This window comes from Myxocyprinus asiaticus, chromosome 12 (genome assembly GCF_019703515.2).
Source record: "Myxocyprinus asiaticus isolate MX2 ecotype Aquarium Trade chromosome 12, UBuf_Myxa_2, whole genome shotgun sequence".
Lineage (NCBI taxonomy): Eukaryota > Metazoa > Chordata > Actinopteri > Cypriniformes > Catostomidae > Myxocyprinus > Myxocyprinus asiaticus.
Window position 1 is genome coordinate 19,880,624 of NC_059355.1, and position 264,221 is coordinate 20,144,844.

At 39.0% G+C, this 264,221-nt stretch overlaps 8 protein-coding genes and 1 long non-coding RNA gene across 23 annotated transcripts; 5 read left to right on the forward strand and 4 right to left on the reverse strand.

Annotated features, from left to right (window-relative positions):
- Positions 1-47,144: 47,144 nt before the first annotated feature.
- Positions 47,145-51,125, forward strand: LOC127449045 (uncharacterized). Its single transcript, XR_007898641.1, has 2 exons — positions 47,145-47,293; positions 49,679-51,125. It is a non-coding gene; the product is annotated as an uncharacterized LOC127449045 (long non-coding RNA).
- On the reverse strand, positions 50,199-74,591 carry LOC127449011 (U3 small nucleolar RNA-associated protein 6 homolog). The gene is made up of 19 exons (XM_051712076.1): positions 74,381-74,591; positions 74,198-74,282; positions 73,677-73,718; positions 73,399-73,491; positions 73,252-73,299; positions 73,054-73,117; positions 72,788-72,906; positions 71,972-72,049; positions 71,762-71,843; positions 71,579-71,660; positions 71,212-71,387; positions 71,049-71,128; positions 65,529-65,606; positions 65,225-65,404; positions 52,175-52,255; positions 51,843-51,952; positions 51,659-51,725; positions 51,493-51,565; positions 50,199-51,381 (listed from the first exon to the last, which is right to left on the reverse strand). The coding sequence occupies exons 1-19, from the start codon at positions 74,470-74,472 to the stop codon at positions 51,227-51,229; spliced, it is 1,785 nt and encodes a 594-aa protein (XP_051568036.1). The 5' UTR covers positions 74,473-74,591; the 3' UTR covers positions 50,199-51,226.
- Positions 74,592-75,111: 520 nt separating this feature from the next.
- suz12b (SUZ12 polycomb repressive complex 2 subunit b) lies at positions 75,112-116,296 on the forward strand. Its single transcript, XM_051712056.1, has 16 exons — positions 75,112-75,719; positions 76,093-76,139; positions 77,447-77,511; positions 86,338-86,406; positions 86,619-86,668; positions 86,764-86,849; positions 86,974-87,205; positions 98,560-98,668; positions 106,625-106,730; positions 107,937-108,111; positions 108,338-108,423; positions 109,774-109,917; positions 111,016-111,173; positions 112,373-112,571; positions 112,735-112,814; positions 112,948-116,296. The coding sequence occupies exons 1-16, from the start codon at positions 75,572-75,574 to the stop codon at positions 113,246-113,248; spliced, it is 2,055 nt and encodes a 684-aa protein (XP_051568016.1). The 5' UTR covers positions 75,112-75,571; the 3' UTR covers positions 113,249-116,296.
- A 5,872-nt stretch (positions 116,297-122,168) lies between these two features.
- On the forward strand, positions 122,169-164,722 carry atad5b (ATPase family AAA domain containing 5b). Its single transcript, XM_051712033.1, has 15 exons — positions 122,169-122,869; positions 122,993-123,063; positions 123,271-123,421; positions 135,538-135,931; positions 136,318-136,406; positions 136,789-136,934; positions 139,443-139,596; positions 139,767-139,937; positions 140,336-140,481; positions 140,651-140,744; positions 140,828-140,892; positions 141,074-141,259; positions 162,027-162,787; positions 163,563-163,715; positions 163,859-164,722. The coding sequence occupies exons 1-15, from the start codon at positions 122,434-122,436 to the stop codon at positions 163,929-163,931; spliced, it is 3,090 nt and encodes a 1,029-aa protein (XP_051567993.1). The 5' UTR covers positions 122,169-122,433; the 3' UTR covers positions 163,932-164,722.
- Positions 164,723-164,808: 86 nt separating this feature from the next.
- On the reverse strand, positions 164,809-169,994 carry LOC127449026 (transcription elongation factor, mitochondrial-like). Of its 2 annotated transcripts, none has more exons than XM_051712111.1 (4): positions 169,522-169,994; positions 168,755-169,224; positions 168,505-168,654; positions 164,809-167,568 (listed from the first exon to the last, which is right to left on the reverse strand). In XM_051712111.1, exons 1-4 carry the CDS (start codon positions 169,562-169,564, stop codon positions 167,143-167,145), a joined length of 1,089 nt encoding a protein of 362 aa, XP_051568071.1. In that variant the 5' UTR covers positions 169,565-169,994; the 3' UTR covers positions 164,809-167,142. The 2 variants fall into 2 exon arrangements, with proteins under 2 accessions (XP_051568071.1, XP_051568072.1); XM_051712112.1 differs by having other exon boundaries at positions 164,811-167,568; positions 169,468-169,994.
- Positions 169,995-176,393: 6,399 nt separating this feature from the next.
- LOC127449023 (E3 ubiquitin-protein ligase RNF135) lies at positions 176,394-179,535 on the forward strand. Of its 2 annotated transcripts, none has more exons than XM_051712106.1 (5): positions 176,394-176,719; positions 177,439-177,534; positions 177,623-177,766; positions 178,311-178,425; positions 178,533-179,535. In XM_051712106.1, exons 1-5 carry the CDS (start codon positions 176,543-176,545, stop codon positions 179,066-179,068), a joined length of 1,068 nt encoding a protein of 355 aa, XP_051568066.1. In that variant the 5' UTR covers positions 176,394-176,542; the 3' UTR covers positions 179,069-179,535. The 2 variants fall into 2 exon arrangements, with proteins under 2 accessions (XP_051568066.1, XP_051568065.1); XM_051712105.1 differs by having other exon boundaries at positions 176,397-176,869.
- A 1,030-nt stretch (positions 179,536-180,565) lies between these two features.
- On the forward strand, positions 180,566-222,253 carry rhot1b (ras homolog family member T1). Of its 10 annotated transcripts, none has more exons than XR_007898628.1 (21): positions 180,566-180,848; positions 181,753-181,811; positions 181,907-181,988; positions 182,550-182,593; positions 182,680-182,733; positions 182,898-182,950; positions 183,616-183,724; positions 191,167-191,268; positions 191,381-191,479; positions 193,009-193,117; positions 193,373-193,493; positions 194,689-194,773; positions 196,699-196,844; positions 197,097-197,197; positions 197,900-198,030; positions 198,381-198,464; positions 198,717-198,839; positions 204,476-204,678; positions 213,480-213,602; positions 214,162-214,321; positions 214,417-214,476. XR_007898628.1 is itself a non-coding variant. In XM_051712064.1 (20 exons), exons 1-20 carry the CDS (start codon positions 180,812-180,814, stop codon positions 214,223-214,225), a joined length of 1,929 nt encoding a protein of 642 aa, XP_051568024.1. In that variant the 5' UTR covers positions 180,566-180,811; the 3' UTR covers positions 214,226-214,472. The 10 variants fall into 10 exon arrangements, 5 of the variants coding, with proteins under 5 accessions (XP_051568024.1, XP_051568023.1, XP_051568026.1 ...); XR_007898627.1 differs by lacking the exons at positions 214,162-214,321; positions 214,417-214,476 and adding exons at positions 215,658-215,855; positions 215,949-216,430 and having other exon boundaries at positions 180,567-180,848; XM_051712064.1 differs by having other exon boundaries at positions 214,162-214,472.
- On the reverse strand, positions 216,046-224,902 carry cd7al (cd7 antigen-like). Its single transcript, XM_051712128.1, has 4 exons — positions 224,727-224,902; positions 223,507-223,860; positions 219,258-219,364; positions 216,046-217,912 (listed from the first exon to the last, which is right to left on the reverse strand). The coding sequence occupies exons 1-4, from the start codon at positions 224,788-224,790 to the stop codon at positions 217,718-217,720; spliced, it is 720 nt and encodes a 239-aa protein (XP_051568088.1). The 5' UTR covers positions 224,791-224,902; the 3' UTR covers positions 216,046-217,717.
- An 18,979-nt stretch (positions 224,903-243,881) lies between these two features.
- LOC127449020 (BUB3-interacting and GLEBS motif-containing protein ZNF207-like) lies at positions 243,882-259,784 on the reverse strand. Of its 4 annotated transcripts, XM_051712096.1 has the most exons (12): positions 259,615-259,784; positions 256,437-256,563; positions 256,211-256,349; positions 255,925-256,104; positions 255,226-255,301; positions 255,064-255,134; positions 254,376-254,518; positions 253,858-253,950; positions 250,933-251,145; positions 250,587-250,752; positions 244,432-244,614; positions 243,882-244,210 (listed from the first exon to the last, which is right to left on the reverse strand). In XM_051712096.1, exons 1-11 carry the CDS (start codon positions 259,653-259,655, stop codon positions 244,454-244,456), a joined length of 1,410 nt encoding a protein of 469 aa, XP_051568056.1. In that variant the 5' UTR covers positions 259,656-259,784; the 3' UTR covers positions 243,882-244,210; positions 244,432-244,453. The 4 variants fall into 4 exon arrangements, with proteins under 4 accessions (XP_051568056.1, XP_051568057.1, XP_051568055.1 ...); XM_051712097.1 differs by having other exon boundaries at positions 243,882-244,614; positions 250,608-250,752; XM_051712095.1 differs by having other exon boundaries at positions 243,882-244,614.
- Between the last annotated feature and the right edge of the window lie 4,437 nt (positions 259,785-264,221).

A 264,221-nucleotide genomic window follows, 5' to 3' on the forward strand; every position in this document is an offset into this window, starting at 1 on the left:
GCAACTTGGGCTATGAGCTTCTCCACCCTTCCTCCAGACTCTAGGACCTTGGTTTCCAAATGAAATACAAAACTTGCTCTCATCTGAAAAGAGGACTTTGGACCACTGGGCAACAGTCCAGTTCTTCTTCTCCTTAGCCCAGGTAAGACGCCTCTGACGTTGTCTGTGGTTCAGGAGTGGCTTAACAAGAGGAATACAACAACTGTAGCCAAATTCCTTGACACGTCTGTGTGTGGTGGCTCTTGATGCCTTGACCCCAGCCTCAGTCCATTCCTTGTGAAGTTCACCCAAATTCTTGAATCGATTTTTCTTGACAATCCTCATAAGGCTGCGGTTCTCTCGGTTGGTTGTGCATCTTTTTCTTCCACACTTTTTCCTTCCACTCAACTTTCTGTTAACAGCACTCTGTGAACAGCCAGCTTCTTTGGCGATGAAAGTTTGTGGCTTACCCTCCTTGTGAAGGGTGTCAATGATTGTCTTCTGGACAACTGTCAGATCAGCAGTCTTCCCCATGATTGTGTAGCCTAGTGAACCAAACTGAGAGACCATTTTGAAGGCTCAGGAAACCTTTGCAGGTGTTTTGAGTTGATTAGCTGATTGGCATGTCACCATATTCTAATTTGTTGAGATAGTGAATTGGTGGGTTTTTGTTAAATGTGAGCCAAAATCATCACAATTAAAAGAACCAAAGACTTAAACTACTTCAGTCTGTGTGCATTGAATTTATTTAATACACGAGTTTCACAATTTGAGTTGAATTACTGAAATAAATGAACTTTTCCACAACATTCTAATTTATTGAGATGCACCTGTATATAGGGGGTCCGGGGGCATGCCCCTGTGAGATTTTTGTGTGTGCAAAAAAACATCACCAAAGCGTTAAATTCTGGTGACTTTGAGATAAGCATTTTTTTTTTCTTGAGTATGAGTAGCATTCATGTAACTATTGGCTAAAGCATTTCGTCCAGTAACCGTTCAGACAGACAAAACGCACCATAACAAATAGAACGCAAGTGTCTCGAGACCGTTTTTATCAGTTGAAGTTCTTTTTAACTTGACACAGCCTCTAAAAATGCAGCGCTCCCATGAGAGATGCTAAAAACACAGTGAAATGTGACAGTTGTCAAAAAGAAATCTATCTAGCAAATGTTTATATGGAAAACGATTGAAAAACAGCGCGAGCGGACGCAAAAATATGTTCAGTTTGAACAGCCCCTTGTTCACATGACACAGCACTAGCTGAAGTTTCTCAAAGTTACCTCTCAGAAAGACAGCCTTTTGTTTCAGTTGACTGTTGTTACATTTCCACTGTATGCAGCGCTGTTTGTTCTCTGTATTCGTAAACATCCAGATACTGTTTTACTGTGTGAGAAGCCGCTCCAAATGATTCAGTGAGAGAGCGGTCTGAACAAATTGTACTGAATCACGAATTGATTCAGACCATTTTGCAAGCCTGTTTGGCCAATTCACTGAACCGACTCGAAATAATTATTCATTCACAAATTGGGCATTGCTAGTTGTTTTAAACAGCCAACAGAAATACAGGACACATTTCATGATTGGTGAAATATTCTGAGTAAATATTTCTCAGGTCAGTCGGAGCGCTCATGGTATGCACAGTGCGTATGGCTGTACAGCTGCAGGCGCCACTGCCACTAAATATGCAACTTCACTGGCTTCATGAAACTTTAATTTGGTGTTAGTCAGTGACACTTGATCTTTGCCATTTTGGAAAATCTTGCAGGTAAGATAATCTATCCACCACTGACAGAATTGCAGTGAGGCCTGAATGTTCATGGGATCTGAATATTCATGTGTTGTTTTTGGCCTTTCACATAGTTCAACATTGTAGCCTCCAAAAGAAGTGGCCTCAAGCCCCTATGAAGAATCATGGCCTTATGGTGTCACCCACCATAAAGGGGTCAAAAAGAACAAACACTCCAAATAATATCCTCAGAATGGTCTCTTCAAATTCAAACCATTACCTCCTACTGAGGAAGAGGACTGGGAAAAGGAGATCAAGGAGTTTTTGCGTACCATAGAAAAACAACCAGCTTCCTTATGGTAACATGATTTACAAATCAAGATTTATAGAACTTCTGCATCACAAGAGTAGACCAATTAAAAATAAACCGTTTTTAATGAAGGGGTTCAGCTGTAGCGTGGACTGACTCTTTCTGTAGTACTGTAGTAGGCAGAGATTGCTCTCGTATCTGCTGCTTTCTTTTCTGAAATTTCATTGGTGTTTTCCATCAGATCCTGGAGATGAACTGAATACAACTGTAAAGGAGATGTTCCATTGTAAGATCCAGAATGGACCAAGCTCAAACCAGGGCCATTATAGCCCAGCGGTTCACCACACACACCCTGTGAAATGGGTCCGCTGTCCACCATCACACGTTTTTGTTATGCTTTTTTTTTTCACTAAATATATTTTATTTCTGTCTTTGTTAACTCCTTGTAGATGTGCTTCCTTACAATAAAAGTAAAAATTAGTAAAAAAAAAAAAAAAAAAAGTTACGTTTAAAATGTTATTTTACAATGTACTGAACTCAGAGCAATGCTGTTTAAGTTCTTTTGTTGTTTTTAGTTTTAGATCTCTCAGTATTTTATATTAAGTTGATATTAATATTTACAATATGTTGCACATATTGCTGAGCCATTCATACTTGATGCTGATTTATGTTTTAATATCAGTCTACACACAATTTTGAATTTAAGCTTGTTACTATTAAATTCTATACTTAGCCACAACATTAATTAGAATATAATCAACATTACAGAGAGAAATTGTGTTCTTGTGGAGAATTAAGGCACATTAAAACGTTATTGGAAATGGAAATGAGTTTTACCATGTATGTAATTTCACAGGAGTTCCCACTAGGTGCCAGTATAGGCTCAGACTTTGGAGGTGCAGGAAAGCCTTGCCCTTGAAATTGTGCACTGGTCCTCATGTATTGATGAAGCCAAGTATCCCCCCCCCCCAATATATAACATCAGGATTACTATCTCTGTGGTGATTGAGATTTACTCTCCCACCTGCCCTTAGGGTATTAAAGGTATAGTTCACCTAAAAAAGAAAATGCTCTTATCATTTATTCACCCTCATGCCATCCCAGATATGTTATGACTTTCTTCTACAGAACACAAATGAAGATTTTTTTAGAAGAATCTCAGCTCTGTAGGTCCTCACAATCCACGTGAATGGTCATCAGACCTTTGTAGCTCCAAAAATCACATAAAGGAAACAAAAGTAATCCATGGATAAATCCATATCTTCAGAAACAATGTAATAGGTGTAGGTGAAACAGAACAATATTTAAGTCCTTTTTTTTTACTCTAAATCTCCAGTTTCACTTTCAGATGTGAAAGTGAAACTAAACAGGCACCACATGTGACATTCAGATGTGAAAGTGGAGATTTAGAATAAAAAAAAAAAATGACTTACATTTTGATCTGTTTCTCATCCACACCTATTATATCGCTTCTGAAGGTATGGACTAAAACACTGGAGTCATATGGATTACTTTTATGTTTCCTTTATGTGATTTTTGGAGCTACAAAGGTCTGATCACCATTCACTTGTGAGGACCTACAGAGCTGAGATTCTTCTAAAAATCTTTATTTGTATTCTGCTGAAGAAAAAAGTCATACACATCTGGGATGGCATGAGGGCGAGTAAATGAGAATTTTCATTGTTAGGTGAACTATCCCTTTAAGCCCAGCCAGTCACCATGGGATACTTAATTGTCCTTTGCCTTTACAGACAGACATCTCAAATGTGTATTTCACAAAAAAAAAAAAAAAGAAAGAATTAAATTTTTTTTTCCTTCTACAACAATATCTAAACATAGATTGGTGGAAGGTTAAAAAAAAAAACCACTTGACCGGACTAGAGAGAGCTACAATGAGCATAAATACGGTAGAATGTAGAAATTCAGTTTAGCTCTTATCTAGGAATGTTTTATATATATAGATACACACACAGTGCATCCGGAAAGTATTCACAGCACTTCACTTTTTCCACATTTTATGTTACAGCCTTATTCCAAAATTGATTAAATTCATTATTTTCCTAAATTCTACAAACAATACCCCATAATGACAACGTGAAAGAAGTTTGTTTGAAATCTCTGCAAATTTATTACAAATAAAAAAAGAGAGAAAAAAAACCCCACATGTACATAAGTATTCACAGCCTTTGCTCAATACTTTGTTGAAGCACCTTTGGCACCAATTACAGCCTCAAGTCTTTTTGAGTATGATGCTACAAGCTTGGCACACATATTTTGGGCAGTTTCTCCCATTCTTTTTTTGCAGGACCTCTCAAGCTCCATCAGGTTGGATGGGAGTGTCGGTGCACAGCCATTTTCAGATCTCTCCAGAGATGTTCAATCGGGTTCAAGTCTGGGCTCGGCTGGGCCACTCAAGGACATTCACAGAGTTGTCCCGGAGCCACTCCTTTGTTATCTTGGCTGTGTGCATAGGGTCGTTATCCTGTTGGAAGATGAACCTTCGCCCCAGTCTGAGGTCCAGAGCGCTCTGGAGCAGGTTTTCATCAAGGATGTCTCTGTACATTGCTGCATTCATCTTTCTCTCGATCCTGACTAGTCTCCCAGTTCCTGCTGCTGAAAAACATCCCCACAGCATGATGCTGCCACCACCATGCTTCACTGTAGGGATGGTATTGGCCAGGTGATGAACGGTGCCTGGTTTCCTCCAGACATGACGCTTGCCATTCAGGCCAAAGAGTTCAATCTTTGTTTCATCAGACCAGAGAATTTTCTTTCTCATGGTCCGAGAGTCCTTCAGGTGCCTTTTGGCAAACTCCAGGCGGGCTGTCATGTGCCTTTTACTGAGGAGTGGCTTCCGTCTGGCCACTCTGCCATACAGGCCTGATTGGTGGAGTGCTGCAGAGATGGTTGTTCTTCTGGAAGGTTCTCCTCTCTCCATAGAGAAACGCTGAAGCTCTGTCAGAGTGACCATCGGGTTCTTGGTCTCCTCCCTGTCTAAGGCCCTTCTCACCCGATTGCTCAGTTTGGCCAGGCGGCCAGCTCTAAGAAGAGTCCTGGTGGTTCCAAACTTCTTCCATTTACGGATGACGGAGGCCACTGTGCTCATTGGGACCTTCAATTTTTCTGTACCCTTCCCCAGATCTGTGCCTCGATACAATCCTGTCTCAGAGGTCTACAGACAATTCCTTGGACTTCATGGCTTGGTTTGTGCTCTGACATGCACTGTTAACTGTGGGACCTTATATAGACAGGTGTGTGCCTTTCCAAATCATGTCCAATCAACTGAATTTATGACAGGTGAACTCCAATCAAGTTGTAGAAAGATCTCAAGGATGAACAGTGGAAACAGGATGCACCTGGGCTCAATTTTGAGTGTCATGGCAAAGGCTGTGAATACTTATGTACATGTGATTTTTTTTTTTTTTTTTTTAATAAATTTGCAAAGATTTCAAACAAACTTCTTTCACATTGTCATTATGGGGTATTGTTTGTAGAATTTTGAGGAAAATAATGAATTTAATCAATTTTGGAATAAGGCTGTAACATAACAAAATGTGGAAAAAGTGAAGCGCTGTGAATACTTTCCAGATGCACTGTATATATCTCTATCCTCATGCATTACAACTCATCAGACAGTGAAAATCAAACATTGGGTATCAAATGAGACTGTAACAACAGAGCATGTTGAGTGTGAATAATTGGCCACTATATATTATACAAGCTTAGCCATATACTGGCGTGAGTACATTGAAGGTATTCTGATTTTAAAATGCACTGTACACAGTCAGTTGCACAAATTCTTTGATTTTATTTGTTATTTTAGCTTAGCCCCAAATCTTACTGGGGTGCAGTGCTGCTGGTTTTTGGGTAAAAGTGTACTGAATTTCTGAAATATTTGGTGCAAGATATTTGGAAATACCTGGCAAGTGTAAAGGCTCAGTTATTGGTACAAACGTTTATATTTCCTAACGTTATATGGACCATAAAATGGTGCAATGCTGTTCTTTTGTAAAAAAGCACAGGCCTTCCAAGTAGGCCAGACTTTTAGCACTGTCATGACTGGAGCAGTAGACCTCATCAGTGCATGTTTCAGATTAAATGCAATGTGAATCTTTTATAAATGGGTTGTTCAGAGTACTCCTACATATGGGTATGTGACTGAAATGCTGAATTTAAAGGAATAGTTCACCATCAAAGGGATGAATTATCCCTTTCACACATTTGTAAAACGAATGAGAATCTTAGTTATTCACAGGAATACTGTAGTTCAAGTGCAGACCCAACAGGTGGTGGTGTTTCCCGGGTCACTGGCACTCTGACGTTGAATTGCAGAGTTTTTCTGCAGGCCGGTGAGCAGAGCCGTGACGATTGTCTCCATCCCGGTCTAGACCAGCACTAGCCAGATGTCTGGATTAAGGTATAGGCTACTGAGAACTCCACTGAGTGTCAAATAAATGCTGAAGGGGGGATGAAAGTGAAGAGATGCAGAATGATCTGATGCTTTTAGATTCATTTATTTCAGTTTCATTAGAGTCAGAAGAATGCATGGTCTTGTCCAGTATCTCTGTGTCTGCTGTCCAGGACACTTGCTTCAGAGCTTCATAGTGTGTACTGATCTGGGGGGCCTATATGTCTCCCACTGCAGAAATGCAAGCTGTGATGGCCAGGCACAAATCAATATCCTCATTCTCAGGATTACTTAGACACAAATACTTACGGACACATAAGAGAAGAATGTGTCTGTTTGAATGGGTGTGTGTGTGTATATGTGCAAGCTCATGTTCCTTCAGTCAAAAGTCTAACTTGATGTCTTAAAACATTCTTACACATTTTGTCAGTGACTAAATAATTAAATTCTTCTGGGAATAAATATTCAGTGGCATACGCTTTTGCTTGCATGTCAGGTTCTAATCCCTTGTCCTGACATCATCAGTATCTACATGATTTTTATGATTCTATGCAGGGTTCCATACCACTTTATGACTTTATCTCCTCCCCATTGTTCTGTCTTCCTGGTTTGACAGTGAATGTTCATAGTCTCTGGCAAACTTTCTGGCCTGCACTGCACAACAGGCATAGCAACAGGATTCAGACCAGAATCCAGGACAATCCAGCGCAAGTTCACTCTTCCTGATTTAGCCCTGAAAGGTGTGGGCAACCTCCTACAGTATATTCATAAAAGACAAAAGAAAGTTTTGGGTGTGTATTTATTAGAATGATATAGAAAGAGGAAAAAGCGAACACATGGGTGGGTGTGCACACCTGTGAGAATGAAAGATAGAGACCGACAGACTTGAATTGCTGCTTTATGGTTTAATTCTTACGACTCATTTAAGGCGGGACGGGAAGGACAGTTTACATGCTCTACATTGAAAAAAGTGGTAACCACTACTGCATTTGTTTCCCCAATTATCTATTTCTACTTGATTTAACCTATAAAAATGAGTTTTGTTGGTGTAACCTAATTTGTAAGGCTGATTTAGTCAGATTAAACAACATTTTGACATTTTGGTAATTTATATGTTACCACATGAAACAAATGTTTTGGGTTACCTAACAACATATTTTTACATTGTACACTTTAAAAATCATGTTCTAAATGAAATGGTTTTATTCAAGTCAAAAAATCATTTAACATCACTGAATCAACTTGAATTAGGTTACACCAACAAAACTAATTTAAAGGGCTATAGCGTACTTAAATTAGCACATACTTCCATGGTTGCAGATTCAGTGTTCTTTGAAAATACTTTTTCTCTGTAAAGTATTCCTTCATTTGTCCAATGAGGGATTTAAGTTTTAAAGGGTTAGTTTAAATGTAAATTCTCTCATCATTTACTCACCCTCATGATATCCCATGTGTGTATGACTTTCTTTCTACTGCATAAATTTGACATTAATTTAACCCCTGGAGTCGTATTAATGACATTTATGCTGTCTATCTGTTCTTTTTGGAGCTTGAAATGTCTGATCACCATCCACTTGCTTTTTAAGGACCTACTGAGCTAATATATTTTTCTGTTTTACTTCAAATGTGTTCTGCTGAAGAAAGAAAGTCATACACATCTGGGATATCATGAGGGTGAGTAAATGATAAGAGAATTTCCTTTTTTAGGTGAACTATCCCTTTAAGTAAAATTCAGACCTACAGAGCATTTTGCCAGGATCTGTTTCTGTAAAAAGCCATTTCTGATTGTAGTGCGATGTCTGTCATAATGACAGATCAGATGAGTTAAGGCAAGTTCAGGATGAACTAAAGTGTGTAAATGTGTTTGCTTTGGATTTAGTGACGTCCGTCTGTGGTTTTTCAATGACATCATTCATAGGTCAATGAAAAAGTGTTCGTGAGATTGAACTATGTGACATTTGAAGGCAGTTATCATTCAATAATTGATTAAAAATGCTAATACGGGTTGATGTTTTCCTTGCAGACATATTAGAAAGTTATTGGTGCTTCAAACCATTCCTCCTCTTTCCAAAGGTTTTGTCTGTGTGTAACATCAATCAAGGACAAACATCAGACACATCCTGAAGGATGATGCTCTCAGTTCATATATCTACCCCTCCATAACCAAATAAGCCCTAATGACCTAACAGTGATTGCAACATGACCGTGTTACCCAATTTGTAGGGATGTCCTAACCCACTTTTGATGAAAGGTGGTTTTTGCCCAAGAGAACTCACTGAAGGATTTAATAAATGTTTTTTTTTTTTTTTGCGCTGCCTACATCTGAATACCAATAAACGTCCTTTCCCGAGAACAAAAAGATCCCGATGCACACGGATGCAGTTTGGTTAATGTACTGTTCGGTTTTTGGGTTCCTGCCCGTAAGTGAGCCTTGTGGCCAGGTCACGGGCCTAGCTTTCCATGGAAATGCCTCTGGAGCAGCAGAGTGGTCCAGGCTTGAGTTTCTGTATTAGTTGTCCAGGTGGAGAAAATAGAACCCGTGCCCTCTCTAAATCTGTCACCTCTGGATCACAGCCATAAGAGAGGGGGCACAAAGGACAGAGTGAGAGTGAGATTGAACAACAAAATAGGGAGAAAAGAGAAGGACTTCACATGTAAAAATTATTTTTCTGTAATAATTTTCCTTTTGTGTTCCACAAAAGAAAGAAAGTCTTATGGGGTTGGATCACTGATATACACTGCCGTTCAAAAGTTTGGGGTCACTTACTCATTCTTTATTATAATTTTTTCTTCACATTTTAGAATAATAGTGAAGTCATCAAAACTATGGAATAACAGAAATGGAAATATGGGAATTATGTTGTGACTAAAATAATCCAAAATAAATCAAAACTATGTTATATTTTAGCATCTTCAAAGTGGCCACACTTTGCCTAGATTTTGCAGAAATGTACTCTTGGCATTTTCTCACCCAGCTTCTTGAGGTATCACCCTGGGATGCTTTTTAAACAGTATTGAAGGAGTTCCCATCTATATGCGGGGCACTTAGTGGCTGCTTTTCTTAATTATTCGGTCCAAGTCATCCATTTCAAAAACTTTTTTTTAATAAAATTTTAGTTTTGTAATTAAATAAATTAATATGTTGGCACAATTATATTTTTGTCTACAAAACTAATATCAAACATTTAAGCATAAGATTTTTAAGATCATGAGAAACATTTCAGGCAAGTGACCCCAAACTTTTGAACGGTAGTGTATATATATAAAACTGGATCGCTGGCGCAACGTTAAACTGCCAGCAGGATGTGAAGCCACCGGAAGTGTTTGAGTGGCCATCTTGGTATGCCCAAACTGTCACAGAGCAGCAATGTCTGACGAAACACCCCCGTTTCACTGTCTCCGACCTGCGGATATGACAGTTGCATTTCACCCTCTAGTGACAATCATGTTTAATGTTTAATATGCTCCTTATGGATAATATTTGTTACGAGGGAGAAGATATACGCCGATCGCGATGTCAGAGCATTCACCTGCCCCCGTGTTGCCCGGGATTTACTTGTTTTCATGATGAAGTGCTCTCTGTAGTCATACATGGATACATGTCATAAATACGTGTTCGTTTGCCTTTTAAGCCTAGCATCAGTTTAATTTTAACCAGCTTTGCATGTCTCCCTCACCTTTAACGCCCGCTGCTCGTGTGATAGTGGGAGATAGAACGCGCGCTCTTATTCAAGTGACATGCAAAATCAAAGCACTTTTTGATGTAAACATAAAACAAGCTACTCTGAATAAACACTTAAAATGTCTGTTTGTATCTTACCTCAGTTTCAGTTAACTTGTTTACATTCAGCTGATCTGTTTGCTGATGAAGTTTGTTAGAGGTGGATACTGTTTGATACAGATATACATAACTCGCTTGGGCTTTCAAGAAACAGGAAAAATTCCTGTCTATAAATAAATAATTACATGTGTAGGGCGTTTGCGTTGTAGGGATGTATATGCAGATTTCAGATATAAAATCGGTGATTGAATGACTAATGTTTACTCGCTGAAATTAGATGATTTCATATTAACTTAATAGGGACATTGGAATGTTTGGGAATAGCAATATGGTAGCGCAGTGGCTTCACTTTTATGACGTCATGAGCAATCCAGTTCTGTATTAAAATTTCAGTGGGTTGGATCAACATAAGGGTGAGTGAATTATGACAGAATTAAAATTTTTGGATGAACTGTTCGTCTACCTGAATGGTTAATAATTTGTAGTGTTAACAGATACATACAACTTGTCATTCTATCCTGGTCATCTTGATGGCTGAGTGGCAAATAGATTACTAAAGAAAGTTCTAAACTGTTGGTGGCAGAAATGGGAAACATTGTTAAAAGTCCAATCATTCATACCATGTCTCCAGGTTTCACTAAAAGGGTCTTGGGCAAGAAAGTTTTGACAGTGTGCTTTAAAGTGTTGACCACTTGAGAGTTGAGCGGGGAATGACAGACATGTGCTTCCTCTTTCACCTACTTTTCTTAGACATCATTCCCAAGACAGTCCACTCCATTGTGTTAGAAATGACAGTTAGAATGAACTTTTGCCTGTATGGAACTTTTAAATCAGCTGACCCTGCTAACAGCAGCATTAATGTTAATGTTAAGATGACAAGGTTCAATACCTTTATTTGTCACTATTCTTCAGAGTTGTGAACTCGAGTCACATGACTTGGACTTGACTTGGCCTCGAGTCACAAATTTGATGACTTGTGGCTCGACTTGACATAATCAAAGAAGACTTGCGACTTGACTTAGACTTTGACAACGGTGACTTGCGACTTGACTAGGACTCGAGCCCTCTAACTTGGAAAGACTTGATACCTTCTAAAACCAAATATTAGAGTTGTACATTTAAAAATGTGCAGCAAATCAACGATTCATTTTACCCAAGAAACAATTCATTTGATTTTCAAATCTGCATTTCCACGCTCCACATTCAACAAATCATACAACCAACCAATCAACTTCCATGAGAGTAAGACCAAGTTTGAAGATCGCACATTCAAGGACGACACAGCCAAAATGATACCAATATCATTTGGATTTAAAGAATACAATATCGATGGCAACAAAAGGATTGCACATGTAGAACCTGCGGTTCAAAAATTAAAGACGCTTTATCAACAACGTCCAATTTTGTGAGGCATTTGAAAACCCACAGACAGAGGTAAGTTGAGATTGTTAATGTTTACATGTCAGCTACGGTTCAGTAGCATTTAACTTACCGTGTTAGCTGGGTTAGCTAGCTGGCTACTAGGGATTCGACAATATATCGATTTTGATATATCGTAAACCATATCAAGACAAAACTCGACATTTCGAAATTTGCAACAAACATCATAATTTTCTATTGCTTGATTTGACCCCTAATGTGCTTTATTCTACTCTGTTCACAGGGTTCACACAAGGTCCTTGAAGTGCTTAAAGATAGCTTTTAGAAATGTAAGTACTTCACCTTTAAAAATCGCCTTTTTTGTTGAAAATTGCTTGAGATTAAAACAGAACATTTCTTCCATGTAATGTGTCCATCAAAGATGAGATCCCACACTCCACTTTCATTTAATAATGTGTCTTTTAATATCCTTCCTGTTCTTTATAGTCATATAAAAAAGTAAAAAAAAAATAATAAAATAAAATTTAATTACAAATTGCATGGATGTGCTAAAAAAGAGAGAGAGACTTCTCTCTGTTAATAAACTGGGGCACCTGCATGAGTCTGTGAGATGCTTGTTGCTTGTTAAAGTGACAGTGCTATTTTTGCGCTTGTTAAAGGAATATTCCAAGTTCAATACAAGTTAAGCTCAATCATCAGCATTTTGTGGCATAATATTGATTACCACCAAAATTAATTTTAACTTGCCCCTACTTTTCTTAAAAAAAAAAGCAAAAATCTATGTGACAGTGAGGCATTTACACTGGAAGTGAATGGGGGCCCATTTTTTAATGTTACAATAATAACTTTTTCAAAAGTACAGCCACTATACATAAACAATATACGTCTAAACATGATTTTAGTGTGATGAAATCGTGTACTAAACTTTTCTGTGTAAAGTTATATTTTCCAATTTTACAACTTCGTTTATGTTGATATAATGTCAACAAACTCTAAAATGACTGTAAAATTACAATTTAAACAACTTTACAGCTCAAACAATACACAAGTTTTAACAGTATAATTAATGTAAGTGCTTTTATAAAGTTATAAGGTTCAAATTTCTGCCTTTTAAACCCTTCAGAAATTGGCCACACTCACTTCCATTGTAAGTGCCTCGATTTTAGCATTTTTTAAAGAAATGGAGGGAGTCAAAATACATTTTTGTGGTAATAAACATTATGCCACAAATGCTGTCGACTGAGCTTAACTTGTATTGAACCCGGAATATTCCTTTAAGACACACTTTCAAGCACATCCCTAGGCAGACAAATTGAACTGAGATAGATCGGTGCCCTTAGTGAAAATATACAATATATCTCACATGAAATTGAACTGGGAAGTGATGAACATACTTTAAAAGCCTTCCTGATATAAATTAATATATATTTAATATAGTAATTAATACTCTGACACTAATTTGGGCAAATAGCACCAATGACTTGTTTAAGACTTGAAGCTTAAAGTTAAGGACTTGTGACTTGACTTGGACTTTCCTGTCTTGACTTGGGACTTGACTAGAGACTAGAATGCAAAGACTTGAGACTTACTTGTGATGTATAAAACAATGACTTGGTCCCACCTCTGCTATTCTTAGGCAGGAGTTCTTACTAGTTATAAAGGACCCAAGGCCAAAAGTCTGTGAACAAGTCCAACATTTATTTTACAGACATAAAAACTAAATCTGTCAGCCTATACTTTTAAAGCCTATACTTCTAAATAAAATTTAAGAAATATAATAGCTTTAAATGTTAAATAAAAAAGTTCTTCATGTTCGTTTCTTACATCTTCAAATACTCCACAGACCAACTAAACATAAGAAAACTGTTACTCCTTCTCCTGCCATTATAATTTAAAAATCCAAATTTAGTATATACTGGTTCACTGGCAGGAGTGGCTAATGGAGAAAAACGTGTATTTAAATCAACCTCGGAATACAAGGATTAAATAACTTTGAACCATAATGAGCCATTAATAAGTATTAAAATTGTAAAATGTCATAAAATACACAATAAAAATGATTTAAATACACAAAATATCAATGATACTAAAGTAAGTAATACACATAGAAAGGTGTGTTGAACTGGCTCTTACAATTGTATAATGCACTTATGATAATGTATCTCCCATTTGACACACAAATTATGCCTAATTTGTTTAAGCAAGTGTTTCCCATAAACCGTTTGATAAAACAACATTTTAGTAGTATTTGTGTTGCTGATACTGATACTAAGCTGAAGTTTGTTGAACTATAAAAGATGTTATTAAGTTGTAGTATGTATCCACTGAATATAGGTTTAAACAAACAGAACTGATGTTAAAATCCCTCTGTCGAATTTAGTGCATTTCATATTCTCAGTGTTGCACTGCTGATGGCAGTGTTACAGTGTATCAAGCCACAAAATCATATGTTATGGCTACATACACCATCTAACCTCTGCTGTACTCCCCTTGTGAGTGATGGGTCTCTCTCTCATGGGTCGTGGTAAACTAATGGTTGAGGATCTGGGCATTTGACACTAAGGTTGTAGTCTCTATGCCAGGTAGTGAACTTTAAGAGAACCCTCTTCTGGCCCATTATGATCATGCCTTTGTGAAAGGCACTAACTCCTGGAGACTGTATCAGCAATACAAAGTGTATTATAAGATGCTTTGGATTACAAGTTTGTGCTAAATAATTAAGTGAAGCAATTATGGGTTTAACTGTTTTGGATGTCGTAGGTACCAGAAAGAAACTGCAACAGAAACTACCAAGGAAACCACAGTATACACAGACTGTAATATTAACATAGAAAGACAAAATTATTTATTTAATTGGTACATCTGTGTAGTGTGGTTTACAAATTCTTAACAACTGTACACGTTAACTTGAATAAATGTGTGCTGGATTTCCCCGCATTCTGAACGTTGTTTGTTTGTTATTGACGTTTTAATCAGGCTACATGTCTGGTCAGGCAAGTTAAATACTAATTCACTTGGCCCTTCAAAAATCCCCTTGTCCCTGACAAGCATTAATGTCGGGGTAATGTGGTTTATGTGAAAACGATTACTTCCTGACCAACATAATAACACGGGAAGTCGGCATGTTGATTTTCGAGAATTCAGGTATCCTAAGATCGGCCACATTATGCTGACACACTGACAAGCACCATCTCCCGTCAGAAATTTTTCAGCTCAAGCATGTTTAGCTTCCCTTGTAGCGCGACAGAAGCATGTTGCATCAGCAGCTTAGGAGACCTGGGTTCGGATCCAGGGGTTATATTGGGATTTTGAGGTTGGGGAACCATTCACTGTATTACATTCTGAACAGCTGAAAACAGCTTGCTTTTAGCACCCCTCCATAACCATTTGATTTCCATTTCCGGGAAATGGAGCTCACATGTGCCCATACGCCAACAACACTTACCACTTTGGCTTCTATGGGATCAGAACAGTAGAACTGTAGTGCCACAGGGAAAGGGGAACATGACAGACATTATACAAAAATGTGTAATGATTGTTTTCAGGGTACATGAACATTCGGCAGCAGCATGTCGATTTCCCGTGTAATCAGTGTTGTATTTGTCAGTTTTATGTAGTTCTTCAACCTTGGTTTGATGCAAATTTGTTCAGCTCTTGCAATTAAAACTGGCAAATGAAGTCAGTCTTTTAAGAAAGCTACCAGCATATCGGCTGCCTCTTCACATTTATGTAGGTGTGTTGATGTAGAGATAGATTCCCAACCCCCACCATTGCCCGTAGGATCCCGCCACTGTGACATGTTTGAACTGCCATCCGTGTTTGATGTTGGAATCATGTTGGAAGTTGATGAGTCATCAAAGCTTGTCTTTGCTATTATGTATTTGCATGCAGACTCCCCGCCTCAGGTTTACAGTACAGCCTGAAACTGAGTGTGCATTAGTGAATTTTTTATCATTTGTGGAACTAGGCTTCTACTTAACCTCCTACAGTGGGTCTGTTAACTTATTTTCAAACCAATAAAACATTATTTTTAAGCAATGTTTTTTCAGATTGATATTTGTCAGACATAGATCAAATACACCATGGCTGCAGAAGGGCTGCCGCTGACCAAATTAATGCCCTACGCAGAGCTCCGGGATTGTCGTACGGGGGGTGGGGTGGTATGGGGGGGAATGTGAGCTGGGAGGTGCAGTGTGAAAGTTGCGAGGCGCGGGGTGAGCGTGAGGTGATAGTCTGTGTTCTGCGACTGCTACCGGGTCCTTTAATAATGTATAATGTGCATGTAAGGGCAGCCAGTGGAGTTTCTGGTGCCCCTTAGGGAGTTGGTGCCCTATGCAGACTGATTAATATGCGTATAGGGAGCAGCGGAACTGCATAAAGCACAAAACTATTCAGAGGCTGGATCTCTCCTATGTGGTACATAAACGTGGTAGGGGCTCCGATCTCATTGGAGCATGCAGTTACCAGCTCACAAGTAAGGTTTTCCTTCCTGTGGCTCTATGTAAATTAAAAAAGTAGAGTTGGTAGTAGCGTCAAGAAGTTGGATTTGTACTTAACTTAAAGGTTATGGGGATTTCTTGTAGTGTAATAATATGGTGTGGTTCTCCCGATTTCTGCTTTTCTCATCTGCCTCAGATCAAACCATACAAAAGTTGTGTCTCCCACGCATAGCGTAGATTGATTTTCCTAAAAATTCAGTGCAGAGACATGTGTGAGACCTTTCTGATTTGCTTTGCAGATGAAGATCTTGATAAACCACTTGATAAACTGGCAAAAGCAAATTATTTCAGCAAAAAAAAAAAATAATAAAAATTATAGCACACATTCTTATATGGTTCTAATAGTCCTGTATATTTGTAAATCATTTTTGGATCCTGTAATGCAGGGACATGTTTGTTGTCATAGATGGACAGCTGGGTTAGCATTACTCCATACGGAGTTAAACATGTAGGAAGGAACGCAATGCCTGCGTGAGGAAATGACCCAAATGGGAGAAACTCAACTGACCAACTCTTGATCTGTAATAGTTTTGGTATGTGCTCCTGACAAGCCTGCAGTCTGTTGGCCCACTGATGGCTCTGTGATGTGGTGGAGGTCTGGTCTTAATAGGCCCAGTCTTCTGAATTATGTCTTGTGATTTACATATCATTGCCAGGATGGCAAAGAGACCCCCCAGCATTGACCCGTTTTGGGCTATGTGCTGGAAAGCGTGACTATTTTCCCAGGACAGACTGGTTTGGGAACTAATGCTAGATCAGTTATTTATTTGAATGGCTGCTTTTTTTCTTTGATGACTTATTGGTCGAGTTCTGGTTGCAGTAGATGAGGGCTGTGGGGGATGATGTGGTTATATCCTTAAGAACACTGTTAAACCTGCCCCATTTATAGTAGTAGGTTACCCAAGAATTTATTTAACATGGAGGAAATATTCTTTAACTTAGTCATTTGTAGAGTCAGCAGTCTCCTCTCCTGTTAAGGGCAGTTCACACTGAACATGTTTTTATGTCAGTCTGTGCTGTTTTTCTATGTAAACGTGCTAGATGGACGTCTTTAAAAAAGTTTTTAAGATGACGTGTCAAGTTAACAGAAGAACTTTTGAAAGCCCATCTTGAAATATCTGCATTCTATTCCATTAACTGCATGGCGTACAGCTTTTTTTTAAGACACAGCACAATAAATGAAACAAAATGTAGGTGTCTCGAGAGCCATTTTAAAAAGTTGATTTCAACTTGATGCATGCAGTGGTTTAAAATGTGGCACTTATGCGCTTATGCTGAAAAAACAGCTAGACACAGCGCAATAGACAAAGACATCCATCTACACCATGTTTACAAATAATATCAAGTAAAGGCTAGAGTACACTTCGCTTGTCCATGTGCCATCCAGTCTCACCCACGATCGAGCACTCAGCTTTTCAAAGTATACTCTTTAGACCACGAGCCCACAGATGCATTTCACACAACTGAAACTCTTTAGGACAGACATGTGCAGACGACGCACACAGAAGCTGACTGTCCGTGTATCTAAAAAACTCGGCTGCATGCAGACATTCCACATTTACTGTGCTAATGACAAAATTTGCATCACACACACTGTGCGCAAGACGTAGCGTCACGTAGAAAACTGAAGCATACTTTGGCCTTAAAACGGACAGTTTGCACATGCTGTGCTGACAACGAAATTTGCATAGCGGTACGTGAAAAAACGAAGTATACTTTGGCCTTTAGTCTACAATGTCTCTCATTTAAACAAAACTTCTTGTCAGAGATGTTGTGGGTTTAGTTGGTTTTGCTGCCTGTCTTCTAAGAGAAAGTCACAGGTGTTTTCCGATGTTTGAATAGTCAAGCACCTCTCTCTAGTTCTCTCTCAATCACTTTTTCCCTTTTACTACTAATACATGACCACACACACAACCCCTGCTCTTTTTTACTGTTTGTCTCACTTTTTTTGTATGTGTTTTTGGCTGTCTCTTGTTAGTTCTCTCTCTGTCTCTCTGCAATTAGATTTCCTCTGCCTTCTTTCCTGAATGTTGATTGTCTGATGTGTGTTAATGTGCTGGCCCCAGAATGGCCCCCAGGCATTTGTCATGTATTTCAAAACCATCTGACTGTTGTGCACTAACTAGCTATTATTAGAGACTGGCAAAAACGGCTGCTCCATGCTCACAGTCAGTGGAAAAAGTGTGTATCTAACTGGTAGAGAGGAGTTGAATGATCCTCAAGACCCCATTAGAGTCTTCAGGGAGGAACATTGCTGAAGAGCACAGCAATAGCAGCAATTTCATGCTCTTATGAAGCAGACTTTTGTAACAGGCCTTTGTACCGTAGTTCATGGTGTGGTCTTTGTGTGCAGCGTACAAGTGTCTGGTCATTTGGTGAACATTTTTTGTAGCACTAATGCTTAGTTGCCCAGTGGAAATGCTGCTTCATACCCTCGCAGCCTTGGTTTGTTCTTTTACACACTTGTTTCGTTTAAAAAATAATAATTTAACCCCAAAATGCATACGTGGGTCAAAAATGACCCAGCTGTCTAATTTTAAGAAGACTTTTTTTTTTTTTTTTTTTTTTAATGAAGTGGTCTTTTCATCTGACACTCCAGGTATTCCTCAATAAAGGTCTCTTTGACCATGAGAACTGACTTTCATTTATATATATATATTAGTATTTTTTTTTTTTTTTTTACATAAGACAATTTGCATCACTACCCCTAGAATGCATACAGTATGTGGGTCCTATATGACCTATATGTGTTTACTATGGTATTCAATAGATTTAAGACTGGTATTACAGTTGTAAAAAAAAAATATTTTCAGTTTGTTTTTTTTATCTGTTATGTTATTTAATATATGTAAAGTATAATGTTCATGTTCGTATATATGTGTAGAATACAAGTATAACAATTTGTCATTCAGCCGATGCTTTTATCCAAAGTACATGACATTATATCTACAGGGACAGGCCCCATTAAGCAACCTGAGGTTAGATGCCTAGTTCATGGCAAGGGTGCAATGGTAATAGCTCCTAGACCACTTTGAACACTTTAGTGTGTTTGACCCTACAACTTTTCTTTTTCAGTTCAGCAAACTGGTCTGGTTGTGACGTCATTGCAACAACATTCCGCAGTCAATAGACCTATTCACGCTAGTGCCATCTTTGATTTTTAATGAGAATGACAATGAGGCTGTAAGGGATAGACTTACAGTCTCTTCAATGGGCCGTGCTGCAGTTTAAAGTGTTTTTGGATCGTTCCGTGGACAAAACATTGATAAAAATATCTGTCCAAAACACTGAGTATACAAAGAACTCCAGACAATATGTTGTGGAAAATCAGATGTGATCAAGGAGCTTTTTACAGCTTTATACCGTTTGTGCCACTGAAGAGATGGTAAGTATATTCCTCACAGCCTCGTTTTCATTCCCATTAGAATTAAAATATGGTGCTAGCGTGAATAAGATCTATATGGTCAATTTATACCAGACCAGCTTCCAAGATTGTCAAAATCATGGTGACTGACTAGTTATTTTTCTTCATACACAGTTCAAATATTGACGTAATCAAACAAAAGAGATTCAAATCTGCTTCCGCGGCCCAGAGAGAGACTGGCTATACACCATTATATTCACAGTACACAAATACCTTTGATGAGGCAGCTGTCTTCGGTTTCGAATTCTACTGGAACACTGTATTGGTTCAACTGCTTGTTCTTGTATATGGGTCCCCTTTTTTGTAGGTGTCTATTAAATCGTTTGACAGTCTTTTATTGTTTGTGTCTGCGTTCAACAACATTACACAAGCACAATATGCCTTGTGTTTTATACTGATTTTAAAGCAGAATATTGCATTCGACATTGTGTGACTAGAAGAGGTACAGGTTAAAGTTATTTTCTCTCCCCCATAATAGGCAAATTACAGGACTCCTACCCCCAACCCTGTGGTGGACCAACAACTGGCTGACAACCTGAATGTGTTCTACTGCAGATTTGAAATTCCCAATCTCACACCCCACACCCACTCTGACCTTCACTTCACACAAACACCAACACCTCCTGCATCACTGGACCCTTTCTAGATCCCCTTCAATTAGCTTATCGAGCAAACAGGTCTGTGGATGATGCAGTCAACATGGGATTGCATCATATCCTGCAACATCTGGACAGACCAGGGATATATGCAAGGATCCTTTTTGTGGACTTCAGTTTGGCTTTCAACACCAGCAACCCAGCTATACTCCAGAATAAATTACACCAACTCTCTGTTCCAATGTCTATCTGTCAGTGGATTACCAGCTTTCTGACAGACATGCAGCAGCTTGTAAGACAGGGGAAACTCACTTCTAGCACCTGTACGATCAGCACTGGTGTCCCCCAGGGATGTGTGCTCTCCTCACTACTCTTCTTCCTTTACACCAATGACTGCGTCGCCAAGGACCCCTCTGTCAAGCTCCTGAAGTTTGCAGACAACACCACTGTCATCGGCCTCATCCGAGATGACGATGAGTCTGCATATAGAAGGGAGGTTGAACAGCTGGCTGTCTGGTACAGTCAAAACAACCTTGAGCTGAACATGCTAAAAACCACCCTCACCATTCTAAACAGCACTGTGGCAGCAGTGGAGTTATTCAGGTTCCTGGGCACTACCATCTCACAGGACCTGAAGTGGGAGACACACATTGACTCCATTGTGAAAAAGGCCCAGCAGTGGTTGTACTTCCTTCACCAGCAGAGGAAGTTCAACCTGCCACAGGCGCTGCTGATACAGTTCTACTCAGCGGTCATTGAGTCCTTCAAGAACTATACACTTCCAGAGTGAAGAAAGAGGCTGGAAAAATCACTCTGGACCCCACTCACCCTGCCCACTACCTTTTTGAACTGTTGCCTTCTGGCCGACACTTCAGAGCTCTGAGCACCAGAACCGTCAGGCACAGGAACAGTTTTTTCCCTCAGGCTATCCATCTCATGAACAGTTAAATTGCCCCATTGAGCAATAACTATGTGCAATACACAGTTTAGTCTTTTTTTTTATATTTATCCAACACATCCAACCTCTTCTGCCATTTCATTCCTCTGAAAAAAAAAAAAAAACATTTGCACTGTACATAACAGATTTGTATTTGCACTGTACATAACAGATAACAGATTTGTATTAGATTGCACTACGTATGTGTATGTGTGTGTCTGTGTGTGTATGTATGTATGTGTATAACTATTTTTTTATTATTATTATCTATGGCTTGCTGCTGTTTTTGTATTGTTTTTGTATTGTTGTACACTGGAAGCTCCTGTCACCAAGACATATTCCTTGTATGTGTAAGCATACGTGGCAATAAAGCTGATTCTGATTCTGATATGGTAATTCTACGACTATCATATAAGTCTAATCTTGCAAGTTATACTGTAACTACTTACATAAACATCTGCACTTGAGTATAATGGAACATCTCCTAATAGTTCAACACACGTCTACAAACAACATAGAATGACAGTGACAACTGGTCTGCGCACCCTCATCATGTGTGTGCAGAATTGTTAAGACATTTGATATGTTACCACCAAACATGGAATTTCCCATATTTCAATTATATAAGCTTTATTACTATCACCCAAAACTCCTACTTTTTTTATATGTGTGAAACTCTTAAGATTTGTATGTATTTATTTATTTTTTAATAAAGAATAAGCATTTAAATTTCACCTGGGTGCTTTTTGACAAACATTTGCATTTTTATCTACTTTTGTTTTTTTGTTTTTTTATTTAATGGAAAAAAGTAAAAATGCTGCAGTAAAAAAGGTTTTTAATGGGTTAACTGGTAGTTGCCTTACTCTATTGTGAAAATATTATATTTACCAAGACAATACATGTCATTTTACAGTAAAAATATTGTAAAAAACTAAATAAATAAAAACAATGATTTAACACATCAATACATGTATAACTGTTAAAAAAAATTTAAACAATAATTGGGCATTTCCTTGGCCTTCGTAACCCATCATATCTGATCACATTTTATAAAACTAAAGTTTCTTCTTATTTATATATCAGTTATATACATTTGGGGTATTTTATTACATTTTATGTTTATGGTGTTTTTTTTGTTTGTTTTTTTTTGTTTTTTTTGTTTGTTTGTTTTTTGTTTTTTATGGCTTCTGCAACCGCAGCTGTCACTATAAATTTAACAGAAAATGTTTTAGTAAAATAAAATACAAATAATAGCAATTATATACAATAATAAACTAGCACCACATTTTACAAATTTAGCACCACATTTTCCAATGCAATATTTTTACTGTATTTGATGTGTAGTATGGATGCATGTTAAGAAAATTAGACTGCATTTTGTCTATGTTTAAAATTGGAGGATGGGTGTCCTGCACAATGTATTTGGCTGCATTTTTAAGCTCTAAGGAATTTCAATGAGCTTCATACATTTTATTGATGAAAAAAACAGCAGGGAATCCCTCCTCAGTGCAGAATTGTTGTGCTGAGAATGCACCTCTGATAAGTGTGAACTGTTACATGGTCTGTTTCTAAGTGAACCTGAGGAATCCACATAAATTAACCTGAAAAGGGTCATGAGTAACTGACTGCAGAATGCAGCCTGCTACATTTGTTTGACAAGCTCCCTCCCTTCTGAACATATATTAGGGTAACATTTTTTCATTCATTTTATAACTTTTTTTTAAAGGATTTATCATTTTAGCATCTTACAAAAATGCATACACTTACATTAATACAGCTTCGTTTTACACAGAGAAAACATCAGTTCAAGCATGATGTGCTGCATTCTTACTTTAAGCCAGAGATCAGTCTTCACATTGATCAAAATGCTTTAGATTAGTGCGTATGTGTGGTTGCGGGCAGTCTTTAAGAGGTCCTGAAAGATGTGTGCATTGCACAAATAAAAAGACACTGACAAATCTGTATTAATTAGTATCAGAAAATGTTTCTAGTTTAGAATTACTTTAGCTGTGTGATGAATGTTCAATGTATGTTCAGGTCTGTTGACAGTGTTGGACAGAGTGTATCCTACCTAATGTTAAATTGTTAATGTTTGCTTTATGAACAGTAGTCTATGTCTATAATAGAAAATTCTTATGTACTGTATATCAGTAGTCTTTGCTTTTGAAATGTTTCTCTCTCTTTGAAAGTGAGCACAGTCAGTGTCATCTGAATTGTCTCACTGTACCGAAACACAAACACACACAAACAAAGAAAGGATCCGACAGTGTTTTACATTTCTCTTGCTGTAGTGATGCAGAGCTGAGCTTGGGTGGCCCTCTACCACTTTAATAAATCTATTAACTTCCATGCTTTCAAATTAACCTGAGAGGTCTTAACACAAACACACACACATAGACAGAACTGTGTTATTTTCACAGTGATCAGCATTCAGCATCATCTCTGTCTGCTTCGGGGAAAAACTGAACTTTTAAGCTTGGAGAAGTCAAGATTGTCTCCACTGTTCAAGGGCAGTCTGCGGTAAGTGATTAAACATAGGGGCTATAAAGATGAATGCGTATGGTCAATGCCATAGCATCCATAGAAGTTCCTGCTGAGATTTGTTGTTGAGGGCAGTTCAATGGATCAAATGTGAGTATACTTACCAATGGTGGACACTATGATTTCTTTTTTTTTACTTTATTACTGCACTTTTTCAAGTGTCAAGTATATTTGTCAAGTATCTGTAGATACAGATTATTAATTCAAAGTATTTTTATTTTGGGAAACTTTTTCATTTGTCCACTACATTCCAATAATAATATTCTAGTTTTGACTCAGCTACATTCCAGAAAAGCATGCTGTTCCCTATTATTTGAAAGTAAAAAAAAAAAAAAAACACTGATTCTGTCAGTGCATTTGAAAGTTAGACTGTTAAGGTGAAGACAACTTTCTACCAAAAATCAGCTAAAACATTATAGAAATAATAAAAACATTTTTTTAACATATTCAGGCATGGTAACTCTACATGAAGCAAGCTGATAGGTTTTTTTAACTTGTTATCAGTTTGCCAATCAGCTTGCTCACATGTGATATTATAAGCCAATCAGCTTACTTGGTGTAAGCTGATAGGTCCTTTGACATGTAACTTGCTTACTGTCTCTTTGACCACATTACATGCATTTACAGTTTATTCCAAGGTTTTTGCAGAAATCGCCGTTCTGAAACGTCATGTAAACTATAATGCTGATTTCCTTATGCCACTTAAGGGATTAAAAAAGTGGTCCCAAAAACCACATACGAATGTAGTCAAAAACGCATGTGACTGCATTGCATTTGAGGTGTAAACGCTAATCCATCCTGAATGTGTCCTGGCAACAGCAAAGTGCCGTCCCTCACCTGTCAATCAACTGCTGTGCTAAAACAAGAATTAAAACGTTGCCAGTTACAAGCGGCTTTGCAAGAAAAAAAAAAGTCAGATCGGAAAATTTCAAAAATCGGATACTTACACAAGCATGAGAACTTCACGGATCTTCTTTAGTGTGTCTGATCTCAACATGTAGGGACACTTAAGATTAATACAGGTTAATACAGGTAATCCACTAAATAACGGATAATTCGGCTCAAAATATTGCGTTTGTGCTTAGATTAAACTTGAGCTGCATATGGGAGAAACAGCGCACCATTTTCTTTGTGTTTTTTTTTTTTTTTGTCTTTTCTGACGTTTTTGCGCGTTAATGTCAATCACTGACTTAGTGATTGATGTATGTCGTTATGAAACAGAGTCCCTCCCCTCCAAATTCAATCACAAGTGGTCACAGGAGACGAATTTAAGCGACCAGGTGTAAACAGCGATGTGTCATACCTGACCACATGTGATTGGATCACCCGAGACACATCTTAATACTATTGGTGTAAACAGGGTCTAAGTTTCTTTTGGAAAACATGGATTAATGTGGCTATGTAAATGCATAAGTGCCATTCTGATGGGTGTTTGAAGAGTGCACGTGCGTGGAATAGACCGGAATACCAAACATCATAGGATAGAGCCCAACAACAAGTGAACACAGCGGACATAATTCAACATTTCTGGGAGTACAGTGGGAAAATCAAATACACTATAAACTATACCCGTTTATACACACCTATGTAAAATATCGACTGTCCCTCAAGTTCACATATGCGCTTGGGAAATCCTGTAGTTTTACATAAGAGGGAAACCCCACTATTGCAGTGCAATTCAACTGCATGTCACTATAGAAAGAGAAGAAAACATACACAGCAACAGCTGTGGAATATCTGGAAATAAAGCGAAGCAATGGAGAATAAAATAGCAAAGTCTTCCTCGGTTTCCCTGTTTGTTATTTACACAAGCGTTGTGGGGAAATTACGTTGCTGTGGAGAAAGCTGCTTATTGACTGTGCTGCATGTATATAGGAGTAAAGAGAATGCCGCTTATACAGTGCATGTAAACCGGAACGCTTTTTTCTCTAAATAAACCACTTTCTTGCAATAAGCCACTTTCTGGTGTCCATGTAAAGGTAGTCTTTGTCTAACATTTAAATTGCTCATTCATTTGATGGAAACGATGTCCAGCGACGTCATTGGCTGTAGTGAAAGTCGTAGGGATTCAAACGAGTGCAAGTGCATGAGAATTGTTTTCTCTGATACCCTCCTCCTCCCCACCTTCACCTGTCTAGATCTGCTACATGGGGATTGTATTTTAATTTTGTTTACTGAATTGTAGTTAATAGTAGGGGTGGAAAAAAATAGATTCTGTACAAATTGCGATTCTTGAGACAAATGACTGTAAAATCGCCTCCCTGATCATTTATTTATTTATTTATTTTATTGAAAAAAAACTACATGTTTAGCTTAATATGCTAATACAATGATAGATAGATAAAGGAAGCTATATTTGAGTTCCACACAAACAAGTTTGCTCTCAGAGAAGTTTCATATCTTTAATTCTTTAAGTTTAGTCCTTTGATGCACCACTGCTACAGCCATCAAAGTGCCACTTGTTCTCTGTTGGTCATCAACTCCTCTGCTGTAATCAATGATCTTGTTACAATGCATAATCCACAGGTTTATTTGTGAGGTGTTGTGAAGAGTATTTGTCAGGAGTCATTCTGCAGATTCTGTCTGACACTGCTTTAATAAATAGTTTAGCAGTAAAAAAAAAAAAAGCTCATGCAACACACTCTCATGGTGAAACTGTCAGGATTTGTACAACTTTTCTAAATTTGGATAATTCGTATGATATCGTGCAACTGCACTCGTTTGAATCCCTACGACTTTCACTACAGCCAATGACGTCGCTGGACATCGTTTCCATCTAATATGTGACAATTACTTGCTTATGTCACACACAACAGCTTCCTAGCATGTTTACACACTCTACTGATTGGTTAAGTTTAGATAAGGGGTTTGGGTAAGGGCATAATATTAATAAGTATGTCCTTAATGCCTCGTTTGCAGAACTTGTGCTTACTTCCGCATTACACATCCAGGACTTTGTACGTGATGAAGTCGTATGAGTTTATGCGAACAACATTGTGCAAGACCATATGAAATAGCCAACTGGTAAATTATGTAAGAATTTTCATGAGATCAAACTGTTGGATTCCACGAACTAGATGTTGCGCCCCCGCAATATTTATAATCTAACAGTACTGTGCTTTTGAATGTGGAGGAAGGATTGCCCAGTGCTCCGGTTACATTCTGCGTCTGGGATTCGCATAAGTGGTTTTGTGCTGCTCTGTAGAATCTTTTCGTGTTTCTTACATTTCTTACTTTGATAGTTTTGTGGGATAAGAGGTTATAGTAATTTGGCATATTTAATTGTTGAATATCTGTTAGTTACTCTGTTTGAGGTCTGTGTTTAACATCCATATATCCCTAAACGTGTCAGATTGGGTAAAATGGACATAATGAAGCCTCATTAAAATGGGTTCTTTAACACTGACTTGTTGACCAATAGCTCAGACAACGCACCGACTAGTCAGTTATGAATATTGGAGTTGCACATCCATACCTGCAAATTCTATATCACAGAGTGAAACAATTGTCATGTCAGAAACAACTGTTCTTCAGCAGACATTTCTTTCTGAGAAAAACTCATGTTAGAGGTGACACTGCTAAATATTTTAAAACATCAAATTGCAGTTCTTGCAGAATCACAGTAATTTTTATAAATTTTTTTATCCCCCAATTTGGAATGCCCAATTCCCACTACTTAGTAGGTCCTCGTGGTGGCGCGGTTACTCACCTCAATCTGGGTGGCGGAGGACAAGTCTCAGTTGCCTCCGCTTCTGAGACCATCAGTCCGTGGATCTTGTCACGTGGCTCATTGTGCATGACATTGTGGAGACTCCGCATGTGGAGGCTCATGCTACTCTCCGCGATCCATGCACAACTTACCACGCGCCCCATTGAGAGCGAGAACCACTAATCGCAACCACGAGGAGGTTACCCCATGTGACTCTACCCTCCCTAGCAACCAGGCAAATTTGGTTGCTTAGGAGACCTGGCTGGAGTCACTCAGCACACCCTGGATTCGAACTCACGACTCCAGGAGTGGTAGCCAGCATCAGTACTCGCTGAGCTACCCAGCAGAATCACAGTACTTTAAAAATCGCAATACATACAGAATCAGCAACTACAGTAAATATCATTGTAATATCGGGAAGTCTGTGGCAGTTCATAGCTCTAGTTAATAGTTATAAGTGTCAGCTATATTTTGAAAAAAAAAACTGTGAGCATGTGAGCTGGCTAACATTTACAAAAAGATTGTTAAGAGGTTAATAGGCACATGGGCTGGCTATAACATATGAATAGATAACAATTTCATAATCTTCATTATTTTCAAATGTAATACCTCTACATACACTGAGGAATATCTTAGAATCATATAAGATAATAATGTTGGTTTAGAATGATATAGGAAATGTACAGTATACATTTTCATGCAAATGTTATACAACCATTTGAAATTAACATTAGGACACATGATGCAGTGTGCATGCAAATTATTTTTATTACAAGATTCATCAAATTCTACAGACAATGCGAATAAATGTCACTGGGACATTTGAATAACTGAAGCAAGCAAATTCAGGTGCAGTACATAGTATCATACACATAGAAGATCATTAAAGCTGCACTTTCTGTTGGCATAATTCAACTCTGTAAAAGCGAGTATTAGTTGCTAAATTATTTCTAACTGTAATAGCAACGAACACCATTTCTTTTTATCTGCACTCTCAACAGAAAGGCTTGATTTTTAATGGTTGGTTTGGCAGTATGTCAATTACCAGGGGCAATTTCTGAGAACTGGAGGATCTTGTGATATCAGGTGACGTCACTGATATCTTTAATTCAATTTTACATGCTTTTAAAGAACTTAGTCCCACACAACCATGCAGACTCCATGTGTCGACTTGAACACTGGAATGCTAACAGATCAGAGAAACACTTTGTCTGTGATTATTAATGTATGGACTGGTTATTCCTTAATATATGAAATAACAAAACCACTTTTATGTGGTTAATATACTGTGACACAGACAGTCCACTCATCTTAGTTTCCCTGCTGTCTGATAAGAATTTCACCTCAGGCTTTATGTCATGTGCATGCCCTCTTTGGGACTGAAGATGTTTGTACCTTGGTTAATGTGGCGCACACACACACACACACACACACACACACACACACACACACATATACATGTTGGTGCAGCTATCATTATGAGGACTCTCCATAGACATAATGATTTTTATACTGTACAAACTATAGATTCTATCCCCTAACCCTAACCCTACCCCTAAACCTAACCCTCACAAAAAACTTTCTGCATTTTTACATTTTCAATAATGTAATAGTTTAGCAAGGAAGCCCTGAACCGCAAGGTGAAAAAAAAAAATAAAAAATAACGGTGAAAAAAAAAAAAAATAAATAGTGTCTCAGTTCCTTCCTGAGCCCAAGTCTTAAATTTTTTTTATCTCTTCCTAAATGTTTCTCTCTCTTCCTAAAAGTTTTTTCTCTCTTCAAAAAAAATTGTTTTTCTCTCTTCAAAATTTTTTTTCTTTCAAACATTTTTTATTCTCTCTTCAAATGAATTTTTTTTTCTCTCTTCCAAAATTTTTTTTTTCTCTCTTCAAAAAAATGCTTTTATACTTTTATAGCTTCACACCCATACTACTAATACAAAACAGGTGTGTGTAGCCTACTATTCTTCCCCCCGCGGAACCCGGGGAGCGATACTATAGATGATTCCTCACCCCTCACCAATTTGTTTGGGATCAGCATTTTACATCGGCATAACTGTCTAGCTCATGTTTAGACAGACCAACAATATTTGGATATTTATTTGACATTCTTTCAAAAGCATAGACAACTTGTTATATTAAAATATATTATTATAATAAAATTCCACCATGAAAGTCTGCACATGACATCCCCGTTCAGTCGCGAGGATTTAATTTATAAATGATCTTTTCGTTTAGAAATTAGATTACTTACAACAATATTAACATTACCATATGTACCCCTAACACTTCAAAAGGACAGACATAATAATAATTTCCCCATGTTTCCCGTTTTCCACAATATATTCCTTCGCTTCCACCATGTAACACTGAGCAAACAGCATAGATGGTTTAGAAAGACCAACAATTTCAACATTTTAGGAAGAGAGAAAAAATTTAAGACTTTTTTTTTTTTTCACCGATATTTTTTTTTTCACCTTGCTGTTCAGGGCTTCCTTGTTTAGTATGTTTTTTTAAGCGATTTAAATTATGGGGACACTAGAAATGTCCTCATAAACCACATTTATAGCATAATACCCTTGTAATTACCAGTTTGTAACCTAAAAAAAGTCCTCGTAAACCACTTAAACCTGCCCACACATACACACACACACACACACACAGAGAGAGAGAGAGAGAGAGAGAGAGAGAGAGACTGAGAACATGTTACAGTAGCTAGTTGAAAGTCACTATAGCAACAGAGTAATCTTAAATCAACTGCCATCAGTCAAAAAAGAAATCTTTTGATCAGTATATAAAGTATGCCAAAGTTTACAAAGAATAAAATGTAACTTCTGGTACAATGGTTACATGAATAAAGAAGCTTATAGTCTGCTGTTCAAACCAGGCCCCTAGTGGCAAGTTCCTCTTTTGGGGAGTCGTAATCTTTGGTGAGCATAGGGTGTGTTGGAGGAGAGAGTGGGAGAGGCATTGTGTGTATTTTGTGATTTTTATTTTTCAATTTGATGTGTCTTTCTGTTTAAATATATGCGTGTTAAGGACGAAGACCAGTCTTAGTGAGTGGGTGAATGGGTTATAGGTCAAGGATTCTTAACTTTCAGGAAACCTTCCACTCACCTCCCAGGAACAATCAATCATCACCCACGCAAATCTCAACAAACCTTCAAAGTCTTGATTGTGAATTTGAAACAAAACATAAGACTAAAGGCCTGCAAATTCAAATGGCAAAATTCTTTTTGCATGAAAATTAATGTCTGTTTATTTAAAGTCTTTAATTGCAGCTGGTCTGGATAACTTGTCTTGTTTGCCTGGTTTATTTACATCAGTAAGATATTTCCAAACAAAATGACCTTAGAGTATAGTGAAGGTTCTCCTCACGCAGCTTTGCGGTGGGGCCCATAACTCAGTACTGTTGAGTCTTTGTAGGTTCACTGCATTGGCCTGTCATGGTAAACTCACTCTTTACTTCTAAAGTTGCTGATTCTGTACTCCTTGGCACAGAATACTCACACCTTGGATGGAGGCCCAATCTGTTCTGCTCACAGACAACATTTCAAAACACAACACTTACAGAACACAGATAATACAATGTCAGACAAGCCCCTCTTAAAATTCTGTTAATTCTTTCTGTATTGGTCATTTTCATACAATTTATAATTAGAATTTTTAAGATTTATATAGCTTCTGAAGATATGGATTTAACCACTGGAGTCATATGGATTACTTTTATGTTTACTTTGTATGATTTTTGGAGCTGCAAAGGTCTGATCACCATTCACTTGCATTGTATGGGCCTACAGAGCTGAGATATATTTCTAAAAATCTTCGTTTGTGTTCTGCTGAACAAAGAAAGTCATACACATCTGGTGTAAGATGGCAGGATGGGTGAGTAAACGATGAGAAAATTTCATTTTTGTGTGAACTATCACTTTAAGTATCAAATGTCCTTTAATTTATGTTTCTTTAATGAATTTATACATTTGTAGACTTTATATTAAACAATTACAATTGCAATACGAGCTCAAATTAATTCTCACTATTCCTCATTCTAACTGTTTCTTGCCCTTTTCATAGAAATAGTTATGTGCAACTGCAAGCAAATGCATGACTATTACTATTCCATTGTGGTACAGAATTTCCATATTGCAGCATTCATATTTTTTTTTTTCTATGTTAGATAAAGTTGATATGTGAATAACATTGCAAAAAACAAAACAAAACAAACAAACAAACCTAGATGTAAAGAAAATGTGCAGAAATCTGTTAAATAGGACAATCTGAGGAGTATTGGAGAGAAAATCAAATGTAATTTAAACAACAGTATATTATTGGTTCAAAGAATAAATAAAGACTAATAATACAAATATTATTGCTTTAAATATTGGCCTTTTAAATCCAACAATTAAATTTGTTACCATGAGAAACTGGAGGAAAATTATGTTGCCATTTCTTAACACTGTACCATAGGGTTAATAGTTCATTTAAAAATTGAAAATCTCTTTGGTAAATCTCAAAACTATAGAACTACATGTACAGAAAAGAAGCTTGTCCTTGAAACTAGATCCAGCTCTCCATTAGAAACATGAATTATAGCAACCTCTCCTGGGTACCACTGCAAGCTTCCTGATGACACCCCTGTCTCTATCAAGTAATTCCAGCCACATTTCAGTGAATCAGCTATTTTAAACATAAGTGAATTGCTCTCCTGTGGAATAAGCTATCCTGGATGCATGTTAAGTCTTATTTCATCATGCAGAAAGCTGTGGCAATTAACAGCACAAATCACTGAGCTCAAACATCCAAAACCACAAATCTCTCAGCACTAGAAAGCTCAAGGGGGAGGAATATGGAAGACATTACTTGTGCTAAGATATCTTTGTTAGGTTTACAACCTTTAACAACATGTACTGTATAATGGCAATCTACAGTGAGAATATTCAATATTATAACAGAACAGAATCAAATCACCACAGAGGGTACATTTTAGAGTACTGTTACTTTTTTAAAGCATTAGAGGCACAAATCCAATGTTTTTATTGTAAGAACTATTAGATGTTAAATAAACTATTATCTAAAAATAAAAATAACCTAGCATGAAGAGTAGCCAGTTTTAAGATCAAATGGCTGTATCCTCCCTTAAAATAGTCATTTTTGCCTGTCCCACCTTTCCCAAGAGGTCTTCACTATTTCAGTTTTATACAACAAACAACAATATCATTATTTTGACAATCTGTTGAATTCATATTCAATTTATTGTAGTAAAAACTATTTAATTATTAACTAATTTCAATTTCCAAAAACATCATATTTATCAGTCTCATTTTTGTGCACAACCCTGTTACCACATGCTTTTCCCCCATTACAAAAACATTCCTTAAAAACCGACACCCAAGAAGTAGCATCAACTTTAACACTCTTTACTAAGGAGGGATGAAATCATGTGAAAATATATATTTTTCTTTTCTTTTTTAGTTTTGACTGCAATTGCAAGCTCAACTACTCAACCCTGCTATGCAAGTTATTAAGAAAAGTGATCAAACAAATATATTTTCTTTAACTTATGGGAAATATAAATTCATCAAGAACTGCAAACCAATATTTGACCCCCAGCTAGATAGCTTCAAGTGAGTAATAGATTTTTTTTTTTTTTTTTTTTTTTTTGTATTTAATATAGAATGAATAGAAAATAAAACAGCTCATGTAATATTTAGTTTGACCTCCTGAGGTTGACGATCAGTATTTTCTGAAGGTTAAGCACCCCCTTTCACAAATGATTTGTTGAAGAAAAAAAGAAAAAAGGCTTTTCGAAATCTTAAAAGTTTTTTAAAGTGTTTAAGTACCCTATTCATGGGAAGTGCCACATATACTCCATACAATGACCTTCACTCTGACTATTTAGCATAACACAGTTTTGCCAAAAGGACAGACTGGGATTTCAGTGAGCTGTTTATTTAACCTTCCCTCATCCCTTCTATTCAGTCTCAATGAGAAACGCTTACTATGCACAAGATTTGTTAGTTCTTAAAGTCTAAAATTGTATAATGCTGTTTAAATAGAGTTTACTGTTGATTTTAAAGGGATGAAAAACAATGACACTGTAAATGAGAGAAAGAGATTGCACTGGAAGACATATTTAAATAATCCTTTCCTTTCCCTTCCCTAATTTCTTTCTTCCCTTTCCCTTTACAAAATGTCTATTTTTTCTCTGGATGTTGTTTAACTATGCATTTTCAAACTTTTATATTGGAAGGTGGCTGGAGAGATCAAGTCGGGTAAGTTTAGCCTGGAGGGGATTGAAGAGTGGTGGGGGGTGGGTCTGTGTGCTGCATTGCTCTTGCCTTTCTACATTTTGTTTGCACATTGCCTCTTGGTTGTTACATGTGGACCAGCTTTTTTTTTGATCCCACACCCACATTACTGCAGCACTCAAGGAGCTGTTTGGAGTTGGCACTTGTTGATAGGGTGTGTCCGATTCAACTGGTGACTCATCAACCCCCCTCAGAACATGAAAGCACAAACACCATTTTAATCAGGTTTGTCGCCTGAATTTGCGTTGGGCAGACGCCCACATACTGAAGTTTCTGTGTTAAATAATTTTTTTAAGTCGGGGCATTGTTATTGGTAGAAAATGGTCATATGTTTTTTAAATTGTATTAATATGCAATTTATTAATTACTATAGTTGTTATTTGTTAATACTTAGCTTTTACTTTTTTGCTGTTTCATGAATTGTTTTGTGTTTCATAATTGTTTTACTACAACTCCAATTCCGAAAAAGTTGGGAAAGTCTTGAAAATGCTTACAAAAACAAAAAGGAGTGATTTGTAAATTTTGTTCACCCTTTGATATATTGAAAGCAATACAACAACACATTATTTGATGTTTTACCTTGTGAATTTAGTTGCTGTTGTGTTGTTGTTGTTGTTGCTTTAATATACACTCATTTCAAATCAGATGATTGAAACACGCTCTAAAAATTGTGACAGTCAAGTGTTTACCATTGTGTAACATCATCATTTCTTCTAATAACACTTATTAAGCATTTGGCCATTTTAAGTTTAAGAAGCTGAATTTTTCCCCATTCATCCATTTGCAGGTCTTCAGCTGCACAATTGTACAGGGCCTCCATTGCCGTATTGTGCGCTTCATAATGCGCCACACATTCTTAACTAGAAACAGGACTGCAGACAGGCCTATCTAGCATCCGCACTCTCTGCTTATGCAGCCATGCACTTGTAATCCGGGCAGTATTTGGTTTGGCATTGTCCTGCTGGAAAACCACTTCTGAATGTGCGTGAGCTCCGATCCCTCAGACGTCACTGTCCTAAAAACTGTCATTTGTCTGTAATGGATATCATGACATGGGCTCAGGAATACTTCGGTAAACCTTCGTCAGTCAACACCATTCGCCACTGCACCCACAGATGCAAGTTAAGGCTTTACTATGCAAGAAGAAGTCAAACATCAACACTATCCAGAAGCACTGCTGACTTCTCTGGGCTCGGTCTCATCTGAGATGGAAAGTGGAATAGTGGAATCGTGATTTGCGGTCCGACGATCCCATATTTCAAATAGTTTTTGGAAAAAACAGCCATCGTTTTCTCCGGGCCAAAGGGGAAAAGGACCATCCAAGCTGTTATCAGCATCAGGTCCAAAAGCTAGTGTCTGTATGGGTCAGGGGTGTGTCAGTGCCCATGGCATGGGTAACTCTCACATCTGTTAGGGCACCATTAATACACAAATGATATGTACAAATTTTGGAGCAACATATAGTGCCACACAGATGCCATCTTTCCAGGGACATCCCTGTGTTTTCCAGTAGGACAACACCAAACTACAAACAGCCCGGGTTACAAGTGCATGGCTGTGTAAGCAGAGAGTGCATATGCTAGATTGACTTGCCTGCAGTACTGACCTGTCTCCAGTTGAGAATGTTTGGTGCATTATGAAGCACAACATATGGCAACGAAGGCCCTGTACAATTGCGCAGATGAAGACCTGCATAATGGATGAATAGGGAAAAATTCAGCTTGCTAAACTTTAACACACTTGTGTATTCAGTGCCAAAATGCTTAATAAGTGTTATTATAAGAAATAGTAAACACTCAACTATCCCAACTGTTTATGGAGCGTGTTGCAATCATCTGATTTGAAATGAGTGTATATTAAAACACACACACACAATTAAATTCACAATGTAAATCATCAAATAATGTGTTGCTGTAGTGCTTTCAATATAGCACAGAGTGAATAGAATTTACAAATCACTCATTTTTGTTTTATTTGCATTTTCCAGAGGTGGGACCAAGTCATTGTTTTGCAAGTCACAAGTAAGTCTTAAGTCTTTGCATTCAAGACTCAAGTCAAGTCCAAATTCAAGACAGGCAAGTCCAAGTCAAGTCACAAGTCCTTAACTTTAAGTCTTAAACAAGTCAATGGTGCTCTTTGCCCAAATTAGATTCAGAGTATTAATTACTATATTAAATATATATTAATTTATATTAGGAAGGCTTTTAAAGTATGTTCATCACTTCCCAGTTCAATTTCATGTGAGATATATTGTACATTTTCACTAAGGGCACCGATCTATCTCAGTTCAGTTTGTCTGCCTAGGGATGTGCTTGAAAGTTACAAGTGTGTCTTAAAGGAATATTCCGGGTTCAATACAAGTTAAGCTCAGTCAACAGCATTTGTGGCATAATGTTATTAATTAATTTTGACTCCCTCCATTTCTTTAAAAAAAGCTAAAATCGAGGCACTTACAATGGAAGTGAATGGGCCAATTTCTGAAGGGTTTAAAAGGCAGAAATTTGAACCTTATAACTTTATAAAAGCACTTACATTAATTATACTGTTAAAACTTGTGTATTGTTTGAGCTGTAAAGTTGTTTAAATTGTAATTTGACAGTCATTTTAGGGTTTTAGGGTTTGTTGACATTACATCGTAATAAACTAAGTTGTAAAATTGGCTATTACTTTACACAGAAAAGGTTAGTAAGCAGTTTTATCACACTAAAATAATGTTTAGATGCATATTGTTTATGTATTGTGGCTGTACTTTTGAAAAAGTTATTATTGTAATGTTAAAAAATGGGCCCCCATTCACTTCCAGTGTAAATGCCTCACTGTCACATAGATTTTTTCTTTTTTTTTTTTTTAAGGAGGGGCAAGTCAAAATTAATTTAGGTGATTATCAATATTATGCCACAAAATGCTGTTGATTGAGCTTAACTTGTATTGAACTTGGAATATTCCTTTAACAAGAACAAAAATAGCACTGTCACTTTAACAAGCAACAAGCATCTCACAGACTCGCGTAGGTTTATTAACGAGAAAGAAGTCTCTCTCTCTTTTTTTTTTTTTTAGCTCATCCATTCAATTTGAGATTAAAAATTAATATTTCTTTTTACTTTTTTATCTGACTATAAAGAACAGTAATGATATTAAAAGACATGAAAGTGGTGTGTGGGATCTCATCTTTGATGGACACATTACACAGAAGAAATGTTCTAAAATGTTTTAATCTAAAGCACTTTTCAACAAAAAAGGCGGTTTTTAAAGGTGACGTACTTACATTTCTAAAAGCTATCTTTAAAAACTTCAAGAACCTTGTGTGAACCCTGTGAACAGAGTAGAAAAAAGAGCATTAGGGGTCAAATCAAGCAATAGAAAGATTATGATATTTGATGTTTGTTGCAAATTTCGAAATGTCGGTTTTTAATTTTTTTGGGTTCGCGATATATCAAAATTAGATATATTGTCGCATCCCTAGTAGCTAGCTAGCTAACCCAGCTAACACGGGTTAAATGCTATTGAACTGTAGCTGACATGTAAACATTAACAATCTCAACTTACCTCTGTCTGTGGGTTTTCAAATGCCTCACAAAATTGGACGTTGTTGATAAAGCGTCTTTAATTTTTGAACCGCAGGTTCTACATGTTGCACTCCATTTGTTGCCATCGATATTGTATTCTTTAAATCCAAATGATATTGATATCATTTTGGCTGTGTCATCCTTGAATGTGCGATCTTCAAACTTGGTCTTACTCTCATGGAAGTTGATTGGTTGGTTGTCTGATTGGTTGAATGTGGTTTTGAAAGATCAAATGAATTGTTTCTTGGGTAAAATGAATCGTTGATTTGCTGCACATTTTTAAATGGTCAACTCTAATATTTGGTTTTAGACGGTATCATGTCTTTCCAAGTCAGAGGACTCGAGTCCTAGTCAAGTCGCAAGTCATTGTTGTCAAAGTCTAAGTCGAGTCGCAAGTCTTCTTTGATTATGTCGAGTCGCAAGTCATCAAATTTGTGACTCGAGTCCAAGTCAAGTCCAAGTAATGCGACTCGAGTCCACAACTCTGGCATTTTCCATACTGTCCCAACTTTTTCGGAATTGGGGTTGTTACATTTGGCAAAAAAGCCTAATAGGCTGTTTAATGACAGGTGCCATTGTGTATCTTACTCTGTATAGTGGGACAACATGTCCAATATATACAGTATACTGTATATTTAAGGGTATCTTGCTTTACATTCTTCAGATGGTATAAAGCTATATAATATACACAGATGTACAATGTTTAGACATTTAGAACATCTATTTTAGATGCTAACCAATCCAATATGGTATAACTTGACATGTGAGATGTTCTTCTCAACTTAAAATGGAAAGTTCAGTGTATTTATTTGCCAGACTCTCCAAAGGGCCAGTAGATCTAGAGAGGATTGTGCATTGCAACCTGCAGTCACTGTGGACAGAGGTTGTTGGTGCTGACAGAGAGTGGGCAGTCTTCACTTACCTCAGACAGAGTCATAAACAGGCAGGCAGCAGCGAGGAGAAAGAGAGAACCTCGATCCTGTGATAGACATATGAGATTCCACATGCTCTGAGTCATTTCTCCCTCCCTCACTTCCTCATCCCCCACTCCCTCCCTCCATATGAAGCGTATGAGCCTGAGTCATCAGCTAGCTTTCTTTCTAGCTTGAACTCTTTTTCTCTCTTTCCCACCCTCTACTTTTCTTACTGTTTATGTTCTGTTGCTACTGTCACTCTCATTCTCTCTCTGTCTATGAAACTAACAGCATGAGAACCATCTAAAATTACTCAGTGGAAAGACAGTTCGAAATGCATATACATTGTGAGAAATGCAGTTGGTATTCCCCCATTCACATCAAAAACGTCCTTCACTGTTAGCCTGGGAGACAACTTATGGCCCTATGCCAAGGTGTCAAAAAATGTGACATGAATGAGAGAAGCAGACATATTTGAAATGAGAGTTACTGATATGAAGGTCACAGTTCTCAACTTTTTCATCCTTTAAAGGGATAGTTCACCCAAAAATGAAAATTCTCTCATTATTTACTCACCCTCATGATATCCCATGTATGTATGACTTTCTTTCATCTGCAGAATTAATTTGAAGAAAAACAGAAAAATATCTTAGCTCAGTAGGTCCTTAAAATGCAAGTGAATGGCAATTTCTCTTTTGAAGCTCCAAAAATCAGAGACAGTCAGCATAAACGTCATCCATACAACACCAACTGTTAAATTAATGTCTTCTAAAGTGATACGATCGCTTTTGGTGTGAAAAAGATCAATATTTAAGTACTTCTTAACTATAAACCATCGCTTCCGTTAGGTTTCACGAGAGGGTGGAGTTCACGGTCTCTCGTGTGACGTATTCGCATTGCCATGTTACGGGCGTAATCTCACGTTCTCCACTCAGTTGAGACATCCTGGATGAGCACACAAATGCACCATTGTAAGTAAAGAAATAGATAAATACATATCTAAACCAAAATCAACAAAGCTTCTGTACAGCTTTCCTCCTTCTCACTTGTAAACAGCGCTGCTCTTCCAGCTGTGACTCACGTGCGTCAGTTCTCACGTGTTTCAAATGCCAATGCGATTACGTCTCACGCGCGAGATGCGTGAGAAAAATGCGCACGTATTTTTCTATTTTTCTTCAAATGTGTTCTGGTGAAGAAAGAAATCCATACACACCTGGGATATCATGAGGTTGAGTAAATAATGAGAGAATTTTCATTTTTGGGTGAACTATCCCTTTAACATCCAGAACGGATTTTACTGCATTTTGGAAACATTTTAATACCTGTAACATCACCAATTATAGAAACAACCCTCAGGTTCGATAAACACTATTCTCTAAGGTATAATGTCCATAAGGAAAACACATTTTGAGGCTAATCACTATATTACAGATCTTGGGGGAACGGTTGTGTTACAACTGCTTTAAGAGCTGTTCATCGCTGAGCATTGCAAGAGCAATAAGGATTTTTAGGGGCATTATGACTGGGTCAGTATAACACAGCTGCCCCTAAAAGTCCTTCACTTTTCTTGCTGAGTTATTTACAGTCTCTGTGTCCAGGAGGAAATAAAACTAAAGGTCAATCTGGATTAGAATATCCCTCCTCTCCTTGAACTAGGGTCGACCCTTTTTATTAGAGTGCATTAAATGACTTAAATGTCAATTTTTTCAAAACCGTTTTAATGCACAAAGCAACACTGCAAACAGCCTTTTGATCCTTCAGGCAGAGTTTTTCTCACCGTAGAGAAGTTTGCATGCCCTGCTTGTTCTATTCAAATTAAGCAAATAAAATAGATGTAATTATATGTAACTTTAAAATGGGATTTTAATAGAATTCAAAGCAGATGTTCAATGCAAACTCCTGTGAAGTTTTCCACTTTAATATCTGTCTTATGAACCACCTCAGGAAAAGTGATGGCACAATCAAATGCATTAACTTAATTTTACTTTACCAGTAAACAGCACATATCGGGGAAGTGATCATTAATAACCATAATTATGACTTGATTTCTAAAGACCAAGGTCCAGTTGTTGGTAAATGGGAATATTGAAATAATGAAATCAACAATTTTCAATTGTTAAAAATTTAATTTATGAATGTCATATTAAGGATATTTTAAATGGCAAATTTTCCTTCAAAGGTATTGAAGTGAAATAGCAAATTGGATATTTTATGGTATTTGAACAGGGACTAATCTTGCAAAATCTAATGAAAACACCTTTTTACTCACTACTTGTATAGGCTAATTAATTATGATTCAATGCTTTCATGTGTTGCATTGGAAGAGTTTAGTTTACAACGATTACAGACTTGTGCAACTGACAAGATGTGTAACTAAGCTAGAACAATATGCAAATCCTTTGGGAAACTGTTGGCAGGCAACTTTAAAAACTGCTTATATGATAAACTATATCAGACGTGCTTGGTCGCTGTCCCAGAATCCTTATTGAAAACTGCCTATAACTTGCCTCTGCCTCTCCATATACAGAAAATTCTTTAATCAGATCTGACATCATATTTATTCAGACAGAATTCTTTACATTAATTGAGTTTATTTCACGTTTATTTTGCCTTTAGATGTCTTTTTTTGTCTTTGATCTCAGAACCATTCCTGTGAAAGTTCTTAAGTTAGTTCATGTAATTACTTTTAAAATTTGCAAAACATTCAAAATACCTTATGAAATGAGACTTTATTTTCTAAAGTGTGCCATAACTGACCCTAATTTATTTTAGTAAACAAAAAGGCTCATATTGCAACCACATATCACAAGAGTTTTTTTTTTTTTTTTTTTTTTTTAATTTTCATATAACCCTATTTTGATTTGTGAGCATATATTTGACATAACACTTCAATATTCACAAAGTAGGTCTACATTTTTAAGTAGTAGCCTAATAATAAAAAAAAGTTTAAATACTAACAAAAGTGACAACTACCTCCTGAGCTAAATTGAACAAGGCTAAGAAATAATTTACAACTTTTAATTAACTGCTGGCAATATAAATATACACGTTTCCTTATTTTGGAGACGTGTATATGTATATTGCCAACAGTTGGGTATCATTTTGTCAAACAGATAAGTAATAATCAAAAGTATAGAAAAATATTTTATTTGACCATTCACTGGATGTTATTATAATTGAGAATTTTATAAATGAGATGGCTGACACAAGTCTACACTGACAAAGTGGATCATCTTTTTCAATTTTCTGCTGTAATATAATACTCTATAAGAGTTTTTTTTTTTCTTTTTTTTTTCAGTCCAAATCTCTTTACTGCCCTTTTTGTCCAACATCAGCAATGAGAGAAGCCTAAACAGTAAAAGTTATTGTACACTCATGACTAAAGATGACTCTAAGCTTTTTGTTAAATGTATTAATTATAATTATAAATCTAAATCATAAATGGAAATTAAAGCTCTGAGAACGTTTTAAAAGATTTGAAAATTAACCGGGTGACAAAGAATGACATTTTTAACATATTTGTCATCATCATCATCATCATCATCATCATCATCGATGATACCATAATTAAATTCTATTCTATTCAATTCTATTCAAATACTTTATTAGCCTATTATCATGACACTGGATACATTCCACAGGGTGACTTGAAAGAGATGGTTACATGGGCCGAAAACTGGGACTTTGTAGGCCAGTTGAATTAAAGCAAAACTCACCTTGCCCGCAAAGACCCAGCTTCTGACACACGGTTGTTGGCTGAGTTCTGCTTCGGGTTGCGTGATCGTGCGTTAAAAGTGCATTAGTTCGTGTTAATCTATGGCATTTGCATTAGACCCTAGATATATCTCGGCAACATGATCATCCCAACAGTAGACATAATGACATGAGACACAACGACACACCGCGTCCAGTGAGGACTGAGTGAGCCTATCCAACCACGAGCGTCTCACTTTTTACCTGTCATTTTCACCATGTTCATCACCAGCCTTCCTCCATGGAGCTTCTTTAGAAAGAAACGCGCATACCGCCTGGAGAAGAATGGAAAATGTTGCCGTGTAGTGAGAAGTTGCTGCCACTCTTCACAGATTATCATCACCCGCCCCCTTATTTGCGCTCAACTCCTCATGAAGACACAATATATCCACAGGGACAGCTTGCAACATTCTCCCTTGGCGCAAACGTAGACGAAGGGAAAAGGACAATATTATGCGGTGGAACAGTGAGCTTCGTCCATGCGCAAGCCTTTTGAAATTCTTCATGTATGCTGTTTCAGCCAGAGCGACCCTATGCGCGCGTTAGTAATGAATTATCCATGTGGCTGCTGTAGACATATCATATATCTGTACATGTTGCGCCGAAGCGCCACCGGCTGGTTCATTCGATCACATGCTGAATGAATCCGGGATGGGAATAAAGGAACCCTAGTATGGCAAAGGCTTTGCTCATGAATATTAATGCGCTCATGCTGACGTTGCTTGGTAACCTGCCTGCAGCGTCTAGTCACATACCCTAATTAATATAGTTAACCTTAATTAACCCGCCAGCTGGTTAGACCAAGTGAGATAACGTCATTCAACCTTATAAATATGCATTAGCCATGACTTCACCGTAGTAGGATTTGTGAATTTGTGTCAGGGACCTCCCAGAAGAGTTGCTGATGGATGTGACTGTATAACCTGGGTATTTCAAGATCCTTCAACTGCATTGATGATGAACAATGGCAAAAGCATAAGAAGTGGTTTTGGAAATATTGTAAACATTTTCATGTTAAGCGTTTTCTCTCTCAGAAAAATCCATTATAATGCATGGTTGCTTAAAACAGTACTAAGACTTGTTCTGAGACAGTGGCCCTGGAAAGGCCAAATTATATATTGTGATATATACTAGTTGAATACAGCTGAGCTTTAAAAATTAATAAGGCTGCTTAATTATGGGGAAGAATTATGCTTAAAAGAATTGCAGCTTCATTCTTTCGGCAAAAAGTAGTGTTTATTTAAAGTGACAATTGATTCTTAAATGGTCTTGTATTAAAGCGGTTTTCATTTTAAGTGTATCACATCGGGGCTGTTCACTCCGAATGTGTTTTTGCATCCATCCGCATAGTTTTTCAGTTGTTTTGCTATGTAAACAAGCTCTAGGTAAACCATTGTGCAGTGTCTAGCGCAGGAGCACAGCTGAAAAAAGTGTCCCGTATTTAGAGCTGAAATGTCCAGTATTTGGCTGGTAGAAAGTTGTCAACCATATGTGACGCTCCTGTTGTCTGCTGCGTACGTGACTCGAACCAGCGTCTCTGGCACGGGAGGCAGGTGCACTAACAAAAAGGCTAAAGCCTCTACACACATTGCATAGCCGTCTATCAGCTGGCTCCCATATAGTTAAACAATACTGCACGAGCAAGCGTGCTGTTGTTCTGTATAGAGTGCCACAGGTATTAAAAACCATGCTGATAAACAGAACAACAGCACGATTGAGAATTAGATGTTGCTTTTACACAACAGTTCAACAAACAATTAAATAATATAAAATAACTTACGTTTCAGGGGTCTGGGTAGCTCAGTGAGTATTGATGCTGACTACCACCCCTGGAGTCGCGAGTTTGAATCCAGGCTGTGCTGAGTGACTCCAGCCAGGTCTCCTAAGCAACCAAATTGGCCTGGTTGCTAGGGAGGGTAGAGTCACATGGGGTAACATCCTCTTGGTCAGGACAAGTGGTTCTCACTCTCAATGGGGCGTGGGAAGTTGTGTGTGGATCGCAGAGAGTAGCATGAGTCTTTGCGGTGTCATGCACAACATGCCACGTGATAAAATGCACAGATTGACGGTCTCAGAAGCGGAGGCAACTGAGACTTGTCCTCCGCCACATGGATTGAGGTGAGTAACCATGCCACCATGAGGACCTACTAAGTAGTGGGAATTGGGCATTCCAAATTGGGAGAAAAGGGGATAAAAAAAATAATAACAAAAAAACAACTTGTGTTTCAGGCAAAAAATGGACAGTTAGTTCAGCATTTCTTCTCCTCCAGCAGAAATAATTCCAGAAGAAGCCAGCATCAAGCACAACTCCACTCATACTCTTTTTTTATCTAGTGGTGTTTCGTTCTTAAATGAATCAGTATTTTTGAACAAATCTTTTAAGTGAGCCAATTCATACTAACATGCATACCTAAAAATCGTACTGTTTTACTGGCCAAGAAGTGCATCCTTCATTAAATACAGTACATACTCTGAAAGTATGCAATTTCGGATGCAGGGACTGTATTTTAACAAATCGTTAAGTCAGTGATTGAATGACACAGGCTCCGTCCTCATAACATAACAAAAAACCCTCTTTTGTCGCCGTTTATTTAACACTGAGGTATGATAATTTAATAGGAAATAGTGAAGCGTCCCAGTACTGTTGGACTGTATCCACAGTTTTCCTGAGCATCCACTGGATGGTGCCATGAGGATTCTGATCGCCTGTTTTCTGTTTCTGGTCTTAATAAGAAACAATGTAAAAACTACCAAAAAGAGCAATCCAGATGGAGAACACCAAGTGTCCAATTCAAGTACCTGAACTAACTGTTGTAATTTAAATTGTCTTGGATAATTGTAAGTGGTCTTTGATATGTTATTGGTGAACACTGCATTATTGTTATCCTACCACCTTATGTTCTTAAAGACAGATATAGTATAGTGATGAACAGAGGGTTAATTCTGAGATGTGGTTCTGAATTAAATGAGTAAACCTTTTATAACTAACAGACTTTATTCACAGCAGCGCCATCTTTGATTTTTGACGGGAATGACAACGAGTCTGTGAGCGATAGACAACAGTCTCTTCAATGGGCAATTGGTGATTTCTTTTTAATATTTATTATGTTTTATGTTTTAATAGTGTACTCTGGACATTGTAGTGTAATCAAAGTATGTCACTGTATTTTATAAACTCAGCAAAAAAGGAAACGTCCTCTCACTTTCAACTGCTTTTATTATCAGCAAACTTAACGTGTAAATATTTGTATGAACATAAAAAGATTCAACAACTAAGACATAAACTGAACAGGTTTCACAGACATGTGACTAACAGAAATGGAATAATGTGTCCCTGAACAAAGGGGGGGTCAAAATCAAAAGTAACAGTCAGTATCTGGTGTGGCCAGATGGACTGCACCAGATTTGCCAGTTCTTGCTGTGAGATGTTACCCCATTCTTCCACAAAGGCACTTGCAAGTTCCCAGACATTTCTGGGGGAATGGCCGTAGCCCTCACCCTCCGATCCAACAGGTCCCAGACGTGCTCAATGGGATTGAGATCCGGGCTCTTCGCTGGCCATGGCAGAACACTGACATTCCTTTCTTGCAGGAAATCACACACAGAATGAGCAGTATGGCTGGTGGCATTGTCATGCTGGAGGGTCATGTCAGGATGAGCCTGCAGGAAGGGTACCACATGAGGGAGGAGGATGTCTTCCCTGTAACGCACAGCGTTGAGATTGCCTGCAGTGACAACAAACTCAGTCTGATGATGCTGTGACACACCGCCCCAGACCATGACGGACCCTCCACCTCCAAATCGACCCCACTCCAGAGTACAGGCCTCGGTGTAACACTCATTCCTTCAACGATAAACGCAATTCCGACCATCACCCCAATTGAGACAAAACCGGGACTCGTCAGTGAAGAGCACTTTTTGCCAGTCCTGTCTGGTCCAGCGAAGGTGAGTTTGTGCCCATAGGCAACGTTGTTGCCGGTGATGTCTGGTAAGGACCTGCCTTACAACAGGCCTACAAGCCCTCAGTCCAGCGTCTCTCAGCCTATACCGGACAGTCTGAGCACTGATAGAGGGATTGTGCGTTCCTGGTGTAACTCTGTCAGTTGTTGTTGACATCCTGTACCTGTCCCGCAGGTGTGATATTCCGATGTACCGATCCTGTACAGGTGTTGTTACACGTGGTCTGCCACTGCGAGGACAATCAGCTGTCCTTCCTGACTCCCTGTAGCACTGTCTTAGGCATCTCACAGTACGGACATTGCAATTTATTGCCCTGGCCACATCAGCAATCCTCATGCCTCCATGCAGCATGCCTAATGACGTTCACGCAGATGAGCAGGGACCCTGGGCATCTTTCTTTTGGTGTTTTTCAGAGTCAGTAGAAAGGTCTCTTTAGTGTCCTAAGTTTTTATAACTGTGACCTTAATTGTCTACTGTCTGTAAGCTGTTAGAGTATTAATGACCATTCCACAGGTGCATGTTCATTAATTGTTTATGGTTCATTGAACAAGCATGGAAAACATTGTTTAAACCCTTTACAATAAAGATCTATAAAGTTATTCGGATTTTTACTAAATTATCTTTAAAATACAGTGTCCTGAAAAAGGGACGTTTCTTTTTTGATGAGTTTATATATATCATTGCTGCAGAATTGGCCCTTGAGGACAAATAAAGGTCTCTCTATTTGTAACTGTAGTTTAAGGTGTTTTTGAATCATTCCTTTGACGAAACATCGGAAAATATCTTTCCAACAACATTCATTAGACAAAAAACTCCAGACAATATGAGTTGTGGAAAATCAGATGTGATCTAGGAAGAGATGGTAAGTCTATCCCCCACAACCTCGTTTTCATTTCCGTTAAAAATCAAAATATGGCCTGTGAATTAGGTATATGGCTAGAAATCTAGAATGGGATAATCTCTACTTGGGTTAAAGAAAGACTGGACTGCTCTCATTGCAGTGTGGAGCGCCCCCTTGTGGTGACAAACTAAAATGCACCTTAAACATTCCTATTAAGTTATACCTTTCTCATCCCTTTCATATACAATCTCTCTATTTTACAAAATTGTGAATTACTATAGTTGTATTGTAGGTAAATTATTACTGGCATCGTTGTTTTTTATTATTATGTATAGATAGGAAGAACATATCAAATGTAAATGACAAATTTCTATAGCCATTCTGTTTGTAAAGAATATTTTTTCGGTCTCTCTGCAGCTGTTGTGCTTTATTTATATATTTATTTAAAGAACCTTTTAGTTTGCTCCGCTGAAACAAACATAATTCTCAACTGAAGACACGCCCCTTGCATGTGACGTAATCACAGCAGCTGATGCGGGCTCGCGGAGGCGGATCAAGGGTTTCTTTCATACGGCCCGTTATATTTTCACAAAACATTTGATTGTACGAATGATAAGCCACATTGCTTTAGTGATTCAACTGACTTCTGCGATCCTTCGGTGGTGAGTCTTCATCATTATTCATCACGCTGTTTGTAAGAACAGTGATGTCAGCAGATGATACTGTTTTCTTTTTTTTTTTCTTTCAGACGCCTCTCCTCATTGCTTGAATCATTCAATTTATCTCATGCTTCAACAACCGTCTGATACTAAATCACAAATAGTGCAGTTTAACCAGTAGGGACGATGCTTTAACAACAGATAGTTATATCGGCCTAGTAAGCTGAACAGTAATGGCCTATAAATCACTGGAAAGTATACAGTTCGTCTTGACTGATATAAACTGATGAAATGTCTTAGCCTTAGTAATAGCTTTTGAATTGAGCTCAGAACTACTATAGCTGTTGTTGGAAAGGATGCCATGCCTATATGAAATGAAAACATTAGGGGCGGTGAGTTGTATCTGGGCATATTCAGTCTGGTGGGCAGACTGACGGTGCAAGAAAAGACGTCACTATCACAGGTTAACACATTACATTTGAACATTTCTTTTAACTGACAACAGCTATTTAAGAAGAAAGAGTTAAGACTCCTGTACACGGCTTGCTGCGGAGTATTGCTGTAAACTGTGCTAAAAATCTCATAGTAGCAGTTACTAGGATACATTAAAATGCACAGAGCAGAGGCTGTGACAAGTGTTTTTCCACTTTCAAAACTGGTCAGCACATTTGAAACGTAACCCTCCCCAGTGTTCAAGCCAAATCTACGCCCTTAGATACACACCTGCATAACCAAGCCTTTGTTCAAGCAGAGGTTTAGCAATAATAGCATTAAAATGCTTTTCCTGTAAACTAATATTGTATATCAAAGCATAAATGGTATCAAATTATTATTTTTTTTATGTAGAATAAAAAAACTATATATTTTTTATGTTGAATTAGCTAATGTGCATGCACGTCTAGATCAAGAACTGTCATGAAGACGAGGTGATTCCATTCCCACCACAGCCATGATGAGCATTACAATTTCTCCTATTCATTTCTCAACAAGTGACTTCTGTCTCTGCCCTGACATACTGAGTGCTCCTCCCTTTAAGTCTCCTATTGTCTTAAAGGGATAGTTCACCCCAAATTGAAAATTCTCTCATCATTTACTCACCCTCATGCCATCCCAGCTGTGTATGATTTTCTTTCTTCTGGTGAACAAAGATTTTTGGAAAAATATCTCAGCTCTGTAGGTACATGCAATGCAAGTGAATGGTGATCAGATCTTTGTAGTCCAAAAATCACATAAAGAAAACATAGAAGCAATCCATATGACTCCAGTGGTTCAATCCATATCTTCAGAAGCGATGTAATAGGTGTGGGTGAGAAACAAATCAAAATGTAATTCCTTTTTTTACTCTAAATCTCCACTTTCACTTTTGCATCTGAAAGTCACATGTAGAGCTTGTTTAGTTTCATTTTCACATCTGAAAGTTAAAGTTAAAGTGGAGATTTAGAGTCTGGGATGGCATGAGGGTGAGTAAATGAGACAATTTTCATTTTTGGGTGAACCCTTTAAGAAACGGCATCCTCCTTTTGTCCTTTGGGTCATTTTTGACTAGTATTGACAACCATTAAAACTCTAAAATTGCTCCGTAGGTGTGAGTGAGTGTCCCCCAGCCACTGGGGGTTGCGTCAGGAAGGGCAAAACCTGTGCCAAGTCAAATATGCGGATCACAGATGGTCTGCTGTGGTGACCCCTAATGGGAGCAGCCGAAAGAAGAAGATTGGAAACCATTAAAAATGCATAAATTCTTGCTTAGTGTACAATGGCACTAAATACCCCTCTTAACAAAATTATGTTTCAAAGTATATAATGATTGGAAAAAAAATTATATGTGCTAAATATTAATGGAGTAATTACGTTTATATCAATCACTTTTGGCGTTTTAGAATTCGTTACTATATTACAACGATTTCTGATTCATTCTGCTTGTAGAAAATCAACAATGTACATTTTACACTGCTACAGAACAAAGCTAGAGACCAGTATAGGGCTAGAGGCTAAACTTGGGGGAAAAAACCCCAAACATTTTTAAGTCAAATTTAATTCATAGATGGACAAAAAACTATTTAACACTGTATAACATTCAGCAAGTCTGAAGGGTCACAACTGGTTCTTCCCATACAGGTCAAAATTGACCCATTAAGACGATGGAAGGAACAATTAATTTTAAATTGTTATTTCTCTTATTATATACAAAAATATGTTTTTTTTTTTTTTTTATTATTTGGTTTGTTTTGATAGTCTTGACAAAGTTACAACATTTGGTTTCAGTACCAAAAATATTTGATATTAATAACATATTCTTTACCTGTCTTGGGTCAGAAATGACCCAAAGACAAAATGAGGGTTAACACTGCTGTACGAATTGCTTTGTTTCTCTCTCTCTCCATTCCTCAGGGGGGACGGGGTGAGTGAGGGCTGCTGTCAGGACCCCACACTGTGGGGTAGCCACACACTCAATGGTGTCTCCCACAATGAGGGCATTGGTGGATGCAGTTTGGGCAGTGTGGAGCATCGGGGCCTCAATCTATGACTACATTCACACCAGTGCCATGGAAGAGCGAATTCACACACTTGAAAGCGCTCTTACCGTCCACCAGTGTGTCATCGGCCTACTGTCTGCTGGACTAGTGGCCCTCTTCACCTACATTCTCCTGAGAAAGCACTGACTCAGGATGTCTGCCATTGTTCTGAATGGGATGACTGCATGAGACTACAGTGGTGACATCAGAGGGAATTCTTAGACCATGTTGGTGTCAAGCAATGTCCATTTCACCTGAAAGGGATTTCAACATGTCAGACTTTCACCTAAGCAGTTACTTACTAAACTTCATTACCTGTTTGTAGTTCTAAGTTTACTGACTTATCATCAGAGTTGATGGTTTTCCGATTAATCTGGTAATCTATTTAATTGTTCTTTTGATAAAAAAAAAAAAAATATTAAAAAAAAAACTTCCACAGTTTGTTCATTTACAGCTGCCATGGAGAGAAGGATTAAACGAAATAAGAGCTACCTGCCCAATGCTCTTTACACAAGCTTGGTAACAGCTAAACATTCAATATTCCAATGAAGACTAAATATGTAATTCTATTTATTTTGTTACCCTATGACATCTCATAAGGCTAATTTCTCAGATCCATGGTACAGTCCGGAGTTATATTTATTTATTAAAGGGGTTCAATGAAATAAATTATACACTTGATTTCAAAGCTTGATAAGAGAACTTGAAGTGTCCTTAATCCCAAAAGGCATCTGATGTAGTTTTCAATGTATTTCCTACTTTAACTACTTAAGTGACATTGAATCTAGTTGCAACATTTAAGGTAAGTCTTTACTTAAATTTTCTTTGTAAAAGTTCATGTGAAATCTGTTTATTTGCCATCTGTGTCTTTTAACAGGTTTTAATTCTTACCTTTCTCATGTTTCCTCAAAATACTTTGAGGTAAACAGTAAAAAAAAAAAAAAAAAAAAATTGCACAGCTAGTAGTTATACCTGCTCTGTAATAGCAAAAATAATGTCTAGCTTTATATGGTGTAATACTAGCATTTCATGTTTCAGCAAACCATCAAGATGTGATGCAGAATAATGTAAGTCACTGTATTCTGACTGTAAATCACTGTTACCTACTACTGACTGCAGACAACAGCTTTTCACATTGTGTTTTTATTTTTGTTTTAAAGTGGTGCGCTGGTGTAAGACACCATCTGCCCATGTACAATGTAAACATTTATTTAACATTAGACAATATCATAATAAAATGTATTTTCTGGAAAAACAGGAAGGAACAAATGTGTACACAGACATTTCAAAAGGCAAAAAATAAAGTGCCTACATGGTCACAACATTGGAATTTGGCTTTTCAAAGAGAAATCCCTAAAGCCATCAGCCACTTTGTGCTATACATATGAACAAACCAGAGAAATGTTAAAGGTTCACGCTTGTTCTAGATGTGCCCGGTCTGCAGCAATGTGTACTGGGTTGTGAAACGCTCAACACTTTCGCCTTCCAGAGTCTTAACAGCCCTCCAGTGGAGCTTCCCACAGTTCTCTGGGCTTCCGTGCCTGCCCAACTCTTCCTTGATGTAGTCCATCCAGAGATCTATAAAATCAATTGTTTTTGTTGATCAATGAAATTTACTTAACAGGTCTGACAGACAGAGCTGCCTCTTCAAAGGCTGAAAGCTGTAAACTCCCACTGAATAATACTCGCCTTCATCTGAGGAGCCGAACTCACGTAGTGCTCGCTCGTAATAATCTCTCAGGTTACTCATCTTTGGGGTCTCCTGAGAGAATAATACAGATCAGCAATGAGCTTTCTACGCGTTTATATACATGTTTTTAGGCAGCCATCACAAGAGTTGCGACCTCAATCTCACCTGCTCTTTCTCAAACTGAATCATCTTCATGAAGAATAACTTGGTGAAGGGTCTGTGTTCATGTAAACTGAAACCCAGCACACAAGCAGTTTATTACAAGAAAAGATAGCAGATTAACCTTATAGAAAGAGAGAACCATCATGTCTATAGTTGTTATTTTTAATAATCTCTATTTGATATGTACCTTGTAAATGTCTTTCTGGCCCTTTTGTAGCCACCAGTTTTATATGACCATTCAAGGTATTTTTCCTTCATGGCAGATGATACTGCAGGTACTGGGGAAAAAATACCTTTCTGGAGGTACAAAAACATGTGAAGTGAGAGTCACTTTCAATTAATTAGACTGTATACATTAATATGACTAATGCGGCATACAATGTTACACAAGTTATGAAATCAGGGCTATAAAACCTCATGTTAGGATTGAGTAGAATGCCTTTATGCCCACCATCATGGTGAAAGTTTTCAGGACTGGTCTTGGATCAGTTTAAGAGCAGATAAATGTTTATGTCCTACCTGAAAAAAGGCCTCCGTTTCCTCTGGTGTCTGTGAAGTCATGCTCCAATCTGCCTGCAGCTGCCATATTGGCAGAGTTTCCTGTAGCGTATATTATACACAGATTATTACACAGCTCTATGGCATATTTCATTCTGACTGGTACATTGCAGCATTCCACCAGCAAGTATTTTTGTATAACGACTGCTAAACTGAATATATGGTGTACAGTATATACACTGGCAGCCAAAAGTTTGGAATAATGTACAGATTTTGCTGTTTTGGAAGGAAATTGGTACTATAATTGACCAAAGTGGCACTCAACTGATCACAAAGTATAGTCAGGACATAACTGATGTAAAAAAGCAGCACCATCATTATTTAACAAAAGTAATTTTTGATCAAATCTAGACAGGCCCCATTTCCAGCAGCCATCACTCCAACACCTTATCCTTGAGTAATCATGCTAAATTGCTAATCTGGTACTAGAAAATCACTTGCCATTATATCAAAACACAGTTGAAAGCTATTTGGTTCATTAAATGAAGCTTAACATTGTCTTTGTGTTTGTTTTTGAATTGCCACAGTATGCAATAGACTGGCATGTCTTAAGGTCAATATTAGGTCAAAAATGGCAAAAAAGCTCATCAATCAATCATTATTTTGAGGAATGAAGACTATAAAATGCTTGAAATTGCCAAAAAAAAAAAAAAAAAATGAAGATTTCATACAAAGGTGTACACTACAGTCTTCAAAGACAAAGGACAACTGGCTCTAACAAGGACAGAAAGAGATGTGGAAGGCCCAGATACAGCTAAACAAGAGGATAAGTACATCGGAGTCTCTCATTTTAGAAAAAGATGCCTCACATGTCCTCAGCTGACAGCTTCATTGAATTCTACCTGCTCAACACCAGTTTTGCGTACAACAGTAAAGAGAAGACTCAGGGGTGCAGGCCTTATGGGAAGACTTGCAAAGAAAACTTTTTCTGCTTTGAAACAGAAAAACAAAAAGAAAATGTTAGAGTGGGCAAAGAAACAGACATTGGACAACAGGTAACTGGAAAAGAGTGTTATGGATCTTAACCCCATTGAGCTTTTGTGGGATCAGCTTGACTGTAAGGTGTGCGAGAAGTGCCCGACAAGACAGCCACATCTATGGCAAGTGCCACAAGAAGAGTGGGATGAAATGTCACCTGAATATCTGGAAAAAATGACAGCTAGAATTCCAAGGATCTGCAAAGCTGTCTTTGCTGCATGTGGAGGATTTTTTAATGAGAACTCTTTGAAGAAGTTTAAGAAGTTCTGAATTTTTTTTCAAATTGTAATAGTAATTTTTCATGTTATTAATATCCTGACTATACATTGTGATCAGCTGAATGCCACTTTGGTGAATAAAAGTACCAATTTCTTTCCATAAGAGCAAAATCTGTGCATTATTCCAAACTTTTGGCCACCAGTGTATGTGTGTATATATATATAATATATACACACACACACACACACACACACACAGATCAGCCACAACATTAAAACCACTGACTGGTGAAGTGAATGAAATTGTGGGCAAAAAAAATAAATGGGCAAGCGTAAGGATCTGAGCGACTTTGACAAGGGACAAATTGTGATGGCTAGATGACTGCGTCAGAGCATCTCCAAAATGGCAGGTCTTGTGGAGTGTTCCCTGTATGCAGTGGTTAGTACCTACCAAAAGTGGTCCAAGGAAGGACAACTGGTGAACCGGCAAAAGAGTCATGGGCGCCCAAAGCTCACTGATGTGTGTGGGGAGCAAAGGCTAGCCCATCTGGTTTGATCCCACAGAAGAGCTACTATAGCACAAATTGCTGTAAAACTTAATGCTGGCCATGACAGAAAGGTGTCAGAACATACAGTGCATCACAGCTTGCTGCGTATGGGGCTGCATAATCGCAGACCGGTCAGAGTGCCCATGCTGACCCCTGTCCACCGATGGAAGGGCCTACAATGGGCACATGACCGTCAGAACTGGACCATGGAGCAATGGAAAAAGGTGGCTCTTTTAGATCATTTGGACGACCGGGTGCATGTGCGTCGTTTACCTAGGGAAGAGATGGCAGCAGGACGCACCATGGGAAAGCGGCAGGCCGGCGGAAAACCTTGGGTCCAGGCATTCGTGTGGATGTTACTTTAACATGTACCACCTACCAAAAGATTGTTGCAGACCACATACACCCTTTCATGGCAACAGTATTCCCTGATGGCAGTAGCCTCTTTCAGCAGGATAATGCACCCTGCCACACTGCAAAAACTGTTCAGGAATGTTTTGAGGAACATGACAAAGAGTTTAAGGTGTTGACTTGGCCTCCAAATTCCCCAGATCTCAATCTGATTGAGCATCTATGGGATGTGCTGGACCAACAGGTCAGATCCATGGAGGCCCTCATCACAACTTACAGGACTTAAAGGTTCTGCTGCTGGAGTTGTGTGGCACCATCCGAGGTTCGGACGTGTGAATGGCGAGCTCTGCACACTTTGCTAGTTTTAATACTTTTTGTGTCATAAACCGGTGATATTCGATACACTCTGTTCCATAACTGTTCTATGAAGACAATATGTAAAAGAATTAAAAATCCTCGGGCTCTGAAGACATTAAAAGACACTTACGTGCTTAAGCTGAAGCCCCAGAGCAACAGGCCTCGGACCAGGGACTCAGTTTGGATGGTGCAGTGAAAGAGATTCAGCATCAACTGTCGAACATGTCGGTAATGCTGACGAAGGTCGTTGCTGGCTTGGAGGATCTTGCTGTAATATGTCAATCGATCACTGCCATTGAGACGAAATTCACTGAGTTGGTTACAAGAGTGGCGGATGTTGAGAAACGTCTCGATTATCTGTAGTCATCGGAGAGGGAATTAGATGCTAATCCGCAAGCGACCAAGGCCGTCTTGGAATGCGTTTGGGAAAAGTTTGAAGACCTTGAGAATCATAACCGTCAAAACAGTGTTCTAATTGTTGGAATTCCTGAGCGAGCAGAGGGTCAGAATATGGTGACATTTTTGGATGGGCTCTTTCCAAGTCTGCTCGACATAACAGAACATAAGCTGGAAATTGAGCGAGCTCACAGGGTTCCGGCTCGGCAATCCACCGAGGGAGACAGGCCCCGATCAATTCTGGCCAAATTTCAGATCTTTTCTTATAAAGATCTTGTGTTACGCAAGCCGAGGAGTAAAGGAAGGCTTTCTTGGAAGAACCACAACATTTTCTTGTTCCCAGACTTTGCGAATTCGACAAGAGAGAAACGTGATCGATTCAAGGAATGCAAGAAACTCTTACATCAACAGAAGGTCGCTTTTGCACTGATGTTCCCGGCCAAATTGAGAATAGATGCTAAAGATGGCTGCAAAGTATTTACTTGTCCCCAACAAGCATTGTCCTTCCATAAAGTCAATGGAATGATTAAGTCATTGTGTGATTCTCACATTGTAGCCGAATGGTCCTGACACACTGATCATTCACTTGTCCGTCCAAGTAAACTGGGTGCCTATTTTGTTTCTTTTTTTGCTGGTTCCGCTCCTTCGGGACAGTGTTGTGGATGAATCTGCATGTTCTTTGTGCTTATGCCTCCTATTGGCTAGAGTTTGTTTTGTGGAGTATTTTTTGCAGGACATTGGAGGTCATCTGCAGCATTCATGTTACAGCCGCCTCACTGAAAATTCGTTTGACTGTTTGAGGAATCTGTACAGCCTTTGTGTGTGAGTGCTGGTTCCGCTAGCGGCTGAAGCTTGTTTTGTGGATGAACACACCTTTGGGAGAGTTATGTGGATGAATCTACACATTCTTTGTGTTTATTCTGCCTATTGGCTGGAGTTTGTTTTATAGGTTTTCTTCTGTTATGTAATTCTGTCTCACAAAATGTTTATAGACACACCGGACTTGAGCAATCCGATCTATTTTTTCTAATATGTCAAAATGTCAGATGTTAATATGAGTGGTTTGTCTCTCTCCACATGGAATGTGAATGGGTTGGGGCACCCCATAAAAAGAAGGAAGGTTATTTCTTTTCTTAAACGAAAGAAATATGATAAAGTGTTTCTTCAAGAAACGCATTTTTCCCCATAGGAAGCTGAACAATTTGGGAAGATATGGGGTGGGCATGTTTTCTTTAGTGCTAGCTCAAGTAAGAGCAGGGGAGTCATTACTTTGATAAGTAAACATCTACAATTCGAATGTCTCAAACAGAGTAAAGATAAATTAGGAAAAGTCATTATTGTTTTAGCAGAAATTCAGGGGCAAATGTTGATTTTGGCTAATATTTACACACCTAACACCGATGATCAGGGCTTTTTTATAGATCTTGATGGGATGTTGCAAGCCGCTGGCACCCCTCATGATATAATATTGGGAGGAGACTTTAATCTATTGATGGACTCAGTCCTTGATCATAGTGAAGCAAAAGTGTGTAAGCCCCCTAGAGCAACACTGATGCTTCACAGGATGTGTAAAAATCTTGGTCTTACAGATATTTGGAGACTTTTGAACCCATCTGGTAGGGGCTATACATTCTTTTCATCAGTCCATAAGATTTATTCTAGAATAATTTTTTTTTTCATATATCTAATTCCCTCATTTTAACTGTTGTTGACTGCTCAATTGGAAACATTTTAGTCTCAGATCATGCCCTGGTGAGTTTAGAGGTGTTGCCACATACGGAGAAAAAGAAATCATATAGTTGGCGCTTTAATGTATCCCTTTTGCAAAATCCTGAATTCCAACAAATGTTAAAGGCTGAAATCAATGTTATGGAGACCAACTGGTCCTCAGTATCCTCTGTGGGCATGGCTTGGGAGGCACTTAAGGCAGTTCTTAGGGGTCGAATAATACAGTATGCCTCTTTCATCAAAAAATCCAAAGCACGAGATCTTGTGGAGTTGGAAGGGAATATTAAAAGTGCCGAGGCAGAGCTGAAGCGCCGAATGTCGTCTGATGGCCTCAGAGAATTGAACAGGTTGAAATACAGATATAATACTATTTTGTCACGGAAGGTGGAGTTTTGGCTATTCAGGGCAAGACAGTCATACTTTGAGTCGGGGGACAAAGCAGGGAAGCTTTTGGCTATATAAATATAAAGCAGAGAGAGTATTTTTCTACCATTCCCTCAGTGAAATCTGCTGGTTGTAAAATTTTTACCCCGGCCATTGATATTAATAATGCAAGAATTTGATCTTGATCTCTATAGTTCCATGTCTTTGTCTACTGATGAAGATATTAGAAACTTTGTGGAACCATTAGAACTCCCTAAACTGACGACTTGAGCAAAAAAATTCTCTTGATTCTGAGATAATCTTGGAGGAGCTTGGCAAGGTAATTAAGGCCTTCTGATAACATTAGGCGTTTCATCAATATCATGTGGTCAGTGGCGAATGATCAGACTCTGGTCGCTGCCATCTCACTTGACACCGAAAAGGCGTTTGATATGGTAGAATGGGATTATCTTTTTAAGGTTTTGGAAATGTACAGGTTTGGGAGTACGTTTACTGGATGGATTAAGTTACTTTATAGACACCCGGTAGTGGCGGTACAAACAAATGGATTAATTTCAGATTATTTTACTCTGGATAGGGGCACCCAGCAAGGTTGCCCTCTTTTGCCATTATTGTTCTGTCTTGCCCTGGAAACATTAGCAGCCACGATAAGAAAGGAGGATGATTTTCCAGGGGTGATGGCGGGAGGTGTGGCGCACAAGCTTCTGCTTTATGCAGATGATATTTTAATATTCGTCTCCTACCCTTCAAGATCTATGCCTTGCCTCCACAGAATTATTAATTCCTTTTCTAAGTTGTCAGGATACAGAGTCAATTGGTCTAACTGCAAAGCTTTGGCTCTGACAGCGTATTGCCCAGTAAAGGCTTTTCAGCCAGACGCCTTCCAGTGGCCCAAACAGGGCATTAAGTATTTGGGCATTTTATTCCCAGCAAATTTGTCTGATTTAGTTAGAGTTAATTTTGAACCCTTAATAAAAAGGTTTGAGCGATGTGGGCAGGTGGTCTTTTATCTATGATTGGGAAGGTTAATGTTATTAAAATGAATTGTATTCCAAAATGTAACTACCTGCTACAATCTCTCCCTGTAGATGTCCCCCTCTCTTATTTAAAGCAATTTGATAGCATAGAGCAGTCATTCATTTGGAATGGTAAGCGTCCCAGATTACATTTCAATAAATTGCATAGGCCGATTGATAATGGTGGGCTAGGCCTACCCAAGATTTTGTTTTATTATTATGCATTTGGTCTCAGACATCAGAAAATGTTTTGAGTTCCAGGGCTGAGAAAGGATAAGTAACATTGATTACACTGTTCTACATTACAGAGAAATACTAAACCATGATAACGAGCCTTTGAAATATAAATTTTACAAGCCCACGCATGAAGCGAGCCGCAGCGACACCGGCAAAAGCGGTAATGATTCTCAATGTGTCAGAAAAACCAGCAAGGAGACTGTCTGAACATTTTGTTAATTTATAGAGAGAAATGCACATTAGGGTTGTGCCGACAGACGATGATGTCGGGGATTGACGATGGTCAGAGTGATCACCAAGAGCTGATGCCTTTTATGATGTCAAGATGATTTTTGGCTCGTTTCCCATTAATGTATTAAATTATTATTATTATTATTAGGCTATTATTATTATTATCAAATTAATATTACAAATAATTTGCCCGTAGACACACAGACACGTGCTTGAAGAAACACACTTTATTATATTATTAAGAACAGATGACAGAAAAGCCGTCTATGCGCATATATGACGTGCTGATACGGAGGCGTGCAGTCTCGTGGAACACGCGCATGTAAAAGGTTCTCACTCTCTTTCTTTGTCGTCTGAATGTTTTTTTTTTTTTTTTTTGCAAGAACAGTATCATATATGAGTGCTGTAAATAACCTCAGACATCTCAGCTCAGAAGGTGCTTTGAGTTCATTCGCTTTATTTCCACAGAGCAGTTCACTGTGAACGCAACTCTGCAGCCTGCATAATACAACATATATAAAATAATACAAAAACACATTCACCTCGAACCATGATTTATATTTCAGTGATTATTATCATCATTATATTATTATTACCATTATTTTTACATTTATAATTGTTTTTATGTCTTAATTTGTGTAAGTAATATTCCGCCATGCTGTTAAGACGGATTCTTGCCTAATGGTAAATGGAAAGGTGTATATTATTATTTTATCACTTCATTATTTTATTTGCTTTTTTGTTTCGTTTGGAGTGCAATTTGAATTTAGAAATGTATTTGATTTAAGTTTTTCTTTTTTTTAAATAAATTAATTTAATTTTCAATGCAAACTCCCTAAAGCAAGAATATTCACCGATCCCTCAGCCCAGGGGTTGCCGATGTAATTGGATATTGCGATATATATATATCGTGAAGGAGGGAACAAAACTAATTTATTCACACACGATGTATTTTCCCAGACAACGGAATAGCCGACCGGTAGAGAATGCGCAGATGAAGTAGCCTAGGTTCTTTGCCAGAGAGATGTTGCCCTTTACAACTGTTGTAAAGCCATCTTTCAAAAAGTTGAACAACACACATTTTAATTGCACTTATTCTTTTTCCAGTTTCATTTGAATTTTTAGTTAAAATAAATAAATTAATTTCAAAGTTTGAAATCAATGTGTCTTGCTTTATTGTGTAGGCTTAACCCTAACCCTGCTTAATGAAAATTACCCCATAGTACCACCTAGCATCCAACCAGTGGTAATACCGGTGTTCGTCAGTTTCCTGTCGAGTTTTTTCTGAGACCAACCGACCAATCAAAACTTGGTCGACCAAGACTCTTCTCATCGACTAACGTTTAGTTGACTATCTACTCCTTTGCCTACAAAAAGGAGGCTTTACTCCGCCTCTCTAGGGCTGGGGAGGGGGATGAGGGGAGGGAAAAAAAAAAAAAAAGAGGAGAGGGAAAGGGCAAAGCAGAGCGACAGCGAGAGAGAGAGAGGAGAGAGAGGAATAACCTGGCTCGCTGGCGCACAGATACGCTGTCGCCCGGCCCTCAGCCACTTCCCAAGCTCTGGCAGAGGACAGCCACTCCTCCCTGGGTGGTCCAGAGCATGTCCTCTGACCCTTGGTGGATGGAATGCCCTTCCGCTTTTTGGCGGCCGGTAGGGAACTCCTCGGTCCCTGACAGCGGCTCCACCGCTCCAGGCGGCCGGCAGCGAGCTGCTCCTCCCCTCACGGACGGCGCCGTTCCTCCACGTCCAGGCGGTAGGCAGCAACTCCTCTGTCCCCCAGCTGCTCCTTTGGGTTGGCTGGTAGTGGCGAGGACTCCACGACAGCGCATACCTCCTCCTTCCCAGGCTTCGGCACCAATGTAACAAGGATAAGGATGGGAAAGGAGGAGGTGGGAACCAGCTGAACTGTCAAAATAATAGTTTAATGAAAACTTTAACAAAAAGACAGAGAACAAAAATGCACACACTGCAGCTGCATGTCGGGAGTGGTGAGGGTGGCGGCTTTTGAGGAGGTGTCATTTGGAAGACAATCCACTCATATTAACATTTGACATTTTGATATAGTAGAAAAAATTAATTGTGTGTCAAAAACAAAATTATACAGACCACATTCCCCATTAGTGAAACAAACAAACCCCGAACTTCCCCCCCGAACAAAACAAAGAGAAAAAAAAAAAACATGTGCATTAACCCCGCACACGAAAGCGCCAACCGGCGACAATCCCTCTAAACTCAAAAGGTCCACGAACGCCCACGAGCCCCCACGACAACTTTGCCATCAGATTGCTCAATTTTGTAATTTTTCTCCCATACAGAAAATACTTTGTAAAATAAACCCCAGCCAATAGGAAGAATGAACACAAAGAACGTGTAGATTCATTCACAGAACTGTCTCAAAGGTGTGATCTTCCACAAGACAAATTCCAGCTGATATAAAACCGTTCAGATTCCTCGGACAGACAAACGAATGTTCAGTGAGCCAGGACTTCCTCAATCCATCAACTTTATAAAAGACATCCTTTGTGTGAGCATGTAGATATTTTGTGGTCTTCCGTAGTGTCCACTCTCAAACTGGCTGGGAACTTCAATGCAAAATTAATATTCTGTCAAGGCAAAAGTTTCTTTAAGGAAAGTGTTATTCACAAAACAAACTCCAGCTGCTCGGCGGAGCCAACGCAAAAAGAAAAAGAAACCAAAATGATGTCCAGCTTCCTCAAAAGCCAGAGTAAATACAGCGAGTCGACCCACTCACATGAGAAACACCCAATGGTTTACTCACCCATTGATTCTATAAAAGACATTGCCTGATTGGGACATGTAAATACTTTGCGACCGTCCTTTGTTTCTATTCTCAGTTTGGCCGGAAACATCAGAGCAAAAGTGATCTTTCGCTGATGTAACAGTTGCTTACATTCCTTGAACCAATCGCGTTTCTCTCGTCGAACTCGCAAAGTCCGGGAACAAGAAAATATTATGGTTCTTCCAAAAAAGCTTCCCTTTGCTCCTCGCCTGGTGCAACAAGATCTTTATCTGATGATCTCAGAAATTCACCTGGGTTGTAATTATCTCTAACACCTGTCTCTTGTTATAGTGATGATGGAGGGAGACTCAAAAGCCACACCAGCTCACCAGTGGGGAGAGGGGGAGAGAGAGAGAGAGAGAGAGAGAGAGAGAGAGCACAAACTTGACACTTACCGAGTGTTTCCATGAACCGACTAAGTGTTTAAAAACATTTCTTTTGTTATCTGATTGGGTGGTTGAATCTACATGAACAGACTGTGTTCAGAACGTAAGTCTTGCCTGCACTGCTCCGTTGCCTCCTGACTCCTCCATTGCCCAAGAGAAAAGAACTTGTTACACTGGTGCCGAAACCTGGGACTTTTGAGGACGACACCGTCATGAAATCTTCACCGCTGCATGAAGTCATCAAATCCCACGCCAGCAAACCCCTCCCCCAAACTAAGGGGTCCTTCCCTGTATCTCCCACTTTTTCTATCTCTCTCCGCTCTCCTTCCCAGGTTGGCGGGACTGCCCCCATGAGTGAGGTAGGGAGGCCTGGGCCAGTCTGCTGGGAAGCCGGGCACTTCCAGGATCAGTGCTCTGCGATGGAGGTGGCGAAACTGGTCCGGATCCCTGACGCTCTGCAGGATGCCCCCGATCGGGCACGGGCATATTGTGTACCGATAAGTCTAAAAGGGGATACATTCCATGCATTGGTGGATTCAGGCTGTTCTCAAACCTCCATTCACCAATGCTTGGTGCATGACGGGTCATTAGGCATGGATAAAAGGGTAAGGGTGCGGTGTGTGCATGGGGATATTCACAGGTATCCAGTGGTTACCATTGAGATACTATTCAGGGGAAAAAAGTATAGAGTAGAGGCTGTGGTTAATTCCCGTCTCACCCATCCACTGATTTTGGGAACGAACTGGCCTGGTTTTAAGAAACTATTAAGGGAAATATGTGTGGATGGGTCCTGTAGAATGTTGTCTCGGTGTGTGACGTGCGATGCTATGGCTGGAGAGGCGCTCCCAAAGCCATCTACATCTGCTCCGCAAAATGATGACGCAGGGGAGAGAGTTCCCGTCCTCAGGGGATTCCCTGAGGAGGATTTTCCTCTAGAGCAGTCACGTGATGAGTCTCTCAAGCACGCGTTTGACCAAGTGAGAGTGATCGATGGTCAGCAACTCCAGACTGATGTCATTCTCACATACCTGTATTTTTCTATTATCAAAGATAGGTTGTATCGAGTGACACAGGACACTCAAACGAAAGAAAATACAACCCAACTGTTAGTACCGAAGAGCCATTGGGAAACCCTTTTCCAGGCAGCTTGCCATAATCCAATGGCTGGCCATCTAGGGCAAGGGATACGGTAATGTGCTGAGGCCGTCGATGCAAATGGTAAACGCCCCCAACAATGCCTTAAAAAAACAAGTTTATCATCAGATTCATTCACTTTCCTGCGCGTTTGGAAGATGGCACGCTACACAGGTGAGGAAGCTCTACAGATGGTACTGGATAGTGACGAAGAGTTCACATTTTCCTCAGAAGAAGAGCGGGACTCCGACGAGGAACGTTTGAAAAGTGACTTGATCCAGCCGAGGATACAATTTCGGATGAGTAAGTCTTTACTTACATTAGTTGACATGCTATTTTATATAAACATGTACATATTTTACTAGTTGGACTATTTCCAGACTTGCCAGCCGTTATTCAAAGTATTGAAATTTGAAATATGTCCCAATAGGCAAGTTTTAGTTACATTTAAATGTTGTTTCGGCTAAAGCAGGTATTTAAATTGTATGCTGTATGATATAAATATGATATGTAATATGATATAAAAATAATATGAATGTTTAGATGATATTTTAACTAGTGTTTATGCTGCCTCATTATCATCAACGAAGCTTGTGCTTGCAAATATCTGTTCAGGTGTAAATGTGTAAAATGTGCTGTAAATATGCCCATATTAGAAAATCAGTATATTAGAATGATTTCTGAAGGATCATGTGACACTGAAGACTTGCAGTAATGATGCTGAAAATTCAGCTTTGATCACAGGAATAAACTGCATTTGACAATATATTCAAATAGAAAACAGTTATTTTAAATTGTAAAAATATATCACAATATCACTGTTTTTGCTGTATTTGGGATCAAATAAATGCAGCTTTGGTGAGCAGAAGAGACTTCTTTTAAAAACATTAAAAAATCTTATTGATCTAAAAATTTTAAATGGTAGTGTAGGTCTAAAGTAAAGTCTTTTTGTAAAGAAAATGTATAGTCAGATTACTTAACTTAAACTTGATTTTGTGAATAAGCTACAAACTTTCATTCTCTCCCAGGGGAGGGGTCTTTGTGTCTTCAGATGTGAATCACATCAATATTCATGATCATCCACGCCTCCTCGCATATGGCCTTTCTAACACTAAAAGTGTCTTACAAAAGTTAAATGACTATATTGTTTTGAATGAATGAGTGATCAGGATGGTTTTCACATCATTTTATGGCAAAAACCCTAGGCTACAAGACCCAGTCCTCAAAAGTCTTGTGAACAAATGTTTAATATGTGATATAGGGCCTTATTTCAGTGACTTAATTTTAGTTTTTTCAAAAACCACGCATAAACGTTATTTTCTCAAAAATACAAACATGTACATACATGTTGCTCACATATTATTTTAGCCCAGTTTGTGCTGAATACAGTGTTATCAGACTTTAGCCATTAATATGTTTTTAAGCAACTGAAAAAAGCACAAATGTCAAGGCATGTCAAAACTTCTCCAGGGCCCAAAACACCCTCAGACCCCAGAGGGCGAAGGTGGTCACACCGAATTCTGATTTAGCTTTTTTATGTTTACTGGACTTTGTATGACATAAAGTGATAAATGAAAATTATTTATGTCATTATTTTTGAAGACATCCTCACTATGCAACATTTTTCACAATTGCCTAAAACTTTTGCACAGTACTGATATATATATATATATATAATTTATAGACTGTATATAATAATAGTGCTATATGATTGTTGTCCCAGGCAACTGATTTCCTAAACAGCTGTGCTAGTTCCATGTCTCTCCTTTTTCTCCTTAAGTCCATTTCTTCTTGCATATTAAAATTAATCAAACTCTAATTAATATTTCATATCTGCTTGTTTATTTAATTCATACTGTAATAAGCAGGACAATGTTCAGTCAGCTGGACAATGTGTGAAAGCCATTGAGAAATGAAATGGGTTAATTGTGTATGCCGATATAACTCTTCAGCCTCATGTAGCTGTGCTGTGGGATCAATAGCCTCTTTGTGGGGTATGTAACAGTAGGCTTCATAATCTGGAACACATGGCTACTTCTCGCTGTTTTATGAAAGAGCATCGAGGACAATGAATATGAAGAACTGCGCTATGTTAGCACAGAGGATGACTCTAATCGCTCAATTATAGTGTTGTTAGAAATGTCTTCTGATTAAATGTTGAAATTCACTTATTAAAGAGGACTAATTAGGGCAAATCTGCTGCTGGAGGAAGGTGTCCCACTTAGAGGCAGCTGTGACAACTCTTACCTTGGGATTCACATGTTTCAGAGCTTCCTGGAACAGATGTCCTGCCTCTGCGCTTTCAAGATGGGACAATGTCTGCAGGCTGAGGCTCCACATCTCCACTGACTGGCTGAAGTGCTGGGTGGCTGTGATGGCGATCTGCGTAGCAGATGCTGTATCCCCTGACAACAGCAGGACCTGTAACTGTATTTTTATTTTTGTGAGGGGATGAAAGTAACCTATATTACTACAGCAGCACCATTTTAACCCCCTGCTTTATAAGGTATGTAAGAAGGCTTATGCTTCAATAAGAAACCATATACATTACCCAGCTCTTGTAGAATGTCTCTTGCAGAAGCTCAGCGTCATGAGCACTCTGTAAGACTCTGAGTAAACGCTCATTTCTCTAAAAAAAAAAAAAAAAATTTAAACAGTCCCAGAATATACATGTCAAATGAGCTCTCTTTTATATTACGGTGATGCAAATCAAAATGTCAACACAACACAACAACATTCTCAATCAGGCCTAAAGTTTATGCTGCCTTCAAGTGGACCTAGGAAACTCCTCTCTGGTTTGTGGATTCATTATGACATGTCACGATTTCAAGTGGGAAAAAAAATACAGTAGAAACCAAACTTAATACACAATGAACGACACCAAAAGCTCGTTATAGCAGTGAATAAGCATAACTGAATACACCTAATCACTTTGACATGACCTATATTTAGGTTTATTAATGCAGAATTTTCCCCCATTCATCCATTATGCAGGTCTTCAGCTGCGCATGTGTACGGGACCTTCGTTGCCATATTGTGCACTTCATACTACCCAGATTACAAGTGTATGGTTGGGTAAGCAGAAAGTGTGGGTGCTAGACTGGCCTGCCTGCAGTCCTGACATGTCTCCAATTGAGAATGTGTGGTGCATTATGAAGTGCGGCACAATACGGCAATAAAGGCCCCGTACGATTGTGCAGGTGCATAATTGACCTGCATAATAGACGAATGGGGTAAAATTTCACTTGCTAAACTTAAACTAGTGTCATCAGCACCCAAACGCTTAAGAGTTATTAGAAGGAATGTCGATGTTTCACAGTGGTAAACACTCGAATGTTCCAACTTTTTTGAAGCGTGTTGCAATCATCTGATTTGAAAGGCATGTATATTTTCCAAAAAAACTAAAACAATTAAATTCACTGGGTAAAGCATCAAATAATGTGTTGTTGTATTGCTTTCAATACAGCACAGGTTGAACAGAATTTACAAATCACTCCTTTTTGTTTTTATTTGCATTTTCCATACAATCTCAACTTTTTCTAATTTAGGGATATATAACAAATTCAAATTATTGAAATAAAGCACTGAAATTTAAATAACTTTGAAAAACCATTGACTTTATATTTAATGTCAACACGCCCCTTACAAAATCACAACTCGAGAGTTTTCCTGCTGGTAAAAATGTCTTCACTTGGTCATTCATGTGCTCAGAACTCTTAAATACGATATTTCCAACTCAATTTGAAGGGCAAATTACACAACAAACATGACCAAAGAGCCCAGGAAAAAAGTAAGTGTTTCATGGTGTATTATCTGATGGTAAATGCTTACAGTGGAAGTGAGCTGATTAAACCAATTTCTGAATTAAGCAATCGCTAATTTGAAATGTCACCATATCTGTTAATATTTGAATCAAAATGAACCAATACCAAGAACACTTGGGGTCATTTGTCTAATAGAGCAAAAGAAGGTTAGTATTACTAATTGTTTTGAGTTCCTTGCCGCAGTCAACCTTTGGCTTGCTCACTGGGGGCCCAATAATATTTAAGGCACGCTTTTTCAATCTCATTATTCATTTGAACTGCACAATAAGGCCTTGAAGACATCACAGCATCATTTTTTGTTACAGCATAATTTCTGAAAAGCTGCTTTGAAACGATGTGAATTGTGAAAAGCACTACACAAATAAATATGACTTGACTAATAGCCAGCCATCTATGTTCTGAGTTCCCATCTATGTTGGGCACTTACTGGCTGCTTTTCTTGTCCAAGTCATGAATTTCAAAAACTTTTTTTTTAAATTACATTTTAGTTTTATAATGAAATTAATATGGTGGCACAATTATATTTTTGTCTACAAAACTAATTTCAAACATTTCAGCATACGATTTTTAAGATCATGAGAAACATTTCAGTCAAGTGTTTCAAAAGTTTTGACCAGTAGTGTATATGCATTATATATATATATATATATATGACACACATACACACACACACACACACACATACACACACATACAGTTGTGCTCAAAAGTTTGCATACCCTGGCAGAAATTGTGAAATTTTGGCATTGATTTTGAAAATATGACTGATCATGCAAAACAATTTAAGGATAAATTATCCTTTTATTTAAGGATAGTGATCATATGAAGCCATTTATCGTCACATAGTTGTTTGGCTCCTTTTTAAATCACAATGATAACAGAAATCACCCAAATGCCCCTGATCAAAAGTTTACATACCCTTGAATGTTTGACCTTGTTATAGACACACAAGGTGACACACACAGGTTTAAATGGCAATTAGAGGTTAATTTCCCATACTTGTGGCTTTTTAAATTGCAATTAGTGCCTGTGCATAAATAGTCAATGAGTTTGTTAGCTCTCATTTGGATGCACTGAGCAGGCTAGATACTGAGCCATGGGGAGCAGAAAAGAACTGTCAAAAGACCTGTGTAACAAGGTAATGGAACTTTATAAAGATAGAAAAGGATATAAAAAGATATCCAAAGCCTTGAAAATGCCAGTCAGTACTGTTCAATCACTTATTAAGAAGTGGAAAATTTGGGGATCTCTTGATACCAAGCCAAGGTCAGGTAGACCAAGAAAGATTTCAGCCACAACTGCCAGAGGAATTGTTCGGGATACAAAGAAAAACCCACAGGTAACCTCAGGAGAAATACAGGCTGCTCTAGAAAAAGACGGTGTGGTTGTTTCAAGGAGCACAATACGACGATACTTGAACAAAAATGAGCTGCATGGTCGAGTTGCCAGAAAGAAGCCTTTACTGCACCAGTGCCACAAAAAAGCCCGGTTACAATATGCCCAACAACACCCTGACACGCCTCACAGCTTCTGGCACACTGTAATTTGGAGTGACGAGACCAAAATAGAGCTTTATGTTCACAAACATAAGCGCTATGTTTGGAGAGGGGTCAACAAGGCCTATAGTGAAAAGAATACCATCCCCACTGTGAAGAATGGTGGTGGCTCACTGATGTTTTGGGGGTGTGTGAGCTCTAAAGGCACGGGGAATCTTGTGAAAATTGATGGCAAGATGTATGCAGCATGTTATCAGAAAATACTGGCAGACAATTTACATTCTTCTGCACGAAAGCTGCGCATGGGACGCTCTTGGACTTTCCAGCACGATAATAACCCTAAGCACAAGGTCAAGTTGACCCTCCAGTGGTTACAGCAGAAAAAGGTGAAGGTTCTGGAGTGGCCATCACAGTCTCCTGACCTTAATATCATCAAGCCACTCTGGGGAGATCTCAAACATGCGGTTAATGCAAGACGACCAAAGACTTTGCATGACCTGGAGGCATTTTGCCAAGACGAATGGGCAGCTATACCACCTGCAAGAATTTGGGGCCTCATAGACAACTATTACAAAAGACTGCAAGCTGTCATTGATGCTAAAAGGGGCAATACGCAGTGTTAAGAACTAAGGGTATGCAGACTTTTGAACAGGGGTCATTTCATTTTTTTCCATTGTTGCCATGTTTTGTTTTATGATTGTGCCATTCTGTTATAACCTACAGTTGAATAAGAATCCCATAGGTAATTAAATAAATGTGTTTTGCCTGCTCACTCATGTTTTCTTAAAAAATGGTACATATATTACCAATTCTCCAAGGGTATGCAAACTTTTGAGCACAACTGTATATACACAGGCAGCCAAAAGTTTGGAATAATGTACAGACTTTGCTCTTATGGAAAGAAATTGGTACTTTTATTCACCAAAGTGGCATTCACCTGATCTCAATGTATAGTCAGGACATTAATAATGTGAAAAATTACTATTACAATTCTTAAGAACTTCTTAAACTACTTCAAAGAGTTCTCATCAAAAAATCCTCCACATGCAGCAATGACAGCTTCGCAGATCCTTGGCATTCTAGCTGTCAGTTTGTCCAGATACTCAGGTGACATTTCACCACATGCTTCCTATAGCACTTGCCATAGATGTGGCTGTCTTGTCGGGCACATTTCATGCACCTTACAGTCTAGCTGATCCCACAAAAGCTCAATGGGGTTAAGATCCATAACACTCTTTTCCAATTATCTGTTGTCCAATGTCTGTTTCTTTGCCCACTCTAACCTTTTACCTTTTACTGTTGTACATGAAACTGGTGTTGAGCAGGTAGAATTCAATGAAGCTGTCAGCTGAGGACATGTGAGGCGTCTATTTCTCAAACTAGAGTCTCTGAGGTACTTATCCTCTTGTTTAGTTGTATCTGGGCCTTCCACATCTCGTTCTTTCCTTGTTAGAGCCAGTTGTCCTTTGTCTTTGAAGACTGTAGTGTACACCTGTATGAAATCTTCAGTTTTTTGGCAATTTCAAGCATTGTATAGCCTTCATTCCTCAAAACAATGATTGACTGACGAGTTTTTAGAGAAAGCTTTTTCTTTTTTCCCATTTTTGACCTAATATTGACCTTAAGACATGCCAGTCTATTGCATACTGTGGCAACTCAAAAACAAACACAAAGACAATGTTAAGCTTCATTAAACGAAACAAATAGCTTTCAACTGTGTTTTGATATAATGGCAAGTGATTTTCTAGTACCAAATTAGCAATTTAGCATGATTACTCAAGGATAAGGTGTTGGAGTAATGGCTGCTGGAAATGGGGCCTGTCTCGATTTGATCAAAAATGACTTTTTTCAAATAGTGATGGTGCTGATTTTACATCAGTAATGTCCTGACTATACATTGTGATCAGTTGAATGCCACTTTGGTGAATTAAAGTACCAATTTCCTAGAGGGCCTGGGTAGCTCAGAGAGTATTGGCACTGACTACCACACTTGGAGTCGCGAGTTCGAATTCAGGGCGTGCTGAATGACTCCAGCCAGGTCTCCTAAGCAACCAAAATTGGCCCGGTTGCTAAAGAGGGTAGAGTCACATGGGGTAACCTCCTCATGGTCACTATAATGTGGTTCTCGCTCTCGGTGGGGCACGTGGTGAGTTGATACCGCGGAGAATAGCTTGAAGCCTCCACACGTGCTAGGTCTCCATGGTGACTCACTCAACAAGCCTCATGATAAGATGTGTGGATTGATCATCTCAGACGCGGAGGCAACTGTGATTTGTCCTCCGCCACCCGGATTGAGGCGAGACGGTACACCACGAGGACTTAGAGCGCTCTGGGAATTGGGCATTCCAAATTGGGGAGAAAAAAAATAAAAAATTCCTTCCAAAAATCTGTACATTATTCCAAACTTCTGGTCACCAGTGTATATGCAAACAAATAAACTATTCTAGAAATGGTTCGACATGAGGCTCACGATTCTTTCAACTCAAATTGGCAGAGATTTCGAGGAGGATGGGTGAGAACTATCGGTATTGTGTTGATTATTGTTTAGCCTTATGTTATTCACAATTTTTAAATACAACAGTGTTCCAAATGCCTTTAAGGTGTAAAGTGAATGTCAAATTAGGTATATACATGTGTATTATTGATGTATTTAATAATATGATTCATTTATAAAGTAAACCCATGTTATTCTGGTCAAGCGTGAAAATCTCACCTTGTGACACCCTCATAAAACACCAAAAAGTTAATTACCTTTTCCTTAAGTTCAGTAACATTTGTCTTCCTCTTACATCTCTCCAGGCAGAATGTGACATAGCACGTCCACATGGCCTCTGCAGAAATAATTACACATCAGAAAGCAATTCACCTAGTGCTAGCACTGAACTTCTCAGAAATGAATGTCACATCATGATACCTGTATTAAGGCTCTTGAGAGCCTCTTCATAAACAACACAGCAGCGCTCTTCTCTGCGGTCTGTATCCGAGGCTCTTCCTCTTGCTGACTGGAGCTCTGGGGCCACTGCAGAATCCAGCTCACGCTTCGCCATGAAATCCCACATCAGACAGTCATCATGATACTGACTCTGCAGCCTGAACACAAACACCATTCAAACATCACCTTCTCTGAATGGAAGAGGTTCCTTTGTAACAGAATTTAAAAGGGGTCCATAAATGAAATTAAGATCACAGCTGGAAAAAGTTGCAAGATATGAAAAAATAAAAATAATTGTTTAAATAACAGAAAAAGGGAGACAAGTGAGAACAGGGAAAAGGCTATTTACTCATGCAGGATGGTGTCCTGTAGCTCCTTTGTGAAGTCAAAGATAGCAGCGATCTGTAGCAGGGACAAGACAAATTCAGCCCCTGAGGAGAATAGACAGATTGTTAGCCCTCAACTGATACAGAACAACCTGAAACTGTTGAGTTGAATGGTTCAGTTGAAATTTAGCCAAGTGAACACAGACCTTTAATTTTTTGTGTAGCATCTCTATACACCACCTCGGCCAGTTTCCCACTCAAGATCTCTGGAGAAAACTCATATTCCCTCTGAATTTTGAGAAAAATATTATTATATAGTATGCTTTTCTAATGGCAAAGATTTATCACAAATTAATACATTCTCACACTGACAGCAGAAAAAAGCTTACAGGTGAATCTTTAATGTATCAACCTACCACGTCTATTTTAGCTTGTTCCAACTCCTGCTGCTGTTTCCTCAGTTTTTCTGCATGCATAAGCTCCATCCGGAAATACTGTGCACACATTCACAACATAGCACAAACTTACTGTATGAACAACAGTGTGCAACTCTTTATTACAACCTACTGCCACATTTCTACAGATAGTTCACCCAAAAAAGAGAGTTCTGTCATCATCTGCTCACAAAGTTGTTCCAAACCCATACGGCATTCTTTCTTTCATGGAGAACAAAAGGAGATATTAGTCAGAATTAGTCTGTCACTATTCACTTTCAAAAAATGCAATGACAGAGAATGGTGACTGAGACTGTCAGTCCCTAATATTCTGTCTAACGTCTAAATTTATGCTCCACAGAAGAAACTAGGTTATATGGGTTTGGAAAAATGTGGGTGAGTAAACGATAACACATTTTATTTTGGGATGAATTATGCCTTTAGAGTAATTGACTGAATTATTTGATTTGAGAGTGACTAAAAACTTAATCTCACTCAGTTTCAGGAGACTTGGAAAATAGTGCATCAATATATTATTTTTATAACTTTAAACAACTTCAACTTTGTTTTTTAGTTGTTGTTTTTTTGTCCTTCTTAGAGCGTAACAGCATGGAGTCACTATTCACTTTGCTTTTATGGCAGACGGCATATAAAGAAACAAGATCTTCACATTTCTTCTTTTATGTTCCATGAAAGAAAGTTATATGAGTTTGAATAAACAAGGACAGTAATTTTATTTGTGGGTGAACTATTCCTTTAAGTGTTCCAGACTAATACAAAGAGATGTTGTCTCCTCACCTCCTGATAGACTTTCTTATTTTCAGGATGAAAGCGCAAGGCACGGAGAAAGAGATGACGGGCGCTCTCTGAAGAGTTTCTGTCTTCCATCTCACACTTAGCAGCCATTATCCAAACAGCTAAAAGAATAGGTGCAATCATTTTATTTCAAGTGTCCTGGCCATCTGTTTGACACTACATAAAATTGCCCATTTATTTACCATAATAGCATAAACAATACATCAATTAGATAAACACAATATATTCCATGTGAAATAAAAGTTTACCTGGCTTGTCAGGATGGATAGCTAACATAGATGACAAAACTTTACTAAGCTGAGTCTTTGTGCCCTGGTTGAAAGACAAGAGGTACAAGATTGAAGTTTTTTTTTTAAACCTACTGACAATCATAATATAACATCATGGACAATTTAAGATTAATTCATTAGTTTTATTAACACATGCTTATTAATAAATTCACATACCCATTTTTTATTAAAGGCAACCTGAGAAAGCCAGAGCTGTACATCCTCCTGCAACAATTTTTTTTAATGAACTATTAAGTTTAACATGAAATAATAGCGTCTACAGAATGAGTTTTTTTGTTGTTGTTGTTGTTGTTATTGTCCAACCTGCCATTTTGTTGAAGCCCTTCTGAAAACATTGTTTATGCGATGAATGATGGGAAACTCAATTTCCTCCCTTTTATAATGGTAGCCAATTCTCTGTAAACATGACAATAAAGTACAATTCAGGCTAACATATGATTTAGGGCTTTTGCCATTGTATAGAGCCAGATTTACTGGACTTAATCATTAGTACTTTTACACCTGACGAGTGGGATAGACTTCTTTTCCCCAAAATACTTTGATATGCATTGCATAATTAGGAAAACAAGTGCTATACTCACTGATCTCCTCTTCTTGATGAGCTCCAGGACATTTATTTCATACTGATGAAAAAAAAAAATAATTCAATAACACTTCACATATAAGTGTTTTTGAGAAATTGACACGACATCATGACATGGCATTTCAAGCAGTGGCAGCAACGTCCTGCAGTGCGACATGCATTAATGAATCTAAAACTATATTCAACAGCATCTAACACCTGTATAGTTATTAAACACCAGTTTTTATAATCTCATTTAAATAGAGGGACTATACAGAATATTTTTTCTTTTAAAAAATAAATTGTCATACTACACGACTTTTTCAGTGAAATGCAAAATAGCTAAAAGGTGACCAGTTGCAGAAAGCACTCAAAATACACAATTTCCCTTATAAATGTTTACAAATTTATACATTTTAACCTAAAATCTTGTATTGTCAGGAACCCATATTTGGAACATGCTGTTGTCAATTAACTACCATGTTATGTTGCAGATTACCAATATGTGCAGATTAATGACAACAGTTTCATTTTGCAGACCTGTATGTATGCAATAAAGTCGACTTTACTCTGAACAGCCCGGTGCAGCTTGTATTCCAGAGCAGTAGATCTTTTCAGCATAGACCTACAACAAAAAGTTGAGGCAACTGTTTGTTTCAGAGAATCACTCGCTTATGTCTGCTGTTGTAATTCATGTGTTTATGTGTGTACCGTGATACTCACTTGACTTCTTTATTGGTGAACAGACCGACTCTCTCCAGCTGTTCAAGTGCAGGAATTCTGTCCTCTATTCGCTGTTGCACAATATCAGCCATTGCTAATGTTTGTGGGAAACCCCTTCTTAAAATGTGTAAGATATTTAGAGTTTTAGTAGAATAAGCAATACTTGACCTGCTTCACATCCCCACACACACATGGAAGGGAAGTTGTCATTTGCTCCACATCCGGTTGCGTATGAGAAAACCCCCCGACGGGATCACCACTCCGATGATGGATCCTATTCGATATTGTTTTTTATTATAATTTTTTTTAACGTTGTGCATTTCAGACAAACATTGTGATTGTATAAACGTATAAAGAATTGTGGTGTATTTTGCCTCATTGATCAGTTTTTTGGAGTCACGATAGACATTTTGAGCAAGATGTGTAGTTAGTTTTTAATATATTATTTAATTAAAATGCGATAATAATGACCCAGCACACACAATATATTTAAGTTTGTATTTTAATAGAAATTATTATATTTTTAATTATTGATTAGTAACTAAACAGCTTTTGGAGTGTGTAATTCTGCCCAGCCACTCTCTCCCCAGAACCAAAACATTATTGGCGGCAATTTGTGTCCTCAACCAATCTATAACTCGCGTCTATCAAGGCGGTTCAGACCAATAGAAAACCTCTATTTTTCTAAAACTCGACTCTGATTGGATGATCTATCGCAGTGGGTGGGTTTCCACGGCGCATTTCTCAAGGGCTCGGGCGATGCATTAGCACCGATAACTATCACTTGGTAGTATTTCCCCACCCAAAATGAACGTTGGTTCGATTAAAGATAACATAAGTTTATGAAGCCCTAACGTTTGTGTGGAGCTGAATGTAAATTGCTGACTGTTTGGATGGATAACCCGGTGCTATTTGACTGTGATTTCGTCGCTGTGGACCGCAAGCTAACGGGCTAATTTACATCTGTTGAGGATCAGTGAACACACTGAGGACACAAAGCAAAAACATATTTACAACTCACATGTGTCATTTTATAAAATGCACTAGTCAGAGAGACTGGTAACTATCGGTATTTTATATTTAGGTGATGTATAGAGCTGTTTAAAGGAGCGCGGGCGACTGTCTGTCATTAATGTGCAGATAGCTCGCCTGGTGTTATTTCAGTGTAACGTTTCGGTCAGTTGTTAGTGTATGATGGCTCCACAGAAATACTCTGCTCAGGTGATGAACTGCAAAGCCAATTGCGCTGTGTACCCGTCCTCTGGCGTGAATTCACTCAAGAAGCCCAAGATGGAGCAGCTGCAAGCTGACCATGAGCTTTTCCTGCAGGCCTTTGAGAGTGAGTCCACATCTGTCTCTTGCAGCACACATAGTAAAACCACGAGATTTTGATATGAGCCTTTGACAGTGAGACCCTCATTACTGGGTTAGTGTATATTAGGGAGATGAGTCATTGAGTGTGTATGTGTCTTGATGTCTTCGAGGGATACATTAGGCAAAAATTCATTATTGTCTCTTAAAAATAACTGTTAGTAACTGTTTTTTTTTTGACAGTTATGTAATAAAGCCATTTAGTAAATGAAGGGTCTGATATGGACATAGATACATTTAAACTGGACAACTATTGTCATATTGTTCAATTAACTTTTATTGTGGTGTATTACTGTTTATACATCTGAAAAACATTGTTCCTCTTTCACATTTCATTTCAGAACCTACTCAGATATACAGATTCCTGCGAACAAGGAACCTAATAGCTGTAAGTACACCTTCATAAGCTTACATAGAACTAAGAGAGAGCTTTGCTGCAAAAGCTTAGATTGTGTTCTTATACATGCAGACCTGGGGCCGGTTGCACCAGCTATACGTAAATTACTACTTAGCCTAGTTGTGGCGTCACTGGGCAATTTACACATTACTAAATCTTCGAGTGTTGCACCATTAAAATTAGGTAGAATGTAACCCTATGTATAAACTAAATATTTATGGAAGCCTTCGACCAGAAGTAATGGATGGAATAATAAAGCAGACTCGCTTAATGACATCAATGTGCTCATGTTTTGGTTGACAGGCTTCAGTCCTTTCGACATATATGATGGTGTTGGAATTTACACTCATTTACATTTACGGGAGAAAACGTTATGTAAAAAAACTTTCCTCTTCAGCGTGAAACTGATCTAATGGTGCACTTTCCTGTGTATGCCGCCTGGTGTCAAGTTTCAACATACAAAATAAATATTAAAATGAATAAATTTCTATTTTTCCAGCCTGTTGCATTAGTATTTATTTATTGTCCCTTATTCGTTTTAGACGAAATTGTTATTTACATGGGCTAAATGTACCATTAATGAAATCTTGTTTTATTACATATCGTATTTCAATGGGGATATAATTTATTACAGCTGACAGTTACGTGAGCAAACAAGGTTTGAACAAGATCAAACTGAAATTCACGGCTTTTTAACACTTCTGTGTACAAATTTGAAGGCTGTTTATTGGATCAATATAGGTAAAAGTCATACTATGCGCCTACGCATTATAGAGAGCTTACAACCTACTAGTTAAGTCCAGACAGGCTGGTTTTAGTATTTCTGTAACTTCTGATCTCCTGGGATTTTCACACACAACAGTCTCTAGAATTTACTCCGAATAGTGCTAAAAACAAAAAACATCCAGTGAGCGGCAGTTCTGCGGCAGTTCCAACAATCATGCCACTGTCGAAATTACTGAGATCACATTTTTCCCCATTCTGATGGTTGATGTGAACATTAACTGAAGCTTTTGACCCTGCATGATTTTATGCATTGCACTGCTGCCACACGATTGGCTGATTAGATAATCGCATGAATAAGTAGGTGTATAGGTGTACCTAATAAAGTGGTCACTGAGTGTACAGTGTGTGTGTGTGTGTGTGTGTGTGTGTGTGTGTATATATATATGAAATTCCTGAAAGGATACCTGAAAGTGTCTCATGTCCAGTTCTCTTTGGTTACACTGACATCATGCTTGTTATTGGAGTCTGGTTACCTTGGGTTCATTCAATGTTTGTTTCTTGCTCTTTTGCAGCCGATATTACTGCACAGGACTCTCACCTTCATGTCTCATAGAAACTCACGAACAAATGCTAAAAGGTGGGTGACATACAATTAGGGATGCATCAATACCACTTTTTCTCTCCTGATTCTGATACCTGAACTCTCAGCATTGGCCGATACCGAACCGATACCGGTGTTGTCCGAACAGTGTTAACCGAACTATTGGGCATCTTCATCTGAGATGTTGTCTGTGTGGAGTGCTCGCATTGCTTGCAGTGTTTCCCCTATATCCATTTAGAATTATTAGCGCTGCTGCTAAAAGTTCACATGGTTCATTCATATTCTTGACGCAAAGTATCGCTTGCAAATTGGGTCGCATAGCTAGACATGTTGGCTCATGATACATTAATAAATGTGCAATAACTTCCTGAAAATGAAAGAGTAAATGAAATTAAGAGCAAATTCACTCTCTTCAGTCCAATCTTCCATGCTGTTGTGCTGGCCGGGACTGTCTTTTACTTTCATTTGATACATGCTCTCTCTGCTATATCAAGTGAGGCGGATGTGCCTACCTCACGGAACCGTGGTTCCCTTACAACTCAGTACACTTGACATTTGCGTAGTTACGCATATGGGAATGCCTTCATACGCAACCTAGTTGAAACCTCTCTACAATAATGCCAATATTCTAATATTGGCTATGGTGTTTGAGCCCCGCCTGTTTTGGCGCGGAAATGTCCGCTATAAAAACAGGTGCACAGACACCATTTCCTCAGAATTTCTTCCTTCAAGACAGCGATCATCTCTTGTCTAGAAGCCCTCTACCTTCGCCGTCGATATACACAAGTCAGCGGGTGGAATCTTCGTGGGAAAACTTTCCGCTCCCCTGCAGTGTTCCGGCGAACATCACAACGCCTCGCCGACTGACACTTCGCTGGTGAACGGGCCTCAGCATCCTGATTCCCCGCAGTGCTTCGGCAGGGGAATTGTGTATCCTTACAAAGCAATTGTATATTGTATACTGTGTGATATAAATATATATTAATTTATATATCTAAAAGAGTCACTTACGTGTTCGCGTCTTTTTAAAGATGTCGTTCCGTAAGTTTTCCTTGTGCGAGAGGCACATCCCGCCGTCAGATCAGCATGAGAACTGCGTTTACTGTCTGGGACGCACCCACGCAGAGTCAGCTCTCATGGAGACAGACTGCCCTCACTGTGAGGGCATGAGTCTCAAGATGTTTCGCTCGTGAATCACCCTCGTTCTGAGGGATAATTCAACCTCAGTTGCCCTCCCACCCACCTCTTCATGTGATACCCGATGATTCACACGAGGAGGCATGGTGGGGCCGCGAGGTCGGGCAGGATGACTTTGAGGTTGTCCTTGTGATGGCACGCCCCGCGAACCCCTCAATCTCTCAGAAGCGCATGTTTTCCGATACGCTATATGCGAGACGAGCTCTGGCCTTCTGAAAGAGCGGGCAGCCTCGTCTCGTGCAGCAGTTCTGATACTGGGGATAATAATGACGATGTCATTATGTCTCTCACTGCATCAGGCGAGTGGTCAGTGGATGAGGCTGCTGCCCCTCCCCCCAGCGAGGGTGAGGAACGTGCACACGCCACTGACAGGGAGATGCTCCGCGTCCTTACAAGGGTGGTCGAAGAGCTTCACCTTGAGTGGTCTCCCCCAGAGGAACCTGAACAGTCTCGCCTTGATGAATGGTTCCAACAGTCCGGACGCCGTCAAACGGCAGCGTCCCACAAATCTGCCCCATTCTTCCCCGAAGTTCATAACGAACTATCCAAATCCTGGCACGCGACCTTATACGGCACGCTCGCGCAGTGACGCCATCCTCTTTAATGTGGATCATTGGGAAGAAAACTGTTATTAAAGTGGCACACCTCTGCCCAGCGAGTATCAGCGTGGAAATCACGCCGCATACATCCTTCCAAACCGTGTCGACAAACGTCCGCACTGGCGGGAAAAGCTTACTCGGCAGCAGAACAAGCTGGTTCAGCACTCCACACAATGGCGGTGCACCAGGTATTTCAAGCCAAGCTCCTCAGGCAAATGGACGAGCACGGCTTCGATCCAGAGATATTCAGAGAGCTCCGCACTGCTACAGATTTAGCGCGGCATACCACGAATGTCACTGCGCAGGCCATCGGCAAGTCCATGGTCAACCTGGCAGTTCTGGATCGACGTATATGGCTGACCCTCACAGAAATGAGTGATAAGGAAAAAGCCACTCTTTTGGATGATCCAGTGTCTCCAGCCGGCCTCTTTGGCAGCTCTGTGAATAAGTTTGCTGAGCGTTACGTCACAATTCAGCAGTAGTCACAGGCTGAGACACTTTATGCCCAAACGGAGTATATCACAGCCAGTTTGCCCTTGCTCTGTTTCGAGCCAGTGCCCGAATAAAAGCCCCATACCTGCTGCCTCACCGGCACCTACGTATCAGCACGCGCAGCAAAATTGCTCCTGACGGGCACAACCCTTTGAAACGGAAAGTAGAGCCCGCGGTTCCCTCCGGGTCTGCTCCAAAAAAGGCTTGATTGGAGACACAAAACACTGTTCCCCATCTCCCCACTATTGTTTGTCGGGAAAGGAATATTGTTGTTCACGATATTTTTCAAAATGTTGTTTCTGTGTCTTGCACTCAAATAAATGCAATAAAAAAATGCAATAAGTGCAAAAAAGAATACAGCATTCGTTGCAAATGCACGAGATGCTCACACATTCTCAATAAAGAGCCCCTCTTTCCTCTTCAATGCACACACATGAGCTTCGCATCATATCATACAGTGAGCAAACCAAATTGCCCTCTGTCCCATTACGCGGATGCGTGGCGAGCCCTAACAGGTATTTCAGAATGGGTGCAATAACAATCGAACATGGTTATACGATCCAATTTTGCACACTGCCCACCCTGTTTTAACGGCGTTCTGTCTTCCACGGTTTCGTCCAAAGACGCGCCAGTGTTAAGAGCCGAAATACAGTCTCATCGTGAAAAACGCAATAAAGATTATGCCAAAATGTCAAGCACAAAAAGGGTTTTACAGACATTATTTTCTTGTTCCAAAGAAAGACTGCGGGCTTCGGCCAATCCTGCATATGAGACATTTAAATCGCACACTCATTAAGCGCTCATTCAGAATGATTACTCAGAAACGGATCTTATCGCATGTACGCCCACATGATTGGTTTGCGTCGATAGATCTGAAGGATGCGTACTTTCATGTCTAAATTGTACGACATCACAGGATGTTTTTGAGATTCGCGTTCGAGGGAACAGCGTATCAATTCAAAGTCCTGCCCTTTGGATTGTCTCTGGCTCCTCGCACATTCACAAAGCGCATTGATGTGGTTCTCGCCCCTCCGAGACTGAGCGGCATACGCATCTTGAACTACCTTGATGATTGGCTGTTACTGGCGCAATCAGAGGCTTTGTTATGCCAGCACAGAGACTTACTGCTTCAGCCATTCTACACTGTCCATCTCAGTTCAAACTGGGGAGAACACTTCCACTGAAACTGTTTCAGAAAGCATTGGGATTTATGGCAGCGGCATTCCATTAGGTCTCTTACACATGAGACCTCTTCAGTGCTGGCTGAAGTGCCATGTGCCACGACGTGCTTTGCGCCAATGGCGCATGCGCAACACTATATCCCGCCACTGTATAGTTGCTTTAGCACCACGGACAGCTCTTGTGTTTTACCAGCGAGGTGTCGCGCTAGGGCAAGTTGTCACGCAGCGCCTAAAGCAATTGGTTGTATTTATAGCCTTAAAGGCTTTTCAATCAGAAATATAAAACTGTCATGTCCTGGTTCGCTCTGACATGACAGTTGTGGCATATATAAACCGCCAAGGCGGAATTCAGGAGACTTCACCCTCAAACTGTACTGAGGATTTGGGAAATATTCGGCAAAGCAGAAATCGATCTATTTGCCTCAGTGGAGAATGCCCACTGTCCCCTCTGTTATTCGAAGTCACAAGCCACGCTGGGAACAGATGCAATGGCACACAAATGGCCAGCGAAATGCAAATATACATTTCCCCCGGTATGCCTTATTCACTCTGTCATATGCAAAGTCCGAGAGGACAAGGAAATGGTTCTATTAGTTGCGCCGAAATGGCCCAACCAGCCATGGTTTCTGGAAATGGAGATGCTGTACAGCTTGCTCACCATGGGAAATACTGCTGAGGAGGGATCTCCCCTCAGGCGCAAGGCACAATCTGGCATCCCCAGCCCCAGCTGTGTAACCTGCATGTGTGGCCCCTGCGCACTACACATGCCAGAACTGACACGTTCAGTCATGAACACCATTTTACAGGCCAGAACACCGTCCATGAGACGCCTCTACGCACTAAAATGGAAGGTGTTCACTGATTGGTGTCTCTTACGTGGCAAGGACCCAGTAAACTGCCCCATACATGAAATTCTAATATTCTAATAATAGTGACACAGGACTCACGTCAACGCTCAAAGTGCATGTGGCAACTATATCTGCGTATCATGCACATGAAGCCGGCGCCTCTATAGGCAAGCATGATTTAATCATAAAGTTCCTTAAAGTAGCAAGATGATTAAACCCAACTCGGCCGGCTACAGTCCCAACTTGGGACTTAACTTTAGTCCTGAAAGCTCTCGCAGGGCCCCCCTTCGAGCCTCTGGACTCTGTAGAACTGCACAAGCTCTCCGTTAAGACCGCACTACTGCTGGTTCTGGCCTCAGTAAAACTGGTCTGTGACCTGCATTTACTATCAGTTGACAATTCATGTCTGGAGTTTGGCCCCGGTCTTTCAAGAGCCACTGTCAAACCCAGGAAAGGCTGTGTACCCAAGGTCCTAACCACGCCTGTTAAAGCGCAGGTGGTTTACCTTCAGGCCTTCTTCCCTCCATTTAATTCGGATGAGGAACAATCATTGCATTATGCCCTGTACGGGCACTACATGCATATGTTGAGCATATTTGCCTGTTCAGACTGTCTGATCAGCTCTTTATGTTCTGTGGAGGACGCACAAAAGGAATGCCCGTCTCCAAACAAAGGCTCTCTCACTGGATTGTCGATGCAATTACCCTGGCTTATGAGTCGCAGGGTAAGACTTGCCCAATTGATGGTAAAGCATACTCAACTAGAGGCATGGCCTCCTCATGGGCATGGACGAATGGTGTGTCTTTACAAGACATATGTTTTGCCCTTCCCTTTAAGTATGGGCTCCACATCATTTGCACAACTGCCTGCATCAGGCTGTTATAATTTACCATAAAGATGCAAGCACTTTCATTATAAATATACTCCCTTCCCCACTGGGTTCAGAAGGCGTTCATTCATACTATATGACTAGTTCATATATTCGTTATGAGTGCTTTCCTCCTGGCCATTACGAGGATCACTCACTGCGGCATGCTCATGTCAGTCGCCGTCCCACAAGACTGCGCCGCCATGTTTCTTCTCTGGGAAGTTATGTCGTGTAACGCGGCGTGATGGGATTCTGTTCCCCATATGCGTAACTACGCAATATCAAGTGTACTGAGTCGTAAGGGAACGTCTCTGTTACGTACATAACCTCGGTTCCCTGAGACGAAGGGAACGAGACATTGCGAATGCTAGCCACACTACAAGACTCAGAGTTCTTGAGGTACGAGCGATTTGCTCCTTGTTCTCAGTCAGAAATTCTGAGGAAATGGTGTCTGTGCACCTGCTTTTATAGCGGACAGTTTCGCACCAAAACAGGCGGGGCTCAAACACCATAGCCAATATTAGAATATTGGCGTTATTGTAGAGAGGTTTCAACTAGTTTGTGTATGAAGGCACTCCCATATGCGTAACTACGCAATGTCTCGTTCCCTTGGTCTCAGGGAACCGAGGTTACGTACGTAACCGAGATGTTTCCATGTACACTGACCAAACAGAAAGATGACAAAATCCTTGATTAATTTGTTTGTCAGTTTTGAATAAACCTCTTTCTGTTACTTAAAAAAAAAAGAGCGAGGAGCCCCCACAATGCCTTATGTGGTCAAGTTCAAAGTATTAAGTCTCTTAATAGCAAGACGACGTCTTCTCAAGCAGCAGCAACTGCAGCTCAAGAAAAAATCCTCAAATTCAGAACAAGGTGAAAAGCAAGTGTAAATAAATTAAAATCAGCCTTTCACGATTCACAAAGCTTTCGTTTGTCTCCAAGAGACTTTGAATAAAATGCATGAGTTAGATTAACTACATTAATGGTGCTTTTTATGGTTCTTTTGTCATTTTTATAGCTTGACAGGAGGGGTGGGCTATATGATCAAAATCTTGTATCATGATATGAGTAATTTCATATCACGATAATGATAGATATCACGGTATAGTAAATTATAGTAAAAAAAAATAGTATAAAATGTAGTAAAAAAAACACTGACTTAAAATGAAGTTGATTCTCACCATAATGCTAAATTTCACATTATGGCACATTTCAGTCTGATATGTTGTTGACCAATATTATTATTATATAAACTTTTTCCTCAAGAAAGTCAAGATCTTCCCAAAGCAAGGCAACAAAGAAAATAATGCATAAGTAAAAAATAAAATCCAACGAAAATAATCACTTGCAGGAAATATCCAAAATTATGTAAACACTTGCAGAAAACAAATATTAAATATAAACCAAAAAAAAAAATTAGGGCCGAATTAATGCAGAGCGCATCATTTGGCTTTCATAATGTCTTTTGCGTGCTTCATTTTGAGGTAAAACAAATTGCTTGTATTACTAGTGATTTATCGTCGTGCGACACAGTTTACAGATTACATCTTTCTGCTCTGTTGGAACCTACACCATGGATCTTGCACCATTTTTAATAACAAGCTCCTCTTCATTTTCTTAACTGGTTTGGGAGTCGTCTCATTGTGTGGAGATGTTTTTTCAGGGTTTTTCCTGGGTCAGAAATAATTGTGTAGCGTGAGTGATCCCGCAGTGCGCTCTCCTTTAAATATTGAGAATCCTGCTGAACTCGCACAAACTTTCATGCTCCAGAGAATGCGCATGCGACACACATGAAACACAGATGTGCGTGTCAGATGAGATGCTTATTAAATGAAATGAATGTCATTGAATTTTATTGGGTGGCTGGCAATTTTTTTTTAATGCCATAAAAACCTTGTTCATGTTTCTTCAATTCTTACAGTCTTACGTGAATCCCTTCCCACTGATAGATAAGCCCACGCTGCGATCAGGAAATTTGAGGCCGATACCGATCTCCGAATTTTATTTTTTTTCACTAATGTTGGCCGATACCGATTTTTGTTAAAGTGCCCTTTGCAACACTTTTGCAAGTTATATGCTGCAGTTATGTTTATGCCCCACGCAATACAATTACTGTAACACTTTACAAAAAGTTTCCATTTGTTAACATTATTTAACAAAATTCATGTAGTTAACATGAACTAATGAACTTAATGTGTTACAACATATACATTTTTAAAATCAAAAGTTGTATTGGTTAACATTAATGGACTATGAACTAACAATGAACAATTGTATTTTTATTAACTAACATTATGATTAATAAATACTATAAAAATATATTGTTCATTGTTTGTTCATGATACCGAATGCATTAACTAATGTTAAAGAAATACTTTTTATTAAGTGTTACCAAAATTACATTAATTGTGAATTGCTAACATTTATTTGTATTGAAAACAGTTATTGATAGTTCTGTTGCCAATATCAAAAAGTCATTGTGACATACTGGCAACCAAAAACCATGAGAGCATCACACACTGCAGAGTGTTTTATTATTACTTTCAAAAAATAAGAAAAATATATCCATTACAAGCTCTAAAACTGCTCCAGTGAGAAATCATTAATATCTATGATTTGTTTACTGTCTTTGGTGTCTTGTAACACACATCACTAATTATTAAGCAAATGCGTGAAGACGTGGTGCCATTATTGAAGGTTAAACAGTTATATCTGTTATTGGTGGTATTGTGACCAATATTAATCTGATATAAATTGGGATCCTCACAGAATAGCGCTGGGATGAGTGACTGATGATGAGATATTGAGAGCACCTAGAGAGTGCGCATGTTTGATTGACACCGAGAGCACTCATGAAGAGAGTAAAGCTAAAAGCGTTCATGATCGCTCAAGCAGTCTCTATCGCTCCACACAACGTCTGAATGTCACGACTCGCCTTACATCACGTGTACTCAGATTTGTATTTGTATGTTTATTTGTTGTTTAATTTGTTTTTATACTCGTTTGCAGCCTCTTTATCCTCTTGCTGCTCACAGTGCAGCGAGTCAGAATAACTACCGTAATGACTCCAGAAAATGGGCAACTTAATATTCAATTGCGTGTAATTCTTACACATTTTTAAAAACAAAACAGCATATTCATGTGAATTACATCATGTCTGAAAGTTTAAATTTGTGATTGCATAGAATTGCCAACCACTCACCCTCCAAAGGCCACTCTGTCACGCTTCAAGGGCTGAGCATGCGCTCATTCATTAGAGTAGCACCGTATATGTGATTCCAAGTGTGCTGCAAAAAAGGATCAGCTGATCACGGATTTAAGATAAATATAAAGGCTATAAATATAGGCTGATTACGATTGGTGGCCGATCGATCGGTGCCCCCTAGCTGCGAACATTGATATTTACATATTGCGATATACTTGATATAGCAAAATCTCTCGATTGACACAATATATTATTGTCATATCGCCCAGCCCTACTTGACAGTAACAACCATGACTAACACATGGTATCAGATTTGGATTGCGTTTGTCTGATATATACCCGATCCAGTTAAAAACGGCAGTATCGAGGTGTATCGGTGCATCCCTACATACAACTCTTTTTTTTTTTTTTTCTTTTTTTTTTTTTAATGTCTGTTATCAGTACAGAAGCTAAAACTGTCCTTTATCTGAAGGAAAGCATTTAAAGTGGATGACATGCTGTCCAGAGTGGAGAGGATGAAAGGGAAGCACGAGTCTCAGAGGTACCTGGCTTCTACTGATGTTTGGCAAGCTGTATTCTGATAAACTTGAGACTAAATTTGCAGAAACAACAGTTGTATCCCCTATGTTTTCTAAAATGGCTGTGTTTTAGTGCCACTTAATGGTTTTGACGGGCAGTGTTATTATAGGAAAATGTGGTTGAATAATTTCAGCTCCTAAATGTGATTCTTGTGTATTTCAATTGTGATTTCAGTTTGGCTTCACACCTGCAACTGACATTCACTGGTTTTTTTCACAAGAATGGTGAGTCCAGTTCTGCCTGATTACAAAATGCTATGCCGGATTGCAGTGAAACAACATTTGAAGGTTTTGATCCTATTGTTTTATTCCTTGACCAGATAAGCCATGTCAAAATTCAGAAAATGAACAAAACTCAGTCTCTCTTGAGGTGCTACTTGTCAAAGTCTGTCATAAAAAGCGCAAGGTGAGTTCTTGTCTCATTACATCATCCTGGCCAATGAAAAAACCTTGAGAAAATAGGAATGCTGACTTTAAAATATACTCCTTTTCTGTTAGCTTTGGACATAATGGTAATTTTGCTCCCTCAGGATGTCAGCTGCCCTATAAAGCAAGTGCCTACTGGGAAAAAGCAGGTGCCTTTGAACCCGGATCTCAGCCAAACCAAGACTGGTGCCTTCCCTTCCCTTCTGGTGTCCAGCAATGAGTTTGAGCCCAGTAACAGTCACATGGTCAAATCCTATTCTCTGCTCTTCAGGGTGTCTCGCACAGGCAAAAGAGACCCCAACAGCTTCATCAACTGTGAGGTGGATGAGAATATTGGTGAGTGGAAGCAGAAGGACACGACGTGACAACTGTTCAAAAGTGTAGAACGTGTGGAAAAGCTTTGCGGGCCTCAAGTTTTCCGCTCATTTCGTGGCATAAGTGTCAGGTTAATACAGTTGAAGTCAGAAGTTTACATACACCTTAGCCAAATACATTTAAACTCAGTTTTTCACAATTCCTGACATTTAATCGTAGAAAACATTCCTGTCTTGGGTCAGTTAGGATCACTACTTTATTTTAAGAATGTGAAATGACAGAATAATAGTAGAGAGAATTATTTATTTCAGCTTTTATTTCTTTCATCACATTTCCAGTGGGTCAAAAGTTTACATACACTTTGTTAGTATTTGGTAGCATTGCCTTTAAATTGTTTAACTTGGGACAAATGTTTTGGGTAGCCTTCCACAAGCTCCTCAAAATAAGTTGCTGGAATTTTGGCCCATTTCTCCAGACAGAACTGGAGTCAGGTTTGTAGGCCTCCTTGCTCGCACATGCTTTTTCAGTTCTGCCCACAAATTTTCTATCGGATTGAGGTCAGGGCTTTGTGATGGCCACTCCAGTACCTTGACTTTGTTGTCCTTAAGCCATTTTGCCACAACTTTGGAGGTATGCTTGTGGTTATTGTCCATTTGGAAGACCCATTTAACTTCCTGGCTGATGTCTTGAGATGTTGCTTCAATATATCCACATAATTTTCCTTCCTCATGATGCCATCTATTTTGTGAAGTGCACCAGTCCCTCCTGCATCAAAGCACCCCCACAACATGATGCTAGCACCCCCACAAAATGATGCTGCCACCCCCATGCTTCACAGTTGGGATGGTGTTCGTCAACTTGCAAGCCTCACCCTTTTTCCTCCAAAAATAACTATGGTCATTATGGCCAACAGTTCAATTTTTGTTTCATCAGACCAGAGGTCATTTCTCCAAAAAGTAAGATCTTTGTCCCCATGTGCACTTGCAAACTGTAGTCTGGCTTTTTTATGGTGATTTTGCAGCAGTGGCTTCTTCCTTGCTGAGCAGCCATTCAGGTTATGTTGTGTAGGAAACAGTATGTGTGTGCTAGGAATTAAATTAAACTGTCCTTATTCTACATCATTATTATGTAAGGAAATTTATAATGGAATTAGTCGCGTTCGACAACCATTATAAGAAAGCTAAATGACAAATTATTAGATTATTTGTCTGAATAAAATTCTCCACCATTAAAATCTTAATACAACGTCTCGTTGTATCCATTCACAATTTCTGTTGTAAGGAATTAGCTTTAATAAGGGAATTATGATTAATTCAATTATTGGAGTAATATTATTCTCATGGCTTATTGAAAATATCACACACATTTAGGTATAGCTTTGAAACGAAATCTTTTAAAAACAGGGATGAGATTATAAAATTGTCTTTGAATACAGACAAACTTTACTGCTATTCTAAACATAAAACTAATCTAACACATACAACATGAAACAGGTTGGTGAGTAGTGACAGAATGTAAAGTAAATATCAATACAGAGAAAATGAACTTTATGGAGTCTGTTGACAATGCCTTAAAGTGCACCTATTATGGTTTTTAAACATGCCTAATTTTGTTTTAAAGGTCTCATACAATAGATTTACATGCATCCAAGGTCAAAAAACACTAATTTGCTCATAATTTAAATTGCGGCATTACCTTTTTTTCCAGTGTCAAAAACGACTCCTTTAATGATCCGTTCTAAAGGATTCATTCTAAACTCCTCCTTTCAGAGAGCCTACTCTGCTCTGATTGGTCAGATGTCCCAGTCTGTTGTGATTGGTCTACCTCTTACAGCACGTGTCAAAGGAAACGGCCACTACCATATCCGAGTTTCAGCTCCGTCTTAAAAAATGTCTGTTTTACCTTACCAATTTGAGCCCGAGTCTGATAGTGATGCATCGGAAGATCAACCCGAACCACCATCGCAAGCACGACGAGAACAGGATGTTTCTCAGTGGTAAGTTTATGTGTAGTTTGACAATAATGTGAGTTATTAACAGCCTGCACTGGCTGTACATTTAAACAGACCAGAGGCGGGTTTTTTGTTACCAAATTACGTAGGTTAGTACAGGAAGTAAGTCTGGAATTACTAACGACTCGTTTCAGGTGTTCAGAATAGTTTCTTTCTTTTGGGTGTCAATAACTCCATATTTCAAGCACTTCGATTTTTGAAACTTTGCAGACTTTTTACATTCACAAACAGCTATATAACACACTACATGAAAGGTAATATTTGAAAAACCATAATAGGTGCTCTTTAAGAACCATTTATCCTTCTTTGATTCTGAATCGATTTGCAATCGGATTACCCAAAATATTTAACTAATACACCAGCACTTTGAGCAAAAGTCTGGAGACGTACTTGCGTGTTGTTGCGTTTCCTTGTGTTGCATTCTTTGTGTTGCTTGGTTCTTTGGCTCTTTGTCAAAAGTTCATTTCTTCGATGTTTTGGACCTCTGTTAAATCGGGATATCTGTTGTGTCGATGGATGACTCCCATTGGGTGTGTGAACCGCAGAGAGTGAGAGGCTTCCTAGGGACTTTGTGTCCCGAGTTTTCCTTGGACTCTACAAGGCACAAAGGATCTGGAAGAAGCAAGAGAGATGAAGAAGAGAGGAGACCAAAAGACGAGTTTCAAGAGGGAGTTCTAAGAGTGAGTTCTTCCTTGGTAGGAAAGTTTTGAACTGAAATTGGCTGCACCCCAAAGGTGTCCTGAGCCAATCAGAAGTGGCTTTTCAGAGTCACATGGTCGACTGGTCTGTCCTTTTCAAAGTTGATTTACAATCCTTTGTGTGGAGGATTCTTTCACTTCCCGCTCATACCAGTGAATGTTTAATCATGAACTTTTATATCTTGAAAATGGTGCAAGAGACATGACATTCGTTGTCATCAACATTCTCTACGTAAACAAGCAAGCATTTACATACTAAATATGACATACTTTCTTAAATATTATACGTGCAAGTAACAAAACATGAAAATCCCTGATTACCAATCATACTGGTTAATTCATTGGTTTTACTACATGGATAAAACATTACACATTATGAGAAACCTGATTGTTGGGGTATATTATCAGGTTAAGCTTTGAATAGTTAACATTCTTAGTAGAATGAGATGAATAATACAAGGTACATCAGGCTGTAATCATCGATTTGTCAGTTATAAGTGATTATAAATCACTACACATTTTAAAAGGTACATCAGGTTATAATCATTAATTTGTCAGTTATAAAAGTAATCACAGGTTATACAAAACATACATGATACATAAGATATATCTAAGACAACTACTGGTGATTTAATACAGCTTATTGGCCACAATTTTGAGACCATCGCCTATTAAAACCATGAGAGTGGGATCCATGCTGAGCTAAGAGAGAATGTCTTTGGAATATGCAGATGGGGAGAGGAGGTGTTACTTGGCCATTTGGTTTTAAAGAGGGTTTAAGTTTGTGGAACAAAGAAGGGTCTTCTTTATTGGTCAGCTCTGTCATTACAAACCCTAGTTTGAGTAAGCAGACATGGGAGAGACGGTCTCCTTTAGCAATTTAGGCGCCATGGATTTGTTTTTATGACTCTCTAATGGCTCGGCGGGGGATCTCTGATCTGTGGAATGTGTTGTGTTCATTTGATGGCTTCGTTCATGGATACTCCTACATATTACACCCTTCGATTGCGGAAGTTTGAAGTGGAAGCAAACATCTGCAATCACTGGAAAACAAGCAGAAGACGACAAACACAAACAAACAAGACAACACCACCATCAAAGCTAAAGCACTGGTACAGAATAATGAATTATTCAGTAAGTGTTCAAGCGTTCAAAGTATTCTTGGGATGTTTTGGCATTATTTGGACTCTTCTACGATTGTTCGTTTTAGAGTCACAGTTAATTATCCTGAGTGGTTCAGAAACCAGTAAAGGGTCATTCGGATTTGATTGAGGTGAATCGTCATGAATACGAGTTCAGTTAGGTGAATTCCTTCCACCTTGTTTCTGTCGCGATTCAGAACCAAGGGTGAAGGAGTACCCATTTAAAACCAGAAGGATTGAATTTCATTTGACACTCTTCACTCGGGAAGTACCGAAAACTAAGTCATAAACATGAAGGATTGCGTTCTTTTGGAAATTGATCCGCATGGTTTAATTGTGTAGCATAATGCGGTAAGTTCCTTCAGTTTAGTTGGGACGATATTCTTTGTCCACAATATCATGGCATATCATGGATAAATGTCTTATTTGCACGAGGCTTTCTGAATGCTCTATGAATTCATGGTGGCTTGTGAAAGAAAAGCATAAGGAGTCAATCTTGATTATAATGCCCTTGACTTTCTTGCTGGCTAATTGGATTAGCTTTAGCATTTTGCCTATTGAGTGTGTCTGTAAGGGGGTTCAGTGGAAAGGAGGCGGCGAGAAGCAAGATTGTTCAGGTAGGAGTTTAATTATTCTCGTTAATGCTCACAGCTTCACAGTCCACAGTTTTACAATCAAACATTCATTTAACATTTCAGGTCAACAATATCATGTGGCGTCGTGGCCTTTCTTGCGCCAGTCTCTCTCTCACCGCGTCTACTGGTGGTGTGGCTCTTTTATGCCGCTCTCCCCGTGCTCACTGAAATTAGAGACAGGTGTTAGACATAATCTAGCTTAGGTGTAAGCACCCTTACCGCTTTCTCTCTCTCCGGAGAGATGCTTGACCACGCCCCTGCTGCCACATATCCCCACCGCCCGACTCAGGCCGGGGCGGCATCCGGCCTGTCTACCACTCCCCCCCCATTCCTGGAGAGGAAGTCGGTGACAGCCATCTGCGCCCCCGGTCTGTGGACTACCTTTAACTTAAACGGCTGAAGAGCCAGATACCAACAGGTGATCCGCGCGTTGGTATCTTTCATGCGGTGGAGCCACTGGAGCGGGGCGTGATCGGAACAGAGGGTGAAGGCCCGCTCCAACAGGTAGTATCGGAGAGTGAGGACGCCCACTTGATGGCGAGACACTCCTTTTCCACGGTGCTGTACTTAGTTTCCCTCAACGAGAGTTTACGGCTAATGTACAGCACCGGGCGCTCCACCACCTGCAAGAGCATGGCCCCCAGCCCTCTGTCTGAAGCATCTGTCTGTAAAACAAAAGGGAGAGAAAAGTCAGGTGAATGTAAAAGCGGCCCCCTGCAAAGGGCGGCTTTAAATTGCGTGTACGCCCGCTGACACTGCTCCATCCTCTGGACCGGGTCTGGAGCTCCCTTTTTAGTGAGATCAGTCAGCGGGCTGGTGACATCCGAATAATTAGGCACGAACCTTCTATAATAGCCAGTCAGCCCCAGGAACTGTCTCACCCCCTTTTTGGTCTTGGGCCTTGGGCAGGTCGCAATCGCCGCTGTCTTGTCAATTTGGGGACGCACCTGCCCATGGCCCAAGTGGAACCCCAGATACCGTACCTCCACCCGCCCAATCTCGCACTTTGGGTTTGCTGTGAGTTCTGCTCGGCGCAGCAATCTCAGAAACGCCCTCAGATGTTGCATGTGCCGCTGCCAGTCATTGTTGTAAATTATGTAATCTAAATAGGCAGCGGCGTAAGCTGAATGCGGTCTGAGGATTCGGTACATGAGCCGCTGAAACGTAGCCGGGGCTCCAAACAAACCGAACGGAAGTGTCACAAACTGGTGTAAACCAAATGGTGTGGAGAAGGCGGTTTTTTCATGGGAAATTTGTGTCAAGGGAATCTGCCAATAACCCTTCGTCAAATCCAATGTCGAATAAAATCGAGCAGTGCCCAACCGATCGAGCAACTCATCAACGCGAGGCATTGGATACGCATCAAATTTAGACAGCGCGTTGACTTTCCTATAATCCACACAGAACCGTACAGACCCATCGCTCTTAGGCACTAGAACAACTGGGCTGGACCAATCACTGTGGGATACTTCTATTACCCCCATATCGAGCATTGCATCCAATTCTTCCCGAACGATTTTCTTCTTGTGTTCGGGTAACCAGTAGGGGTGGCTACGTACCATGACCCCCAGCTTGGTCTCTGTGGTGGTAAATGAGGTGTGTATGCCCTGGTAGAGGGGAAAACACATCCGCAAACTCCTGTTGCAACCTCCGCGAGTTGACTCAGTGAGAGGTGGTCTCCGCAAGTGATCGGGGTGAACTGTTTATGTTTTGAACTCGCCTCCGGTCCGAGCTCCGCCTTCTCGGGAACTAACGTAGCCAACGTCACAGGGACCGCCTCCCTCCACAATTTCAGGAGATTGAGGTGGTATATTTGACGTGTGCCCCCTCTATCGGTTCGTTTAACCTCATAATCGAGATCTCCCACTCGTCGTGTGACCTAAAAGGGTCCTTTCCACTTGGCGAGTAATTTAGAGCTCGATGTGGGAAGTAATACAAGCACTTTATCTCCCGGTGCAAATTCCCTTAGCTGAGTTCCCCTGCCATACAGTCGGCGCTGTCGTTCTTGAGCTTGGAGCAAATTCTCCTGTGTTAGCTGCCCCAAAGTGTGGAGTTTTGCTCTAAGATCAAGAACGTATTGAATTTCATTCTAACTGTTTGAAGGTCCCTCTTCCCAGGCCTCTCGCAATACATCAAGCACACTGCGTGGGCGTCGCCCATACAGCAGCTTGAATGGGGAGAAGCCAGTGGAGGCTTGCGGGACCTCTTGTACTGCGAATAACAGGGGTCGAGCCATTTATCCCAGTTTCTAGCATCATCTTGCACGAACTTACGAATCATGTTTTTGAGGGTTTTATTAAATCGTTCCACCAGGACATCCGTTTGAGGATGGTACACGCTGGTGCGAATTGATTTAATACTCAACAATTCATACCGCTCGCGTAGTGTCCGTGACACAAACATTGTGCCCTGATCGGTGAGGATTTCTTTCGGAATCCCCACCCGGGAGATTATTTTGAAGAGTGCCTCCGCAACACTGCGTGCTGAGATGTTGCGAAGAGGCACTGCTTCCGGATATCGCGTTGCATAGTCCACTAGGACCAATACAAAGCGATGTCCGCGTGCTGACCGTTCTAATGGCCCAACGAGGTCCATTCCAATTCTCTCAAAGGGGACCTTGATCAACGGAAGAGGGCGCAATGGCGCTTTTGGGGTGGCTGGTGGGTTAACCAGCTGGCATTCGCGGCATGCCGCACACCACCTGCGGACATCGCCACCAATGCCCAGCCAATAGAAGCGGGTTATTAGACGGTTCAGTGTTTTCCTTTCTCCTAAGTGACCCGCCATGGGATTATAATGAGCCGCCTGGAATACCATTTCCCAACGACTCCGTGGAATCAAAAGTTGGTTTGTATCCTCTTTAGTCTGAGCGGCCTGTGTCACTCTGTACAACCGCTCATTTATAATTGCAAAATAGGGGTATGAAAGGGCGATATCAGGCTGGAGTCGTTGACCATTGATTCGACCACTTGGTCGAAGGCGTGTTTGAGGGTTTTGTCTCACGACTGCTCCAAAGGGAAATCCCCCTCAGGGAATTCCCTGAGAAGGGGAGGGGCTGCAGCCTCTCCCCTCTCTCGTCATTATGACATGGAGCTGTCGAGGACGGCCCCGGCTCTGCCTCCCCTGCCAGAGCATCGCACATTGAACATCTCCCTAATTTCATACAGGACCCATCCACACAAATTCCCTTTAATAAAACTCTAAAGTCAGGCCAATCAGTCCCCAAAATCAGCAGATGGGTGAGGCGGGAACTAACCGCGGCCTCCACTCTACGCTTTTTCCCCTGGAATTGAATCGTCAGTGTCACCACCGGATACTTGTGAATATCCCCGTGCACACATTTCACCCTCACCATTTTAGTTGTGCCCAATGCCTTGGGTTGAACCAAGCGTTGGTGGATAGTGGTTTGATTACACCCAGTGTCCACCAACACTTGGTGAGTACCCCCCTTGACACTTACTGGTATCCGGTACGCTCCGGCCCGGTCGGGGGCAGCCTGTGGGAGGTCAGAGACCCGCACCACCATCCCCAGCTCCATCAGAGGGCACTGATCCCGGAAGTGGTCCGGGTCCCCGCACCTCCACCCCGCCCGCACTACGCCCGCACTTGCATCGCCGTTGGGCGAAGGCAAACGGGCAGTCGGAGCTCTCCAGCTTCAGGCTCCGGAAGAGTTCACGACTTTCTTCCGGACTCCGACCAACCCGTTGCAGCATGGCTTTCTTTAAGTCTCCGTAAGCCAGGAGGCTCGTCGCTGGCAGCTGGGCTTCCCCGGACAATAGCGGAATGAGTTGGGTTGCCCACTGGCCGAGTGGCCATCCCCAGATCTCGGTGGTGCGTTTGAACAGGTCCAGGAATGCCTCGGGGTCGTCCGCCATCCCCATCTTCTGTAACGCAGACGGGGTAATGGCGCCTGGGTGTCCAGGGTCGCGGCTGGGGATGCCTCCTGGCTGAGGAGGCTCCGGATTGCCTGTCGGTCCTCTGCTTGAGCGCGTAAGAGCTCCACTAACCGGCGGTCTTGATCTTGCCAGAGCTCATGCAGGGTTTGCTGGTGGTTCTGATGTAAGCCAGCGAGGGCTTGGAGGATCTCAGCCAACTGGGAGGACTCTTCAAACCTTTTCCCGGGTTTTGGCACCAGTGTAAGGGGGTTCAGTGGAAAGGAGGAGGCGAGAAGCAAGATTTCCTGGTTCAGGTAGGAGTTTAATTATTCACGTTAACGCTCGCAGCTTCACAGTCCACAGCTTTACAATCAAACATTCATTTAACATTTCACGTCAACAATATCATGTGGCGTCGTGGCCTCTCTTGCGCCAGTCTCTCTCTCACCGCATCTACTGGCGGTGTGGCTCTTTTATGCCACACTCCCCGTGCTCACTGAAATGAGAGACAGGTGTTAGACATAATCTAGCTCAGGTGTAAGCGCCCTTACTGCTTTCTCTCTCTCCGGAGAGATGCTTGACCACACCCCCGCTGCCACAGTGTCCTATCATAATGTGTTGGTAAGTACATACCTAGTGTTGAGTGGTTAGTGTGACCTTGTCTGAACTTAGTGTAGGGTAGCTAGGGTTTGAGTAAATTAAAGTAATTTTGGGTGCTTTATCTATGAGGAAAAACAGTTTGATATTTCTCTGAAGTGTTAGGGTGCGTTAAAGCTGTGTTGTAAGAATTCGAACTATATCGGACTGTTTTAGCTGTATGTTAGGCTGTTATAAACTGTGTCAGACTGTTTCAAGCTCCCCCCTTTTCTGGTCTTGGAGCTCGTTTCTGTCGATTTGGTTTCGGTGGACCCATTTGAAGATTGGCGCTTTGTGTCTTGGCTAATCTGGATCCTGTAGGTGACTGTGGGTGCTGATGAAGCCACAGTTCATAGAAGTCTTTCACACAGTTCTTGATGTCTGTATATAATTCGTCATGAGCTGCTATATGACTGAGTTTGTCATGTTGGATCGGGTGGTTGAGGCTAATGGCTGAGTTTTCGGTCCATAAGCCGGTGCCGTGTCGGTCACTGCTGTGTCTGGCACCTGTATTCCTGTCATTGGTCGTGACAGGAGGGGTATGAAATGTCTTTATGGTCGGCCTTGGGTGGATTCTGCTTGAAGTATGCTGTGAGTAGCTTCAGCAGTTCTGGTGAGTTTTCTGCAGGTGTCTCATCTGGTTCGTGAGCAGACTTAGTTCTGTGTCCGTGTGCAGGCTCAGTTCTGTGTCTGTCTGCACAGTGTTGAGATGGCTTTCGTCGTCGGTTGCCTTTAAGTGTCCATCTGAGTTCCCATGTCGTCCTTTCTTTCGGACTGCTTAAGGGTTTGTTCCACAGTTTCTCCCAGTGGTTGGACATGCATATGGGTCTGACACTAATGTAGGGGTCACGCTCTTGAACGCCATGTAATTTACTTCACTCTATGCTGAAGAACCTGGCTTTGCTGTGATGCCACATATCTTCTGATGCCAGCCCTTGGTTTTGAGAAGTCTTGAGACTGATGATGCCTTGTGGGCCTTTCTCGAGGCAATTGTTTGTTTAACATAAGCCTTGTGTGCTAAGTCATGCAGTTGTTGAGCTGTCATCGTGTGAAGACAGGCTGTGACTCCTAGATGATATCTCGCCGTGGGATGCAGTTTTTGGAGGAAAAGGATTTTGAAGTTGAATTCTTCCATCTCAGGTTCGTTCCGAGACTGGAAGTAGTCTTGCCATAGTCTATGGTAGTAGGCTTGTATGGTTTCTTTCCGTCCCATTTGGTGTTCAGGGCGGTAAACAGTTCTTGCTCAGACAAATTCTTTAATCAGGGCTTCTCTCAGATGTTGGTAGTCAGACTTTGTGTGGTTTGACTGTCTGTCAAGAAAACTTTGTACCTCATGGCTGGATGTTATCCATAGTAGGTATAAAGTGTGTCTGTTAGTCATCTGAGGCCTCATATTCAGGTGGAAGTCTATGTCACGCAGGTAAGCATGGATCTTGTGACCCTCAGCAGGATTTGGTTTGAACTTGTCAATGTTCCTTGCCAGCTTGTCGAGGTTTTACTGTGGATATAGATACTTGTCTACCTGTTTCCACCAGCATCTTCACAAGGTCCTTTGCTGTGGTTCTGGGATTGATTTGCACTTTTTGCACCAAATTACGTTCATCTCTAGGAGAGATCTGTTTGTACAGATGAACATGGTACCTTCAGGCATTTGGAAATTGCCGGAGGTCCACCTTTTTTTCTGAGGTCTTGGCTGATTTCTTTAGGTTTTCCCTTGATGTCAAGCAAAGAGGCACTGAGTTTGAAGGTAGGCCTTAAAATACATCCACAGGTACACCTTCAATTGACTCAAATTAGCCAATTAGCCTATCAGAAGCTAATTGCCTAAAGGCTTGACATCATTTTCTGGAATTTTACAAGTTGATTAAAGGCACAGAAAACTTGGTGTATGTAAACTTCTGACCCACTGGAATTGTGATATAGTCAATTAAAAGTGAAACAATCTGTCTGTAAGCAATTGTTGGTAAAATTACTCGTGTCATGCACAAAGTAGATGTCCTAAACGACTTGCCAAAACTATGGTTTGCTAATATGAAAACTGTGGAGTGGTTAAAAAATGAGTTTTAATGACTTCAACAAGTGTATGTAAACTTCTGACTTCAACTGTATCTAACGGAAAGGGACAACAATTTATAGAGTATCATTTTTTTCAGAAATCTGATGGTGAGTGACTGACTGAAATCGAAACCTTTTCTCTCGTCTGTCCATGATGATGCTTGAATTGGTGTGAAGAGCAATTTAAGTCAGCACCCTACATTTTCAAACATAGTTAATACATTTAAGTTAGCACTGCCTACTGCATTTGTTGTAGCCTTTGCCTTACAAATGTTGTGCTGGACTTAAACAGAACCAAATAGCCTTGATGCTTTTGTTTGTAGATGTAAAAGAGGAGCTCCCATCCAGAAAGAAGAGAAACTCTTCCCACAGAGGCGATGGAGACACCACAGAAACATTTGTTGCACAGATGACTGTCTTCGATAAAAACAGGTTAGCTATGTCAGTGCTTTCAAAAGGCTGAATTTCATTTGGGCCCCGTTTTCACCTGGTATTAAGATGAGTTTTTGGTTATCAGATCACTATTGGTCAGCGCTAAATACAGGTGGAACCTGGGTATGAAACGTTTTGTGATCAGATCACTGAAACCACATAGGGAGGTAGTCAAAAACGTATGTGATCACATCACATTTGAGGTGTGAAACGCAATCCATCCTTAAAAGGAATATTCCGGGTTCAATACAAGTTAACTCAACTAACAGCATTTGTGACATAATGTTGATGACCACAAAAATTTATTTCAACTAGTCATTCCTTTAAAATAAGCAAAAATCGATGTTGCAGTGAGGCACTTACAATGGAAGTGAATGGGGCCAATTTTTGGAGGGTTTTAAGGGTTTAGTGGTCGACCGATACAAGTTTTTTAATGGACTATGCGGATATCCAGAGAGCAGGGTGGCTGATAGGCAGATACAATGCCGATATATCACACAATTTAATATAGTAAATAACATAAACATAAAATGGCAAAAAAATTGCTTATTTAGCATTATATTTACTCAATTTCACACAAACATTTTAACTTTGTAAAAAAGAATCTAAAAAAATTATATTGTATTTTAAATGATAGGTAGTCATCAAATGTTAGTAATTTATTTGCACATGAAGAAATGGTTAATTGTTAAAAAGCTATATTAGGAAGAAGGAAATAACAGTACACACAGTAGTCCAGCAACTATGGATGGCATGTCCACATTAGCAATTGCATTTTCTCAAAAAATACCGAATCAGACCAATTGTACATACAGTGCATAATGAATAAGAAATTTACTTGTAGCACACGTGAAGCGCTTTTACTTTGAAGTTGCATTCACACGCTCGTGTGGATCCAGCACGAGCAGAAATCTCCTGATAGTTTAAACAGCCTGGATTGCCTGTCTGGATTGTCACAGACTGACCATCATGATTTGTGAACCAGAAGAACTTTTTATCCTGATCCTGTAGTTTTGATTCTGGCTGATAGATTACGAGCTTCAGAGAAAGATATTAGATGAGCACTCGACGAGAAGAAAACACTGGATTTTTGTGAGGTTCGTGAATTACATCTGTTTTAACGAGATATCTGCATATTTGCAAACAATACAATGTATAATAGAAGTTTTATTGATATTTGCCCTATATCATTAGAAAAGAAAGTTTAACGTGACAGGGAACTGCTGAGGACAGGCTGATAGAATACGTAGAGGTAAATAAATGATGGATGATGGATCTGCTCAAGTTTTGTGAGGTTTGTTTATTACATCTATTTAAACTAGATATGCACATATTTGCAGACGGTATATGATATTAGATTTATTGATATTTGCCTTTTTATCATTAGACAAGACAGTAAAAATTTACAGGGAACTGTTGATGAGAGAGAGGGAGAATAAAACGGGCGAGAACTTTGAACTCAAACGCGTCTGCCGCGTCTCTGATATGCAGACTGTTTGAATGACACTAGCTGCGTTTTCATGGACCCTTTTGTTAATCGGAATGAAATCAATCGATGATTCCGAACGTACTGTTTACATGAACGCTACATAAAGTGATTGGGTTGATGTGCTCGTTTATACACTGGCGGCCAAAAGTTTGGAATAATGAACAGAATTTGCTCTTATGGAAAGAAATTGGTACTTTTATTCACCAAAGTGGCATTCAGCTGATCACAATGTATAGTCAGGACATTAATAACATGAAAAATTACTATTACAATTTGAAAAAAAATGTTCAGAACTTCTTAAACTACTTCAAAGAGTTCTCATTAAAAAAATCCTCCACATGCAGCAATGACAGCTTTGCAGATCCGTGGCATTCTAGCTGCCCATTCATCGTCTTGCATGAACCGCACATTTGAGATCTCCCCAGAGTGGCTCAATGATATTAAGGTCAGGAGACTGTGATGGCCACTCCAGAACTTTCACCTTTTCCTGCTGTAACCACTGGAGGGTCAACTTGGCCTTGTGCTTAGGGTCATTGTGGTGCTGGAATGTCCAAGAGCGTCCCATGCGCAGCTTTCGTGCAGAATAATGCAAATTGTCTGCCAGTTTTTTCTGATAACATGCTGCATTCATCTTGCCATCAATTTTCACAAGATTCCCTGTGCCTTTAGAGTTCACACACCCCCAAAACATCAGTGAGCCTTCTCTTTACTGTTGTACTTGAAACTGGTGTTGAGCGGGTAGAATTCAATTAAGCTGTCAGTTGAAGACATGTGAGGCGTCTTATTTCTCAAACTAGAGTCTCTGAGGTACTTATCCTCTTGTTTAGTTGTATCTGGGCCTTCCACATCTCTTTCTGTCCTTGTTAGAGCCAGTTGTCCTTTGTCTTTGAAGACTGTAGTGTACACCTTTGTATGAAATCTTCAGTTTTTTTGGCAGTTTCAAGCATTGGATAGCCTTCATTCCTCAAATCAAAGATTGACTGATGAGCTTTTTTTTGTTGTTGCCATTTTTGACCTAATATTGACAGTCTATTGCATACTGTGGCAACTCAAAAACAAACACAAAGACAATGTTAAGCTTCATTTAATGAACCAAATAGCTTTCAACTGTGTTTGATATAATGGTAAGTGATTTTCTTGTACCAAATTAGCAATTTAGCATGATTACTCAAGGATAAGGTGTTGGAGTGGTGGCTGCTGGAAATGGGGCCTGTCTAGATAAAAACAGCGGTAATATTCTCAGTACAATTGTACACAGTGTGATTGTAGCTCAGCTTCTTCCATCATGCAGGTATACACCAGCTTAAAGGTGCAATATGTAAAATTTTTCATGTAATATTCGCCTTTTTTTTTTTTTACCAATGTGTGAACGGCTTGTAATGCAACTTAAAAAATTAGCCCTTCCCGGACTTCCTAGGTTGCCTATTAAAGCCTGTAGACTGATTTTCATGTGAAGGGAGTGGGTCGCTTTTGCCGGGAAAATCCAAAGAATGTGACGTTTATGTGCGCTCCCGAGAGCCTTGCCTCAGACAGTAGGTTCTCTTCCGCTATTCAACAGCGTCAACAGACAGTCTGCAACACTAGGTAACGTTACCTTAGAGATGGAATCCAGCAAACGTCCGGCTCCCAGCACAACACCGACGCCTACACAAACTCAGAGTAAGCCCAAAAAAAAAAAAAAAAAACATTTATCTACTGAATCCCTTCTGGTTAAGCGGGAACGTGATCATGGTCAAGCGAAAACTAGAGTGAACATCGGCAGGGCATTTGGTTCCTGAAGGGACCTTCGTCCGGTTTTGGGGATCAAAACGGACCCTGAATTGGAATTCTTCTTATTGGACAGGTAAGCGTACATAACTGCAAAGCATATGAAATATAGTGCCATAAGGGTTGATCCGTGTAATTTTAGCTAACTTGATCTTGCCTGCTAATGCTGAGGAATTGCAAGCTACCTTGCTTCATAACTTTCAAATAATTTCAATGATCTTCTCTTTATACTAAAAGTCAGGTTAATGTCAATGTTAATCTGTAATTCAGCAAGGTAAACTGCAATAATACATTAAATGAATGCTAGGCAGTGTTCAAGATAATGCAAAAAGCTCCATCCAGTGTAACGTAACTTGGTTATACAGAAAATATATACATTCTATTACTATAAAATAGCGCATCGATATATACAAAAATGACAGTTGTGATGGAATCATATCAATACTGAATTGTCAACGTAATTATAATGAACAGTCTATTTTATAAACAACTACTGTCATCATCCTCCAAATTTAGCTAACAGCTATTGATAAAGCTAGCTAGCTAGCTAATGCCGACATAGGCTATCATATAAATGCAGTCAATGTATCATGCAAAGAAAAGTGATTACTTCAAACTACAGTCAAGTATAGCCAGACCTATCTCCACACATAGTTTTGGGCCTGTTCCAGCACTGGAGAGTCAAATATAATATACATTCTCAAAGTTTGTAGTAAAACAATCATAACTGTGTAATTTTATTTATGCTACCTCATCTGTCAGCATGATGTTGGTTAATCACGTTCAGCCTCTTTGTACGTTACGTCATTGTTTTGGTCGATGCTCGCTCGCGTCCCTTTGGAGTGTATTCACGAGCAACAGGTAGCTGGCTGCAGTTCACTTAATGGCCACGTGTCATTAATAACAAGGTTTTCTGAATCTTAGGGTATGTTCATACTTGGCAGGTTTGGTTCGATTAAAACGATTGCTCGGTTAGTGCGGTTCATTTGAACAAGTGTGAACGCTGTCACCCGAACCTTGGTGCACACCAAACAAGCGGACTGAGACTGCCTGAATAGTTGGTCTTGGTCCGCTTCCAAACGAACTCTGGTGCGGTTCGATTGATATATGAACGCAACCTGGACCAAAGACGTCTAAACAGACCTAAAACAGTAAGTAATTTGCTTAATACTGACCTCAAGCATACCTGGTTCTTCTCATCATAGGAGCTATGTTGCCCATTACAGTTCGGTACAGGCGTCGGAACCGCCGTCAGCCGTCCTTGCAGCATATCTTCGTTTGTGTTGCAACGGAGGAATTCCTGGCGCTGTTTTGACTCCTTTACACATTTTACTAGCTCTTCGTTTGTTCTCAGCTGGTAAAAATACCACCATATATACATATACACTACCGGTCAAATGTTTTGAAACACTTATTCTTTATTATAATTTTTTTTTTTTTTTTTTTTTCACATTTTAGAATAATAGTAAAGTCATCAAAATTATGGAATAACATAAATGTAACTATGAGAATTATGTTGTGACTAAACAAAATCCAAAATAAATCAAAACTGTGTTATATTTTAGCATCTTCAAAGTAGTCACCCTTTGCCTAGAATTTGCAGACATGTACTCTTGACATTTTCTCAAACAACTTCTTGAGGTATCACCCTGGGATACTTTTTAAACAGTATTGAAGGAGTTCCCATCTATGTTGGGCACTTATTGGCTGCTTTTCTTTATTTGGTCCAAGTCATCAATTTCAAAAACTTTTTTTTTTTGTAATTAAATTGTAGTTTTATAATGAAATAAATTTATTTGTTGGCACAATTATATTTTTGTCTACAAAACTAATTTCAAACATTTAAGCATACGCCTTCAGATCAAAAGATTAAGATCATGAGAAACATTTCAGTCGTGTTGCAAAACCTTTGACCGGTAGTGTATAAATATAACAAGCACATTTCGCCCAGCAGCCAGTATTGTTTTGGATGATCGTTAAGTTCCGTCAAAAAATATACGTCATAAAAGCTGTCCAATCAGGTTGTGACTTTTTCCTGATGCCTTTGGTTTTGTATCGTTAGGTTCGGTGTTAAAAAAGCCAGTGTGAACGCTAAGCGAACAGGAATAAATGTATCAATTTCTTTTTTGGTCCGGACCAAGAGAACCGAACTACAAGTTTGAAAACACCCTTACATACTGCACCTTTAAGACCATAACTGGCCTCTGTGTGCGAATGTTAAATAACGCTCTTTTCTTTTTACCCATAAAAAAAGCAGTAGTTACGCTTCATTTCAAATCATGGAGAGGCTATATATGGGAGAATCAAACATCTGCCGCTCCTTTTGCCATGATGATTCAGATAGATCGCTAATTATTGCTTTGTTCTGTGACATGTTTCAAGTGTACTGCATCTACAGTGCATCTGGATAGTATTCACAGCGCTTCACTTTTTCCACATTTTATGTTACAGCCTTATTCCAAAATGGATTAAATTCATTATTTTCCTCAAAATTCTACAAACAATACCCCATAATGATAACGTGAAAGAAGTTTGTTTGAAATCTTTGCAAATTTATAAAAAAAAATAAAACAAAAATAAAAATCACATGTACATAAGTATTCACAGCCTTTGCTCAACACTTTGTTGAAGCACCTTTGGCACCAATTACAGCCTCAAGTATTTTTTAGTATGACGCTACAAGCTTGGCACACCTATTTTTGGGCAGTTTCTCCCATTCTTCTTTGCAGGACCTCTCAAGCTCCATCAGGTTGGATGGGGAGCGTCAGTGCACAGCCATTTTCAGATCTCTCCAGAGATGTTCAATCGGGTTCAAGTCTGGGCTCTGGCTGGGCCACTCAAGGACATTCACAGAGTTGACCCGGAGCCACTCCTTTGTTATCTTGGCTGTGTGCTTAGGGTCGTTGTCCTGTTGGAAGATGAACCTTTGCCCCAGTCTGAGGTCCAGAGCACTCTGGAGCAGGTTTTCATCAAGGATGTCTCTGTACATTGCTGCATTCATCTTTCCCTCAATCCTGATTAGTCTCCTAGATCCTGCCATTGAAAAACATCCCCACAGCATGATGCTGCCACCACTATGCTTCACTGTAGGGATGGTATTGGCCAGATGATGAGCGGTGCCTGGTTTCCTCCAGACATGATGCTTGCCATTCAGGCCAAAGAGTTCAATCTTTGTTCCTCATGGTCTGAGAGTCCTTCAGGTGCCTTTTGGCAAACTCCAGGCAGGCTGTCATGTGCCTTTTACTGAGGAGTGGCTTCCGTCTGGCCACTCTACCACACAGGCCTGATTGGTGGAGTGCTGCAGAGATGGTTGTTCTTCTGGAAGGTTCTCCTCTCTCCACAGAGAAATGCTGTAGCTCTGTCAGAGTGACCATCGGGTTCTTGGTCACCTCCCTGACTAAGGCCCGTCTCCCCCGATCGCTCAGTTTGGCCAGGCGGCCAGCTCTAGGAAGAGTCCCGGTGGTTCCAAACTTCTTCCATTTACAGATGATGGAGGCCATTGTGCTCATTGGGACCTTCAATGGGGCAGAAATTTTTCTGTACCCTTCCCCAGATCTGTGCCTCGATACAATCCTGTCTCGGAGGTCTACAGACAATTCCTTGGACTTCATGGCTTGGTTTGTGCTCTGACATGCACTGTTAACTGTGGGACCTTATATAGACAGGTGTGTGCCTTTCCAAATCATGTCCAATCAACTGAATTTACCACAGGTGGACTCCAATCAAGTTGTAGAAACATCTCAAGGATGATCAGTGGAAACAGGATGCACCTGAGCTCAATTTTGAGCTGTGAATACTTATGTACATGTGATTTGTTTTTTTTTTTTTTGTTTTTTTCTCTCGTTTTTTTATTTTTAATAAATTTGCAACGATTTCAAACAAACTTCTTTCACGTTGTCATTATGGGGTATTGTTTGTAGAATTTTGAGGAAAAGAATGAATTTAATCCATTTTGGAATAAGGCTGGAAAAAGTGAAGCGCTGTGAATACTTTCCGGATGCACTGTATAGCCAACATTTGGCAGCCAGTCATTTTGACAAGCTTTGCTAGTTGAATTAAAATAAATTATTTCATATTGCTGCGCTGCTCAGCTAGAGGGTAGGGGTTTATGAAAATACACACAAATTGTTTGATATACAATGAGTATTTTCTAGATCAACTTGATAATTTATAATTATTGATTTCTAGATAGGCTAAGAATTATTTTGCAGTTTTCTAATTCTATTATTTCTGAACATCTGGGTTTATTAGATTTTAATTTATTTCACATTTACACTCTGCTCCCCCTGTGGTGCATTTTTAAATTTTTCTTGCACACCTTTGTTTCCTATAATGAAAAGAACTTTGATTTCTCTAACCAGGTTGCCTTGCATTCTAATAAAGAACATACAATTTGAATTATTTTGGAGTACATTTAAAAGGTGAAAAAAATATAACCGTGAATCATCCATAAGTTTGATAAAAATCGAGATTTTTTATTTTTTATTTTTTGCCATATCGCCCAGCTCTAGTCACAGGAGACACACTTGAGATGCCAGGTGGAAACAGGAATGCGTCTCGGCTGACCACATGTGATCAAATCACCGAAAACGTCAAATCTTAATACAAGATGGAAACAGAGCCTTGGAGGTGCCAGAAAATTTGTGGCCTCTGTTCTTTATGTGACACACTACAGCTGATTAAAGGCAATTATTTTTCAGACGGTTGCAGCTACTGGATGGGGAATATGAGGTGTCCATGCAACAGATCGAGGACTGTCCAGTCAGCAAGAAGAGGGCCACATGGGAGACCATTCTGGATGGAAAGGCTGGTTATGTCTGCTGTTAATAAGCTGTTTTACCTTTAAGTTCTGGACAGAAGCATTTAATAAGTGGGGAGTTTCTTCACAGTCAAAGGTTGTGTATGTGGGTCTGCTGCTGAATGGGTATTTTTTTTTTTTTTTTTTAATCAAAGATTTTTATCAAAAGATCAGTTCACTCTCTTATTGCTTTCTGCTTACCAGTTTATTATCTGAAGTCATGTATTGAAAGTAGGAGTGCCATAAAATATCAATATTTATTTTCTTTATTTTTTTCTTTCACGTTTGTGAGACATCAACATATTAACACCACTGTCAGTTGGCCTTCCGTTTAATATAGTCTGGCGTAATAGCTTTGGGAGACCACAAGGGGGTGATGCTGGTCACGGGTAGGACAAGGCACAGGTATCCCTTACAGGACGCATCAATGTGGCAGGTGGCAGTCCAAACTAAGTTTTGGATCTAGTCACCATACACACAAGTTATGAAGGTTTTTGAACTTCTATAAGTGATGTTGATGAGTTTGCGCATTAGTGTATGAAACCGGTTTAACTGCGCAAACTGAAACATTATAAAATGGTGATGTTTATTATGCATTTTTTTTTTTTTTTTTTTGTATGTAGCCTTAAAGGTTTCATTCAAAGCTGTCAAACCACAAAAAGACGTACTTGTAACTGAAAATATATTCCAAATACATCCTAGTGATGGCTAGTATAAATAATCTGTCATTTAATAATGATTTGGGTCAAATTTAATGGAAAACGCTCCGTGGTACTGCAGAATTTTGAGCAGCCTCCTGAGTCGTAACTGGGCGCCACTGACAGATGTTGAGTGGCGGCGGCAGTGCGTGTACATTCATAGAAAATAATTGTTTCTAATTTAAGAACGCCCCATGTCATCCGCCAGACGTATCCGGTCGGTGACCCCCTTAAACTTACCCTGCCATTAAAAATTTACCAAAGTTGTGTTGAGAAATATGTTTGAAGAGACAAAGACTAATCTGCAAGGAGCAGCCCTATTAATATCTGAAAAGATGATGATATAGCTCGATAATAATAGGGAAAATATGATTTGAAAATTTGAATCTGATTATCTACATGTGAAAAAGGCATCGATCCCAAGCCTAATTAAAACTGTTCAGTTATTATAATTATAATTTTGTGTTTAAAAAAATATAGACTGGTGATTGCAACTGTGATTCTTGTATTTTAAAGAGGTTGCCCCCATTTGAGACCTTCTCTCAGGGACCCACTTTGCAGTTCATTCTTCACTGGACAGGTGACCCCAGTGACCCTTCAACAGCCCCTGTGGCCAAACCTCTATCCACCCGCAATTCAGACATCAGCACCACAGAGAGCAGACCCAGCACTCTCCGACCTGCACCTGTAGGTAAGGGAGCAAACCAGCATCTGATCTTGGATAAGTTTGGTGCATACAGTCATGCCCTCTTCTGTTTGAAAGTATTCCAAATTATAATCTGATGGCCATAAGCATAATGAAAAAATAAGGATATGTAACTTTTGAAAGGTTTCATGTCCATAATATCTGATGGAGTTTTGTGATGGATCTGTATTGCTAAATTGTAGTTGTTTATAGGCTGATTTATTTCTCTCAGTGGTAAAGGATTCAGTGAACACCAGCATACAGACCCGGAGAGAGTCCCCCTGTGAACCCAGACAGAAACTACGCATCTTTTACCAGGTCTGATTTTTTAACTCTTTGTAATAGTACATTATGTGTATTGCACTGTTTTAAAGGGATAGTTCACCTAAAGAAAAAAATATTGTCATCATTTACTGTTTCTTCCTTGAAACACACACAACTAGAGATTTTAGGTGGAATGTTAGGGACTGGCTGCCAGGGGCGGTTCTAGGGTCAGTGGATAACCGGGGCTTAGCACAGAGACATCCATATATGCATCATTATACACGGGATACACTTTAAAATGCATTTAAAAGTTACATCGGCAAATAGTCAATTTTGAAATGAAGTAAATCTTTCAATATTTTTTAAGAAATACAAAAACAATTAATTTATGCCTGAGCATAAAATGAGTTGAATTAAAAACTTTTTAGACCTACCAACTGCTTTATTCCACCACTATAGACAATCATCAGCAATCCAAAAGTGTAATCCAATAATACTGCTCAATGCTATTATATGACAGAAATTAGTTTAAAAAAATAACAAATGAAAATAATATAATGATGAAATCTATAGTTGTCAGTTACAGGGCTGTTAAGCGACAAAAAGTTAGCCTCATTTGACAATGCAATCAAAAGAGTTATAGAGTAGTTACACATACCTGAAGCAGCCACATCTTGCTGTTGAAGGGCTGTTTTACTTCTTTTTTTTTTTTTTTTTTTCCTTAAAGAATTTTGAAATGTCCATCCATTTCAATATTCTAATCTCCTCACCAAGACAAGTGCACACCTTCAAGCAGTCTGTCTGAAGCAATCGTAGTAATTACATCCAAAAGTTCCAATCTCATTGACTGGATCGTATGCAACATCTTCTCCACGATTGGCCAGTTTACATGTGAGTCAGTACTACTTGTCTGAGTGGGCGGTTCTTGTCAGGAGTGAATGAATGTAAAAGGAGATGTGCAGCAAGCAGAATTGCAGTTCTAAAGGATTTTATTTGACTTAATGCATGAAAATCGCTTGGTGATTAGTACAAAGTTATAAAAACATTTGGGGCTTTTCCTAAAACATTCGGGGATTAAGCCCAGTAAGCCCACCCCTAGCGCCGCCCCTGCTGACAGCCTCAGTCACCATTCACTTTCATTGCATCTTTTTTCCTTACAATGAAAATGAATGGTGACTGAGACTGTCAGTATTTAACATTTTGCCTAACATCTCCTTTTGTGTTCCGAAGAAGAAAAAAGTAATGAGGATGAGTAAAAGCCCACGGTATATTGCTGTGTTACTGAAAACTGAATTAAAACAGAAAATTTTCACCTAGTTTTCTGGACAACCAGCTATGTTAAAAAAAAAAAAAAAAATGTCTTAAAACATTATGTAGCATGCAGGTATTTCTTTTCATCCCCAGTTTCTATACAACAATAACACCCGTCAGCAGACAGAGGCCAGAGACGACCTGCACTGTCCCTGGTGCACACTCAACTGTCGTAAACTATACAGCCTGCTGAAACACCTCAAACTCTCCCACAGCAGATTTATCTTCAACTACGTGGTAAGAACAGTAGGATTCGCTCATGAATATCTGCATGCTTTGTTAATGGATAAAAGTATCCAAGAGGTTGTTTTATTCATCCTAAATATTATCAGGATATGACTTGTTAAAAGAATGATTTTATTAGTTTAATACTTCTTGCATAACAGTTATCAGACAATTGACCCTTCTCTAAGCTCCGCCCCCCTTGGTTACGGTTGCTTGCTCTGACAAGCTCTGCAGAACTCCCCATTGGAATGAATGGGAGATTGCTGTTAATGACGAGTTTTTTGGCAAAATATTCTCAAACGGAATGGATAATATTTTTCGTTGGCTGGTATGAAGAGTAAAATTGTCATGCATATTTATTTGAAGTTTTTTGTAAAACAAATTGTTAAATTACACAGTTATTTGATTAAAAACTGTGAAGAATGTAAATAACATTAGCGTAAGTAAACAAAGCTGTTGTAACATCTCGTAACACTCATTTTGATGCTGTGAACTGTTTATTTACTATCACTTTTACTTGAATCAATACATAAATGAATTAACGTTCAGTTTTTAGCTTTAATTTACCTTGGAGCAAATGTAGGTGTCGTTGCAGATGCTATATGTTCATTTGGGAATGAGGGCGGACACAGTTTAATCCATAACATGCTCCTCTCCAGATTTATTGAAAGATTATTTTTTTATTTTTTTAAAGAAAGAAAAACACTGCAGGTAAATCATGTCACTAATACAAATGACCCGGCAACAACTTTTTAAATTTTTTGAATTGTTTTGATAAAATCCCGCTTAAAATTACTCAAACACACATAATTTCCATAGGCTGTCACTGGAAAATAGCAAACGCGTGTCAGAGTAATGGTGGCAGGGCAACAGTTGTCAAGACAGGATTGGTCAGAAGCGCTTTTAGTGAAGGGTCAATTCTTCATATAGCAGTTTACATTAAACTATAATTGCAGCAGAACTGGGAGTAGGGATTTGAAAGGAGACATGTTTATCATGCTATAATCATTGGTCAGATCTATAAAATGTACAAAATGTGACCCAATGCCGTTCTGTGATGCCAAACAGAATTTAGTCTCAAGATGGTAAACTTTTCCCTCCATTTTCCAGCCTCACCCTAAAGGCGCTCGGATAGACGTGTCTATAAACGAGTGCTATGATGGCTCTTACGTGGGAAATCCACAAGACATCCACAGCCAGCCTGGCTTTGCCTTCAGCCGCAATGGCCCTGTGAAGAGGACAGCTGTGACCCACATACTCGTCTGCCGGTATGAAATCGGGATGCTGTCTATGTTTTTTGGGAATATTTTTTTTTATTTTTTATATTGACTCGAGGGTTATTTGGTCTCTGTTTTAAACTATGTTATAATCTATATTTTTCCTTATAACATCATGAGAGTTTGTGCTACATGTTCTTTTTACACAGATACACACTAGGGGTGGTTAAAATATTATTTTTACGATGCATCGCGATCTTCATTTGAATGATCTTGATATCGATTCTTAAATCCCAAGAACGATCTTTCACTCAGTGCGCAACCCTCAACTACAGTGAGAGGAAATCACTCGCATTTGCAACCAAATTTCACGCTGTGCGACTAAAGTGAATATATTTGGTAACTGGCTGGTAAATGTTTACATTTTACTCACCAGTAATTGTGTACTTTTAGTCATGAAGTGTTAAGCAGCGAGATCCTTTCACAGCGTGTTGAGAGTAAAAGTTGTTCCGTGTAATGTGTGTTCAAGGATGAGATCCACGCTATCCATTTGTCATTGAATTATTTGTCTTTTAATACCTTTTCTGTTCTTTACAGTCAGTTGTTGATCATCAAGAACTACAAAAAAACAAACATTTAAATCTAATCATGCATTGCACAGATGAGATGAAGCCACTTAAGTCCTCTATAGTTTACATTGGATCATTTAAAGACGCTGTTTACAGATGCCATTTTTTGTTAAAGAGACAGTACCAGTTTTAGCACGTTCAAAAAAACAATGTAAATACTTGAACATAGTACAAATTATGCAATTGAACAACATGTTACAAAAATAATATATGAAATATAATATCTTATTTATTGATTGAATAAATTTATTTGTTCATTTTTAAAAAGCCAAAATGTGACCAAAATTATGAAAAAGTAATATATATAAAATATATTATTTTATATATAATATATAAAATATAATTAGTAAAATTAATATTTTCCAAATTAACCTAGTTAAAAGGTCCCCTGTAGCAAAAGGGACATTATAACTGAAATAAACCCATGTGAATCGATATTGAAACTGGAATCGAATCGAGAGCTTGTGAATCTGAATAGAATTGAATCAGGAAATCTGTATCAATACCCAGCCCTAATACACAGAGTTTGTCTTTTTTATTGACAGCTGTGATGTCTGAAAGTTTTTGCTCCAGAATGTTACCCATGGATGTTCAATCTCTCTCTCTCTCTCTCTCTCTTAGGCCAAAGCGAACCAAGCCGAGTTTGTCTGAGTTTTTGGAGTCAGAGGACGGTGAGCCTGAGCAACAACGGACCTACGTGAGTGGACACAACCGTCTGTATTTCCACAGTGATAGCTGCATGCCCCTCCGGCCGCAGGAGATGGAGGTGGACAGTGAGGATGAGAGGGACCCTGAGTGGCTCAGAGAGAAGACCACCACGGTAAAACGGCTCAAGTATATCCCATTATCAATTAGATAGTAATTGATATGTACATTTGAATACAGTTTAAGCTCTTTTATGTATGTGAATCAGTGTGGTGCTTGAAACTGTTTGCGCTTTATGGCTTCACTGAAATTAGCATGTTTTTTTTTTTTGCCTGAAGCAAATTGAAGAATTCACAGATGTGAATGAGGGAGAAAAAGAAGTAATGAAGTTGTGGAACCTTCACGTAATGAAGAATGGGTAAAGAGAAATTTTTTCCTCGTATTATCTATTTTCAATCTCATTAAAGCCACGGTCAGAGATTTACTAAAGCTTGCATCTTATTGGTGGAATGTTGGTGCTGTTCTCATATTGCCGTTTGTCTTTTCTGCAGATTCATTGCTGATAATCAGATGACTCAGGCGAGCATGCTGTTTGTGGAGAACTTCGGGCTACATATAATTCGTAGGAATCTGTGTCGGAACTTTCTACTTCACCTGGTCAACCTACACGACTTCAACCTGGTCACCATAGCAACCATTGACTGGGCCGTGGACCGTATGAAGGAGATAGAGGAATCACTTCCTGAACTAGAGGAGGGACAGGAAGAGTCGAGTGCCACCTGCAATGGCCATGCTGTATCCTTGGGTGTTTCACTACATGGCAAGCGTACCAAAAGTGGAGTCGCAGACTGACAACAGCCTGATTACAAGAATCATTTTGAACAGAATGAACAAGGTCTAGATTGGACTCAAATTCTACATAATTCTCACTTGGAATCATTCAATATTTTTGAGTTCTAGAACTCGATCTGAGTTTTAGAACTCTCAGCCAGCTGTGCTGTTTTGGCTTAGAATACGTGTTCTATATCTGATCTGGTCATATGCAGTGTTGGGTAACGTTACTTTTAAAAGTAACTCATTAGAATATTGCGTTACTCCTTAAAAAAAGTAACAATTCATTAAAAAGTTTCTTTTATGGAAAGTAAAGCGTTACTTTTGCATGCATTCAATACAAATACAAGGGATATGTAGGTACATTACAGGTCATGCTAGCTACTGTACAATACTCATGTCAAAACAACATACTAAACAAACAGATATTTAGAAAGTTTACAATCAGTAGGTCTTCACGTAATATTTATAATAAAGACTCAATAACTGGAATATGCATGATTTGTTTTTCCATTGACATGGCAGCCAACATGAATAATGAAGAATAGCGACTGTCTTACCTAAAGCAAAGCAGCAAAGTCCAACACTTGAACCTGCATCATATCTGTCATCATGTGCTGTGCCCATCGACAATGTCGGAGTCAACTTAAGATGTTTTTCAAAAGTCAGGATAAAATTCAGTGGGGAATGCCAACCCAACATGTTCAAGGAATGTGTCTGATTATAAAATAATATTCTTCACTTAAGTCATCTCAGTGCACACGTGTTTTGAGCTGATCCACGGTGCAAACAGACACCACTGGTTGATCGCATACAACTGCAAACACGCATGTTGAACTTGAATGGAATCGTTTTTAATGCTACCAAAAATGTCTTCAAAACTTTTTTTCACAAATCAAATTACTTGTTTATTATAGAACAATAATGTCGAATATTTTAAGAAATTAAGACATTTTGTCTTTGTACACAAACCATATAGTATGTTGCTTGCAGCTGCTGATCCAGAGTCAGCTTTTCTTATCCCATTCTCCCAGTTAAGAGGAGCTGTAACACGGAGCAGTTTGGCTGCATAAGTCAGTGAATTGAGTGAGTATTTCACCCTCTGTATGTTGTGGCCAGTGGAAGACTAGTGTTATAATCCCTCTGCCTAAACGTGTTTACAGATTTTTTTAACACAGTGTGTTTTAACACATGAATCAATTGCATTTCACTCAACCGAATGTTGAATGTTACATGCTTTAACACAGAGCAGTTTGGATGCAAACTGATCCTAGAGAAGTAGTTACGGGCAGCTTTAAAACTATGTAATTCGGAAGCACGAACAGTCAGCGATCATTCCACGTTGTCTGTATCTGTATAATCATGCCGTGGCCACAGGAAGACTTCTGCGGCTTATGCCTGTGCTATATTATACCACGAAAATATTTTACACACTTTTAAATGCAGCCTACATGAATCAGTTGTGAGAATCAAAGTATCACTTATCCGAATGTTACATTTTTGACAATGTTGCCTTATGAGAACACATTTCTTAACTCTTGTTGTGATGGTCATGACAATGACAAAGTTTATGACGCCTGCTCATTTAAGCTCCATTGCACAAAAAAAAATCCACCGCTGCAAATGAGTACAACTGGATTCCATTGAAGCGTTCAGATTTATATTCCTTTACCAGCAATATTTTGCCATTTTTTAAACAAAAATCTCAGGGTGGGCTAAAAGAAAACTTGTGCTCTGCCCATCGCTGATAAGCATGGCTCATACTCTTGAACAACAATACCCATCAGGCACACAATACAATGCCCATCATGCACTACTACACTGAACATCTCTAGTAAGCCTCCCACTCTCTAGAACTACAATGCCCATCATGCACCTCCTCGAAGTTTGCACAATTTTACTTCTGATTTATCACAATACGGGGAAAGGAGAGGTGTACAAAAGCAACGCATTACTTATTTTAAAAAGAAAAAATACTGCATTACTCATTACAAAAGTAATCTGATTACGAAGCACACGTTACTTTTATCGTGTTACCCCCAACACTGGTCATATGCCCATTTAATAATAAGGAGCCTGTTTGAGACTCAGTCAGTTAGCCACTGGTTTTATGGACTGACACATTTTATGGACTGATACTGACTGAATTGGTGCAATTTTTCAACATATTTGCCAGTGCAGTGTCTATCATACCCATCAACCATAATGTCAACAGTCATGTCAAGGATAATCTTTACTTCAGTTTTTTGAGAGCCCATTATGCAAAGAAGTGAGTTACTGTAGACTTGGGAATACTGTTCTATATCATCTGTAGAATAATCTGCATACATTTTATTTTTTTAAACAATTGTGTGTTCAGTGATCTTTTAGCACATGTTAGCACTTGTTAATACTTGTTCAGTGGCTAACATCTCAGAAATGTGGACAAATGGACACTGTTAAGTTGTGATATTCAGGTGTCTCATGTTCTATTTGAAAGCTAAACAGCTTTTCATATTCCATATTTGTAATGTACCCCTCTATCTGTTTTTAATTGGACCAATGAATATAATATATCCATTGCAATATGTCAACCTCTCCACATTACATACATGTGGAGTTTTGAGATGCTTCCATATATAGTTTTTGTATGGAATATATCTGTGTATATTTTAACCCCAGTTCTCGTTAATTAAAAAGCCTATAATGCACACTCATGAAATGAGCACTGCTTGTGCTTTGAGTAGAAAGACATTGAAATCTACAAGAAGTCCTTATTTCATTAGTGACCTTTGCAAACCAACCTCATTTATGTCTTTTAGATAGCTTCAGATAAAACAGATGTTCTGGAATGGTTTTCAGTCCTGGACAGGTGATGTCAAACTGATGTTGTTACTCGATATGTGACTATGTAATAATTTGTGGCAATTATAAAGTTCAGAAGTCATACATGCCAAAGTATATCTGATGCAGCATCTCTTCTCTTTCCCAGAACACATTTCAGTTTGTTCTTTCTGCAAAATGCACAAGTTTGGTGTATATAAGAAACTATTTACACATTAAAGATGCGTAAATGCTTGGTTTAAAGTCGTTTTTTGCTAATTGTTCTCCATGCAAATTTTTTCTTTATATTCAAAATAACTGCACTTTAAAGTCACAAAGTTGTGAAATTTTATGGATGTAAAGGAAATATCAAAACATAGACACACTTAAGTCTTTTAAGTGTGTCCTGTCATAAACATTAAAGTCCCAATTGATTCCCAAGACCTCATACAAGGCTAAGTTCTTAAGTTTACATTTTCAGATTGTGCAATAAAACTTAAAATACATTTTTTAAGCTCATATTTGAAGATCAAAAATAGCTTGTTGCTTTTTAAAAATGTACGTTTATGAATATGGTACTTAGTTAAAAAAATAAAATAAGCTTTATAATTAAAAATGCACAAGTTCTTGTTCATATTTAGGAATAATAATAATACTTTTTTTATGTGTATTGGCAGTATTGGGGCTAACATTATACTGAATGAATTCAAGAATGTCGGATAATAATTTAACAGTGTGGTTACATAGTTCCAAAACAATGAATTTACAGGTGTGTTCCAATCGACCATCAGGATCCTAAGAAGTGGACTTAACATGGTATTCAGCCATCTTAAGGGAGATTCCAATCCAAAGGGAACGTATATGTTCAGTTGGAAATTGGAAGGGCAATTCAAATGGCATAGGGAATAAGTGAGCATCGATACATCACTTCACAGGAAGTGGAGAGGGATATTTACCCACCAGTCATTGCAAACCAGTAGAGTATTGACGTAGCTTGTCTAAAATAAATTAAAGGAGTTTGAGACGCTTTCGTTTAACCCTTGTGCTGTGTTGAAATTTTTTACCTAATTTGGTGTTCCTGGTCAAAAATCACCGGCCTATTAAAAATGGCTTATAAATCTCTCGTTATGCTATATTATCACCAAATATTGGATTAGATATTTTTGTCAACTAGTTTTCTTTCAGTTAGCACAGGTTTTGTATTTCTTTTTGGAGCTTACGGATCATAGACCTCACTGACCTGAGCTTATGCACCTCCGTTTTTGACTGAAAAAGGCATTATTTGTGGATAGTTTTGGCAATATTAAATAAAATATGAAAACATTCTGTACTATTTATCACGCTAGTGTGCTTTAATTTTTAACCAGGAAGTTTGTTTTGAAATGCTTTTATTTTGTACAAAATGGCACAAAGTCACACTTGTGGTTCCCAGTCAAAAATGACCGGCCAATAAAAATGGCTTATAAATCTCTCGTTATGCTATATTATCACCAAATATTGGATTCAATCTTTTTGCCAACTTGTTTTCTTTCATTTAGCACAGGTTTTGTATTTCTTTTTGGAATGTATTGATGATCGTAGGCCTCATTGACCTGAGCTTATGCACCTTATGCAGTGAAAAAAAGCATTACACCATGCAAAATTATTAGGCAAATTATATTCCTCAGGATTAATTTTGTTGAACAAACACAATGCTCTGTCAATCCAAAATGTTATTGAACCTCAAACCTGAATGTTTAACAAAGAAAAAGTGAGTTGTCTTTCTCAGGGGAATATTTTAGTGTGCACAATTATTAGGCAACTAAATAAAAACAATTTCTCCCAACTCAGTTGTTTTTTCTCAGTTTTTAAGAGTAGGTGCAACAAATAAGTAACACAAAATGACAATTAAATAACATTTTTGGCCTTTCAAAAATATTCAGTGACCAATATAGCCACCCTTTTCAATAACTGCCATAAGACTTCCATCCATGGAGTCCGTCAGTTTCTTGATCTGTTCACGATCAACCTTCGCTGAAGCAGCAACCACAGCTTCCCAAATGCTGTTCAAAGAGGTGTACTGTCTTCCCTCACTGTAAATCTCACATTTGAGAAGGGCCCACAAGTTCTCAGTAGGATTTAAGTCAGGTGAGGAAGGGGGCCCAAGTCATTATTTGAGCATCTTTGAGACCCTTGCTGGCTAGCCAAGCAGTGGAGTACTTGGATGCATGTGATGGAGCATTGTCCTGCATAAAGATCATGGCCTTCTTGAATGCTGAGGACTTCTTCCTGTACCACTGCTTGAAGAAAGTACTTTCCAGAAACTGACAGTAGGTTTGAGAGTTGAGTTTCAGTCCATCTTCAACTCGAAAAGGTCCAACTACTTCATCCTTAATGATAGCAGCCCATACCAGTAGCCTTCCTCCACATTGCTGGCACCTGACTCGAAGTGGTGCCCTGTGTCCATTAGTGATCCAGCCACGGGCCCATCCATCTGGTCCATCAAGAGTCACTCTCATTTCATCAGTCCATAAAACCTTTGAAAAATCTGTCTTCATGGATTTCTTTACCCAATCTTGACGCTTTAACTTGTGAATTTATTCAGTGGTGGTCATGTTTCAGCCTTCTTGACCTTGGCAATGTCTCTGAGCACTTGACACCTTGTATTTCTGGACACTCCAGGTAGGTTGCAGTTCTGGAATATGGTAGCATTGGAGGATAATGGGTTCCTGGTAGCTTCACATTTAATTCTTCAAGTCTTTTGCAGTTAATTTGCACCTTTTCTTCTCCATGCATTTTTTGCACCCCAGTTGACTATTTACATCAAAACATTTGATTGTCTGGAGGTCACGCCTCAATAGTTTAGCCATTTTAAGAATGTTGCATCCATCCGAAAGGCATTTTACAATATTTGACTTTTCAGTGTCAGTTAAATCTCTTTTTTGGCCCATTTTACCTGAGGTAATGAAGCTGCCTAATAATTACGCACACCTTGATATAAGGTGTTAGTCACTTTCGCCACATCCTTCTCATTACACAAATACATACCACCTGAAAATGATTGAATCCAATAAGCATTCAAGTTTATATGGTTTGGAGTTGGAAAATGTGCACGGAAATAATGATAAGATCAGAATACTCACTTGTCTAATAATTGGGCACGCAGTGTATTAATGGATAATTTTGGCAATATTAAATATGAAAACATTCTGTACTATTCATCACACTAATGTGCTTTAATGGTTAACCAGGTAATTTGTTTTTAAATGCTTTCATTTTGTACAAAATGGCACAAAGTCACACTTGTGGTATTCCTGGTCAAAAATGACCAGCCATTGAAAATGAATGGGGGAGATCAAAAATAAGAGAAAAATTGAGTGTTCTGGAGAATGTTCATCATGTTCATGTTCACATATGTGCATGTGTGCTTGCAAACATAAAGGCCTTGGACCTGTACATATGCACATACACACACACACGCATGCTCACATACATGCACAAACTCTTTTGAGAATTACATGCTTTCTTTTTCACAGAGTTGAATTTATCCTACCCTGAACTGCATCCAACATCCATTCATCCATCCAACATTACCACCCACACACACACACCAGAACTGTCTTTGCCCCACAGTGACCCCTCTCCAATAGAATCTTTCTTTGATGCTTTCTTTCATAAAGCATTGTGTGTTTCAAATGCAGAGCACACATTTGCAAGGCACATGCAAAAAGCTATTGTCAGTCATGTGCACCAGGTGTTCGTTGATTTGGTTTGATGTTGATTAGAAAATATAACAGAAATATGAACAGTGTTGGTATTTTAGTTCCATGAAATATTCTTTATATGACAGTGTTAGTGTGTAAAAAGGCTTAGGCCAGTTTTCTTTGTCACAGTGGTCAGATTTGACAGGGAACACCACAAGTGTTACTCTGTGCCCCTTTTCAGAAAATAAAAGCATTTTAATATAAAAGTCCTGTTTTTTTTGGTGATCTTCCCCATTCATTTTCAATGGCCAGTCATCTTTGACCAGAAACACCACAATTCTATTGGGGAGGGGTCACTGTGGGGCAAAGACAGTTCTGGTGTGTGTGGTAATGTTGGTTGGATGAATGGATGTTGGATGCAGTTCAGGGTAGGATACATTTCATCTCTGTGAAAAAGAAAGCATGTAATACTCAAAAGAGTTTGTGCATGTACATGAGCACGTGTGTGTGTTAGTGCACATGTGTAGGTGCATGTGCACAGGTCCGAGGCCTTTATGTTTGCAAGCACACATGCATATATGTGAACATGAACATGATGAACATGCTCCTGAACACTCCTGAATTTTTCTCTTATTTTTTTATTTCCCCCATTCATTTTATTATTTATTTAAGGGTTTGAAAACCTTAATCAAGACAAAATCAGGTTACATATGTTTAATATGGCATTCTTTGTTGTGTAACAACTGGAGTAATTTTTTTGTAACTAGAAAATGTTTTTTTAATTAGCAGTACCAACCCCCCCCCAACAACAGAAATCATTATAGTTTTATAGCTTCACGCCCATACTGCTAATACAAAACAGGTGTGTGTAGCCTACTATTCTTACCCCCCAGCGGAACCCGGGGAGCGATACTATAGATGATTCCTCACCCCTCACCAATTTGTTTGGGATCAGCATTTTACATCGGCGTTACTGTCTAGTTCATGTTTAGACAGACCAACAATTTCAAACAAAAAAATAACTCCAGTTGTTACACGACAACATATGTAACCTGATTTTGTCTTAAGGTTTGCAAACCCTTAAATAATGTATTATATAGCAACAGAGAAAGCATTAAAAGCTTAAGATTACATGTTTACTGATAGTGGCACCTGGTGGCCAAGGTTGGTACCGCATGCATTTTTTTGAAGCGAGAAAAAAAAAATTTGAAGAGAAAAATGTTTTAAGACTTAACCTCAGGAAGGAACTGAGACACTATTTATTTTTATTTTTTTCCCCCCTCACCTTGCAGTTCAGAGCTTTGAAGAGAGAGAAAAAAATGTAAGACTTAGGCTCAGAAAGGAACTGAGACACTATTTTTTCCCCCACCTTGCGGTTCAGAGCTTCCGTAATAAATAGTACAGATTGTTTTCACATTTTATTTAATATTGTCAAAATTATCCACAAATAATGCTTTTTTCACTCAAAAACGGAGTTGCAAAAGCTCAGGTCAATGAGGCCTACGATCAATAAGTTCCATAAAGCAATACAAAACCTGTACTAGTGATACAAAGAAAACAAGTTGACAAAAAGATCTAATCCAGTATTTGATAATAAAGCATAATGAGAGATTTACAAGCAATATTTATAGGCCGGTCATTATTGACCGGGACACCAAAAGCCTAACAAGCTGAACCCCCCCCAAATAAAATAAAAAATAAAATAAAATAAAAAAGGATCAGTTTGGGGAGGAAGTTGTGATACCCTGTGTGAGCAAAGTCAGTAAGTTTTAGTTAGCATTTTCAGGCAAAAGAAAATCCTCTTCAGGTCGAAATGGCCGGAACACAACATGAGGGTTAAATTATTAAGCTTAATTCACATCAGGTGTGCTTTCTATGTGGTTGTGCTCGAGTGCAAAGCCCACGAGATGCGACCGTTACAGCCATCATGACAATTGGTCATATAACAGTTAAGACACACATATTATAAAATAACCACATAACATTTATTTTTAAATTAATCCGCAACAGACATTTAACTTACAGTTTATGATAAGTCTAGATAAATATTTTAATTTAAATGTATAACAATATATTTTTAGAAGTATACACGTGAATGCATTATATAAATGTATATATATGGATGTAAGGTTATTTATTGTATATTTACACGAGTATTTTGTGTCGTCTTACTTGAACCCCATATCAGTGCGACTCGAGCGTTGCCTGTGTTTGATGACGTTGCAGGGTATTCCAAATGAACGAAAAATTATGTCAAGTGAAGTGGACTGGAAGCAACCCGTTCTCAGTGAGTAGGGAGCATTGAATAATACTTAGGGACCTTGGGGACTGAAACGCACCTTCAATTTATTTGTCTGTATTGAACTGGAAGTGACAAGTACTGTAGGCGTGGCGCAGGGCCGGTTGAGGTAAACTCTGATTGGTCGATGCGGCCCGAGAACTTGCGTGACGCATCAGCCTGCTTTGGCGCGAGCTGCAAAACACAAAGAGATTGATTTCAAAACACCAGTAACTCACAGAAGAGTTAACTATTCTTCATAAATGTATGTATAAGATCTTTTAAACTCTTAAATTGTGATCTGTTACGATAGCACGGCTGCTCTGTTTCTGTATTTGCAATGAAAGTGCACCGTCACGCTTCACAAGACAACCAACAAGACATCATTCGCATCACCCAAACTCACTGGCTTCAAGACCTTTTTCAGAAGTGTCACGGACAAAATGACCACTCATGCGGGGAACCTGGAGACGGACAGCACATCCAAAACACAGGTCTATCCAAAACACAACAGGCTAAAACGAGCAAAAACATCAGGGAATTTTACTGACTATGGGCAGATTAATCCAAGACACGTGATTGATATCACAGGGTCCAGCAGCTCTTGTGATGATGTTATTTTCATGAACTATAAAGGCAAACTATCTGCAGACATGGTCATGATAAAAAATTATAAAGATAATTCACTTCTTGTTCCTACATCACCAGAACTTCTCAAAGGAAACTTAAGGGAGGAAGGAGAACATCCTCAGTCAGGGGACTCTGTAGGCTTTTCTATGCAAAATGAGGTGCCCACAAGGGGATCTCTAAAACTAAGTAAATTGGCATTGAAGAAGACTCTTACAGAGGTGTCATCTAGTAGTTTACACATAAACACAGGTGAGGATGACCAGTTGATGGATCAGACAGAACGTAACACAAAAGCCCCTCCAGGATTTAACATTGGACAAATCACAGAGATCACAAAGCATCATACCCCTCACCCCCTGACTCTCTTCACAGCTCAGGCTGCTTTAGGAAATCAGCACGCCTCTATAGAATCGACCAACATCAAGAAAACCCACAAAGAAATGGTGGGTCTGCTTAATGCTGTTTGATTTAAAAATGATTTGTATAATAAATGTCTTTTGAGATTGTAGGAATAATATAAGTTATTTATGAGTTCAGTTTTAATTATAGGTGGGGAAAATAACATTTATGTTCTGATTATTTTGTCCAGTGCAGTTGGAGAGTCAGTTTGCTCAATCTTGTCTATTTTTGTGTGTCACACTGTTTCACAGAGATCCGGCTGGAGAAAGGAATTTACCAGTGAAATCTGCAGTGAGATTCTGGAAGAGATTCAGATGCGCAATTTGCAGTTCCCTGTCCACAAGTTCTTCTCTCTTCTCCGGAAGAAGAGAACTGCACCTGAGGAGGGGAGCTCTGGTTTCGGTAAGACATATGGTCAAGTCTAGGGTGACCAGATGACATGACAAGTGGTGGCGCTTGTATGTGGCGATCATGGTTTGAATCTAGCTTGTGTGATTTTTATTAATGCCTTTGTTTAATTCACAACAGTTTGTTCAGAATAGAAAGGAAATTAAAGAAACATTATGTTTCTTATATATATTAAATATATATATATATATATTAAAATTGGCTACAGTAAATCTAATCTTTCGACACACAACAAGTCAAACCTAAACTTTAAAGGGGTCATGAAATGGAGAATCAAATTTTCTTTGATATTTAGACATATGAGAGGTAACTGTACTATAAAAACGTACTGTACATCTTAGAACTCAAAACTTCCTCCCCAGTCTACACGCTGACACGCTGGTGTCAGGATCACAACCTCTCCCTCAACGTCAGTAAGACCAAGGAGCTTGTGGTGGACTTCAGGAGAAAAGACACAGCCCCACCACCACCAATGGACCACCGGTGGAGAGAGTCAGCAGCTTCAAGTTCCTCAGTGTCCACATCACTGAGGAACTCACATGGTCCGTCCACACTAAGGCCGTTGTGAAGAAGGCTCACCAGCGCCTCTTCTTCCTGAGACGGCTTAGGAAGTTTGGAACGAACCACCACATCCTTACACGGTTCTACACCAACATTGTAGAGAGCATCCTGACTGGCTGCATCACTGCCTGGTATGGCAACAGCACCACCCTCAAATGCAAAGCCCTACAGAGGGTGGTGCGAAGTGGCAGACACATCATCGGAGGTGAGCTTCCCTCCCTCCAGGACATCTATACCAGGCAGTGTGTGAAAAAAGCTTGGAGGATCATCAGAGACTCCAGCCACCCAAGCCATGGGCTGCTCTCACTGCTACCGTCAGGCAGGCGGTATCGCAGCATCAGTACCCGCACCAGCCGATTTCATGACAGCTTCTTCCCCCAAGCAATCAGACTTTTGAACTCACGCTCACGATACATATATCAGCACCGCACTTTATTAGCCTCAGACTGGACTGACATTTTATACTTCTCTTAATAACACACTGGCAACTGTCTATCAACCGACAGCTGAATGTCAACACAAGACTTCATATTTATTTCCACTGATTACATGGGGGGGGGAGTACAGTGTACAGTGTACTTTTATTGTATACAGGCTTGTTATTTTGTGTATACTGTATATTGTATATTATTAGTTGTATATTGTGTTGTGTAACTAGATGTGTAAATTGTGTTATGTGTAAATCAGGTGTTTATTGTAATTGTCATACTGCTATGTTGCTTGGAACTGCACCCAAGACTTTCACCCACTGTTGCACTTGTGTATATGGTTGAGTGACAATAAAGGGATTTGATTTTGATTTGAAAATGAGCACTTATAGTTACCACCCTGCTGAAACATTTCGTTTTGAAATCTGTGTATTTGTGACATCACGAGACATTGCTCTTTGCATTTACACACCCCACAACCAGCGTCATTGCACCCTTTGCCCCGCCCACTGGCGCTAAGATCGTATTGGAGAGCAGGACAGACAGGCCTAGTGTGGCTTACTGTTTCTGAACACCAAAGGGAACCCATCTGGACTATTTTTGTATATGAACATGCACTAGACAGACATCTTTGACCATTGTCATGTATCTCGCGCCACTTTTAAAAGACGTGGTGTCAAGTTACAACATTGAAAAGGAGACCCTCATTCCGTTTCATTCAGCTGCTTTGCCTCACGCTCAAAAGTGAGTCCTGGGCGCATTCTTGCGCTCATCTGCATTATTTGTAATTGTTTTGTGTATGTAAACATACACTAGATGGACATCTTTGACCATTTTGATATGTTTCTGGTGATGTGTGTGTCTTGTTCATCGTATTTTGGACTATGTATGTGCATTTTTTTTTTTTTTTTTTTTTTTCATCTCATAAAATCAGCATTGATTATTTGTGAACCAGTCATAATATAATTTAAGCTTTGCAAAGGAACTTATTGAATGATGGGGCAGTAAATAACACTATTGGACCCAATTGGAAAACCATGAGTAAACAGTTTCATTCAAGAATATTTCAAGTGTCATGACTGTTTGATAGTTTTCGGTGCTGATATGCTTGAGATGAACAGATTAATATATTCGGATGTAATGCAGGGCTTAACATTAATGCTTGTCCGGGACAAGTGCAATTTTGAATGGCCAAGTTAAAGAGAATTTTACTTGCCTGACCAGACATGTAGCCTGATTAAAATCTTAATAACGAATGTTAGCTCAATAGCATGGGATTGCGGGGATTGAGCATCATTTTAATCATTCCCGCATGTTTCACTTTCAAAATGCGGGGAATTCCCTCTATCGTGTCGCCCTCTCTCCCCCTCGCCTTCACTCGTGCAGCGTTCAGCAGCTTGTGAGTGCAAGCAGTGGGGAAGCGCATATTTACTGATCTTTAGATTTTACATATATAAATGAGTATAAACCTGTTAATTGGACATGCAAATGGTGTTGTACCACGTCTCTATAAGCGAGCGATGCTATAAAACTAATGCTCCTGTTTATAATCAACAAAGCTGTCTTCATCGCAATCGTGCAACCTTGGAGAGATCTAATTTTGTCTCGTCACATCATGACACTCCCTCATAAAACAGCAAGAAAGGCAGAAATTGCAAAAATGCTTTGTGTATTAAAACCAGTTGCTGAGTGAAGAGAAACGCTTAAAACAGACTTATGCACCCGTTACATCTCTCATCTTTCTAGAGCTCCATCTAATGTATGTATCTGAGGTATTTTCTCTGCCATGTGAATCAGTCAATTTTAATAAGTACAGTTGTGCTCAAAAGTTTGCATACCCTGGCAGAAATTGTGAAATTTTGCCATTGATTTTGAAAATATGACTTTTTTTATTTAAGGATAGTGATCATATGAAGCCATTTATTATCACAAAGTTGTTTGGCTCATTTTTAAATCATAATGATAACAGAAATCACCTAAATGACCCTGATCAAAAGTTTAAATACCCTTGAATGTTTGACCTTGTTACAGACAAACAAGGTGACACATACCGGTTTAAATGGCAATTAAAGGTTAATTTCCCACACCTGTGGCATTTTAAATTGCAATTAGTGTCTGTGCATAAATAATCAATGAGTTTGTTAGCTCTAACGTGGATGCACTGAGCAGGCTAGATACTGAGCCATGGGGAGCAGAAAAGAACTGTCAAAAGACCTGCGTAACAAGGTAATGGAACTTTATAAAGATGGAAAAGGATATAAAAAGATATCCAAAGCCTTGAAAATGCCAGTCAGTACTGTTCAATCACTTATTAAGAAGTGGAAAATTCGGGGATCTCTTGATACCAAGCCAAGTTCAGGTAGACCAAGAAATATTTCAGACACAACTGCCAGAAGAATTGTTCAGGATACAAAGAAAAACCCACAGGTAACCTTAGGAGAAATACAGGCTGCTCTGGAAAAAGACGGTGTGGTTGTTTCAAGGAGCACAATACGACAATACTTGAACAAAATTGAGCTGCATGGTCGAGTTGCCAGAAAGAAGCCTTTACTGCGCCAATGCCACAAAAATGCCCGGTTACAATATGCCCGACAACACCTTGACATGCCTCACAGCTTCTGGCACACTGTAATTTGGAGTGACCAGACCAAAATAGAGCTTTATGGTCACAACCATAAGCGCTATGTTTGGAGAGGGGTCAACAAGGCCTGTAGTGAAAAGAATACCATCCCCACTGTGAAGAATGGTGGTGGCTCACTGATGTTTTGGGGGTGTGTGTGCTCTAAAGGCACGGGGAATCTTGTGAAAATTGATGGCAAGATGAATGCAGCATGTTATCAGATAATACTGGCAGACAATTTGCATTCTTCTGCACGAAAGTTGCGCATGGGACGCTCTTGGACATTCCACAATGACCCTAAGCACAAACCAGGTTGACCCTCCAGTGGTTACAGCAGAAAAAGGTGAAGGTTCTGGAGTGGCCATCACAGTCTCCTGACTTTAATATCATCGAGCCACTCTGGGGAGATCTCAGACATGCGGTTCATGCAAGATGACCAAAGACTTTGCATGACCTGGAGGCATTTTGCCAAGATGAATGGGCAGCTATACCACCTGCAAGAATTTGGGGCCTCATAGACAACTATTACAACTATAACTATTATGACGATGGAGGCTTTTCTTTTTTTTTCTTTCTTACATCCCTTCTTTTGTTTTTGTCTCCAGACAAGTAAGTTTTTTTACTCGGACAAGTGAAAGACCAATTTACTTGTCTGAAGGACAAGCACATGACAGTGCTTAATGTCGAGCCTTGAACGGCGTTGGATGTGTGTTATGTGTAAACTCTGACATTTAGTTTTATAATGTTGTGGAGCTTGTTCCTTCTCTTCCAATTGAGTTTCAAATATGGCTGCACGATGTTAGCCAGTCATAACAGTGAGTGTTTATGTAACGGTAGCCAGCTCGTACATGATAGCTGTGCAGTGTGTAAACCTCACTCTCATGTCAGGGGGGTCATGTCATGAGGAGTCAAATTTTCTTTCTACTATAAAAACATACTGTGAATTTCAGAACTCAAAACTTAATCCCCAATGCAAAAAAAAAAAAAAAGCATTTATTGAAACCAAGCTGCCAAAATGCCTCGTTTTCCTTCCGTAAAATTGTGACGTCACAAAGGGTACTCATTAATTCATGACCGCCTTTAAAGCAACAACATCAACGCCTACTTTACATCATCGCACCCTTGGCCCCGCACACTGGGGCTCATTTTGTATTCATAGAGAGAGAGCGGGACAAACAGGCCTAGTGTGGCCTAATTATTATATTATTATAGTGTAGCCTGAACACCGCCCATCTGCACTATTTTTAATTGTTGGTGTTTGTAAATGCACTAGATGGACGTCTTTGACAGTTTTGATACATTTCCAGCAGTGTGCATTTCAGTGCAGGATGATACTGGAAACTGGATGTGTGCATCTTCATTAGGCCTGTCGCGATTATTAAATAACCATCTGATTGTGGTTATTTGATCTAACCATGGTTATTTGAGACAACCGCAATTATTGGGCATTCAAATTCCAATCACTTTTGAATGGCCAAATAAGATAATTCTATTTGACAGAGAGGAGGAGATGCATGATTACTCTATTTCTGTGGAGTGATGAAATGATGAAACAAAATCTCAAAATTTATGCATCATGAAAAATAATGGCTTGTGGGTTTAATCAGAGCATTAAAATAAGGCAGATGCTCTTTGCACCCTGGTGCAAATAATGGTATATGCTATTTACACCCCAGTCCAAATAGTGGCAGATATTATTTGCACCCTAATCCTGGTGCAAATAATGGTAGATAATATTTGCACCCCGTATTTAATATTTAAAAAATATGAATAACTTTAGAAAAAAATAACCTTGGTTTTACAACAGTAACATGGTTTCACCATGGTATTTTTTGTAAATTTACAATAACCACAAAATTAACCATGGTTATTATATTACCATCATATTACTGTACTAATACCATGGCTAATTGCATTAAGACTAGGGTTTCTGCCAAAAAACATGGTTACTACAAGATTAGTAGGCTAATACAGTGATGCAATCTACACACAAGTGATTGTTGAGCCGCAGGAGGGAACGAGTGCAATCGACAGACCCCACATCTAGATCAAACCCTTCTCTGCACTCCTCAACATTCACCGTGACCAAATAACTGCAATGAAATCAACATTTATATTAATTTTTATTTATTATTTTAGTAGTTAAAGAGTGGAAAAAGGAAATCAGATGGGGAAAAGAGTGTGACAAAAGGTGGAATCGAACCACGGTCGCTAGGACAACACTACACATTCACACACCATCTTTACACCCCATGCCAGTACAGTGACACCTAATGTCTTGTTTGTTGGATATTCCTGTCGTTTCTCCAGACCACTGGGGTGCAAATAGCTGCACTGTGTGGCAGATGCTATTTACACCGAGATGTAAAATAATGTGTGAAAGTGAAGAAATAAGGAAATAAATTTTTACTATTGCATAATATAATATAAATATAATAAATAATACATTAAAAGTATGTTTTATTTTTATTAAATAAGTGTAAATGTAAAATTGACCAAAACTAAAGTTGACCAAATAAGAGACATATTTTAAGTATTTAGAAATATTTTTATATTTAAAACATTATTTTTCATGTCATTCACATTTTTAAAGCCTTTAAAGGAAATCAGTTTATTCCTATTTTATTCGATTTTTATATTTGAAGTTAAATATGTAAAAATGACTTAAAGGGGACCTATTATGCAAAATTCACTTTTACATGGTGTTTGAACATAAATGTGAGTCGGCAGTGTGTGTACACAACCACCCTACAATGTTAAAAGTCCACCCACTCCTCTTACTTGTATTTCTATTAATCAAAAACAGTGTCTCAAAATGACTGGTTTTCGTATCCGCTCTAAAGTGACATCACTTTAGAGCAGGCCACGCCCACGACTGGTGACGGTTCCACCCTGTTATCATAGATCCTCCCCTGAGTGGTCGACACACAGTCCGCTATTTTTTTCCGTGCTGGAGCAGCTACAGTGAGAAGAATAATGTCTCAACTTCGTAAGCGTCATAAGTGTTCTGTTGTTGGCTGTAAAAGTGAACATAAGTGAACTTCATGTACTCCCGGCATCAGAGCCACTGAAGACGCAGTGGACAAGTTTTGTTTTTGAAGAAAATGTGCCCCAAAACATACCAAAATTTGTGTATGTTTGCACAAATCATTTTACACCAGACTGCTTTGTGAATGAGGGTCAATATAAAGCAGGATTTTCAAAAAATTTGACTCTCAAGCATGGATCAGTACCAACTGTTCGTGTTCCAGCTTTATATCCTGAAGATGTAAGTATCTCACTTTATATTTTGTGAATGTTTGCAAATCGCCTTTCCGAATGTGCTTGTTAGCTGATTCCACGGCTAATGCAGCTAAAGTTACCATTGTCTCTGATTGTATTCACGGAGACCAGAGCTATGTAGTTATAGCTTGTTTGCACATGACGTCACGTCACTGCATTGCTGTGCAGTGAAATGCAGATTGAGGGCAGGAAGTGATTTTCTACATAAGAAGCACTATCACAAACTCAATATGCCTATGTTTTGCATCGTTTACGGTTGCTCATACATATATGGCTGAACTCCGGTATTTACCGTGTCAGTCATATTGGTTCTGATTTGATGTTGCTATAGTATCCGAAGCACAAGCTGTAAAGGCACAGCCCTCTTCCAGAAAGGGGGTGGGGAGCAGCAGCTCATTTGCATTTAAAGAGACACACGAAAACAGCGTGTTTTTGATTCCATCCAAAAAGAGGCATTACAACATGGTATAATAAATTATCTGTGGGGTATTTGAGCTGAAACTTCACAGACGCATTCTGGGGACACCTGAGACTTATATTGCATCTTGTAAAAAGGGGCATAATAGGTCTCCTTTAAGGTGTAAGAAGCACACATGCAGAAAAAAGCACACCTTAAAAAATATGACACATGACAGTTAATCGTGAAAGCCCTTAACGAGACAATTAATCGTCACAGCCCTAAAACAGACAATTAATCATCATAATCGCAATTATTTGTTTGACAATCATCAGCCAAATTTCATAATCGTGACAGACCTTATCTTCATTGTCCTTTGGACTGTCTGTGCGTAATGTGGATGTGTCTTCAGCGTATTTCAGCATGGATTGCATGTTTTGTTGACTCGTATCAACTGATTGCTTATTAAACAGTTATAAAATGATTCAAGCTTTGCTAAGGAATTGTTATTGAAGGATGGGGAAGTTAAAACACTTAGACCGGATCAAAAACGCAAGTAAACAATTCCATTCATTAATATTTCAACTGTCATGACTGTTTGATAGTTTATGGCGCTTCTGTTGACCTGATGCAACGGCTTAAGGCCGTCTACACCGTGCACGTCCACACAAACTTTCTAAACCATTTATTTGTGTTGTTGGCAGTAGTAGCACCAGCGCATCCATCGCAAACTGGAACGGGACATCTGTTTACTGTTGCCGCGACACGCCGCAACGGACGCTTCCATGGTAGACACTAGACAGCATCATTGAGTATAATGGGTTCTATTGCTTTTGACACGACTCTCGCGTCAGGTGTGGACAGGGTGTGAGTTGTGCTTGAGATGAACAGTTTTATGTATTCGGATGCAATGTGTTGGTTGCGCGTTATCTGTAAACCCTGAAATTTAGTTTTATGTTGTGGTCTTGTGGAGTTTGTTCATTTTCTTCCGATTGAGTTTCAAATATGGCTGAATTTGAGGGGCTGCACGATGTTATCCAATTAGAACTGTGGGCGTTTACATTGAGTTTTAAAGGAGGAGCTGAGGCCAAAACCAAGCGTTCAGACAGAAGGCCTGAGACAGGTTGGAAAATGATCATATATTACTAAATTATGACTGTTTTAATACATAAAACTATAAAAAAGAACATTTCATGACCCCTTCAAGAGACACACTATTGACCAAGGCTAGAGGCCATGACTTTATAGCCTCCTTGTTAGCGCGTTCACCTCCCATGCTGGGGATCACCTGTTCGAATCCCGCTTGGCGCGGGTCAAGTAGGACCGGCATTTACTTTGAGGTTTAACCTCTTAACATCCAGCCTCTTTTTGTGCATGAGCTTGAAAACGACATACCCAAAGTAAAACTCGTGCAGTTCTTGAACCCTTTGTTCTACAAACACAAACTTGGGCTCGTTTGGAAGTAGACACTTAGACATTTTTATTCAAGGGTAAAAATGTATCATTGTAGTATAAAAAAATTTGTTAGAACTATTCAAATATTTTGAATAGTGACTGCAAATATTATTTATAAAATATATTTATATATATTTTTTTAAATATGCAAGTCAATGCGCAGTGCCCCAGAAACACATCTGATACAAAGCCACATGTCTGATGAAGGTCAGACACAATTATAAAGTCGATATGACCAAAACTCTTTGTTCCATAATTTATGTAAGTGTACTTCCAAAAAAAGGCCACTTGGAGGCACCAATAAAACCACTTGTAGTAACTCTGTATCAAAGTGGTTCAAAACACACAATTTGTTTATATTTCAATGTAAAAAAAATACCACACAAACCATAATATACATGAAGATATCATTTGTTTTATTATTATTATTTGGGAATGTATTATAATGCATTCCATATGTATTTATGCATTTTATAAACAATGTGAAAAGAACATTGCAATTTGAAATGTTGCAATGGAAATAAACTTTTACATACATTAAAGATGCTTCTGTTCATTTTTTCCACATACAAGTGCAAATTGACTTTTTTTCAGAGCTTTTGCTCTGCCGTTCACCCAGGGTCTTTAGCCACTGCCTTAAGCCAGGGAGCCTCGCTCTCCCCGGCTTCGATCACCATCAGTGAAGCCTGGAGCACACTTGCTCCCAATGCAAATTGAATGTAAAGCAGTGGTCTAACTCACAGTGAGCGAAGCCGGGGAGGGTGGCTCATCTCGGCTTGAATGACATGGAAGAGCCCCCTGGATGTGCAGTTGTACAGGAGGTTTGATGAAAAAATGCAGTCGGGGGGAGTGGTTCCTCCAGGCCCTTGGTGATGGTGGCTGAAGCTGAGGAGGGTGGCTCCCCTCGGGTTGAATGGCATGCCTGAGCCACCTGGATGTGCAGTTAAACAGGGTTTTAGTGAAAATGCAGTCAGGAGGAGCGGTTCCTCCAGGCCCTCGGTTATGGTGACTGAAGCCGAGGAGGGTGGCGCCTCTCGGCTTGAGGCAGAGACTAAAGGCCCTGGGTGAACGGCAAAGCAAAAGCAGTGAAAAAATGAGTCAATGCTTTGGGAGCGCCTGCGCTCCACGGTCTAACTCACGGTGAGTGAAGACAGGGAGGGTTGCTCATCTCGGCTTGAATGACATGTCCAAATCCCCTGGATGTGCAGTTGAACAGGGGTTTTGATGAAAAAATGCAGTTGGGAGCGTGTGTTCTCCAAACCCTCAGTGATGGTGACTGAAGCCGAGGAGGGTGGATCAGATCGTGGGTCCAAAAGCCGAGTTCTTTGTCGACAGTACGGCAGTAACACACTATAACTGCACACCGTGCATAAAAGCACAAAACCCACACAAACACAGTCCATGGTTTTCCACTCCGAACCTTCACGAATCGGCATCAGGAATATATGCATCCCTTATAATCATTGTTTTCATCTTTTCATTAGCTACACGACCCATCAGTCAAAAATGATCTAGCTTTTCATTGGCCGGCTTTATCCAGAGACAAACATGGATGATGCAAATCTGGATCCGCCAATGCCAAAACCAAGAGTTTCAGACAGAGGGCCAGAGACAGGGTGGAAAATGATCATATAATATGAAATTATGACTGTTTGGGTGCAAATATTTTTTTACAAACATCATCAGTGGACCTCAGGGATGATACATTTTTTTATTTCATAACCAATTTTAATCCAACAGAAAGAAAAGGCATTGCTGACCTAAGTCATCTTAGGATTTCTACTTCTGATGTTTGTAAGGTTTTTGGATTCCTTTTGTAATATTTTTTTTTTTGTCAGATTTTCTGTGTGTAGGTTCATTTTTTTAAACTATTAAAGCTACACTATGTAACTTTTGGCCCTCTAGTGGTTAAAGCATAAAACTGCAAGTTACTTGCGGAGGAACACTCTTTTGGTAATTATGTGAGCTGGGCTTTGGCTCTGCTCTACCGCGTGGATGAATCTGATGATTTGAGGAGTACCAGTGTAACCATGGTTACAGGTGATCAACTTATCAGAGCGAATGTGACCAATTATAACAAAACTCAGCCCCTCCCCTAAAAATAAATAAATAACTAAAGGAAGAAAAGACAGACCTGTCTTATTAACAGGTAAGTAGAATATCTTCTGCTGTTGTTTTGACTCATTGAAAACAATTGTTTCAAAATAAATAACATTGCAAAAGTTAGGCAAAGCTGACATTAGACAACTATTGCTAGTCATATCCGATAAAGTCAAACGGTGGAAACTATTATAACATAGCTAGCAAGCAAATAGTCTAAGGTAGTAACTGGTTTAGAGATTGTGTATATTTTTTTTCCCCATTGTCCTTCCACGAAAATGAAATCAAGCACTGCAGTACCACAATCCATAATAAAATGCGCCATTAGAGCGGCTAACGCTATCTAATGAACTACGGCACTAAGAGAGCTTCCTGGCTAACTATCGGTCCAATAAAATATCTTACCTGTCGAGCAAGAAAAACTCCATCTCTGGGTCAGTTTTAAATCCTTTAAGATCTCAAAGTTGTCGCCACCTCTGAAAAAGCCAAGCCGATGTTGTTTTGTGTTTTATTACGGGCTCTGTCAGTTTTCCTTTTTGCTTGCAGACTCTTTTCGGTTCAAGGTTTCTTTATTTTGAAAACGGGTGATTCCCCAGAGGGTTGAATTTTGAATGATCCATGTTCAATGTTGCTCATTTGTTGTGGCGACAAGCTTTCAGCTTTAAAAACCACACATATCTCTGCACATATACACGCACTGTAGTAGCTCCAGACCTTCTTTTCTTTATTTACATACATGATGTAAACACGCAAAAATGACTGACGGAAGTATGCAATTTTCCGCCAAATCCATCCCAACAGCTCTAAAATCTAAGTAATTATTATAGGCATACCATAGTGAATCAGTGTATGGCAAAAACATTGTTTGGAAGACCTGTTGTTGGTGTACTTTCTCATTAATGAAATTTTGTTCAATTCTAAAAAAAAATCTTATAGTGTAGCTTTAAATAGTGTAAATAATGTTATCTGGTGGTGGACAATAAAATATGAGCATGTATTTCTAAAAAAAAAAAAAAAACTCCAAGATTTGTTTTATCAATCAAACTAATCATCATTCCAGATTCATGACATCTTGACTGCAACTCCATTGGGATGTAGAAAATGGCTTGTAATATTGTGTCTTTTGCTATTTTACTGGGATGTCTGGTCACCTTAGTTGGGCTTCCAGTGCTGTCAGTTTAATGTTTTTATTTATTTTTTTATTTTATTTTATTCTAATGATGCAAGTCTGTCCATTTTGAACTTCTTTTCCACCATTCACTTTCAGAGTTGGAAAAAACTGAAGATTCCAAGCATTCTTCAGCTGCCTATATCCAGAAAAAAAGAAAAAAAGAGCTTGAAGAGCAGTCATGTGAAGGGATATCCAAACGTCACAAAACAAACCAAAAGCTAAACAAAAACATGATTAAGTTGGATTCTGAGCGATTTTCAGATGCTTTGGCTCAGTCTTATGCAAAATCTAGGAACAGACTGAGCAGAACAAAACGCAGACAGCAACAGACTGTATTCTGTGCTGTAGTCACTGAACCAAAACAGACTACACTACAAGACCCACTGCACGGTCAACGTCAAGGAGAGGATGCTCTCTGGACCGATAAATATCTGCCTCGACAATCTAGTGAAGTCATTGGCAACTCTGCATCAGTTGGGCAATTACACAGGTAAAATGCTAGCACATTGCTATGGTGTTCTGGGTGATTGGTCGGTGGTGCTTACTGAATCAAGTCACAAAGTTGCACCCCTAAGTTTTTATGATGTTCTGGTCCCTAGATATGGCTCAGGTCCCTCCTGCAATGTAAGTCTGAGGGATTTTTGTAAGTTTGATTGCTTTAAAATAACATTACCCCTTTCCCCAACAAAACGCATGATTTAAGATATTGTTCATTATACATCACAAGTGACGTGCCAAAGTTTAAAGCTTAGAAAAACAAACCTCTATCCCCAAATATGAGCAGCAATTATAGTGCCAATGGCAAGCACCACTTATGATACTAAATGGGACTGAGAAACAGAAGTATAACTCCTGTTTTCCCACCTCTGATGCCAGCTGGCTAAACGAATGGAAAATAAGAGCAGACATTGAGGAAAGGAGAAGACGACAAGAAGAAAGGAGGATGAAGGAGGAAAACAGTAATGGTAATATGCCTGTCAGTCTTGCAGTTATCAGAATCAGAATGAGCTTTATTGCCAAGTATGCTTACACATACAAGGAATTTGAATTGATGACAGGAGCTTCCAGTGTACAACCATACAAAAACAATACAAAAACAGCAGCAAGACATAGATGATAATAAAAAAGAAAAAATAATTATACACATACGTACTGACACACATACATACAAACATACATACACATGGGTAGTCCACATACACATATCCAGTATTACACATACACATATCCAGTTATCCAGTATTACTCATAAGGCCCCTAATCAGTCTTTATGCTGTTTTTAACAATATTGCAGAATGTTCTGTACCTGATAATTGTGTAATAATTTTTATATCTTTCATTCTGTAGAATCATGGGACTGTGGTGATTTTGAGGGTGATACTGTATCTATAGACCAAGAGCAGGAGCTGTGTAACACAATGCTGATAATTGGCCCATCAGGAGTGGGCAAAACAGCTGCTGTGTATGCTTGTGCACAGGAACTTGGATTCAAGGTATCAGTGCAATATCTACAGCATTTATGAAAATAACAGTGTTCACACGTTCCTTGAAAGAACCAGAATTTTGGACACATGGTCCTTGAAAGTGCTTGAATTCTCTCATTTGCAAAAAAACTGAAGAAAAAAAAAAAAATGCTGATTAATTCTGTAACTATTCTTCTCACATGCGTGATCTAGCCACGGCCCCACTGCAGGTTGGTGTTGCATTTCATCCGGCCGATGTATTTCAGTCATCCAACAGCCTGATAGTGTTGCCTCTCTTGCAACAATGTTAAAACACAATGTTTCTTTTTGTTTAATTTTGTATTCTTATGTTGGAACACATGAAACAAAAATGTAAATTATTTTTCCTTTTTTAATATTTTTTGTGTTTTACTTAAATGTATCCTTAGGCTGAAGCACAAAGTTGGAGTGTCAGTGTAAATGTGATATGATTCATGGGTTCCATATAATCTATAGACTATCATATATCTAAATTGACAAATGGATGACCATATTAAATGCAGGAGTAGTTGACAGAAAAAAGTTTGGCAATATTTGCTCCATGTTTTTTCCCCCAATTTATTGACAGCAGGTTTAAATAAAATGTTTTATATAATTTCAAAGCTTTGGGAGTGGAATAAATGAATATGAATTTATGTTAAAAATGTATTTTACCTGTCACAGTAATTTGTTTGTTGTTAACATTCTATTATGACAAATCATAACCAATAGGATTTCTTTTGAGCTTAAAGAAACAGACATGTTCACACATTAAATAGTATGTTCCATATACAGGTGCATCTCAATAAATTAGAATGTCGTGGAAAAGTTCATTTATTTCAGTAATTCAACTCAAATTGTGAAACTCGTGTATTAAATAAATTCAATGCACACAGACTGAAGTAGTTTAAGTCTTTGGTTCATTTAATTGTGATGATTTTGCTCACATTTACCAAAAACCCACCAATTCACTATCTCAAAAAATTAGAATACATCATAAGACCAATAAAAAAAACATTTTTAGTGAATTGTTGGCCTTCTGGAAAGTATGTTCATTTACTGTATATGTACTCAATACTTGGTAGGGGCTCCTTTTGCTTTAATTACTGCCTCAATTCGGCGTGGCATGGAGGTGATCAGTTTGTGGCACTGCTGAGGTGGTATGGAAGCCCAGGTTTCTTTGACAGTGGCCTTCAGCTCAACTGCATTTTTTGGTCTCTTGTTTCTCACTTTCCTCTTGACAATACCCCATAGATTCTCTATGGGGTTCAGGTCTGGTAAGTTTGCTGGCCAGTCAAGCACACCAACACCATGGTCATTTAACCAACTTTTGGTGCATTTGGCAGTGTGGGCAGGTGCCAAATCCTGCTGGAAAATGAAATCAGCATCTTTAAAAAGCTGGTCAGCAGAAGGAAGCATGAAGTGCTCCAAAATTTCTTGGTAAATGGGTGCAGTGACTTTGGTTTTCAAAAAACACAATGGACCAACACCAGCAGATGACATTGCACCCCAAATCATCACAGACTGTGGAAACTTAACACTGGACTTCAAGCAACTTGGGCTATGAGCTTCTCCACCCTTCCTCCAGACTCTAGGACCTTGGTTTCCAAATGAAATACAAAACTTGCTCTCATCTGAAAAGATGACTTTGGACCACTGGGCAACAGTCCAGTTCTTCTTCTCCTTAGCCCAGGTAAGACGCCTCTGACGTTGTGTGTGGTTCAGGAGTGGCTTAACAAGAGGAATACGACAACTGTAGCCAAATTCCTTGACATGTCTGTGTGTGGTGGCTCTTGATGCCTTGACCCCAGCCTCAGTCCTTTCCTTGTGAAGTTCACCCAAATTCTTGAATCGATTTTGCTTGACAGTCGAAAGGCTGTGGTTCTCTCGGTTGGTTGTGCATCTTTTTCTTCCACACTTTTTCCTTCCACTCAACTTTCTGTTAACATGCTTGGATACAGCACTCTGTGAACAGCCAGCTTCTTTGGCAATGAATGTTTGTGGCTTACCCTCCTTGTGAAGGGTGTCAATGATTGTCTTCTGGACAACTGTCAGATCAGCAGTCTCCCCATGATTGTGTAGCCTAGTGAACCAAACTGAGAGACCATTTTGAAGGCTCAGGAAACCTTTGCAGGTGTTTTAGGTTGATTAGCTGATTGGCATGTCACCATATTCTAATTTTTTGAGATAGTGAATTGGTGGGTTTTTGTTAAATGTGAGGCAAAATCATCACAATTAAAAGAACCAAAGACTTAAACTACCTCAGTCTGTGTGCATTGAATTTATTTAATACACGAGTTTCACAATTTGAGTTGAATTACTGAAATAAATGAACTTTTCCACGACATTCTAATTTATTGAGATGCACCTGTATACAGTATATTATTTAAGAGGCCTTCATGATACCATGTGTGCTGGAACGTGATTGTGATAAGTGCTTGACATGAAATCAAAGGAGCTTGAAAAAGTCTGGGAAATCAGCAATAAAGACGTCTTCCTTTGTGTTCCATGGTTACAAAGGTGTTCGAGGTGAATAGTTCAGTCCTGCGCTGTGGTCGTCTCATCCTCTCCCAGCTGACAGAAGCCACTCAGTCTCATCAGGTGGCTGTACAGAGAAATAACCAAAGCAAAAGTAAACCTCCTGTCCACACCTACAATATGAAAAGTCCTTCTCGTGAGTCAACTCTGATGTACATTGTAGTTTATGATGTCATCTTGCACAAACTGTACTTAAAGATGGTAATTGATAATAAATGCAAGAGTCTCAGACGCATTACGTTAAACAGTAAAAAGCTGTTGTTTACTGAACCCATAACTGAAAACATGTCTCCCCTTTTTTCATAGGTAAGGAAACCCATAGAAAGGTTATTCCATCATCCAAGGAGGCTTCTATAAGTTCTTGTGCTTCCTGTAAAATCAGTAGACCACAGCCAGTTAAACTCACACAGTTCTTCAAAATGAATTGCAAAAAATCTGCAGGCAAAACCTCTGATGGTCCTGACTGGCACACACATAGTAAGTGTTTAGGACTGGAAACAAAAAAAAAAAATTAAGGAAGGAAAATCTGGAAATATCAGATTAATTAGGGATTTCCAGGTCTTGAAAGTCTTTAAAAAGTCACGTATATTTCTGTTGTGGATATACAGTATATCTTTATGAGTGTGATCTATAAAAAAAAAATCTCCAGCAAATAAATAAATAAAAATGGAAAAATCAGGGAAATTCAATGGTAAAAAATGTTGAAACCCTGTTTAAATGAACTCAGGGCCTGGATCATTAAAACATTTAACAGATGACTAGGCTAAATAAGTAAGCAATACTGTTATTGTCTGGAGAATATTTGAGTATGTACTGCATACTTTTATGACTAATGGTGTTATTTTGATGATCTATCACAAATCTGATTATAACAGATGCTGTCAAACCAAAACCTGACTCACATCAGGAATCAGGGTCTGGCTTTAAGAACAGTGACCAGGAGACCACAGATCCCTCTAAAGACCATATGACTGTCGGACAAAGCAGGACAATACCCATGTCACTTATATTATTTGAGGAGGTAAAGAAGATTTTGTTGATGCTAAAGCAGATGATAAATTTTGACTTGTATCTTCACCATCCTGACTGAACATGAAAGCAACAAATAAGTTTTTTAATTAATCTTTAAAGCTACTAAAAACTTCTATTTTCTGATGTGCTTCCAATTGAATGTTTAATATGTCCCTTAGGTTGATGTCATTTTCCCTGAAGATGTAGGATTTCTTGCAGCTATTAAAACTTTCATGAGCACAACCAAAAGACCCATAATACTCACAACCAGTGGTGACACTTCCTTGATTAAAAAGGATTTTTAAAAAAATTTTTTTAGGATTTATAAGGATTAATTTGTTTGTTTTTTCTCACAGACCCATTATTTAGTGGAAGACTTAAGGGGCATTTTGATGAAGTCCATTTCAAAACCCCTTCACTGGTGAGAAAATTATATATGTGAAAAATATATTTGTAAGCACAGAGATTGGAATCTATGGTCTACCTTTAGATAAAATAAAAAAAATCAGTCCCAATGAAAAAAAATACTTTACACAATTACTGAAGTTTCTTATGGTATTATCTTTTCTGTTGTATAATTTTAAACTCTTAACAATGAACAGCAAACCATCAGGAGCTATCTGCAGTGTTTGTGTGTGGTGGAGAACATGAGGACTGATCCAGATGATGTGGCCTTACTGCTGTGTCAAAATAAAGGGGATATCAGACAGAGTATTCTCCAGCTTCAGTTCTGGGTCTGTAGTGGCGGAGGGACCGCAGAACAACAAATTCTCAAGAACGCACTCAAAGTGAGCCTCAGAATGTCATTATTAATGCTTTACTACTCAGACTTCTGCTGTTGTGTTTTGTTTAAAGGGATAGTTCACCCAAAAATGAAAATTATCTTGTCATTTACTCACCCTCATGCCATCCCAGATGTGTATGACTTTCTTTTTTCAGCAGAACACAAACAAAGATTTTTAGAAAAATATTCCAGCTCTGTAGGTCCAATGCAAGTGAATGGTGATCAGACTTTGTAGCTCCAAAAATCACATAAAGGAAACATAAAAGTAATCCACATGACTCCAGTGGTTAAATCCATATCTTCAGAAGCGATATGATAGGTGTGGATGAGAAACAGATCAAAATTTAAGTCTTTTTTTTTACTCTAACCCCTTTCACTTTTACATCTGAAAGCCACATGTGGTGCCTGTTTAGTTTCACTTTTACATCTGAAAGTGAAAGTGGAGATTTAGAGTAAAAAAAAAGACTTGTTTCTCACCCACACCTGTAATATCGCTTCTGAAGATATGGATTTTAACCACTGGAGTCATATGGATTACTTTTATGCTGCCTTTGTGCTTTTGGAGCTTCAAAGGTCTGGTCACCATTTACTTGCACTGTGAGGAACAACAGAGCTGAGATATTCTTCTAAAAGTCTTTGTGTTCAGCAGAAGTAAGTCATACACATCTTGGATTGCATGAGGGTGAGTAAATAATGAGAAAATCTTCATTTTTGGGTAAACTAGTTTTTTGCAATTTTGCATGTTTTATCAAAAAAGTGTTGCTGGACATTTAAAGCAGATATGTAACCTTTTTGATTTTAAAATACTTTCTTCTTTCCCAGCTTAATATGCTGATACAACTGTACACAAGCCAGGTTGGCTATGTTGATTTATTTATTTATTTATTTATTTAAACATTGACATAATTTAAAATGCTTTATGTCATTTTGACAGATAGAAAAATAAACAAGAAAAACACTTAAACCTATCAACTTGCATTTAGGGTGATCCGATCACATGTGGACAGGTTGCCATCACCATTGACAGCCACATCACCATTTACACCTGGTTGTATATGCCTCTCTTTTGGCCAAATCTTTTTGATTTCAAGCTGAGTGTCTCTGATTTCATGACTGCATATATCAATCATTACAGTATGTCAGTGTTTTCTGCATGATAATAAAACGCAAAAAGTATTAGAACAAGAAGAAAGCACGTGGAAAAAAAAGCTTACCGTTTCTACCAAGTATACTTGCATTTAATCTTAGTGCAAACATGACATTTAGAGCATAATTCTCCATTATTTTAATGGAGAACCTGTTGTAACTGAGCTGATATGCTGATATCAGACACTCTGAAGATCCGTGATGTCTGTACATGAGTGTTTGCGCTTTTCAAATTTTCCAACCATGCGGTTGTTTCCTTTTCAAGCCACACATAACCGGCAAAGTTTAAAAATCATGTTTTATCGCAGCGGTTGATTGAAAGGTAGAATTTTCACCCTAGAACTCATGATTCAAACTGCTCGCACTTGAGTTATAAATCTATTAGATATATGTACTGTGTATGCCATTATAATGGATGCTACACCCCTGAATGTAGCTTCATTGTTAATGAAATGAAAAGAATTATGACGGATAAAAAAGATTATGACGGAAAAACTCAAAAAAATATAAAACATTTTTGTAGCGCATCCTCTGGTGGCGCTGTAAGATTTGCTTTGTTTGAGTGGCCTGTCCAGCCCGACACAGCAACATTGACTCAACCAGTGGCATGAGTTTGGAGTGGGTATTTGGGAAAGCTGTTTGAAAATATTTTAAGTTTTGCAAAGTAATGGTGAAGAAATTACACATTTTAGCTTTAAATATAATTGCCACTTAAAAATATTTAACCTATAACATGTTTGATTGCAACTCAAATTCATAAATTAGCCCACTCCAAGCAGCCTTAAAAGGATAGTTCACCCAAAAATTTAAATTCTCTCAACATTTACTCACCATTATGCCATTACAGATGTGTATATCTTTAATCTGCTGAACTCAAATGAGGATTTTTAGAAGAATTTCTCAGCTCTTTTGGTCCATACAATGCAAGTGAATGGGTGCCAAAAATTTTAAGCTCCAAAAAACACAAGTCAGCATAAAAGTAATCCATCAGACTCTAGTAGTTAAATCAGTGTCTTCAGAAGCGATATGATAGGTGTGGGTGAGAAACAGATCAATATTAAAGTCATGTCAAATTTATTTGTATAGCGTTTTTCACAACAGGTGTTGTTTCAAAGCAGCTATACATGAAATTATGCTATAACAGAAAATAAATTAATATAATGCCAAAATTAGTTATTTATGTTTAGCACTATTAGTGGTTTAATCCCATGTCCTTGAGTTTGCATCAATTCATCCCCTGTGAAGTCTGTTTTAGCAGACTGAAGTGAAGTCTGGCTGACACAGCGACACAGTGGGAGTCAGACATGAGGCAGGACCGGAGATGGATCTGGTAGGCTCTGGTAACATCAGGATATAATCCCGAAGTTTAGACAGGGAAAAAAATAGAATAAAATGAGCGTAGATGCCATTCACTTTAAAACAGGGTTAAAGAATAAGAGAAGTGTTTCCGGTTCCGGCAAACCAAACTAAAGCAGCATAACTATGAATTGAGGGATTAATTAGGTGTATGCCTGGCTGAATAGATACGTCTTTAGTCTAGACTTAAACTGAGAGAGTGTGTGAGTTCCGAACACTGCTAGGAAGATTATTCCATAGTTTAGGAGCCAAATATGAAAATGATCTCCCCCCTTTTGTGGATTCTTTCCGCACGTTTTGAACATGATGGATTATAGCATGACAGAAGTTCACTTAAGTACTGGGGAGCTAAACCATTCAAAACTTTATAAGTAATAAGGAGAATTTTAAAATGTATACGAAACTTAACAGGTAGCCAGTGTAGCAATGAAAAAATGGGGCTATGATGTGATCATATTGCTTGTTTCTAGTCAGCACTCTAGCTGCTGCATTTTGAACCAACTGAAGCTTATTTATTGAACTTGCAGAACATCCTCCTACTAAGGCATTACAATAAACTAGTCTTGAGGTCACGAACGCTTGAATTAGTTTTTCTGCATCAGAAACCGAGAGCATGTGTTGTAACAGCAGTATTTTTGAGGTGGCAGAATGCTGTTCTACAAACATAACACTCAACTTCTTGACTGTTGAAAACGACGTAACTGTACATCCATCAAAAGACAAATTATATTCTACCATCTTATGTTTAGAGGTTTTTGGTCCAATAATTAGTACCTCTGTTTGGTCAAAATTGAGCAGAGGGAAATTTCTAGCCATCCAGTCTTTGATATAATTGATATACTCTGCTAACTTGTAAAATTGTAAAATTTCATCAGGTCTTCATGAAATATAAAGCTGGCATAACAGTGAGAACTAATTCCATGGTTCCTGACAGTGTCTCCCAGGGGAAGCATATATAAGGAGAAAAGCAGAGGACCTAAGAATGAGCCCTGTGGCACTCCGTACTTCTACTTGATCTGAAAACTCCTCATTTACACAAAGTGGTAGCGGTCAGATAAATAGGACTTAAACAAGCTAATGCCTGTCAACAAATGCCAACATAATTCTCAAGTCTATCCAAGAGATTGTCATGATCTATGGTGTCGAAGGCAGCACTAAGATGTAAAAGCACTAGAATAGAGATGCAACCATGATCCGATGATCAGAGCAGGTCTGATAAGTGCAGTCTCTGTACTATGTTGGGGCCTAAATCCTGACTGAATTTCTAAATGGATACCATTTCTTTGTTAAAAAAGAACATAAGGGAGGAGGCAAGATGGCAGCTAGGGAGTAACAGCAATTTTCACTAGCTCCTGCACCCTTGAGCTAATTATACTTTATTTTTCACATAATACATATGCAACATGACGGCCTCGGTTATGTGACTGTAGTATTATGTCTCTGGAATCTTTTTGGCCACAATCCTTTTAGAAAATGTCTGGAACCACACACACAAAAAAAAAAAACAGAGAAAAAGGACTCCTCCTCGACTGCGTTTGATGTCTCGCCGGAACAGGGTGATGACGACGCTAGTGATGATTCTGAGTTAAGCCTGGCTCTGGCGAAGGCATGTCAACATATGACAGAGACTGTCTCTAAAACAATAGATGAGAAACTTGGTCTGTAAGCAGAGACTGTGCACATTCACTCCCAGCAATTGGAGAATATTAAGTCTCGTCAGGATGAGGCCGAATGAAGAACCGCGTTGATGTTGGAATTATCCAAAAACATACAGGCCCATGTTTTAACCCTTGAAAGCCAAGTCAACTCACTTACCGAGCACATCGATGATCTGGTGAACATAGGACGGTGCAAAAATATTTGTATTGTTGACTTACCAGAAGGGGCTAATACTGTAACTTTCCTTCAAAAATGGATCCCTGAGTTCCGTCAGCTGCAGACCAAGGGAGGCCACATCAAGATTGAAAGAGCACACCGCACTCTAGCTCCCAAACCAGGCATCAAGGAGAAGCCCAGGCCGCTGGTAGTGGGCTTGCATAACTTTGGAGATAGGCAGAGGATACTTGATGCAAGCAGAAAGATGTCTATGGATAGTAAGTCACTTTGGATAAAAGCGTCTGCCAAATGAATAAATGTAAATGTAAATGTAGTAACCTGAGGTTCGAGATAGGGTTGGGCGATATGGACCAAAAATCATATCTCTGTATTTTTAGGCTAAATGGCGATACACGATTGTAAAAGATGAAGCGAGAAGTAGTTTTTCCTTCTTAAGGTGAGGCTTTATTTTCCTCTCTTCGCGACACCACTTTACAGTTACCTTTACGCACTAAACTAAACACTAACACACACTGCTTTCACAAATAAACTTTCACTACTAAAAAATCCTTGCTCTGACTCGGCTCTGTCGTATCTAGTCTCTCTCTCCCCACTAAGTGCTGTGTCGCTCTATGCCGCTCTTCCCGTGCTCACTGAAATTAGAGACAGGTGTTAGACATAATTTAGCTCAGGTGTAAGCGCCCTTATCGCTTTCTCTCTCTCCGGAGAGATGCTTGACCACGCCCCCGCTGCCACATATCCCCACCGCCCGACTCAGGCCGGGGCGGCATCCGGCCTGCCTGCCATCCCCCCCCCATTCCTGGAAAGGAAGTCGGCGACAGCCATCTGCGCCCCCGGTCTGTGGACCACCTTGAACTTAAACGGCTGAAGAGCCAGATACCAACGGGTGATCTGGGCATTAGTATCTTTCATGTGGTGGAGCCACTGGAGTGGGGCGTGATCTGAGCAGAGGGTGAAGGCCCACCCCAGCAGGTAGTATCGGAGAGTGAGGACCGCCCACTTGATGGCGAGACACTCCTTTTCCACAGTGCTGTACTTAGTTTCCCTTAACGAGAGCTTACGGCTAATGCACAGCACCGGGCGCTCCTCCCCCTCCACCACCTGCGAGAGTACGGCCCCCAGCCCCCTGTCTGAAGCATCTTTCTGTAAAATAAAAGGGAGAGAGAAGTCAGGTGAGTGTAAAAGCGGCCCCCCGCAAAGTGCAGCTTTAACTTGCGTAAACGCCTGTTGACACTGCTCCGTCCACTGGACCGGATCTGGAGCTCCCTTTTTAGTGAGATCAGTCAGCGGGCTGGTGACGTCCGAATAATTAGGTACGAACCTTCTATAATAGCCAGCCAGCCCCAGGAACTGTCTCACCCCCTTTTTGGTCTTGGGTCTCGGGCAGGTCGCAATCGCTGCTGTCTTGTCAATTTGGGGACGCACCTGCCCGTGGCCCAAGTGGAACCCCAGATACCGTACCTCCACCAGTCCAATTGCGCACTTCTTCGGATTCGCTGTGAGTCCCGCTCGGCGCAGCGATCTCAGAACTGCCCTCAGATGTTGCATATGCCGCTGCCAATCATTGCTATAAATGATGATGTCATCTAAATAGGCAGCGGCGTAGGTTGAATGCGGTCTGAGGATTCGGTCCATGAAACGCTGAAACGTAGCCGGGGCTCCAAACAAACCGAACAGAAGTGTCACAAATTGGTGTAAACCAAACGGTGTGGAGAAGGCGGTTTTCTCACGGGAAATTGGTGTCAAGGGGACCTGCCAATAACCCTTCGTCAAATCCAATGTCGAATAAAAACGAGCAGTGCCCAACCGATCGAGCAGCTCATCAACGCGAGGCATTGGATATGCATCAAATTGAGACACCGTGTTGACTTTCTTGTAATCCACACAGAACCGTACAGACCCGTCGCTCTTAGGCACTAGAACGACTGGGCTGGACCAATCACTGTGGGATTCTTCTATTACCCCCATATCAAGCATCGCATCCAATTCTTCCCGAACAATTTTCTTTTTGTGTTCGGGTAATCGATAGAGGCGGCTACGTACCACCACCCCCGGCTCGGTCTCGATATGGTGATGGATGAGGTTTGTGCGTCCCAGTAGAGGGGAGAACACATCCGCAAACTCCTGTTGCAACCTAGCAACCTCCGCGAGTTGGCTCGGTGAGAGGTGGTCTCCGCAAATGACTGGGGTGAACTGTTTATGTTTTGAACTCACCTCCGGTCCAAGCTCCGCCTTTTCGGGAACTACCGTGGCCAACGTCACGGGAACCGCCTCCCTCCACAATTTCAGGAGATTGAGGTGGTATATTTCACGAGCGTCCCCTCTATCGGTCCGTTTAACCTCATAATCGAGATCTCCCACTCGTCGTGTGACCTCAAAGGGTCCTTGCCACTTGGCGAGTAATTTAGAGCTCGATGTGGGAAGCAATACAAGCACTTTATCTCCCGGTGCAAATTCCCTTAGCTGAGTTCCCCTGTCATACAGTCGGCGCTGTCGTTCTTGAGCTTGGAGCAAATTCTCCTGTGTTAGTTGCCCCAAAGTGTGGAGTTTTGCTCTAAGATCAAGAACGTACTGAATTTCATTTTTACTGTTTGAAGGTCCTTCCTCCCAGGCCTCTCGCAATACATCAAGCACGCCGCGTGGGCATCGCCCATACAGCAGCTCAAATGGGGAGAAGCCAGTGGAGGCTTGCGGGACCTCTCGTACTGCAAATAACAGGGGGTCGAGCCATTTATCCCAATTTCTAGCATCATCGTGCACGAACTTACGAATCATGTTTTTGAGGGTTTTATTAAATCGTTCCACCAGGCCATCCGTTTGAGGATGGTATACGCTGGTGCGAATCGATTTAATATTTAACAACTCGTACAGTTCGCGTAGTGTCTGTGACATAAATGTTGTGCCCTGATCGGTGAGGATTTCTTTCGGAATCCCCACCCGGGAGATTATTTTGAAGAGAGCCTCCGCAACACTGCATGCTGAGATGTTGCGAAGAGGCACTGCTTCTGGATATCGCGTTGCATAGTCCACTAGGACCAATACAAAGCGATGTCCGCGTGCTGACCGTTCTAATGGCCCGACGAGGTCCATTCCAATTCTCTCAAAGGGGACCTCGATCAGAGGGAGAGGGTGCAATGGCGCTTTTGGGGTGGCCGCTGGGTTAACCAGCTGGCATTCGCGGCATGCCGCACACCACCTGCGGACATTGCCGCCAATGCCCGGCCAATAGAAACGGGCTATTAGACGGTTCAGTGTTTTTCTTTCTCCTAGGTGACCCGCAATGGGATTATAATGAGCCGCCTGGAATACCATTTCCCGACGGCTCCTTGGAATCAACAGTTGGGTTGTATCCTCTTTGGTCCGAGTGTCCTGTGTCACTCGATACAACCGCTCATTTATAATTGCAAAATAGGGGTATGAAAGGGCGATGTCAGGCTGGAGTCGTTGACCATCGATGACTCTCACTTGGTCAAAGGCGTGTTTGAGGGTTTCGTCTCGCGACTGCTCCAAAGGGAAATCCCCGTCAGGGAATTCCCTGAGAAGGGGAGGGGCCGCAGCCTCTCCCCCGCTTTCGTCATCATGATGTGGAGCTGTCGAGGACGGCCCCGGCTCCGCCTCCCCTGCCAGAGCATCGCACATCACACATCTCCCTATTTTCATACAGGACCCATCCGCGCAAATTTCCTTTAATAAAATTCTAAAATCAGGCCAATCAGTCCCCAAAATCGGCGGATGGGTGAGGCGGGAACTAACCGCGGTCTCCACTCTATGCTTTTTCCCCCGAAATTTAATTGTCAGGGTCACCACCGGATACTTGTGAATATCCCCATGTACACATTTCACCTTCACCGTTTTGGTTGTGACCAATGCCTCGGGTTGAACCAGGCGTTGGTGGATAGTGGTTTGATTACACCCGGTATCCACCAGCGCTTGGTGAGTACCCCCCTTGACACTTACCGGTATCCGGTACGCTCCGGACCGGTCGGGGGCAGCCTGTGGGAGGTCAGAGACCCGCACCACCATCCCCAGCTCCATCAGAGGGCACTGATCTCGGAAGTGGCTCGGGTCTCCACACCTCCAGCAGGCCGGCCCAGGCGCTACGCCCGCACTTGCGTCGGCGGGCGCCCATACCACCCCCCCCCCCCGAGGGGGAGAGCGGCGGGGCATTGGAGTAGGGGAAGGTGTCGCCTCCCACACCCGGGGAACTGGTCTCAGGGGCTGAGTTCCTCCTCGTCTGCGTGGGGCAGGAATGGGACCTGGAGAGAGAGCAGACGAGAGAGAGAGAGGGGAGGGGGAAGAAACAGAGGGAGGAGAGAAAACGTAGGATGGCTCTTCTGCCCTCGGGATCGCCGCCATGTGGTCCTCCGCAAGTCGGATAGCTTTCTCCAGCGACGCCGGGCGGTGGCACTGGACCCACTCCGCCGTCTCTTTTGGCAGTCGAACTATGAACTGTTCCAGTACTACCTGGTCGATAATTCCCTGGACGTCGCGATCCCCCGCTAGCAGCCATCTTCGGCAGGCGTCACGGAGCCGCTGGGCAAAGGCAAACCGGCGGTCGGAGCTTTCCAACTTCAAGCTCCGGAAGAGTTGACGACTTTCCTCCGGAGTGCGACCAACCCGTTGCAAGATGGCTCTTTTTAAATCTCCGTAGGCCAGGAGGCTCGACGCTGGCAGTTGTTGAGCCACGAGCTGGGTTTCCCCGGACAATAGTGGGATCAATCGTGCTGCCCATTGGCCGAGCGGCCAGCCCCAGATCTCGGCGGTCCGCTCAAACAAATCCAGGAAGGCCTCGGGGTCGTCCGCCGCCCCCATTTTCTGTAATGCTGGCGGGGGTAACGGCGTGGGAGTGTCCGGGGTCACGGCTGAGGATGCCCCCTGGCTGAGGAGGCTCCGGATCGCCTGCCGGTCCTCGGCTTGAGCATGCATGAGCTCGACAAACCGGCGGTCTTGATCTTGTTGGAGCTCAAGCAGCGTTTGTTGGTGGTTCTGATGTAGGCTGGCGAGGGCTTGGAGGATCTCCGCCAACTGGGAGGACTCTACGGGACGACCTCCATCCATCTTCGACCCAAACTTCAATCCCGGGTTTCGGCACCAGTGTAAAAGATGAAGCGAGAAGCAGTTTTTCCTTCTTAAGGTGAGGCTTTATTTTCCCCTTTTCGCGACATCACTTTACAGTTACCTTTACGCACTAAACTAAACACTAACACACACTGCTTTCACAAATAAACTTTCACTACTAAAAAATCCTTGCTCTGACTCGGCTCTGTCGTATCCAGTCTCTCTCTCCCCACTAAGTGCTGTGTCGCTCTATTTGTGCCACTCTCCCCGTGCTTACTGAAATTAGAGACAGGTGTTAGACATAATTTAGCTCAGGTGTAAGCGCCCTTACCTCTTTCTCTCTCTCCGGAGAGATGCTTGACCACGCCCCCGCTGCCACAACGATATATATCTTGGTATTTTCTACGAAGTGGACTAAATGTTCAGTTGTAAGTCAAAGCCACATGTGAGATGGTAAATGAAACCTGCAGTGTGCTTTGTTTCGGGGCAGAAGACTTTTCGGGCTGCAAAGTCTTCGCGGTCGGGGTTGCAGCAGCAGCACGAAGTTTAACGCATACTGCAATTAATGGCGCTGTTGTAAATGGTGGAAGAGATTTGAAGTGCTTCCACTTTTGGATGCAACCTGTTTATGGCATTCTCTACAGATGATATGCAGGGCTCAACATTAAGCATTGTGATGTGCTGTCCTTCAGACAAGTAAATTGGTCATTCACTTGTCCGAGTAAAAAAGTTACTTGTCCAGAGAGAAAAAAGGACATGTATTGGTTACATGCTCAAGGAACATCAGAGATTCTGTTGTATGTTTTCTAAAATTATGGCATGGCCAACCTAATAGTATTATACCTATGCAATCAACTAGATTCTCTGGGACAGAAATGTAAACTGTGCTGTGTAGGAGAGGTTATTTTGTTACATGTACAGTTGTATCAAATAAAGGAAAGCATCCATCACCATCATTTACAGCAGGGGTGCTCACACTTCTATGGAATAAGATCTACTTTTCCATCATGTTACTGCAGCAAGATCTACTATACACAGTATATACAATTGAAGTCAAAAGGTTACATGCATCTTAGCCAAATACATTTAAACTCAGTTTTTCACAATTCCTGACATGTAATCATAGAAAACATTCCCTGTCTTAGGTCAGTTAGGATCACTATTTTAAGAATGTGAAATGTCAGAATAATAGTAGAGAGAATTATTTATTTCAGCTTTTATTTCTTTCATCACATTCCTAGTGGGTCAGAAGTTTGCATACACTTTGTTAGTATTTGGTAGCATTGCCTTTAAATTGTTTAACTTGGGTCAAACATTTTGGGTAGCCTTCCACAAGATTCTCACAATAAGTTGCTGGAATTTTGGCCCATTCCTCCATATAGAACTGGTGTAACCGAGTCAGGTTTGTAGGCCTCCTTGCTCACACGCTTTTTCAGTTCTGCCCACAAATTTTCTATTGGATTGAGGTCAGGGCTTTGTGATGGCCGCTCCAATACCTCGACTTTGTTGTCCTTAAGCCATTTTGCCACAACTTTGAGGTATATTTGGGTTCATTGTCCATTTGGAAGACCCATTTGCGACTGAGCTTTAACTTCCTGGCTGATGTCTTGAAATGTTGCTTCAGTATATCCACATAATTTTCCTTCCTTATGATGCCATCTATTTTGTGAAGTGCACCAGTCCCTCCTGCAGCAAAGCACCCCCACAACATGATGCTGCCACCCCCATGCTTCACAGTTGGGATGGTGTTCTTCGGCTTGCAAGCCTCACCCTTTTTCCTCCAAACATAACGATGGTCATTATACCCAAATAGTTAAGTTTTTGTTTCATTAGACCAGAGGACATTTCTCCAAAATGATCTTTGTCCCCATGTGCACTTGCAAACTGTAGTCTGGCTTTTTATGGCAGTTTTGGAGCAGTGGCTTCTTCCTTGTTGAGCAGCCTTTAAGGTTATGTCGATATAGGACTTGTTTTACTGTGGATATAGATACTTTTCTACCTGTTTCCTCCAGCATCTTCACAAGGTCCTTTGCTGTTGTTCTGGGATTGATTTGCAGTTTTTGCACCAAACTACGTTAATCTCTAGAAGACAGAATGCGTCTCCTTCCTGAGTGGTATGATGGCTGCGTGGTCCCATGGTGTTTATACTTGCGTACTATTGTTTGTACAGATGAACGTGGTACCTTCAAGCGTTTGGAAATTGCTCCCAAGGATGAACCAGATTTGTGGAGGTCCACAATTTTGTTCTGAGGTTTTGACTGATTTCTTTTGATTTTTCCATGATGTCAACCAAAGAGGCACAGCTAATTGGCTAATTACTTAAAGGCTGGACATAATTTTCTAGAATATTCCAAGCTGCATAAAGGCACAGTTAACTTAGTGTATGTAAACTTCTGACCCACTGGAATTGTGATATAGTCAATTAAAAGCAAAACAATCTGTATGTAAACAATTGTTGGAAAAATTACTTGTGTCATGCACAAAGTAGATGTGCTGAATGACTTGCCAAAACTATAGTTTGCTAATATTAAATCTGTGGAGTGGTTAAAAAAATTAGTTTTAATGACTTCAACCTAAGTGTATGTAAACTTCTGACTTTAACTGTACATTTACCACAATACCAAAATTTCAGTAGTCTTAGTGAAATGTGATGATTTTTGATATACCACAACAAATAAAAGCCTAACACTAACTAATTTAATTATAAAAGAATGAAGTTCTCAAGTTATTATTCAAGAGTAGTAAACAGTCATTAATAAAATAACAAAAGCAATGAATAGAAAAAAATTAAACACTATATAAAAACATTTTTACAGAATCAAGTATTCAATTAAACATTTAGAATGAATTTGACATGAAACTACTACTGGTCTTCTCTGTATAAATAATACTTTTATACTAGAGTTATACAAGTAAAGTTATCCAGCCAAGAGCAGTGAGAGGTTTTGTCATTTTCTTGTTAATGTTGTTTGATTAATATTAAGGATACACTAGACAGCGGCAGGTCTATTAGGTTACATTTAAACTTACAAGTTGTACGTTTCGATACAAATCAGCTTTTCCCTGAATGTTTACATTCACTTTAAACATAACTCTCTGTTTTTACATGAACACCTCACCAAGATGGGCATTTTGGCAGAATTTTGAAATGTATTTGACCATTTAGGCTTGAGCGTTCTTGGAGTACATGTGCATGTGAAGCGCACACACACACACACACACACACACACACAAGCCGCCTGTCAGTCAAACAGCGCGCAGCTGTTTTGCTGCTGATCTGATCTTTTTAAATACAAACCATCTCCAAATAATTGAACCATTGTTTTTCTTTTTACTAACCAGGTCTTCTTTGGCAGTGTGAACCGGCACTGTGTCTCCCTCCATGTTGCAGGAGAACTTGTGAGCGAGTGGGGCCGGGTTTGCGCTCAGAGGGAGAGTAGGGGCGGGGTTGCGTGGAGAGTGTGAGAGGAGAGATGCAAACACGGCATGGCTTTACAGAAGAAATTGGTTATGTAACGCAGCATCAAAGTATGTAGATATAAACGGTATTATCTCATCCTATATCTCATTTGAAAATATATTGATATACCTTAAAATGTCAATATACCACCCAGCCCTAGTTCGAGAACAGTAAGGTGTCTTTCTATTAAGATTTCTCTGCTTCAGTGCTTCAGAGGCACAGGGAATTCGACCCGGTTAAACACCTTCTGCAGGAGGTCAGAGCCTGTTATGCTATGTTGTATCCCACTAGGCTGCGAGTTACGATTGGAAATACTACCAAGGTTTTCGACACACTGACAGTGGTCTCAGAGTTGATTGCGGGGACTGATCAACATGCATGATATGGGGCTCCGGCAGCTAACAGTATGCCTACGGACAGGCCACTGATGGACGAATGAATCTAGCGGTGCCTTAAACAGCGTCGAAGCGGTGACTTGAATTGTTTTTTATTTTTTGCGTTCTGTGTTTAATATTCCTTCTTATAACTGAGCGGTGTGGACGATGTGAGTCTGCATATGTACTTCCTGGGTGGGTTGTTTCTGGAAGTTTGTTGTTTTTTTGGCTGGTGGGTGCCTTTTCTTCTCATCCAGAGTTTGAGAAGAGGGTTACCCACTTTGTATCTGAGAGGTAGGAAAGTACTTTGTGGGATTTTGTTCCCTTTACGTTAAGGGAAAATGCCTCCTATTCTTTTCTCTGTTATTAGGGCCCAAGCACTGAAAATGCAGAGGACCTATTCTTCTAATGATTGTTCTTCTTTTCAAGGTTTTCGGTACTTTTGGGGTACTTAACATGCGTGAAAACTCTTGAAAGTTTGCACACGCATCAGAGTCATCGGCCATTAGGACTGGGCAAAATTACGGGGGGGCTCTGTAGCGCCCCTTTGAAAATGGGCATGTATGGGGGGCTCTGTAGCACCCCTATTTTCACCTACAGTCACTAAAATTGGTTCATATATAGATCTCAAGCCGGACAACTTTCGCGCCTGACAATCATAAGCTCCGCCCAACAGGAAGTCGGCCATCTTGGATTGTTTGAAAAATGCATGCTCTGGAATTTGAAATACTCCTCCTAGGGGATTCATGTAACAGGTGCATCTTGAAGTGCTTCAAATTTACATCAAAATTGAGCCGTATGTTTGGCCTTGCGGGCTGATCACATTGATGTGGCTATTGTGGGTCATGGTTGTAGCGCCACCAACTGGCAGAAGTGTGGCACTTTAAACAGACTTTGAAATATCCCTCTTATGTGTAATGTGTAAAAAAAAAATAAGGCCAAAACAGTGCAGATTTAAAATTCTGAAGAGATTGTTGATATCTTACAAAGTGTTGCCATGACAATGCATTAAATATAAATTTTCCTTTTTATGTATATTCACATGTTTTTGAGGTACTTGGCATGCTTGAATTTTCATGATATTTTGCACACACATCAGAGTTGTCGGCCATTAGGCCTGGGCAAAAGTTAACACATGGGCGTGGCCTGGGAGCACTGTAGCACCACCTTTGACAAAAGTGGTGGGGTTAGTTTCTTCTACAGTCACCAAACTTGCTACATATATTGTTCTCATCAAGCTGGACAACTTTCAAAATCACAGTCATTAGCTCCGCCCAACAGGAAGTTGGCCATTTTGGACTGAATGTGCATTTTTTTTAAATTGGAGGCCCTGAACTTTTTAATACTCCTCCTAGGGGAATTATGTGATTGTCACCAAATTTAGGCAATATTATGCAAAGACATCGAAGATGCTAAATTTCAAATTCAATTTTAATATTTTGAACTGTGTCACCATGGTGAAGCAATAAATTTATGGTGAAAAATGGAAAACAGGAAGTGCCTTATATCTTCTGTATGCATTATGTAATTTTGATAAATTCAGTTGTATGTTTGGTATTGAGGGCTGATCACGTTGATGCGGCCTCATGAAGACGGCCTCTGTAGCACCCCTATTTTCACCAAACCTGGTACATATATAGTTTTCATCAAGCTGGACAACTTTCATAATTATAGTCATTAGGTCTGCCCAACAGGAAGTCAGTCATTTTGGATTTTTTTTTATATTGCAGTCTCTGTATTTTAAATACTCCTCCTCCTAGGTGATTCATGAGACTGTCACCACATTTAGACAACATTATGCCAAGACACTGAAGATGCTAAATTGCAAACAGATTTTGATGTATCGAACAGTGTTGCCATGGCGAGGCATTAATGGCGAAAAATAAGAAACAGGAAGTGTCTTATATCTTCTGTGTGCAATGTGTGATTTAGATCAAAATTGACGTATGTTTAGTCTTGGGAGGTAATCACATGGATGTGACTCACCACGCGCCCCACTGAGAATGAACCACAATATAGCGATCACGAGGAGGTTACCCCATGTGACTTGTTTTGTTTCTTTTGGTTTTTGAGTTCTATTGTTTGTTCTATTGCCTGGTTACACTTGTTCTTTCATTTTAGTTACACCACTATTCTAACTGTTTGATGAATCCCCAACTGGATAGACTCCCTGCCAAGAACTCCATTCCCTCTAAGCAGTCTAAACCTTTATCCACTTTATTTGAGAAGTTAGGATATTTAGATGTCTGGCATACTCTCAATCCTTTGCAAACAGGACTTTTTACTCACCCCCTATGTCATACCAGAATCTATTTGTATTTTTTTTTTAATTCTGAGTACAATGATGCAATCTGTCTCCCGCTGTACTACAGGTAATATTGTTGTTACCGATCATGCTGCAGTTGTACTAGATATGTGTGGAAGGGCATCCAAAACCTGCCAAGCGTTGGAGATTTAGTACATTATTTCTTAAAGATGACAATGTTCTTTCATATTTCAATTCTGAGTTCAAGATATTTATTAATTCAGAGTCTATGGACGACCCATCCCTGCTGTGGGAAACTTGCAAAGCCTATATCAGAGGACTAGTTACATCATATTCCATCACTAAAAAACGGAAGCAGCGAGAGAAGCAGGAACATTTAGAACTACAGCTTAAAACGTCTACTGACGATCATGTGAATGATCCTTCTCCCGTTAATCTAGAGAAACTGTGTGTGATATGCGCTTCCTTGGTCTCTGTTATCGCATCAGGCTAACACTAATATATTATTTTCTTAGCAAAGGTTGTATGAATACGGTAATAAACCTAGCAAATACTTGGCTCATTTATTGAGAGCAAAATCTGATCCACAATTTATAACTTCTATTACGGACTCTAATGGAACACAATCATTTGATTCCTGTGTCATAAATGCTACATTTAGACAGTTCTATTCCGATTTGTATCACACTGAATAGCCCCCTCAACAGTTTAGTTCTATGGAAAATTGTATTGACCGTCTAACACTCCAAAGTATATCTGATGAACAGAGAAGAGTCCTGAATGCTCACATTTCAAGGAAGGGAGGAAGCCCTAGTTGCTCTATGTAGCTTGCAGTCTGGTAAATCTCCAGGACCAGATGGCCTTGCATGTGAAGATATATAAAGAATTTGAGCATCTGTTAATAGATCCCCTATTAGCTATGTTTGACCATTAATTTATAACAAATATGTTGCCCCAATCACTTCGGGAGGCCAACATCTCTGTTATTCTCAAAAAGGGAAAAGACCCAGAGAACTGTGGGTCCTATAGGCCGATCGCTTTGCTGAATGCAGATTTAAAGCTGCTCTCCAAAATCCTTGCGTTGCGGCTGGAGAAAATTCTTCCTGCTATCGTTAATGAAGACCAATCAGGTTTCATTAAGGGTAGAAGTTCTAGTCACAATGTTAGATGGCTTTTAAATGTCACTGAGCTTTTTCTTAAAGTTAACACCGATACTCTCATTCTGTCCTGTTATGGAAATTCTAAATACTGACCCTAGTAGACCTAAGTCTCTAAGTCTCTAAACCTTTGCTGGCCTCCTAGTTTCACAGCTCGCTGGCACTTCCTCAGCGCATTACAACTCGGCATCCGCCTGAGAGATTTCATTCTAATACCTAACTCGTATATCTAGACTTATGCTGCAGCATAATAATTAACCCAGACTCCAGTTTCTGCTTTGCTCGTTTATTTGTATGCGGCCAGGTCCCATCAGCCACAGCTGTGGAACCCCGGAGAAAAGTTAGAACACAATTAATATAGGCTGGTTTACATGCACTCTCAGTCATTTTATCAATCTGGCAAGAAATCAGCATGATGAATGGGTGTGTATACTTTATTCAGCTCACCTCGTAGCTGTTATTACTAACTGTCATAGGTTAGACAGCTTTCCTTTGTCTCTGGGTACTAGACAGGGCTGCCCCCTCTCTCCATTGCTCTTCGCTATAACGATAAAGCCACATGCTCAAGCGATAAGAGAGGAGACAGATGTGACTGGGGTTTCGGTGGGAGACAGTCAGCATAAAATGTCCCTTTACGTGGATGATATCCTGCTCTTCCTTTGGGACTTTTCGGTGCGATGTTTGGTGGATATTATTAATTCATTTGGGCATTTTTCGTAGTATAATATAAACTTTTCTGAATCTACTGCTTTACATGTAGGACATCCTAGAACTCACGTAATTAATATGGCTTCCTTTCTGTTTAAGCTGTCTGATAATGGTTTTACATATTTGGGAATTATTATAACCCCCATAATTTGTCAAATGTTCAAAGCCAATTTTACCCCATTGCTTGATAAAATTTGCAATGATTTAATTAGGTGGTCGACTCTCCCTTTATCATGGCTGGGGAGGACTGCTGTAATTAAGATTTTTTTACCCAGGCTATTGTACCCATTACAGATGATACCAATTTTATTGCCGAACAAAGTGATAAAGGAACTAAATGGATGGATCAGCTCATTTATAAGGAGTAAGCGAAAACCAAGTCTAAAAATTTTTTAAATTGCAGCTCTAGCTATGTGGGGGGCCTAGACCTGCCAAATGTCAAAGTACCAGCTTGCCTGCCAACTCAGATTCATCACTGAATGGTTAAGGGAGGACCCTAAATCTATCTGGCTTGATCTAGAGGATTCACGGATATCATGCTCTCTACAAAATGTATTATTTGTTAGTAATCCCAAGGTAATTAAGGCATTATGTGACAACCCGATCGTGCTTAATACTTTGAAGGCCTTGTCTATTGTACTCTGGATAGAGGGCAGGGCTGACACGTCTTCCCACCTGACCCTGGTCCATAATAATCCAGAGTTTCTGCCTAGTATTTCAGATCCGGGATTTAAAATCTGGTACACTCATGGGATACGTAGACTTTTGATCTGTTTAATGAAAGTTCCCTGATGTCTTTTGAAGATTTGGTTATAAAATATAATCTACCTAGATCTCATTATTTAGATTTCTCCAAATTAGAAATTATGTTTTTAAAAGTACCACTCTTGTCACTAACTCCTCAACATCGGTTATATAGAAGATTCTGTTCAATTGTCCGCCTTATAAGCAGATCACTTGTTTCTATAATGCTCTTCGTTCATATGAAGTAGTGGATACGTAGGACCTTAGAAGGCTATAGGAGAGGGAGCTTCGAGTGGCCAGAACAGAGGACGATTGGGAATTGGTCTGGAGTCAGGTCAATAAGATCTGTTTGCAACAGGGCTAGAGCTATCCAGCTCAGGATTCTACATAGACTACATATTACACCACTCATCAGAAATAAGATCGACCCAAGTAATTCTTCATTATGCTCTAAATGTAAGGTTGAGGTGGGACATTACACCCACTGTGTATGGGACTGTTGTGTAATTAAGTTATACGTGCTATGAGCTGAATATTTGGATTAGAACTAGAGCTGGATCCCATGTCTTTGATTTTGGGTCAAATTAGTTAGATGTCTATTTGATATTTTGACCTTTGCTGCCAGGAAAAATATACTATTAACCTGGATCAGTGACAAACCCCTCTCTTTGAAAGGTTGGCATAAGTTCATAAGAAAAATAATTCCTTTGGAATTCCTAACATGCTTTATACATTTGTCAGCTGAGGCTTTTCATCGTATCTGGATTCCCTATCTTCACTATATTGATGCCCTTTTAAGTAATACTTTATGTTATGGTCATAATGTTCTTCTCTCTTATACATGATCTGTATTTTTTTTTTTCCATGTCTCTTTCCTTTGGGTGCTGTAAGTGCTGGGCTTTGTTTGCTTGGATATGTTTGTGTTGTAAGTGGTTAAAATGTTAATAAACAAGTTTAAATGGGGGCCTGGTTAGCTCAGTGGTAAAAGCCGCTGCCTACCACCCCAGGAGTTCGCTAGTTCGAATCCCAGGGCGTGCTGAGTGACTCCAGCCAGGTCTCCTAAGCACCCAAATTGGCCCGGTTGCTAGGGAGGGTATAGTCACATGGGGTAATCTCCTCATGGTCGCTATAATGTGGTTCGTTCTCGGTGGGGTGCATGGTGAGTTCAGCGTGGATGCCGCGGTGGATGGTGTGAAGCCTCCACACGCGCTATGTCTCCGTGGCAACGCGCTCAACAAGCCACGTGATAAGATGTGCGGGTTGATGGTCTCAGACGCAGAGGCAACTGGGATTCATCCTCCGCCACCCGGATTGAGGCAAATCACTACGAGGACTTAAAAAAGCGCACTGGAAATTGGGCATTCCAAATTGGGTGAAAAAGGGGAAAAAATCCAAAAATAAAATTTAAAAAATTAAAAACAAATTTAAATAAAAAGAACATAAGTGGGAGGATACTATATTTTCTGGTATTTTAGACATAAATGGGAGATTTGAGATTGGTCTATAATTAGCCAACTATTCAGGTTCAAGCTGTAATTTCTTGATTAGTAATTTAATAACTGCTAGTTTGAAAGTTCTGGGTACATATCCTAAATATAGCGAGGAGTTAATAATATTGAGTAGAGCTTCTGATATTACAAGAAAAACCTCTTTCGGTAGCTTAGCTGGTATAGGATCTAGCATATATGTTGTTGGTTTTGATGCTTTTACAATATTTGTTAGCTCTTCTTGACCTATAACAGTGAAGGACTGAAATTGCATATAGGGAATACTATGAGACACTGTCTTCTGAGGTGTTGTTGCAGCCAGTTGCATAATTCCAATTTTGGTTCTGATGGTATACGAAATAAATTCCTATAGTCATTACTACTGTGCTGCAAGGGAATAATTGAATCAGTCGAATCTTTGTTCCTTGTTAATTTAGCCAGACTACTGAATAAACACCTAGGATTGTTGTGGTTATTTTACAGTATATGAGTTTGCTTAAATATGCAGACCTGGCAGATTTTAAAACATGTCTGTAGCTAGACACACTGTCCTTCCATGCAACGCGAAACACCTCTAATTTTGTACTCTTCCACTTGCTTTCCATTTTTAGCGCTGCTCTTCTGAACTTTTTGCCATACTTAGTATATGAGACAGGTTAAGAAGCTTATTAATTAAGCTATCTTTAGTGGTTGAAAGAATAGTTCTACCCAAACGATAACGTGTTGTCGATTGAGTGACCGTAGCTAAGCGCAACATACAAGAGACGAGGTAATGATCTGAAATGTCATTGCTCTGCAGCAAAATTGCTATATTATCAACATCAACTCAGAATTAAATCTAGTGTATGATTATGGCAATGAGTTGGTCCTGTCACATTTTGTCTGAGCACAACAGAGTTGAGAATATCAACAAATGCTAATCCCAGTCTATCATTTATATCTTTGTAAATGTCACCAACAATTAAAGCTCAATCCACAGTAACTACTAGATCTGACAGAAAATCTGCAAATTCTCTTAAGGAAATCAGAGTATGGACTATATAGGTTACTGCAAGAACTAAACAGATATGACTTTCTAATCAAACTAAGTTCTAATTACTAAATCAGTATGGTTTCTCTTGGATTGATCCTTAGACTAAATTCATTACATTGATGCTTGTATTTTCTCCTAAATCACAGTGTGGTTCCTGGACTGAGCTGGAAAACTGTGGGCATCTGGAGATGCTGGCAGACAGGATGGGAGAAGGTCTGCTTTATTCGAACATTGACAGTCTCTTTTCTAGACCCGATCAGCAAGAGTCAATTAATGCCAAGACTGAAAGAGAAAAACCAGCCAACATCTTGACTTTACAGAGATCTGTGCATGAAGTTAAGCCAGACAGGCTATCTACCTGTAGAAGAAAAAACCCAAAAACTATTTGTTACCCAAGTTCAGATCTCAGACTCTTCTCATTGACTGAGTCTTATGAGGCCTCATTCCCCTCAAAACAAACTGTTCTTTTGGCTTGTGAGACTGAAGATGTCCTTGAACAAGATACATCACTCAAGGTGGTGTTTCGTTATGCGGTTTGTATAGCAAAGTTTTTCGATAACATGTCTTTTCTGGATGCTTACTTACAAAGACCATCTCTTAGTGGAACTGGTCTTTGTAAACCAGAACCTCTTGGTTGGATGGGTGCCACGCTGAAGGACAGTTTATTGGACCTACCAAGAGAGGAGCAGATCGGACACTGTGGTTTAGAAAACTGCTCACAGATACTGGCCGTGGTGGTAGGTTTGGGTTTTCATCAGTGCCGGACTGGGCTCTCCAAGATGTGGACGGAAGCCACGAGACTGAGGGAGACGTTGAGTTCAGAGACATGGGAAAACATTATAAGAGCCCTTTCTCTGCCCTGTCATAAACCCCTCAGCATATGTCCATGTGCACTCTGTGAATCAAGGTGTGTATTAAATGAGTTTACTTGAAACTGTAAGGAATAGTTCACCCAATGAAAATTCTCTCATCATTTACTAACCCTCTGGCCGTCCCATATGTGTATGACTTACTTTCTTCTGCAGAACACAAATGAACATTTTTAGAAGAATATTTCAGCTCAGTAGGTCCTCACAATGCAAGTAAATGGGTACCACAATTTTGGGCAGCATAAACATTGTCCATAAGACTCCAGTTTAATCCATATCTTCATAAGAGAAACAAGTGTGGTTGAGAAACAGCTCAATATTTAAGTCCTTTTTGACCATCAATTTCTACTTTCACATTCTTTTGTTTTTGGTGATTCACATTTTTTGTGCATATCGCCTCCTGCTGGCAAGAAGAATTTACAGTAAAAAAAAAAAAAAAAAGGACTTAAATATTGATCTGTTTCTCACCCACACCTATCATATCACTTTTGAAGATATCGAATCAACCACTGGAGTCGTATGGATTACTTTTATGTGCTTTTTGGAGCTTCAAAATTTTGGTACCCATTTACTTGCATTGAGGGGACCTACAGAGCTGAGATATTCCTCTAAAAAATATTTATTTGTTCAGCAGAAGAATTCACATTTGGGATGGGATGAGGGTGAGTAAATGAGAGAATTTTCATTTTTGGGTGAACTATCCCTTTTAATGTAATCTGTGTAGGGCAGATGTTGCTGTCTCTTTTGGCTTATGTTTGCAGCCTCCTTGACACGATTGTTAATGGTCTCTGATTTGTATGCATTTTTTGACAGTGTTGTCCAAAGGCGTAAAGAGATTATATCCACAGTGTTCTCCAGCAAAGAATTCTGTTGTCATGGTAATAAGCGTGCTCTCTCCATGGACTACCTGCCTGCTCTGCGTTCAATCTGTAGATCAGAGAGGGTAAAAGAACAGAGCACATACAGGTACGTGAATCTGTGCCGATTCAGAGACATCTAGGAGTCAGAATCATTCATGGATTTATTTTGAATTATACAATTAGATTAGTATAGAATATTTACAAATATTATGGTGTGATTTCATTCTTTTGTCTCTCTCTATCTGTCAGACATTCACATTACCTCTCACGCCTTCACCTGCCTAGCCGCACTCTAAAACTAATGACCTTGGATTTCCCTTGATGTGTGACTGATATCCTGGTCTGGAAAATCTTCCAGGATTTAAATGTTTACTGTATTGTGACAGCAATGAAACTTTTGCTTGTGGATGGTTACAGAAATAAATTTTGTGTCAGATATAATGTCTCTACAAAAATGTGACATCTTCAGCGATAAAAAAATATATATTTTCATAAGATTTTAATACAATATTTTACTAAAGATGATGGAATTTTCTCCACTACCTTAAATCTGTCTACTCTATATTGCCAAAAGTATGTGGCCATATAGTCTAATTCACCAGTTTGGTTAGACAAACCTTAATGCTACAGCATTCAGTTGCATTCTAAAGAATTGTGTGCTTCAAATTATGGAACAACAGTTTGGGAAGAGCCCTTTTCTATTCCATCATGACAATGCCCCTGTGCACAAAGTGAGGTCAATAAAGAAATGGTTTACTGTGTCTATCCTTGCATCTATCCCCTATCTGCATCTTTTACTTTTAGCTATGTTATTACATGCAGCAATGGCGTAGATTTGGTTTGAACATTAAAAGGGATTAAGTGTGTGTGTGTGTGTGTGTGTGTGTGTGTGTGTGTGTGTGTGTGTGTGTGTGTTGACGGAAGTATTTCTGGGGGATATGTGGACGCGAAGGGAAGCCCTATAATAAGAAAACTGATAAAAACACACACACACAAAAAGGAGGTAAAAAGAGACACTCCAATCTAAAGCACAACACCACTTATACGCATCCCAAGCTCAGTGATGTGAAGTGTAAACAGAGTGCTTCAAAAGTGCGTAAATGTAAGATTACTGTGGGTGCACAACATGTAGTTCACGGCATTAAACAGTTTTTTCTTCTTCAGCACTTTATTAAAGCAATCCGTTGTCTGTCAGACACCCCAACATAAAGAAACGGCAACACACTCTAAATACTGTCCACAACACCTTACATATTAACATTTGGACTATTCATAATAACGGGAACATTGCTTACAGCAGCAATGTAAAGTCCGATCATGACTAAAATTGACATTTATTGTTGAATACGGTGAATTTGTACAGAACCAATGCTTTAAATAATGAAGACGATTTAGGACGCAACTTTTCAAAGTAAAATGCACCGTGCGCTGTCAGTATGCTTAAACATTACAAAAAGTGGCATCTTTAATTCATCACTTTAAAATCACCAAAGCTAGTTTGTTGTTGGACGACTAGTGGAGCATCATGTCCACGTTTGTAGAATGTGTCTTTCTATGACTTCTGTCTGCTTGTTTTACGTTCGTCGTCTTCAGTCAGTCATTTAAATGCTGCTAAACAGACTATTTAAATCACTTTTTTTGATGGATATGAATCTGGTAGATCGAATTCCTATGTTATATTTTGGAATTTGTGTGTTTAATCCCTTAAATGGCCTTTTTGAACATTTACCAGAAAATGATATACACAGATTTAAATGGTTGTAATTCATGAATGCTTTGGAAGAAGACACTTAGTGGTTTATTATTATTATTGCTGAAGTGAAATAATTGATATAAGTGAAATAAATAAAGTTCTAGAGGTTAAGTTTATTTTAATGAAAATGTACTGCTCCAAACCTTTTTCTTTATAAAAAAAAAAAAAAAAAAAACTGTCTCTGGTGACCCTAAAAATGCTAAGAAGTAAAAGCCATAAGTCTTACAAAGTTGTGCATAAAATTTTAGCTTAATATGCCAAAAAATTAGTTTGCTGTAACAGTTTGTTTAGGCGCAGTACCCAACATGGCCACTGGATGTCATCCAAGCTCTTCAGTTTCCCGTGAATTGAAAATTCACGCTCAGTTCGCGACACCTAGCCATTAAAGCACCACGCGGCCACCGTCCGTAACCATAGCAACAGCTCCAGTACCCACAGAGACTTTTCCCATTTAGGCTTACAAAATCGAAAAAACTTTTATATATATTTATACATTATATATAATATTTTTGCCACGTGTAAATAAAGCATTTCACGGTTTTTAACCGTGGATTCTAAATTCTTACAGTTAAATTAACCGCATAATCGCGTCATCCCTAATTCAGTGCATACTCTTAAATATTTATACACTATCATATCAAACATTCAGAAAAACCCTTCCAGACTTCACCAAGAAAAACAACTGAGCATTTCTATTTATACTGGAAAGCCTTCCCAGAAGAGTGGAAGCTGTCTTGTCTGTTTTTGCCATATAAAGACAGACAGACATGCATATCTAGACCACTTCTTTCTGCAAAAGTTGAACTGATCAGCATAATGTAATGTCTAACTCACTGCAGTACTTGTCAATATGCATTAATGCATCCATACTACACCTTTTGACAAATTAATTTCCATACATTTTCTAGTCATTTGTGAGTACTGAATACAGATTTTTGCACTCACAAGGAGCAATTTCTCACCTGTTAAATATTGTACAGCAGAGAGCAGCCAAGATTTTTTTTAAATTATAGAACTATCGAGATTTCCATGACTTATGTACTTATATCCCTGTATCTACTCCAGTGTAACACTGTCAAACATTCATTGGTTTACTTCATTTGTATATAGCCTCTGAGTCTAACCTGTAAATTGTCTGCATTTATTGTTAATATTGGAGTGTTGTATTTTTTTATTTTTCTATCTACAGGTCACATGTTGTACTTGTCTTATATTAATTGTTTCCACATGGGGGCTCAGAAGACACTAAACTTTGTTTCTTCCCCAGCCATGCAGAAGATAAATGACAGTAAATCAGTTTTAAAGTAGTCATTTAGACACTACTGGTGGGGAACAAACCAGCAGCCTTACGAATAACCCTAATCACTGCACTGCTGTAGAATTTACTACACTGTAGATGTTAAAATGAACAACATTCCTTATAACCAACCTTGAATAGCTGACCAGAACACAAGTTATAAATACAATATTTTAATTTACTAAGAATATATCTCCTGAGAATATGACTGGGTTCTAGTTTAATATTTAGGGAAATTAAAGTATTAAATAAAATCCTTTATCACATCAGAGTAACACTGATGCTAATTAACCTTTAAATGAAGAGGAGCTGGATCAGAGAAAATGGTAGCAATGTATCAAACAACTATTCTTGAATATTGCACAATCCATGGCTCATGCAGTAGGACATCATCATCTGATGTCTTAATGTAAGGTATAATGAATATAGCTTGCATTTAGCTGATCAGGTCCAACAAATATATAATAGTCATCCATTAGTGAGTCACTCCCTCAGGAGTTCAAAAAATGCAACAGCCTGCAGAAGAGCATCACACAGCTCTTCTCCTCTGTTCTTACTGCTCATCTGGAAGGAATTCCTGTGCATTAGCACCAAGTCATGAGGGAAAAGAACCCGTGGCTCTTGCTTCATTACCGACTCTGTCATCATCTTCTTCACTGTCTCAGCTCCACTTGTCCGACTTTCCCCCACCATCAAGCCGAAGTGGCGACCCACAGCTGTGCGCATCATGTTAAGGACTTTTGGGGGTCTCCCTGGTTCCCTCACTGGGGTGAGCAAAGCAAATAGCATGGCCTCTACAGTCCTGAGGTGGGCCATTACTGGATAAAGAGAAGTGTTCTGAGGAGAGATACTTGGCTTCTCCACTACAAAGAAGTCAGCAGTAGGAAATCTTGATATTGCAGTCGAGATCTGGAGTTGATAAAGAATATACATTGATAAGAAAAATGTAAATATAAACTCCAGTACTGCTGATTCTTCACTCAAAAATGAAAATTCTCTCATCTTTTATTCACCCTTATGTCATCCCAAACTCATATGACTTTTTTCTTCTGCAGAACACAAGTGAAGATATTTTGAAAAATGTATGAGGTGTCAATGGAGTCCAAAACCTTTAACAATCGCTTTGGGTTAGAAACAGATCAAAAGTTAAGTCCTTTTTCACTATAAATCTTGACATCCATCCTAAGACCTTTGTGGCAGTGGTGGCTCAGCAGTTAAGGCTCTGGGTTACTGATCAGAAGGTCAGGGGTTCAAGCCCCAGCACTGCCAAGATGCCACTGTTGGGCCCTTGACCCTTTCTGCTCCAGGGGTGCCCTGCACTCTGACCCCAGCTTAGCTGGGATATGTGAAAAAAAAAGAATTTCACTGTATGCAAATGTATATGTGTGATAAATAATTATAAAGACAGTGATGCTTTATAGCTTCAGGTACTGCCAAGTACATTGTAACTGGTTTGTGTACAGTGCTCTGCATATGTGTCAAGCCCACTGAACTGTGTGAACAAGCTTCTCTCATGAATGCACCAAGGAGACTGCAGATGTCAAGATTTATAGTGAATTAGGACTTACCTAAAGCAATCATATCATTTCAGAAGACATGGATTAACCCACTCAGACATTTCTTTTATGTTGACTTTATGTCCTTTTTGAAACTTAAAAGTTTTGGACCCCATTGACTTACATTGTATGGACAAAATACTTTTAAATTATCTTTGTGTTTCACAGAAGAAAGTAAGTCATGAGTTTGGGATGCCATAGGGGCGAGTAAACGATGAAAACTTTAATTTTTGGGTGAACTATTCCTTAAATGAACTGCATAAAACCATTCAACCATTTCTCAACTTACATCATTCAAATAATCAGATGCCATGTATGCTCCTTTCATAAAACTCTTGCACGCCACTTGCTGCCAGTCTAACACAGTCCTTGACCGATCCATATGTGTCCATGCAATTTTATTAGTTCCACACACAATGGACACAATGGAGCTTGCATCCTGCAAGACATTAGAGAACATAAGAATATTTTTCCATAAATCAGTGCTATTGAGCATGGTGGTTTACTGTACCTTATGCAATTGCCATAGACTTACTCACCTCCAACAAAGCTTGGTCAATTTCAGGTCTTATAAATTTAGCCAGATGGACTTTTCCCTTTCTCTTCTCCTTTTTCTCAACTGGGTTAAGGATGGAGTTAAATACCATGACAGCACTCTTGTGTTTGAGTAAGGGCACATTAATGACACTCTCCAGATCGTTGAATGGTCCATGTCTTGTTCTGTAGTCGATGATGTTGACAGCTTTCCGCCCTCTCAGCAGTTTGACCTGGGCCAGTTCAGACTCGGTGGCTGTATTGAGTCGCTGGAGGATGACAGCACGCTGCTCTGCTGTATAACATGAGTCCAGGGGTTTGCTGTCCTCTTGGCATTCTTCAGAGGAAACGGATGCATTCAGGGTGTCAAACCCAGCAATCATGATTCTGTTCCTGCTACAACAGGTGCAGTGCAGGAATCTCAGCTCATATTCAGGAAAGGATCTCGGAGGACGACAAAACAGACTGTAATGTCCTGCAAGCAATACATAACCAAACATAAATTGAGCATGAAAAAACAAATATGCAATCAAGTAAATTACACTTCATATGTAAAATATCAATAATTAAATCAATTAATAAACACATTTAATTATTAAATTATATCTAATACTTATTTGCACTGTATGTATGATTTAACAGAACAATTCACATCAATTTAATAATGAAAAATTACTTATCTAAAAATATGTTACATGTGGCAAATTAATTCATAGACCTTGGAATTGCAGCGTCTAGTTTTTAAAAGCTTGATAGGTGAACAGTTTATAACCTTTGAGAACTATAGATGACAGGAGACGTTTAACGATCCACATGTTTAATCGCCAGAGATCAGCGTTTGAGTGACAAATGAATGTGTCCCATGCTTTGCCCTCGGAAGTTCGACATTACTTGCTCGTGTGGAAACATGGTGTGTATGTAATTGGTTCCTTGTGTAACTGAACCCTCGGCTCCGCTAAACAAACAATCAAATGAGCACCCGTCTCGATCCCAAAGGGGAACTCTCGAAATGATGACGACATTACATAACGACAGGCGCAGACCGGCCATTGGGAGAACCGGGACTTTTCCCGGTTGGCCGGCCGCGTTATGCAGAACGCTCCGCTCTGTTATGCTGAACGCTTAATTGTATTTTAGAGCTCTAATTCAATTGTTACTAGTAATAATTTGAATTACAGAGCTCTACAACTGTATTCTTACTAGTAAAAACTCAGAATTGCGATTACACCCAGTTCCCTTACCAAATCCTTCATGAGGTAGGCTACATTTCAAATTAAAAGCCCTGTGCGTCGTGGTTTAAATATTAGCCTGAAATATATGTACAGTAACCTACAAGCTTATTTAGCAAACATATGAAATGTGTTCACATATCGTCAGAATTACTGTAATGAGAAGAAAACTCTGATATTCTTTGGTATTGAAGGTTAATGTTTAATCACTATAAATGCACTATATACGTCAATTCACCTTCATCACCATGCACCTTCTTGATTGGAAAACTTGTATGGTAATTGTATTACATGTGGTCTTCCAAAGAGTGTGCTTTTAAATTAAATATGGTTTATGATTCAGCTATATCAAGACAGAAGAATTAAGGTTAATAGGAATATATAACTTATCAGTGCAGATTCTCTTCCACAATGCTCCAAATAAGTATAAATTACAAAATGTTCACTTAAAGGCAACATGTCTTGGTTATATAATCTTGGTAGTTTTATTTTTATTTGTGTTATTTTAGTTCAGTTTTTCCACATTATTTCAACCAGCCGTAAAGCTCCACCATCAGGGTTAGTAGGCTATCTGACATGACAGGAGTGGAAACGTCATTCTCCAACTGAGAAATGGAAGCGTTATTGGTAATGAATGCAGTCAGAAGAAAAGTTTTATAGGTCAAATGTAATTTTCTTCAAGGCAACTGTACTTTTCATGATTTGAGGGTGCTTGACTCATTGCTTATCAATGTACAAAGAATAAGCCAAGATGATCCTGATAAATACAGGGACTTTTTGATAGTTAATGCCTGCTGCTCTTCCTCTTCACCCTGTATCTCTTCCATTTTGATAATGTACGCCAGAATTTCCCACCTGCCAGATTATACAAGCCAGATTATACTGTGATATGTATGAGGCACGATTACCATAATGAGATGGCGCTGAGTAGAGAGCTCTACAATAATATTCTTACTAGTAAGTATCGCTATTGTAGAGCTCTCTAATTGAATTGTTACTAGTAAGAATTTAATTGTAGAGCTCTGTAATTCAAATTCTTACTAGTAACAATTCAATTAGAGAGCTTCCTAGTTCAATTGTTACTAGTAAGAATGCAATTGCAGAGCTCTACAATTGGAATTAGAGAGCTCTCTAATTCAGTTGTTACTAGTAAGAATTTGAATTACAGAGCTCTACAATTAAATTCTTACTAGTAATAATTAGGATTAGAGAGCTCTGTAATTGAATTGTTACTAGTAAGAATCCAATTGCAGAGCTCTCTAATTTAATAACAAAGCTCTGCAATTTAACATATCTTTAATGTGATTTTTTTACTAGTGAGCATTCGATTAGAGAGCTCTGTAATTGGTATTCTTACTAGTAACAATTGAATTGTAGAGCTCTCTAACTGGAATTCTTACTAGTAAGAATTAAATCGTAGAGCTCTCAAACTGGAATTCTTACTAGTAACAATTCAATTGTTGAGCTCTCTAATTGGAATTTTTACTAGTAAAAATTTAATTGTAGAGCTCTGTAATTAAAAATGAATGGAAGTCAGTGGAGACATATGACTAGTAACAATTCAGTTGCAGAGCTCTGTAATTGGAATTTTCACTAGTAAAAATTCAATTGTAGAGCTCTCTAATTGGAATTCTTACTAGAACAAAACTCAGAGCGCTCTGTAATTGCAAATCATACTAGTATAAATGCAATTGTAGAGCTCTCTAATTGGAATTCTTAATAGTAAGAATTTAATTGTAGAGCTCTCTAATTGATTTCTTACTAGTAATAATGCAATTATGACGAGTAATGCTGGGAGCATTAAAAGATGATTTGGCTTTCCATACTTTGTGTGCCATTGTGGAACTGCAAGTGTTTGGAGGTCGCGAGAGATGGGAGCAGATTCTAACAGAAATGGATAATAACGAGAGAAGCGTTACAAAAGAGGCAAGTTCACTATATCGGTTTATGATCACATCAAACAAACAGCCTAGATTAGAACAATATAAGGGTTGTTGACAATTAAGGTTGTCTGCGGTGAAAAAAAAAAAAAAAATCTTTTAAAATTCTAGTTTAAAATACATGTATTCGTAGAAATGTAATATCTGAATCCATAAGTTTCATACCTTTTTAAAAAAAACTTTTATAGCATTTTACACACACACACACACACACACACATGATTTAATGAGTTGTCAAGTGGTATAAGTGTATTTCATTGCTGGAGTACATGTTAAACCTGATGTTTTTTATTTATTTATTTATTTTTTAAAGTTTAAATAGGCCTACTATTCCAGCATACGCAGAAACATTTATAAGTAAAGTTCTAAGTTAAAAAAAAAACATTTATAAGTTAAAAGTGTAAACAGTGCTGCTCTGTGGCACTTTCAACATTCCTCTGTTTGTTTTGAGCAACATGTCCAGCCCGACACAACAACATTGGTTCAACCATTGGCAAGAGTTTAGAACATGACTATCTGTTAGTTTGACCAATGGCAGATGAAGAGTGTATTCAGAAAGCTGATAAAACAATAGTTGTATTTTCAATGCCAAGAAGAATGCAAAGAATGAAGTTGTGTTCTCATGAAAACTGGTCTTGCCTAGCTACCTTGAAAGAGCGAACTTGGAAGGACAGGAGGACATCTCTGCGAGTTTTGAGATGGGCTACAATATATAGATTCTACAACCTCAAATCTATTTTATTTTTTTGGAGGTGGATGATGACATCAAACAAGTTCACAAGAATGAAAAAATGCATAAGACCGCACATGGAGAAACGGCAGATTATTATTATATAACGATTGATATTTCTGATATCTTTCAGTCTCCAATTCAGCTCTAAACATTGATAATACAAGCAGGCAGGAAGAGGTACTGAGATATATACAGTTTTCCTGTTCCAAGCCCCCCCCCGCCCTTTGTAGTACACCAAACTAGAGCCCGACCAATATGGGATTTTTGAGGCCGATACTGATTTTGGGGGGGGAGGAATTCACCAATTACCAATATAGTGGCCGATATATTTAATTTTTCAGCTGGAATGAAAACAGACCTTTTCTATGTGGATTGTGCACTGATTATGACTATAAAAAGGTACTCAGAAGGCTGCTTTCTTAAACAAATATTTTTATCAAAGAATATTTGAGATTATTATTATTATTCATTGTCAACATTGGAAAAAGTATAATATTTCCCTCTGAAATGTAGTGGAGTAGAAATGTAAAGTAATAGAAAATGCCGTGGTAATACTCAAATAAAGTACAAGTACCCCTACAGTTTTCTTGCTTATCAAAACATCATCAGCAATATTTCGCTGTTAATGTATAACAAAACAGTCACAAAAAATAACTTATGGTTCGCTGCTGCCGAGTCATGAAATAAACAGCGGCAGCGGTGTTACACCCTATTCCGGTGGAAAACCAGACTTTTAAATATTATATTTTGTAAATGCAACGACTGGAATTGTTCGGTTGAAGGAGGTACCAAACTGCGAATCCTGAACAAAACAGTTTGGTGAATACATGTTTACAGCTGACACGGTATGAAAGTAGCTACGTGGTTAGCTAGTTAGCTATAAGCTCGTTGTCAAGTAGAGTAAAAGATGGATGTTGTTTATTTACTTTCCAGCATTGCGTCTCACCAACTAGGTAACAACGTAGCTTGAAATCAACACTCAACAGACACAATCCATCACCGTTGTCTGCTAAGCTGCAAAAAGATGCTCTGATGCTTACCTTTCAATCTGCTATGTTACTGACTGCACTGACACACTATAGTTGGCTAACAGCAAACAGATGTGATAAACATGAGTGACATGGTTGTCAGGTACAGGGTTAACATTATATTAGTTATATTGAAAAGGGAAAATGATGGAGTCATTGTTTATTAACTTTCCAGTATGTATTTCACAAACTAGTTAGCAACTTACCGAGAAGACACCGCTTAACTCCGCCCTGTCTGCAGAACCACTGTCAGCTCAGCTCTGTAAACAATGGAGTCGGAGCGCGCTCAGCTGGACAAACTACGCTATGACACCAATTCTAAATCATCCAAGCATTGTTTTCTGCATTATATGTTCTGGAAAAAAAAAAAAAACGTTTTAATATCTGCGCATATCGGAAAACTTTTACGCCGATACTGATATATCTGTGAAAGGCTAATATTGGCCGACCGATAAATTGGTCAGGCACTACACCAGACCCAAGCCCACTGGCTCCTCCTGTGCCCATGCCAGCTCTGACTTCACCAGCTCTTGCTTCATGGCCTTCTTAAACTTCTGCCACCGATTCTTCCACAGCTCCTGGTATCCAGTCATCCTCAGCTTCTGGCTCCTAATCTATATCATCCCCTCTCTCCTTCTCTGCCTCTGGCAAAGAGCTCTGGCAAGCAAATAACCCTGGTACTAAAGTCAATTAGCAGATATTTCTATTCAAAACAACTTGCACTACATTATAGAACATTTATTACAGGGGTAGTCCATCTGGTGCAACCTGGGGTTTAAGGAATGTTCCAGGTTCGATTCTAGTTAAGCTTTATTGACAGCATTTGTTGTTAATCACAAAAATATTTTTGCCACTTTTTTTTTTTTTTTTTAAAGCAAAAATGTAGTATGTACATTTGTTTACATAAATGAAGTAAATGGGAGCCAATTCACAAAACGTTAAAATACATAGGTATATTTTTCTAAAGAATAGCCTATTTCTAAAGAAAAGACTTAACAATATATACACCGATCACCCACAACATTAAAACCACCTGCCTAATAATGTGTAGGTCCCCCTTGTGCCGCCAAAACAGCGCCAACCCGCATCTCAGAATAGCATTCTGAGATTCTATTCTTCTCACCACAATTGTACAGAGCGGTTATCTGAGTTACCGTAGACTTTGTCAGTTCGAACCAGTCTGGTCATTCTTTGTTGTCCTCTCTCATCAGTGAGGCATTTCCGTCCACAGAACTGCTACTCACTGGATGTTTTTTGTTTGGGCACCATTCTGAGTCAATTCTACAGACTGCTGTGCGTGAAAATCCCAGGAGATCAGCAGTTACAGAAATACTCAAACCAGCCCGTCAGGCACCAACAATTGTGTATTTTGATAGTCTTGACAAAGTCACAAAGTTTGGTTCCTGTACTAAAAACTGTGTGGTTCTCCTGGGTCTAAAACTACCCGAATGCAGTGGGATGGTAAAATGCCTCTATTTTGGAGATACATTTTAAAGGTGCACTCAGTAATTTTTTTCCTCATTAAAAAAGTTTGACTTCTAAGGACATGAATTGTCATTTTCTAATTAATGTAGGAAATCATGGCCACTCACATTAAAATGAAGACTCCAGTCATATCAGTAACTTATAAAAGCTGTTTTATTCTACATGGAGAGGGTCTGCACATGGGGGCTGCCATGTTAGAATCACATGACCAGCCAAATACTACTCACATAATCTCAGTAACCACTGTTATTTGACACTTTCACTCACTGATTAAAGTAATCATGGCTGACTGTGAATACTACATTTCTACAATGGCACCCGAAAAGGAGAACTATTGCTTTTAAATTATGCTGCATCCAAGCCGCTAGGTATCAGTGTAAGTCCAAGACGACACAAAGACCGAAGTTACTGAGTGCACCTTTAAAGAAAGAGCTGAAGTAGGGTGACCATACGTCCTCTTTTTCCCGGACATGTCCTCTTTTTCGGACCTTAAAAAAGCGTCCGGCCGGGATTTCTAAATTTGCGAAAATGTCTGGGATTCGGCTTTAGTAGCATTATGTTGTGTCTGGTCTAATACTTTATTGTGTTTGCACACATATTTGCATTGCTTTAACCCCTCTTTGTAAGTCCCGCCTTCTCGCACACCAATTGGTCTATTAAGAGGCTTGCAGCTACTATTGGCCAAATTCCTGCCTGTCAATCTCTCCGCGAACGCGTGAAGCACGGTTGCTTTCAGCATCAAACAGTTGCTTGACAGTAGCAGAGTGGAAACAATGCTCAAACGAAAGTGTAAATTTACAGATGATTTGCACAAAAAAATTTCTATGCTTTCGTCCAGGTCGAGATCCGTGGGAAGCAGAATGTATGACAGGTAAAGCTGGCACTTATGTGTCAGTTGCTAATAAAGGTGCAAGTGAAGCATAAAGGGTCAGCAAAAGGCGAAAGTTCATCAGGTAAATTAACGGACTACTTTTTGCGACCTGGTAAAATTATCACATTGCTTCATTTTCCATGGCCATTCAAAATAATAGTAATGGTAAATGAAGGTACACTCATGGCATCAAATATTTTATTTTAGTACATGGACATTCAAAAGAATGTTGGAAATGTTTATTTATTTATATATATTTATGTTATGCTAATAGAGTGTCTTTTTCACTGTATTAAGGTTTGCATTCATAGTAACACTGTTACTAATACTATACTATGTTACATAGTAACACTGTTTTAACAAAGCCATTTCGTTCTCGTCAATTAGATCGGCTCGTTTGGAAACATCGCGCATACATACAGTTCCGAGAATAAATGGACTCTCCGCATAGGAAAACAACGCGCAATTGAGTTTCAGTTTCGATTCTTTAAGGAAATTCTTGGCATCATGTCGACAGTATATGAAGACATTGTGAAGTTCGTCGCGAGCAATCTTAAATGTTCGATTTGTTTTGAGATTTTCACAAAGCCAGTTACTCTAGTTTGCGGGCACAACTATTGTCAGAAGTGCATCAAAGAATATTTGAAAAACGCAAAGAGAGACTGCCCACATTGCCGAAAAGATGTAAGCAATAGTAAACTAGAAATTAATTTTACTCTTTGTGCCATTCTGGAATTACAGGAGCTTGGTGGTCGCGAGAGATGGGAGCAGATTCTGACAGAAGTGGATCAAGAATATAAAGCGCAACAGACTGGGAGAACTAATACTAAAGTGGCAAGTTCACTGTCTTATCAAACAGCCTAGAACAATACACGTTCATCGTGAGAGTAGTTCACATGACATGTCAGTCTGTGAGAGCAGTGCTATACTTACCGGTAATCTAAAACTATTATTTTTAATTTTTAATTCTGGTGTACATTTTATACACACAGATTTTGTTACCTAAAACTTAATGAAATAGTTGTAAAAGTCACACCGCATGACTATTTAGGCCTATGTGAAGAAAAAAAAAATACAAAAGAAAAAAGCTAAAAAAAATAAAATACAAAAAAAAAAAAAAAAAATTTGCTTGATGATTAAAATATTATTTAAAATGTTGAAGAACTTGTCAACTTGATATTTGCTATACCCCACCCCTTAACCTAACCTCACAGAAACCTGTTTTTGGAGAATTTGAGCCTTTTTCAAAAGTGAGGACTGGTTAATGTCCTCACCAGGTGGTTTTCATCACTTTCCATGAAAGTATCGCCGAACCTGTACACAACCGCACCAAAGAAGGTGCATCTGCTGGTCTAAGTTTTATTTTATTGTTGTAACTTTCATCTTAACTACTTGCCCTTCAGGAGAGTTTAATTAAACATCTGGATTGGTTAAAAGCGGAGATCAAAAAGACAGAAGACAAACTTTCAGCTGAACTAAATTCAAACCAGGCATATGAGGTAGTAGATATGACATTTCAGTCTTCAAATTTGTACATATACAAAGAATGTATCTTGAGTAATAACAAATGAATTCTGAATCACACAGGATGGGATTGGCATTTCTAAAAACCTGACTTCTTCGCTTGAAGCTTCCACTTCATCTCTATACAGTGATGCTGCAATCTGTGCTGACACGAATTCTAGTCTGGCATCAGGAGAAAATCAGGAGCAACTTTCTCAGCCTGAAGAGGTGTCTGAAGATTTGTACCACTGCAACTGACTTCAATACAATTTTGAAAGTTTGCTTTTATAAATGTACATTCTGCAACATGCCAGCAAAGAACATTTTGTTTATATGTACAATACGTAAGATGTCTAGATGACAACCGTTTCCCAAACATCTTGTCAAGAAGCCCCTGCCAATGCATCTATTTGCTAGTAATGTAGGGATTTGGTCAAAACTGATGGAATGATGTATGCTGAGAAATATCTATAGATTCATCATACCATTCCCCTGTGCAAAGGCGAAATTAGTTATGACCGAAATCTCAGACTTTAATCTGTTCTGTGACAGATGGGTTTGACTTAAATATGCTCAGATTCATGTACATCTATTCAGTGCATTACCATGTGTGTATGTAGCCTACAACACATTTGGCTGGACAATAAAAGAACAAAAACATACTATGAAGCCATTTTTTCTTAACTTAAGTGTTGGCATAGTTACTGCATTTTGCCTTAGTACGGCATTATTCTAGAAAAGGACTGATTGTCAAAAATGTCCTCTCTCACAGGGGAGTTCACAGGAGTTGGTAGAGGAAGATCCAATGGATTCAGACTCACTGCTTGAGGATGCTCGTCTACCTCCTAGTGCAGAAGCACTGCAGTACAACAGGAACAGTGCTGAGGGTAGTGTTTTTATGCTTGTTTGATTTAGAAAATTGGTTTAGCTTACTAATTACGTATCTATGGTGATATTCATGCCTCTCACTCATATGTTTCTTTTTTCTTGCCAGCTGCTCCTAATGCAGAGTTTGCCGAGCTTTCCTTCTCTCCCCACCTGGGAAACAGGCGTTTGTCTTTTTTAACAGAGAGCCGTACAATAAAGACTCAGCCTAGCCAGCAAGTTAGAACTTCAAATGGCCGGTTTGATGACTGTCAGTGGATGGCAGACCAGCAATTTACAGGTGGACGGTTTTACTGGGATGTGAACATCACAGGCAGCACTGGATGGGCTGTTGGTGTGGCACTTAACAATCTAAAGCATAATGAGAGGTTGGGAAGAACCTCCTCATCTTGGTGTTTGGAAAAGAGCAGCGGGCAACTGATTGCTTGCCACAATAATACGAAGACCTGTATAAAGCATAGTGTCCCTAAAAGTATCAGAGTTCTGCTGGACATGACTAATGGGCAACTATGCTTTCAGAGTCTGTGTGAGAACCTGCTTGAATTACACAGTTTCCAGGTGGATTTAGCTACCCCTCTCAGTCCTGTCTTCTGGCTCTATGGGTTGTCCAGTAATTCTTTATCCTTTCCTAGACCTTATGTTTAGGATTAAGTAGATCCTTAGAGTTTACACTGCTTTAGATACTACTGTTTGATTGCACAGTAAACTGTTTCCATCATATCAGTATCTTGAATCAGAATTTTTTTTTTTTTCATTGGTCTACCTTTTGCTGTTGTTTTTTTAGCGGTTGCTTTCTGACATTTAATCATTAAGCTACACAACCCTGTATGTAGTCTACTGGCTGAAGACACATTTCTTTCACTAGGACTTAACTTATTCATAACCTTAAAACAATTTTATTTTAAATAAAAGTCATATTGTGGAACTACTAATATTGTTGGCCTTTCACTTTTATGATACATTTCAAATGATGTTTCTGTCTTGTATTTGGATGCTTTGGATAAAAGTGTCTGTTAAATTAATCAATGTAAATGGACGTTATATACTGGTGTAATATACTGGAAACTCTATGGCTCGAAATGGTTGAATAAAATTAAAGGTGCACTCAGTAATTTTATTTTTATGTTGTCTTGGATGTACACTGACACCTAGTGGAATGGATGAAGTATCATTCAAACGTAATAGTTTTTTAGTAAACAATGTCATTGTAGAAATTCGTTATTTAAAGTCAGCCATGATTAACTTAATCCATGAGTAAAAGTGTCCAATAACAGGGTGGTTAGTGAGATTAAACGAATAGTATTCACCTGGTCATGTGATCCTAACATGGCAGCCCCCATTGGGGGACCCTTTTTTATTATTATTAACACATACAAAACACAGTACATGGGAATACATTATCATAATGCAATAACAGCCTTATACCACAAATTTTACATGTCTGCATCACTTATCCATCAGCTTCATACAGATATATGTCACAAATCTTCAATACAAAGTATCTTTTTCATAAGAAGTCTTGCCAGCTTTACTATTATTCTTAAGAGAGATCAAAGAAGATAGCACCCTCTTTGTGTAGAATAAAGAAGTTTTATAAAGTTTCTAATATATAAAACTCTGTTCTGACAGGAACAGTTTTTTTCCATCAGGCTATCCATCTCATGAACAGTTAAAACTGCCCCTTTGAGCAAATATATGTGCAGTTTAGTCTTTTTATATTTATTCAACACATCCAACTTCTGCCATTACATTCGCTTGCACTGTATATAACAGATTTGTATTTGCACTACTTATGTGTGTGAGTGTATGTATGTTTATGTGTGTGTGTGTGTGTGTGTGTGTATATATATATATATATATATATATATATATATATATATATATACATACATACATACATATAATATATATATATATATGTGTGTGTGTGTGTGTGTATATATATTATATGTATTTTTTGTCTTATTGTGTATTCTGTATATACTTTATTTTCTATTCATTTTTTATTTATTTTATTTTTTTATTTTTTAAATGATACTTTTGAAAACAAAGGAATCCTGCGTTTTCTTTTTACTAATGTACGGTTTGTCCCTATTTCAGACCCGTAGGCATGTTGGAGGTCAGAAGGAGGCGTGTGTTACAACCGTTTACAGCCGCTAAGAGGCAGTGAGCAGTTTAGACACTTTCAACACCGAATCATACACAGCATTGCATAACCCCAACTCAAAGCTTTTAGTAGAAATAACTAACCAGTTTGAATATTTCAAACTCAATTACCGTGGGATTTAATGTGCATTACTGTGGACGTCTGTGTGATCCCGACGCTTATTATCGGGTAAATGCGTCTCATTAATAGATTAACACAATCTGACATCAGAAGTGAGAAAGATGCGAAAGGATGTGAGGATACTGCTGGTTGGAGAACGTAAGTCCTCTTGTTAAAATCATGTCTTTGTTTCTGTGCCATGAAACAACAGAGCAATGAGCGATGAGTGTATCAGGGATACAAATATGGTTACATTGTAACATTGGGACCAAAGTGGTGGTTGATAACAAGAACTCAATGTTACTGTACTGCAAAGGTGTAATGAGGTTGTCGTGTGTATGTATATATGGTGTGTAGACACATTGGCTGTGTGTCAACAATCTAGTGTACTGCCTATCTAAACAGCGTTTTTGGGACATCATAGGCACCTTCATGTCAGCTGAGGTTCGTGTGCGTGCGCCAACAATGCAGCTCACTTGGATTAGAAAATGTTGTTTAGGTAGGCAGCAAACAAGGTTTAATTAATGGTGTCTAGGTAGGCATCTTTCTAGGTATGCAGAATACTGTCTTGGTACTGTGGCTCTCTAGGTTTACAGAATGTTGTCTAGGTAGTCTGTTCGCTGGGTTTTCAGTCACAGCCATCTGGAGATCCTGTACATGTGAGGAATAGCAGTTGTTCTGGGTGTAAAGGGAGACCTGTGGGGAAAATTAAATAAAAAGAAGTTAATATGTGACACAAACATGGTTTGGATAAGCTAAAAGCTCAAGGATGGTAAATATTCTAGCATGCCAAACTCAAATATATTTGCCTATCTGAGCTCTTCATGAGTTTTATGGCTATAAGGGGGTTTAATTTTCAAGTTTCATATGTAGATCTAGTGGACTATATACCACAGTACAGAAGAAGGTCTTCACCATTTAAATGTAAATTAAAATTGCATGAGGAATTCTCCTTTCTACATTAGCTTAAGGGTTTTAGCCTTTACCAGGTTGACATGGTGAGATAAGAAATAATGTGTGTGTGTGTGTGTGTGTGTGTGTGTGTGTGTGTGTGTGTGAACAGCCAAAGTGGGGAAGACATCCCTGATCATGTCACTGGTCAGTGAGGAGTTCCCGAATGTGGTATGTTATGTATTATTATTAAAATACATTCTCACTGCCATTATTACTTGCAACAGTGTCTGAGATTGTCTGTATGGATGTTTATTTCATAACAGGTTCCTTACAGAGCAGAGGAGATCACCATACCAGCAGATGTCACGCCAGAGAGAGTACCCACACACATAGTAGACTACTCAGGTATTAAAACAGCATATCAGTAAAGGTGATCTTCTGATATGGGTTCTTCAATGGTTGATACCGACATAAAGAGAGCGTGGTGTCTGATGTAATGTGTAATCTATACCCTGTAATGCAATTTAAAAATGCAGAATGAGACCTACACAAAATTGCTGAAATTAAATAAGCATTTATTTTACAAGTATTTATTCAAAATTTAAAATCATAAAAGAGAACAGAAAATTTGCATTATCTATTGACTGTGCTGTTTGTATGTTTTGGAAATTACTCAAGGGGCAATTACAACTGGTAATCACCCAAGTGGGCATGGTTATTGGCCAATGGCGATAATCTCAAAATAGACAAATATCAGCCAAGGAATTGACCTGGGCTGTGTTTCCCAAAAGCATCACAAGCTTAAGTTGATTGTAGTGACCACAATGGTCTCTACGATAAATTTAAGCTTACAATGCTTTTGGGGGAAACAGTCCAGGGCAATATATTGGTCTAATCACAAAAACCATAACGTCCTTAATGCATGAAATTTGAAGGAAATAAATTTGCCTTATTAAATCTACACAGAGGCTGAACAGACAGATGAGCAACTCTATCAAGAAATATCAAAGGTAAGAGATGTGGATTCACAACACCTGTTGTGATATTTGGTTGGTTGATTACTTCAGAGAAATGAAATCTTGCCTTCCTTCTGCAGGCCAGTGTTATATGTATAGTCTACTCTGTGAACGACAAGAAGTCTACTGAGAAGGTGAGAGAATTTATGATAGATATCAGACAACCTGGCCTTCATGCTGTAAGTCAAATGAACAAACTTATCTTATTTTTTTAATTATTTTTTTTTGCTCTAACGTAGTACATGGAGAACAATTTTCTATTACTTTCCATTTTTATTAAATACTATTAAATTCACAGGTGACAAGTCATTGGATTCCTCTGATAAATGAGAGAATAGACAAAGACAGCAGGTGGGTAACTACAGGCCTTTTGGGATCAGAATACTGCAGTAGTCTCTATCTCAAACACACACTCACACGTTCCATTTTCTTAGGGGGTGGGTTGCCATTTAAAGGAGCAGTTTGCTATAAAATTATAACTCTTAACTCACCCCAATGTCACTTGAAACCTGTATGACTGTCATCTGTGGAGCACAGAAAAATGTTTTAAATATCTTCACACATCTTTTCGCCATATAATGGAAGTGAATAGTGAGTCCGGATTGTCAAGCTCCATAAAGTTCAATAACTCACCATAAAACCACTGTAAAAGTAGTCGATGTAACTCATGCACTATATTCCTGAAGCTATTTGATCACTTTGTTATGAACAGACAGAAAATTAAGTCGATATTCATTTTCAAATCAATATTGCCACAGTAACATGGTCAGTAGGGGGTTTCATATCAAAGCTGTTACTATATTGTAGAGTCTAGCATGGCTGAAACGCTGTATTGACCAACTAGCATCGAGGACCAAAGCTATCCATTTTATTAATTCACTATATAGCATGGCCTCTCATACTTTATTGCTTAAATGTATTTCTCTTGAAGTTGAAAACTGATCAAGAGCATTTCACTTCAATTAAATGTATTAATATTAATTCCCACATATTGTGTGTGTTTGTGTTTGTATAAGGGTCCCTCTGATCCTTGTGGGGAATAAATCTGATCTGGTTGAGCACAGCAGTATGGAGACGCTCCTTCCCATCATGAACAAATACACAGAGATAGAGACCTGTGTGGAGGTACTGTATGAAACAGCCATGCAAATTCACGTCTTTTTGTGCTTAGGACCTGAATGTTTTCTGTCCCCTGACCTCCTCTAATCATCATACAGTGATGGCTTGGTCAGATTAAAATCAGTGCAATGTTGAAGTCAGTCAGTGGTGTAGTAGAAAATAATAAATTATATTTAAAGACTCAGTGTTAATATACGACACAATCTCTCTGGTTGATCAACATGTGAAATAATGATGGTAAATGAGAATGTGATCTGTAGATGCAAAGCTATTCGTTTTGACTCTTGTACTTCATGGGTTTAACATGACACAAGAAAAGTCCTCTTATTAGGAAAAGTCAGTGTTTTTTGTTTCTAAAGAGGCCACTGGTGATATGTAGCTAGAAAAGTGTATTGCTTCCTCACACCTCACTGTGAGGGTTTATACTATTTTTTTGCATGATCAAATATTGGTGCTTCTGAATGATATGTTTTGTGCTCTTATTTTGTGGCTACAGAACTTCTCTTCCCTTGTCTCACTCAGGGAGTCTTTCCATATTGGGCTGATAACAATATAAAAACTGGTATGGTTGTGTGAATGTGTTATTTGTGCAAAGCAACAATGCAGCAAACTACATTAAAGTCCTGTTTCTGGATAGTTTAATGATGTTGATCCTGGCTGTCAGATTTACTTATCTCAAAAGCTTATCTGACTGGTTAGTCTAAATCACTTAGACAAAACCTTGTGCACCTATATTTTATTGAGTCATTTCAGTGTTTAACTTTTAACAACATTTTTTTTAATTAACATTTTTATTGATTCATATGCATATGACAGTAGAAAAAAACTTAACACATATATAAAGAATCAACATTTTACATTTAAACCCTACTAATACAATCCCACTCTGACCCCTAACGAACACCCCTGTGGTCCCACATAACATACACACAATCCAAAAAAAAAAAAAAAAAAAAAAAAATATATATATATATATATATATATATATATATATATATATATATATATATATATATATATATATATATATATATATACATACATACATACACATCCACATACATAAAATAAAATATATATATATTATATATATATACACAAATAAATAAATAAAATAATAATAAACATGCATGATTAAACTAAACTACACTCTCCACATCCCCTCCCCGAGAGTCCCCCAAAAAAACTAAATATTTGCCCCATTTTTTAGCAAATAAGTCCCTAAACCCCAGCCTTCTACTTACTGCCTCTTCAAATGCAGCTACCCTCCCCATTTCCACACACCACTCTGAAAAAGAGGGTGCTCCACTTGACTTCCAACCCCTTAAAATTACTTGCCTGCCAATCATGAGACTGGTCATAACCCAGTTTTTTATGTGATTATCCCCTAAATGCATGACCGCCCCATCACCCAAAATACAGAGTCTGGGACAGAGCAAAACCTGAGTGTTCAAAACATCACACAAATACCTCTGAACCCTCAACCAAAACTCCTGGATCCTAACACACCCCCAAAAGACATGGGTAGTGTCTCCAACTTCTGACTGGCATCGCCAGCAAGTGGGTGTGTCTTTAAGACTAAGCCTTTATAATCTAGAGGGGGTCCAATAAAATCTATGTAAAATCTTAAATTGCATAAGGCGAACCCTTGCATCTCTAGATACAGACTTGACGTTTTTAAGAATCTTAGTCCACACTCCATCCTCCAATACCAAATTCAAATCTTTTTCCCATACTCTCTTGAGAGAAGTCAAGGCTCCATCCCCCAGACTCTGAATTAGTAGGGAGTAATACACTGATGCTTCATGGCCTTTTCCAAAAGCAGCAATCATCTCTCCCAAAGCACCTGCCGCTTAAGGGGGGGTGCGTGCCACTCCTAAAAACAGTGCAGAGTAGGTGGCGAAGCTGTAAATACTTATAAAACTGAGATCTGGGAATGCTAAAATGTTGAACCAAATTTTCAAAAGGTCTCAATACTCCACCCTCATACAGGTAACCAAGTGCATTAACCCCCACCCCCCCCCCACAATCCAATCTGACCAACAAAAAGGGGACTTACTAATACATAGTTTAGGGTTCAGCCATATGCTCGAGGCTGCGTTTAAATAAATATCTGAATTAAACACTCTGGACACTTTTGTCCATAACGAGTGCAAATGCAAAATAACGGTGTGTAACTTGACCTCTCCGGCAAGTTTGATCGAAAGGCTTTGCAGTGGCGAGATAGGGGTAAGAACTTCCTTTTCAATACAAAAACCAGGGAGGGGCTCTCTCAGGTGGAAGCAACCAATGAGCCAAATGTCTAAGACCGAACGCATAATAATAAAAAAGCCTTGGGTAGGCCTAACCCACCTTTGTCAATTGGCCTATGTAACTTATTGAAATTTAACCTGGGGCGCTTACCATTCCAAATGAAGGACTTCGCTATGCTATCAAATTGCTTGAAATAAGAGAGGGGGACATCTACAGGGAGAGACTGAAGCAGGTAGTTGAATTTTGGAATACAATTCATTTTAATAACATTAACCTTCCCAATCATCGATAAATGTAATGAAGCCCACCTGCCCACATCGCTCGAAAACCTTTTTATTAAAGGGTCCAAATTAACTCCAACTAAATCAGACAAATTTGCTGGGAATAAAATCCCCAAATACTTAATGCCCTGTTTGGGCCACTGGAAGGCGCCCGGCTGGAAAGCCGTTACTGGACAGTACGCTGTCAGCGCCAAAGCTTCGGATTTAGACCAACTGACTTTGTATCCTGAGAATTTGGAAAAGGAATTAATAATTCTGTGGAGGCAAGGCATAGATCTAGTGGGGTCAGAGACAAATAATAAAATATCATCTGCGTAAAGCAGAAGCTTATGTGCCACACTTCCCGCTGTCACCCCTGGAAAATCATCCTCCTTTCTTATCGCGGCTGCTAATGGTTCCAGGGCAAGACAGAACAATAATGGGGAAAGAGGGCAACCCTGCCGACTGCCCCTATTCAGAGTAAAATAATCTGAAATTAACCCATTTGTTTGTACCGTTGCTACAGGGTGTTTATGAAGTAACTTAATCCAACCAATAAATGTACTCCCAAACCCATACATTTCCAAAATCTTAAAAAGATAATCCCATTCTATCATATCAAACGCCTTTTCGGCGTCAAGTGAGATGGCAGCGACAGGAGATTGTGCATTCGCCACTGACCACATGATATTGATGAGATGTCTGATGTTATCAGAACCACCTGATCTATATGTATAAGAGATGTCATAACTTTACTAAATCGGTTAGCCAAAATTTTTGACAATATTTTTACATCTAGTTGGATCAGGGAGATTGGATGTTAACTTTTACATTCGCTTGGATCTTTGTCCTTTTTAAGAATCAGACTGATCCGGGCTTGTGCCATGGTTGGAGGAAGTTTCCCCTTCTTTAATGATTCAGTATAAACTTCTAACAAAAGTGGAGCCAGTTCTGTAGCATAGGATCTAAAAAATTCTGCGGCAAAACCACCTGGCCCCGGAGCCTTGCCAGTAGGTAGGGACTTAATTACCTCGTCAAGCTCCTCCAAGGTTATCTCAGAATCAAGAGAGTTTTTTTGCTCAATCGTCAGTTTAGGAAGATCTAATAGTTCCACAAAGTTTCTAATATCTTCATCAGTAGACGAAGGCGTGGAACTATAAGGATCAAGATAGAATTCTTTAAAGGCATTATTAATATCAATGGCTGAAGTAAAAATTTCATCGCCAGCAGATTTCACTAAGGGAATGATAGAAAGAGACTCTCTCTGCTTTATATATCAAGCCAAAAGCTTCCCTGCTTTGTCACCCGACTCAAAGTATGACTGTCTTGCCCTGAATAACAAAACTCCACTTTCCGCGACAAAATAGTATTATATCTATATTTCAGTCGGGTCAATTCTCTGAGGCCATCAGCTGACATATGGCGCTTTAGCTCTGCCTCGGCACTTTTAATATTCTCTTCCAACTCCACAAGTTCTCGTGCTTTGGATTTTTTAATGAATGAGGCATACTGTATGATCCGACCCCTAAGAACCGCTTTAAGTGCCTCCCAAGCCACGCCCACAGAGGATACTGAGGACCAGTTGGTCTCCATAAAAACATTGATTTCAGTCTTTAACATTTGTTGGAAATCAGGATTTTGCAGAAGGGATACATCAAATCACTATATGATTTCTTTTTCTCTATATGTGGCATCACCTCTAAACTCACCAGGGCGTGATCTGAGACTAAAATGTTTCCAATTGAGCAATCAACAACAGATGAAATTAGGGATTTGGATATAAAAAAAAAAATCTATTCTAGAATAAATCTTATGGACTGATGAAAAAAATTTATAGTCCCTACCATATGGGTTCAAAAGTCTCCAAATATCTGCAAGACCAAGATTTTTACACATCCTGTGAAGCGTCAATGTTGCTCTAGGGGGTTTACACACTTTTGCTTCACTTTTGCTTCAAGGACAGAGTCCATCAAAAGATTAAAGGCTCCTCCCAATATTATATCATGAGGGGTGCCAGCGGCTTGCAACATCCCTTCAAGATCTATAAAAAAGCCCTGATCATCAGCGTTAGGTGCGTAAATATTAGCCAAAATCAGAATTTGCCCCTGAATTTCAGCTAAAACAATAATTACTCTTCCTAATTTATCTTTAATCTGTTTGAGATATTTGAATTGTAAATGTTTATTTACCAATATAATGACTCCCTTGCTCTTACTTGAGCCAGCACTAAAGAAAACATGTCCACCCCATATCTTCCTGCGGGGAGAGATGTGTTTCTTGAAGAAACACTATATCATATTTCTTAAGAAAAGTAATAAACTTCCTTCTTTTTATGGGGTGCCCCAACCCATTCACATTCCATGTGGAGAGAGATAGTACACTCATATTAATAACTGACATATTGATATAATAAAAAAAATAAATTGTGTGTGAAAAACAAAATTATGCAGACCACATTCCCCATTAGTGAAACAATCAACCCCCGAACAAAACAAACAGAAAAAAGAAAAACGTGCACATTAACCCCACGCACGAAAGCGCCAACCGGCGACAATCCCTCTAAACTCAAAAGGTCCATGAACGCAACTTTGCCATCGGATTGCTCAATTTTGCCTCACAAATTTGTGAAGCAAAATTACATAACAGAAAATACTTTGTGAAATAAACCCAGTCAATAGGAAGAATGAACATAAAGAATGTGTAGATTCATTCACAGAACTGTTTTAAAGGTGTGATCTTCCACAAAACAAATTCCAGCTGATATAAAACCATTCCGATTCCTCGGACAGACAAACGAATGTTCAGTGAGCCGGCTGTTATGAGTTCAGCGGATGACGTGATCATTCCAATGTCCTGTAAAAATACTCAACAAAACAAACCACAGCCAGCAGGAGGAATAAGCACAAAGAACGAACAGATTAATCCAAAGTTGTTCCAAAGGAGTGTTATTCAATAGAACAAGCTCCAGCCGCTAGGCAGAACCAATACAAAAAGAAACAAAACCGCCATCCCTGTTCCCGGATGATCAAGTCAATTCACTCGGAGGCTGCATAAAAGTATATACCATGACTTACACAATCCATCAACTTTATAAAAGACATCCTTTGTGTGAGCATGTAGATATTTTGCGGTCATCCGTAGTGTCCACTCTCAATCTGGCCGGGAACTTCAATGCAAATGTAATCTTTCATCAATGCAAAAGTTTCTTTAAGGAAGAGTGTTATTCACAAAACAAGCTCCAGCCGCTAGGCGGAGCCAACGCAAAAAACTCAAAATGTCGCCCAGCTTCCTCAAGAGTTAGGTACAGCGAGTCAGGCCCACTCACATGAGAAAACGAGATATTTTTCTGATGTAAGAGTTTCTTACATTCCTTGAACCGATCACGTTTCTCTCTTGTCGAACTCGCAAAGTCCGGGAACAAGAAAATATTATGGTTCTTCCAAGAAAGCTTCCCTTTGCTCCTCGCCTGGCGCAACACAAGATCTTTATCGGATGATCTTAGAAATCTGGCCAGAATCGATCTGGGCCTGTCTCCCTCAGCAGATCTGTGAGCTGGTACTCTGTGAGCTCGCTCGATTTCCAGCTTGTGGCCTGTTATGTCGAGCAGACTCGGGAAAATCTCGTCTAGGAATTTCACCATATCTCTGCCCTCCTCATGCTCAGGAATTCCAACAATTCGAACGTTATTCCTGCGGCTTCTATTCTCAAGATCTTCAAGCTTTTCAAGGAGATGTTCCAAATCAACTTTTGTCGCGGGCGGATTAGCGGTTAATTCCCTCTCTGAAGATTCCAGAAAATCAATTCGTCTCTCAACATCAGTCACTCCTGTAGCTAACTCAGATAATTTTATTTCCATCGCCGTAATCGATTGACGTATTACAGCAAGATCCTCCAAGTCAGCAAGAATCTTCGTCAACATCACCGACATGTTGGACAACTGATGCTGGATCTCCTCTCCCGCCGCGCCATCCAAATCGAGTCCCCGGTCTGTAGGCCTGTCGGGGCTTTCATCCTGAACATGTAAATGTCTTTTAATGTCTCCAGAGCCCGAGGATTTTGACTTCTTTGCCATTTTTTTTTGCAACAAAGGGCAAATGTGTAACTGGGTGTATCAAAATTAACCAGATTATAACATGAAAATAATCGAAAATTCAGCAAAGTGCGCAGAGCTCATCGCTCACATGTCTGCTCCTTGCATGGCGTCACGTGACTCCCAACTTTTAACAACTTTTAAACTTTTTTATGTTTTGTATTCTTTGACAAAATAATTTATGGGGCGGCTGTGGCTCAGGTGGTAGAGCAGGTTGGCCACTAATCATAGAGTTGACGGTTCAATTCCTGGCCCACATGACTCCACATGCCAAAGTGTCCTTGGGCAAGACACTGAACCCCAAGTTGCTCCCAATGGCAGGCTAGCACCTTGTATGGCAGCTCTGCCATCATTGGTGTGTGAGTGTGTGCATGAATGGGTGAATGTGTCACAGTGTAAAGCAATTTGGAACCACTAAGGTTAAAAAAGCACTATATAAGTGCAGACCATTTACCATTTAAATACATGAATAAGCATTGGCCAGTAAGGTGTTTTATTTCCAGTGGGGTATTTATAGAATGTAATGTCCAATATCAGTTAATTATCTTGAGGATCTTATATAGTTTCATGTTATTGTTGTAATATTTAAGGAATTTTATGTCTTGTTTTACTTTGATCTTGCCATGAAAATAGCCATTGATGCTGGCATGGCATTAAAAGAATAATTAAATAAATAAATCATTATCTTGAGGCTAAACTACTTTGTGACACTTTAGCATTATTAGGAATGAATTTACTCTGGTATGTAATACTATTTTTATGTTTAATTTTTAACATTCAGCTCCAACTCTTAAAGAAAGCTAATGGTCTTTGTTAATGTGTAGCTTTTTTACCTTTTCCTTTAGTGTTCAGCCAAGAATCTGAAGAATATCTCAGAGTTGTTTTATTATGCACAGAAGGCTGTCCTTCACCCTACAGGGCCACTCTACTGTCCTGAACAGAAAGAGGTCTGCACCCTTTTATATTTTAAATGTATTTATTTGGTTGCTTAAATAAAATGTATAGTACTCTTTAAAACTCTGCATCATTTATTGTGTTCATAAGTTTTTTGGTTCACAGATGAGACCTGCCTGTGTTCAGGCATTGACACGGATCTTTAAGGTGTCAGATTTGGATAACGATGGCATTCTGAATGATTATGAGCTTACCTTTTTCCAGGTGAGGTTTCTGCTGTGTATGTTCCTGTGCTTTAATTTATTTGTAGATGAGGACTTTGACCCCGTTTCCACCTGGTATTAAGATGCGTTTTTGGTAATTGGATCACATGTGATCAGTGCTAAATACAGGTCTAAACGGGGTCTAAAATGTTTTGTTTTCGGATCACAAAAACCACATACGAATTTGGTCAAAAACACATGTGAATGCATCACATTTGAGGTGTAAACACTAATCTATCCTGTGTGCGTCCCGGCAGCAGCGAAGCGCCACCCCTCGCCTGTCAATCAACCGCTGCGCCAGAACAAGAGTTAAACTTTGCCGGTTACGAGCGGTTTAAAATGAAATAAATAAATGCCATTATGTCACAATCGAAATCATCTTAACAACCGTTAAAAATAGGCTTCATTTTCTATATCCAAAATATAATACCTTATTTGTTTCTTTTGATTTTGGCATCAGATAGGACCCGGACATTCAGGACATTTAGGATGAATCACACAGGTATTGTGAGATTCATTCTAAAACTCTAATCCTTACTTAACCCAAACCACAACTTTGGGCCCTATTTTAAGAGCACTATGCCTACAATACGTCATACATGTTAAGTCAGTGGGCATGGCCATGAAGTTTTGATATTTTTGTGCAAGTATGCGCTAAGTCTAGGTGCAAGTAGGTTGGCGAAACCGCTTGCCCAAAGTGATAATGGGCTGGGTCAAGTGCTATTTTGAGGTTCTTCTCTAGTTATTGCACCGTCAGCGTCCTATTATACATTTCTTATGCTGTCAAGCAACATCAATATGAATGAAGACAGCCCATTCCTAAGATTGTGTAAATGCTCTTTATGCAATGCATCCCCTGCTCTATTTCTCACTTGAGATGCTGACCGCGATGTATGTGTTATTTGTTCTCTAATGTTGTCTCTGTGACTGTTGGCTCTCATCCTGCTCGTCCTGCTTGAAATATGCTTTGCTTCTCTCCCAGTTTTTATTGTTTTGTAATGTATATTTGATTTATGTTTCTATTTTTAATGTTTTATGTTTAATTTTTGTACAGCGTTTTTGAGCTTTGGAAAGGCACTGTACAAAATAGATTCTCAAACTCTCTAATCCTCAAACTACAAATGCAGGAACTGATTTTAGACTTTACGCTGAGATAAGACGTGCTTCTCAGACGTCTTAGTGCAAACACCTATTTCTCAGAAAAATATCCAGTTGCGCTTTGCGCCACTTCATTAAAATGCAGTACAATACACCCACAATTTGCGCCTCTTAAACCCACAAATGGCGCAAACACTCCCACCCATGCCCACTTGTGCTTTGTGCTGGCATGAAAATTGTGCTTACAATTAGCACTCTCACGAAATTGGAGACATAGTGCACGATTGTTGCACTGTGCCTAGTGTGGTCACGAAGAAAGCTCTATGTGTTTTAATAATGTTGTGCAAATGATTGAACATAACTTTTAATGAAATCTAATACTTTTTAATTGGCCCCATGTATTAAATGTCACTGTGTGATTCTTATTTCTAGAGAACCTGTTTTAACACCCCACTAGCTCCTCAGGCCCTGGAGGATGTAAAAAATGTTGTTAGAAAAAACCTAACGGATGGATTGCGTGACAATGGACTCACTCTGAAAGGTGATGCTGCTTTTATGAAGCTTAAAACATGGTCTAAAGTAAATGTGGTCTATTCTTTATACCTTAAACTTTCATGTCAGTGTTCTGGGAATCAAGCATATTTCAGAATTAGGTTCCGCTATCTCTCGTTCATGCTATCTCATTTATTCTCATTTACGCTCACTTATTGTCTGGCACAGGCAAAGGACCCAAACACTCTAGGAAATGGATTAAACAAACATTGTGCAAGGCTTATTTTGATATCTCTTTTTACAGGTTTCCTCTTCTTGCATACTCTGTTCATCCAAAGAGGGAGGCACGAGACAACCTGGGCCGTCTTGCGGAGGTTTGGATATGATGATGATCTAGAGCTGCATCAGGACTTACTGTTTTCCCAGTGAGAACAACCTCTTCCCATCAGTCACTCATTCAGCCAGTCAAGTAGATTAGCCAAGGATGAAGGCTTGTCTCCATCAGCTTTCATTTTTGCACCTGACATGCAAGAGGAAAATATTCATAGTTCAGTCTTGATGAAAAGAAACCTGATGAGTTTTCTATTGGTTAGAATATTGTTTTAGGTCACTCATGTTAACATTTTATTGAAGTACAACTGGGCATCAGTTGTAGTCTCTGGTGCATTTGTTAAAATTTAAATGTGCAAAAATGAAAATTCTGTCATCATTTACTCACTCGCATGTTGTTCCAAACCCCATATGACTTTCTTTCTGCTGTGGAACACAAAAGGAGAAGTTAGGCAGAATTTTAGCCTCAGTCATCACCATTAATGTTTTTTCTTTACAATGAACGTGAATAGTGACTGTATAGCTGTATACTTTCCTCCACAGAAGAAATAAGATAATACAGGTTTGGAACAACATGAATGTTAGTACCGGTAAATGGTGGGTGAACTATCCCTTTTATGTGTCCATGTTCCAGTACTGAAAACAGTATACAGGAATTATCAATGTGTCGCATGTGATCAAGGTTTTAATGTGTCTATGGAGTGTTCCTGTGTCAATGACACAGTGATTAAGAAAAGACTGGATCTCTCTTAAACCTAAGCTTCATCTCCTTTGATCGCTCCACATTTGTGATTTCATAATTTAATTCAGTTTTGCTAATCTGCTGATTTTACGGTCATCCTTTTTATTTTTTGGAATGCCCAATTCCCACTACTTAGTAGGTCCTCGTGGTGGTGCAGTTACCTCAATCCGGGTAGCGGAGGACAAGTCTCAGTTGCCTCTGCTTCTGAGACCGTCAATCCACGTATTTTATCACATGGCTCGTTGTGCATGACACCGTGGAGACTACCAGCATGTGGAGGCTCATGCCACACTCCGTGATCCACACACAACTTACAACGTGCCCCATTGAGAGTGAGAACCACTAATAGTGACCACGAGGAGGTTACCTCATGTGACTCTACCCTCCCTACCAACCGGGCCAATTTGGTTGCTCAGGAGACCTGGCTGGAGTCCTTCAGCACACCCTGGATTCTAACTCACGACTCCAGGGGTGGTGGTCTGCGTCAATACTTGCTGAGCTACCCAGGCCTCCCTTCTGAGACAGTTTAATTGTTTTTGTTCCCACAGGTTAAAAATACCCCCAGACTGCACCACTGAGCTCAATCACAATGCTTACCTGTTCCTACAGAGTGTCTTTGACAAACATGATAAGGTATATATGACTAACTCTCTCAAGATGGCATTACTGACAGAATGTTGATCAAAATTTGGTTAGACCAGCATGAATGTTCAGATTCAAGATTTTATTCCATATTGTCGTGTATTATTTAGATATGTATAATCATGTTTCATCCCTTTAAGATATGTATTATTAAAAATAACCAGTTATTATTACAACCTTAATTTAAAAAAATGTTGGGACAGTATGAAAAATGCTAATAAAAACAAAAATTAGTGATCTGTAAATTATATTCACCCTTTGCTATATCAAAAGCACTACTACTACACATTATATGATGTTTTACCTTGTGGATTTCATTGTGTTTTTTAAATGTACAGTAATTTCAAATCAGATGATTGCAACACGCTCCAAAAAACTTGAGACAGGCAATTTAAGACTAATAACAATTTGACAGGTTGAAATAAGGTGATGTGAAACAGGAAATATTAAACAGGCAATTGCGTCATACTATATAAGGAGCCTCCAGAAACAGCCTAGTCCTTCAATAGCAAAGATCATTCGAGACTTGTCAATTTGCCAACAGATGCTTCAGCATATAATCCAGAACTTTGAGAACAATGTTCCCCAAAGACAAATTGGAAGGATTTGGGGCATTTCACCCTCTACAATGCACAATATAGTTAAAAGATTCAAGGAATCTGGTCAGATCTCAGTGCGTAAAGGGCAAGACGAAAACCACTTTTGAATGCACGTGATCTCCGATCCCTAAGACGTCACTGTCTTAAAAAACATAAATTCATCTGTAATGGATATCATGAACATGGGCTTGGGATTACTTTAGTTAACCTTTGTTAGTCAACTCTACTCGCCGCTGCATCCACAAATGCAAGTTAAGGCTTTACTATGCAAAGCAGAACCCTACATCAACACTGTCCAGAAGCGCTGCCGACTTCTCTGGGCTCAGAGTCAGTTTCATCTGAGATGGAAAGTCAAACAGGGGAACCATGTTTTTTAGTCTGACGAGTCCACATTTCAATATTTTTTGAAAAACACAGCTGTAGTGTTCTCCGGACCAAACAGGAAAAGGGCCATCCAAGCTGTTATCAAAAGCCAGTGTCTGTATAGGCCAGGGTTGTGTCAGTGTCCATGGCATGGGTAACTCGCACATCTGTGAGGGCACCATTAATGCAGACAAATTTTGGAGCAACATATACTGCCATTCAGCATCGTCTTTTCCAGGGACGTCCCTGCATTTTCCAGCAGCACAACTTCAAACCACATACTGCACGGATTACAAGTGCATGGCTGTGTAAGCAGAGAGTGTGGACATTAGATTGGCTTGCCTGCGGTACTGACCTGACTCCAATTGAGAATGTGTGGTGCATTATGAAGCACACTATTCGTATGGCAATGAAGGCCCTGTACAAGTCCTGCATAATGGATGAATGGGGGAAAATTCCACTTTCTAAACTTAAACTTGCGTCTTCAGTGCCCAAATGCTTAAGTGTTATTAGAAGAAATGGTGATGTTTCACAGTGGTAAACACTAGACTGTCCCACCTCTTTTGCAGCATGTTGCAATCATCTGATTTGAAATTACTAATTTTCAAAAAACAATTAAATTCACTAGGTAAATATATAATATATAATGTGTAGTTGTGGTGCTTTCAACATAGCACAGGGTGAATATAATTTACAAATTACTCATTTTTGTTTTTATAAGCATTTTTTATACTATCCCAACTTTTTCGGAATTGGGGTTGTAAAACATCCCATTTTATTAAAAGGGAGTGTTAAAATGGATTAATTCTCTAGATAACAATTTCAGTCACTTTGGTCTGAAATGTAGTAAAATATTAATTTACAGTTACCTTTGTTAGAAGTATCAACCTCTCTATTTGCTGAATGTTCATCTGTACCTTTTTTAAACTAAAGCTTTTTTTGTATTTGCTTTAGGACAGAGACTGTGCTTTGTCCCCAGAGGAGCTAATGGATCTGTTTAATGTTTTCCCTTACATCCCCTGGGGACTGGATGTGAACAACACGGTCTGCACAAATGACCAGGGCTGGATCACCTACCAGGGCTATCTCTCACAGTGGACGTGTGTATCAAACATGCCATGTGTCTCAGTTCAAGAATGATGGTGGTATAATGTGAAAATAAGTTTAGATATACATTAAGATGTACAAAATTAAATGATCCTAATTGGAGTTAAAATAAATATGATGTTTTTGTACAGTTTAAAGGGTTTTACATGCAAAGATAACACGCTGTACATTAGTGTCTGGATTTTGTGTGTAAATGATTCAACAGTTTGTCTGTCATGCTTTTTGACCAGTTATCAATCTTACAGGTTAACTACTTACCTGGATGTGCAGCGCTGTCTGGAATATCTTGGTTACCTTGGTTACTCTATTATTGCTGAGCAAGAATCTGAGACATCTGCCATAACAGGTAAGTTGTAAGAATAAACATATATTTGCTTCTGAGTATAATTGTTTTTTTGTTTGTTTTTTTTAGCAGAATTTGCAAAAATTCCATCTTGGACATGTAAGATTGAATATGATTGATAGATATGATGGCAAAGTCCTGCAACATTTTTATTACTTGTTCATGTTATATTATATTATAATATATATTATTATATATTATTATATATTATATTAAAATAATATAGGATAACATTTAATATATTATATTATTATTTGGTAAATATTTATTATACATATTTTTTAGTGCAAAACTGTATATTTTCTAGTAATAACAAGATAAAAATATGTGGTAAAAATGACATTTTCTTGTAATAAAGATGTATTATCTCATAAAAACTAGATAATTATGTTGTAAAAAGATATTTTCAAGTAATAAAATGTGTGGCAGCATTATGCCTCCGTGGCTTCTAATAATAAATCTCATTAATGTAATTTTCATGGATCACTGAGCCCTCCCTTGGTTGTTATGGTAACTGCAGATGCATAAATCAAAACTCAATACAGGGCACATAAACCATCATCTCTTGTTAAAACACTCAGTTTGTCATATCCTGGAGATTTTATAACCTCAAAACATTATAAAGGAGTTTTGTCTTAAAATGAAATGTGTGTGTTATGACACCCCAACACTGTGGTACTGACTGAATGTATTTATACATGCAAGTGACCCGCGATAAGAAGATTGATCTTCAGAAGAAACAGACGCAGCGGAATGTGTTTCGCTGTAATGTGTTTGGAGGAATTGGAAGTGGCAAAAGTGGCTTTCTGCAGGCTTTCCTTGGCAGAAACCTCATGGTCAGTTACAATAAGAAAAACTACTTTCTAAAGTCACGTATCACATACCATACTGAACGCTTCAAATAATCATGCAGTTTTGGGAATATGTATAAAAGAACATAAATAAAAGAAACATGTTTGCTGTTAGTTGTCTTGCTTAGTGTTCGATTGCATCACAGTCCAAAGGAACAGCCTGTTACATGATTTTGAAACCAGGGCATTTAGTTGCTCTTCTTACAGTTTTGATTCAATTGAGTTCTATCAATCAAATGTTTTTCTTTTTATCAAACTTTAGAAATGTTGAATTCAGTTGTAACACATGATAGCCTTTTCATTTTTGATGTTTGTGTGTTGTCTGTTCTTCACAGCACCAAAGGGCAATAAGAGAAGAACATAAATCTTATTATGCAATCAGCACTGCACATGTGTACGGACAGGAGAAGTACTTACTGGTAATGGTTTGTCTCACAGGAACTTACACATAGTTTGTGTTTGACTGTGGAACTAATTCTGAACACTTTCTCAGTTAAAGAAGCCAGTCACAGTTCTTCAGGCCATTTTCAGAATCCAAAAATGTTTTTGAACTTATGCACACATCCAAAAAAAAAATAAAAAAATAAAAAAACATTGCTAAAGATAGTACTATATTTGTTGACCATATCCTCATATAACAGATATAATACGTTATTTCTTCTTGTCTTCAGCTCCATGAAGTCTTTCCAGATTTTGACTTCCTGTCTGAAACAGATCTTGCTTGTGACATTGTGTGTCTGATCTATGATGTCAGCAACCCGTGCTCTTTTGAGTCCTGTGCACGAATCTTCAAGGTACGTTACACTAACACTGTATGAATGTTACTTCACACTTCGATGTCACACATTTTTCAACTCTGCAAAAGGAACAAAACCAATCACTGACTCTTGAGATAAGGGACAAAATCATGTCCTACATACTGTACAAAAGTCATCATTATGTTAAAAATCAAGAAATTCATAATAATACAAATACTGAAAAAGTTAAATCTACAGGAAATGTGTATACTCAGTGCTTTCTTTACTTATATTTTGAAATAATATAAATGGAATTTTTAAAAATGCATGCTCTGTATTTGTAAGCACATGTAACTTAACCTATCCTCTGCAAGAAGTCACAATGTTAAACTGCCAAACAAAGTGTTTAAAGTGCAACAAATTCATAAATATGAATATCAAATGAAAGGTAGGGATCTGTAAGATATCGAACAATACATAAAGTAAACTTTTAATTATATTTTCCATAAAAAACTGCCTATCAAAGTTGTGTCCTCACTTTGCGTCAACTCTTTTTTTTTTTTTTTTTTTTTTTTTTATAATCCTGAATTAATCAGGCAAATTCAGAATCAGAATGAGCTTTATTGCCAAGTATGCTTACATATACAAGGACTTTGTCTTGGTGACAGAAGTTTCCAGTGCACAAACAATACAGCAACAAGACAGAGATAATAATAAAAAAGTATTTATAGAAATAGGACAATATATATATATATATATATATATATATATATAAAAGTGCATCCGGAAAGTATTCGTAGCGCTTCACTTTTTCCACATTTTGTTATGTTACAGCCTTATTCCAAAATGGACTAAATTCATTATTTTCCTCAAAATTCTACAAACAATACCCCATAATGACAACGTGAAAGAAATCTGTTTGAAATCTTTGCAAATTTATTAAAAATAAAAAAACAATGTACATCACATGTACATAAGTATTCACAGCCTTTGCTCAATACATTAAGCACCTTTGGCACCAATTACAGCCTCAAGTCTTTTTGAATATGATGCTACAAGCTTGGCACACCACTTTTTGGGAAGTTTCTCCCATTCTTCTTTGCAGGACCTCTCAAGCTCCATCAGGTTAGATGGGGAGCGTCGGTGCACAGCCATTTTCTGATCTCTCCAGAGATGTTCAATCGGGTTCAAGTCTTGGCTCAGCTGGGCCACTCAAGGACATTCACAGAGTTGTCCCGTAGCCACTCCTTTGTTATCTTGGCTGTGTGCTTAGGGTCGTTGTCCTGTTGGAAGATGAACCTTCGCCCCAGTCTGAGTCCCAGAGCGCTCTGGAGCAGGTTTTCATCAAGGATGTCTCTGTACATTGCTGCATTCATCTTTTCCTCGATCCTGACTAGTCTCCCAGTTCCTGCCGCTGAAAAACATCCCCACAGCAAGATGCTGCCACCACCATGCTTCACTGTAGGGATGGTATTGGCCAGGTGATGAGCGGTGCCTGGTTTCCTCCAGACATGACGCTTGCCATTCAGGCCAAAGAGTTCAATCTTTGTTTCTCATGGTCTGAGAGTCCTTCAGGTGCCTTTTGGCAAACTCCAGGCGGGCTGTCATGTGCCTTTTACTGTCATGCTTCCGTCTGGCCACTCTACCATACAGGCCTGATTGGTGGAGTGCTGCAGAGATGGTTGTTCTTCTGGAAGGTTCTCCTCTCTCCACAGAGAAATGCTGGAGCTCTGTCAGAGTGACCATCGGGTTCTTGGTCACCTCCCTGACTAAAGCCCTTCTCCCCCGATCGCTCAGTTTGGCCAGGCGGCCAGCTCTAGGAAGAGTCCTGGTGGTTCCAAACTTCTTCCATTTACAGATGATGGAGGCCACTGTGCTCATTGGGACCTTCAATGGGGCAGAAATTTTTCTGTACCCTTCCCCAAATCTGTGCCTCTACAATCCTGTCTCAGAGGTCTACAGACAATTCCTTGGACTTCATGGCTTGGTTCGTGCTCTGACATGCACTGTTAACTGTGGGACCTTATATAGACAGGTGTGTGCCTTTCCAAATCGTGTCCAATCAACTGAATTTACCACAGGTGGACTCCAATCAAGTTGTAGAAACATCTCAAGGATGATCAGTGGAAACAGTATGCACCTGAGCTCAATTCTGAGTGTCATGGCAAAGGCTGTGAATACTTATGTACATGTGATTTTTTTCGTTTTTTCTTTTTAATAAATTTGCAAAGATTTCAAACAAATTTCTTTCACGTTGTCATTATGGGGTATTGTTTGTAGAATTTTGAGGAAAATAATGAATTTAATCCATTCTGGAATAAGGCTGTAACATAACAAAATGTGGAAAAAGTGAAGCGCTGTGAATACTTTCCGGATGCACTGTGTGTGTGTGTGTGTATATATATATATATATATATATATATACGCATGTACAATATACTAATACAAATCTGTTATATACAGATGCAAGGGAATGTAATGGCAGAAGAGGTATGGTATGTTGGATATACAGTATATAATTAGATTAAGCTGTGTATTGCACATTAATTATTGTTCAATGGGGCAATTTTAACTGTTCATGAGATGGATAGCCTGAGGGAAAAAACTGTTCCTGTGCCTGATGGTTCTGGTGCTCAGTGCTCTGTAGCGCCTGCCAGAAGGCTGGGTAAGTGGTGTCCAGTGTGATTATTATTATTATTTTTTTTTTCTCCAGCCCTTTTCCTCACTCTGGAAGTGTACAGTTCTTGAAGGGAGGGTAGGGGGCAAACAATAATCCTCTCAGCAGTCCAAACTGTCCTTTTGTAGTCTTCTGATATCCGATTTCGTAGCTGCACCAAACCAGACAGTTACTGAAGTGCAGAGGACAGACTCAATGACTGCTGAGTAGAACTGTATCAACAGTGCCTGTGGCAGGTTGAACTTCCTCAACTGGTGAAGGAAGTACAACCTCTGCTGGGCCTTTTCACAATAGAGTCAATGTGGGTCTCCCACTTCAGGTCCTTTGAGATGGTAGTGCCCAGGATCCTGAATGACTCCACTGCTGCTACAGTGCTGTTTAGAATGGTGAGGGGGGTCAATGTTGGGGTGTTCCTCAAAGTCCACAATCATCTCCACCGTTTTGAGCATGTTCAACTCCAGGTTGATTTGATTACACCAGTGAGCCAGCCGTTCAACCTCCCTTCTGTATACAGACTCATCATCATCTTGGATGAGGCCTATGACAGTAGTGTTGTCTGCAAACTTCAGGAGCTTGACAGAAGGGTCCTTAATGATGCAGTCATTTGTATACAGGGAAAAGAGTATTGGGGAGAGCACATATCCCTGGGGGACACCAGTTCTGATTGTACATGTGCTGGAAGTGAATTTCCCCTGTCTCACTAACTACTGCCTGTCCGTCAGAAAGCTGGTGATCCACTGACAGATAGATGTGGGAACAGAGAGTTGGTGTAAATTAGTCTGGAGAATAGCTAGGATGTTGGTGTTGAAAGCCGAACTGAAGTCCACAAAAAGGATCCTTGCATATGTCCCTGGTCTGTCCAGATGTTGCAGGATATGATGCAATCCCATGTTGACTGTATCATCCACAGACCTGTTTGCTCGATAAGCAAATTGAAGGGGATCTAGTAAGGGTCCAGTGATGTCCTTCAGGTGGGCCAACACCAGTCTCTCACAGACGTCAGAGAGAGGGGTATGTAGTCATTAAGTCCTGTGATTTTGGGTTTCTTTGGGACAGGAATGATGATTGAGCATTTGAAACAGCATGGGACTTCACACTGCTCCAGTGATCTATTGAAGATCAGTGTGAAGATGGGGGCCAGCTGGTTAGCACAGGAGTTTAGACAAGTGTGTAAAACACCGTCTGGGCCCTTGCTTTCCTTGTCTTTTGTTTTTGGAAGACACGGCACACCTCCTCTTCACAGATCTCAAGTGCAGGGTTGAGTAGCAGGAGGGGGGTTGCAGGAGGTGTTGATAATTGTGTGAAGTGAAGGTCAGAGTGGGTGTGGGGTTTGAGATTGGGCCTTTCAAATCTACAGAAGGACACATTCAGGTCGTCAGCCAGTTGTTGGTCCACTACAGTGTTGGGAGTAGGAATCCTGTAGTTAGTAAATTGTTTCAGGCCACTCCACACTGATGCAGGGTCATTAGCTGAATACTTGTTTTTCAGCTTATCAGAATAGCTTATTTTAGCCACACTCCTTATTTAGTGTGTTCCTGGCCTGATTGTACAAGATTTTATCCCTACCTCTGTAATGATCAGCTGTATCAGCTCTGTAATGATTCATGATCAGCTATAACTCAGAATACCCCTTTCACACTTCCTGCTCATGGTGGATGCAACAGTAGGACACGTGGACTGGTAAGTTTCATATATATATAATATATTTATTTTAAACAAACAATGTTTAAGTCTCTGCGGTCACAGCTTCAACATATCAACTCCGTCATCCCATTTTGATAATTTCTGTTAAAGGAGTAGTTAACCCAAAAAATCAAATTCTCTCATTTACTCACCCTCATGCCATTAGGCATCAGGGTGAGTAAATGATGAGAGAATGGCATGAGGGTGAGTTAATAATGAGAACATTTTCATTTTTGGGTGAACAATTTCTTTAAGAATTGTGAAAGAATTTTGGCATTTTGTTTAGTTTCTAGAAGCCGCTTTAACAGAGGGAAAAAAAAATGGCTCCAGTGAACAACACATGGTTAAGTTGTAAAAATATTACATATGGTCAACTCCATCAGAATTTTGAGAAAAGTGTGAAAACAGAACAAATTTATAGAATGTATTTTATCACTTAACTCCTTTACTGAACACCATTATAAAATAATTAATGACTTTACACACTTGGATTAAAATAGCATGCTTTTATTGTGTCTGACGGAGTTGACACAAATTTCAGTAGTAAGTTAAAAAGTGAATAAATGTCCATTTTCAGAAAAAAATGTTTTTACCCAAACCTGTTCCCTTACATGATTCGTAAGTTGAGACCTTTGTCTACAAATATATCCATTTCAAATTAATTTAGAATTAAAAAATAAAAACTCAGATTTAAAACATGTTTTGTCCCTTATCTCAAGAATCAGGGCAACACTAAAAAGTCTAGTATTAATGGACCAATTAGACCTGAATACTCAAACCTGACTACTGTTTTGGTTATATTCTTTAATGACTCGCAATACGCCACAAAGTTAGAGACATTGTTTATTTTTTATCTTAAATGTATATAAATTATAAATAACTCATAACTATATTAATTTATTTATAACTTTTAACTTATGTAACTTGTTTGTAATTTATATTACTTATAATTTAGTACTGTATTATGCATTTATTATAATCAGGATCTCCATTGTCATAGAAAACCTGTTAATATCAGGACAGTTTTACATTTTGTAGAGTAAAACTTTCATTTGTGAGAGAATCAAATCTACTCTGATTGAGAATCAATCAGAGTAGATTTTACCAGTTCACGAATTTGTCTGAATGATTCATGAGCAAATCGTTTTTAATCAAAATGATTTTTAAAAAAATTATCCACTTAGCCCAAATGCCAGGAAAGGTTATTGAAATGTCATTTAAAGTCAAAGTCAATTAAAAAGTGTGGTATAATTTAAAAAAGGGTGTGTATAATAGTTATCTTGTATCATTGTGAAATATGGGTTTCACATGCCTGTTATACTTTATTTGCCAGCAATACTTCATGGACAGTAAGACTCCATGTATGTTGATTTCTGCAAAGTCAGACCTGCCAGAAACAAAGCAGCAATACTGTATGACACCACTGGAATTCTGCCGCAAACACAAGATGCCTCCGCCTCAGTCCTTTAGCTGTAACACAGCTGCAGCTCCCAGCAAAGACATCTTCATCAAACTCACCACCATGGCTATGTACCCGTAAGTGTGCTTTCATTATCCACAGTATCCACACAAGGACAGTGGAATTCTTTTTTGCTTTATTAGGTTTTTAGGTTACACGAAACAACCAAAAAAAAAAAAACTCCAGGCAACAATCAAAGACAATATTTATAAAAAAAAAAAAAAAAAAACGCACAGAATAGGGGCCTATCTAACAGGTACTGAGAAAACCTCAGGACATCGTAATTCTTACACTTGATACACTTAAAAAGAGAGTTCACGTTTCAATACGTTTTTGAGGCATTGATATACAGTGCATCCGGAAAGTATTCACAGCGCTTCACTTTTTCCACATTTTGTTATGTTACAGCCTTATTCCAAAATTGATGAAATTCATTATTTTCCTCAAAATTCTACAAACAATACCCCATAATGACAACGTGAAAGAAGTTTGTTTGAAATCTTTGCAAATTTATTACAAATAAAAAACGAAAAAAAATCACATGTACATAAGTATTCACAGCCTTTGCCATGACACTCAAAATTGAGCTCAGGTGCATCCTGTTTCCACTGATCATCCTTGAGATGTTTCTACAACTTGATTGGAGTCCACCTGTGGTAAATTCAGTTGATTGGACATGATTTGGAAAGGCACACACCTGTCTATATAAGGTCCCACAGTTAACAGTGCATGTCAGAGCACAAACCAAGCCATGAAGTCCAAGGAATTGTCTGTAGACCTCCGAGACAGGATTGTATCGATGCACAGATCTGGGGAAGGGTACAGAAAAATTTCTGCAGCATTGAAGGTCCCAATGAGCACAGTGACTTCCATCATCCGTAAATGGAAGAAGTTTGGAACCACCAGGACTCTTCCTAGAGCTGGCCGCCCGGCCAAACTAAGCGATCGGGGGAGAAGGGCCTTAGTCAGGGAGGTGACCATGAACCCAATGGTCACTCCGACAGAGCTCCAGCGTTTCTCTGTGGAGAGAGGAGAACCTTCCAGAAGAACAACTATCTCTGCAGCACTCCACCAATCAGGCCTGTATGGTAGAGTGGCCAGACAGAAGCCACTCCTCAGTAAAAGGCACATGACAGCCTGCCTGGAGTTTGCCAAAAGGCACCTGAAGTGACTCTCAGACCATGAGAAACAAACTTCTCTGGTCTGATGAAACAAAGATTGAACTCTTTGGCCTGAATGGCAAGCGTCATGTCTGGAGGAAACCAGGCACTGCTCATCACCTGGCCAATACCATCCCTACAGTGAAGCATGGTGGTGGCAGCATCTTGCTGTGGGGATGTTTTTCAGCGGCAGGAACTGGGAGACTAGTCAGGATCGAGGAAAAGATGAATGCAGCAATGTACAGAGACATCCTTGATGAAAACCTGCTCCAGAGCGCTCTGGACCTCAGACTGGGGCGAAGGTTCATCTTCCAACAGGACAACGACCCTAAGCACACAGCCAAGATAACAAAGGAGTGGCTACGGGACAACTCTGTGAATGTCCTTGTGTGGCCCATCCGAGCCCAGACTTGATCCCGATTGATCATCTCTGGAGAGATCTGAAAATGGCTGTGCACCGACGCTCCCCATCCAACCTGATGGAGCTTGAGAGGTCCTGCAAAGAAGAATGGGAGAAACTTCCCAAAAATAGGTGTGCCAAGCTTGTAGCATCATACTCAAAATGACTTGAGGCTGTAATTGGTGCCAAAGGTGCTTCAACAAAGCATTGAGCAAAGGCTGTGAATACTTATGTACATGTGATTTTTTTTTTTTTTTCTTTCTTTTTTTTTCGTTTTTTTTTTTTTTTAATTCATTTGCCAAGATTTCAAACAAACTTCTTTCATGTTGTCATTATGGGGTATTGTTTGTAGAATTTTGAGGAAAATAATGAATTTATTCCATTTTGGAATAAGGCTGTAAACATAACAAAATGTGGAAAAAGTGAAGCGCTGTGAATACTTTCCGGATGCACTGTATTAACATTAGCCAACATTTAAATTAGAAACCTAATTTGTGTGCTATACTGTTCACTGTCAGTTGGCCTTCCGTTTAATGTAGTCTGGTGTAGTAGCTTTGGGAGACCATAAGGGTGTGATGCCGGTCGCGGGTAGGACAAGGCACACCTATCACTCACAGGACGTGTCGATGCGGCAGCTTGCAGTCCAAACGAATTTGTTGATCTAGTAAACATACACACAAAAGTTACTATGTTTTTTTGAACTTCTTTAAGAATGAACAAATTGACGTTGATGAGTTTGCATGTTAATGTATGAAACTGGTGGAACTGCGCAAACTGAACAATTGGAAACATCGACGTGTATTATGCCATTTTTCTGTATGTAGCCTTGAATAGGTTTCATTCAAGCTATAAACCACAAAAAGGTATACTTGTAGCTGAAAATACATTTTGGAGGCTATATGAAATATACATATACACAATATGTCATCCAGTGATGTTTAGAGTAAATAATCTATGTCCTTTGTTAATGATTTTGGTGGAATTGAATGGAAAACTATGCGAGTCGCGACAAACGGCGACCTGGGGTGTGCATACCTTCATAGAAAATATTTTGTTCTAATTTTACAATGCGCCGTTGTCTGCTAGATGCGTCTGGCATGCAACCCCCTTTAAGTTACCCTGCTTCTCTCACTTTTACAAAGTTGTGTTGAAAAATACACTATATTGCCAAAAGTATTTGCTCATCTGCCTTTAGACGCATATGAACTTAAGTGACATCCCATTCTTAATCCATAGGGTTTAATATGACGTCGGCCTACCCTTTGCAGCTATAACAGCTTCAACTCTTCTGGGAAGGCTTTCCACAAGGTTTAGGAGTGTGTTTATGGGAATTTTTGACCATTCTTCCAGAAGCGCATTTGTGAGGTCAGACACTGATGTTGGACGAGAAGGCCTGGCTCGCAGTCTTCGCTCTAATTCATCCCAAAGGTGCTCTATCGGGTTGAGGTCAAGACTCTGTGCAGGCCAGTCAAGTTCTTCCACACCAAACTCGCTCATCCATGTCTTAATGGACCTTGCTTTGTGCACTGGTGCGCAGTCATGTTGGAACAGGAAGGGGCCATCCCCAAACTGTTCCCACAAAGTTGGGAGCATGGAATTTTTCAAAATCTCTTGGTATGCTGAAGCATTCAGAGTTCTTTTCACTGGAACTAAGGGGCCAAGCCCAGCTCCTGAAAAACAACCCCACACCATAATCCCCCCTCCACCAAACTTCACAGTTGGCACAATGCAGTCAGACAAGTACCGTTCTCCTGGCAACCGCCAAACCCAGACTCGTCCATCAGATTGCCGGATGGAGAAGCGTGATTCGTCACTCCAGAGAACGCGTCTCCACTGCTCTAGAGTCCAGTGGCGGCGTGCTTTACGCCACTGCATCCGACACTTTGCATTGCACTTGGTGATGTATGGCTTGGATGCAGCTGCTCGGCCATGGAAACCCATTCCATGAAGCTCTCTGCGCACTGTTCTTGAGCTAATCTGAAGGCCACATGAACTTTGGAGGTCTGTAGCGATTGACTCTGCAGAAAGTTGGCGACCTCTGCGCACTATGCGCCTCAGTATCCGCTGACCCCGCTCTGTCATTTTACGTGGCCTACCACTTCGTGGCTGAGTTGCTGTCATTCCCAATCGCTTCCACTTTGTTATAATACCACTGACAGTTGACTGTGGAATATTTAGTAGCGAGGAAATTTCACGACTGGACTTGTTGCACAGGTGGCATCCTATCACAGTACCACGCTGGAATTCACTGAGCTCCTGAGAGCGGCCCATTCTTTCACAAATGTTTGTAGAAGCAGTCTGCATGCCTAGGTGCTTCATTTTACACACCTGTGGCCATGGAAGTGATTGGAACACCTGAATTCAATTATTTGGATGGGTGAGCGAATACTTTTGGTAAAATAGTGTATGTACGAATAGACAAAAATGTGTTGCTCGATTTATAATTTGTTTTTATTTATTTTATTTTTTATATATATATATATATATATATATATATATATATATATATATATATATATATTTTTTTTTTTTTTTTTTTTTTTTATTTCAACTTTGCCTAACTCTCCTATTACATTCGGGTCATTTTTGACCCGGGAAAGGTAGATAATAATTTTTAAATAGCACATAGTTTTTAATTTCTGGAACCAAACTTTGTGACTTTGTCAAGACTTTCAAAATACACAAAATTATATATATATATACGTGTGTGTGTGTGTGTGTATATAAATATATATATATATAATATATATATATGTGTGTGTGTGTATATATGTGTATATGTGTATTTTTATTTTTATTTTTTATTTTTTTATTTTTTTTCTTTCAGATTGTTTAATAAAATTGTTCAAGAGAGAGAATCATTTAAAAAAATTTTTTTACATCTTTTGCGTTCGTGGGTACATCTTGACCCGGGCATCAGCTGTGGCTTTACACATGATATTACATCTATTTTTTTTTTTTTTTTTTTTTTTTTGAACATCTATTAATTAGATTTTTTTCTTATAAACATTTCACTTACATTTAGCATCTTTCCCATACTCTCTTACACACTTTTGTCACTCAATGGGACTGAATCTTGTTTACAAACATGCACACACACATAGTCACACACAAACACACACACATTCCTGTACAAAACAGACATGACAGATGTAACAAACATAACAAATAAACTGAATCAAAGGTACTACTGTCTAAAGAAGGTGTGGCAGGAGAAAACTTTTCATGCACACATTAGTCTAAATAGAGTTTGAAAGAGGAAATTGTCCACATTTTACTCTGCAGCCATCTGATGCGGAACCAGCTTGCAGCGTACTCACACAATAACATTCGGCAGTTCATGATAGTAAATAGAATAGATTTTGCTTAAAACATAGTAAAGAAGTGTTAATGTTGTACACTTTAGTTGTACTGTTGTTTTGATGATATTTAGTTGAAAAAGAATATGTTGGTTTCATAACTTTTGACCAAAAAGTTGTACTGAACAGTTTTGAGTAATAGGAAATTCATTCAAATTACTAGTAATTCTCATATTAGATGTGAATATCAATTTTATATTGTTATATTGAAATAAAATTTCACAGAAATATTGATTTAAAAAAGATGTCTTCACGAGGATCACACTGGTTTTGCTGTATTTTATGTATATTTTAAAATGTCAAATCATTTCTAAATTATTTTATTTCTAAATAAAATGGCATATTAATTAATAACTTTTATATTTGTCAGTTAACATGCCAAAAATATCAATATTTTTACATGCATCAGTAATTAAGAAGTTATTAATGACTTACAATATACAGTGTTGTGAAAAAGTATTTGCCCCATCCTGATTTCTTCTGTTTTTGTGTATATCTCATACTAAATTGTTTCAAAAATTCAAACAAAATTTGACATGAAACAAAGGCAATCTGAGTAAACGCAAAATACAGTTTTTAAATGATAAAGTAAAAAAGTTATCCAATACCAACTGGGCCTGTGTGGAAAAAGTATTTGCCCCCTTAGTTACTAAATCACCAAATCTATGAAGCTGCATTCATAATGGGGTTCAACTGGACCCGACACACCTAGGCCTGATTACTGCCAGCCCTATTCAATCAGCAGCATGAAGTCGGCTAAAAGGTCTCACCCAGTAGCACACTATGAAAGAAATCCCAGAAATGGTGAGGAAAATGGTGATTGAAATTCATCAGTGTGGGAAGGGTTACAAAGCTTTTTCAAAGGTTCTGGCACTCCAAAGAACTACAGTGAGAGCCATTATCTCCAAATGGAGAAAACTTGGCACAGTCGTGAACCTTCCCAGAAGTGGCCGACCTTCCAAATTCCTTCAAGAGCACAGCGACGACTCATCCAGGAAGTCACAAAAAAAGTTACTGTCCAAAAATGCCATCCATGGAAGAGTGGCGAGGCGAAAACTACTGCTAACCCAAAAGAACATTAAGTCTCGTCTGAATTTTGCCAAAACGCACCTTGATGATCCTCAAACCTTTTGGGTGAATGTTCTGCAGACTGATTAGTCGAAAGAGGAACTGTTTGGAAGACAGAGGTCCCGTTACATCTGCCGTAAATCAAACACAGTATTCCACAAAAAGAACATCATACCTATGGTCAAGCATGGTGGTGGTAGTGTGATGGTCTGGGGATGGTTTTGGAGTGGCTTAGTCAAAGTCCTGAATTGAACCTGATTAAGATGCTGTAGCAGGACCTTAAATGGGCAGTTCATGCTCAACTTCTTCAGTGTGGCTGAACTAAAACAGTTCTGCAAAGAAGAGTAGGCCAAAATTCCACCACAGCGTTATGAAAGACTGATCTCAAGTAAACGGAAGCGTTTGGTTGCAGTTGTTGCTGCTAAAGGTGGCACAACCAGCTATTAAGTTTAAAGGGGCAGTTAGTTTTTCACATGGGTGATATAGGTGTTGGATAACATTTTTGCTTCAATAAAAAATATATATATTTGAAAACTGTATTTTGTGTTAACTCAGGTTGCCTTTATTTTATGTTAAATCTCGTTTGAAGATCTAAAACAGTTTAGTATGAAAAACACACAAAAATAGAAGAAATCAGGGGCAAATACTTTTTCACAGCACTGTAGTTTTGGATGAAAACCATTGGGTTATGAATGATTTATAAGCTTAAATTCTACCAGGTCAAAATTGATCCGCGAATGCAAAAGGTGTATGCAGATTCTGAACGCAATAGGAGGGTTAACAAAGCCATTTGGTGTGTATTCTCATGCCAAATAGCATTTTAATTTCCAATATTTTTATTAACCTTGTCTTTGTGTGCAACGCACACAATAATAAAATAAATAAAAATTGCAGGAAAAATCATTTGTTTGCGTAATTTACCACATCTTCCTCACAACTCTCAGTTGAGTGTAGCCTCTCAGGGTTCAGTTCCCTATACATTGTAAAGTGATTTACTTATCCCTTGTGCATCAATTAAAAAAAGTTACTCCGAGGTCCTTAGAGGACAAAAATGTATTATTGTAATATTGTCAAAAAGTCATATATTTTTATTTTCCACTTTCAATGAGTAAATTGTTTTTAACCAACATCAGTCCTGATCATAATTACCGAATATTCATTAATTTTCTGGATTTTATCCATTTAAATGCCAGTTTGTTATATAATGCCACTGTTGTTTTTTATTAAAAACATAAAATGAATTATTTTCCATATACTAGTTGCTAAGGGGAAATTATTATTATTATTATTATTATTATTATTATTTTAGGATTATCACAGTCTGGGATATGTCAGTGATTAGCAACATCATTGATTTTGATGCATTATTATTTTTTTGTGCATTGTCAGATTTGAAGAAGAAAAAAACCTCACACTCAAAAAATATCCGCATCAAAAAACTGCCATAAAGATATTATATATTAATATTATTTTCCACTTTCACTGACTTAGATTTTTTTAACCAACATCAGTCCTGATCATTACCAAATATTCATTAATTTCTTTAAATGCCAGTTTGTTTACATAATGCCACTGTTGTTTTTCACACACACACGCAAATTTCACAATACACACATTCTAACATCCATACCAACACACCCACACAATTTTAGCTGCATCATTTATTAAATTGGCCTGCAGCGCTCTATAATGCAGAAAATAGGAGTAAAGCATGTATTTACTCCATAGGCTAAACATGAGAAAAATGGTGCCATCTGGTGGGAAATGTTAAAAATTTTAATTTTGAAGCCAGGGCTCCGGAATGAAAGCATAATATCATAGAATTCATGATTTCATGCTTTAATGGCACTGAGATCAAATATTGCCATTTTAATGGGTTTCAATTGGGACATTTTTGTCCTGAATGTTGTGAGTGTAACTATTTTGTGTACACCATGTATTATAGATGTATTATAGGTACTGAGGTTGAAAAATCAAAATTCCCCAAAAATTACACACCTTTAGCTAAATTTATGCCGTTGGCATTAACACAGCCAAAATGATCGAAAAAAACTAAAATGTCATGAAGGTCGCACAAGGGTTAATATAACACTGCCAGGGGGGCAACTTTTCCTTAACAAAAACTCACGTCTCCAAGATAGCTCTTTCTCTCATGATATTAGATCATCTATTTTCTGTTCTTCAACTGCAGTCTCCGCAAATGATCACATTTTCCACAGCACATATACATTCAATCCAGTTTGTGTAATCCTAAACATATGATGTAAATCATGTTTTTCCTTGTTTCTCCGTCATTGTGTAAGACAACAAGAGAAACACTTTACTTTGCTTACATGTGGACAGAAAACACACACCAGACACCTATATCTCATTAAAGGAATGGTTCACCCAAAAATTTAAATTCTATCATTTACTCACCTTAATGTAACTGCAAACCAGTATGACTTTCTTCAGTGTAACCCAAAAGGTGAATTTTTAAAAGTCTTCTTTTAGGTTTATTTGCAATAATAAATAGTGAATTGTGACTTTGGTCTGGTAAGCTCCATAAAACCACAGTAAAAGTAATCAATACGGCTATCTTAATATATATGCAACATATTCAAGTCCTCTGAAGCAATATGATCAATTTGTATTATCATTAATAAAGCACTCAAATATGGCAGATACGTCGATAACATCAAACCTCATTGGTTCTTATTGCATCTCATGACCAAATGTCATGATGTCATGTTGCACCTTTAATGGTTTTGAGAGAACATTCAAACGTAATCTTTTGATTCTTCCACCTCTCCACTTTAGGTCTTTTTCTCTAGTATGCTGTTTTATAACCTGTTTCTTATTAATAGCTAATTTCTGCCCATTTTCTTTGTATATTCTTTGTATGTTGGCAGCCATGCGCGTCTGCGCTGCATGTGTACCTGTAACAGGTGTACGTTCTGCCTCTGTCAGAACTTCCTCAACTCTGAGCTTGTGCAGACGGTTCGGACCAAACTCTACACTGTCATCTTCAGCAGGTTCTGAGGATCACCTCTTATTGATGTCTTTGTCTCGGTTCCTCACCTCTTCTCTCTTCTTCTCCAGTCATGTCTTGTTCATTTATCTTATTTCATCCTCTTGTTTCTTTATTTACTGCACGTTCTTTCATCCTGATCATTTTTTTTAACTGAAGCATTTGTGGCACACTGTATGCATTAGTGGCTGAAATCAACCGAGGTGTAGCTCAGTGGCAGATTGCATCCTTTCATGTATGAATTCCTCCTGTTTGATCAACATCAGGTTTATTGTAATTTTTACACACTGCAATGAACAAAACGAAATGAGGGTCCTTCAGGAAACCACAGCACAACATATATTCAAGTAGACATATGACACAAAGTGAACTATAAGACACAGAAGTGAAAATCCCATTCATTTTCTCCATACTGTAGCAAATTGATTTTTAACAACAACTTATAAACCTTTAAAGACAGACCTACTATGAGCTCTGAGGTTGTTAATTGATGGTATTTACTCCTTTTGAAGATATAACTCCACTTTATTGCAATGTAATTTTTTTTAAATCATGTTTAATAGTGCAGTTTGTGGTGAAGAACTACAATACCCACGATCCTCAAGAGCAATGCAACACCAGTCATAGAAACGCGTCAAACAAAGCTATGCATCGACCGCCCACCAGACTAATGCACTTTAAACAACGCAATCGAGTTGGTCTCCCTTAACTCTCAAACTACCGGTACTTATTCTGAATATTTCGCTAACTTAATATATTTTTATACTTACAATCAACAACTTAAAATCTATAATTGTATATATTTCCATCATTTTCAGTTTGATTATGTTCTTCGCAATGCTTCATGGGATTGTAGTTCATTCCCTCATTAAAGGCAAGTACCATCTTGTACCTTCATCTTTTGATTTTTCAAATACTTTTTTGCTTCAAATCAAAGTTTTTAATGTTATGATTCACCATGGAGCGGTTGGTTTGATTCATGGCTTCTTTTATGAAATCCCTATGGGGAAAAAAATGAAAGGGAAAAACATCTCCGGAACAAAGACTTCTGAAAAAGTGGGCGGGCACTGTTGTGCAGTGGATAACAGTATTTGCATTATCATAATGTCACCTAATTAATATTCATGAGCCAAGATTATGAGATTTGTAATTTGTACTACACCCCCCCCCCCACACACACACACTCTTAAAAGGGATAGTGCACCCAACAATGAAAATTCTCTCATCATGTACTCAACCTCATGCCATCCCAGATGTGTATGACTTTCTTTCTTCTGCAGAACTCAAATGAAGATTTTTAGAAGAATTACTCAGCTCTTTTGGTCTATACAATGGAGAAGAATTTTTAGCAAAAAAAGGACTTAAATATGGATCTATATTGATCACCCACACCTATCATATCACTTCTGAAGATATGGATTAAAACACTGGAGTCGTATGAATTACTTTTATGATGACTTTGTGTGCATTTTGGAGCATCAAACTTTTGACCCATTCACTTGCATTCTATGGACCTACAGAAATATTGTTCTAAAAATCATAATTTGTGCAGAAGAGAGGAAGTCATACACATCTGGGAAGGCAGAGAATTTTAATTTTTGAGTGAACTATCCCTTTAAATTCAGACTGTACTTAATGTGACTAAGCACTTTTCTTTGGACATCCAACATACTTCTAGAATTCGTTTTATGTTCATCTTCAATATTGTTCTTTTGTAATCCTCTTCTGATTTACAGCTTGTGGCATGCAGCAATTTAGTTTCTTATTCTCACACAAGTTTTAAGTTGTGACAGTGATTTGCTGGGTGAAGACCACCCTTCTTTCCTCTTTAAGTTTATTTTTGCTCTCCATCTGTCATTGAAATCTCCTCACAGTGATTCAGATGTTTGAGTTTCGTAAAGTTTTGGTCTGCACATTAGCATCATTAGTTTCAGTTCTGCTTTACATTGTTACAGACTTGTTACTCATTTTTAAGTTGTTGCCTTAGAGATGTACTGTAAATGTAAGCTACCAAACATTAAATGAAACTTTTTTTAATAATTTGTTTTTTCTTTCAAAGGCATATTACACATGCTGACCTGAAGAGCTCTACATTTTGGCTCAGAGCGAGTATTGGAGCCACAGTTTGTGCTGTGCTTGGCTTTACCATGTACAGGGCCCTCCTCAGATCTCGATGAGCAGACCCCTAAAACTTACTACTAGCTTACTACTTACCCTAGCTGTCTCCCGTCTGCTGAGAGAACTAAAAGAAAGAGGGGTAAAATTGTATTCATTTTTCAAATCATGAAGAAACATAGCTGATATATTTGTACTTCTATTTAAATAATGTTGTATGTACATTTTTCTCTAGTGTTCCCAAGTCTTGAGATGGAAAACAAGATTATAACCCTTGTTTATTTGCTTTGAATTTGAAATGCTATTTAATAATTAAACAGACAAACTGTAAATGGTATGTAAATAATGAAAGCATATTTATTTGATGCCATGTTAATGAAAACAGCATTTATCTCAACACGTTAAACATGTAAAAATACACTTGCTTTGCATATCCACATACATTTTTTATCTCAAACTGTGAGGTGGACTGTTAGTTATATGGTTAAAATGTATTTTTACCACTAAATGACAAGACAGGAAGCTGCAGCTTCTGTCTAGGTTAATGTCAAGCTGTACAAACACTGAATCTTCTGGACTCCATTTGCAAGCTTCAGTGTGATACATTAGTAGATTTATAGGTATAGACAAAGGTCTTTTTTAATTATGTAAACAGCTTATGAACAGGCTTTTTCCCTTGTCAATTTTATTTATTATTTTAATTTTTTTTTAAACTTTTCAATAAACAGGTCTTGCAACAGTGTATTTTGTGATATCACATTTTTTCCACTTAGAAGTTGCCTGACAGACAATGGAAAGAAAAGGGTATAGTTCAATGAAAATGTTGTAATTTACTCATGTTCATGTTGTTCCAAGCTCTGTATACTGTATGACTTTCTTTGATAAAACACAAAAGGTTTTAGCCACATTCACCCTTCATTTCAAGTAAAGAATTTTTTTTTTTTTTTTTTCGGATTTGGTCGTACACAAGGGAGAAAAACAAAAATAGCAATACAAAGCTGTCACCTTTATAAATTATTTTTGTTTTCAGGTCTTCTCAATTTTTTTGACTAACTAGAAGTTATCTTGAAGGATTTTTGTTAAAGGGATAGTTCACCCAAAAGTGAAAACTCTCTCATCATTTACTCACCCTCATGCCAGCCCAGATGTGTATGAATTTCTTTCTTCTGCAGAACACAAAGATTTTTAGAAGAATATCTCAGGCCTATAGGTCCATACAATGCAAGTGAATGGTGATCAGACCTTTGTAGCCTCAAACGTCCCATAAAGGAAACATAAAAGTAGTCCATATCACTCCAGTGGATAAATCCATATCTTCAGAAGCAGTATAATAGGTGTGGGTGAGAAACAGATCAAAATGTAAGCCCTTTTTTTTTTTTTTTTTTTTTTTTACTCCAAATGCCTGTTCAGTTTCACTTTCATATCTGAAAGTTAAAGTGGAGATTTAGAGTAAAAAAGGACTTAAATATTATTCTGTTTCTCACCCACACCTATTATATCGCTTCTGAAGATATGGATTTCAACACTGGAGTCATATGTCATACTTCTATGTTTCCTTTATGTGATTTTTTTTTTTTTTTTTTTTTTTTTTTTTTAAGTTACAAAGGTCTGATCACCATTCATTTGCATTGAATGGAGATACAGAGCTGAGATATTCTTCTAAAAATCTTTGGATGCGTTCTCTGTAGAAAAAACAAAACAAAAGTCTTACACATCTGGGAAGGCATGACTGTGAGTAAATAATGATAAATCTTTAATTTTTGATTTAACTACTCCTTTATCTGTGTTGTGCTACAGACAAAAATTCAGACATGTTGACAAGCTGACATTCTTTTTTTGTTGTAATAAAAATGTCTTGAGTAACCAGTTTGGTTGTATAAAACATGAGATGAAAAGACAATTTTTTTCTAACATACAACTTAAAACTGCCAGTGATGATTCAGCAATGCCCCGTGGCATGACATCATGAGTGAACCCCAGAAGAGTGAGCTCTGTGTGAACACCTCATTCACTACATTTCACTGAATTAGACTTCACATAGATGTTTTCCTTACTGAGTAAGGTGGAGTCAATTGCCTCCTCCAGTGTTGTGATATCCACATGACGGCTGGTGGCTGTTCTTTTGGCTGGCCACACCCCAGCCATCTCCTCATAAACAGGAACGACAGGTTGTGGTTTTTTACGGTTAGGAAACTTACACTGTATGTGAAAGGAAGTTAGTAGAAGGGAGGGGTTAGCCGAAACAGTGAATATGTAGTGGGTTGTAAGACATATGTCTCACAGACAATCTCAAAGACCACATAAAACTGTAGTTCTCAACTGGTGGGTTGCAGGCTTGTTCAGATTAGGTCCTGGACAGCAGGGGAAAACTATGCTAAATGCAAAAAATAAATTGCAATTTACTATATAATTCAGTTAAGCTTAGCTAAATAAATAGAATTATCAGCTTTTAAAAGGGAGTGTTGTTGGCATCAAATGCACTGTTCTCATTCAAACTCCGTGGTATTTTTGCGCAAATGCATCTGTCACTTTGTAATATGGCTTATGCTAATACAATTTTTACCCCAGTGTTTGTTCTGTGTGTGAGGCCGGTATCACACCATATCACACTTTTGATGTTCGTTATGCCACTGGGGAAATTCAAGATATATTTCTAGTGCATCTAAGACAGTCCTTAAATTCCTTTATAGTTCTTGCAGGAACTATGAGTAAGTTTCTTAGAAAACTAATAAAGGTGTCTGGAGGATCTCCAGAGGACTCATCAGTGTTGCAACTAAAGAAATCCCAACTGGTGCCCCGAGTATCTTTTTATTTTTTACAATGCATTTAACAAAATTGTCAATTTTCATATTCGGCCTCTGTCATGTTAATCATTTTTCAACCTGTTGGGCCCAGTATATGGTAATATTAATACATTTCATGTTTGATGTTAAGAACATTTTCATAACTTTTGTATGATTAACAATTCTGGTGCTTTGCTGGGTTGCCACGTGATGTCCAATGCAAAACCAGTTGAAAACCAAACTCACATAGAGGTCAAATGATTGAGACAAGTATTTTAATCCACTTGTTAAAGACTTTTGAACAACAGTTAGTTCTGTCCTCGGATTTGATTGGACGAGCAACATTCCAAGAGTGCTGATATACAGTTTAACAGCACTGGGACGCTTCACTATTTGTATCACTCTGCTTCTCCTTGTTCATGGCTTTACAAAAAGAAATGGAAATAATGGAGCAACAGCACTCTTGCTTGTGTGATATTGCTTAAATATAAAACATTCCAAATGTATGATCAATAGTTTAATTGTACTGAACATATATTTTGTGGAACCAACATTACAAATTAATATTAACATTTTGAAATGAACTGCATCAACTCTCTTTCTGAGTGCAATCTTACCCTAGTGGCTCTGGTGTGTGAACAACAGTTACAACACCAGTTTATTATTCAACAAAATAACTGCCACCAGCTGTACCTTATTTGAACAGAAATGCAAAGCACTTTATAATTTAAAGCAAATGTGAAATAGAGAGAGATACTTACGCAATAAGCTGTGACGAGGGTGACCACCAGAAGACCCAGCAGACATGCAGCGCCCGAGATCACATACAGCAGTAGCAGGTAACCTAAACAACTGCAGGGCTCATGAGCTGCAACAGTCAACAAATATATGATCACGTAAGAAGACATGCTTTACCCCTCTCTAAAGCACTGTATTTCAACACCTTCTCATGGTTATTTCCTTGAAATATTTAGTTTTTGTTTGTTTGGAAATTTTTTTTAGTGGAGACCAAGGCTAGTTTCCACACTACTCCAGTGAATATTTCTGAGTCATTCACACAACTTTCAACAAAGTTGGAAGCAAAGAATTCTCTAGAATGCCATTGTATCGTGTCACATTAACAATTGTTTTCACTGGTAAAACCCGCTGGCTACCACCCCTGGAGTTCGCTAGTTCGTTAGTTCGAATCCCAGGGTGTGCTGAGTGACTCCAGCCAGGTCTCGTAAGCAACCAAATTGGCCCAGTTGCTAGGGAGGGTAGAGTCACATGGGGTAACCTCCTCGTGGTCGCTATAATGTGGTTTGTTCTCGGTGGGGCGCATGGTGAATTGAGCGTTGTTGCCGCGGTGGATGGCGTGAAGCCTCCACACGCGCTATGTCTCCGTGGCAACGCGCTCAACAAGCCACGTGATAAGATGCGGGGGTTGACTGTCTCAGACGCTGAGGCAACTGGGATTCGTCCTCCGCCACCCAGACTGAGGCGAATCACTATGCGACCACGAGGACTTAGAGCGCATTGGGAATTGGGCATTCCAAATTGGGAGAAAAAGGGGAAAAATCCCCCCCCCCCCCCCCCAAAAAAAAAAAAAAAAAATCGTTTTCACTGGAAACACTGGAATACCCAGACCTGATAATAAGATGAGAGCATCCACACACTTTTGGCCATATAGTGTCCCTTAAAGACTTTGGTACTGAAAAAGCTATTGAACATTGTGCTTTTGCCTAGGAAAAAGTTAGTACCTTTTTAAGGGTAACATTATATGGGGTAAGTTGTCACAATGGAACCTGCCATTTAATAGTAAACCAATATTTAAAAGCATTTAATTATCATTAATGCTTGTCTAAATGTATGTCAGTGTGGTTTTATGTTGACTTATTTACTTATTACACTTATAGCAAAAATATGATATTGGAATTTTTTTTTACGATGATAGAATTATTCTACACAAATTTAGGTAAAATTTTATTCTAATTTAAGAGGGTTTTGAACTAGGTGCTTGAAGTCAACATACAAAAGCAGACACATTTGTGCAATTGGGCTTTTGACTCAAAAGCTACTGAGATATTGCTCTTGCTTGCAACATCTCGCTCATGCGACAACTTAACCCAGTCTCAAAAAAATTTGTCAAAAAAAGTGTGCACAGCTGATTTTCTAAATCAAGTAATTGGCCATCATTATACTTTGCAATCAGTATGTGTGAATGCCTGATGTACTTACAAAGTCTTGCCAGTGTGAGAAAATGTATGTGCAATGCAGACAAGGACATTTCTAAAGCCTTACACAGATATGGCCTGACAATAACACCACCTTTGCCTGGTAGTGCAGAATAGATCTTTTCAGAAATGGTAAACAAAAGACAACTGATATGGTGTAAAAGAGAGCAAATACAGAGGTTGAGAGAACTATGCACAAAAAAGATTGAACAAAAACAGCCTTCTTAGCCATCTGTCATTGAGTAAAGGAGCTTTCCGGTTAATTTCATGGCCTTATCATTTTCAATCACTTCAGGTTCTGCAGCCATTAAATAAGAACAATATATATTTTTTTCTAGATAATACACTATATTGCCAAAAGTATTCGCTCATCTGCCTTTAGACGCATATGAACTTAAGTGATATCCCATTCTTAATCCATAGGGTTTAACATGATGTCAGCCCACCCTTTGCAGCTATAACAGCTTCAACTCTTCTGGGAAGGCTTTCCACAAGGTTTAGGAGTGTGTTTATGGGAATTTTTGACTATTCTTCCAGAAGCGCATTTGTGAGGTCAGACACTAATGTTGGACGAGAAGGCCTGGCTCGCAGTCTTCGCTCTAATTCATCCCAAATGTGCTCTATCGGGTTGAGGTCAGGACTCTGTGCAGGCCAGTCAAGTTCTTCCACACCAAACTCGCTCATCCATGTCTTTATGGACCTTGCTTTGTGCACTGGTGCGCAGTCATGTTGGAACAGGAAGGGGCCATCCCCAAACTGTTCCCACAAAGTTGGGAGCATGGAATTGTCCAAAATCTCTTGGTATGCTGAAGCATTCAGAGTTCCTTTCACTGGAACTAAGGGGCCGAGCCCAGCTCCTGAAAAACAACCCCACACCATAATCCCCCCTCCACCAAACTTCACAGTTGGCACAATGCAGTCAGACAAGTACCGTTCTCCTGGCAACTGCCAAACCCAGACTTGTCCATCAGATTGCCAGATGAAGAAGCGTGATTCGTCACTCCAGAGAACGCATCTCCACTGCTCTAGAGTCCAGTGGCGGCGTGCTTTACACCACTCCATCCGACGCTTTGCATTGCACTTGGTGATGTATGGCTTGGATGCAGCTGCTCGGCCATGGAATCCCATTCCATGAAGCTCTCTGCACACTGTTCTTGAGCTAATCTGAAGGCCACATGAACTTTGGAGGTCTGTAGCGATTGACTCTGCAGAAAGTTGGCGACCTCTGCACACTATGCGCCTCAGCATCCGCTGACCCCGCTCTGTCATTTTACGTGGCCTACCACTTCGTGGCTGAGTTGCTGTCATTCCCAATCGCTTCCACTTTGTTATAATACCACTGACAGTTGACTGTGGAATATTTAGTAGCAAGGAAATTTCACGACTGGACTTGTTGCACAGGTGGCATCCTATCACAGTACCACGCTGGAATTCACTGAGCTCCTGAGAGCGGCCCATTCTTTCACAAATGTTTGTAGAAGCAGTCTGCGTGCCTAGGTGCTTCATTTTATACACCTGTGGCCATGGAAGTGATTGGAACACCTGAATTCAATTATTTGGATGGGTGAGCGAATACTTTTGGCAATATAGTGTATGTTGACCTGTGTAGGATGGATAAATACTTCTGTGGTCTGTTTGAATCACAACTTTCATGAGAAATGTCTTACTTTCACAGCTTGAATGCATCAGATTCTCTACCTGCTTTCACTCACAGAAATCTTTTTTCTTGTACCTCAATGAGGTTTTACCCAAAAGAAATTGCAGTGGGAATCCAGTGCATAAGGCTTGTATATTTAATTAGTTTAAAGGTTACAAAATGTTCCCATCCAGTTTAACAGGACTAAAGTATGCTCTCCCACAAACTAAACTCCCTAAAAACAGCAGCACTTTCAAGGTTATTCTTCCATGTCAAATCAACCAATCTTTAGAAAATTCCCTGGATTCAATTTTGGATTTTTTTTTTTTTTTTTTTTTTATACATTTGGTACCACTTTACAATAAGGTTCCATTCATTAACATTAGTTAATGCATTAGGTATCATGAACAAACAATTAACTATATATTTCTTACAGCATTAATTAATCTTTGTTAATTGTGTTAATAAAAACACAATTGTTCATTGTTAGTTCATAGTACATTAACTAACTTGTATTAGTATACGTTGAAATGAACATTAACTAAGATTAATAAATGCTGTAAAAGTATTGTTCATTGTTAGTTCTTGTAAACTAAAGTTGTTAACTAATGGAACAATGTAAATTGTTACCATAAATTATCAAACGACAGATTAACATGAATGATTATTTTGATGATTTTGGAGCAAAACCACAGGTCAAAAAATAACCTTAGAAAGGTAGCAGTATCATTATAATTATTTTTAGATAGAGATTGGTGTGAATAATTATGCATTGGTAGATATTACTAAAATCAGTTGACTTTACAAAATAATGCATAAATCAGACAAATCAGATTAAATCAGTAATTACTGATCCATGGCATTTCATATTTTGGCCTTGCCATTTATGTTTATCTATTATCAGTAAAAAAACAAATCGGGTTGAGTTGACACGGAATGACCCACTTATAATGTTTTTATCAGGGCTTGGTGGTGGCATTACAGCAAATATCAACTCATCCATTTGTGCTGGATAAAAATCATGTACTGAAATAAGCCAGAAATAACCATAAGACAAGTCTTGTATTACTTGATAAAGGTTTGTTGATGGCAGACTGAATATAAACTGCTATTCAAAATCACATCAGTAAAATGTATGTAGCACTTGTAAGGGTCACCTACTCAAGTCTTCAACATAGATAAAGAACTCCATTTTGCCAGGAATATTCTTATCAAATGGAAAATCACTATAGTGAAATTCACAGTAGTACACATCTGTATCCCGTCCTTGAAGGTTTGAGATTCTAAGATGGACTGTACGGTTGTCTAACTCATCACGGACAGTAATGCGATCTTTGTCCACAGGCTCACTGATGATTGCTGATAAGCCTTTAGAAAGATACAGCACTGATCTGGACTGCAGCAATCTGCGTTTCAGTGAAAAGGCAAACGGTTTGTCCTCTTTCTTTACTGATTCACAGGAAATGTCAACAGATGAATTTCTTATTCTGTGGATATAAACAAAACCCTCATGTGCTGAGGTGAAATGGTACAAAGTTAGTCACTTTTTTTTTGTAGATGAATCACATGCATTACAAAACACAGGCACATTAAAAAGTTTCCTAAAAGAACTGCTTTAAGCTTCTGGAATAAAAGTCATGTATAGGCTAAATAAAACGTAAGGATATGTCTGGCTGCAATATATTGTGGACAAACATTTCTGCACATACACTACCGGTCAAACGTTTTGAAACACTTACTCATTCTTTATTTTATATATATATATATATATAATTGCTTTTTTTTTTTTTTTTTCACATTTTAGAATAATAGTAAAGTCATCCAAACTATGGAATAACATAAATGGAACTATGGGAATTATTTTGTGTTATATTTTAGCATCTTCAAAGTAGTCACCCTTTGCCTAGAATTTGCAGACATGTACTCTTGACATTTTCTCAACCAACTTCTTGAAGTATCACCCTGGGATGCTTTTTAAACAGTATTGAAGGAGTTCCCATCTATGTTGGGCACTTATTGGCTGCTTTTCTTTATTATTTGGTCCAAGTCATCAATTTCAAAAATGTTTTTTTATTATTATTATAAAATTTTTGTTTTATAATGAAATAAATATGATGGTACAATTACATTTTTGTCTACAAAACTAATTTCAAACATTTAAGCATACGCCTTCAGATCAAAAGATTTTTAAGCTCATGAGAAACATTTCAGTCAAGTGTTTCAAAACTTTTGACCAGTAGTGTAAACTTTTTTGTTTTAATGCCGACCATATAACCACAATGTGTGAATTGGTCAGCAAATCTTAAAAAAAACATTAATAATAATAGGGTTCAAAAATAGGGTTAAAACTGGTATGTACTGTATTTGAAAAATTGACTTACCTGTTATGGAGATGATGATAAAAAACAACAGATTAACTTGAGCATTCTTAAAGCCAAACATCATTGAAGATGATTAAAGAAAAAGAGAAAGAGTGTGCACAATAAGAAAGAAACGTTAAACTCTTGAGTATAACCAACAAATCATCTCACATGAAAATGAGGAGCAAAATATTTTGACTCCTCCTTGAAAGGGTGTGGGGTTTGGGGCCCTGTAAAGATCAAAATGAAAAGGAAGTCAGACTGGGTTGTTACAAGTTTACCGTCATTTCAAAACTGTCACTTAACACAAACAGAGTCAGACAGTTAAAGTATTCTGCTAAGATTCAACAAATCTCTGCACAAAACAGCAATATCACAGCATGGCCCTTTTTAAAGGAGGGCTGCTGCAAGTGTACCAGAAGAGGATCAGACAAGTTAATTGGCAGAAAAATAGGATAAAGGATAACAAATCTACAAAAAAGCAGCTTAATGCCATTTTCGCTAACTGTAGGCTTCTCTCCAAAAATGAAATGGCATATTATGTTCTCAGGTCCTTTAACCAGCAACTTCAAACATCTTCATTGTCTGATTCAAACTCAGTTGATGTTTTCAGTGTTTAAATCATGAGTGTGTGAATATACTGATATAAAAATACTTTACTGATCTCATTTGATAGTTTAAAATAAAGCTACTCAAATGATCTCAGCAGTCCAGACCATCATCAACCAGTTGCAGAAAAACAAAAAAAAAAAGTGAAGAAAACACTTAAATGATAATACATATACAATTATAATAAAGGGTTTCTTGATTTAAAGGGTTTTATTTCAACTGGGTTCTGCTATCATACATCTCTCTCTCTCTCTCTCTCTATATATATACACAGATCAGCCACAACATTAAAACCACCAGCCTAATGTGGTGTAGGTCCCTCTCGTGCTGCCAAAACAGCGCCAACCAGCATCTCAGAATAGCATTTGTCAGTTTGAACCAGTCTGGTCATTCTCTGTTGACCTCTCTCATCAACAATGCATTTCCGTCCACAGAACTGCCACTCACTGGATGTTTTTTGTTTTTGGCACCATTCCGAGTAAATAAAGACTGCTGTGTGTGACAATCCCAGGAGATCAGCAGTTACAGAAATACTCAAATCAGCCCATTTGGCACCAACAATCATGCCAAATTACTGAGATCACATTTTTCCCCATTCAGATGGTTGATGTGAACATTAATTTAAGCTCCTATCCCGTATCTACATGATTTTATGCACTGCTGCCACACAATTGGCTGATTAGATAATCACATGGATGATTGTTGGTGCCAGACAGGCTGGGTTGAGTATTTCTGTAAATGCTGATCTCCTGGGATTTTCACACACAACAGTCTCATGAATTTACTCAGAATGGTGCCAAAAACAAAAAACATCCAGTGAGCAGCAGTTCTGTGGACAGAAATGCATTGTTTATGAGAGAGGTCAACAGGGAATGGCCAGACTGGTTCGAACTGACAAAGTCTACGTTAACTCAGATAACTGCTCTGTACAACTGCGGTCAGAAGAATAGCATCTCAGAATGAAGGGGACCTACACAATATTAGGCAGGTGGTTTTAATGTTGTGGCTGATCGTTGTATGTATACACATACACAGTGGTTAGAAAAAGTATGTGAACCCTTTTTGGTTTGATCTTCACCCGAGTTACCACAATGAACAAACACAATCTGTTTGAACTTATAACACACAAATTATTGTATTCTTGTTGTACATATTAAATACATCACTCATTCACAGTGTAGGTGGAAAAAAGTATGTGAACCCTTAGGATAATGACGTGAACAAAAGCTAATTACTTGGCAAACCTTGGATTCAGTTAATGAAACGAGATTGGAGGTGTGGGTTAGAGATACTTTGAATAAAAAAAAAAAAAAATAATAATTTTGTTCTGCAGCTACTCTCCCAAGAAGTGTAGATTAACTTTTTTGTAGACAAATCACATGCATTACAAAACACTGGCACATTAATAAGTTTCCTAAAAGAACTGCTTTAAGCTTCTAAAATAAATAAAACTCATGGATAGGCTATATAAATGGAGATGATTTAGTACTGTGGCTACTCTCCATAGAAGTGGTCGTCTAGCCAAATTGACTCAAATCATTGGAACTGGTTAACATCATGGACACCACGAAGGAAGCCGCTGCTTTCCAACAAAAACATTGCTGCATGCCTGAAGTTTGCCAAAGACCACCTTGACCCTCCACAATGCTCCTGGGACAATGTTTTGTGGACTGTTGAAACTAAGGTTGAATTGTTTGGGAAGAACATGCAACACTATGCATGGCATAAAAGGGCACCACAAACCAACATGAAAGCATCACGCCAACGGTGAAGGTGGAGAGAGCATCATGATTTGGAGCTGCTTCAGGGCCTGGACCGCTTGCCATCATCGAGGGAAAAATGAATTCAAGTTGCTCAAGATGTCCTACAAGATAATGTCACGGTGGCTGTGCACCAGCTGAAGTTCAGTAGAAGTTGGGTGATGCAGCAGGACAATGACCCTAAACATTTAAGTAAATCCACTACAGAATGGCTTCAAAATTAGAAAACCCACCTTTTGGAATGGCTCAGTCAGAGCCCAGACCTTAACGCAATAGAGCTGATGTGGAATGACCTTAAGAGAGCTGTTCACACCAGAAATCCTAACAATATGGCTGAGCTGAAACAGTTCTGTAAGAAAGAATGGTCCAAAATGCCTTCCGAACCTTGTGCAAGACATGTAAGACTATCATTATTTGTGTTGTTAGCTTAAGCACTGGCATGTTTGTCTATACTTGTGGCTTTGAAAAAGATGAGATCACATTTTATTACCAATTAATGCAGAAAACCAGCTAATTCCAAAGGGTTCACATACTTTTCTTGCTACTGTATACATAAGAGGAAATGTTTTCAACTCTACCTTTAAGAGGTGTGCTGTTGAGGTTTTTTCAAGATCAAGAGATAAAGGAAACCCTTGTGACAACTTTAACCCTTGTGCGACCTTCGGGACATTTTTGTCTTTTCGAACATTTTGGCTGTTAATGCCAACGGCATAAATTTTACCAAAGGTAAAATTCCCCATTTTTTGGAGAATTTTGATATTTCAACCTCAGTTCCTATAATACATCTATTAGACACTGTGTACACAAAATAGTTACTCTCAGGACCTTAAGGACAAGAATGTCCCACTGAAATCCATTAAACTGGCAATATTTGATCTCAGTGCCATTAAAGCATGAAATCATGAATTCTATATTATGCTTTCATTCCAGAGTCCTGGCTTCAAAATTTTAATTTTAACGTTTTCCACCAGATGGCACCATTTTTCTCATGTTTAGCCTATCGAGCAAACACATGCTTTTTTCCTATTTTCTGTTTGCTGAATTAGAGAGCACAACAGGCCAAATGAATAAATGATGCAGCTAAAATTGTGTGGGTGTGTTCGTATGGATGTCAGAGCCTATTTTGTATGTGTACTGAGAAATTTGTGTGTGTGTGTAAAAAAACAACAGTGGCATTATTTAAACAAACTGGCTTTAAAGGGTTAAAAATCTGAACATTTATGAATATTTGGTAGTTATTATCAGGACTGATATTGGTTAAAAAATCTAAGTCAGTGAAAGTGGAAAATAATATTAATATATAATATTTTTATGGCAGTTTTTTGACACGGACATTTTTGTCCTCTCAGGTACTGTTGTTTTTTTTTTTATCTGACACTTCACAAAAAAATAAAAATAAATAATGCATCAAAATCAATGCTGTTGCTAATCATTGACATATCCCAGGCTGTGATAATCCAAATAAAAATAAAAATTCCCCGTAGCATTAATGTATGGAAAATAATTTCATGTTTTTTTTGTTTGTTTTTTTTTCCATAAAAAACAAGTGGCATTAGATAAACAAAGTGGCATTTAAAGGGTTAAAATCCTGAAAATGAATGAATATTTGGTAGTTATGATCAGGACTGATGTTGGTTAAATTAAAAGTGGAAAATAAAATTATTATGTATTAGTGGAAAATAATATTTATATATATATATATATATATATATATATATATATATATATATATATATATATATATATATATAAACTCAGCAAAAAAAGAAACGTCCCTTTTTCAGGACACTGAATTTTAAAGAAAATTTCGTAAAAATCCAAATAACTTTACAGATCTTTATTGTAAAGTGTTTAAACAATGTTTTCCATGCTTGTTCAATGAACCATAAACAATTAATGAACATGCACCTGTGGAACGGTCATTAAGATACTAACAGCTTACAGACAGTAGGCAATTAAGGTCACAGTTATGTAGGGCTTTACTGGTTGTTTAGATCAGTGTTACTATCAGAAATAATTAATAATTATTTCTGTAGTTATTAATCAATATTTAAATTAATTAATTGGATCTAACTCATTAAAACCTCATATAGGACTCCAGTAAATGTAGTGTGCTACGTTTAGGAGCAAGTTTGGTTATTAGCAATAATTAATAATTATCAAAGATAATTATTATTAAAATCAATAGAACATTAATGAGAATCAATGTTAACTTTTTTTTTAATCCTTTAAAATCAACACTTATCAATTGTTAACATCGATGAAACATTAAAATTAACACTAGCTTATTGATCATTCTAATTCAATCAAAGATAATTATCAATTATCAAAAATCAATAGAATATTAATAAGGATTAACATTGACGGGGCACCACCCTGAAATCAGGGACTAATAACCGAATATTAAAACAGTCTCAATATTAGATTGTTTTCTTAGGAAAATCGACATCCGAAGAATATCGATTTTCGAATAAAAAAACAATGAATGAAGGTTTGAATCCGAGCACTGACATCCCGTCAGCACGACACAGGCGTATGCAAAACAAACCAAAACACTTCTCTCTGTAATATAAACAAAGTTTATTTATGCAGTAATATCAATTAATAATTAATACAATGCAGTCAATAAACTTCCGACTTACAACTACAAACTAAACAGTGATATGATTAGATATGGAAATAAAAATAATCCTATAACACATAGGTGTGTGTGTGACAGTGTGTGTGTGTGTGTGTGCAGTGTGGTTAGTGAGAGAGAGAGAGAGAGAGAGAGAGATGATTAAGTGACAGCCCGAAAGCTGATTTCGCGATAGCTGGAGATGAAGCAGCCGTGTTCATCACTCAGAGACGCGGTTTTACGAGCGGGGCTCGTAAAAGTCCCTTGTTATTTGACTCTTTAATGGATGAACTCAGTTGCTGTCTCACCCGCGATGGCGAAAATGCACAACAGTCCAATTTGGTTGGACTACAATACAGCAAAAATTCGTGATAATTAATACCCTGAGTATTAATAATTAGCGGACATGGCGGTCCGTAAACTGTACAAGCAAAAACCTTGAAACACAAGAATAACACGCTATAATATTCTATCTCTGCCCAGACGTAAACCTCTTACTTGAATCGCATGAGGACACAGGTAGAATGTGTTTTCCTCCGTCCTTTAACTTTGACCCGGTTCCTTGAGGCTTGGGTGATGACGGGGGGCCGTTTCCTCGCTCTGTCGGCGGGCGGTACGGCTGTTGATTCTCGGCGGGCTGGCGGAGAACTCAGAAATGTCGACTTGATTGAAGATGGAAGAGAAATCTTTAATCTCTTCACTTCTGTAGGCCAACGGATGAAGATGCGAATTGCTCGGCGGTCTCCTTCGGATCCGTTAGAGTGTTTGGTTGAACACAGAGTAATCTCAACTCGTCCAGCGAGATGGAGATTGTATGGCTACAGTTTCAAGTCGGACATTACTTCCTTATGCCACGAGGTTACACCGGAGAGCAGCAAAAAGCTACGTCCGTATTCGGTGAACGAAGTCAGCCGGAAGCCACTTTGGAAGCATTTCAGAATTATTTGAAGTCCTGATGATGTCATGTTTGAGGGATGTTCTGTGGTGTGCCTCATCCTATAGGAGTTGAGAGCTCGATCCTTTAGAGGGCAAGGCTTCATGGATCTGTAGTCTGTTTTGGACTCCCTTTGTTTGATTTTGGCGCGATTTTTATCAGTACAACATCTGACTTAGAAGGAGGGGGCTTGAGGAATGTTTTTTATGACTGTTAGGCCTGCCTTTGTCTTCTATCTGAATACATGAGGCCCAACATTCCCCCTTTGTTCTGAAGAGTTGGTTGTTGTCCAGCATCTTTAGAGCAACTGAAAGGCCGAACAGTTCTTGTCGGTTCACAGTAACCTGTGGGTTACGCCATCCATGTATTCCTGATAGGAAAGAGAAATGGTTGCACAGTCCATACAGTTCATTAGAGTTCACAGAGGTTTTATCGTCTGGACAGAGATTGAGGCACATCTGGGCATAGAACTTCTAGCTAATTCTAAAACTACATTCATCACACATAAACATTTCAAGTTATTGGAAGGCACAGCATTAACCATAACACAATCCTTTGTTGTTCTTTGGTCATAACACAAAATCAAAGTAGAACCTGACATTGGTTACTAGGAACAAAATGTTAGAGGAAAGGAGGGTTAAAGGTTAAAATGGCTTATCCTTGGAAATGATGGGGTTAACCTGTGTGATGGGCTCAGACTGGTGTGTAAAATGCAGCTGTATGAGAAGTGAGTCCAGTCTGGCCTGTAGGTGTTGAATGTACCTGTACATGGCGTGTTCAATAATTGAGATGATGATCCAACCACTAAGGAGGAGCCAGAGGGCAACCAAACTGATAGTGTGTTCTCGGTAAGATGACGATCTGCTTATGTGACTATGAAATATAGTGGTCAAGCCAGTCGGTTTGAGACTGAACTTCACTAATTCCATCCCTTCAGCCTAAAGCTGCTGTCGAAGGGTGTCATCAACGATGAGGCTGTGGCCTCTAAATGCGTCCATGATCTCAATTTCTGCGTCATGTTTGTTGACATTGAGATGATGGAGGACAATATCGTCAGTGTGCACGCTGGCTCCTTGGGGAACCATTAAGAACACAGTTTGGTTTGGTAGCCTTGGTTTAGTGGCCTTAGTTTAGTGGCTGTATCATGGCAGACGTATGACTTCGGTGGCTGGTGTGTTAACGAGCCAGCGACTGCCTGCTCGCTCTACCTTTGTCTCTGTTCCTTCATCTTTGATGGACATGCTATCATGACACTTGTTCATGGAATTCGGCTCTTTGGCCGCAGAGGTAGTTAGTCACCTCTCTAACAAAGGGGTTGCGTTTTGACAAACCCAATGAATGTACTTTGTCTTGGTACACATGTTTAGGTTAGAGATAAGGTAGAGCGAGGGGTCCTCATCATGGTAGGCGAGTGTTGGTGGTGTTTTGAGGTGAATGTGTGCATTACCTCTCTGAAAACCAACATTAAATACAGATTTTAGTCTATATATATTCTGCCTATGATGGTAGATTGAGGATAAATCCTATTTTGAGGTTCTGAGGATTTACATGGATTGGAATTTCAATGCCAAACTATATGCCATGTGTATCTGTGAAGGTTGCACAATGGAGATAGTAGCAGATCTAAAGATTTGTTCGAAAAAGTCTAGGGAGACCAGGTAAGCTGGAATCCTTCCACCACTCAGACTGTTGACTGAGGAGCTAATTTCCCTGAGGTCCTGCATTAGATCTCTAACGATACACGCATAAGTTGTTTTCTCTGACAACATCCCTAAAGAGTGCAAAGTGTTATTGATAAGAACGGATTGCAAATTTACAGTGACTATAGTACCCTGAAGGGTTTTATTCAGGCCCTGTAATTGTTCTTCTTGGAGTCGTTGTCTCTGCTGGATTTTTGGACGATGGCGACATGTGTATCTGAAGCTGGTGAACTGTTTTCTGGACCAAGTGGTCTCGGTATGTCAACCTGAGCCCACGAGTCCACGACGGCAGTCAATGAGCGGAGCCAATCGGTTCAGTAGGTCCTGGCCAACTAACAGTGGTTCCGTATTAATGGGACATATGTAAACAGGGTCTGTTAGCATCATCCCTTGAAAGGTGTCAATCCAGGCCAGTTTTGTGATAGACGACCTATCTTGCGTGTAGCTTGTGACGCTTACGTTGCAGGTCTCTGTCTATAACGGTTTGCCAAGGGAGAGCTTTGCTCTAGCCACCTCTGCGAAGGTGTTGGAACCCATTAGACTATTTCGGAACCGGTGTTGAGTAGTGTGTGGGAGTTGAATAACCCACGTGTCAGGCGTTGCCCTTACGGTACAGATCGCCCAAGAAGGTCAGAAAAGGAGGGTGTGGCATGTTAGGAGTGACTGTTTTGGGGAGCAACTTGGACACTGTTCCCCTTTTCCCGACCTACAAAGTAAACTTTGGTGTTAACGGGAGGGGGTACATCGTCTAGTCATACTGACGGGGTTTCAGTGCCGTGTTCCCTTGAGGAGGTCGATGGACCTGGTGAACAACGAAGCACGTCAAGCTTAGTTACTAACTCAGTCAAGCGTCTCCTAATATCCTCCATTTCCTCTCTCAAATCTTGTTCTCTGAGGGTATTTGAAACCTTGCCTACCCACTCACCTTCTTGTTTGGGTTTTCGTTCGAAACGCGCATTTCTTTTCGGCCGGCGAACGTTTTGTTGTTTAGGCCTGCCGTGACCCTGGGGGTGTGTCTGGTCACCACCCCCCTGGTTCTGTTGCCTACCCTGCTGGCGGGGTGATCGCCACCTTTGGGGTCCTGTTCTAGCATTCACCTTAACGCGAGGCATTTCGTTGCCTTCAAGCGCTAGGTCTGCAAATGAGGCTTGGATCCCCAGGGCTCTGGCGTCACCTTCGTGCCCTCGGGCAGGGCGCACTCGTGTCTCCCATGCCAGTTGCGCGTATCTTCTGATTTCCTGCATGGTGGGGTTGCCCATTCTGCAGTGCATCGTGACGTCATATCGCACGCACTCGTGGAGGTTGTGAAGGAAAAGAGACTTGAAAGCTCGTTCCTCCTCCAGACCTGGTGCATTACTTCCTTGGAAGTACATGGTTCTCAGGCGTCTATAATACTCACGCGGAGGCTCGTGCCTCTTCTGGGTGATGGCGAAAGCAGCTATGGTAGCGGAGGCTTCGTCGATATACAGCGAATACTCCTCGCGTAGGGCTTTACACAGAGCTGAGTAGCGGTTTCGTGTACCAGTCGGTAGCGTTTCCATGAACGCATGGACACTCCTTACCGTGGTCTTCCATATGAGCTTGAGTTTTTCGCACGAGGAAGCGTAAGGCAAATCAATCAGGCAGTGCTCAATTTCCCTAAGATAATTGTCGATGTTTGAATCTCGATTATTTGGGTCAAAGCATTCTATGTCCCCTGCGAGGGACTTGAGTTGTCGGATGCGCAAGCGCTGGTGTTGGTATGACCACGGGTCGTCCGAGTCATCCGAAACATCATAGTCACTCGGATCGCTATAGCGATGAGGACGACTTCCTCCCCTTCATGGTGGGGAAGGAGTCCAGTCGACGCGTGGGGGTGGACCCCGGGTTGCGTACATCTCCCTGGCTAATGGGATATTCGAGCCGCTTACACCACTCTGGGCTTGAAAATAATTGTCCCCCCTTCGTGGTGTGGAATCAGTCGGTTTGAAACGCACGGTGTCATGACTGAAAAATGACTGAGGAGGGCAACTATAAGGAGGGGCACCTGCCTCCAACCAGCGGGCCGCTGGAGGATTTTGAAAGGTGCCTTGGAGGACGAAGTCAGAGACTGTACCACTAGGGGCAGCTCGGCTCCTATCGTGTGTTCCTGGGTTTCTCAGGGGCACATTTCTACGCGTATCGCTAAAAAGGGAGCCCTCTTCTATGTCAGATGCCGTGCGGTGCGTTTCATCTGCACTTACCTGATCTGACTCTACTTTTAGCTGGGCAGCTTGAAGCTGCCTGCGCAGGGCTTCGTTTTCCTCCTGCATCTGGGCATTATCTTTCTGTGCCTGGACTTTCTCAGCTTGAGTGCACCTAATTTCTTGGTGCAGGCTGAGATTTTCCCTCTGCACCGCATGATAGCTGCTCTGCAGCTGTGCGAGCTGGGCCTGGTGCTCGGCGGTTTGCAGTTGGGTTTTGCGGTGATGAAGAAGGAACATTTGGCCCACAAGGTCCAGGATTGTGCGCATTGGCTTCCCGACTGGGTTGTTGACATAATCAACTAGTTCCTGCAATGCTTCATCACAACGACTAATATTGTAGCCGTTAAGGTTATCTCTCTCCTCTATGGAGAGACGAAGGACAGCAGCAACTACATCTTGCAATGCTGGGTCGACTAACCTCTGTGGAGCTTTAGCTCCAGTCACGCAGGGCGATTGGTGACTCATTTTACTGGGGCCGTAAAAATTCTTGTGATAGTGGCTCTGACAGCTTGTTGTTTTACAGTTGATATAATGCTAACACGAAAGCACAGTTGAGAGGCTTCGACCTGTGGCTTACGGTCTACTGTTATGTAATGTGCAAATTTCACTGTGTTCTCTCTTTGGTGGATGTCAATGAAGTGACTTGGCACCTCTCTGTAACATTTAGATGAAAGTGTTAGGAGTTAAATAATAACAACAGCAGATTTTAAGCAGACTGTAGTACATTTTCCAACCCCTAATTCACTCTTAAGAGCACTTTCACACCACACTGGCTTATGTTTGGCAAGTTTTGAGAAGTAAATTGTCAAACAGAACCAAACTTTGAAGTAAGGATTTCAAGTTATTACTTTGGATTCTTATGCATACACACTGTGACAGAACTGGCACGTAGGATGCCTCACACGAGGCACCAATTATTATGTAGGGCTTTACTGGTTGTTTAGATCAGTGTTACTATCAGAAATAATTAATAATTATTTCTGTAGTTATTAATCAATATTTAAATTAATTAATTGGATCTAACTCATTAAAACCTCATATAGGACTCCAGTAAATGTAGTGTGCTACGTTTAGGAGCAAGTTTGGTTATTAGCAATAATTAATAATTATCAAAGATAATTATTATTAAAATCAATAGAACATTGATGAGAATCAATGTTAACTTTTTTTTTTAATCCTTTAAAATCAACACTAGCTTATTGATCATTCTAATTCAATCAAAGATAATTATCAATTATCAAAAATCAATAGAATATTAATAAGGATTAACATTGACGGGGCACCACCCTGAAATCAGGGACTAATAACCGAATATTAAAACAGTCTCAATATTAGATTGTTTTCTTAGGAAAATCGACATCCGAAGAATATCGATTTTCGAATAAAAAAAAACAATGAATGAAGGTTTGAATCCGAGCACTGACATCCCGTCAGCACGACACAGGCGTATGCAAAACAAACCAAAACACTTCTCTCTGTAATATAAACAAAGTTTATTTATGCAGTAATATCAATTAATAATTAATACAATGCAGTCAATAAACTTCCGACTTACAACTACAAACTAAACAGTGATATGATTAGATATGGAAATAAAAATAATCCTATAACACAAGGTGTGTGTGTGACAGTGTGTGTGTGTGTGTGTCAGTGTGGTTAGTGAGAGAGAGAGAGAGAGAGAGAGATGATTAAGTGACAGCCCGAAAGCTGATTTCGCGATAGCTGGAGATGAAGCAGCCGTGTTCATCACTCAGAGACGCGGTTTTACAAGCGGGGCTCGTAAATGTCCCTTGTTATTTGACTCTTTAATGGATGAACTCAGTTGCTGTCTCACCCGCGATGGCGAAAATGCACAACAGTCCAATTTGGTTGGACTACAATACAGCAAAACAAATTCGTGATAATTAATACCCTGAGTATTAATAATTAGTGGACATGGCGGTCCGTAAACTGTACAAGCAAAAACCTTGAAACACAAGAATAACACGCTATAATATTCTATCTCTGCCCAGACGTAAACCTCTTACTTGAATCGCATGAGGACACAGGTAGAATGTGTTTTCCTCCGTCCTTTAACTTTGACCCGGTTCCTTGAGGCTCGGGTGATGACGGGGGGCCGTTTCCTCGCTCTGTCGGCGGGCGGTACGGCTGTTGATTCTCGGCGGGCTGGCGGAGAACTCAGAAATGTCGACTTGATTGAAGATGGAAGAGAAATCTTTAATCTCTTCACTTCTGTAGGCCAACGGATGAAGATGCGAATTGCTCGGCGGTCTCCTTCGGATCCGTTAGAATGTTTGGTTGAACACAGAGTAATCTCAACTAGTCCAGCGAGATGGAGATTGTATGGCTACAGTTTCAAGTCGGACATTACTTCCTTATGCCACAAGGTTACACCGGAGAGCAGCAAAAAGCTACGTCCGTATTCGGTGAACGAAGTAGCCGGAAGCCACTTTGGAAGCATTTCAGAATTATTTGAAGTCCTGATGATGTCATGTTTGAGGGATGTTCTGTGGTGTGCCTCATCCTATAGGAGTTGAGAGCTCGATCCTTTAGAGGGCAAGGCTTCATGGATCTGTAGTCTGTTTTGGACTCCCTTTGTTTGATTTTGGCGCGATTTTTATCAGTACAACATCTGACTTAGAAGGAGGGGGCTTGAGGAATGTTTTTTATGACTGTTAGGCCTGCCTTTGTCTTCTATCTGAATACATGAGGCCCAACAGTTATAAAAACTTAGGACACTAAAGAGACCTTTCTACTGACTCTGAAAAACACCAAAATAAAGATGCCCAGTGTCCCTGCTCATCTGCGTGAACGTCATTAGGCATGCTGCATGGAGGCATGAGGACTGCTGATGTGGCCAGGGCAATAAATTGCAATGTCCGTACTATGAGACGCCTAAGACAGCGCTACAGGGAGACAGGAAGGACAGCTGATCGTCCTCGCAGTGGCAGACCACATGTAACAACACCTGCACATGATCGGTACATCCGAATATCACACCTGCGGGACAGGTACAGGATAGCAACAACTGCCCGAGTTACACCAGGAATGCACAATCCCTCCATCAGTGCTCAGACTGTCCGCAATAGGCTGAGAGAGGCTGGACTGAGGGCTTGCAGGCCTGTTGTAAGGCATGTCCTTATCAGACATCACCGGCAACAACGTCGCCTATGGGCACAAACCCACCTTCGCTGGACCAGACGGGACTGGCAAAAAGTACTCTTCACAGACAAGTCACGGTTTTGTCTCACCAGGGGTGATGGTCAGACTCGCGTTTATCGTCGAAGAAATGAGCGTTACACCGAGGCCTGTACTGCTGAGAAGCGGGATCGTTTTGGAGGTGGAGGGTCCGTCATGGTCTGGGGCGGTGTGTCACAGCATCATCAGACTGAGTTTGTTGTCATTGCAGGCAATCTCAACGCTGTGCGTTACAGGGAAGACATCCTCCTCCCTCATGTGGTACCCTTCCTGCAGGCTCATCCTGACATGACCCTCCAGCATGACAATGCCACCGGCCATACTGCTCATTCTGTGTGTGATTTCCTGCAAGAAAAGAATGTCAGTGTTCTACCATGGCCAGCGAAGATCTCAATCCCGCTGAGCACGTCTGGGACCTGTTGGATCGGAGGGTGAGGGCTAGGGGCATTCCCCCCAGAAATGTCCAGGAACTTGCAAGTGCCTTGGTGGAAGAGTGAGGTAATATCTCACAACAAGAACTGGCAAATCTGGTGCAGTCCATGAGGAGGAGATGCACTGCAGCTTAATGCAGCTGGTGGCCACACCAGATACTGACTGTTACTTTTGATTTTGACCCCCCCCCCCCAGGGATACATTATTCCATTTCTGTTAGTCACGTCTGTGAAACTTGTGCAGTTTGTCTTAATTGATGAATCTTTTTATGTTCATACAAAAATTTACACGTTAAGTTTGCTGAAAATAAAAGCAGTTGAAAGTGAGAGGACGTTTCTTTTTTTGCTGAGTTATATATATATATATATATATATATATATATATATATAAATATTTTTCCAGTCAGTTCTACCAGGGACAAACTGCTGAACATTCAGCAGCATATACCAGACAACCTGTTCCCGGTTTTTGAATATTCTGAAGTTTTGCTGGACATTTTAGTCGGAGGTGCGGCTGTGTTGTTTAAACACGCTAGGAGACAAAGGCGAGGTAGACGAGCAGGCGCGCTGGTCAGGCTCCGTCGGCACGGCTTTAGAGCAGTGCTGCCGAGTATTCATCTAGCGAATCTCCGCTCTCTTCCTAACAAAACAGACGAACTACATCTCCTCACCTGCACAAACAAGGACTTTTCAAACTCTTCTGCCTTGTGCTTCACAGAAACATGGCTGAGTGAAGCCATTCCAGACAGCGTGTTACATCTGCCGGGCTTTCAGCTGTTCAGAGCAGATCGCATCGCGGAGTTAACGGGGAAAACGAGAGGTGGTGGAACATGCTTTTACATCAATGAAAGTTGGTGTACAGATGTAACAATGGTAAAAAGGATGTGCTGTCCTAATTTGGAAGCGCTCTTTATTAACTGTAAGCCGTTCTCCTCGCCGCGTGTGTGAACACAGCGCTGCAACAGCAGACTGATCAAATCACAGACACAGAACAACAATACCCGGACTTAGTTATTATTATTCTTGGGGATTTTAACAGGAAATCTCTCACGTGAACTGCCCAAATACAAACAGTACATTACATGCACCACCAGAGACTGGAACATACTGGATCATTGCTAAACAACAATAAAGGATGCATATCACTCTGTCCCTAGAGCAACTTTGGGACTATCTGATCACTGTCTGGTTCATCTTCTTCCAACCTACAGGCAGAAATTAAAATCAACCAAGCCAGTAGTAAGGACTGTAAAGTGATGGACCAATGAAGCAGAGCGGGAACTACAAGCCTGCTTCAATTGCATGGATTGGAGTGTTTTTGTGGCTGCACACACCAATTTGGAAGAGCTCACAGATACTGTTACATCATATATTAGTTTCTGTGGGGATATGTGCATTCCTACTAGGACTTATTTCTAGGACTTATAAGTTCAACAACGACAAACCGTGGTTTACAGCAGAGTTCAGGCAGCTTCGTCAGGCCAAAGAGTATGCTTACAGGGGTGGGGATGAAGTCTTGTAAAATCAGGCCAGGAACACACTGAACAAGGAAATCAGAGTGGCTAAATGAAGATACTCTGAGAAGCTGAAAAACAAGTTTTCAGCTAACGACCCTGCATCAGTGTGGAGTGTCATGAAACAAGTCACAAATTACATGACTCCTACCTCCAACCCTGTGGTGGACCAACAACTGGCTGACAATTTGAATGTGTTCTACTGCAGATTTGAAAGGCCCAATATCACACCCCACACCCACTCTGACCTTCACTTCACACAAACACCAACACCTCCTGCAATCCCACTCCTCCCCCTCCTGCTACTCAACCTGCACTTAAGATCTGTGAAGATGATGTGAGCCAGGTCTTTCGGAAACAAAAGACAAGGAAAGCTTCAGGCCCAGATGGCGTCTCACCAGCGTGTCTTCGATCCTGTGCTAACCAGCTGGCCCCCATCTTCACACAGATCTTCAATAGATCACTGGAGCAGTGTGAAGTTCCATGCTGCTTCAAACGCTCAATCATTATTCCTGTCCCAAAGAAACTAAAAATCACAGGAATTAATGACTACAGACCCGTCGCCCTGATGTCTGTGGCCATGAAATAATTTGAGAGACTGGTGTTGGCTCACCTGAAGAACAACACTGGACCCTTTCTAGATCCCCTTCAATTTGCTTATTGAGCGAACAGGTCTGTGGATGATGCAGTCAACATGGGATTGCATCATATCCTGCAACATCTGGACAGACCAGGGACATATGCAAGGATCCTTTTTGTGGACTTCAGTTCAGTTTTCAACACCATCATCCCAGCTATACTCCAGAATAAATTACACCAACTCTCTGTTCCCATGTCTATCTGTCAGTGGATTACCAGCTTTCTGACGGACAGGCAGCAGCTTGTGAGACAAGGGAAACTCACTTCCAGCACCTGTACAATCAGCACTGGTGTCCCCCAGGGATGTGTGCTCTCCTCACTACTCTTCTCCCTCTACACCAATGACTGCATCGCCAAGGACCACTCTGTCAAGCTCCTTAAGTTTGCAGACGACACCATTGTCATCAGCCTCATCCGAGATGACGATGAGTCTGCATACAGAAGGGAGGTTGAACAGCTGGCTGTCTGGTGCAGTCAAAACAACCTTGAGCTGAACACACTCAAAACGGTGGAGATGATTGTGGACTTCAGGAGGAACCCCCCAACACTGACCCCCCTTACCATTCTAAACAGCACTGTGGCAGAAGACTACAAAGGACAGTTCGGAGTGCTGAGAAGATTATTGGTTGCACCCTGCCCCCCCTTCAGGAACTATACACTTCCAGAGTGAGGAAAAAGGCTGGAAAAATCACTCTGGACCCCACTCACCCTGCCCATTACCTTTTTGAACTGTTGCCTTCTGGCCGACACTTCAGAGCTCTGAGCACCAGAACCGTCAGGCACAGGAACAGTTTTTTCCCTCAGGCTATCCATCTCATGAACAGTTAAATTGCCCCATTGAGCAGTAACTATGTGCAATACACAGTTTAGTCTTTTTTTATATTTATCCAACACATCCAACCTCCTCTGCCATTGCATTCCTCTGGAAAAACAAAAAAACATTTGCAATGTATTTAACATACTGTATTTGCACTGTACATAACAGATAACAGATTTGTATTAGATTTGCACTATGTGTGTCTGTGTGTGTATGTACATACGTACATACACTGTAGGGGGAAGTGGCAGTAGTGGCTTGTAGCAAGGCCCTTGACCCTATCATGGGTCAGCTGTATCATGGCTGACCCTGCGCTCTGACCCCAGCTTAGCTGGGATATGTGAAAACTGGGGCAGTGGTAGCTCAGCGGTTAAAGGCTCTGGGTTACTGCCCAGAAGGTCGGGTTTCAAGCTCCAACACCGCCAAGATGCCACTTGGGCCCTTGAGCAAGGCCCTTGACCCTATCTGCTCCAGGGGTGCCGTATCATGGCTGACCCTGTACCCTGACCCCAGCTTAGCTGGGACATGTGAAAACAAAGAAATTTCACTGTATATATGAAAATGTGTGACAATAACAATAATAAAGGCTGTGTATAATTATTATTATTTTTTTTATATATGTACACTGGAATCTCGTCACCAAGACAAATTCCTTGTATGTGTAAGCATACTTGTAATAAAGCTGATTCTGATATATATATATATATATATATATATATATATATGTCTTATTGTGTATTTCTATATATACTTTATTTTCTATTCACTTTTTATTAATGTCTGTCTTGTTGCTCTATTGTTTGTGCACTGGAAGCTCCTGTCACCAAGACAAATTACTTGTATGTGTAAGTATACTTAGCAATAAAGCTGATTGATTTTTTTTTTGTTGACATTTTTGTCCTCTAAGGTCCTCTGAGTAACTTTTTTAAATTGACGCACAAGGGTTAAATATGTGGTGTCCTGTTTTTGTCAACTCAGGAGGTTTTTTTTTGTTTTTTTTAAAGCTGAGGTGACCAGTTACTTCAAATGATATAACGGGTTTACTCTTCTTCATGCTGAAAATCTGAATTCAACTTCTGAAATTGAAATCATTAAGAATATTCTAAGTTTTCAAACATTTGTATTAGGTATCAAAAATCAAGAAATGAGACTCATTACAGTCAAATTAGCTTACAGATGTTTATTCATATTTGCACTGACATACAACACCCAAAAAGTTTCAGCTTTAGATCAGGAGCAACAACACTAACAATATTTTGTGGCATCAAAACATTTCATTTAGAGCTTGATTCAAAGGGACAATTTATTAAAAACTACTGTGTGAAAATCAGGTCAATTTAATGGCAATAAATCACAGATGTGGTGAAAAAAGAATTCTGAATGCCTTTCTGGTTTTACACAGGTTAGTGTTTTTGTGTGACTGTTTGATATTGGTGAATGTTGATTTTTTCTTGTTTTTCTCCATTTTCCAAGATGCTAAAACAAACCATCACACAAGTTCAGTGAATCCACTGTATAACAGCAAGTGTGAATGCAAATACATGCAGATTGGACTGTTCAGAGTGATTCACACAGTGGATCTTACCTGCAACCCAGGATATGCTTTCCACATAAAGCTTCCAAGCCATTGTACCAATTTTATACTGCTAACTGAGAAATATCAAATGAAGCACATCACATAAACATTTTAAATTCGACCAAATTACTGGAAAGCTCTTCCATGCAACTAAATCACATCTACTTTAAGTAAAGTCCTACAGACTAATTATCGCTCACTCATTTTAACCAAGTGTTCTATGAATATTCTAGAACAGTGGTTCCCAGAACCTCAAATGTTTTAAGGCAGTCAAAGATCCATAATGCACGGTAAAAAAAAAAAAAAAAAAGTCCAAAGACCTTGACACCCTGGGAACTGTACCAAACTTCATTAAATGTTGCTCTAACAAACCGGAGCCTCTTTGCACAACTCCATAAGGATGAAGCACACCAACCACATTCTGCTTCTAACTGTGGTGCACTGACTGTCTCATGCCCAGTTGCTTGCGAGTTAATTTTTCTTGGATCTTAAAAAATCATGGGATTTCTGCAACATCATAATCACACACTGCAAGACTGCAAAAACCTCTTCAAATTGCATAGCTTGCTGACATGTTAAAATATTGTAGTAGACCATCAAGCGGCTGTACGGCTCTGCATGTCGGGGTGGATGATATACCAGGAGAAATGTGTCAACTGCTAGCAATTTCCAAGTATCGTTTCTATCGTGGTTATGCAAAATCTTGCCGCAAAGCAGGGAATGCACATTTTATCCATTGTTATAGATTTCTCATGGCCTTAGATGACAGCGCATGCTCTTGCATGCAGGCAGATAGAGAGAGACGGAAATACATTTGTTATAGTAGTTACTGTTGCTGACAGCATCAAACTTTTCTATCAGCATCTGCTCTACCACAAAGCACGGAGCAAGAAGTGATCACACTGATTAAATTACCTTAGCAATTATAAAGCAACACATTTATCAACCATAATATACAGTATATAGTTAATTTCAAGGAGTAGGGGGGTCTTCAAGGAAGAAATGTTGGGAACCACTGTTCTAGAACAAGCTGGGTATTGACAGTGTGAGTGTACCTATTAATATAATCTGTCATGGTTTAATCAAGAAACCAACCTGCCTGAAGACTCCACTGTTCAGGAAACACACTCACACAAAAACAAAATCAAGAAGAAAATCAAATTAAGTATGTTTTATTACAATGCATATTCCAAAAAATACAGAGACACATTTTTACCCTTGTGCTATTTAACTCCTGAATTAATGGATGCAAAAAGAATATTAATAATAAAAAACAAACACACCATGACAACAGTGATCTGAAGCCCTCACCAAGCTGATGTTGGGGACGTTAAGTCCAACAGCACAATATGGTGCTGTGAGGGCTTCACTACTAAGATAAAAGCAGAAATCTTACTGGGAACTTGCCTTGAGTATGGAGATACTGTTAGGCCAGCGGCTTCAATATATTATGAACCATTGTCTAACATACTGTACTTGTACAACCTGAATGAAACACAATAGGAAGAAAAGCAATATATATATCAACTGTAACATTGATACTGTTATCTTCTGTGTCTTGTTTTTATTTTAAGGGCTGAATCCAAAAACTTTGTGTCATGTTACATATCAAATGTCCAGTATGTAGTTTTTCTTCAGCAGTGGGCTTAGAGCTCATTGGTTTGGCTACATTAAGCACAAGATGAGAAAAGGTTTAACCTCCAAACCTAGTGGGATGACAGCGCCTTTTCAGTATCGGCTACCTGGAGACATTACGGGTGGCCTTATGCCCATGGGGCCCCCAGGTGGGCCAGCTTGGTATGGGGGCAACATTGGGGTGCTCTGTCCAAAAGGAGGCATGCCACCAGCTATATAACCAGGGATGCCCTGAGGAGGACCACCATACTGACCTGAAAGCCAAGATAAATGCACATGTCACTAAACTTAAGCATTTTCAATTCTCTAGAAGCAAACTGTGTGAAGACAACAAAACATGAGTATGATAAACAACTTGGGGTATTTGGCACGATAAATCGAGGTAAAAAAAAAAAAAAAAAAAAAATGTGAATGCGCATCGTGCAGATTGGACGTTTTATATTTGTAAAATTAATTTAGCATCTATTTTATCCGTTATGCACGACGCCCTACACCAACAGTACATAACTCTGGCATTCAAATAGAAATCACTTCATTGCACACAAGGAGCTCTAAAATACAATTGCACACTAGAAGCCACAGGTGTTGTATGAGTTCGGAAATTGCTCAAACTGAAACTGAAAAGCGAATGTTATACAGGGAGCACCAGGAGCAGGAGAGAGATGCCTTTTGAAGCACGAGAGATGTCTGCTTTGATTACGCGAGTGAAAATGTAGGTTTATTGATATTGTTATGTTATAGTGATCGACCGATATGGGTTTTTTAATGGCCAATGCCGATATCTAAAGACCAGGGTGGCCGATAGAATGCTGATGTATCACACAATTTAATATAGTAAATAACAAAAACATAAAATTGCTAAACAAATGAATAAACTCTAATTTAGCACTAAATTACTCAATTTCACACAAAACTTTAACTTTGTAAAAAAGAATCTAAAAGAAATTAATAAATAACATTGTATTTTAAATAGTAGATAGCAGTTTCTTCTGATTTCTGTTTAGTCAACAAATTTGGATAATTAATTTGCCCATGAAGAAATTGTTAATATATTAGGAAGAAGGAAATAACAGTACACACAGTAGTCCAGCAAACACGGATGGCATGTGCACATTAACAATCACATTTTCTCAAAAAATACAGAATCAAACCAATTGTATATACAGTGCATAGTGAATAAGACATTTATTTATAGCACACGTGAAGTGCTTTTACTTTGAAGTTGCACCCACGCAATCTCCTGACCGTTTAAACGGCTTGGATCACCTGCTTGGATTGTCACGGAGTGACCATCATGATTTGTGAATCAGAGGATATTATTATCCCGTTCCTGACATTCTGACTCTGGCTGACAGAATACACACTTCAGAGGAAGATATTATGCGAGTTCTCGACGGGAAGAAAACACTGGATTTTTGTCTGTTTGAACGAGATATCTGTATATTTGCAAACGGTATATAATAGAAGTTTTATTGATATTTGCCTTTTATCATTAGAAAAGAAAGTTAAAAGTGACAGGGAACTGCTGAGGAGAGGCTGATAGAATATGTGCTTTAGAGGTAAATAAATGAGCACTCCACAGGATGCTGGATCTGCTCAAGTTTTGTGAGCTTGGTTTATTACATCTGTTTAAACGAGATATGTGCATATTTGCAGATGGTATATATTAGTTTTCTTGATATTTGCCTTATCATTAGATAAGACTGTTGAGGAGAGAGAGGGAGAATGAAACACGGAACTACATTATGAGCTCAAACGCGTCTGCCGCGGCTCTGATATGCAGACCATTTAAATGAGACTGTGTTGCACACCGGTCTATTATTGTGGTAACACGATGGCAAGTAACAATAAGACGAACCGTGACTGGTCGTTTACATGTCTCAGTTGCTTCACATGCAAGCATGTGATTCTCAGCACCCTCAAGAAACAAATTGGCCAAATTGGAAAATTTATCGGCCGATGTCGATATATCGGTTGATCACTTCTATATTAAGCAACAATATATTATGCTGAATAGTATGTATAATAATGCACTGGGGTAATATAATCCTCATTTCAAAGGTCTTGTCTTAATTTCATCAGTAAATTATTATTATTTAACTGGATAAGCATGCACTTCCATTAAATATGTATTTTTGAAAAGAATATTTAGGTGTAATCAGAGACAATATTATTTCAGAAAAATAACATTTTAATTTAAAATATTTAAAATATATGTAATGAGTGACTGTGTAAGCAGCATTTGTTTCTAACATAATTCTGTATTTTCAGTGAGCAGAATTATTAGCTAATACTTTTACTATTAGCTAATACCATTTTGTGTCACCACTGCCTATTTCCGGGCTGAATTTTAGTCACAGTACTTCTCCGATGGATCATTTAGCACTTTTAAGAACAGTACATTTAGCTAAATTTAGCAGTATCGTGAACTGAACCAAATCGTGAGATGAGAGAATTGTTATACCCCTATAAACAAAACAATAAAACAAGACAGACAACTAACATTCTTTATCAAATCTCATTAACTTCATCTCACCAAAGTAAAGAATGCTTTAATAGATAATCGCCTGACAATAATTTAAGCCAATCATTTTGCACTTAAAAATTCCTTCATTTGAATGTTAAACTAAAATTGCAATGAAGCCCATTTTTCATCAGCAACACTTTACAATAAGGTTCATTTGGTTAACTAAGCAAGTGCATTAGGCATCATGAAATAACAATGAACAATTAACAGCATTTATTCATCTTTAACATGAATTTATAAAAATAGAATAGATCATTGTAAGTTCATTATGCATTAACTAATGGTAACGTATACAACAAAAAATGTATTAGTATATGTTGGAATTAACATTAACCAATATTAATAAGTGCTGTAAAAGTATTATACATTGTTCATATTAACTACAGTAGTTAATTTGAACAAATACAAGCTTATTGTAAAGTGTTACCATTTTATCAGTTTGATGTTGCTTTTTGGCATAATAGTGCATTTTAGGCATTTGCTATGACCACATTAACCTGTCCTTTCCCTAATCAATTCAAATAGAGCCAAAGGAAACAGCATAAGCAACTAAACTATTTAATACAGCTGAAAAACACAACATTTAAGGAAATGCTGCCAAAAGTTATGGCCAAGACATTGTTTATTCTGAATTGTAAGGTGTATATTTAACATATTATTCAAATGCCATTCTAGCAAAGAAAATCTTTATTTATATGGTTTAAAAATCAATGTGAATACATGATTATTTTTTAGGTGTATATGCATTAAACTTACACAATAATAGTGAAAATTAAATCATTACAACACTATGCTGTATGACCATTTAAATCACCAAACAGAATTTTAATTAAAACAGTCCAACAGTAGACTTGCCACGGTATCAAACTTCACACCAGTGCGGTGTTCACGTTCAATCCGACTAACACAGGCATTACCGCTGGTTGGACATTAGGTGGTACTATTGGGTAATTTTCGTTAAGCAATAGCCTACACATACAATACCGCAAGGCAGCTTGATTTCAAACTTTGAACTTTATTTTTTATTTTAACTAAAATTTCAAATGAAACTTAAAAACTGAAGTGCAAATGTTTAAATTAAAATGTGTGTTGAAATATGGCTTTTCAACAGTTGTGAATGGCAACATCTCCTTGGCAATGAACCATCCTCATCTGTGCATTCTCTCCATCACAGGTTACCGGTTGGGTATTTCATTGTCCGGGTGAATACATCACTTATTGTGGGTTGTTGCGGGTTTAATGTTGGTGTTTTATTACCTTTCATCCCAGGACCCAGTTTAGCTGCTTCGGAAGAGTAATGACTTTGAATGTGTGAATAAATTCATTTTGTTCCCTCCTAGGGCTGGGCGATATACAAGAAATAGGTTTGCGATATGTTTATTCAAAAAAATATGTATATCACAATTTCCAATTACAACATCAACCCCCCCCCCCCCCTGGCTGAGGGATCGGTGAATATTTTTGCTTTAGTGATTTTGCATTGAAAATTAAATTCATTTATTTAAAAAAAAAAAAAAAATAAAAAAATAAAGACATTTCTAAATTCAAACTGCACTCTAAATAAAACGAAAAAGCTAGTAAAAGTGGTAAAAAAAAAATATATAACCACCTTTCCATTTACCATCAGGCAAGTATCCGTCTATGACAACGGTAGAAAAATTACTAATACATATTAAGATCTAAAAACAATTCTAAATGTAAACATAACTATAATGATAATAATAATCACTGAAATCTAAATCATGGTTTGAGGTGAATGTGTTTTTGTATTATTTTATGATTTAACCACAGATGTACACTGGCGGCCAAAAGTTTGGAATAATGTACAGATTTTGCTGTTTTGGAAGGAAATTGGTACTGTAATTCACCAAAGTGGAATTCAACTGATCAATGTATAGTCAGGACATTACTGATGTAAAAAAACAGCACCATCACTATTCGAAAAAAGTCATTTTTGATCAAATCTAGACAGGCCCCATTTCCAGCAGCCATCACTCCAACACCTTATCCTTGAGTAATCATGCTAAACTGCTAATTTGGTACAAGAAAATCACTTGCCATTATATCAAACACTGCTGAAAGCTATTTGGTTTGTTAAATGAAGCTTAACATTGTCTTTGTGTTTGTTTTTGAGTTGCCACAGTATGCAATAGACTGGCATGACATTAGGTCAAAAATGGCAAAAAAGAAACCTCTTTCTCTAGAAACTCGTCAGTCAATCATTGTTTTGAGGAATGAAGGCTACACAATGCTTGAAATTGCCAAAAAAACTGAAGATTTCATACAGGTGTACACTACAATCTTCAAAGACAAAGGACAACTGGCTCTAACAAGGACAGAAAGAGATGTGGAAGGCCAGATGTACAACTAAACAAGAGGACAAATACATTAGATTTCTAGTTTGAGAAATAGATGCCTCACATGTCCTCAGCTGACAACTTCATTGAATTCTACCCGCTCAACACCAGTTTCATGTACAACAGTAAAGAGAAGACTCAGGGGTGCAGGCCTTATGGGAAGAATTGCAAAGAAAAAGCCACTTTTGAAACAGAAAAACAAAAAGAAAATGTAAGAGTGGGCAAAGAAACACAGACATTGGACAACAGATAATTGGAAAAGAGTGTTATGGATCTTAACCCCATTGAACTTTTGTGGGATCAGCTAGACTGTAAGGTGCGTGAGAAGTGCCCGACAAGACAGCCACATCTATGGCAAGTGCCACAGGAAGCGTGGGGTGAAATGTCACCTGAGTATCTGGACAAACTGACAGCTAGAATGCCAAGGATCTGCAAAGCTGTCATTGCTGCATGTGGAGGATCTTTTAATGAGAACTCAGTAGTTTAAGAAGTTCTGAACATTTTTTTCAAATTGTAATTGTAATTTTTCATGTTATTAATGTCCTGACTGTATATTGTGAGCAGTTGAATGCCACTTTGGTGAATAAAAGTACCAATTTCTTTCCATAAGAGCAAAATCTGTGCATTATTCCAAACTTTTGGCCGCCAGTGTATAGGCTATATATAAAGTGACCCTGCAGAGTTGCGCTCAAAATGTACTGCCCTTTGGAAATAAAACAAACTGAACTCAAAGCACCTCCTGAGCTGTCTGAAGTCATTTACAGCATTCTTATAGACGATACTATTCTTGCAAAACATTTTCAGAAGACTGAAACAAAGAAAGAGTGAGAACCTTTTACATACGTGTGTTCCACGAGACTGCACGCCTCCGAACAAACAGCGCATAGACGGCTTTTCTGTCATCTGTTCTTAATACAATAAAGTGTGTTTCTTCAAGCGCGTGCCTATGTGTCTAACAGCATTTCTTGTGTCATTCTGAATCCGAGACGTCTTACAGTTACCCACCATGCACATTATATTCGCTACCTGCAATTAAACGTCTTCTGTCAGTGCGTGTACTTTGCTGCCTGTGTAAATTGAAACGTTGGTAAAGAACATATGGCTTTCAATGCGTTATTTAGGTTAATTTATCATGGGTTACGAACTCTTCATTAGGCAACTCTTCTTTATTTAAGGCTATTCTATTCGTTAGGCTATTGCATTGATATAGGAAATTCCATTCATAATGTTTCCACCGGTATAAAATTTCACACCGGTGTTGTCCCTTGTAAAACCGATAAGATCTTGTAAAACCGGTAACACCGTACACAGTGGCAACCCTATCCAACAGACAGTATCCTACCATGTATGGAATGCCTCATACCAGGCTGCTGAGGTGGCATAACCTGCTGGGCAGGCATCATTCCTCCCACTGCTCCACTGGGGGGAGCTGAGGCAGCAGCCGCTGCGGACTGCCCAGGCCGAGGGATTAGCCTGTGATACCTAGGCAGCTGAGCCCTTCTCTCTTCCTGAACAGGGACCAAGGCAAAGACAATGTAATCAGTAACTTGCAACAACATGAATACACTTTGGACTGCATGTATTCTCATCAGCTATCAACCAAGTAAATTGAACTTCCGATTTGAATTATCATTATCACAATTACTTACTGTCAAAAAAAGAAGTTAGAGCAAAATTCGAGCACTCACCAGCGAGATATCCTCATCAGGGTGCATCAACTTACTGGTAGCACTCAAGGTGGTGAGGGTAGCTGGCTTACTTGTGACCGTGGCTGGGGGTTTAGCCACGGTGCTGGAGGGGGCAGCGGCAGAAGGGGTGGAGGAGGGCTGGGTGTAGGCTGGGAATGTCACTTTAGGAGGATCAGAGGTGGTTGATGACGGTCCTGATACTGTCTGCTGAGCCTGGAGGAGAGAAAGAGATTGGCATTCATTTTCAGAACGTGTTAGCAACAAAAACAAAAGTCTGGTTTGTGCAACCACAAATCACAAGACACAGCACACTGGTGAAAAAAATAAAATCTCAATGATGTCCATTTGCCATTGCAGGAGTAATAATTTTAGTTATGGAAAAAAAAAATCTAGAAAAATAAGGTAAAAAGAATTAAGGGTGGGAAAAAAAAACAAGCTTTTACAAGTAACTGTTAAAGCTGCTGTAAAAAAAAAAACCTTTGGAATACCATACATAACATGTCCCTATCACCTGACACATCACTGAAATAGGTACCCAGAGAAATCACACTGGTCTCTGTGACAGTCCTAGGCTCTGTATACAACAAAAATAGCCCGTAGCCACTCATGTTAGCCAATCAGTAAAATATGGAGGTGGCTCTCTGTCAATAGTGCAAGTTTGGTAGTCCCACCCCAAACTGTGGAAGACAGGGGCAATGTTTGGAAAACCTTTTTCGAAGCAGTCATTTTTGCATTTCCAATTTTAAGTCACTAGTGGTGTAGAAATCACTTACAGCAGCTTCAAAATCAACATGCAACGGTATTCAGAATACATTTTCCGTTTCATAATATACAGGTCGAGACTTCATTTTAGTCTCTATATGACAGACGTTTGGAGAGAAGAGGTTGAAAAATAAGGCTTGATGTCAGCCGAAAATGAAAGTCATTGCAAGTTTTAATATAATTACATTGTAGAAAGCTTACAAAGACAATTATTTTTAATTGTTCACAAGACCAGAAACATTTAGCAAGTAAATGGGGTCAATATTGATTTCAGGTTGAATTTGAAAAATTGCTCAAATCCCAAATGAATAAGAATAAGCATGCAAGAGGTCGACCGATAGTGGATTTTGCTGCTACAGATAACTAAGGTGGTGGGAAAGGCAGATAACTGATTAATAGTTTTTAAAATTTATTTAAAGAATGTCAAAAAATAAAAAGAGTCTTATTCTTTCCTAACTATGACAGGGACAGACAAAAATTCCTAAATGAATAAAATCCCAGATGCAGTTTATTGTTCAACCAAAATCCCCCAAATAACCAGAACATATGAAGATTTGCTGCATAACCAGGGATGTGCGCTACAACTAATTTGAATGTCTTTTATACTTAAGTTTTGTAACTGACTAGTCTAAAGAGAAACCAACCTTCAGAAAACAGTAAAAAAATAAAAAAAATAAAAATAAAAAATTTATGCAACCCATTTAAAATACTTAATCTATTCCAAATCCGATGCTAAATTCCACTGAAAAGGGGCATTTATCTGCGACGTGATTGCCTTGAATTATGATAATTGTACATTAAATATAGAACATGACACGTATTCACTGAATCAACATTAGCGAATATTTAATAGACATATTTATTGAAAACAATTGCAGGATCAATGGAACAACCCTAAATGCCTGTTCTAAATGGAAATCACCAAGTAAAATTACTTAACATATTAAAACAGTCAGGACATTGTTGAAAATAATTATCAGGTAGACTAAGCCAAATCTATGAGAGAGAAAAAAAATGCGCTGTAAAGTATTTTGCGCGTATTTCACAATGTGCAGTCAGGTTGCATTGATCTAATATGACAGCTGTTCGGTAAAGAACGTCAAACAATAAAAGTTACGATGTAAAAAAATAAAAAAGTAGCTATAGGAAAGAAAAAATAGGCCAGTGATGTAGCCTGCAATAAACCTAATGTATTCTAAACATGACTTGTACACAGAATAAAAGATAGTTTAACACTCATAAATGTTTTGATGAGTAAAATTATCACGTGGACATGGTCCGGTGAAAGACGGGACCTGACGCACCTGAGACGGCTATCCTGCACTTGAAAAAGCCTGCTCAGCGGAAAAATAACATCCAAGCATGCGCAGATGTAAAGAAGACTCAAATGTGAAAACATTCATAGGGACTTTCAAACATTTGGAAAGCCGATTCCCGCACCACCGAAGTGATTTCAAAACTGCTTTGCTGAGTTTGCTTGTCTAGCGAGAGGATATTTTCCTGCGCGCGCCGCAATTGAGAGAGGGAAGACGCACGCGCAGCCTGAGGTGAAATTAAACTCTGTATCTGCTCCAGATATCCTCTTTTTTAAATAATATTTGTATTATTAATTCTATTTAAAATATGTAACATTAATATGACAGTAATTTAAGTACAGCCTCTGTAAAAATATAAAGCCAAACGTAAAGGTATAAAAATTATCATCAGTTTAATGGGGGGCAATATTAACCGACTAGTAATTCCAGTGTCAACTAGCAGCATCAGAACCGTTTAGTCGACTAGTCTTGCACATCCCTATGCATAACATGGGACTTTTAAGTATAAGCAAGCCCGAAACACACTGAGGACTCTTATTTTGAAATGACGTAAAAAAAACTATCAGCAAATGTCGCCATAGATTTTGCCAATAATGATAGTTCCAAAAAGCAACTATCGGCACCGGATAATCAGTAAAGCCAATATATTGGTCTACCTCTAATGTATGCATCAAGTACCAAATCAAAACTACAAATTTCCAAACAGCTAAATGCCCACCTAAATATCAGCCACACAAACATGCACCACACCTCTGTATGCAAATGCATATTTACTAACAGCAGAAATAAGCATGTCCGATCTGCATGCTGCATTGCTGTACAGAAAAGCACACAAACTAGTGCATACTTGTGTAGAGCTAGGGAACAGAGGCTTAGAGGAGGCAGACTGTGTCTCTGCACTGGCAGGAGCGGCACTGGGGCTCGCGACACCAGTCCCCATCTGAAGCATAGAAAAGAGAAAGGATAATAGTAAAAAAAAATAATAATAATTTAATAACCTTATCCCTTTAAGTAACCTTACCCCCTCCCCACCACCCCAACCTGGCAACATATACTTGGCTATGATTTAGAAAGCCTAGTTTGAAAAAATGTTTATAGTCAGCAACAGCCTCTTAAGGAGCTAGATGTTTTGAGAAGCAGCCAAGCAATAATACCATTACTGTGCCTTCATTACCCTGTTTTACTCTGGTATTAGCTAATGTCTGATATTCTAACGGCAGCTATTAAAAAATATTGCCAAATATTACACTGTCTACGTCCTGCTTGAGTCTTTAATCATCTCCCTCTTTTTTAAAGGTTGATTTATTCTCAAACAGGGGCTACACATACAGGAGTTGGTCTGAGGTCCGTTTCTGTGTTCAGTACCTGCACAGCACTTGGGAAGAGAGGTTTGGATGCAGCAGACTGTGTGACAGGTACAGCTGGTCTGCTGGCCATTCCTGGAGCTGTAACAGGAGCCGCAGGTGCCATAGGAGGCATGCCAGGCCTTGCAACATGGGATGACATTCCTGTAAGCAAGAAAATAATCTCTTAATCAGACCTACTACACCATTTTTACAAGGACAGATAAAACTGTCCTAAAGCTGATTCAAACAAAACTTAACAGAATAGACTTTTCACACCAACGGCCTCTTTGATTTTCAACGTGAATGACAACAAGGCTGTAAGGGAAAGACATACAGTCTCTTCAATGGGCTGTACTGTAATTTAAAGTGTTTTTGGATTGTTCCACTGACAAAACATTGAATAAATATATTTTCAAGAACATTTAAGACAAAAAATCCAGACAACATGAATTGTGAAAAATCAGATGGAATCCAGGAGCTGCAAGTTCATCCCTCATGCTCACAGTCTAGTTTTCATTTACATCAAAAATTAAAGATGCCACTACTGTGAATAAGGTCTATTATCAACCACAAATATGGATCATGTTTAGATCCATAAACAACTAAAATAAATAAAAAATAGCAATATAATTATTCAAAAATTACTAAAATAATTGTGAATAATATAAAATAATTTAATACCAGTGACTAAGATACCAAGTACCAACCTGGTGGCATGCCAGGCATCATTGGAGGCATCGCTGGACCATGGTGCATCATCCCTCCCATTGGCATCATGCTATGCAACAACAGAACTACAGATAAATCTCACTGGTCCATCCTACACTAAATTAAAATCTACAGTTGCATAGATAAAGAACAAGACCTACCCAGGTGGCATTGCTGGCATTACCGGTGGCATCCCAGGCATCATTGGTGGTACACCAGCCATCATGGGTGGCATGCCTATAAAAAGGATTATAAATACAGTACTGTGCAAAAGTTTTAGGCACTAAAAATGTTGCATAGTGAGGATGTCTTCAAAAATAATGACAAATAGTTTTCATTTATCACTTAATGTCATACAAAGTCCAGTAAACGCAAAAAAGCTAAATCAATATTCGGTGTGACCACCTTTGCCTTTAAAACAGCACCAATTCTCCTAGGTACACCTGGACACAGTTTTTCTTGGTTGTTGGCAGATAGGATGTTCCAAGCTTCTTGGAGAATTCGCCACAGTTCTTCTATCTATTTAGGCTGTCTCAATTGCTTCTGTCTCTTTATGTAATCTCAGACTAACTCGATGTTCAGTGGGGGGCTTTGTGGGGGCCATGACATCTGTTGCAGGGCTCCCTGTTCTTCTATTCTAATCTTTTCTATTTGCAAAAAGAATGTTTGGGAGTCTAACATTTATATTTCCTATTGACACACTAAAGCTGAAGATATAAATAACCATCTTAAGACAAATGCTTTTGTGAAACATCTTATGTGCCTAAGACTTTTGCACAGTACTGTATACATCATTATGGCTAGTTATTTTACTATGAAACACTTATGTTTGAGCTGCACTTAGTAAACTGGTGACATACCTGCATAACTGGCAGGAGGCATTCCTTGGGCCCGAGGCCCAGGAGGGATGCCTGCCTGGGTCATGGGGGGCATGTAAGCAGTCAGAGGCTGAACAGCAGGCTGCTGAAACGACGAAGGTCCGGCTTCATCATCATCTTCCTCATCAGAGTCATCCTGATTCTGTTTCTTTTTCTGGCCATCTGGTCGGATATGAAAACACAATTTCAGCATTATAACTGTGACATTAAACCATTCTATTGACATTTTTTGAACTAATTCATTCATCCAAGCATTAAATAATAATACCTGGTGACTTCTGATCAAGTACTCTTCTCCGATCTTGCATGTCTTTTTCTGGAATACCCTCCATGCCATAGATCTCCAGCTCTATGTCTGTTCTCCCTGGTATTGCATTAGGAACCGCATCTATTGTTTCTTTGTGCACCTTTAAGAAAACAGATTTAACACTCAACACCACTTCAAAACATAAAAAATAAGTGTGAAAAGACAAAACCATTAAGCCAACCCATACCTGCATACAGTGTATGGCTAATCCAGGCCCTGTGTAGAGTTTTTTATGACATATATGACATTTGAAATGTTTGGCTTTCTGGTGCTGAATGAGAATCTTTTCGTCATCAAAATCTCTGTTGCAGTACCTTTAGATTTGGTTAAGACTTATATTCAAAAGGAAAAAGAAACATGCAGAAAACACTGGTTAGGATTAATGGAACAGTTTACCCTAAAAAGACCATTCATCACTTAATCACCCTCATGCCATCCCAGATGCATGACTCTGTCTTTTGCATAACACAAATATTTTTAGAAGAATATCTCAGCTCTGTAGACTCTCACAATGCAAGTGAAGTCTTTGAAACTCCAGAAAGCACATAAAGAGAGCATTAAAGTAATTCATACACCTACAGTGGTTAAACGGAAGTCTTCAGAAGCGATATGATAGGTGTGGGTGAGAAACAAATCAATATTTATGCCCCTTTTTACTATAAATCTCCAGTATCACTTCCACATTCTTCTTTTGTTTTTTGACTACTCATATTCTTCATGTATATCGCCACCTATTGGTAAGGCTGGTCAAAGGTGGAGATTTGAGTACAATCAGGACTTAAACAGTGATCTATTTCTTACCCACACCTATGAAATGGCTTCTAATGACATGGATTTAACCACTGGAGTCTTATGGATTACTTTTATGCTGCCTTTTTAATTTCTGGAACTTCAAAGTTCTGGTCACCATTCACTTGCATTGTATGGAACTAAAGAGCTGAGATATTCATCTAAAATCTTCATGTGTTCTGCAGAAGAAACACATTTTGTTAATATACACATTTGGGATGTCACGAGGGTGAGTAAATGATGAGAGAATTTTCATCGTGGTTAAACTATTCCACTAAATTTTAATGGAAACATGCTTATGATGAGGAAGAGGAAGCAATGTGGCGGTGCCACAGTATGTTTTAAACGGTAGTACCGTTAATACGGTAAGTTATGTTGTATGTACGAGTGGCGTCCCCTTTGTGCAGTGCCCTTTAAGAGTGCAAAATGCTGTTTAGAATTTGCCCCTAACTTGGTATTGTTTATTTTCAATGAGTGGTTTCCCCATGTCTCAAACACAAACGTCTGAATCGCAGTGTCTTAATTTGTCTCCTAATGGATAATATGGATTTAAATAAAACTTTGGAAAGTGAGAAGATTTTTTAAAAATACAATTCATGTAACGAGATTTGGATTTAGTTTGGGGTATGAGACTGGAAAAACCCATCTGCCGTGAATGCCTAAAAAGATTTCAAGACAAAGGGGAAACACCAGCAACCTTATTAAACACCTTCGGACACATCCCACTGCTTCTGCAGAATACACACAGGTTAGTGTCACTTTATTTACCCCAAATGCTTTATCTTAACATTTACAGATTTACCGTTTCTCTGAAAAATCAAACATTGCACTCGTTTATTTTTTTCCCAATTACAAATGCATGGTGGCGGTAACTTTCCCAAAAGCATTGTTGTAACAATGAAACAGCTTCTCAAAATAGTCTTTTCAACGTTACAATATCTTTACTTACACGTTACCAACATTTAAATAATTACTGAATAATGGATTAAAAGTTTAAAGCCGTTGCCGTTTGAACTGGCTGTTTTGATGCAGCAAAGTTTTTATTTTTAAACATCAAACTTAACCCTTGTGCGTCAATAAAAATAAAAAGTTACTCTTCGAGGAAAAAAATGTCCATGTCAAAAAAACTGCCATAATAATTTAATGCCAGTTTGTTTATATAATGCTACTTTTGTTTTTTATGAAAACAAAAATATGAATTATTTTCCATATACTAAATGCTAAGGGGATTAATTTTTTTTTTTTTTTTTTTTGTGGATTATCACAGTCTGGGATATGTCAATGATTAGCAACAACACTGATTTTGATGCATTATTATTTTTTGTGTGCAGTGTCAGTAAAAAATAAATAAATAAAATAAAAACATTCACACTCAGTACCGTAGAAGAAAAAATGTCTGCATCAAAAAACTGTCACAGAAATATTATATATTAATATTATTTTCCACTTTCACTGACTTAGATTTTTTTTAACCAACATCAGTCCTGATAATAACTACCAAATATTCATTCATTTTCAGGATTTTAACCCTTTAAATGCCAGTTTGTTTATATAATGCCACTGTTGTTTGTTTTTTTTTTACACACACACACACTTCTCAATACACACATACAAAACACACTCTGACATCCATACCAACACAGCCACACAATTTTAGCAGCATAATTTATTCAATTGGCCTGTAAAGCTCTGTAATACAGCAAACTGAAAATAAAAAGCATGTTTTTACTCCATAGGCTAAACATGAGAAAAATGGTGCCATCTGGTGGAAAATTTTAAAAAATTAAATTCTGAAGCCAGTGCCATTAAAGCATCATATCATAGAATTCATGATTTTATGCTTTAATGGCACTGGGATCAAATACTGCTATTTTAATGGGTTTCAATGGGGACATTCGTGAGTGTAACTATTTTGTGTACACAGTGTCTAATAGATGTATTATAGGAACTGAGATTGAAATATAAAAATTCCCCAAAAAACACACCCCTTTGGCAAAAATGTATGCCGTTGAAATGAACACAGCCAAAATGATCGAAAAAATAAATAAATAAATGAAAAATGAAAAAGACAAAAATGTCCAGAAGGTCGCACAAGGGTTAAGAATGTATTAGATAACAAGTTAAGTCCAATTGAGCCTTCTTCAAGTTCATCCATGGTATTTTCAGCACTTCCGGAGCAATAAGTGGAATGGCTAGTTTCTAAGAACCACTATGAAAAACTGTGTTAAGAATTAACACATTATCGTGTGGTATCGTGATACAACTTGATATCAGGATACTTTAGTTGGTATAGTAACGTAAAATATGATTATGGTATCGTGACAACCCTACTAGTTAAGCAGCCCACTAGGTTTCAGACACGACACATATGTCTACGATGCACTCAACCGCATTCCCCAAAAGTGGAACATACTGGCTAGAACAGCACTAAAAGCAAATATGCACCGACACTAAACATACAGACTTCGGATTTCTACTATATGTTGTAGTAAAGAAGACAGTAATGTGTGACTGACAACATGAGCTAACAACATGAACACGCTCTGTGCAGGCCGCAGCTTAAAAAAAAAGGATACCAACACCACGGCTTCAATTGCTTCTTCTTCTTCCGTCCCATTTGTTATTATATAATCCTTATTTTTCTTCTATTTCGCCAGGGATATAAATTTTAACCGTCGCCAAGTGCTATGTCTTGTCTTCAGGTTGGTATACGCTGAAAATGGCGCGGCTTCGCTAATGTCTCGTCTCCCACAATGCAGCGGAAAATGACGTTATTACCAGAGACTACCCTATTGGGGAGAGACGGGCTACACTCCGCGTTTTTATTTTTATTTTTTGTCGGTTAAATTATTATTTTATTTGCTTATTTGAAATATATAACAGCAATTAAGTTTGAGTTTATAATTCCAATACAGAGAATAAATAAACCTTAAACAACTGATACATGATCTGATTGCTTTTTTGTTAACCAAAAGTGATATAGTATCCAAATAATGTTTAAATTCTTTTAAGAATGCCAGACAGACAGGCTTGCAATTCGAAAATTTTCATTTGTGAATATGTGACGATCTGCATATAAAAAGATTTAGATCAGCATTAAAAAAATCCAAAAATAACATTTCTGGGTGACATCACAAAGCCTTGTAAGACATTATTGGAAATAAAAGAACTAACATATTTCCAAAATAGCATGGTATAATTGCAGGACCAAAATAAATGAAGAGGGGTCTCAACATCAACTTGATAAAAGGAGCAATTTGTGTCAATATCAAGCCTAAATCTTTTCCCTAAAAATTGTTTGACAGGGTAAATATTATGGATTATCTTAAAAGATATTTCTTTTACCTTATTTGAAAGAAAAAGTTTTTGTTGCATGGACCAAATTACTTTCCAGTTTAAATTGTCAAATAAATTTATAATTGATATTTATCATTATATTCCAATATGAGACTACAGGAGGGGCAGTGGTAATTTCTTCAAAGGAAAATAATTCTTATTTTATGGTTTCTTCCTTTTTTATCAGCAAAGCATATATTACCAATTGGTATGTCAGTAGGTTCAGGATAGGGAACTGTTGGCCTTAAAGAGTGAATATTTTTGAAAAACATACAGAGGCCAGAAGGGATTGCATCCATGACTATAACGAATTCTCTGGGAGTCACTGGGACTGTTAAACAGCTGGCTGATATGAAGTATTCCATTGTTAAACCAATGATTATAAAATATAGATCTATTTTTAAATAAAATATGTCTGTTATTCCATATATAACATCTGTGAGGAGAAAAGTTATGCTTGTAAATAAGGTGCCATGCTAAGAGTGCCTGTTGGTGGAAATTAGAAAGCTTGACGGGAAGTTTTTGAATGTCATAATTACACATTAAAACAAACTTAATGCCTCCAAGCTGTGAGAAAATAAATTGAGGGAAAATATTCCAGATAGATGTTGGATGTTTTAGAAATCTATTAAGCCAATTTATTTTAAGTGTATTATTTAAGGAACTAACTTCAATAAAATTCAAATCCCCCTTGCAGTAAGAATTTAGTATCACTGATTTTTTTTATATAATGAGGTTTGTTTTTCCAAAGAAATTTAGATTAAATTCCATCTATTGTTTTATATGTGTGCTTATCAACATACAGTGATTGAGCAGCATAGGTTAGGCGAGACAAACCTTCTGCTTTAATAAGCAAACCTCTACCTTTCAAAGAAAGATCTCTTTGTAACCAACAATTAAGTCTATTTTTTGTTTTTGCTATAACTGGGTTAAAATTTAGCGACCTTCTGGAATTATCCTTAGTTATCTCTATACCCAAATATGTAACACAATTTTTGACGGTGATACCATTAATTGAGGAAAATGCAAAATTTTTCATTGGGAGAAATTCACATTTGTTAAGGTTAAGACATAAACCTGATGCTTTAGAGAAAAACTGAAGAATTCCTAGAGCAGTCGGTATTTGCAGGGAATCTTCTAACTGACTATAATTATTTCCTTATCATCAACAGTGATACCTTTTAAATTGTTTGATTTAATATATGAACTAAGAAATTGTGTTGCAATTAAAAAAAGACAGGGGGAGATTGGGCATCCCTGTCTAACTCCACGCTGTAGAAGAAATCTAGGTGAAGTACCATTGCTTAATTTAACGGAGCTATTGCTATTTGTGTACAGCATTTTAATCATATTACAAAATGACTCCCCAAAAGCAGTTCTATGTAGAGCTTCAAACAAAAATCCATGTTCCAGTGTGTCAAACGCTTTATAATAATCCAAAAATAAAGCTTTCTTTATTAATTAAGAGTAGTTTAAAATGTCTAAAATTAAACGTATGTTGTTTGATATATGTCTCTCTGGCAAAAAACCTGACTGTGTCTCATCAATAATGGAATTTATGATGTGCATTAATCTTTTTGCCAAAAATAAAGCAATTATTTTGTAATCATTATTTAATAAGGTGATCAGACACCAATTATCTATTAATAGGGGGTCTTTATTTGGTTTCGGAATTAAAGTAATTACTCCTTGACATAAAGAAGGTGGAAGCAATATCTTCTCACTACTCTCCTTGAATACCTCTAATATAAAGGGTGCTACCACACTCCGTGTTTTGGAACGCGGAAGTAAACGTTTGCAGCGTAAACTTCGACATCGGTGAATGGGAGATCACAGTAAATATTGTTTTCACTTACCCATTTGTTCCAAGACCAACAGAAAAAAAATATTATTACATTTGATTACGTTTTAATGACTTTCCAGAAGAGGAAAAAATAGCAAGCAGTGGATTAAGACAGTCAGATGAGAGGAGATGCCAAATTTACTGTCACTCTCACAGCAGCTGTAATCGAAATCCCCTCGCAGCTGTGGTAATTAGTTTTTAAAAACTAATTCCAGGGTAATATAACACAAATCATAATGTTATAAATTTACACTCAACATTTAAAAAATATATATAAAAAAAAAAAATTACGCTGCTAAATAAGGTAGAAACACGTCATCACAATCTGTGAAAAAGGTCCAACTGTCAACGAATGTAAAGAGAAAGTCCCGCCACTGGTTAAAATAGCCAATCACATTTTACATACAGATATTGCCTGCCAGTCGACTCGAGAACGCACATGTGCATTAGCTAGACAAGCCGGGGAATCTGAGGCAAAGAAGCACAGTTTATGATATCAGTGTTGTCAGATTTTAATGCTGATTATAAATGTTCTTTAATCGTGATCTTGACCATCCGTTTGGAGATTTCAGTCTTTCTGCAATTAAAGAAGATAGGAGCTGCATTTTTATGCCACTTGTTTTCATAGAAAATAGCTGCCCAGGGGCTTTCCAAAGATGGCCGCCGAGTGGACTGACTTGTTAAAAATACTTTAACTGTGTCCCAAATGACACACTTTACGCTATGCACTTTTAAAATATACTATGCACTCAGCCATGTATTGTATGAATTTTCGAAGTGTAGTATCGTCCCAAATGGAACACTTTTTTTTTTTTTTTTTTTTTTTTTTTTTTTTTACTAAACGGATGCATTCACCATTTAACAGCTGACGGAAGTGACATTTCAAACGCACGTGATGTGTTGCTGCACCTTTAGCAGGTTAGCCAACATCAGTTCAACACTTGTATCTTAAACAACATACATATTCACACAGCTCGGGGTGATGGTAAAGCATTCAACTCACATTTGTAAGGTGCTGTATCCACTGAAGCTTCGCCAGCTGCTACATTCTTCATTATTTACAATTGTTTTTTTCAGACCAGCAGCGCAGCCAGGTAACTCCACCCCTTCCGCTATGCGCTGAGTGCATTAAGTGTCCAACATTACACACTCAGATTTGACCGTTGAAAATGTGCATCATCCGGGTACCTAAAGTACATTTCTTTTAGCTGCATTTTCAGTGTAAACATACTACTCGCACTACTTGCACTACAAAATGGCTTAGAATAGTGCAGAAGTGTGTGGTTTGGGATGCATCTTTTGTTATTATGCAGCTGCACTTAGAGTACTCCTATCTTTGCTTTCTGGAAATTTTAAGGAGCCTGAACAAACACTAAAGAATCAATTCGCCCTCTCTAAAAAGCACTTAAAATTGTAGAGACTTTTTTATATTTTTGTTATATTTTTCGTAGATCTGTATTATGCTCCAATGCGCCCCCTAGTGTATAATAAATGTTGTATTAGATTCTTGATATTACAATTAAAAAATTTTTTTTCTATGGGTCCATTTATAATCATCCAAACATTGAATGTTTTGAGTTTATGGACTTTTGGACTATTGAGTTTAGGGATATTTCACCCAAAAATTTAAATGCTCTCATAATTAACTCACCCTCATGCCATCCCAGATGTGTATGACTTTCTTCTGCAGAACACAAATGAAGATTTATAAAAGTATATCTCAGCTCTGTTGGTCCATACAATGCAAGTGAATGGTGACCGGAACTTTGAAGCTCCAAAAATCACATAAAGGCAGCATCAAAGTAATCCATAAGACCCCAGTGGTTAAATCCATATCTTAAAAAGCTAAATAAATGTGGATGAGAAAAAGGTCAATATTTAAGTCCTTTTTTAAAAAACTATAAATCTCCACTTTCACCTTCACATTTTGAAAGTGAAAGTGGAGATTTATAATAATAGCAATTCCTTGCATATGTATATCACTTTTCTAGGCACTTAAAGCGC

Bases quoted from the DNA above. Each gene is read 5' to 3' on its own strand.
- LOC127449011 (XM_051712076.1), bottom strand. From the start codon at position 74,472: ATGGCTGATATTGTGCAACAGCGAATAGAGGACAGAATTCCTGCACTT. The intron at 72,907-73,053 runs GTAAACTTTTAT...CTATTCTTTTAG, and splicing joins TATCCATCCTGACAAGCCAG to CTGTTTGGATAATGGCTGCT. The intron at 65,607-71,048 runs GTAATTAACTTT...TTTTTTTTTTAG, and splicing joins TTACTGAACTTAAGGAAAAG to AGAAATGAGCGTTTACTCAG.
- suz12b (XM_051712056.1), top strand. From the start codon at position 75,572: ATGATGGCTCCACAGAAATACTCTGCTCAGGTGATGAACTGCAAAGCC. The intron at 98,669-106,624 runs GTTAGCTATGTC...ATTATTTTTCAG, and splicing joins ACTGTCTTCGATAAAAACAG to ACGGTTGCAGCTACTGGATG. The intron at 109,918-111,015 runs GTAAGAACAGTA...TCCATTTTCCAG, and splicing joins GATTTATCTTCAACTACGTG to CCTCACCCTAAAGGCGCTCG.
- atad5b (XM_051712033.1), top strand. From the start codon at position 122,434: ATGACCACTCATGCGGGGAACCTGGAGACGGACAGCACATCCAAAACA. The intron at 139,938-140,335 runs GTAAGTGTTTAG...TGATTATAACAG, and splicing joins TCCTGACTGGCACACACATA to ATGCTGTCAAACCAAAACCT. The intron at 162,788-163,562 runs GTGTGTATTAAA...ATTTTTTGACAG, and splicing joins TGTGCACTCTGTGAATCAAG to TGTTGTCCAAAGGCGTAAAG.
- LOC127449026 (XM_051712111.1), bottom strand. From the start codon at position 169,564: ATGTGGATCGTTAAACGTCTCCTGTCATCTATAGTTCTCAAAG. The intron at 168,655-168,754 runs GTGAGTAAGTCT...AATGTCTTGCAG, and splicing joins TTGACCAAGCTTTGTTGGAG to GATGCAAGCTCCATTGTGTC. The intron at 167,569-168,504 runs GTAAGTTGAGAA...TATCAACTCCAG, and splicing joins CATCTGATTATTTGAATGAT to ATCTCGACTGCAATATCAAG.
- LOC127449023 (XM_051712105.1), top strand. From the start codon at position 176,543: ATGTCGACAGTATATGAAGACATTGTGAAGTTCGTCGCGAGCAATCTT. The intron at 176,870-177,438 runs GCAAGTTCACTG...CTTGCCCTTCAG, and splicing joins GGAGAACTAATACTAAAGTG to GAGAGTTTAATTAAACATCT. The intron at 178,426-178,532 runs GTAGTGTTTTTA...TTTTCTTGCCAG, and splicing joins CAACAGGAACAGTGCTGAGG to CTGCTCCTAATGCAGAGTTT.
- rhot1b (XM_051712063.1), top strand. From the start codon at position 180,812: ATGCGAAAGGATGTGAGGATACTGCTGGTTGGAGAAC. The intron at 182,734-182,897 runs GTGAGAGAATTT...TTAAATTCACAG, and splicing joins ACAAGAAGTCTACTGAGAAG to GTGACAAGTCATTGGATTCC. The intron at 191,269-191,380 runs GTCTGCACCCTT...TTTGGTTCACAG, and splicing joins ACTGTCCTGAACAGAAAGAG to ATGAGACCTGCCTGTGTTCA.
- cd7al (XM_051712128.1), bottom strand. From the start codon at position 224,790: ATGATGTTTGGCTTTAAGAATGCTCAAGTTAATCTGTTGTTTTTTATC. The intron at 223,861-224,726 runs GTAAGTCAATTT...ATTTCACCTCAG, and splicing joins TATCATCATCTCCATAACAG to CACATGAGGGTTTTGTTTAT. The intron at 219,365-223,506 runs GTAGGTGACCCT...TGACTGTTGCAG, and splicing joins TATCTATGTTGAAGACTTGA to CTCATGAGCCCTGCAGTTGT.
- LOC127449020 (XM_051712096.1), bottom strand. From the start codon at position 259,655: ATGGGACGGAAGAAGAAGAAGCAATTGAAGCCGTGGTGTTG. The intron at 255,135-255,225 runs GTAGGTCTTGTT...GTTGTTGCATAG, and splicing joins ATGCCAGCAATGCCACCTGG to CATGATGCCAATGGGAGGGA. The intron at 251,146-253,857 runs GTATGCACTAGT...TCTCTCCTCCAG, and splicing joins TGTTCCCTAGCTCTACACAA to GCTCAGCAGACAGTATCAGG.